At 41.1% G+C, this 273,520-nt stretch overlaps 2 protein-coding genes and 1 pseudogene across 2 annotated transcripts; 1 reads left to right on the top strand and 2 right to left on the bottom strand.

The window, feature by feature from the left end:
• Positions 1-25,973: 25,973 nt before the first annotated feature.
• On the bottom strand, positions 25,974-48,653 carry LOC128735779 (uncharacterized PE-PGRS family protein PE_PGRS24-like). The gene is made up of 5 exons (XM_053830267.1): positions 48,599-48,653; positions 37,407-37,620; positions 37,133-37,243; positions 26,510-26,697; positions 25,974-26,443 (listed from the first exon to the last, which is right to left on the bottom strand). Exons 1-5 carry the CDS (start codon positions 48,633-48,635, stop codon positions 25,974-25,976), a joined length of 1,020 nt encoding a protein of 339 aa, XP_053686242.1. The 5' UTR covers positions 48,636-48,653.
• A 25,094-nt stretch (positions 48,654-73,747) lies between these two features.
• On the bottom strand, positions 73,748-75,006 carry LOC128735781 (allantoicase-like; annotated as a pseudogene).
• Positions 75,007-102,784: 27,778 nt separating this feature from the next.
• LOC128735782 (uncharacterized) lies at positions 102,785-243,565 on the top strand. Its single transcript, XM_053830268.1, is given in 7 exon segments — positions 102,785-102,962; positions 199,162-199,288; positions 210,583-210,681; positions 211,120-211,257; positions 231,834-232,576; positions 232,938-233,216; positions 243,369-243,565. Coding segments are annotated over 7 exon segments (1,761 nt in total).
• Positions 243,566-273,520: the final 29,955 nt, after the last annotated feature.

The following is a 273,520-nucleotide window of genomic DNA, read 5'->3' on the forward strand; positions in this document are numbered from 1 at the left end:
CGATATTTGATAAGGTCGAGGATCTCTTTAGGCTAAGCATTTTGAACGGTATTGGGGCACGCTGTCTCCGGCATACAAATATTTTAATATATCATAACTGCAATTAAATTTTACATCAACTTCCTCATCTTTCCTCAATTTATTTACTTATAACATACGCTAATAGTGTTTTTTTTAACAATGGTGATTTTCTAATTGGATTCCTGTCAGCAGTGCTGATGGATTACTAGTGATACTAAATATATGGTAAAAAGACAGTAGATATCGAGAATATACTACTTTTTACTTTTGTTGTTGCACCATGAAATCAATAAAAAATAAATTGTTCGGAGGATTTATGTGCTCATGCGAATTTAGCAACGGTAACATTATTTTTATGATTTTTATGCTGTTGTGGTACACTATCTATCTCTATCAGAGCTTTGAACCTTCCAAATGTAATCGAAATGCGCATGATAGAGTTATCTGGCTGGTAAATGGCTGAATAATGCGTACCGTCGGTGCCTTGTGCACGTGTAGGCATAAAATAGACCCTACAGTGGTTCATAGCCTCTTATTAAGCAACTCCTATTCCTACCTCCTCGTGGTACCAGCTGGGATACGAGCAACTTTGGTGGAGATCGGGTAACCAACCCCGGTGGAAGCCAAGGTCGTATGCTGACAGGAAAGGAGGGCTCTTTTGAGCTTCGTTGGCCCTCCGGCGAAACAGGGGGTTGGTGTAGCAGGCTTTGCAAGCCGTCACCGTGAAAAATACTAAAGCACGGAACGAAGAACAAGGAAATTCTTACTGGAATAATCAGAATAGACCCACGCGACGAAAAAGGACTATGGATTGGAAACTCGGGACGTAGAACTGCTGATCTCTCAACTTCCAAGGGAACACTCGAGTGCTCTCCGACGTATTGAAGAGCCGCAAGTTCGACGTCGTAGCGCTGCAGGAGGTGTGCTGGAAGACCTCAACTGTACGTACGTTTAGAGACGGACATACCATCTACCAGAGCTGCGGCAACACACACGAGCTGGGTACAGCTTTCATAGTGATGGGCGAGATGCGGAAACGGGTGATTGGGTGATGGCCAATCAATCCTCGAATGTGCAGGTTGAGAATCAAGGGCCGATTCTTCAATATAAGCATCATCAACGTGCACAGCCCTCACCTCAGAAGTACCGATGACGACAAGGATGAGTTCTACGCGCAGTTGGAGAGTGAATACGACCAGGTCGGCCAGGAGGAGGAATACAAACCGGTGATTGGAAGGTTCAGTGCACACCAGCGGACCAATGGACCAATGAAATGGACCTAAGACTTATCGACTTTGCCGCCTCCAAGAATATGGCCGTACGTAGTATCTTTTTCCAGCACAGAATCCATCATAAGTACACCTGGAGGTCACCAAATCAGACAGAATCACAGATCAACCACGATCGCAAATTACGCGCATTCACTCGAAGCTGCACTGCCGGAAAAGGATGAGCTGGATGAAACCCCTCTCGAGGACTGTTGGAACATTATCAAAACAGCCATCAGCAGTGTAGCGGAGAGCTCCATCGGGCATGTGGCCTGGAATCAGCGGAACGATTGGTTTGACGATGAATGTAGGAAGGTGATGGATGAGGAGAACGCTGCGCGGGCGGCCAAGATGCGCAGTGCCACACGACAGAACGTGGAAAGCGAAAGACACAAACAGAAGAAGATGCAGCGAAACCAAATCTTTCGGGAGAAAAAAGTGCTACTTGGAAGAGCAGGAATATGCAGAGTTGGAGCAGCTGCATCGTTCTCAGGAAACGCGAAAGTTCTACCAGAAACTGAACGGATCCCGCAAAGGCTTTGTGCCGCGAGCCGAAATGTGTCGAGATAAGACTGGCAGTATTCTGACGGACGATCGTGATGTGACCGATAGGTGGAAGCAGCACTTCGACGAACACCTGAATGGCGCCCAGGCGGAGAGCCATGGCGGCGGGGAAAGCGATTTTGACGGTGCAACAAACGTCTTTAAGTCTTTGTCAACAATTGTTACAATGTGTTTTGTTAGTTAAACGTAAATTGTTATCTTAGATCTTAGACATATAATATTTAAATTCTTAACATCAAAGATAAACGACGCAGAGCGGACAATGTTGTATGTACAATCTAAGATAACAATTTACATTTAATTAACCAAACACCTTGTAGTAATCCTTGAAAAAGACTGAAATACAAAGTCAAAACGTCAAAAAAAAAATTAAAAAATTGTTATGATTTCCATAACAGACTGAAAAGCAAGCAGGTAAAAAAGTAAAAAAAAAATCAAGATCAAAGAGACACCAGTCGATAGAATATATGGTTATTTCAAAGTGTTTTCACAAAAATGGTTATTCTAAAGGCATTCTTAGCGACGAAATTGAAAATAGTTGAATACTGTAAAGGTAAAACAAAAGTCATTTTACCATTTGAGAGCTTCATATGTGTATAAACTTTAATTCGAGTCTCGCTTATACTAGCAATTCGTTTCGCAAGCAATTCCATTACATATAACTACCGAGATCCCACCCATTGACCAAAATTTTACTATACCGGAAACAGTGTACAACTCGCGTCCAACACCCATGCGATTGTAGTTTGCAACCTTCAAAAATTACATGTTACATTAATTAGACAAAGTTAAAATTAAATCCCTTCTCATTATGGGCGTTGTCAGGCGTACCGCCGCCGCACCAGGCAAATATCGAAAACTTTCATCCCACAGAAGATTTAATGCATCACAAAGTCGAAGCAGAGTGAGTCCCACTATGGGCTCCGGGTTTGTATTTTTCCCAGTGCTAAATGGATTCACTCGAGCCTGCAGCGAGCGGACGCCGGCTGTATTTCTATCGCCGGAATAGAAGCCAATTGCCTGTTGCAATCCTGTCAGAACTCGACACGCCGAACATGTATAGTGCGAGTCGTCCGGTTTTTAGATTAGAAATTTCACATTGTCCTCATGCAGGCAACGGACTGGTACGGTTTAATCTGTGTTTTGTTCCGACCAATTAATTGCTTTGAAATTTTCGGTATATTTAAATGGATTGTACTGAATTGGGTTTGTGGAAAGTGCGTTTGTATTGTGCTGGTTTTGCTCTGTAGTTGGCATGTACGTACGTCGAAAACATTGGGACGGTTCGTTATGTGTAGTAGGTACTTGCGCTTAATTGATTTTATTTAATTTCGGACGTGCTTATTTAAGTTGATGGAAATCGAAGCGTAATATTGATCCTACATTTGGTCGCTCATTGCTACTTATATGTATAACAAAAATTAATTTTGCAGAGTGTTGATTTGATTGTGTGACAAAAATATAACAGCTCCAAAAATGCGGGTGGGACATTTTTTTCGATTGCAAGGAATTAAAGTTTATAAAATATTTGAAAATTTTGGAAGTTTTGAACAAGCATGTCTGCGAAGTGCGGGGACATGGCAATCATGAATTATAACAATTTTGAAATGAAATACAATATATTCATAAATTTTGTCACAAATTGATTAAAATTTCTCGATTAGATATTTCCAGTGATAATACGTCCGTAATTGTAATGGTAATTTCATTCAAAACTAGTTAAGGAATCTCACGCGATTCAAAAACTTATTGTGACTTAAAACAGGGTAGCCGTTTAGATTTTCGCATTAAGCGACTATTGTATCATGAATTTGCAATTTACTTGAATCTGAAAAATTTTGAAATTCCTTAACAACCACGAAATTCCATGTTTCCATGTGCGATGGAGGCGCTTTGTATTTAATCTAATAGAGTGACAGTCAATTAAACGTTCAAATTTTATTTGAAAAAGAAAATTGGCTCACAAGACAGCATATAAAAATGCTTTCGATTTAACTTTATGGGAAGATTTCGCAGCTGGCTGATGTTGTGCAATTTGGAAATGTGGATTCGAGTCCTTTTTACCCTAAGTCAATATTGTTCATGGTTTGTATATATAAAAGAAATATTTCCTTTCGTACAATTTTTCATTTTTTATGTACAGAATTTACTCTTCTAAGAATAGATTATTATAGAATTATGCCGTAAGTATTTCCAAAAGTTGAAACTTTCCAGCTGGTATCTTTCACAAACACTGGATTCGTCTGCAAAGCACTACCCTTGTCCAGAACAGCTGCAGGATAATATTTTTTCCATTTTATTCACTACCTTGCTTCGTTTTACCACTAATGAAGGCGTCATTTTCAGCATCTTATCTATTCTCCGGACGAAGCTTTTGTGTACACCTGCAGAGGCTACTCGAAGCTGATTAAACACCAGTTTAATTAGCCGGTTGACACGTGTAATCAAACAATAGAAAAATAAACAAACTTGTTGAAAGGTTCAGCTACTAGGTGGAAAAGCATCCATTCCATCTAAGTGCATTCATTAGCGATGAGTGCTAATTGGTGCCTCATTCTTGGTGGGATGCCGAAACTAACGATACCACTGCTTACTTGTTTATTATTTGTCTCATTTCGAGTAATTAACCATAACTGGTAGAGGTTTCTCACGGCAGCACCGAGTGAGGATACGAATTCTAAAAATATGGCAGAAAATTACCCTTATCACGTACTGCACCAGGCTGTTTATCATGTATAGGTAGAACTTTTTCCTTAGAAGGTACCTGTAAGTTGCGTTTAAATGACTTATTTTCACGATTGCATATGCCTTCTGTGCGTTTATAAACTACTTCGCAATGGTTACCAAGCATGCTTGTCATAGTTTGTAGTATTATGGTGCTATTTATATCAATTTTTACAGTTGGCTTGTCGTGCCATGGTACGTTTGAGATTTGTTCGAGCATGTTGATTCATATGAGTATTTTTGCATAACAATTCGTCTGCTAGCAGAGAAAATTATAAACAAATAAATCTAAAATGGAAACTCAACGAATTGTCTCTCCTTTTCTAATCAGTATTTATTGAGAATGTTTTGCACCAGTCGTAAAGCTGGAAGTTAAAAATTTGTTACTATTTATGTTAGAGGGAATGGTTAGAGAACACTAAAAATATTAATGTTGGAAGATGCAAAACTTCACGTTTTACCTCCGTTTAACACTCGCCCAGCAATTGAGACCACCTATGAAGTTAATATTTTTCTCGGTTCATAATTTCATAATTTTCCGGTTCAATTTTTTAATCTTCATTTCATTTACACTAGGTATATCAATTATAATTTGTTGTTTGAGTGCAAAGTTATACAATTTGTATAATGCATGACTGGGTGCTTGCATAAATTAGCAAATTATTTCGAGGGAAATGTCCGCGACTGTTTCAAATTCATTTCATTTGGTTGGCAGAACTGCCAACTTTGAACCCTATCGATTATTCTTTGTTATAGAAAGTTTATCTGAAATGTTGATTATGTCATCCTGCCACTGTGCAATGATAATGCATATCAGGTCAGGCTTGCGATTTGAAAAACCGCCAAAATGTTTGCATAAACCGTAAACATGAAAACCAGGTTTTACCATCACGGTTGTGAACAAGGCCGGCCGGTCGTACGGCTTGATAGTATCACGAGCAGCGAGTTACGACAGTTTAATTTGATTATGTCGCACTGTCGCAGGCCTGGTTACAGCAAATATAGTGGCACCCACATACGGTCTCTTTTGTGAAAGAGATAGTGTAGCTTTGTGTCATCGATAAATGGGCGTTTTTGGTCTGTGATTCCTGACTATTCGCTTTGAAAAAGTTTCTTGGAATCTGCATGTCATATTTCCATTCCGACTGGTACTATGAGGAATTGCTACTAAGGACACTAGTAATCCATGATATGTAATCTGTTCGAGTTCAGTTTTGAGGAATATGTGCTGTTTCATCATATCTCTGGTAAATGTGGATGACAGCAGAGCAGTACCGTGACGCTTTTCCGATTGATAATAAACTCTGGCAGAAGATACGAGTAGCTGCGTTTGTTATTATGACGATTTCCATGTGTGATTTCCCGTTCTTTATTATTTCCATTTCAACAACTGATGAATTTAATTATATGCAATGCAACGATATTTTTCTGTATTCTGCACTAAAAAAACTCATCATCTTAGATGAAATAATCGCCTCTATTCTACATACCGATCGAGGAGCAGAATCGAGGCGAATGTCTACATAATTTGTTCATTCTGGAAAACATACGTCTCTATTCTACGGGCTCGAAACGGGCCCGATCGAAATACATAATCGAGGCGATAGTTTCAAACATAACATTGATTAAACAAATCATCTAAAATTAAGAAGTAAATTTATTAGTATTTTGCGTTTCTTTATAATACTTTTTTGACGTAGGACTACGTCTTTGTTTACTATACTGGGACTGGGTAGCACTTTGTGAAAACGAAAATGGAAGTGTAACGTTTGAATGAAAGATTTCAAATGCTAATAACTACTAAACTACTGTATGAAACTGAACAATTTATATGTCGGTGGATAGATAAAATGAACAGCAATTTTATTGGGGGAAAGGGGTTAGAGACCAATTTTAAGGAGGGCGTAAGAGGTGGGGCTTTTATACAAATGAAAGACAAATTTCATAAAAACTCGAGAACTAATCAAGCAAATTGAACCAAATTTGGCATGTGGAGGCTTCAGAAGGTAGGATTTTTTTCTATGGTGTACTGAGACCCTTTCCTTCTCTAAGAAGGGGGCTCCCACACAAATAAAATACAAATTTCCTCACTACTTTAGAACTAATCAAACAAATGGAACCAAATTTGGCATGTGATGGTTTCAGAAGACAAGATTTTTTATATGGTGAATTGGACCCCTTCCCTCATTAAAAGGGAGGCTCCCATACAAATGATATACAAATTTCCTCATAACTCGAGGACTAATCAAGCCAAAGGAACCAAATTTGGCATGTGAGGGTTTTTAGAGGTAAGACTTTTTTCCATGGCGTTCTGAGACCCCTTCCCCTTCTAAAAGGGGGGACTCTCATACAAATGAAACACAAATTTCCTCAACTCGAGAACCAATCAAGCAAATGGAACCAAATTTGGCATGGGGGAGTTATTGTAGGCATGAATTTATTTTATGATAGTTTAAGGATAAGGACTCTCATACAAATAAAACATAAATTTTTGCGTATGAGCCATATTTTCTGCTATGTAACAAGCGGTAAGCTGTGAAAATAAACTAGTAAAATCTTCTCGGAGCAAATAACAGTGAATCGACTCAGCTAACTTACGTGCCTGTTGCCATTCATGTCAAAAGAGAAGGACACGGCACGTCATATTTGCGATGAACGTGTTTTGGCTTTAATGTTATATGTAACCTTCTTCTTCTTCAGCAGCATAGAACCGGGGTGGCTCGTGCTGTTTCAAGCACTCGTCTCCATTCAACTCGGTTTTGGGCCACTCGTCGCCAATTTCCTAGTCGTCTCAGAAGTCGCAAATCGCTTTCGACCTGGTTGAGCCATCCGCGCACGTTGGGCCCCCCTGTTCCTGATGCCGATGGGGTTGTTGAAGAGGACTATTTTCGTCGCACTATCGTCCGGTATCCGTACGACGTGTACGGCCCACCGTAGCCTGATAACTTTCGCTAGATGTACAATGGGAGTCTCCACAAGCAGTGCCTGTAGCTCGTGATTCATACGCCTCCGCCACTCTCCGCTTTCAGTGTGTACTCCGCCAAATATCGTCCGCAGCACTTTCCGCTCGAACACGGCAAGGGCGCGTATGTCCTCCGTGAGCAGCGTCACGGCTTCAAGTCCATAAAGAACTACCGGTCTAATAAGAGTTTTGTACATTGTTAGCTTCCTGCGGCGGAGTACGCTTCCTGATCGTAGCGTTTTACGAAGGGAAAAGTAGGCCCGTTTTCCCGCTTGGATGCGCCGCTGGATCTCCTTACTAGTGTTGTTGCCCGCGGTCACCAGCGATCCCAAATACCGCCGTCAATGGTTACCATCCGTGGGAGGCGCGCGTTTGTTTCCTTTGAGCCTCTTCCTTTCATGTATTTGGTCTTCGACGCTTTTATTTTTAGCCCAATTCTCCTAGACTCCGCTTTCAGTCTGGCGTAGATTGCCTCCGCTGTCGCAAAGTTCCTGGTTATGATATCGAAGTCATCTGCAAAGCGTAGAAATTGGCTACCCTTGGTAAAAATCGTGCCTCTCGTTTCGATGCTCGCTCGTCGGATCACCCCCCCCCCCAAGAGCGATGTTGAACAGCATGCAAGATAAACCGTCACCTTGTCTCAACCCTCGCCGCGTTTCGAAGGGACTCGAGAGTGTCTCAGAGATGCGTACGAAACACATCACTCGATCCAATGTAGCTCTGATCAGTCGCGTCAGTTTGTCCGGAAAACCGTGTTCGTGCATTATCTGCTATAGCTTGTCTCGATCGACTGTATCGTATGCTGCTTTGTAATCAATAAAGATGTGGTGCGTGAGCACGTTGTACTCCCGACATTTCTGCAAGATCTGTCGGACAGTAAAAATTTGGTCCGCAGTTGCGCGAGCCCCCATGAAACCCACCTGATAATTCCCTACGAAACCTTGTGCTATCGGTGACAACCGGCGTAACAGAATCTGGGAGTTGCTGCAATCTAGCCGATCACCCTTTTTGTAGATGGGACAAACCACTCCTTCCATCCATTCCTCCGGTAGCTTTTCTTCCTCCCAAATCCTCGAAATAACCCAGTGTAGAGCCTTTGCTAGCGATTCTCCGCCCTGTTTATAAAGCTCTGCCAGTAGGCGGTCCTTCCCAGCGGCTTTATTGGTCTTCAGCAACCCGATTTCTCGTTTGACTTCTTGGAGATCAGGGGCTAGGACATTACTATCTTCCATGGGCGCTCCGAGGTTAATTTCCGTTCCGCCTCCTTCTGCGAATTCGCCATTGAGGTGTTCATCGAAGAACTGCTGCCACCTGTCGACCACGTCCCTCGTCCCTACAAATGTCAGGTTTCGGTGTGTAGCCCTTCCGAGTTTGGTTGACCTTCTCATAAAACTTGCGCGTGTCATTAGCTCAGAATAGTTGCTCTAATTCTTCACGATCTCTGTCCTCCTTTTGGCGCTTTTTCCTCCTCAGGATCGTGGTCAACTGGTTCCTAGCTCGTCGGTATTTGGCCAGGTTCTCTCTAGCGGCAATACTTAGATAATTTTTCCAAGCAGTTTTTTCCTCTCCACCGCTTGTTGGCATTCCCCATCAAACCAATCATTTTGTGTACTCCGAAGCTTAATACCTAGTGCCGCGGTAGCGGCCTCTCCGATGGCCGAGCGTATTCTGCCCAACCGTCTTCGAGGTTTGAAGCACCTAACTCCTCGGAAGAAGGCAGTGCCTCATTCAGTACTCGTGCGCAGTTCTCGGCAGCTTGTGGGTTATCTAGCTGCCTGATGTACAGCCGAGGAGGGTGGCTTTGACGTGTCCGGAATACGGTGGATAGCTTAGAGCGCACATGTACTGCTACTAGGTAATGGTCAGAATCAATATCCGCACCCCGACGGGAGCGAACGTTCGTGATGTTAGAGAAAAAGCGGTCCTCTATGAGAACGTGGTCAATTTGGTTCATTGTACGTTGGTCAGGTGATCTCCAGGTGGCTTTGTGGATAACCTTGCGCGGCAAAAAAGTGTTTCGGGTCACCAGGCCTCGGGAAGCTGCGAAGTTTATACATCGTTGGCCATATGTAACCATATGTTATATGTAGCCAATGGCCCTTTTAAAGGCCACAAGCGAGTTAAAGTAAGATTATTGAAACATGTCAAACTACCCATAATCATATTCAATACAATAATCTGTGGGCTGGTGATTCATTACCATTTCAACCTTTATGATGCACACAAGTGATTTTTAAAATAAATTTCTATGTCTCATTGGTTGACGGCCTTGTACTTATGAACCCCTGTCCACGTATTTTCAAAGCGACCGTTGCATTCAATAAAGAATTTAATTTGAATATTTCGCTCTTCACTTTTAAAAAATCAATTGAAAAAGTCACTAACAGATTCTTATAAACATACATATGCCAAAAATGCAGTTTACATTAGTCTTCGATCTATTGATCTGATATAGTCTTACGTCACCCTTTCGTGCAACCCTTAGGGCTGTATACCTTGTAGTTTAATATTTTCAGAAGAGACTTTTAGCATTTGAGAAAAGTGATACCAAATAAGAATTTTCCGTTTTTGGACTGGATTTATTTGCAGTATGCATTATTCCGCTGAAGTTTTATTAAGAACGCTATACTTGATGGAGAATATGTCAAGAGCGCGTATGTCCTCCGTGAGCGCCGTCACCGCTTCATGTCCATAAAGAACTACCGTGCTTTGTATATTGTCAGTTTCCTCCAGCGGCGTTTGCTTCTTGATCGTAGCGTTTTGTGAAGGGCAAAGTAGGCCCGATTTCGCTGGACCTCCTTACTAGTGTTGAAGTCCGCAGTCACTAGCGATCCCAAAGAAACGAACTCGTCTATTACTTTCAGTCTCGTCACCATCATGGATTGTAGTCCGTGGTAAGTGCGTTCGACTCCTTTTAGTCTCTTCCTAAAATTTATTTGTACTTCGACGCATTTATTTTTGGACCATTCTTCCTAAACTCCGCTTTCAGTCTGGCGTAGATTACCTCTACCCTCGCAATATTCCTGGCTATGGTAACAAGATCATTTGCAAAGCCCAGAAGTTACCTACCTTTGGAAAAAATCGTGCCTCTCGCCGCGGAGCCCCCTCATCGACCAACTCCTCGAGATGCGCACGACACGAACACATCACTCGATTCAATGTAACTCTGATCAATAGGTGGTCTCAGTCGACTGTATCGTAAGCAATTTTAGGTCAATAAAGATGTGATACGTGGGCACGTTGTTTTTTTATATTATGTACCATCTCCGACTACGTCGTACAGATTACTAACTTATTGCTAATTTAAATCTCTTATTGTAACCCTGAACACATTTCCTGTTTCCTGTTATGAGATTAAAGATAAATAGCCGCTGCTGTATGACTCGCCTGTGAGAGTGTCGTCCGGTTAATCAACAGACAACGGTCTGGATAACTAGGACGATTAACTGGATCATTCCAAGCCAACTAACTTCTAAGGTGCATCGCTGAAATTTCTTTCGCAATCGCAATTTCGGATTGCGTTATTTGGGAAGGCGTCCAAATAGGGGATACTTGGAGCATGTGGAGAATGCTTCGGATAAGCGAGAAATACGTCGGTGAATCCAGAAGCATTGGCAGTAATTAGGCTTATGTGCTCATTGAACCTCAGCTTCGAGTTGACTGTAGCTCCTGGATCGCGGATAGAGTTGAAACATTCCAGACACTGATGGAGAGAAACAGTATTGCAGCGACTGTAGCTGTATTACCTTGCATTTTTTGCTATTAATACACAAACCGTTGTCACCACATCAAATAAACAGTTGGTTGATATCTGCTTGTAATGCGATGTAGTCGATAGGAGTGGCTATAACATGGAAAAATATTAGATCATCGGCAAAAGAAAATTATGATGATGAAAGTTAAATGTGATGATAAAGATGAGAGGACCAAGCGAACTGACTTGGGGTACCCCAGACAATATGCAAAATTATAGAAGAATAGCAATTATATAAATTGAGGGACTTGGCGTCTTAATACTGCGAGTGGTACGAGTTCACTATAATCCGCCAGCACAATGGACTAGCATTCCATTGCGTTATTAATTGCAACCAATATTCCACCGTCTCGTGAGTGATTGCTGGTCAATTCGTTACGATCACAACGGAATAGAGCGTAGTCAGAAGATATTTCGTTGTTGTCGATATGACAAGTACATCATACTCACAACTGGATGGCAATGATCGTAGTCGTGCAATTTTAGTCCGCAAACCCCTCACATTCTGATAGTCACAGATAGAGTACAATGGAACGTACAGGCTTCTACGCCAGGCGCACTGGAGTACGACGTAAGGCTGCTAACTGGAGTATCCACAGGAACGATTGCCGCGCTAGACGCAACATGATGCGACATAAGATTGGTAATTGTAGTATCAGCAGGGATGGGTGACTCATTATTAGCGTTCCTCTTACCGGAAGTAGAAGCCGATGTGCTAGGATATGAAGCAGCATCAGATATCGAGAATTCGCATTGACGAATATTCTTGTCTGACGTTGCTGGCTGGAAGACCCCATCATCACTTCCACACACAGGACTGGGGCGACTGATGAACGACTCGACTGTGGTGGGAGACTTCGGGGTTGCCATCATGCTAACTGCAGTGCAACCCAGTGAGCGATGAATTGACCTCAGGATAAAGTTTGGTGACGAAACAGACGATAAGCTGGAACAGCAGCTTCTGAATTTGGGTTGACTATACTTTTATGGTGCCAATGGTGTTATCCGTTTGTTGTACGATATTTCTCGCCGCCTTAATGGTGCCAAGATGAATGCAAAGATGCCGCTAAAGGACAGAGCTGGTCAGCAATTGACTGACCGTACAGAATAGCTTAAGCGATGGACTGAACATTTTGAACTCTCGATGATAATAAAAACGACCGTTGGTTTTGTTATAAATGTGGTACTGGCTTTTGGTCACGGGTTTCGTGCGAAAATATTTATATTTCGTTTATTGTCGACGTTTCGAAGGGTATCCCTTCGAACCCACCCTATAAATGTGCTTCTTTTTCAGTGTAGAGAAACCGACAACTTTATATACACAAATGACACAAATTACTTGACAAGTTGTGAGTAGTTAAATGTTAAATGTTAGACTTGTATAACTATGTTAAAAATTTTGTAAATCAATAGCTGTCCTGGGGATGAAGGGATACCCTTCGAAACATCGACAATAAACGAAATATAAATATTTGCGCACGAAACCCGTAACCAAAAGCCAGTACCACATCTATTTTGAACTCTGGAACTCTTCCGAGTTTCAAATGTCAGAGATCAACAAAACCAGCAGCGTATGACGCCTACAGTTCGTTGAATTAATCGCGTCAACTCGGAGGCGCCATCGCTGGATGAAATTGTAGCAGCCATCAAGAGTATGAAATCCTATAGAGCGCCAGGGATAGATCGTATTTCAGCCAAAATGCTTAAAGCTGACCCATCTTTGTCAGGCCACATGATGCGTCAGCTTTTCAGCAATACATGGGAAAACGCAACTTTTCCGGTGGACTGGATGCAGGGCATATTGGTCAAAGTCCCTAAGAAAGGAGACCTAACTGAATCCGGTAACTGGCGTGGCATCATGTTGCTCTGTATTACTCTCAAAGTACTCTGTAAGGTAATCCTCAATCGGATCCAGGAGAAGATTGACGCTACTCTCCGGCGGCAGCAAGCTGGATTCCGTGCTGGTCGATCATGTGTAGACCATATCAACCATGTAGATCAACGAATTCCAGGACTCTCTTCTGCTGGTGTTCGTTGACTTCGAAAAGGCGTTCGACCGACTCAACCACGAAAACAACTGGGGCGCACTTAGGCGTAGAGGAGTTCCAGATAAGCTAGTTTATCTTATCGAGGCTCAGTACGAGGCGTTCTCGTGCAAGGTTTTGCACGACGTCGTCTTGTCCGACCCCATAAGGGTTACTGCTGGCGTGTGACAAGGCTGCATTTTATCACCGCTTCTGTTTGTCGTCGTTATGGATGAGATATTAGTTGGAGCAATTGACAGTAGACCAAATCGAGGATTGCCTTGGAATCCTCTAACGATGGAGCAGCTAAATGACCTCGACTTAGCCGACGACATTGTCTTGCTCGCACAATGCCGGAACGATATGCAGAGCAAGTTAGATGACCTCTTCCAGAGCTCCCAGGCAGCAGGTCTTACAGTCAATGTAGCGAAAACTAAGTCTATGGTAGTGAACACTGACAGTACCAACTCCACCAACTTCACAGTAGCGGGACAACAAGTTGAGCAGGTAGACGCCTTTCAATATCTTGGTAGCCAAACAGCACCCGATGGTGGTACCAAGGCTGATATAGCCACACGGATCAGGAAGGCCAGGGGTGCCTTTGCAGGTCTGCGATACATTTGGTGCTCAAAGCAGATCACTCTACGTACGAAAACCCGAATCTTTAATTCAAGCGTTAACTCCGTACTGCTGTATGCCTGCGGAACGTGGTGCGTCTCAGCGGAGACAACGCAAAAACTGCAGGTATTCATTAACCGGTGCCTGCGATACATCATTCGTGCCTGGTGGCCTGATAACTGGATATCCAATGAGGAATCCATCGTCGGTGTCATCAACGGCCGATAGCCACAGAAATTCGTGAACGTAGGTGGAAGTGGATCGGACACATCTTTAGGAAAGGAGCGAACGAGGTTTGCAGAGAAGCACTCGACTGGAATCCACAAGGACAACGTAGAAGAGGCAGACCCAATGAGCTCATGGCGACGGAGCTTATCCAACGACATCCGGGCTGTAGACGAGAACCTGTCCTGGCGACAGGTAAAAGCCATGGCGGGTAACCGTCAGCAGTGGAGATCTCTGACTTCATCCCTTTGTTCTGCCGGACCGGCGGATATGGACAGATAAGTAAATAAATACATTCAGACACAGCAACGTGGAAATACACGAATTCGCATTGCATCGCTTTAACGATGGGCTGCTGACTAGAAGTGTGGCACAAAACTAGAGAGCTTTTAAGGTGACGATGTTGTGTGTACTTGCCTGCGATGACCGGTTGGAAGACCTCTTCTCCATGCTCAAGTACAAGGCTGGGCGACTGCAGGACGCTGGTGCGATCAACTCGACTGTACTGAGGGGATCAGGAGCTGAAGTGAATGACATCACAGTGACAGATGACGAAACGGTGATCGATACAGTGGCGCAGATAGGTTGATCAGGACCAATTTATCTCATATCACAATCGGCGAGTGAGCGGCTTGAAGCGAGGAAGCGATTTACGATATTCGAAACGTTCACGTTTTAGCGGACATGGGAGCGAAGCTGGTTAGCCTTGTAGCTGAAAACACGGACCGGATAAACACCTGACAAGAGATAAGGGGAGAACCTCATCACCTCTGCCGCACACATGACCGGGATGACTGTTGAACGCTGGCTGTAGTAGCTCGACTGTGGCGGAGGGATCAGATATCTCCTTATTGCTAAGTATGGTGTATCCCGCGGTTTATTTTATACATGCAGCTATAAAATAGATACCACGGAGGTCCACAGCCTCTTGTTCAGCAACTCCTCTCCCTACCTCCTCGTGGTACCATCCGGGATACGTTCCTTAGTGGAAATCCGGTGGAAACTAGGGTCGTATGCGGACAGGAAAGCAGGCACTCATGCGAATGCTGAGTGTAAATTTTCCACCTGCAAATGACGGATCACGGTAGGAACAGGTTCGAATGAATCTATAGGTACAGGTATACCTCGATATAAGACAGCCTCGTTATAAAACAACCTCGATATAAGACAATTCGATATAAGACAATTTTGTCTTATATCGAAACAAATCCCTTTGACATAGCTGATAACGATACCAGAGCTGATTTTCCATTCTGAAATCGGTGCCATGAAGATGTTCATTATTTCAAAATAACCCCAAAAATAGTAAAAAACTGATAGTTTAAACAATAATAAATAGTTCAAAAACCGTAAACACATAACACAGAGCAATACTGGCGACCGCTAATGCAATTTTTTTTTTGAAAAAACCATGTTTCGATATTAGACAATTTCAATATAAGACAACGTTTAGAAATTATAAATTGTCTTATATCGAGGTATCCCTGTATTTGGAACCAGAGCAGAAGGTCCAAAGCCCCAAAAGGAGGGTGGTTTTCATAGTTGTTATCCATGGTTATAATGTGAAACGTGAATGGATAAAACCCCTAATCCAAGGTGTCATGTGACCCTGTCATGGCGGGAGGGGTTTTACAGATACTCAACCGCAAACTGAGCCTGTGGAGTACCAGGGCGCCCTCCACAGTAATCCGCCCTTACCGCATCATGAGGAGCTCTGATGTGGCGGACTTTTCTTTCCCCTCAACTCGTGGGGTTCTTATGGAAAACAAAATTAAAAATACAACAAGTGCAGATACGGTGGAAAACCCGTTCGCGAGAGGAGGCATCCAGCGTTCTCCATCAACGGTGAAGAAGGATGCAACTAGAAGGGCTAGTCCCAGATTCTCCATGATATTAGAGTTGAATAGCAATATCACAGCCACAAGTACACCTGAATCGTTATACGTGCTTCAACCTTACAACACAAAATTTGTTCAATAATAATATTATTTTTTATTGATAAATTGTGTTATAAGGAAAGCAACAATTTTAATATGTTGTTTTGCACATTAACACCAAAAAAGTTACACTAGCTTTTCCTTTACTTGCGGGTATAACGATAGTTGAACTGTCTGCATCAGCGTCTGGATTGCAGCTATAGATATAAATTTTAACATTGTAAAACCTTTTTTCCATTAAAGAGCTATAATCTCAGTCATACAGCATCGATTTAAATATCTCTCGTACATCAAGTAGAAAAACGCTCCACTGAGGCGTAATACAAATTGAATGTTTCTTCTGCTCATTAAACGTACCTTTCGGTATGGAAGCATCCTTTCCTTTGTAGGTATTGAGCTGAAACCTTTCCTTTTTCCTACCGGGCATTGCCAATCGACGATGGCACCACTTGTAGAGCCGAACCTGGTTGACTTGGACAACGTCTGGCTTCGATGATACCAAGTCACTTCCACCGGACAACCAATATTTCCATAGTGAAGAAAATCCATGGGATACATACGTGGGATCCAGCCAAAAGCAATTCTCCTCTTCCGATATCGGATTTCAGAAGCCATTAGGCGAAAGAGGACTTGAGAAGCTGTGTGATGAAGTATATTTGAATTTCAAATACACACTTGTTTTGGCAGAGACCTATTGCTGCTGGAAAAATCAATCGTTTAGTGAACATGCACGGTTACACACAGAATTCATGTTTGACGGTGCAATCATAAGTAGATAAACAGAAGGAGAAAAGTTGCTTTGTGTGTACAACCCTTTATTTCTCGGAAGGTAAATATTTAAATGGAAGGGAGATTTTGTGGCAGAAACGATGCAAATTTTAGTTTCAACAATTGTTATTTGTCTTATAGGTGAACCAATAATGGGACGGTGAATGGAAAATCGAATTACTCTTCAGAAACCTCAATCGTTGTTGCTTCATCTATGTAGACGAAAGACGTTAATACCTCAAAAATGAGTATAGAGAAGTCAAATTACTCGATCTGAAAATCTAAAATTCGGTCGGCTTCCTATGGTTGTCCCTCTGTTTTGTCACTGCTCCAGTTGCACTGCCCTCTTCGGCCACAATGGAACCAACATCTACTGCAGGTCTGTTTGTCAATATGATGTTTACTCAAGGCGGTTTTTCCTAGTCTAATTGTTGGTACTGGGTGCGCTGTTCCAATGCCGCAAAATATCTGCTGACAGTAAAACTGCGTGTGAGGTGACTTCCGTCTAGGAGAATATTCGACACTTTTTCGATGAGCAGCGAGTAAAAAGGACGCGCCATTGAGTGAAAATAAAAAAGTTAAAATTTGATTATATTACCAAAAGTTAAAATTGATTACATTTACCTAAATTTGATCCTAATTAAAATTGTTCTACTTAAAGCTAATTGGAAGACCGAAATTTGTAAGTGACTACTTGATCTAAAAGTTAAAATTATTCTAAAATATAATGCTTTCGCAGCTTCAAGCTTGTCACACAGCATAACCTGTGCCTGCTGTAAAAAGCGGTCATTCGAAACACATGGTCCGGTAGAACACTAATTAAGATTAGTTAAAGTTCATTGCTATGTTATCATTAAAACAATCAGTCGCGAGATCAAATAAAAAATAAAAATAAAAATCTGGGCTGTTAGTGTATAGGTCTAAAACGAGAGATTAATTTCGCACCAAACGGGCCTCTTAACTGGTCCGTTGTTTCGAACTTCCTCTTTGTTTGGTCCTGCATGCACCTCGCCAATTCCTCGAGCGCCGTGATACTCGAAAGCCAACTTCGTTCTGATCTAGCAGTCTATTTCTGGTGTCGGTGGGGTACCCGATCCATCGCAGCCTCTCGACTTTCGCTAGGTATACTCAGTTCATGGTTCGTTTCTACTCCATCTGAAATAGTTCACAATATCTTTCGTTCTACTACGGCAAGTACATACGGGTCTTCAAACATGGTTACAGTCTCATGTCCGTAGAGAACTACCGGTCTGATTACCGTTTTGTATCAGGTTTGTGCGGCGTCATATGCTCCAAACCGTTTTGCGGAGGACAAATTTGGCCCGATTTTTAGCATCAATGAGTCATTAAATTTCCCTATTCGTGTCGTTCTCGGTGATGTATCTAATTCATCGCCGTCAGTAGTCAAAGTTCGTAAGAGGCGAAAGCTGTCCTTTCTTGAGAGTTTTGCTTCTCATATCTTCAGGTTTTGATGCGTAGTCTGGCGTAAATTATTTCCGTCGTCGCAAAATTTCTAACGATATACCGTCAACATATCCGCGAAATCTGTCAGTTAACTACTTTAGCTGAAAACCTCGCTCGCTGAACCATACCTTTGATGGCGATGTTAAACAACATACGGGATAGTCCATCACTTTTCCATAACCCTCGGCGCGATACAAAGGGATTTGAGAATGCACCCAAAAGGGACACGTAGCAGATCGCTCGTTCCAGGGTAGTTGTGGAGAGTCGTGGTAGTTTATCCTGGAATCCACAATCGAGTATTATATGCCAAAGTTTTTTGCGTTTGACTGTATCGAATGCTGCTCTGAAAGCTGCAAAAATGTGCATGAACATATCCATGCATTCCCGACATTTCTGAAGGATTTCTTGAAGTGTGAAAATTTGACTAGGTAGTAGATCAAGCCCGCATTCAGCTCGCTTGGTATTACCCTACGAAACTTTTTGCTAATGGAATAGATTACGAAACGACAACTGAAAAAACGTCTTGAAGACGGCGTAATTGCGCGATAATTACATAAATCTAGCCAATCAACCTTCTTGTAGGTGAAAAATATTACACCTTGCATTCATTTCTGCGGTAGTTTCTGTACCCCAACTGCCTCAATTCCTTCTGCCTCCAACTGTCGACCACGTCGTGCTCGTTTGTGATAAGATTTTTCTCATCTTTACACCTTGTCTACCTTGGCTCATTGGTAACGGTGGACAATGATACAAGCCGTGAGATTCGGTTACCTATTATCAGCGGAAGTCGTGCTCACTATGGGCTTCACAAGCAATTGCGGTCGAGCAGACTAAGCCCCCGTACAAAATGTACGGGCATGAAACATGGACAATGCTCGAAGAGGACCTACGAATGCGCTGAGCTGGACGGATACAATGGGCAGGGCATGTTGCCGGACGACTACCCTGCAATGCAATGAAGGTAAAGCAAAGCAGAGCCTAGGTACTACATTCCGTTATCAAAATTTGACCTTCTGTTTCTATACGACAGACTTCGCAGCCAGCTGTTAGAGTGCAGGACAATTGCAGGGCCAGTTACTACGATCCTATTGATTCTAACAGCCTCTCCCAGTCGAGATTCGAACATATGACGACGGGCTTATTAGGCCTGGGAGGTAATGCAATAATGGTATTTGCCTAAAATCCAATAGGAACAAGACGACTAGAAGCGCAGCGAGCTAGATGGTTAGAACAGGTGAAGTGAGATCTTTCAGAGAGTACTCGGCGTTCGAGGAATTGGAGAGCGGTAGCCCACAACCGAATGAGCTGGAGAAACCTTATTCTACTGGCTTTGCCTTAGGGCGGTAAGTCACTTAAACTAAAACTCATCTTTACACATGTCAGGTTTCGGTGTGTAGCCCTTAGGAAATTGATTCATCTGCTCGAAGGACTTGCACGAGTCATTGATCAGAAATAGTTGTTGCAAAACTTCACGGTCATTGTCCTCCTTCCGATAGTTTTTTCCTCTGGATTGTGATAAACTGATTCCGCGTTCGTCGATGTTTGGCCAAATTGTTCCTCATGACAATACTACGAATATACTATACATTTGTGGTATCTCTCATGACAGTGTTTCTTACCCGATCCGTCTATGAAGGTCGAAGCTCCTAACTCCACAAGGGAACAGTTCGAGAAGAACCGGCCATCAATGAAACCGTGGTTCGTTGGTCTGGTGATATCCAGGTGGTCTTGTGGATATCTTTGAGGGAGAAGAAAATGCTTCTGACTACCAGGCCTCGGGTTTGGTAAACGGCTGGGTAATGCATACCATCGGTGTCTTGCGTACTAGGCAGACCTTACAGTGTTTCGTTCGTAGCCTCTTATCCAGCAACTCCTGTCCGTTCCTTCCCGTAGTACCAGCCGAGATACAAGCAAGCTTGGTGGAGATTGGGTAACCAACCCCCAGGCTTGCCATTTCCTCACTCATTGTGCAAAAAGTGCATCTTTTTTCATTCAACACAATGAGCAGAACTGCTGCCACAAATGAGAAATACACCCACGAAACAGAACCAAAAATAAAGAGAAATATAAACAAACTTTAGATTCTCATTGTGCGAAAAATGAGATACTTACGAAATCGCTCGTACTGCAGCAAGCACCGGCACGGGAAATACATTGTTGCCATATCTATCATCCACCATCGTCATATGCAACATTTTTTGTACTGTTGCCGCTGCGAGAAGTCTAAACAGTTTTTTTGTGCCATATCATGGGCAGCCAGAAGTGTACACTTTGTTGCTCAGTTTATTCCTCAATTTCCCGAAATACATGTGAAGATGCAGAGGATTACCTGGTCTTTAGTAGCAACAAGTATTGGACTAACATTCCTTTCCATCCCACCAGGACTCGCATTCGGACGTGGCCGACGTCGGTCCTGGTCAAGACTGAGAGATCCTGGTCCTGGTCAATAACGGATTCGCAGCACACGGGCGGTATCCTATGCTTATGCTTATACTTATGCTTAAAAGTCCAATCAAAATTCATTAAGACGTAAAGTCGGATGAATTACTCAAATAAATAATAATAATAATAATAATAATAATAAAATGGTTTTCGCATCGAATCCATTATGAACAAGACGAAGGGGGGCACAGCAAGCGAGATGGGAAGACTAGACGGAGTGAGATCTGACGAGCACCAGGTGTCCGCAGAACTGGAGACGAGCTGCCATGGTCCGAATTAGATGGAGGAATTACATTACGCAGGCCTTGCCATAAGACGTAAGCCCAACTATGTACGTTAGCAATTCAGCAAATGCCTATCTGTCTACTATCGTCCGCTTCATCACGCGATCCTCAATTCTGCCCAATACGACAAAGTACGTTCCCAGCTCGTTGACAGCTTCACTGTTCTGGTAAAGCTGCGCTTGGCCGCCGTGGATTTTTCAAACTTTCTCGCTTTTGAGACAGATATCTTGCAGTGTCACGATGTCGAACTTTCGGAGTTCTAGCGTCTACCTGCGAGATTTAGCGATCTGCAATTGCAGGTACCAAGCATCCATTCCCCGGCCTTATTTTGTCGCCTTTGTTCACGCCGAAAGTTTCAAGACGAATTTTCTTGTTTCGCTGTAACTTTTTTTAGATAGGTTATCTTACCAGGGACATGCAATCGAGTCTCGTGAAGGGGCTGCTAGCTTTGCCATTACATTCGAGACAACATGTTACTTAATACAGCCGCCTGTACCGGATCAACGGTTGTCATGTCACTCCATACATCCTAACAATGATGTCCGACCCTGCAGTAGAATCATCGCCGATAGAGTCACTCTTGACATGAAAACACAAAGCTCAAGGCTGGCAAAGCTATTTCTCGTGCGAACACTCAACATTCGCATGAGTACCTCCTTCCTTGTCAGCATAAGATCTTGGTTTCCACCGGAGACGGTTATCCGATGCATAGGTATTTATTATATGTGACTGCAAACCAGATTTTTTTTGGAGTCACAACGATGATGATTGGAAAGAAATTTTGCAGTTAAATTTAATCCTAAAGGAAATCCAACATGTTTATGTCTTTTACTCTTTCTATCACATCATCAGTCGTAGGGAAGTACGTAAATAGCATGTTAGGTATGAATTTTTATTCGAAATTGCAACGGTGTAGGTTATAAGCATAGCCAATTTCTTATTTAAACTCTATTAATCTCTTTTACCCAAAAGTCATAACATCTGAACTTTAATGCGCAAAACTCTAAAACTAAATTGCAATTTTGAAATGCCAATATTATTTTGTGCAGGATCGAAATGTTTCGACAGGATATCGCCTACCCTAACCAAACGCCTAACCAAACATGGCTTTAAAATAGCACATAACGAAACCGATATGGTTATTTTTCTTTAGAAAGGCCAATTTCAACAGTCGTACCATGTGAGAGTACTGCAGTCGAAATATATCCTGTATCGTACGAGCAGTCGTCGAACAAATTGCAGCAATTGATACACACCATTTTCTCGGAAGCTCAAAAAATAGCCTGAAGTTAAAGGTTTGTATCGATTTGGTGTATCATCAAAATCTCTGTCACCTGATTCCTTGCTCTGCGCCAGTTTTGTTGGCCTTAATTTGGTGAATGCAAAATTTGTATCTTAATTTTACAACCCGCCGACATGTGGGTACCTTCTAGTAGTTACATTGATCGATATGACGGTTCTTGATGTTTGTTCGAAGACCGCAATTACATCTGTATGCTTCCAGTGCCATCCTGAATCCGCAGGCTATGGAAAACATTTGTCTAACTCATAACATTGTTTACAGGAAACGAATTACATAAATCCTAAATCCGCTCTGTTCGTCTTCTCTTTCCCTTTCGTCCTCAGGCAGACAACTTAACCAGCTGGGACAGGAGACGGAAAACTATTGCATTGCTCAGGAGAAACTTGGTCCGACAATGTCAACCCGTCGCGCCGGGCCGCCCCAGGGCATGCCGATTCCGGCACAACTTCCGTTGCCATACGAAGGCGAGAAAAAGCAACGCAGCAAGTGCATGTCCTTCGTTTGTTGCATGTGGAAGGTGTTTACGTGCATTTTCTCCCACGTCACTCTAGTGGCCATGGTTGTTGCTTACTGCTTCCTGGGCGCGGTCACTTTCGAGCATCTGGAAGCGGAGAACGAGCGGAACGTGAGTGTTTAGGTTTACGTTGGAAGTTATTCCGAGTGACCCCGATGTTAGCCAGGCTGTCACATCCGAAAGTGTCGTCGAACGCCGTTGTTTTATGCTTCGGATTTCAATTCTTTCTGTTCCGTAGGGCAAAATTGGTTTTGTACGGTGACAGCTGACGGGTAACATTGCTGTGCTGCCATCGGGTTGATTCGTGAGAAACTTTAAATCAAATGTGATTAAAAGTTACAAAAGGAGTCAGATTTTATCAATACATAGAGCAGATTTTTCTATTTCGCATTCTATGAGCATCCTAACGCATATACTATTATAGTATTTTAGTGCTGCATTCCGAAAGAAAAATTCAACTATTCTATCTTTAAAATATAGGCACCCTGAATGAAAATATAACAAAGGTCTCTTAAGTACTGGTATGTACATACAGTGGTCGGCATCCTCAATGCTTCGGTAAATTTCACGTTTCTCATACCACGATGGTATAAATTGTGCCCTGCTCAAAATGGTCAACATTATTAATAGCTTGCGAAGGAAATAAATACGCTTCCGAAAATAGCAATTGTTACTTTCTTTAATTGACTCGACTTCAACAACGGTGCTAGGTCCATTCACAACCGAAGATCCTTATTTCCTACGCTTTGTCTTTGTCCCGGAAAAGGCGAAGCGCTGGCCAAATCATAAACCTTATATTTTGCTATTCGATATCTAGCGATGCTGCCAGCATCTTGAAAGTTTCGAAGAAAATTTAATTTAGAGAAGAATCTGCTTAAGGACGAGATGAAATATAAGAGCTTTTGTTTTGTGTAATGTAGCTTTTCAGGATGAATTGGACTGACTTTATAATTCTTTTTAGACGTTTAACTGTCCGTTCAGGTTGGGTTAGCTTTTAGGAAGTGGTTTTTAACGAATGCGCTGCTGGTTTGCTCCTTCCATACGCTGACTATTGGTATAGGTGTCAGGATGGAAGAATTATGCATTATCTTTAAAAATGTTTTAGAATTTCTGTTAGTAATATTAATTTTCTGTAATGAAAAATTAAAATTATTGCTCAAATTTACACCTCGTGATTATCAACAACCAAAAAAATGATATCGAGTTTCGTTTATCTTTTCAGAATTGTTCATTTGCAAAAAGTAAATACGTCTTAGTTTTTAATTATATAATATCGTGAAGTCACAAAATTTCGCGCAGTAGATAAATCCATATACTAATAGGGGAACTGTGGGTAAGACGAACAGGTTAAGAACAACATCTAATAAAATTCAGAGAACTTATGATTTATAAAACGTAAATACAGTTTACTTCAGTTCATTATATTGTTTTCAAAAGCGGCTAGTGAAATATTTAACAAAAACTGTTTTTCAATGTGTATTTTGAGTATTAAAAATGGTCCGAAAAAGTGAACTTTTTTAGTGCTGCGGGTGAAACGGACAATGTGTGGGGGTAAGATGGACAGATATTCTAAATTGCCCTAACTGAGAGCATATTATTATTTTTGACCATTAACGAATTGAATACGTAAAATATGGTGGTGTAACGTGCAAAAAGTGAAGGGGGCAGTCCACCCCCTCCCACCAGTGGCAGTCAATCGAAAATTGTTTGACAGCGGGAATATGAACAAGCATTTTAAAATCTATTTCATGCCTGGCTGCTGCTAATTTGTTTGAAGTCCACATTTGCCGGTAAAATTTTCATTTATATGCATGAGATATTACTAAGAAGCAAAATCAACAATTTTATTATAATATGTTCACTGACCGTCTTACCCACATTAGCAGTTGTCCATTTCACCCCATCATTATACATTTTTTTAAAGCGTTCGCAATTTTTCATACGCAAATAAAACTACCTATTTTTTCAATGCATACGTTACTTGATAAGGTAATAAATCGAAATACTTCATATTATGGGTAACATTTTAGAATTAAACCACTCAAAAAGCTTAATTTCGACGGCAAAAAAGTTACATCCAAACGCAGAATCACTTCCAATTTTCAGTTTTTTAGTACTTTATCAACATTTGAAAGTTCTAAATGATGATGAGAACGTTCAGATATCATGAGATAGCAAGATGGTTGAATGCTCATCAAAACATTTACGAATTTTAAGGCTTAACTGGTAGAATCGAACACCTGTCCGTCTTACCCACCCTGTTCGTCTTACCCACAGTTCCCCTACTTACTACAGAACGGGACTACCGCAGTGCTGTCGAATGACTAACTCTCACGGTTTTGACATTATAGTCTGGATCATGTCGAGGGCTTAAAATGAAATTTTAACAACATATTTCGGTACTTGTTACCAGATCAGATAGCAGCATTTTTTCAACGACAATTTTGGTGTCCGAGACGCGGCACAGATTGTACCACGTTGTCTCCCAAAAATCGTAACAGTCTACAACTCAATTTGTGGCATAGGCGCCAAAGTTGTCGGCTCAATAATTTCGTTGATTAATTAACCGTTTTGATAACCACTGTTCTTACCAACCGACTCCCGTTTGCAGGTGAAGAAAGGCATTAGTTCCATTCGTGTTAACCTAACAGACGCAATTTGGAAGATGACTAATGACAAACCGGTGTTACATCAGCACAATTGGACTGAGGCTGCCGTCATCCATCTTCAGGTACGTGTGCGTGTGCTGCTAGAAGCTAGGACTGTCTCTATCCTCTGTTGACTTCTAGCTAAATTAGCAGTCACTTGGATTCGCCGATATTGGCTTTGTATTATAGCGATGTTAATTATTGTTTCCTAAGTTGGAATGAGGGGTTTAATTGATTGGTAATTTTTTGATTTCTTGCAGTCGTTCGAGAAAGAGATTCTTACCGCAATGAAAAAGGACGGCTGGGATGGTATTGAGGACGTTGACCAAATTCAATGGACATTTTTCGGAGCGTTGTTCTATTCGATAATTATTATAACCACAATCGGTAAGTAAATTTTATAAAACATTTTAATGAATTATGTATCACAAAAAGGTACAGTATATGTATCGGTTAAACGGACTTCTTTTCGATTTTTTTCGTGGATTGTTTCGCTTGGTCAAATTGGGGCCCAAAAGGCCCCCCTCCGAAGGGTACACCAACTGGTCCCAATCCCCCAACAGGTCTCGCTCCTAAACCTGATCCAAATTGACCAGTTCCAAATTGACCCGGCCCGAACTGACCTGGTCCATAGGGACTTTGGGATCCGTAAAATCCTCCACCAGGATAACCACCGATTCCGGTTTGAGTATGGAATCCACCCGGTCGGTTAAATCCTCCCTGACCGCCGTATGAAGGGTTACCATATCCTCCGTAACCCCCTGCGAAATTATTACCGTATTGTCCAAATCCAATGTTCGGATACCCGCCATTGAACCCATGGTGAGGCCGGCCAATTACTCCGGTAGGGCCCTCAGGACCAACCAATATACCATTTAGCCCATAGCCTCCGAGTCCTCCGTAGCCACCTCCTCCATAGCCGCCTGCTCCGTAACCACCTCCTCCATAGCTTCCGCCATAGCCGCCTCCATATCCAGGTCGCTGGTAACCACCCAGTCCACCTGGTCCTCCTAGTCCACCTGGTCCTCCTAGTCCACCTGGTCCTCCTAGTCCACCTGGTCCTCCTAGTCCACCTGGTCCACCAATAAATGGATTACCTGCGCCAAATGCAGGATTTCCTCCGTATTGGTTACCGGGAATCGGACCTCCGTATGGGCCACCGAAGCGCTGGTTTGTTCTGAAATTTATGAATACTGTAAATGTTATAAAATATTCATATAGTTGACCTATTTGTAATTTGGTAAATTTCGATCCAATATCAAATTTTGGTTTTGTATGGAGATATTAGCGAAACGTAAAATTTAAGTTGCGTACCCTAGCCGGTTAGGTTATCGTTTAAATCTTCGATGACGAACTTGTTAAATGTTACTTTGAGTTGTACAGCTGCACAGATTCTTCACCATTACCGGGTCTACTATCCTGCGGTTTTCAATGCAAAGTTAACATATTCTGATGCTACTGTTACTGATCACTTTTCAGTTTAAAACAAGGTTTTGCGTTCCGTCAAATACCATGAGCCTATTTTATTGCGTTAGATCTCTGCTTTTCTGCTCTCTGCTTATCGATGGCCCTCAACTTGGTCGTACAGTCAACGATAAAGAAATCTAAGTAGATGGTTGTCGAATATTTCGATCTGAAATTATTCCATTTCTTTGGGGATTTAAGATCTTGTTCTATGAAATGCATGCACAATCATAGCCAATTTCTACATGGATTGCCAATAAGACATATGAAAGTGTATTTGCATTCGCTTCAAAATTATTAAGTATCGCGAAAAAGGATCGTTTACGATTTAGTATCAGTAGTATCGTAACGTCACTAGTCGTAAAGAACATTCGACCTGTTGGGACGGGGTGTTTGTTCCTTTTTTGTAAAAGGAAGCCACACTAAACAGACGGAGGGTTTGACTGTCGACCCAAAAGGTTGAATATATTTTACGTACAACGGTTAAAAGTAGATCGGTTGTCTGCATTTGGGAAAGACGTCAAAAAAGTATGAAGGTTTGTGTTCTACAAATTCAAGTTGACTAGGTTATACCACATGCTAACAATGTAGCAAAACTCAACTTTATTGGTTAATGGACAGTTGAGATATCGCGATGGGCGTACAGCCCCACCCACCGCGTTATACAAAATACAAATCTTTACACCGCATTATACAAATCTTTACTGTACTCTGTTATCGGTCCTACCGGGCGGGGCCCAAACCCTATTTTCATTTTTTCTAGGGACATGGTAAATTGGGTACCGTTCTGATTCAAACTTAAAACAGTCTCAAACTTCGAATTTGTATAGGAGCCCCCCCCTCCTAAAGTGGAGAGAGGTTTCAATTTACCATAGAAAAAATTCTTGTTTCCAAAAACACCCACATGTCAAATTTTGTTCCATTTGCTTGATTGGTTCTCGAGTTATGCGGAAATTTGTATTTCATGTCTATGGAAGCCCCCCCTATTAAAAGGGAGAGGGGTCATAATTCCCCTCTTAAAGAGGGGAGGGGTCTTAATTCACCATAGAAAAAATCATGCCTCCAAAAACACCCACATGTCAAATTTGGTTCCATTTGCTTGATTAGTTTTCGAGTTATGAGGAAATTTGTATTTCATTTATATGGAAGCCCCCCCCTCTCTTAAAAGGGAGAGGGGTCATTATTCCCCTCCTAAAGAGGGGAGGGGTCTCTATTCACCATAGAAAAAAAAATTGCCTACAAAAACACCCACATGCTAAATTTGGTTCCATTTGCTTGATTAGTGCTGGAGTTATGAGGAAATTTATATTTGATTTGTATGGGAGCCCCCCTCCTAAAGTGGGGAGGGGTCTTAATTCACCATAGAAAAAATTCTTGTCTCCAAAAACACCAACATGTAAAATTTTGTTCCATTTGCTTGATTAGTTCTCGCGTTATGCAGAAATTTGTGTTTCATTTATATGGGAGCCCCCCCTCTTAGTGGGGGGAGGGATATCTAACCATCATAAGAACCTTCCCTGGCCCCAAAAACCCCTATATGCAAATTTTCACTCCGATCGGTTTAGTAGTTTTCGATTCTATAAGGAACGGACAGACAGACATAAGTACAGACAGAAATCTTTTTTTGTAGGTATAGATTGACGGATTGAAACTAATTATTGTGTGAAAAATTTAAATCATGCTGTTAGGTGGTTTAAAAAGACTGTTTAGAAAAAGGATGAAATTTCACTTATTTAAGTTGAATGACACTAAAAACCTTAATACTTTTCAAAGTAATACAAGTGTTCGATGTCTGAGACTGAAATATTCGAGCTTTGAATGTCGACCATGAAAGTGTTCGAAGTTTGAATTAAAATCGAGCAGTAGTTTTTTAGTGTTTTTCAATGTAAATTAACATTCTACACTCATTTTTAAAATTCTAACATGAAAGTAATTAAATTGACATGCTATTAAACCATTTATGGGAGTAGAATAAAGATGTTTTCGAACATTTTTCTTTGAAGAAAGTTTCAGCATCGCTTAAGTGTTCGAAGTTTGAATCAGAACGGTATAAAATCTGGTAGGCACAAGCAGGGACGTTAAATGTACTGGTTGGTGACAAAAATTTGAAGACTTTTACCATTTTATCTTGCTACCAGTCTTGCGACATGTTACTAGTACACAAGCACCGAAAAGAAATGCAAGAATAACGAAAACATGTTTTGTTCTACATGTCAGACACTCTTCGGTATGGGGGAAAAAGTGTCACCAGTCTTGGAGACACTTTTTTTGTATTCTCTTTTGCTGCTTTGCGTCCGTAAGCCAAACATACAGCTTTCCCCCAAACAACACGGTTTTAAATAAGAAGGTTCCCAATACATCTTATTCTCTATCACTTCTCCATACTATTTCAACTATAACTGTAAGCAAAAAGCGGCTAATGCATGTCATTTCTACACGACATTTTGTGTGAATGGTCGTCTAACGTATGAAAATGTTTGCTTATTATCATGTACATATTCTGGCTAGTCTCGACACTTATAAGATAGGCACTGCCGGTACAGATACAGTACAGAACGATGGTATTGGTTAAGAGTCTGACATGGCATTGCATGCTGGTAAATGTAATAGAAAAAGTGTAACCGTTTCGGTCCCTGGGCACAAGGCGTAGTTGGTTAAGCTGAATAATTTCTTTCGAAAGTTTCCATAGCAATTTTATTGCTTAAACTTGGTTTGATTTAGCCGTAAATTAACAAGCATATTGAAACCTTTTTCCAAAATGAATACGACACTACATATTTTAATAGCACTTGGAGCAAAAATTGTATGATTATATACAGCGCTTTTTTAGCAGGCGAGCATCAAAAGTTCTTGAAATTCGATCCGTGTTTTTTGTTTTTTTTTGTGACAGAAAAAGTGGAAGTGAAAAAGCCAATTTTATAAAAATTCCTTACAAAGTTCCGTGTCTGACAGACTGACAAATTTCGAAGCATTTTTTGACGGTGGCACGGTCAATATCTAGATGAAGTTCACCCTCTTAAGGGGTAAGACCGTCTGTAGACGGCCTTCGCTTTTGGAGCTCCAGTCATCTACGAAATATTTCTTGAATTGACAATATGAAAATATGTTCAGAACAGATTTCCTGACAATATCACAACATTCCGACCATTCGTTCAAAAGTTACCATTTTTCCAAAACAAGAATTCCGGAAAAAACGCACGGATTTTTTTGCACGGTTTCTCGAAATACCACGGTTTTCCTAAAATTTTACCAACAACAGTTGTACACCCAATTCTTTTTTTACACGGATTCTAGTACGCGGAATTTTTTTTGTACGACTTTTTTTGCACGGTTTCTCGAAATAACACGGATTTTTTTTACACGGTTTCTCGAAATAACACGGTTTATTTTTGCACGGTATTTTTTTACACGGGACGCATCCCCCGTGTAAAAAAAGAATTGGGTGTATTCCCTTTTTTGCTTTTGAAGAAAAAGGACATCTAGAACAAAATGTTCGGCATCAAATTTTTTCTATGAGTAATTTACATGCTTTTTTTCAATTTTGTGATATTTTTGAACTGAAAAAAGTATTTGAGTTAAGCATGAAAAATGAAAAAGAGAAATTGGACTATTTCATACCTGGTGGTCCTCCGGATAAATATTTTTCCATAAAAATCAACACTTGAGCTTCTTTTGAGCGTACTTTCATGACAAAGTAGTCATTTGCTTCATCGTATCGTTTTCACGATGTTGCCCGTTAGAGGGTTAAGTTTGGTTTTTAGACTTTACGACAGTTTATTACGAAATTTCGCAAAAATTATAAGATTAAGGAGTCTAAGAACACAGGTGAAAATTTCGAAAGAAGCTTTTAGCACAAATTCTTTTTCTGTTTTGTAATCAACAGAACCATCTGATAATGCATGAGCAGACATTCGAATGTCAATAAACGAGGTGTTTTGCTGTCAACTCTTTCTGTATCTTTCAGCACTCTTTTTGCCTACCAAATCGCTAAGTCGAGATCCCGCTCAAATCCCGCTGAATTATTTAAGAAAACCGCTAGATTCCCGCTAGCCGCTGTTTGAGGCATTAATATGAAAAAATAAACACTGGTTTCTACTCCTTTGTTTCGGTTTTGAAGGTTTGATGTCATTATTTTTTTCTTGCACCCCCCCCCCCCCCATTGCGTAAAAGTATCCATGCGGGGCTTATTGTTTATGAAGGCGACTTCGGAATGTGCGTGTATATTCAGGCATTCTAGAAATGGGTCGTTGGATGAACAATAGAGTTATCACCTTCTATCTCCAGGACTAAAATTATTTGCATTTAGGAAGACAAACTTTCTGACTAAAAGATGCAAGTAATGTTTTTACATAAAAGCGCTGCCGGTCAGCGGGCGATGGATTGTATCACACACACACACACACACACACACACACACACACACACACACACACACACACACACACACACACACACACACACACACACACACACACACACACACACACACACACACACACACACACACACACACACACACACACACACACACACACACACACACACACACACACACACACACACACACACACACACACACACACACACACACACACACACACACACACACACACACACACACACACACACACACACACACACACACACACACACACACACACACACACACACACACACACACACACACACACACACACACACACACACACACACACACACACACACACACACACACACACACACACACAGTTTCGGAAATTCCACTGTTTGAACTTCTATTTATATTTCGTACTAGAAGCGTTAACTCAACTCGTACACTCATTTTTCGAGTTTTTCAGGCTGTAGAGCCCACTGACAATTTTATAAAAAAAAATTAACTCATCCTACAAATTATTTTTTTGCCTCCCGATTTTTCAGGCCAATTTCCAAGGGGGCGGGGGGTGACAAAAACATTGAAAATGATTTGCAATGGCCTAACTACTTTAGGAAAAGGAACCAAATTTGGCATGTGAGGGTTTTTAAAGGTCAGATATTTTTCTATGATGTACTGAGACCCCTTCCTCTTCTAAGAGAGAGAGGGGGGGCTCCCATACAAATAAAATACACATTTCCTCATAACTTCAGAACTAATCAAGCAAATGAAACCAAATTTGGCATGTAGAGGTTTTAGGAGGCAAGAATTTTTTCTATGATGAATTATGACCCCTCCCCTGTTTAGGAGTTGGGATTCATTCAAATGAAATACAAATTTCCTCATAACTCGGGAACTAATTAAGCAAATGGAACCAAATTTGGCATGTGGGGTTTTTTGGAGGCATGAATTTATTTTATGATGGTTTGAGATCCCTCACCCCTGTGGTAGGAGGATAAGGACTGTCATATAAATAAAACAGAAATTTATGCGTGAGGGCCATATTTTCTGCTATGTAACAAGCGGTAAGGTGTGAAAGTAAACTCGAAGCAAAAGAAAGTGAATCGGCGCCGCTAACTTACGTGCCTGTTGCCATTCATTTCAAAAGAGAAGGACATTCGAATGGCACATCATATTTGCGATGAACGTGCTTGGCTTTAATGTTATTTGTAACCAATGGCGCTTTAAAAGGCCACAAGCGGGTTAACATTGTTATTGAAACATGTCAAGCTACGCATAATTATATTTAATACAATAATCTGTGGATCTGTTCATTACTATTTCAACCTTTATGATGCACACAAGTGATTTTTAAAAGAAATCTCTATATCTCAATGGTTGAGGCGTTGTACTTATGAACCCCCGTCCACGTATTTTCAAAGCCACCATTGTATTCGATGAAGAATTGAATCTGAATATTTCACTTTTTCTCTTAATGGCAGATGGCATTCACAGATTCTTATAAACATACATATTGACCAAACTCGTGACTTTAGTCATGACCTTGAAATGCGGTCAGGCATATATTAATATTTTTTTTTGAAACGATGATTCTACAATTGATGAAGGGACGGTAAGGGACAGTAATGAAGGATTTTTTTCCGGGAATGAAGGGGAAGGGTGGAAAGGAAGGGGGGGGGGGGGGTAATAGGTAGCTATGCTTAACAAGTTGTCGTTGTGACTCCTATCTTTTGTCCAATGCTGGAAGGTGCATGGGTCGAACCAAGCTGTAATCAGAGAGTGGGTTCAAATCCGGTTATAATCTCTGATTACAGCTTGGTTCGACCCATGCACCTTCCAGCATTGGACAAAAGATAGGAGTCACAACGACAACTTGTTAAGCATAGCTACCTATTACCCCCCCCCTTCTTTCCATCCTTCCCCTTCATTCCCGGAAAAAATCCTTCTTCATTACTGTCCCTTACCGTCCCTTCATCAATTGTAGAAACATCGTTTCAAAAAAACTATAAACATACATATGCCAGAAATGCAGTTTACATTAGTCTTTGATCTAATGATCTGATATAGTCCTGCGTCACCCTTTCGTGCAACCCTTAGGGTTGTATACCTTGTAGTTTTTGACGTAGGACTACGTCTTACGGCAAGTTTTGAGATAGGGTGTCATTCCAAAAAATCGAAAAATGCGAGCGTCACGAAAAATAAAAGGTTTTGAGCGCTAATAGCTCAGCGGTTTTCCGATAGATTTTCAATATTCTTACACCAATCGATTGGAAAATCTTCTAAGAATTGGCCCAAATGAAGAAAAGTATGGATTCTTGATGTTGAACTATTGAAAAATTGAAAATGATGAACCTCTATGTTTTACCAGAATTCTCGCTACGTGATTGGCTGGAAGATTCTTTAGGATGATCTAAACCTATACCAATTTGATATCTGTGCTTGGGAAGTAAGCCAAAACAAGTGACAAAGTTTCTTCATTTCAACAAGATTTCTTAACACCGCGATTAAACCTAGACCATTTTGAAATCCTTGCTTGGGAAGTACGCCAGAAAGAGTGACAAAGCCCCCTCGTGCCAACAGATTTCTTACGAACGCGATTAAACCTAGTCCAATTTGATGTCTGTGTTAGGGAAGTATGCCAGAAAAAACGACACAAGTTCGTTGTCACAACAGATCGCAAATTCTTTACTGCGAGACGATTAAACCTAGGCGAATTTGATATCTGTGTTGGAAAAACGTGCTACAGCTGTAGTGTTCGGTTATAATATGACTCTGTATGAATACGCATGCTTGCCGTTTCATTAGAAGTGTAGTGAAAAGATGTGCTGTTGATAAAATAGGATTGAATTGGTAAAATCCCTTCAACGTGGGTAACCTTGGGTAATAAAAGCAATCTTCAATTTCTGTAAGGTAGCAGGAAGCAATAGTTGGTCTTAATTTTGTTAAATTGTTTCAATATGCGCATTGAAATAACTCTAAAATCTTTTGAGGATTGCACGTATGCAATATTACTACTTTGATAAATGTTACATACAACCATGGGCGTAGCCAGAAAAGTTCCTTGGGGGGGGTTTTACCAAAACAAATCTGACATAGCCTAACCGTAAGCAGCTTATTCAGGAAATGGAGTATTATTTTCAGTTAAAAACTATTTTGGTTGAAATTGAGTGTTCTGCATCAGACAAATGCCGCCTAGTTGGTTTCGAGGTACGATGCTGGGTCAACAAATCAGTCGTCGCATGTTCGAATCTCGGCTAGGCGGTGCTGCTAGATAGAGTCAGTAGGATTTTTGTACTAGCCCGGTAACTGTCCTGTACTGTAGTAGCCGACTGCGAAGTCTGTCGATGAAGAGGGATCAAGTCTTAGAAAGGACGTTTAATCCCACGGCTTTGCTTTGCTCATCAGACAAAAAATCAAATTGAAATAACAGAGTTAAAGTTATGGCTTCCCAGCCGGCATTGAGGTACGTTGTATGTTCGAATCTCGGCTGGAAGAGGCTGTTAAAATCCATAGAACTGAGTCTCTTCAAGACGCAGCGAGAGTGCTGAAGAACAACTTATGCTGTATGATTCTCGACATCGCTCGTAAGGTGATCCGACGATCAGATTTCGAAAAGAGAGGTTTGATTCTTAGTAAATGTAGCAAACTTCTTGGCTAAGCAGATGACTTTGCCAGGTGGCTAAGCAGGTTACAGAAACTTTGCCACGACGAAGGCCATCTGGTCGGTGTTAAATCAGACCGGACCAAGTCGCAAAATTTAAAATAATAAGGTAATGACAGCAAACGATTAAGAATTTCGTAAGCTACATTTTACTCTAATAAGATCAAACAAATGTTGCAAACAGCCAGAGATATGAAATGGTTTCGAACGATCGATAGCTTTCAACTACACAGCAGCAGCAAACTTTGACTTCGTTTTTCACGAAATCAAATTTTTGTCACTTGGTTCGGTCTGACTTAACACCGACCATCTGTGCTAGACTGAAGGCGGAGCCTTGCAGGATTGGGCTTTAAATCAACGTGTCGAAGACCAAATACATGAATGATAATAGCTCAAATGGTCGCTGTTAAGTCAGACCGAGCCAAGTGACAAAAATCTTACTTCGAGAAAAACGCGTTCAAAATTTGCTGCTCTGTATGGTTTGTAACTATCAATTGTTCGAAATCATCTCATAACACTGACTGTTTGCAACATTTATGTAGTCTTATTAGAGTAAAATGTAGCTTAGAAAATTCTTGAACGTTTGCTGTCATTAACTCATTCTTTTAAATTTTGCGATTTAGTCTGGTCTGATTTAACGCGGATCAAATGAGACGAACGTGCTTTTTTCGCGGACGGTAATCGTTGACGGCGACGATCCAGAAGTCGTAGATGAGCTCGTGTATGTGAGATCGCTGGTAGCCGCGGATAACAACACAAATAAGGAGATCCAGCGGCATATTCAAGCAGGACAACGAGCCTACTTTGAGCTTCGCCAAACGCTGCGATTAAGAGGCATAAGTCACCTTAGGAACCTGACAATGTACAAACCCCCTATTAGACCGATAGACCATGCTCACGGAGGACTTACGCGCCTTTGCGGACGGCATTTGACGAAGTGCAAGCTGAAAGCGAAGAGTAGCGGAGGTGCATGAATCAAAGGCAACATACACTGCTCGGGAAGATTACCAACGTACATTTGGAGTAAAGTACAGTGAACTAGTCACGTCGTAAGGAAAACGGTTCTATAAAACAACCCCACCGACACCGGCACATAGCGACTCAACGTGCGAGATGGCTCGTCCAGGTCAAAAGCGACATTTTTTATTTTTTAAGTAAAAACTGCGACTTCAGAGATACCTGGAAAATGGACGACGAGTAACTCAAGATCGCATTAAATGGGGCTTAAAACAGCACAAACCACCCCGGCTCTAAGTTCACGACGCCGACGGGGATCGTACAATCAGCCCCGTACATTTTCCTATACTTTAAACAACAGCTGGCTGTGAAATTTCAAGCTTGAAAGTGTATAACAAATTTTCTCCTGGGGGGGGGGGGGGGGGGTTTGAACCCCCAAAACCCCCCCCGTCGCTACGCCCATGCATACAACGCATGTAGCATGTATATATGTTGCATACAGCATGTATACATGAAGAAACGAATGATTACAAGCATGGATACTTGCTACTATTGCTACCAAGAGGCTTACGTAGTCCTGCGTCACCTATATATGCGGTCGTGTCTTGTGCACAACCCCTCTGATTTTTTACAATGCAAATGAAATAAAATTGTACCTAGCTATCTTTGTGTGTGTAGTCCCTGAGGGATAATATTTCAATTTAGTCTAACAAAGCTAAAGCTTTGGTTTAATTTTGTTGCTAAGGCAAGTAAGTTCAGAGGATAGAGACAAAGAAATCTGCTTGCTACAAGTTTTAAAATTGAAATATAATAGCCCAGGTAGATCTGCGATGGTGTAGCTATGGCAGACAATTTATTAGCTTAATATTAATGGCACTATAAATAAAATTGCGAAGATTCAATGCTCAGATTGCTGTTTTTAGGCAATGATAAATGAATTCACACGCGGAACCATCAATCGTATTTCGTCATTGTTCACATTGCTTCTCAATATTATTTAATGATAGAACTTTGATAACAAAATCACTCTTCAATAAATTGAAACCGAATTGATTCGATAAACCAATTTCGGTTCATTTTTTACGAAACCCTCTTCTTGACTACTCTTGAACTCCTCTAATATTACTCTAAGCCTTTCATGCTGAACAAAATACTAACCCGAAATCGTTAGGTCGATTGCCATTTACTTCACCAGAGAACTCATCACTTAATGGTCGGTTGCTGTTTGGTCTCAGTGTTGTGGATTCCTTCACTTCATATCGACCTTGCCTGGAATGAAATATAACAACATAATCACGTACATGCGTCTCCATTAGAATGGTTTGCTGAGCGATAGTAAGTAACGCAGCAGCACAGCCAGCATCAGCAGGAGGATGAAAATAATGGAGACGCTTGTTCATTTTCAAAGCTAATTTTGGCTGCCAGTCAATACCTGACGTCCTGATGCCGATTGTGGTGGGTTGAGGCATCGTTAAATCGCTTCGGTTCCTGGAACTCAATAACATCGCTTCGCACGTTCGGCTTGCCGGGGCTTCCGTGGTCCAAGTTGTTATTGCTGCTGCCGGCCACGTTAGTTGCACCGCTCTTGGACCAGGACCATTTCTCCTCTGCATTGATTGATGCCAGCAGCAGAGCAACAAAATAGCCTGCCGTGAGAAGTGTTGTGTTTTTGAAACGATGTTGATGTATACGTGTACGTAGGTGCAGAGATATCGTGCGATGGGCGGTCCGGAGAGGAAAGCAAGATAAATCTTACATTATTCAATGCTGAATCTACGAATATCAGATATATGGGAATAAGATATAAGGACGCACAGTTCGAGGGACATTTGAAGAATGACTTCATTATTGCCAGGAAGAGTGTACCGATAAGCAGACTAGATACAGATTGTGAAAGTGATCAAGCAACGAAGGAAAGCAATTTTCTTGCTTGGTGGCACAAAGTTATTGGAATATTGGATTACAAAGTAACTATTACAAACAGGTATATGCATGGTATCATACAAAAACCAACGTCGTATAGTAAGTACACGTTTGTGTCAACATTAAGTTATGATTGTTTCCTATCTATATGGTTTTAAAATTATTTATTCAAATATTTCCGCCAGTAAACAACTTTAATATAACGGGGTTAAATGGTTTGATTGTAGAACTGGTTGATAAATGAACACTAATTTTCAATAGATGACACATTATTTTCGAAGAAATGTTCTTCAGAATTAAAGCAACGATTTTTAATTGTCATCAATTATAGTTGATGGCCAAGCAGACACTCGTGATCCTCAGCTCACCCGTAAACTTAGATGGCAAATGAAAATATATAACCAAACAAAACCACAAAGTGGAGAGTATCTAGCATGACGGCTAAAATGAAGTGGTTTTAAAACAACCCTCATACTAGCAGATACGTATTTTGTACGGACAACAAAAGGACAGTGACTTGTTATTATGACAGCTCAAAACTAATAAACGGAAAAGATTAATTCTTTCTGGTGTTTAGAGGAAAAGAAAGTGGAGGAGGAGGAGGGGAATACTCCACGAATAAAAAAAACTTTTAACGGTTTATCCAAATCCCTGTTGACACGGACAAAGCCAACCACCGGTTTTCAGTATGCGACGCCAGTGGGTGGCGCTTTTGGCCAAACAAACGTCACACTATGGAACAATATGTCTATTCATTGCATTTGGAATTTTGCGCTTATTGTCGGGAAAAATTTCATCCGTAAGCGACCAGACTAGGGTGCAGATCTCGGTTAAAAGTTTTTATCCAGGATTGTTGCCGGTTGGAATGCGGAGAGGGGAAGCTCCGAGAAGAACTTTCGTGACCTGCAGTTGTTAGTTATGTGATAAAATCGTTTTAATGCTTTGTACCATTTTTCACAAATGATGCTGAATGCTTTGGTTATTCAGACAAAGCTACGATTCAGCTTGAAACAAGCCCCAGTGACGGATAATTAAAAAATGAAAGTGAGTTAGCCGGGTCTCGCATTGAATTAGTGTTTTTTGACAGATCATAAAAAGTTCGTTAGTGTATGACAAAGGTTGGACAAATATGCACTGAATATCGTTATTTATTGTCTATACTTTATACTATTAGCATAAACATAAGCATAGGATACCGTCCGTGTGCTGCTACTCCGTTATTGACCAGGACTGATGAAAATTGCAAAATGATGGCTGGAAAAGTATAGTTGGGATAGCATGCTATTGCTCATTGTGCAACATTATCAGGTCCCTGCATGCTGATCAATACCGACGCCGGCTATGTCCGATTGCGGGTCCTGGTGAGATGGGAAGGAATGTTAGTCCAATGCTTGTTGCTACTAAAGACCAGGAAATCCTCTGCATCTTTACAAGTATTTCGGGAAGGAATTTTTTTGACGTAGGACTACGTCTTACGGCAAGTTTTGAGATAGGGTGTCATTCCAAAAAATCGAAAAATGCGAGCGTCACGAAAAATGAAAGGTTTTGAACGCTAATAGCTCAGCGGTTTTCCGATCGATTTTCAATATTCTTACACCAACCCAGGGTGTCGACTCAAATCCAAAAATAAAATTCCCTGACTTTCCCTGATTTTCCCTGATGCATTAAATATTTTTCCCTGACCCTCAAAACTCGAGTATAAAGCTTATTTGGGCGATTTCTGGCTTTAGTTTTTTACCCTTTACCATGGCTTATGCGACCTGCTAACTAAAGCTAGATTTCTTCGTGTTTTAAGAACACATATCAAAGATTCTTAACCTATTTCTTACCAGCGTTTCGAAAACGCAACGCACTTTTCTATCGATTCTATAGGGACAATTATGTTTGAGGTATCAACTTGAATCCAAAGAAACAAAGATTGGGAAATAATCTAATCGATCTGTTTTCCACAAAGCTTAGATGTTACATACAACAAAATTACAGCCGTGTAAACATAACAAATCTTGCTAACTTTCAGAACGCTCAAACTAGTAACTTTGCCGAAAGGTGGACACATGTCTGCGGTTTTCTAATTGAACTAAAACAAAAGTATCCTGGAAGTTACAGCTTATTATCTCTGCTGCAAACAGTATGGGGTTAAGGAGATGATTCACTTAAGATTTTTGGTACAAAACTGTGCGTTTTGCTGGCCTCGAGGTACGGCAAAAGTTTAGCTAGATATATTGTTAGAAAATGTCCACATGGCAAATATTTCAACCCTCAATGGTGGACAGTATGCGAAGTTAAGACTAAAGCTGGGTGTCATGATTTCGGATTGCAACTATCAAGGCTTGAGACCTACATTGACTCGAAGGAAGTTCGGTGGCCGACCGTTCGGTCCGATGACCGTATATGGCAAATTCTTCAACTACAGCTTACGTATACTCACCAACAAATCATAAATCTGATGATACTAGGGACGAATTGAACCACGCTGTTAGCTTCGAGGTACGATGCTGATCCAACAAGCCAGTCGTGTACGAATCTCGGCTAGGCGGTTTTTGCTAGATAGAGTCAGTAGGATCGTTGCACTGACCCCGTAATTTTCCTGAACTCTAACAACCGGCTGCGAAGTCTGTCGATAAAGAAGGGTAATGTCTATTGACGGTTTAAGCCCAAGACTTGCTATATTGACATTGCTTTACTAGCGACGAATTCGATGACAGGCTCGAAAGGATTTATGGGGTGCGTACGATTTGAAAATTCAAAACTCTAGCTCCCAGACCGATCCTTAACGTTCGATACTTTTTGGAAGTCATCAATGTACGGTATTTTCTTATCGACTTTGACCACTATCTCGTCGTAAGATCCGCGCAAGGTTATCGAAATCGGTGAAGGCTCGCACTGAGAGGATGTTGCATTTCAACATTAAGCGGTTTACAGCATATGACGTTGCAGTGGAGTACACCAGAAAGCTTGAGTTACGAATCGCAGAACAGCAGGAAGAAAGGGAATAAGATGTAAGAGGGCTGTGGAGGATCCTCCATGGCGCCAACAACTACGAAGAAAGTGAAAGGCACAACGTGTGGAAGACAGTGTAACAGCTTGTTTAATGTCGAATGCCAGTACATGACAGATGAGAAGTACTGGGCCAACAGTCGCGGGCTCACTGCGGATCACGTCAGAACAGAGAAACATGTAAGCTTTCTGCGTATTACGTAACCAGCTGAACCAGTCCTGAAGGTTGCCAACTCGCATAAACACAAATTCTACAGAACGGTAATGCTCCCGGTAACCCTTAACGGACATGAATCATGGATGCTGAAGGAAGATAATCAATGCTTGGGGCATCTGAGTGTAAAATTCTACAATTGGTGAAAACGCTGTAGATCGCGTGTAAATAACAGTCTGTATCCCACTTTGGGCTCTTGATGTCTGCACCGTGAAGTGCGTGAGGCCTGCCATTGCCGATTTCGAGCACTACAGCGAGTGAAGTCTGACAATTGTACGGCGCAAAACAAATAAAAATCTACGACAAACTGAAAGATAATCGAATCGCCACTAGACATGTGACAAGTTTTAATTCAACCGATCAATCTGCGTATATTTTACACGAAATTTGATTCGATTCCAAAGTTGATCAACAATATTTCCGGGTAAATAAAATAAAATTTCCCTGATAGCATTTGAAATTCCCTGATTTCCCTGATCCAAAAATGAATTCCCTGATATTCCCTGATTTTCCAAGTTTCTCCAGGAAATCGGCACCCTGCCAATCGATCGGTAAATCTTCTACGAATTGACCCAAATGAAGAAAAGTATGGATCCTTGATGTTGAACTATTGAAAAATTGAAAATAATGAACCTATGTTTTACCAGAATTCTCGCTTCGTGATTGGTTGTAAGATCCTTTACGATGATCTAAACCTATACCAATTTGGTATCTGTGCTTGGGAAGTAAGCCAAAACAAGTGCTAAAGTTCCCTTATTTCAACAAAATTTCTTAACACCGCGGTTAAACCTAGACCATTTTGAAGTCCTTGCTTGGGAAGTACGCCAAAAAGAATGACAAAGCCCCCTCGTGCCAACAGATTTCTTACGAACGCGATTAAACCTAGTCCAATTTGATGTCTGTGCTAGGGAAGTGTGTCAGAAAAATGACACAAGTTCGTTGTCCCAACAGATCGCAATTTCTTTACTGCGAGACTATTAAACCTCGGCGAATTTGATATCTGTGTTGGAAAAATGTGCTACAGCTGTAGTGTTCGGTTATAATACGACTCTGTATGAATACGCATGCTTGCCGTTTCATTAGAAGTGTAGTGAAAAGATGTGCTGTTGATCAAATAGGATTGAATTGGTAAAATCCCTTCAGCGTGGGGAACTATGGGTAATAAAAACAATCTTTAATTTCAGTAAGGTAGGAGGAAAGCAATAGTTTGTGTTCATGATTTTGTTAAATTGTTTTCAAATGCACAATCTTTTGAAAACTGAACATACAACGCATGTAGCATGTATATATGTTTCATATAGCATGTATACATGAAGAATCGAATGATAACAAGCATGAATACATGCTGCTATCACCACAAAGAGAATTACGTAGTCCTGCGTCACCTATATATGCGGTCGTGTCTTGTACACAACCCGTCTGACTTTTTTAGTAGATGGGGGGAGCTAGATGGATAATGTAAATATGTAAGCACCAGTTATATGAAACTAACCTGGATATTCGAAAATTTTCTTGTAAAGCCATTAATTACGAAAATTAAGATATAAAAAATACCTTTTTAACAAATTTAATATAATGCCAATGGTGCTCATATACAGTCACTCCACAATTGTGGATAACCCACAGTTATGGATCAACATTGATTTAAAAGCTCTGTTAAAGCAAAATTAATCATTCAACTTGATTGCAACTATTTTTTAAATGAAGTTTAATTGTGTATACACACACTTAAATAGTGGTTTACTTGTTGACTTCACAATGTGTTGCTTGAAAGGTCGATTTGTGTGATGAAATCTTTTGCGGTTCGATTTTATCGTGTAAGCCGCGTAATTACGCCAAGAAAGAGCTCCATTTTCATAATGGGCGTAGTTGTTTTTATCTTTTAATAATTTTTTCACCAAATTTGGTAATTTTTCCGAAGATTTTTTCTATTTTCCTAATATTTCCAAATCATGGCCATATGTCATATGGTTTCGGAGGTATTCCGATGTTCCTTGGGGGACCGCTACATGGCTTTTTTGATATAAATTGAATATGAAATTTGTAGGAAACATGGTCATATCAGTTACTTTGCTGCAGTTACAATCCATGGTGCGCGCCATTCGGATCCGGGGGGACACTGAGAATTCGGAACCGGTTTCCATAGAAGGTTATTTCAGTATCAGTAAAATATGTTATGTCGCATATCAAAAATCATCAGTGTTTCATAATATAGCGATTGTTGACCATTTCATGTCTTTCAGAGGTCATATGGCCCATTTTATGCCCTGGACAAATTCCTTCGAAATCCGTACCGTGCGTGCATCAGAGAACAAAATTTCACTGCGGCCCGGAAACGGCCATATGGCCTCTGAGAGACATGCGATGGTCCCCAATCGCTATTTTGTGAAGTGCTGATGTTTTTTGATATGCGACATGACATATTTTACTGATGCTGAAATGCCCCTCTATGGGAACCGGTTCCCCATTCCTGGTGTCCCCCCGGATCCGGATGGCGCGCATCATGTTTTGTAATTGCACTATGTCAGAAAACCCGGGGGCTCACCCCTCAAATGATAGCTTAGGGTGTCACAACAAAACTTAATTGACGTCAACATTGGTTGCCGCGATTTAGGGGTTGTACATTTGAGTTTTATGAAAAAATGGCATTTTTCAGGAGTAAATTCAAAAAAATATTTTTAGAAATGTTATAATAGATGAAACAAGGTACTTAACTATTTTTTCACAATCATTGGGATTTGATACATTCATAAAAAAGTTATGGTGGCATGTCTGGAGTCATATTTGGCTACAAAAATTTATTGAATTCGGGAAAAATTTAAAATTTTCGAAATTTCATTTAAATAAACGTCAAAACAGAATATCGAGCAGCGTCTCAGAGTAACGTAGCAATACTGTATAGATGGAAAATTTTATGACGAACAACTTTGTTGAACGAAGTAAGGACGTATCTTTTAATCTCGCTAAGATATTAACCGTTTTCTGAAGGCGGAACAAAACAGATTTCTGTAATTTTCAAATTTTAGCAGTTTCATGTGAAAGAGGTAAATGAAAAAACTTGAACTATTTACTCTAAACGTCACAAAACAAACAACAACAAACAAAAGGAACTAAGTTTTATTTCATGAAGATCTAACTATATATTTCTTTCCATTAGAACTTCTAAATACATAAAAATATGTAACCTATATCCTGGAATGCATTTTTCGCTTTTATATTTATCATTTTCAATGATTCTTAGGACTACTCAGAAAAGTTAATATTTCGGAAAAGTTAATCGACCCATTCCTTTAGCATCCCATTCATTAAGCATAGTACATCAATACAGTGACTCTCGGAAAAGTTAACTCTCTGAAAAGTTAATTGTTCGGAAAAGTTAGGCGAATATTGGCTTTCATGCAACACTCTTAAAAGTTAATTTTTGTCTTAACTTCATTTGCATTCTGTGTATTGATATTGGTGTCAGCTTTAGCCGTATACATAGGTTAACCGACGCGCAAGGTGTTGACTTGATGTCATTTGTTATTTGTTTACCGCACGCGGTGAAGGAATACCGCAACGTCTTAGTAAAGTTGTTTGCGAGAGGTGACCGACCCGGCGACATATTTTGGCGGTTGAAATCCCACGGGGTGAAGCGGAATTTCATCTATTACACCATCCGTCGGTACCGGGAGACGGGCTCGGTCAAGGACCGTGCTAGTTCCGGGTGGTTGCGTTCGGCGAGGACTCCAGCAGCCATCAAGGTGGTGAGGGAGCGGGTTCGTCGAAAAATGAACCGCTCGATCCGGAAGACCGCTGTTGACCTGGATGTATCGATCGGGACTGCCCTCGCCATCATGGCGAAGGACCTGGGATGCACGCCGTACAAGAAACGTAAGGTTCACGGGGCGACGGAGGCTACAACGAAGAAGAGGCCGGACAGAGTTAAACTGCTACTTTCGCGGCACGCAGGCCAGGAGTTCGTGTTTTCTGATGAGAAACTCTTCTTCTTGCAACAGTCGCACAATGTCCAAAATTATCGGCTGTGGGCGCCGACGTTGGCCAGCATCCCCCCGTCCTACATAAACATCCCGCAGTTCCAGAGCGCCGCGTCGGTAATGGTTTGGGGGGTCGTATCCAAGCGTGGGAAGCGCTCGACCCGACTGCTCGATCCAACTGCTTGACTCGGCTGCTTGATTCGACTGCTCGACTCGCCTGCTCAACTTTGTTACTTGTCGCGATATCATATGGTCGGTGTTAAATCCAAGCAGAGCGAACATAAAGTGAGCACTATGGATCAATTTAAGAAGCTCATTTCCAAGATCTGGGATGAGATGCCCATTGACCAGGGGCGCGCCGCTTGTGATTCCTTTGAGAAACGTCTCAAGCTCGTCATAAAGCACAAAAGTGGGGTGCTGTTGTACCGGACAGTTGCAACTATAGTTCAATACAAGCACATAATTACTTCAGGATTTTTGATAACATACTGCAAAAGTGCAAACTCAGATTCAATTTTAAAAGCAAAAGAAGGAACAGCATGGAACAAAAAATAAGCGCGGACATTTTCAAAACGTAGTCGTAGACTACGAAAAAATACAAGTGAACTAGTATAACAGACTAAATTAAACTTACTGAAAGAAACTAGTATTATTTCATTAGGATCTTCCTATATATTTTTCTTTCCATTACAAATTCTAGATGCATTAAAATGTGTATCCTATATCCGAGAATGTATTTTTCGATTTTTTATTTATCGAAAATGATATGCCTTTTAAGACTACTCAAAAAAGTTAGTAATTCGGAAGTTAATCGACTCATTCCCCAATCGATCAATTTTTCCGAGAGTCCATTGTACTTCAAAACCTAAAATTGTGATTCGATAGTACGTACATTCGATAACACGTACGCTAAACGAAGCAAAGGTATACGTACTATCGGGATATACCTGTAGCTGGTTGTTGGTGGGAGTAAAGCCTCCTAGTTGGCTTTGAGGTAAGACGTTGGCCTAATAAACCAGTCGTTGTATGTTCGAATCTCGGCTGGGAGAGGCAGTTAGAGTCAATAGGATCGTAGAAACTGGCTCTGCAATTGTCCTGTACTCTAACAGCTGGCTGCGCAGTTTGTCGTATAAAAAGAGAAGTTTCGAAAACGAAATGTAGCACCTCAGCTTTGTTGTTAATTGCGTAACTAAGAAATTAAGTACGCGCAGCCCCACCAATTGAGTTATTCGGGGGATTGCTTTATAACTGTTATGGTTTGTACCATACAGGCGTGTTCGGCCAGCTGGAAATTAAAACCACACGGACACCACAACAAAAAATGGGCCTAAAATAGTCGCAGCACCCTCATTATTTCTCGCGGCTTTAACTCAAATTTAATAGCGTTTTATAAAGGTTAAAATGCATATCTTCAGTAAATGTCATCCAACTAATTGGTATGAAAATCTTATCTCGAATAAATATACCTAATTTAAACGTAATTCAGGCTGAAAATACTTATACGAATCCTATCTTTCATCAGTATGTTACGACGACTTTAAAAGTTACGTAGGTAGGTGTTATTGCATTGTGTTGGCAGTAAGCACATTGCGGTAGTCTGAAACGAATGCCTATCAAAACTTGAGTAATCACGGTATGAACACTCAAACTATATGCGGTTGGATTGTTATCGTCGAACAATCCTTGATTAATTAGCTTACAACCTAACCTGTCAGAGAACATTCAAGCAGTGGTTGTCAAAGTTGAATACTAATTACAATACACAAAGCTCGTACCGAAAGCAGCTCATTTTCGAAAGCACTTGCAATCACAGCATCAATCTGTGCTTGTTGCGTTATTAATGCAGCTGAATCTATTCACCGAACTCAAGTGGCATAGGGATAGGACGACCGCCATGCACTTCAGATGTAACACAGGATTAGCTGGTTAGAAATCATCAAGCTCGTACGTGGTACAATGTAAGCTCTTATAATCTTTACCATAAATAAATATAACGAATGAATGCTGCAGCCACTGAGTGGCAGGCATGTAATCGCTTCTATCGATGTGAAAATATGTGTGAACTAAGCACGTACCAGGAGCTGCTTGTCGAGGATAAGAAGACGAAACTTGCCATCACTTGCATAGCTCTGGGTTATCACAAGTTGCATGTAGGTACATACGATATGTACCTACATGGTTCAAGCAGAGCTACATACATTTCCTCGCTTTCTTCGCCAAATCTGCACACATCAAGACGACCGACCTTATTCTCTCAGCGCTGAGCCAAATTCCGCCAGTCAGTGCTGGTGTGGCGGATATTCCAACGATGCCGTGTTTTATTATCGGCAAATGTAAGATGTTTCCCTTTACCCAAACTGTGATATTCGTTACTATTTGCGCAATCGGGCAAAATGGCGCAAAATGTGTATAATTTAAAAATGATTCCAACGATACAACTTTGTCAAACTGTAAATAAAACAAAATTGTAAGGAGTGTCCTTTCTACTGTTTCTAATCTAAGAGATAACTTTGGCTGACAGTTTTAGGCTTGAGTCCTGCTAATTTTACGAGGTCATAAACTCAGGACTCGTAGATGATGTGGTTTCGATTGCCATGAAAATTGTGGTAGAATTGTATGATATGGAAAGTTACCATGGATAAATGTACAGTTGATAGCTTGAGGATCATGTGTTATGCAGTTTTAAGCTTTTTCAATGTGCATTACCCGGTAGCTGTATTTAAATGGCACGTTCTGCATACGTTAATTACATGATTTGTGCATCGCCGTTCCTGCTTTTCGTTTATTAATTTAATGGAAGGTAAACCAGCAAATTCAATTTTCCATTGGTTCGAGTTTTCTTTAATCTTTAAGACAAAGTATTTTCAAAACGAAACCGAGAATTGCTATTGTCGTTTAAACTAAAACTTTGACTGATCAAAATTGAATTCAAATTAAAGAATCATCGAGAGCGATGTGCAACGGTGATAACATGAATGAGACTCTCAAACAGCTACAGTTATCAAAGTACAATAGAGACTGACTACAACAATCATACCTGCGTCTGCGAACGCCTGGAAAATTAGGAAAAGTTTAGTAGTACACCCATTAGAAGCAATTGTTCACTTAGATTGTCTGCCCGAGTATGTGGTGTAACTTTTATCAGTATTAAACTGAACTGAATTGAAAAACTTCGGAAACAGTCTAATCTCCTGAACTCACTCTGTCTTGTAACCACAAAAGTGTGATTTCAAGTTCGAAGTGCAAAACTTGGCCAGACACGTTCTTCGCCGGAAAATTGTGACTTCGGCAAGGGTGTGGCTGCGGGCTTGTGAATATCTTAGCACCAATGAAAATAGCAGGAAACAACAACAGGCTGAATGAGCATTTACAATTAGGCGAAAGTTCGGACGAGCACGAAACAAGATGCAAGCATAAAACGAGATTAGTATTTGCGAGCTAACGTAAGTTGCCAGCAAACATTGTTAAAACTTTCTTGCCCCATTGCTCAATATAATAATTTGTTGCACTTACACTTCAGCATCGGAGTTTGGATCATTTTGGTGTTCATCAGTCAAGCGAGCGGATGGATAGTTGTTTCGGCAAGCAACCTGCAGTCAATTTAAGCCTGCTTCCGATTGTGCTTAAACAGAATTGACTACAGTGCCTGGTGGGTATTTAGTGTAGCGGCAATGTTTCCAATCCCGGTTTTAGTTGAAATAACGAGTCACTTCCTATCTGCTACAAATTGCACTTGTTTCTCTGTTCACTCTGTTACTAGGTCCGGCTGATTGAGGATGATGAAGGATTCCGCGGGGACGGATGTTGCAGTGTGTGGTTTTAGGATACGCGGCTTGTGTGAATGATGGCGGATCTGCCGTTGCCGTGGGACTCGTTTTTGTTGTTGTTGTTGTAGTTGTTCTTGCTGAGGATGGAATGGGCAATAATGGAGGAACGCGGAACTTTTCAGTAGACTGCCACCGTCGATGTTTTCAACGGGCGTCGCTGGTATCGAGGGATGCGGTTTGTCGCAGCGAAACGGCGCGCTCTGTAATAGCAATAATAAGCAAACGGGGATGTTAATATTTCGCTAGTGATGCCCAACGTGGTTGAAAACTGTTTGATAATGGTATACAGCGTATATGAAGTTTTACCCTGGTGGCTTGTGAAGTTTTAATAATTCAATTAATTCTACGGAGTACCAGCGTAGATTGCTTACGTGAATTCAGAAGTTTCAATAACTAAGTTTTGCAGTGCAAGATTGTGCTTGTAGCGATTAAACTTTATATTTTACCATGTGCTTTTCTAAATTATATCTTCTTTGAACTTTATTTCATATTTTACATTCTGATGATATGGAAGTCGTTTTCCAATTTTGGGGTTTTGTTAAAAATACTTTGCTTGCGGTCAAAGCCGGCAGGTTAAGCAGCGAGACTTTTTTGAATGCCGCAAGGGCATTGGATTACAAGGCCAATGTGACAGTTTTAATGATCATCTTTTGGGGCAGGTTCCGATTGCTCTACACACTTTACGGACAGCTCATACTCATAGATGAATTTGAGCTCGATATATATATATATATAATCTTGTGCCCTAATTCAGTACTGCATAGTTAATAAAATCAATAACCTAGGAAGGCTCTAGGAAGGAAGCTTCTGAAGAAATTATGTCTAGATAAAGCAAGAGTAATTGCAGAGCAGACACACTGAATTTTCAAGTCTAGAGGTACGAAAAGTAGCAGGTTTTGGTATCATCAGATATTTTCTAAATCATTAAAAGCGAGACAGTGTTCAATTAGGAGTCCCATGATTGTGAGTAGTTGACTACGAGTTAAGGCAAGGCGGCCTACTGAACAACCAACAAACAACCCAGAAAAATAAAATTAGGAAAACAGGATTGGACAATCGGCATAAGACACGGCAATGTTTAATGGACTCTAATTGGAAGCTTGATACTTGGAACGCCGAAACTTTGTTAGAATCTGCACGAGCTGGCCTTCTTGCTCGAAAACTGCAAAAAGTCAACGTTGAGGTGGCAGCTCTCCGAGAAGTAAGATGGCGAGACTCAAGAGATCGGGCATTCCGGGCAGCTTGGTCCAGCTGCTGAAGCCTCGTTCAAGTACCAGATCTGCTACAGTCGAATGCACAGGTCGGAAGGGAAGAGTTTTTCCGCCTAATCATTGGAATAGAAAGCCTTCACAAGACGACAATGATAACGGCATGATGAGTTGAAATGCACAGCCACTGAGGTACTGAGTACCGGAACAAGCCGACCAAGAAATGGTTGGTATGATGAAGAGTGGTAAAGAGCGACAGATGAGAAGAACGTGGCTAGGAGTCGCATGCTTACTGCGGCTACACGTTAAAACATCGAACGACATAAAGAGCTATGAGCAGCAGAGAAAAGAACCCATCGGCATCGTAAGCGTGAGTACCAGGAGCAGATGCTCAGTGAGGTAGAAGGTTGTTTTGCCAGGAACGACGCGAGGAGTTTTTATAAAATACATGGACAAGGATGGAGACCTGTTGACTGATAAGCCTATGGTAGCTGCCAGGTGAAAAGAGCACTTTGAAGAGCTTCTAAATGGTACTGGTAATGGAGAAAGCGTCAGACACAGAATACGAATTGAGGAAGATGGTCAATCTGTTGAGCCATCCACGCTAGTTGAAGTTAAAAAGGTGATAAACGAGCTTAAAAACGGAAAAGCTGCTGTAAATGATGGAATTCCGGCCGAACTTCTGAAAGTGGAGAGTGAGCAGCTGCAAAAAGTGCACCATGACACGATCGAAAAAATCTGGATAGAAGACGAAATGCCTTCATACCGGCTCGTTTCCCCGATATACTAGAAGGGACACTGACTCGATTGTAGCATTCACCGTTTTATCGGTAAGCACTATTGTTGCGGCAGAAAGTCGCCTTGTTTCTCGCTACTTCGATGTGTGGCTAAAAATGTATTGCGTAGTTCAATTACTGAGTTGGATTCTTACCCACACTCTTTCGGTTTGCGCCCAAATGTTTTGACAATTAAACTTTCAGTACACGGTACTCTATATTAGATAATCTCACTTCTAGTTTCGATCATTCCAGTCTAACCATTCATACGCTCCACTATTTTGGCTATGACATGAGTCGTTGTAAAGGACCCTATCTGCAGCGCCAGCAAATATTTGGCACTTCTTGTTGCGAATTTACAAAATGAAGCGCAAAGACAACCCGTGTGTCGAATGTCACGTCGCGTATCGAGAAATTACCTTAGAGTCCTCCGGCTAGCTAATCACTGATTACAAAACGCGCAGGTATACGAGACATTTGCTTTAATGGTAGAACACCGTCACAACCTAAGTCTAATTTTTATAAGAACTACACCTTGGGGGCCCCATGATGACTGCTACAACCTTTCAGGTGAACGAGCTCTGCTCCGTCACCGCCAATCTATCACTGACGTCGTCGTTACTGCTCTGCTTGTCAGGGCTTGATCCCTGCCAGGGATATGACTATCTCTTCAAGTCACCGTATAGCCTGTCTTGGCCTAGTCGACTAAGCACACTGAAGAAATGACGTTGAATGGCCGATTAGTACCACAATATAAAAATACCCTGCAACAACTGCAGCGGTATTGACGGGCACATTAGACTTAGTGGTTACTCACCCACTTTGTGGTTCACCGGAAACTGAGGCTTTGATGGTGAGTGTTTCGGGTGTTTACACCGAGAGAACTTTCTAGCGCAATTGTTGCAATGCAACGCAAATTCCAATTGAGAGCTGGTCTAATTTTTGACACACATACATTAGTGCAGATATTGGGCTGCGTAATGATAATTTGTGCACAATGGGCAATTATGCGGCATTTTGTTGGTTCAATCTCGAAGTGTAATATTTTTCGGTCGATGGAGCCGTTTCACTGTCTTTCACTCGTCGTGCCTACAACTTCTCTTACAGTGTTCTCAATGGCGTCATGGTATTTTTCCGTAGCCCATTGATAATTCCTTCTGGCTCTTACACATGTTTTGAGATTCATTAAATGAGCCTTCAGGTACAACTCACTGTCACGCTGGGCGTTAAAATGCACCTTCGCCACTTTCGATAACCTTTGTGCAGGGTTTTTACTACCGACAAGGTAGTGGACTTGGTAAATATTTAATCCCCGAAAAGACCTCACTGACTCCCGAAATCCGCCGACCGTTAATCAAGACAAGGTTGTCTGCAGGAGCAGGGTTCTGTATTCTGACGTTTTCAAACGTGGTACTACAGACGGTCTCGTTTGGCTGAGGCAAGGTTTATGATCAACGAATGAAGGCTCTTTGCTCAGGATGGAACGACGTATCTTTCAAACTCTACCATCTGGTGGGTTGGGTTATTAAAAATACAAATTGTGCCTCTTCCTCGATCTATTGTAATCGAACCACCGAATTGAGAAGTCTTAATCTAGCTTGTTTTTACTCACGGGACGACGAAACTGTACAGGCGCTTGCGAAATACAAGGCACTGCACGTGACGTTGTTCATCCGTTAGTGTGTTAACCGCGATTCTCAATGCGGATCTTCGGTGTAAAAGAACTACCGCTTCAAAAAATATTAATTTATATGCTTGACCCCATTTCAAGGCCAAGACAAAAACACGAGGTTGGTCTATTCAACCGTGTTCTTCGCGATGGCCGGGTTTTTTTCGAACAGCACTCCCTAAGGGGTGCGAACTCCGACCATCACCTAATAGCAGTACATGTGTGCTCAAAACTGTGTGCCCGATGGTTTACCATTCGTGACAAAGGCGTGCTCCTTGACTAAATATTCGACAGCCGGTGGTAGACAACCTAAAAACTATATCACTCACTCACACGTCATCTAGATACGATTCCCGATAGGAAAGGGTCTGAGACGACTTGTTTAGGAATGTTACCCCAGCATACCGGTCCATGGTTATTTGTCTCCAATTCCTTGAAAGTTCTACACTTCCTAGACCTTCCTTCACTTGGTTTAACCACCTAGCTCTCGGTGCACTCCTGGGTTTGCTACTAACCGGGTTTCCGGCGAACACCATTGCGGGGTCGACGTGCGGAATTATTATAATCTATGTCGTCCATTGTATCCTTCCAGCGTTTCGACTTTCTGGATACTGGAATCGTCAAAAAGACGTGCCAGTTCGTGGTTCCTCCTCCATACACCATTCTCACATACGACCATAGCCAGAGTACGTCTACGGATTTCTATGCTGCAGGTGTTATCCAATATCACCAAACACTAAGAATATACAAATTCGTCTACCGCTTCAAACTCGTACATATCGCTGAAAACGCTACGTACTATGCGAGCTCTTTCGCGCTCGGTTCTTCCAGCTTACAGATATTAGGTTTTTGACGTATTCCCTTCGAGTCCACCTTCCTTGGCTAAACGTATCAACTTGGTATATTGCTCAGCAACCGCCTGAACTGAGTTTCCGACAATGTGCACGCTGTCAGCCTGCCTGTTAAAGGCTGCATCCCATCAAACCACATATCGATATCGTAATATTAAAATCGATGAAAAGGTGGAGCGCAGTGACTTAGTAATCGTGACTTTTTGGGGGACCTACCCGTCACTCGTCTACGAAACCAGTTTAATACCTTTCCACAAGTCTACCGAACTTTGCACCGTAGCCTCCCGTCTTTTGCCAGGTGCGCAATGGCAGTCTCTTTAATTAGCACCTGCAACTTGTGGTTCATACGCCTACGCAATTTTTCACTTGTACTCCACCAAAAATAGTCCACAACACCTTTCGTTTAAATATGGCAAGTGTACGCATATGTTCCGTACAATTGAATTTATTGAATAACTGAACGGATTTGGGAGGTAGAAATCCACCGGAGAAATTGGTGAAAGGAGGGGTTTGATCTATAACGCTTATGAACGTAGCGTACAAGGTGCTCTCCAAAGAGAATTCGTAGGGCAGCACCAGGTGGGCTTTACTTATTTAAGTGGTTTGTCGTTAAGGTAAAGCCTGTTGAACAAGGTTTCTCCAGTTAATTCGATTGTGGGCTACATTCGCCAATTCCTCGGACACCGAGTTCTCTCCGCCAGATCTCCCGCACCTGATCTTGCTCGCTGTGCTCCTGGTGGTCTTGTTCCTATTTGAGGCAAATACCATCGTATCTGTCCAGCTTTAGCCACCTTTTGGATATTGGGTTCGCCTTAACGCTGTACGAGTTCATGGTTCATCATCCTTCTTAATACTCCGTTCTGCTGTACGCCGCCGAAGATCGGTCTTAACACTCGTCTTTCGAAAATTCCGAGTTCATGTTTCATGCCTGTAGAGAACAGCCGTACTAATAAGCGTCTTGTACAGGGTACACTTTGTATGGGGGCTACTCGACCGCAATTGCTAGTGAAGTTCGTAGTAAGCACGACTTCCGCTGATAATACACCTCCGAAACTCACGGCTGGTATCATTGTCTGCCGTTACCAGTGAGCCAAGGTAGATAAATTTGTCGACTTCCTCAAACTCATCACCGTCAATCATTATGCTACTGCCCAAACAGCGTCGGGTGGCCTCGGTTCCGCTCGGCAGCATGTACTTTGTTTCAGACGTATTTACCTTTAACCCAATCTTTTCTGCTTCGCGCTTCAGTCTTTTGTAAGTCACCGCCGCAGATGTTCTGACAATAATATCCATGTCATCGGCAAAGCAGACGAATTTACTAGATTTGTTGAAGATCCCCCGCGTGTTCAAAACACCTTGTAGCGCCATGTTGATCAGCAGGCATGAGAGATCTTGAGGTCACCTTGACGAAGCCCTCTGTGTGATTCGAATGAACTTGACAATTCACCCGAAATCCGAACACAACACTGAGTACCATCCATCGTAAACTGAATCAGTTTGGTAAGCTTTCTGGGGAAGCTGTTTTCGTCCACGATTTTCCATAGTTCTTTGCGGTCGATGCTATCATATCGGCTTTAAAGCTCACGAACAAATGGTGCGTGGGAACTCTATAAACATATCCATTTTGGAGGATCTGCCTCAGTGTAAATATTTGATCCGTTGTAGACCGACCTTCGACCTTGAAAAGTTCCCAAACATTTGTTCGCAATTGGTGATAGTTGGCGGACAATGATTTGGGGTAACACTTTGTAGGTAGTTGTTCCGTATCACGTATATTCCAACAAAGAACCGGTGCATACAAACGGCCAACTTTTCTGGTCCCATTTAAATAGGCTCCGATGCCATCTTTCCCAGCTGATTTATTATTCTTTGGATGCATGATGACATCCTTTGGGGCTGGCACCTCTTCGCCGATTGTTGCACCGTCGAAATCGTTTTCCTCGTCGCCATGGTTTTCCGTTTGGGCGCAATTCACCTGTTCATCGAAGTGCTGCTTCCACCTATCGGTCACCGCTCAACCGTCCGTCAGCATACTACCACAGACAAACAGACGAGATACTCGCGATAATTCCATCGTCCAATCAAAAACCACTCATTTTTTCAAAAAAGCTTGTTTCGCAACATGGCCACACCGCGGCGCGCGGGTGTTGCTTTGAGTTTTCAATATAAAACCATTCAAATGTACAAAACCCTACAGCATAAAACCCTGCAAATGCAAGCTACTCCGCAACATGCATAACAGAGGGTGCTAGTGTGCAAGCAAAATGTACAGGACGATGGTTTTCAAAGGATTTTCTTCTATGTGTCATGTCACTTCGTCAGTGATACTACCATTCTTATCCCGACACATTTCGGCTAGCGGCACAAAGCGTTTGCGGGATCCATTCAGTTTCTGGTAGAACTTTCGCGTTTCCTGAGAAGGATGCAGCTGCTCCAACTCTGCATATTCCTGCTCTTCCAGATAGCGCTTATTCTCTCGGAAAATTTAGTTTCGTTGCATCTTATGTTTGTATCTTTCCACGTTCTGACGCGTGGCACTGCGCATTCTGGCCGCCCGCGCCGTGTTCTCCTCATCCATCACCCTCCTGCATTTATAGTCAAACCAATCGTTCCGCTGATTCCGTACCCCATGACCGATGGGGTTTTCCGCAACACTGGTAATGGCTTTTTTGACGGTGTTCCAACAGTCCTCGAGAGGGCCTTCGTCCAGCACGTTCTCTTCCGGCAGCGCAGCTGCGTGTGAGTGGCGAGTTTGCGGCGACATCTGGCTGCTTCAGCCGCGCGAGATCTAACCGAGGCTGGCGTCGGTACCGAAATGTTGTTCACAACGGAGAGTTTTGGGCGCATCTAAACCATCACTAAGTAGTGGTCCGAGTCAACGTTAGCGATTCGATAGGATCTGATGTTGATAATGTTTGAGAAGGACCGACGGTCTATCTAAACGTGGTCGATCGTGTATGTTGCCGCAGCTCTGGAAGATGGTATGTCCATCTCTGAACGTACGTACCGTTGAGCTCTTCCAGCACACCTCCTGCAGTGCTACGACTTCGAACTTGCGGCTCAATACGTCGGAGAGCACTCGAGTGCTCACCTGGAAGTTGAGAGATCGGCAGCTTTACGCCCCGAGTTTCCCAACCACAGTCCGTTTTCATCGCGCGGATCTATACCGATTGCTTCAGTTCGACTTTTCTTGTTCCTCGTTTATTGCGTATTGGTTTATGATGGTTAACACTTACAATGCGATACCAACTGTCAGCATACTATCATGATTGTCACTCCAATCTCCACCAAGGTTGCTCGTATCCCGGCTGGTACCACGAGGAGGTAAGAATAGGAGTTGCTGAATGAGAGGCTGTAAACTACTGTAGGGTCTATTTTATGCCTACAGGTGCGCTGGGTACCGACGGTGAGCTTTATTCAGTCGTTTACTAGTCACCATATTTGTGCATTATTTTTTTTGAGCTGTTAAGATCGACTGAAGTACATATATTGTATTGTTGATTTGCGGCTTTCCAGTCAGTTTTTTATCGAAAACGGCTTTTTTATATTGCCTGTCGTTTCGGCTTTTGGTTTTGGCTTTTTTCAAAGGTAATATGGTTAAGTTTTCTTGTCTGGTCATTGATTACCAACGAACGGAAGTTTAAATTTTAAATTTTAATTTACGCATTAGTTTGGTGCTAAAATAATGTACACATCTAAACCTTTTGACCATAGTGCACCACTGTTAAACTGACTGGAAAGACGAAAATCCCCAATACATTTTTTTTAAGTTTTTGAACTTATCTGTATTAAATCCCTTTTCAAATATATATCTTTGTTGTTGTCACCCTTAACACTACTTCCAATATTCTTCAGTAACTTGAATGATTAATTGTTAAATATTATTGAATTATGACGATATCTATGATAAATTATGTGCATTTTTTGATATTTCGTCTCAATACTAAATTATGGAAAAAGTGTGTAAGATTTCAGATACACTTAGGGAGTAAAAGTTCCAAATATAATGGCAAATGGACCACATTTTCTAAGTCTTCATTCAGGAAGGGCAGTTTCGACGGCAATCACTAAACTTTTTCCACTATACTGAACCATTATCGATTATATACTTTAAAAACAAAATGAACGATTGGCCGAAATGCGTTAGAATGTTTAACCCTGCTATCAAATTTCCCGCTCACGGTTGATGGTCAAATGAAAAATATGTTTTCAGTTCCATCCAATTACGCTGCGACATTACAGCCGACAGCAAAAATGCACTTCACTGTGTCCTGTGCCGATGGCGATGGCGCGGTATGATGTGAACCGCAAACCCGACGGGAACGGTCTCATTTATTCTCCCCGGTGTGCTTTAATTTTCATTGGCACACCTGACGGATTTGATACTGCTTTCTGGCGTGCGATGACGGTGCCTGCCAGACGCTTTGGGGATGATCAATGATGTTCATACATCACAATAGCTTTTCTATGTTTTTGTATAAAAATTTAACCAATTAAAAAACAAGTTATGGCATTACCCAGAATACTGCGCTAGAACCAAAAATTGAACCACCCTAAAGTTTTTGCATACCAATCAGTCGACGGTGCATTCCACTAGAACTGCTGGGCAAACTATTGAACATCCAATCCTCATTTGTACCATTCATCATTGCATATACCAATCGAAAAATCGCTTGGTCAGTTTTCATGAATCATAGCTTCCCGTAACCTGACAGGGGTGCTAAGCGAAGGTTGGGTGCAGGAAAGTATCAGAACATCGGTGTAAATCTTTCAGTGAACACGTATTTCATTATCGGGAAGGTTTTATCCTGATAAATGACAGCTAGCTATTGCACATTCCAATCGCACTGTCCAGGACGATAACCGCCTGCGTATTTATTTAATTAATAGGGATAATATACTCTTAATTATACTACCAATACGCATAACAGACACCCATCCGAGCCTGACTGCTTGTCCTGTTAGTCCTAATTAACATCAATAATTTGCCCATTCTAGTATGCATCAACAAGTTCCAAACACGATTAGCATTAGTATACACACTCATTAATAAAAATTAAACTCCAGTTTGCGATTTTGTAGTAATGAATGTAGTAAAAGCAGTGCCTTGACGCTTGACGCCCGAGGGATTATACAGCTCAAAGTTTGCCATCATGAGACTAATCAACTGCGTTAAAATAAATCGTGAACAATATTCCGAACAAGCCGGATTATTACCGTCAAAGCAACACTTTGTTAATCAATATAATGTTGTTTTTTGTTCTTGGATATTCTAGCGATATTTTATAGTCGATTGTTTTAAGTTCAAGTTCGAAAAACAAGTTCTCTTGTGAAATGAGGTAAGGTTCACTTAAGATGTCTGGCCATGTTTTGAAAATGAAATGAATGCCAAACATTGTTATGCTTTCGATGAAATAAAATATCTGTGCAAGTTTTTCTCATACTAATGAGAAAATTATTGAAAAGACTACCCTAGTGTCATGGTGGTGGTGGTATTCGCAACCATTGCACTGTTTCATACCACTAATAATGACTCTTTAGGTTTCTCCTGGGACGATCCTGAGATGTTACTTCAGAAGAAGGATGTGCCCTTGCACTACTTCATTACTTGTCGAGCAGCGGACTGCGCTCAGGCATGGCGACCAACTTGACTTCTTTTTCTTTCTGGAAGTGTTTCATCTTCGTGGTATTTCTAACGTTCTCCATCCATATGTTCCTGTGTGAAGTGACCAAGCATGGGCTCAACTCAGCTTTAAAGCCAATTTATTGTGCCGCAGACTGGTTGGTAGAACTGACATTATCATTGTCACAACTTTCTAACCAACGATTTTAAAACTTCTTGACATTTATTTCTCGTTTTTGTCCAGCTTTGAAACTCAATTATTGCACCATACGATCATTATTATTTTCAATTAAATTGCGCGGTTTTCAGAACCTCCACATCAAGAACATGGTGCATAATCTGCTTTAAATGATCACGATAACGCAATCAAATCCATTGTCAGTTATATCATCTTCTGCATGACATATGTGTTCTGTTTTTGTGCACTCATCCATATGTAGCGCAACGTTTATTAAATTTAAATGATGTTTTCAATGTGCCAATAAAATACAGCAACATTTGGCTCACGTAGCAAAAGATATTAAAAATCAATCGAAAGCAAAGCATGTGAAATTTTAAATTTTTTTCCACTAAATCGTTACCTTGGCTGACTGAAACCAAAACAACTCGCAATAAAAATGGAACGACTGCCTGGTAGGAAAGAAACAATCCCAAACAACGATTTTCTGCTTGTTTTGGTCTTTCTGTGCAGTTTGCTCATTTTATACGTTCGGTGGTGCGCCAGGGAAATCCAATTCTTATTTGGCCCACGGAATGGAACGTACCGTGCACTTGGCTGCCCGCCCTGGTTGGAATGAGATAGCAAAAATCGTTCCAGTTTTCGGGAAACATGTCCAAAGCGTGCGCCGGAAACCATAGTAGCAGCACATTTTCTGTGGCGAAGGTCTTGGTCGCATTGTGTGTCGTAATTTAGTTTCAATCGCACAAAGTTATTACACAATTTGTCGGTCTGCCTCACGGAGCCTGTGCTGCATCGAGCGGAAAGATATTCTGATCCTGATGATGATGGCCACGATAACTACCGAAGCAGACAGACACCCATTTACCGGCAGAAATTTTCGGTGTTTTGTCTCAGTTATGTCGTTTGGAGCGACTTTCGTACACTATGTTTGAGAAATTTTGACCAACTATTGTAAGCGGACGTGAATTTATTGTGTCAAATCAAATTAAAGTCGTATATTTCCATAAAAATGACATTGCAAAAAATCTATAAGGTAATTAGTCGATAAATTTGATATTTTTTTGGTAAATCTAATATCGTAAGGCAGATAGGTACTAGCGCAAAAAAGTATGCGTTGGCGAATGGTGTCTGATGGTAACCGTTACCATATTAAAAGTTCTTTTCACGTCCCCTAAAGCCTGAGGTGTAGGCGTTGCACTGCGAAGGAAATTGGTCAAAGAAAACGTGAAATCCTAAAGGTCAGTCCGGAATGAGGCAAAAAAGCCATTTGCTCGAAATCCACGTAGGTAGTCGATTTAAAAGATAGAAACGGTATCAACACCAAAGTTCATTATTGGCAGCGAATATGGCATCCATCTTTTTGCTCCACTTTCTTTCTCCTTCTTGTCTGCTTTGTCCTATTTATTACTTCAGAAAATGTTATAAATGGCATTCGATACAACTTACATCTATCAAAGATGTATGGAAGATTTGGAAAAAGCAGTGACATTATATCCTTTTTATTTCACAATTATCATTCGAGGATAAGAAACCGATTAATCTGGGGTCGCCTATTTTAATCAATAGAAAATAAATGAGCTCAAAATGCAGTGTTTTGTTCAAATTTTCAGAATCTTTTGATAAAAACATCCTCTTGGATGACGTAATCATAGACATAACTCATACAAACAAAATACAAGAATTATATGAACTAAAAATTGTTGTCAAAACATTTAGTCGCCACCTCGCTAGTTTGAGCATTGATTACAACATTTTCAAAGGATAAGTACTCAATTTTCATTCATCCATATTGTAGTAAACATGTGCGCGCTTGCGTCATTTGATGTCATGGTCGCAAGCTCATAACAGTGATAATTTGGGACCAGCTTGTAATACAACAGCACAATTCAGGGCTGCTTAAGAAAATTCCTTGGTGATTAAAATGCATTCCGGCTGACTAAAATTAGTTCCAGCGTATCAATTTTAGTGTAAAAAATCAGAAGTTTTGCTTAATAACAGTGATTTTCAGTGGTGTTGCCAATAAAGAACTAAAATTAACTAGAATATTGATATGCTGATATCCCTTCTTAGGTAACCCATCGTAAGTAACAATTTGGGTTTTATTGCGCTCTTATTACGGTTTTTATGCCCAATTTTAGTCATCAGAATCATCATAAATACGTAATAAAACTAGCATTGTTACTTGGGATGGCTTATAATAAAGTTAGACAATCAGGGATTCGCTTCGATTGCTTAAAGTAGGTTCGCTACGAGGTAGGAACAACACCAGGTTTAAAAAAAATTTTCTACTCTACCATGCGTTGTGTTTTTTAAAATTGAGGTGAAGTGCAAGAACTTTACAGTGCACTTTGAAAAATCGATTCTAAACTTACGACAGCCTTAGCTTCACTCATATGTGATAAACTTCATTATCAAACTGCTAACTAAATTGTAAATGTGGTGGGCAGTGGCGCTAGATCAGCGATTTTTTTCACTCTATTTAGTAGAATTTTAAATTAGGAGCGATAAATACGATCAACCATTAGGGCTACAAATGCATAGGTCGATCGCAAAGGGTTCTTGCTCCCCATTACTGGTAGTAAAAGGAAACCCTCCATCCTGCCACAAACGACAACGGCCTGAGGTTAAGGGGAAACCGAAAGTGGCTCAAAGATGGCTGGATAAATGGCTACCATTCGACGCATGTATTATTTTGCGCCTTAAAATGCATCTGTATTGGCAGAGCACGCTTTCGCCACGTAATCAGTGCTTCTAGTGTTATTATAATTTCCTAAAACTTGTCATTTCATTTATCGATCTGTTATATATCAACAAACGCTCAGCAAAACATAATTGCTGATGGAAAAAAAAATTTAGCTGATCATATCGATCATTACGTGTTCTTAAAAGCTACTAATGTATAATTTGGAATTAGTTAGGTAATAGATATTTGGTTGCGCACATATTTCGTTGTACTAGCGATTTCCGAAAAAGCATCAACACAGTATCAAACTTTCGTTACATCAATGAGCTTTTAAAGAGCTTACTACTTTCGCCGCATCGAGAAGCTTAGAGTGAAGTAAACCTACAAAACGCAAACGCAGGATTCAAAAACTGGCCTCCGATGCAAGCGGATTAATTAAGCATCCTAGTGATCCTACGCATTATTCAGTTGCTGCTGTTAATCTTGATTGAATCAGAATGCCTTGATAAAGAAAACAAACCATATTTCGGTATGTTCTTAGTCGGTGCGGTTGGCTGCGGATCAGCTGTGTTTATGTTTGCAAGCTCTGCTATTTGATGATAAACGTTTAGGTTTTTAACGGACACATGAGATGTACAGTACAGTATTTGTCGCACTAACACAATAATGTTAGCCACTATCGGTTTCGCCTTAATCAACTTATCTGCAGACAGAGGAATGGCTATCTGTATTACCTATCTTGCATAACGGAACGTTCGGAAGCATGCAAGAAAACACCCCAGCGGAGAGTCCAGCTTTCAGATCGACTACGTCGATGTGCGACAAGTCGAAGTGCGACCTTTCCACGGGCCAAACGTCGACTAGGACCACTATCTCGTAGTAAGCACGTAGTAAGCAAGATTTACCCCCGGCTGTCCAACGTATTGAAGTTGAGCCCCACGAGGATGATACGAGTGCATATTCGGCGGTTATCAGTGGAAGCAGTTGCTGCAGAGTATTTTCGGAAAACTGATGAGCGGATCGGTGAACAACTTGGAAAGAACTTGAATGAGCAGTGTTACACTATTACAGCGCAAGAAGTGTTGGGTACTGCTGCTGCAGCCGCTTCCAGTGAGTGGCTCTACGTGGAGTGTCAACGAGTGACTGACGAGAAGAATCGAGCCAGAACGCACATGTTGGCTGCAACTGTGACACACCAGAGCAGAGAGAGATACCGAGATGCTAGCGCTTCCGAAAAGATACTTCACTGTCATAAGAAACGCCAGAACTGGGGTCGCGTTCTTGTAGAGGCGGAGAATCGCTTTGAGTGGCACGGTACGAAAAGCTTCTATAAAACCAGACCATGCCAACTACTGTTACGGGTAACGACAAGGAGGGAAATCTGATTACCGCAAGATCGGAGGGGGCCAGGCGTTGGAAACAACATTTCGGTGTACTGTTGAATGGTGAACAAGATGGAGCGGTCAACAGAAACAGGATAACGGCCCGACAGAGGCCATCGACTTCAAGGCAGACCCCGTACCGGTTGGATGAGCGCTGTTGGCGAGGATGCTATGTAGAACAGAGGGGTGACTAGAGAGCGGCAGTACAAAACCGAGAAGCGTGGAGACGACTCGGCTCAGATTCGACAAGCGATTACAAATATTTTATAAAGTCTAGAATACGAAGAAACACCGGAGCACGCGGTTTTCGAATGCCCTAGATTTGCCGCGGTGCGAAGCGAGATGCAACCTCTAATCGTGGAGAATACAGTAAGCGAAATATGTCGGGAGGGGAGCATATAGAATGTTGTCTGAGCTGGGCTTTAGCGCAGACGCATTAGAAGCGGAAGGGAAGCGGTGTGCACGACGGAGCCGTACTTAGCTTGATAAGAAGCCCTGCGAGGGTGCCTGCGAGAGGAAGAAAGCCATGTTGATCGCCGTCTCTGGTTAGGTAGATGTCTCGACAGGTTTAGGAAGTTAGGATTAAAACCTTGCAAGGATGGCTGTGAAGAAATCTCCAAATCGGTACACGTCTCGATAAGGGTACGGAGCCAAGGTCTTGGTTATGTTCGGAACTTAAAACAGTAACACTGCGTTGGTTGTTCTGCGTGACAGTGGAATTGGTCGCGGGTCTTGTAACCTAAAGCTCAAACAGCGAACATCGTAACAAGTAATTCGATTCAGAACAATCAACGTAGCCTCTGGTTGCGAAAATGGGCTTTTATCTGAAACCTTGGGATATGAAATTGTTGGTCTCTCCATTTCCTTGGAAGTTTATAACCGTTCGCAGGCTAACCTTAAAGCCCAGATAAACAGATATAACTCTGGGAAGAAAAATGAACGGAAATTATCATCACAAACATATTCGCTGAACACTTGCACGTTGCACCATCAATAATCGACTTTGCCAAATATCTAATTACAACACGAGAGTTCCTCGAACAACCAAGTGTTTTATATGGAGCATTCCTCCTCTTTTGTTAAAAAGCGTCACTTTTTCCATCAAACGTCATGAATGCGGCTGAGGTCTCATCCGCTATTTTGACGCATGATTTTGACTCTTCCTACGTCGCTCGCAAATCAGCGTAATTAGTTTCGTTAGTTCTGAAATTAAACAAGAAGAAAACTATTCCAATTAAATTCTACTATCTATAATATTTATTCGCGACAGATACGTATTTCGCCTACGACTTGCAGGCTTCATCAGTGTCTGTATTCGAACTAAATTAGCCAAAGACAATGATGAAGCCTGCAAGTCGTAGAAGAAATACGTATCTGTCGCGAATAAATATAGATAGTAGTATTTAATTGGAATAGGGTTCTTTTTATTTAATTTCAGGATTCGTATTCTACTAAAACGCTTCAAAAACTTTAGGCGGTCTTAGTCTACAGAAAAGTATACGGGAAAGCACCATATGGGCATAATTGAGCAATGTAATGCCTCGACAATTTTTACACTCGAGTCGATGTATTTTTTTGGAAAATAGGGTAAAGGAGGCCATCCGACCGCTTTTTTTAGATGTTCAACAGAGATATCGTCTTTCCCAGCAGTCTTGCCGTTTCTCAGCTCACAAAATGCCTTCTTAACTTATTCCTTTGTTGGTGGCTCCACAGCTTGTCCATCGTTCATAATTCTTATTCTCTTTCTGCTGATTTCCGTGTTTACCTCTCCATTCAACAACATCTGGAAGTGCTCATTCAACCTGACTGCTACCACCGTATTGTAAGCAGGTTGCCAGCACTATCACTGCATATCACAGGCATGGCACAATTACTGCTCCTCACCGTTTCGTAGAAAACTCCGTGTGTCGTTGCTGGCAAATCTGGCAGCGCTCGCCTCACTATACCTTTCTCTGTTCTAACGTGTAGCCGCAGTAAGTACGCGACTCCTGACCTGATTCTTCTCATCTGTCACTCTCTGGCGTTCGGAATCAAACCAGCTGTTACGCTGTTATCCACGCGTCGTGCCTACCACTTCTCTCGCAGTTGTTTCCATGACACCATGGAGGTTTCTCCCAAGCCCACTTAAATCGTCCTTTTATTCTTGCTATTCTGCGATTCTTTAATCAAGCTTTCGGGCATATTCCGCTGCCATGCCGTCTGCCGTCAACAGCTACTGGATGTTGAAAGGTAGCGTCCTCTCGGTGCGAGCATACGTCGCGTTCAACAACGTTGCGCGAATCTTACACACGACGAGATGGTGATCGAAGCCGATATTTGGTCCCCTAAGAGACCGTGCATCGATGACATCCGAAAAGTATCGATCGTCAATCAAGACATGATCGATCTGAGAGCAAGAATCCCAGTTTGGAAGCCTGTATTTTTCCGAATATTCAGACGTGGAGAGCAGGTGCTACAGATGACCATTCCTCTGGCCGCGGCGAAATTTATGAGCCTCAGACTGTTATCTTTGGTCGATAGATAAGGGCTATGTCCTCCAACAACAGAACCGGAGAATTCCTCCCTTCCGAACAAGCAGCATTTTAATTTGCTAAATGCTACATGCAAGTAAAACTCAGTTATTACTCATTATAAAATAAAAGTAAAAATGTTTAGTCTTAACCACCTACCTTTAAATTATTTTCCATAAATTTTTGTTCGAATATTACTCAGAATTCGAATTTACGAGTAGTAATTCTAGGTTGATTCAACTTACATGCAAATATATTTCGGATAACATTTTTTCCTGTATGGACTCATCACTGCGACCAGTATCGTTGATATATTGTGATATCGCCCGAGTGTTTGCTGTATAACCCGCACTGCATTTGTTTTTGCTATAATCGCTATTGATTGAGCGATATGCTTATTGAATTTTATGCGTGCTTGTGGGTAATTGGGTGCCCTTCTTTCAAAGCTTTTTTCTACTTTACCCCCCTCGTTCCACATGACAGCGCGCAGTCCCCAATTATAGCCGTCCCTGGCGTGGATAAAACCAGTGCATTTTACTATAAGAGTCATTTTTGCACTGTCAATAGGCCGGATCGGGATAATATAGAATTCAGCTTGAAGGAAGGGTGATGATGGGCCTGAGAATAAAATCATGCTAAAGTCACTTTGACATCGAATGGCCTGATTCTATTAAGATTTGAACCCATGACCCTTCGCTTGTCAAAGCAGACTCGGTAACCTTGCGGCTACAGAGCCCCCTCATTGCAGACAACATTGAAGTTGTTTACTTCTACTCAAGCGTTAGTAGGAAATTTTCTAATTAGTAAGCTATTGTATACTACTTTTGATATCTTTATTTTCATGCCGTAAATAATAATGCCAAAATCAGACTCAGGTGCGTGAAGAAGACGTAGGTAATGTGGATTAATATTCGGTGCCCCATTTGGATTCATCAAATAAAGATTTATCAAAATTTTTTTGAAAGCCTTGCGACGTAGATTTATTTAATTTAATTTAATTTTTTAACCATAGATAATCGTGTTTCAAACCCAGAAAGCAAGCTTTTCTTTTTAACATTTTACTTGACTTTTATTACGGTTTTGTTGACCACCGTTGCTTACTAAAGCTCCGGTAAAAGTGTAATAAAATCTTTTTACTTTGTCACTTCAGAACATCAGTTCATTAACGGATTTTCTACTGTTTGCGAATATTTAAATTATCGAAAGTAAGTTTCCTGAGCTAGATCACATTGTTACTCTTTCTTTCGTTTGATTATTCAAATCTGTGAAGATGAAACTATGTTCGGATCCCCCAAACTAGTCGTTCCAGTAGCACTGCGTGATGATTGATGGCATCCGTTGAAATGTTTGTATTCCTTATATCCCTTCGTTATCCGAATGTGAGGACAACAGCGCAGCATAAGTTTGATACAACGAACCTCTTTTCTGTTCCGTTGCCCAACAGGCATGTGTTTCTATGACGAGTTTCGTTGCCAGAGAGATTTATGCGTATTCTTTGTACATAACATAAATTCATAAGTGACAAAATGTGTCACCAGGATATGATCTAGTATTTTCACAAATTTAAATAGGTCTAAGCCAATAAATAAAGCATATGTAGTTCGTAAGAGTGGTATGCAAGTCGCTATCGGTACTCTTTCACAGCGTACATAGTAATTCTGATATTTCCTTGGCGAGGTTTCAAAATTACCATAAAGTTTTCCTTTGGGTAGGAAACATTCAACGATTCGTTCCTAACCAGAAAAGTCTCCTCTCTTCGCATACGATAGCACATGTGCGAGTGATATTATGCTCGACCTCTGCATGGATGGGCAAACTGCGTGGAAAGTGAGTAATTTAATGGCCTTGGTTTGCGAATGGGTAGAATGAATCATGCACTTGGAACTTTCGCCATTTTCCCCAGTTTCGATTCCGATGTGCGTTAGTTGGCTGGTTGGTGCGACGACGACGACGCCGGTACATAGATTGGTCGACTCTCCACGGCATGTAGTAAAATATTCTGTTGCTTATCAGCGCACCAGTTTCAATCTCGGGGGGAGGAAATACGATCTCGCAAATTAAATTTACGAGCTGCCGCCGTCGGTCGCCATTGCTATTATGGTTAGACCTGCAAGCGGGCGCGGATATACTTGTGATGCTTGGACCCCTACAAAATCAGCAAGATATTGTAGTTTACTCCGAGCTACTGCGTGTACGTGGAGACGTGGCTTGGCCACTACATCCCATTGCAAAACATACTATCACGCACAAATTTGCGTCACATCTTACCAAACTTTTCTGTTTGCTCTGAATTAGAAATATGATGGTGTATAAGAATGAAAAGTAGTCTATAGGAGAGGCGTAATGTTACAGTATATTACAGTTATGCGAAGGTAAAGTTACAGTTTGATGTTTTGGAACGCCATAATGTTGTCACATTGTGATATTACATTGTTCAAGGTGATCGAGGTGATGTGGGTCATTTTATTATCCGGCTGATTAATATACAAAGTTGTTGATATATTTTTGATAATTTCGTAAAAGTGAAATCCAAGAAATAAACTTTGGAGAAAAATAACAAAGAAAAGCTGAAGGTACTTCATGTAATGTTAACGTGACCGGTTTTGTCGTATTCAACAAGTTGTTTGATAAACTTAAGTCCAAGGTAAACGTACGTCTACGGTCGTAGGAGTAGAGCGTAAAGTTGTCCGGAAAATTGAGGAAAAAGTTTTGACTATCTGCTTTCGGTCTTTCTGGCTCACGAACAGTGCTAATATCTCCCACTACAAAGAATCATTTAATGCTTCTTGAGCATATAGAGATATCTCGACGAAGTTTAGTCCAAGTCGAACATCTTTGCGCTCCTGGAAATTAACAGCAATTGAGTAAAGTTTCTCATTCCCAGGTCTTGCAGAAAACTTTGATATTATTACCAGAAGCCTTGCAACGGTAGAAGCATTCTACATTAATTTAAAAACGGAGGTTAGGAAGTTTAGGTTAAAAATAAATGCGACGAAGTTCGAAATACGGTAGGTAGATGATGCTCATAGAAGACAAACGCGCGTTTTCTACGGACGGCCAGTTATCGCTGTAAGCGACAAAGTAAAAATAGTGGATAAGTTAGTGTTTTTGGAATTCCTGATGAGAGCGGATACAATACCAGCAAGGAGATCCGCATCCGCGGCGCATTCAACCATCGCCACGATCAAGAAGCTTACCCCTACATACGAAGCTGATAATATACAAAAACCCTCATTAGACCGAAGGTTCTGGATGGATTTTAAGCTGTGACTCTGTGAGTTCATATGCGCCAATGCCGTGTTCGAGTGCTACAGACGACATTTGACTTAGTGCACACAGAAAACGGAATGCGGAAAGTCACTGCTTGGAAAGATCCTCATCGTACTACTGGCAAAGCGATAGTTGGCGGTAGTCTTAGAGTTCCCCTGAAAAGTTCTACTTTACCTATTTAGAGAGCTCACCGTTTTTATCCGTCAGAATTCGTAGTCAGCTGCTAGCGCTCAGCAGACGGAGCAACAGATGACACGCCGTATATAGGCAATTGGTATGCGTGTGGTTTATGTTCTCGCTTCATGCCGTGTCGCCTCTCTATTTAGGCATACGGAGCTGCAAGACGACGTAAAAGCCACGAATTGCCTATAAACAGCCGTGCCGCCTGTTACTCGTAGCGTCTAAAGCGTATGCAGACCACTTTAGAGTACAGGACAAGGGGGTTAGTGCTACTATCCACTTGACTATTACAGCCGCTCATAGTCGAGATTTGAACCTATGACGACTGTTTTTATAACGCAAGCTCGAGAAAATCCAAAAATTCAAATTAGCGCCTACCTTCCAAAAACACTCCCGGAACCATCGTTAGGTATTATTTCGGGAGGGAGGACGTGTCTAAGTACTCCGACGTCGTTTGTCGTAACAGGTATAGGTTGAAGCAACACCACCTGCACCCGCCACCTAAGCTCTGTACTGCCTAGCCGCCTATTTCGCCCATCTCGGTCATCACGTCTCTCACCTCCCTGTCGATCTCGATAGCGCTCCACGCGCGCTATTCTGCACGATCTTGTCGGCGTTGACGTCTACTCCTACGACCCCACGCATCTCACGCCAAGTGGCATCGAAACGTCGACAGTGAAACATCACGTGCTCCGGCGTTTCGCCGGCTACACAAGGGGTAGAAGGGTCAACCTATGTTCCCACACCTGTGTAGGTACTTCTTGAAGCACTGAAACCCAAATCGGTACACCTTACCTTAACACCAACATGGCTACGCTGGCCATCAGACGTCTCTTACTGCTGGTAAGTCCATAGCCATTCACCATAATCTTGGAAAGCGCAGTAATCGTCGTTTACGTCTTATCACGAGCATATTCCTCGTGGTTGGTCAAGTTCGGTCTATTGTTTGCCATGACACCCGTATGCTTCACATTACGTTTAGAGACAATCGTTTCTCCCCCTGCTGTAATTTTGGCCTCAAGGGCTGCTTTGCGATTGTTGATCATTATAGCTTCCGTCTTATGGAGTGCCAATCGTAGTTTGCGCCTACCGTCCATTCCTAGATTATGCTTATGGCCTCTGATGCCAGCATTTATAATCCTTTCAGGAACTCTTTTATCACTATAACCCCACTGGGCAGCTCAAGTCTCAACACCCCATCAGGTGACATTCCAGTGCGTCGGACTGAGAATCGAGACCTGTAGAACTCCTGTGGTCTATTTGTACTTCTTCACACCATCGGCCCTGTCATATTACTAGCGTCCTGTTCTCAAAATAACTTCTAAATAATCTGCATAGACTGTCCGGTACCCTCATCTTGTGCAGCGTTAGGTTCCTGCATATGGTAATTTTGATTATAGATTTTGTTGTTATATTCGTCTATTGCTAACCTGTAGTTTGTCATTTGTTGTAGCCTAACCAAACATATCCACATACATAAACAATAATTATAAAACTAGGTGACCCTTAAACCGATAGTGTGAAAACAGAACAAAAACCCAAAAAATAATAGTAACAAAAGATACTAAAAATCCACAACAAAAGATAAACTACTGGTTAGCAATAGATGAATATAACAACAAAATCAATAATCAAAATTACCATATGCAGGAACCTTAGATGGAAATATAAGACAGCAGCGGAAATTTTAGACATTTTCAGATAAAATCATTCAGACAACGGACAGAATAGTTAGTGAGTAACAAATAAATACTAAAAGTTGTCAAATAGTTAAAATACCAATGTTTATAGCGATTCCTTGAAAAAACTTCAAAAATAAAAGCAAAATATCGGAGAGTAACCAAAAATCTGTTACGACTTTGGTTACATACGTCATTTCCCAAAAAAAAAGCTGCTTCCAGTAAATTTTGCCCTTTTGCCTACTACCACACTCGACTGCCCAGGCACTGAAATCGCTTCCAATGACAACCGGCTCACATCACACGGCGTGAACTCATCCGTAAGCTTGTCTAGCATCTGGTCGAACTGCTGCGGCGATCACCTAGGCGGAACATAGCGGATGAAGATGTAAACGCCATCGATTATAGCAGTCACATACCCTTCGTGGTTGGTTGATGATACCTCTTGGTTGGATGAGGTATCTGCCAATGACAGCCGTCACCCAGTTACCGTTGCTCCGAGGAACGCGACAATATCTCACTTCATTTCGATTGTCGATTGTCAGTGCAACTTCTAAACCATGTCGCAGTGGTTGAGGTTAATCTGTGTAACCTACCCCCACCTCTTTTAGGCCCGCTTAAAACCTGAACACATTGGTCTTCCTGTGGCATGTTCATTGCTCGCTTCTGCTGTAGAGAGTAGGCATCTGGTTGCTTTGGTCAAACTATCGCGAAGTGACCTTCCTTACCACATCGTCTACACAGTTTGGATCGATCAGGGGCTCTGAATTTTCCCGCCGAAGCCCATGCGTTTGAAACAGCGCTCCACGCGCTGCTTAACCATGCGTACACGTACGGACCACCAACGACAATTATTTTGACAGACGCCTTATTGCTGGCGATAGCCTCTGACACATTATTGTTTGCGATTTGCTCATCACCGTTAGTCTTTTGCAACCTAATGTCTGAGGACGCCACCTTGACTTTGAGTTGGTCCTTCAGAGCATTATGCAGGTCAATTACAGTCGTAACCTCGTCGAGGTTTTCACATGCGATGAGAGTACGTTGCGACCATATGGTGTATAAAACACATGTTTGAGCTCGTTGGACCATACCCTCCGTTATGTATACAATGTAATGTTATGTAATACACAGCAGATTAGTAGTGGTAGAGCGCTGGGAAGTGAAGCTATGTTGATCAGCACTTAGATATCGCTTACAGTGAGTAAGTAGAGGTTCCATGACCATAAATTCAAATAGCTTCGCGACTGCATTCGAAGCATCACACTTGTTTACATCTCGTTTGCTTTCTTTTGTGTGGACAGGGAACATATTGTCGTATCCGCCATTTTATTCACGGATCAAAATTTTACGCGACCGTATGCCACAACAATCGTTAACGGAATGACGTTCGGCTTTTACGCTACCAGTTTAGCCGACCGCTGAACAAACAGGACGCAATCACAAAGCTCGGGTGTTCTATCTCTCTTTCGTCCAATATCACATCGCACAACACGATCGCATTTGGTGGGCTCACAAATACTTACGAAGATGTCGACTGTTTCTCACTCACGTTTTCTATGTGAATCATCTCTATCTCACTTTGACATCTTTAAGATAATGCTGTTAAAACAATGCGATAATTGTTTAGGTGCAGAGTATATATATCGTTTTGCTTACACTGAAGATATTTTATTTAATTTCACCACTAGCCACTACATTATTCCCCTCCTGTACTCTTTTACTGTTTCGTAATCGGGTATTAAATATATATTAAGAATTGATCTTCTATATGATAATTTTTATTATAAAATAAATATTTTCATTCACAAATGCAGTAGATGTTGCCACTGTTGTATCGTGTTAGTTTTATGACACTTGACTCACTACAAACATTTCAGTTTTATTTTATGTATATAAATTATGGACAAAAAGCAGAGCAAATCCTAGGTGCTACAATCCGCCATCGAAACTTGACCTTCTGTTTTTATACGACAGGCTTCGCAGCCAGTTATTAGAGTACAGGACAATTGCAGACCCGGTTACTACGGTCCTATTGACTCTAACAGCCTCTCCCAGCCGAGATTCGCACATACGACTGGCTTATTAGCCCTGCATTATACCTCGAGGCCAACAGGGAGGCATGCAAATTACGGACATCGTCAGTAAATTCTACATCCTCAGTTTGCTCTCTCCCTTCCAAAATTATCAATGCATTCCTCCTTTTTTTCATCGTCCAAACAGTAACCTTCATGCACATATCTTCCGTCTGAATAAACGACTTGCGGGCTCGTTTGAAATTACCTTTGCGTTTCCACGTGAAATTGGTTTACGTGAGAAAACTCGATAGGCAGTCCTTCCTTCTTGGCCAATGCTAACGGAAGCCGTGCTATCTTAGATGGTTGGTTTAATTCGACAATTTGGGTTTTATGAGCTTTATCCACTAAATCTGTCAGCGCCCCTTTACTACTACCTATCCTTGTAGCCATAATTCGTATCTCCTTACTTCTACCGCGATCAGTTACTCACGATGGCCTCAAAAAATTTTTGTTGTTCTCATGATCACACATCCTGGCTGTGACACTAACCCTGATTACACAGGACGAATCGAGCTCGTCTGGTTTTTGGACCACTAATATAAGTTTGCGTCGACCTAAGACAATATCCGGCATAAACTGGAATAGGTCCGCCGATGTATTGCATTTATGGAAAGATATGTTACAGGATCAGGTGTATCAGCAGCTGCCGTCGTATATTTATAAATTTCCATTAACTTGGATGCTGCTATAACATATCAATATGAACTAGATTTGTTTATTAGTTATGCCAGTGTCACTAAATGTGTTAACAGCCCGTTACATAATTCGAACCTTTGAAATTCGTTCCACGGAACTGGAGTTTCTTCTCCTGGTAGATATGCTCCCGGTAGGCTGCTAGTTTGCTGCTTACCAGTAGCACCTTCCATTGGACTGATTGGAGTGTCCGAATCGTATCCAACAGGGCTTCGATTTTAACATTGTTTGGAAGTAACCCTTAAAGTTATTGGTGTCAACCATGATCTACTCTTTCGTTCCTTTAGAGTAACTTAAAATAGCCCACTTACAGCCAGGCGCTTGGAAGATTCCGTGTTTGTCGATTTTAACAACCAGCGGACGACCGAACCTTCGGGTGATTTCCCAGCCATCGCCCATGTTGCCTCCCCGGTTCGGTTTGATCAGATGCCGTGGATGGCCATGGTATTGGAAAAAATCTTAGACATTGACCTCCGTTCAGCATTCCCAGTCGATCTATCAAATTTCACCCGTAGCAAAGCTTTCACATCGGACTGCACCTCACCGAACATGCGCAACCTCGCTATCCCACTGGCAGGAAATATATTAACCCTCAAGTGAGAAAATGCCTCATCTATAGTGAAATATTGCTTTCTAGTACCTTCGTAGCCCGGTTTCAGCTGCTTCATCTCAACCACTTCAACCCAGTCTTCGCTGCCCAAGGCAGCCATCAGCTCCAATTGGGTATTTTAGTGGTATATAAATTTTCGCATATTCTGATAAGATACGATGCCACTGTATCGTCACACGAAGACTTGTTCAAATTTGACTAGTCGAAAGTAATAAAAACAACATTTTTTGTATTTTTTAAAAAAATTTGGGATAAGACGATAGCTTATAAACAAACCACTTTTCTTCTTAGCTCGCCTTAGACAACACAGTAAATAGAAACACTATGGTCATCGGACGATGCAGGTTTCATATGAGCTGTCAAAAGCTCGATCAAAATGAAGAGCTCTATCAGAAAGATAAAAGAGAGGGAGAGAACTTCTGACATCATGCCAATCAATCGGTTTGGTTGATATCTGTCAAACAGCAAATCATTCTATTTTTGATTTTTATTAACTTTTTCATCAATTATTGACATAATTGAGGTAAAAAAAGAACTGCTAGACTCAGGAAACGACGGGCTATCAATTAAGGTAAAAACATCCACTATTTTGGGAAAATTAAAATACCCAATTACTTCTGACTACATGGTGTGTCGATCATCTCTGGTCCATGTTTCGGAATTAAATCTTCCTTCGACAGACGACTTGCACTCAGGTACATTAACGGCGGAAAATTTGGCTAATCGATATGATGCGTAAAATCTCTATGGCAGTGTACCCATTGCCGCTAGCCTTGTCACGTGTAGTCGAAGGACCGATTTTATTTCGAACGCTGGATACTTTGGCAGCTCCCTCCAAAGAACCGTTTCCTAAGCACTCCCAACTGCTCACTCATTTTTAAACTTTAGCATTCGATGCAACGACTCAACCAAATGCCAAATTTTTCTTCTTAGTTTTCCTGTTAGGTAGAAAACAAACTTTGCTGTTTTTTTCTGTGCCATCCCTTTTTTTGCCTGTATTATATTTTACTTTTCCGGAGACCTCTCGCTCCCTTTTGTTTTGAAAGATTACAAAATCGCTTTTTTTGTGCCATGAGTCCTATCGCTCCTTTTTTTTTGGCCTGTATTATATTTTACTTTCCCGGAGACCTCTCGCTCCCTTTTGTTTTGAAAGATTACAAAATCGCTTTTTTTTTCTTGTGCCATGAGTCCTATCGCTCTTTCTTTTTTTGGCCTGTATTATAATTTGCTTTTCCGGAGACCTCTCGCTCCCTTTTGTTTTGAATGATTACAAAATCCGTTTTTTTTTTGCCTTGAGACCTATCGTTCCTTCTTTTTTAGGCATTATATTTATTTTCATATTATTTCTGTACCTTCCGAGAGACCCAGCGCTCCCGTCTGTTTAAAATTTCCACGCAAAACTTTTTTTTTTAATTTTGTTTCGTCGCTATAAGACCTCGCACTTTTTTTTTACATTTTTCCATAATTCAGTACCTATGTTTTTTTTAGCAGTCTCGTTTCATTGTCACTTGATTTTTATTTTTCCTGTACCGTAATGTATCATACTTACCAATCGGGAGCGTTTTTAACCGCGCCAATGTCGTATCCGCCATTTTATTCACGGATCAAAATTTTACGCGACCGTATGCCACAACAATCGTTAACGGAATGACGTTCGGCTTTTACGCTACCAGTTTAGCCGACCGCTGAACAAACAGGACGCAATCACAAAGCTCGGGTGTTCTATCTCTCTTTCGTCCAATATCACATCGCACAACACGATCGCATTTGGTGGGCTCACAAATACTTACGAAGATGTCGACTGTTTCTCACTCACGTTTTCTATGTGAATCATCTCTATCTCACTTTGACATCTTTAAGATAATGCTGTTAAAACAATGCGATAATTGTTTAGGTGCAGAGTATATATATCGTTTTGCTTACACTGAAGATATTTTATTTAATTTCACCACTAGCCACTACACATATGTGCAACTTTTCAGCACTATTGAAAAATCTCACTGGAAATGAGCATTCGAAATAAACGGAGCAACGATATCAACAAGTAGGCTAGGTGTCTTTTCAGGAATACGGAAGATACTCCATCGGGTACAGGATTGAAGGAGGATTAGAGCCTTCGAAGCCATTTTGACATTAACGTCAATGGCACCCAGTAGTTGACCATATTTTGAGACATTGTTAGCTGCTAGAGCAACGCGGTCAACGCGGTCAACACTCAATAACACATTTGACAAAATACTAGCAAACCTCTTGGAAAAGAAACAACATGTATCCTGAAGATTAGCAGCAAGATCCCCATTGTATTCTATTGATGAAGGGAGCTCGGATTATTTGCATTGCTCGTTTACATAGTTCCAGAAAGACTTCGGGTGAAGATTCATCTTCGTTGAATGTTGCGTTGATACCCGAGCAGGAGCCAAGAGCAAAATAATATCAAAATGTGTTATTAGAAATCGAATAACTCATCAAAATTTGGTCTTGTCTTGGCTGACATAGTTGGTAAAATAACAGAAAATAATATCAAAATTTTACCCCTTTAAGGCCAAACGAATAACTACATGTGTTATTTGAATAACAAAGCAATAACATGACTGTATTCAGAGTTTAGAATAACATATTTTAATATTATTAAGGTATTGAATAACAAATGCAGTAGTATATGAGATATTAAAAAATTATTTTATAAAATAGTTATAATCTTAAATCTCTTTAATCAATAAAAAAAATTGTATGAAATATATCGAATGTCATTTTAAGGCCAAAATAAGATATGATAACAAAATCAGTTATTAAACTCATCTTACTACTGTTTTTTAAATATCTACTCAATAACAAAATGTGTTATCAATGTATCTCCATATCTATTCAATAACAAAATATACCATTATAACACAGTTTGATATTGTTTTTATATTATTTTGCTCTTCGCTCCTGCTCGGGTACCGCGAAAAGCCTAATAGGGTTTTAGTGAAAGCATGCGATACTTCGTGAATCTTCTCAATTGTATGACTTCAGTTTGCGTAGCTCATTCGACTGCTTCAAACAGCACGAACTTTCCCGACTCCTTACTGACAACGACGATGACGACATTACAAGAAAAGCAGTTATTAGGAGCGCGAAGTGTAGTTTGTTTACTAGGTAGAACAGTATCGCCAGATATTTCCATTGTGCACAATTTTTCTAAAATCGACAGGCGTCTAGTGGTGTAAAAGTGCGCAACTATTCATTAGTTGTTTTATGCATTATGTTACCGATACTAAAAACGGAAAGGTGAATATGTATGTACTCCAGTTAAAAGGCTGTATTTAAACGGCTAACAAATGAGACGAAAAAGTTTTCGCAAAATGCTGCGGCCTGATGGAGCACCAGAAATTAAATAGGAAACTTAGAAATAAAGATTTTTTTTCTAAAACTTGCAGTCTAGAAGTATGTAGTATGCTGATAGTTGATAATATCTGCTGTTTAAAAACTTTGGTCGGCTACTTTGAAAGCCAGTATATAATATGGTAGAGTTAACAAACTAATTTGAATCTATGTGATTTTACTGTAAGTGTCCAAATTATGTACAGTAGAACTTGGTGCTTAAATTGGGTTGGTTACCTTATGCAATCCACAGGTCATATGTATGTCATATGTCAGCCGCCCAGTTAGCCTCGAGGTACGATGCTGGTCTAACAAGCTAGTCGTCGTATGTTCGAATCTCGGCTAGGCGGTGCTTGTTAGTTAGAGTCAATAGGATCGTTGCACTGGCCCCGTAATTTTCCTGTACTCTAACAGCCGGCTGCGAAGTCTGTCGATAAAGAAGGGTAATGTCTAAAGACGGTATAAACCCATGGCTTTGCTAGGTCATATGTATGAAGCGAAATTAAGCATCTTCATGTTTTACAAGAAATCCGGTGTACAATGTCGGAAGTTTTCACATGCTACTTTACAACAGTAGTTAGCTAGTTGAGCATTCTTATGAGGGTACTAATGTGATCCTATTGTCAAGCAGTGCAGTCAACTTTTAACTTATCTGCCGGAACAGATATATTTCAAGACCGTCCTTTCGCTAAATATGATTGTCGTTTGCTGCAGCTGCATTCAGCTAGCATGCCGAAATGCCAAAAGGTGAAACAATTGCATCTTATGCACAAATTTTCAACGTTCTAGGAGTTTTTTACGACACTCTACACTATTCACATTCAAACTTTGTTATATTAACGATAATAGTTTCATACTCTCCATTGTGAGCTCCTGTGCGAATAAGTGATACAAGCTGGCTTCAAACTGAGGCAAACTGAGTTTAGCATAAAAGTGCAGTCAAGCAGTACGGTAGCATCAAATGTGCTTCAAATTCCGTACCTTCGAGAATAGCTCAGACAACGCATCCCACAATAGAAACTTTTGCATCTGATCCCTAGCGATGGCTTTACAGCACACCGAAGGAGGGGATGGAACGGGACGGCACACCAGAGAAGTTAAGTTGAATGAAGCTTTCATGGCTTATTCTCTTCATTTTCTCACCTTTCTGATCTGTTGGTAAAGTAGCGGAAGTAAGACGAAACGAACCGACCGCTATCGTCCTTGTATAAAGCTCATCATGGCTCAATGAGGTAACAGCTTTTTTGTGTGCATTTTTTACAATTTGTCCAGCCGGCCCGCATTTTGTTTCCCGCACAGTCTACAAGCATGTGTGCAGTAAAACTACCCCTTTAGTGCAGAGATTTTCTAAAAGAGGGATAATAACAGTTTGCAATTCAGCTGTCTGGGGGACATGGGGGCAGAATCGTACCCAGGCGTGGTACCAAGTGGCCAGTGTTCTGTTTTGTAACATTCGAGTGTAACTTGCTACGTTCCAGTGTTAAGATTTCACAGCTGCATTTGGTTAGTTGAAGGATAATGCGCTAGAAGTGGACGAAAATTGTGGCACAAGCATAAGCTACTTATATTGGCGACTGCCGCTTTTGAAATCGTAATGGCTGCAGCACATCCCGGAAAACAGGTAAAAGTGGATAATATTTTTCTTTCATGCATTGAAACCTGTACTGATGGTGCAAACCATTGCTACCAAATGTAATCAGCTTCACGCGATTTTGAGCACATTGTAGACTCTATACCTGGAAAGGATAAATGTACTTCGGTTCCAAAAAAAGCTATTTTATAGACTGCTATGAAAAAGTAGCTTAGCTTTTAACAATCTCGCTTTAATATCTGAAAAAATGTGTGTGAGTACGTCTGTCTATAGGTCTATCTAAAACGCCAATATACACATAAGAAAATTGGTACCTTTACCGTTACTTTTTTACGTTAATGTGGTTACCTTATAACCTTATAATTTTACGGTAAATCTTCCACCAACCAAAGCTCTTGATACTATGGATTGATGGCCATTGTAAGGCCAAGGGCTATGAACTTGCTGGCAGTACAAAAGGTAAAGTCCTGAACCGTTCCTAGCTTTTTCCACATCTGAGAACATCGAACATCTAAAAATGGCAACCTAATGACACTAAGAACAGTCTAAGAAATAGTTTATCTTGATCTTGCAGTGTAGGTAAAACCTACAGAGCTTATTCTTTGTAAGCTACGGATAATCACAGAATTCTTGACTGAATATTTTTTGCACTTTATCATCTAAAATTCTAAAGAATAATATGTAACACTGATCCAGAATTAGTTTTGATACTGCGGGAATTTTTGCATCACCTAGGTTTCTGACATTCTGTGTAAGATTCTTTCTAATTATTCTTTCTAACCGGTTTTTCTAAGTATTCTAAGTAACACCGAAGCATAACTTAATTGGCTTTCCGCCCTATGTCAAAGTCCGATGAACGAAATTCCTTCAATTAAGTCGGTTGTGGGATGCCGCTCTTCATTGTCTTGGACACAGTGGCCTAATCGCCAGATCTCGCTCTTCTCGGTCTAATCAGTTTGCTCGTTGTGTTCATAGCCTACGGGATTTGATGTAAACACCATTTTCACAGGGTAATTGTTCGACATACCTGCTGCTTGCCCCAGCCGCCGTATCTGTTCAGCTTTAGCCACCTTTTGAATACTGGGCTCGTTGTAAACCTGTGCGAGTTCATGCTTCTTCCTCCAGCGTTAGCAACCTAGAGCCGGGGTGGCTCGTACTGTTTCAAACAGTCGTTTCCATTCCATTGGGCCACTCGTCGCTAACTTTCCAGTCGTCTCAGCAGTTGCAAATCACTTTCGTACCTGGTCAAGCCATCTTGCACGTTGAGTCCCCTCTGCCACTCTCCGCTTTCAGTTTGTACTCCGCCAAATATCGTCCGCAGCACTTTCCGTTCAAACACGGCAAGGGCGCGTATGTCCTCCGTAAGCAGCGTCACGGCTTCAAGTTCATAAAGAACTACCGGTCTAATAATGGTTTTGTACATTGTTAGCTTCGTGCGGCGGCGTATGCTTCCTGATCGTTGCGTTTTACGAAGGGCAAAGTAGGCCCGATTCCCCGCTTGGATGCGCCGCTGGATTTCCTTACTAGTGTTGTTGTCCGCGGTCACCAGCGATCCCAAATACACGAGCTCCTCTACCACTTCTAGTTCGTCGCCGTCAACGGTTACCGTCCGTGGTAGGCGCGCGTTTGTTTCCTTTGAGCCTCTTCCTTTCATGTATTTGGTCTTCGACGCATTTATTTTTAGCCCAATTCTCCTAGACTCCGCTTTCAATCTGGCGTAGATTGCCTCCGCCGTCGCAAAGTTTCTGGCCATGATATCGAAGTCATCTGTAAAGCCTACACTTTCGGTATTTTTTGTGTGTTTTAATGACCCTATTCTGCGAGTTGGTGTAGTTGCTCTAGTAGTAGCCACGTTACCAGTCACATGCAAAGAGAAGGTGGAATGCTGATCGCTGTAAATCTGCGTTGTAAAACTCTCTCTTTCGACCAAATCGGTCTATGTATGTAAAATTAATCTGAGGCATAACTGCGACCTAGATAGGTACATCGCACATTCTAAAGGCCCCCATACACGTACGCATATGTTGGGTTGGAAATGAACAAAATGTTGGAGGGTCATTCCGGTCGAGCGGCGAGCCGAACATTTTCTTCTGTCAGTTTGGTTCGTGGCACTCACACACGGGCGAGCGTGTTGGACGAACATAAATTCACCAACATTTTCGACCAACATGTACGCACGTGTATGGGAGCCTTAACGGTGTGCAGCAAATCATGCACAAAGCATGAGCAAAGCATCCCCCGAAGATTCAGTGTTAGTAGTCGGTGACTATAATTTATCTCGCCTGACTTGGTCTTATGATCTTGACGTGGATTGCAGTCTAGCGATGAATGCCTTCTCCGAACACGAACTTGTTTTCACCGTAGGATTCTAGAGCTGGCCTTCGTAAGCAACAGCAGCGAGGTGGTTGCAGAGTTGATCGAAGCGCCATCCTCGATTCTGACCGTCACCACAAACCTTTCGTTCATAGTGCATCGCAAAGTCCTCGCTCAATATCTGCAGCTCGTGACCTTGACTTAAACCGCTGTAATTATGAAGCCGTTATTGCCGAACTACACTTACTGAATTGGGAAAAACTTTTCCATGATGCAGACACCAACACAGCGGTTACCATTTTCTATAACGAAGTATTCCGGATTGTTACCAGACACACGCCTTTTCACAGAACGGACATTCTACGCTCGAACAATCACTTGTGGTGGAACACTGTACTTCGTAATCGACGCAGCGTTCGTCGTAAGGCACGCCGCCGTTTCCTGCGTCACCGTACCACAGAAAATAGGGATGTTCTCCGGGGTAGAGGCAGAGTACGATGAACGCGTGTTTTTTTCCGCAGTATGAGTTTCAAAGTGAAGACGAGGTTAAGTCGGTTCCTTCCTTTTTCTGGCGATTTTTCAACAGCAGAAAAGGTGTTCAGTCGATTCTGCAAAACATGTCTTTCGACGGCCAAATGACGCTGGAAGTTCAGCCGAACTCTTCGCGACTTTTTTCAAATCAATTTACAACGTTCACTCTCCGATTGTATTCCCGGAGGTACTAAACTCTTTTCCATCGTACAATATATACATGCCACGCCCGACTTTAACCGCAGCACAGGTCATCAGCACGTTGAAATCTGTTGATCCGTCCAAAGATCCTGGACCGGATACACTACCTCCCGGTTTCATTCGTCGCTGCGCGGATGTGATTGGACGCTCTGTCGTATACATAACCAGTCGCTCTCGGAGAATGTTTTTTCAGAAGCATGGGAGTTATCTGCTGGCACACCTATTCTCAACTCCTTGAAACTATTCTCAACTCCTAGCAACTATTCTCAACTCCAACCTAGCACGCTCAACTCTAGTTTGGAGAAGTAATGTCAAGTGGATAGTGTTTACGTGGATTTTGCCAAGACGTTCGACAAAGTGCCTCACGAATTAACACTGAAGAAGCTTGAGAAATATGTATTCCTCACTCATCGCATGGTTGAAATCATACCTTTTGTATATACCATCCGTCATTAAATTAGGAGCGGTCGAGTCAGGTAGTTTTTCAACACCATCTGGCGAGCCACAAGGCAGTCATCTTGGTCCATAGATTTTTATTCTGTTCGTGAAGCCACCGTATTAACTCTCATTATTTTATGTACGCTGACGACTTGAAGATATATCGTACCATATATCGCTCGTTGGTCGACTGTACTGTTATACAGCAAAACGTTGACAGCATAGCCAGTTGGTGTGGCAGGACGATGAACGAAACAAAGTGCAAAATAATTAGTTTTACTAAAGCGTGGACGCAGCTGACTTATGACTGTAGTGTAAACGGTTTCAGTTTGGATCGTGTTACATCAATAAAAGACACCTTTGTTACCCACGCTTTCATAATTACGTAACTGCCAAAATGAATCATCTAAGGTTGAGCTCCTCAGAAACTCGAGATTGTGATTTATATATAACAGAGTTTAATTTGTGGCAATACGAAGCTTGTCGGGTCAGCTAGTAAATAAATAAAAAGTTGTAATAGTGCCAATAATGGAAGAATTTCGAATGGTGGAAATGATATACAGGGTGTTCAATAAGTTCGAATACAACTTTTCATCGTTGTGTAAGTGCGGATCATGTGCATTCGACGCGCAAGGTGTTGATTTGATGTCATTTGTTATTTGTTTTCCGCGCGCGATGAAGGAGTACCGCAACGTCGTAGTAAAGTTGTTTGCGATAGGTGAGCGACCTGACTAAATACTAAATATTTCGGAGGTTGAAATCCCTCGGGGCGAAGTGGAATTTCATCTATAACACCATCCATCGGTACCGGGCGTCGGCGGCCACGTTCGGCGAGGACGCCAGCAGGCATCAAGGTAGTGAGGGAGCGGGTTTGTCGAAAAATGAACCGCTCGATCCGGAAGACCGCTGTTGACCTGGATGTGTTGATCGGGACTGCCCACACCACCATGGCGAAGGGCCCGGGATGCACGCCGTACAAGAAACGCAAGGTTCACGGCGTAACGAAGGCTTTAACGAAGAAGAGACTGGACAGAGCAAAACTGTTACTTTCGCGGCACGCTGATCAGGAGTTCGTGTTTTCTGATGAGAAACTCTTTATCTTGCAAAAGCCGCACAATGTCCAAAATGATCGGCTGTGGGCGCCGACGTTGGCTAGCATCCCCCCGTCCCACCTAAATATCCCGCGGTTCCAAAGTGCCGCGTCGGTGATTGTTTGGGGGGCCGTATACCAGCGTGGGAAGCTTCCACTGGTGTTTATCGAGAAAAACGTGAAAATCAACGATCGAGGTTCTGGAGAAGGTTGTGGTCCCCGGCAATTCATGACCTTTACAGCAAAGATCATTACGTCTTTCAACAGGACGGCGCACCGATCCACACGGCAAATATCGTCCAAGCGTGGTGTCGGGAGAATTCGACTGATTTTTTTGATAAGACTGTGGCCTCCCAGCTCCCCGGATCTTAATTCCCTGGACTTTTATGTATGGTCGTACATGCTGGCCAAGCAGAGCGTACATAAAGTGAGCACTATGGACCAATTTGAGCAGCTCATTTCGAAGGTCTGGGACGAGATGCCCATGGACCAGGTGCGTGCCGCGTGTTATTCTTTTGAGAAACGTCTCAAGCTCGTCATGAAGCACAAACACATTTTTAAAGTGTATTCGAACTTACTGAACACCCTGTAATTTTCATAACACTATGCCTCCCACTTGGCTCCGAGGTATGATGCTGGCCTCATAAGCCAGTTGTCGTATGTTCGAATCGGGACTGGGAGAGGCTGTTAGAGTCAATAGGATCGTATTCTTCGCGTAAAAAGCGACTTGAGTGTACTAATTAGTATGATTCTTTTGATTGCGAAAAGATGATTATTTTAGAGTTATATTATTTCACAAGAAGTAAAGAAAAAATGAAAGAACTGCATTTTTTATTGGCTGAGATTTTCGAAATGTTTTTTTCTCGTACTCCCATTTATCTATCAATAGTAATCCTTGTCATTTATAACCAATCTGAAAGCCATTCTAATGGCTGGTAAACAGCTTGGTAATGCGTACCATCGGTGCCTTGTGCACTGGACATAAAATAGACCCCACAGTGGTTCACAGCCTCTTACCTTGCAACTCCTACCCCTACCTCCTCGTGGTACCAGCCGGGATACGAGCAACCTCGGTGGAGATCGGGTAACCAACTCCGGTGGAAACCAAGGTCGTATGCTAACAGGAGAGGAGGGCTCCTTCGGGCTACGTTGGCCCTCCGGCGATACTGTGGGGTTGGTTGCGGGCTTTGCAAGCTTGAACCACAAAAAAAAAACCAAAGCAATGGACTCCGTAAGTAATAATAATAACTCTAATCGGAACAATCGGCAAAGACCCATGCGACGAAAACGGACTAACGATTGGAAATTAGGAACATGGAACTGTCGGTCTCTAAATTTCCTCGGAAGTACTCACGTGCTTTCTACAGAAGTGAAGAGTCACAAGTTCGACATCGTAGCGCTGCAGGAGGTATGCTGGAAAAGAACGACGGTACGTACGTATAGAGATGGTCATACCATCTAGCAGAGCTGCGGCAATACACACGAGCTGGGCACAGCTTTTATACTGATGGGCGAGAGGCAGAAGCGGGTGATCGGGTGGTGGCCGATCAACCGCCGAATGTGCAGATTAAGAATCAAGGCCGATTCTTCAATATAAGCATAATTAACGTGCACAGTCCTCACCTCGGAAGTACCGATGATGACAAAGACGAATTCTACGCGGAGCGTAAATACGACCGCTGCCCAAGACATGATGTCAAAATTATCATCGGGGACTGCAATGCTCAGGTTGGTCAGGAGGAGGCATTCAAACCGGTGATTGGACGGTTCAGCGCCCACCCGCAAACGAACGAAAACGGCCCAAGAGTTGTCGATTTCGCTGCCTCCAAGAACATGGCCATACGTAGTACCTTCTTCCAGCATAACCTCTACCATCGGTACACCTGGAGATCACCCACCCAGACAGAATTACAAATCGACCACGTTCTGATAGATGGTCGGTACTTTTCAGACATTATCGACGTTAGAACCTATCCGGGCGCTAACATTGATTCGGATCACTACCTAGTGGTGGTAAGGATACGTCAAAAACTATCTGTTGTGTACAAAATAAGGAGTGCGAAGAACTCGAACAGCTGTACCGCTTTCACGACACACGGAAGTTCTATCAGAGACTCAACGGATCTCGCAAAGGCTTCGTGCCGCGGGCCGAAATGTGCAGAGATAAAGAAGGAGGTATCTTGACTGCCGACCGTGCGGTGATCGAAAGTTGGAAGCAGCACTACGATGAACACCTGAATAGCGTGCAGGCGGAAGACCATGATAGCGGAGGAAGTGACCACATTGGTGCAGCAAGCGACGAAGATGTGCCACCCCCATGGATAAGGGAAGTTAAAGAAGCCATCCAGCGACTGAAGAACAATAAAGCAGCGGGAAAGGATGGGGAACTTATTAAAATGGGCCCGGACAAGTTGGCCGGCCGTCTGCCGGAGGAGTGGAAAGACGCGGTTATCTGCCCTATCTACAAGAAAAGTGATAAGCTGGATTGTGAGAACTACCGAGCCATCACTATCCTGAATGCCGCCTACAAAATGCTGTCCCAAGTTATCTTTTATCGACTATCGCCAATAGCCAATAGATTTGTGGGAAGTTACCAGGCCGACTTCAAGGAGGATCGGTCTACAACGGACCAAATCACCCTGCGGCAGATCCTCCAGAAGTGCCACGAATTCCGAGTCCCCACGCACCACCTGTTCATCGATTTCAAAGCCGCATATGATAGCGTAAACCGACAAGAGCTATGGAAAATTTTGGACGAAAACGGCTTTCCGGGTAAGCTTACTAGACTTATCATGGCTACGATGGATGGGATCCAATGCTGTGTGAGAATCTCGGGTGGATTGTCGGACCCATTCGAATCTCGCAGGGGACTTCGACAAGAAGATGGTCTTTCCTGCCTGCTATTCAACATTGCGCTTGAAGGTGTTATAAGGCGAGCAGCGATCGAAATGCGGGACACGATTTTCAATAAATCCAGTCAATTTATCTGCTTTGCTGACGACGTGGATGCTGTCGGCAGAACATTTGAGGCGGTGGAAGATCAGAACACCAGACTGAAACGCGAAGCAGAGAAGATTGGATTGAAGATAAATACGTCTAAAACGAAGTATATGCTTGCGGGCGGAACCGAGCGCGATAGGGCTCGCTTGGGCAGTACCGTGGTAATCGACGGGGATGAGTTCGAGGTAGTCGACGAGTTCGTATACCTTGGCTCACTGGCAACAGAGGACAACAATACCAGCTGTGAGATTAAAAGACGTATTATCAGCGGAAGTCGGGCCTACTACGGACTCCACAAACACTTGCGGTCGAACAATTTGAGCCCCCGTACAAAGTGCACACTGTACAAAACGCTAATTTGACCGGTTGTCCTCTACGGGCACGAAACGTGGACACTGCTAGAAGAGGACCTACGAGCACTCGGAGTTTTCGAACGGCGGGTGCTAAGAACCATCTTTGGCGGAGTGCAAGAGAACGGTGTATGGAGGCGAAGAATGAACCACGAGCTCGCGCGTCTCTACGGCGAACCAAGTATTCAGAAAGTGGTTAAAGCTGGACGGATACGTTGGGCAGGACATGTGGCTAGAATGCCGGACAACTATCCTGCAAAAACGGTTTTCGCATCAAATCCGGTAGGAACAAGACGAAGAGGGGCACAGCGAGCGAGGTGGCAAGACCAGGTGGAGCGAGATCTGGCGAGCACTGGGTGCCCGCGGAACTGGAGATCAGTTGCCATGGACCGAAACAGATGGAGAAATTATACTGCGCAGGCCTTGTCATAAGACGTTAGGCCAATTAAGTAAGTAAGTAAGAAAGCCATTCTAAGGCCGGGCGGTTACTGTCCAATGGAAGATCTTATACAGCAACTAATCAGCCTTTTCTTTGTTCAAGTGCCCAAAAAAGATTGACTGTACTATTTTAAGCCATCTAAACCAATTAAAACATTTATGAACCAATTCAACAAAAAGCTGACTTTACGCACCACATTATCGAATGTTTCAGTTGAAAATCTGGAAATTAAATATTCAAGTTGCTCTTTTAAGCTATGCCGTACCATAAACCCACCATTACTGGGCCACTTACCCTAATGCACGGCAGATGGCACTCCAGATACGTCTCACAAGTGGTATTTTTTTCAGTTATGCAATCAGAATGCATAACAATGGTGTGGCGGATTTTATTTCACTCCGTTTATAGCTTTGAGTGCATTGGCCCAGGATAGGATAGAGCGTGCTACTAATAAATTATATTTGGCTCACTCCGCTCTGGTACTCATAGAGTGGCTCTTCATATTTTACAGTTTCCTGCATTACGCATTTAGTGCACATGGGTAAGGCGAGCAATGTATAATTTCAAATCCCTAATGAAACGGTAAAGTGAACCGTGAGTTACAGTTTGCAGCGCTGCGCTGCTCTTATCATCTGCCCGTTGATGGCTGTCGTTCAGCTAATGCTCGCGCAGAGTATCGTCACTAAATGAAGCAATAAAAAACATCGCTTCGCGGAGTTACGATCATGCATTAAAATCGCGAATAAAAGTGAGCAATTTCTGTACATCTTACATGCGTTTCTTTTGAGGGTTGCCGACGAAGCATACACTAGCCAGCAAGAGTTTTGCATGATTAAAATTATAATGTGTGGATGGTGCGAGGCTGTTAGAGTCAATAGGATTGTAGCAATTGGCCCTGCAATTGTCCTGTACTCTAACAGCTGGCTGCGAAGTCTGTCGTATAAAAACAGAAAGCGAGCGATAAGTGTGCAAGCCATCACGTTGTCGAATTTGAATAATTATTAGTCACTTATCAAGAGACCTATTATTTATTAATTTATTGTATCAAGATTTTTGATTTTTTTTTTCAAAGCGTGCTTTTCATATAAGAGTCTATGACAAGCACACACAAGCAAGCAAGCACAAAAAAAAATAAAACATTTTAATGCTGTAAAATATTTTTTCGGATTTTGTAGATCATTGTAATCATTAACTCGGTCACACAGTAAAATTAATAGTAACATCATCTCTTTTCCATTATTTGGAATGGAAATGATCTCCATTTTCATTGAACTTTTAGCTCAAATTAATCCCTGATCTGAATGCCAGCTGCCGTAATCTGCATCAGCAGTAGTTAATTTATTTCATGAAAGTAAGCATTCGCGTTCCGCTGGTAAATCAAAGGTAAATCCAAACCATGTGTTGGAATCAAACCAAATGCAGTTTTTCGCTCTCTGCTGAAGCTATCAAATTCAAATAACAATGAACCCTGAAGTACTTTTACCGTTGGGTGGATCTCAGATTTAAACTGTAACTTAATAACAAGTAGACGTGGACTTTCGATTGGTAACTTTGTTACGAATTAGAATTTTTCTTGCTGGAAATCGATCATTTATCTATAGAACTGAACACAAAACATGATATTCATGCACCACCCTGTTCTAGGGATGAATTCTCGCCAACCGAGCGCGCTACTTCCCTACAGCGCGACAGCCACTATTGTTCTATACAGCATAATTCCTTAATCTCCACGCAAAACATCATTCGCCCATCTAAAATTTCTTTCGTTGGTTACAGGTTGGTTGTGGATCTGTCAAGTAGGTACTGCTGGAATGGAAAGCTGACGGTTTTGCGGAATTGTGACTGCAGAATGGTACCACTCATATGCGAATCATCATGCAGTCTACATGGTTGCCAGTGTAGCAAATTGAAAAAGTTTAAATTCATATCGTGATTTAAGGAGTCATAAACGACGAATTCGTTTTAAAAGTCGATATTTTTTAATTTTTGACTTTGATTTTATATCTGATCCGACTACGGCAAGTGGGCAAAAAATAATCATGCACTAGGCGTTTCGGTATCCAGTTGAACAAACTCGGCGGAATACATGCCGTTTCTAAAAAAGTACTTTTTTCTCAGAAACTATACAAAGTATTTGACGTTCGGAATAGTGTTTTATAACTTTTGGGCTTTGGACGCAAAAAGCTTAAAATGTATTTAAACTGGAGTTAACTGTTCTTAACTAGAACTGGAACATACAGAAAGCAACTCAGCAACACTTTTCCTATCAAACAGAAACCCTTTTTATCCACTGTTTTTACTTTTCTGTGACATTCTGGTAATGCAGCCGATGGGGCAACTAAGTTAATAATTTTGCTTTTCAATTCAAAACGATGGAGAGAGAATAAAAATAGAAATTTTATATGTTGTATTTTACTTTTTACCTTTATCTTTATAAAAAGTTCAAGTTCTCTTATTCAGGATTATGAGCGTTTATTAAATGCCCTTTACTTAATTATTTATTCTTTTTTTAATTGGTGCTTAGAGGATTAACAATTTTATTCGTATTAATTTTCTGAGATGGTAATAGTATGGGAATATTTTAAAATAATTTAATATTTTTTGAAACGAAGGTTCTACAAGTGATGGAGGGACGGTAGGGGAACGTAATGAAAAATTTTTGGTAACGGAGGGGAAAGAGTGGAAAGGAAGGGGGGAAGGGTAATAGGTAGCTACGCTTCACAAGTTGTCATTGTGACTCCTACCTTTTGTCCAATGCTGCAAGGTGCATGAATCGAACCAAGCTATAATCAGAGATTATAACCAGATTGGAACCCACAACAACCGCCAGGGCGTGCGGCTCGCTGATACCCGTGTACCTTTGAACCATAGAGGCGCTGGACAATAGGAGACTGCGCAACCCCCCTTATTAATGTAGCGACGTATCTGGTTTTGGTTATTTTTAGACACAAATTATGCCTCTTCCTCCTACTACTGTAGAAACCACCGACCGTGAAGTTTGAATCTAACTTGTTTTTACTTTCAGGACGACGACACTTTGCAGGCTCTAACGACTTGCAAGGTACTGCCCGTGGCGCTGTTCGTCCCTCAGCGTGTTAGCCGCGATTCTCAGCGCGGGTTTTCGAAGAAAGACTTCGTTCCTATGAAATTGACCAAACTCATGTTTTTAGTCTTTGATCTTGAAATGCGGTCAGGTATTAATTTTAATATTTTTTGAATCAGCGAGCAACACACCCTGGCGTGTGTTGTGGGTTCAAATCCGATTATAACCTCTGATTATAGCTTGGTTCGATCCATGCACCTCCCAGCATTGGACAAAAGGTAGGAGTCATAACGACAACTTGTTAAGCGTAGTTACCTATTCTCCCCCCCCCCCCTTTCCTTTCCACTCTTTCCCCTCCGTTCCCAAAAAATTTCATTTCTTTCTCCTACCGTCCCTTCCTCAATTGTAGAACTATCTATTCAAAAAATGTTAATAATAATGACTGACCGCATTTCGAGGTCAAAGATTAAAAACACGAGTTTGGTCAATTAAAATAATTTATTTTTGGTAGTAGATAGTGCTACCACCGCACAGTGGGCAAAAACGGGCTCGTAATTCCAAGAATTAGAAGCCGCTGGTTTGGAATCTTACAAGATACCTATTCTTATGTAAAAAATGCAGGAAATCGATTAGTGATGGTTTCATCCTGCGCAAACTTCGGGAAGTGGTCCATTTGGCCCAATTTTCCCCAAAAACCATGTTGAAAGCTAATTCAACAGTAAAAAAAACTTATTTGCCGCCCGTGAAATGAACTCAAATAGCTTCTAAATGTTGTCAAAACATCAGAAGAATCAAATTCCATCCACTCCATACTGTGTGAAATGCAAATATAGTCCATTTTTCCCAATTCACCCCTAAATACATAGTAAAACCTAATTAGAGCGATTAAAACAAATTCAAAGACAGGGGAATAAATTCGAATAGTTCCAATTTACTCGAAAGACATCAGGAGAGTTGATTATCATCGATTTAGTACCGTGTTGAATTCACAATCGGTTCGTTTTGCCTGATTCTCTCCTAGATTTACAAAAACACGTTCATTTGCTATTGCGTAAAAAAATCGTAATTTTTCAACGATGGTGTTTCTGGAGAAGTTTATCAATAAAATACAGCGCATCTTTTTAAACTATCGAGATGACCTTATATTCATATATCAGGGTGATACAAACTTTAGTTTTTTTGAAAATGCCCAAAAAAAATTTTTACTTCAGAAAAATTACAGAACAAATTAAAATGAGCAACTTTGTTGAATATAGTAATTATGTATCTTTTGTAAGTTGCGAGATATAATGATTTATGAAAAAAGTACACTTAAAAATAAATTCTTCACAATAACTCCGCATCCAATTGATTTTTTGTTTTCAACTGTTCTTCAGAGTTATTCACTATGATAAAATAAACATTTTTTGAAGACTGTTTTTACCTTTGAATTAGTTTTAATCGCTTTAACCCTTCTAAGGTCCACATCATTTTTGGCACCGCAAAATTCACTAAAATGATCGTAACTTTTTTATCTTTCAATATTTTTTGACCAAAAATTGGGGGATTTCCCGAAAATATTTTCTGTTTTCATAATATCTATTGACAATGACCATATGTCTTACGGCCCCGGAGTTATTCCGGAGTTCCCTAGAGGACCGCGACATGGCTTTTTTAGATAAAGTTGCCAAATAGTTGAAATTTGTTTGAAATCTGTTGATTTTTGTAACCATATCATCGACTATGGACATCTCAGTTACTTTGCCGCAGTTGCGAGCCATGGTGTGCACCATCCGCATCCGGGAGGACACTTTGAATCCGGAACCGGTTCCTATCAAGGGACATTTCAGCATCAGTAAAGTATGTCGTGTCGCATATCAAAAACCATCAGCATTCGACAAAATAGCGATTGGCAATCATCTCATGTCTTTCAGAGGTCAAATGGTCGAATCCAGGTCCCGGGGGATGAGATGATTGCCAACCGCTATCTTGTCGAATGCTGAAGGTTTTTGATATGCGACACGACATACTTTACTGATGCTGAAATGTTCCTTGATAGGAACCGGTTCCGGAGTCAAAGTGTCCCCCCGGATCCGGATGGTGCGTACCATGGCTCGTAACTGCGGCAAAGTAACTGATACAGCCACAGTCGATGATACGGTTCAAAAAATCAACAGATTTCAAGCAAATTTTAACTATTTGGCAACTTTATCTAAAAAAGCCATGTCACGGTCCCCCAAGAAACTCCGGAATAACTCCGGGGCCGTAAGACATATGGCCATTATCTATAGATATTATGAAAATAGAAAAGATTTTCGGGAATTCCTCCAAATTTGGTAAAAAAATATTGAGAGATAAAAAAGTTACGACCATTTTGCGCTGCCAAAAATGATGTACACCTTAAAGGGGTTAATTAGGTTATCTATGTATATGGAGATGAATTGGGCAAAATGGATTATTCATGCATTTCGCACAGTATGGAATGGATGGAATTTTACTCTTCTGATGTTTGGACAAAATGTATGTATTGTATGTATGTAATCATGTGTTTCTTGGCAAACATTGCAAGTTTCTGCATCCTTTCTTCCTCCAGAACATCGAACTTGTGTTGGGTGGTGAAGTACAGTAGCCTCGGAAGCTGCCGAAAGTCCGCCTTGACGTAAGTCTCTTCATTCACGATGAGAGATTTCAGAATTTTCCAGGTGTTTGCGCAAAATAAATTCGCGACATTGCTTTTCGAGTGACGTTATTTTGTCCAGTTTGCGAAAAACTGACCGCGATAAAAATACACTGTAAACAATACACTCTAAACTACTCTACACTCATAACTACCAAATTTTCAAGAGAAAATACCCAATGGGTAATTTTCTACAGCGTTTCTTCCGTGATGCAATTTGATGTGGGCCACCCTTTATAACCGGATTCGAACTCACTTATCCTCCAGAGCCCTGTGGATTGCAGATATTTTTAACCACAGCGGACTGGATCAAAAGGAGACTCCACAACCCTTTTATGCAGCTTGCTTAACCTTCCTAGTGCATTGGGGTCGTTTTCGACCCATCGGCATACTTACAAAGCTTGATACTCAGTAACGGTACGAGCTAGAGACTTGAAATTTTCTGACTTTTCCTAACTTTGAAAAATTAGCATTGTGGGGAAATTTCAGCTTTCAGCGACATCTAGAAGAGCCACAGCAAAAAAAGTTACATATTATGCATTAAGGGTCGAAAACGACCCAAGTTTTGAAATTGCTCTCATTCATCCATTTTCAATCCGAATTTCGTTTTCTTTACCTCGTTTGAAAGATATGGTCAAAACCTGGCACCCAAGGTATGTTGGGGAATATTTGTTGACTGATGGCCACTTCTGCGTCGGTTCCGGAACACCCACTACCAGGTCCCGAGGAACATTTTTATATTTTGAGATAATTCATTTTGCGGCACATCAAATCACATTGGCTTGATAAAATAAGACTAGTGGAAGTACAATGGGGACATTTTGGACCCGAATGGCCACTTCCCCATCGGTTACGGAACATCCGGTACCTGGTTTTTGAGGCCATTTTCGAATTTTAGGATGATTTCTATTGCGGCACGTCAAATTTCATCTCATTGATAACGTAAGACTATTGAAAGTATAATAAACACATGTTGAAGGCAAATGGCCACATCAGCATCGGTCCTGGAACATCCGGTACCCGGTTTTTGGGGACATTTTTGTGTTTTAGGATAACTCATAATGCGACATATCAAATCACATCGGCTTGATAAATTAAGACTGATGGAAGTAAAACAATGTCATTTAGAAGCCAAATGGCCACTTTACCATCGGTACTGGGTCATCCGGTACCAGTTTCGGACATTTTTGGCTTTGAGATAATTCACCATGCGGCACCTCAAATCACATCGCGTTGATAAAATAACAACAATGGAAGTATAATGGGGCGTCAGTCGCATATAATCCGGTACCCGGTATTTATAATGAACCGTAAAACGGGGTAACTCGGGGCAGATGAATTACCCTGTAATCCAAAAATGTCCCCAAAACCCGGATACCGGATAGTCCGGAACCGATGGTGAAATGGTAATTTTGGCTCCAAATTTTTTCCATTGTACTTCCATTAGTGTTATTTCATCAAGCCAATGTGATTTGATGTGGCGCATGATGAATTATCCTATCCAAAAATGTTCTCATAAACCGTGCACCCGATGTTCCGGACCCGATGATGAAATGGCCGCTTGGGTCCAAAATGTTCCCATTGCACTTCCATTAATCTTATTTTATCAAGCCAATGTGATTTGATGTGCCGCAAAATGAATTATCTCAAAATATAAAAATGTTCCCCGGGACCTGGTAGTGGGTGTTCCGGAACCGACGCAGAAGTGGCCATCAGTCAACAAATATTCCCCAACATACCTTGGGTGCTAGTTTTTGGCCATAGCTTTCAAACGAGGTAAAGAAAACGAAATTCGGATTGAAAATGGATGAATGAGAGCAATTTCAAAACTTGGGTCGTTTTCGACCCTTAATGCATAATATGTAACTTTTTCTAATGCATTAGGAAGGTTAACGGGAAACTAGCAGTCATTGAGTTTTCATCGGAGAGCCCAATTACGGAAAGGAGTTTTTAAGCCCAAAAGTGAGGTTCTGTCCATAGAAATGTATTTACTGCATTTTTCTTGCCAATCTGAGCACAGCAAATATATTATCATGAACAAAATTTTTATTACAAACAAAAAAACTGCTTATGAAACTTCAATAACAACAACAACAACAACAGCTACTACTACTACTACTACTACTACTACTACTACTACTACTACTACTACTACTACTACTACTACTACTACTACTACTACTACTACTACTACTACTACTACTACTACTACTACTACTACTACTACTACTACTACTACTACTACTACTACTACTACTACTACTACTACTACTACTACTACTACTACTACTACTACTACTACTACTACTACTACTACTACTACTACTACTACTACTACTACTACTACTACTACTACTACTACTACTACTACTACTACTACTACTACTACTACTACTACTACTACTACTACTACTACTACTACTACTACTACTACTACTACTACTACTACTACTACTACTACTACTACTACTACTACTACTACTACTACTACTACTACTACTACTACTACTACTACTACTACTACTACTACTACTACTACTACTACTACTACTACTACTACTACTACTACTACTACTACTACTACTACTACTACTACTACTACTACTACTACTACTACTACTACTACTACTACTACTACTACTACTACTACTACTACTACTACTACTACTACTACTACTACTACTACTACTACTACTACTACTACTACTACTACTACTACTACTACTACTACTACTACTACTACTACTACTACTACTACTACTACTTCACACCTTGTTGACCCCTTTTGTTTGAATACTACCAACACCTTTGTTTTATGTATTGTAAGATGTAATAGATACACTTCCTCGTAGGTATATTAAGCTGGACGCATTGCAATGGCTTTTCTGTGAAGCAAAGAGTTTATTTTTTGACAATGGTGTTTCTATAAAAACATTTTAATGGAATGCAGGGTCGATACTTGTGTGATCGAATTGAAAGGGGAAGTGATTTGCATACGTACAGCACTAGAAAAGCGCAAGTTTCGTGAACACCACCAAAAAACACAAAGAATATATACGTTATTATTTTCTATGCAAAAGTCATTGTAATTTCTTTTTTCTTGTTTACTGAGGTACATGCTTCAATTAATACTTCCGGAGTGATTCGCGATTTGGGCTCAACTGGCAAATTGTAAACAAATCGTTTTATTACACCAGCCTTAAAAAGACTGATAATATCCTTGGCTAGAATCCTTTCTTCTGTTTTAATCGTTAAAATGATTTAAACCAAGTTTTTAGTGATGGGCGATAGAAGTGTTTAATCAAAACAAAATACAATTTGGCTAAAGTGCAATTGTTATGAAGTAACAGGCTTTTTTGCAAATCGTTTTGTAAACAGGCGACAGTAAAGAGCGAAACGCCGTTGTTTTCAAAACACAGGCGCATTGTAAACAGGCGAAACTAAATAAAAAATCAAAACAAGGCGAAACAGGGATGGGCGAATCTCATTGTTAAAATGCTTTGAGGCTCATTCCAAGAGGTTCAACTATAAAACTTAGATTTTGAGCTTAAATGCACAAATTTTATGCAGTATTGTTGTGAAATTATAAGATTGATTTATTCTACACCAATTAATGTCTTTGAACTTGATTTTTGTAACTTTTATTTAAATTAAGACTTGAAAATGTACTGGAAAATTATCACAGTGATATTTCTCATTGTTTACACTTTGCTAAAATCGGCATTTTAGCAAATGCTTTAATTTTAAATGGTATAGCCTAACAATCAATACCCCTAAGAATTTGTTTTACATAATGAACGTAATTGTTTTATTTATAATGCTACGCTGACGAAAATACGCATTAATAATGAATAGTAGCGCAACTATTGGTATTACCACAACTATTGGATCAACTACCCTACTCTATAGAATATATTTTATATATAAGAGGTTCTAGTGTGCAAAAACTGCCATATTTTCTGATTTTAAAAATTGGCTCTAAAAGTACCTTAATTAAATTTTATATTAAGAAACTTCTAATCAAAGAAAGAAAGAAATTTTGTTTTGCACTATTCTGTCAATCTAAAGTAATAAATAATGTAGAAACTTTAATAAAGTCTTGAATACAGGATGAGATTAAACTTTTGTCTTTCGTTTATCTTGACAATTGGACGCACAATGTTTTATACCACTTCATAGATTATTTTCCACTGTCAATCAAAAAGTTAAAACATACATAGGCAATTAGTTTGCTTTCCTTATTTATTTTGGGGACTACAATTTAAAAGTCCGCATTTTGACGAACTTTGTTGGACAAAAAGGGTCTACTCTGCCGTACTGAAGTGAAAGACTAAAGTTCGGGAAAAGTGGTTTTTATATATTTTAATTATTTCAGGAGCATAATCATCATCAGTCACCATATATAACGAGAAAACCGTTCAAGTTTATCTGCTATGCCGAACTGAACTGCAACTGTTTTAAAAGTTATGCGAAATACCACGTGCACTCTAGAATGAAACGAATTTGCTTAACATGCATTCGATCACTGGCCTCCAGAAGAGAGGATTCGAGTTTAAGCTCATAGCAAAAACTATTTCAAACTTTTAATAGCCAACTATGCTATTTCTTCCGAATATTGAAACTCTAGTCACAACCTATTGGCAGAGCACAAACAAGATTGATAATTAAAAAAATCACTAGAAAGCACATAGCAGAAACAACGTCTGAACGTCTGAGTTGTTTGAATACTTTTCTCCAATTTTTGCACGGGTTGAACTCAACTAGACTACAAACTAGCGAAGCAATAAATAATTATTTTCCGCAAATCGATATAATGCGAGAGTTTGATTTAACTTCTTACCTATTTGGGATAAAAATATATTTTGACTTACATAAAAATATATTCTGCATCTAAAGATTAGCGCGTTCAGACTGCACAACTAAATATTCTTTGATCACTAGTAATAAATATCACTTTAAAATACTGACATAGTTCTACTCATAGTCGCACCTCACCCAATACTGTTCGTGTTGACCGTATTTTACCTTCATCTTTACCCACGAGCAGCAGCGGCGGACTCTGACAGTCGCTGTAGGCCGGTTGGCCTCGAGCTTTTGCAGAAAAACAGTCACCGTGTGGTGACTGCAACTGGCAGATTTGTCTGTTTTTACCTTCAATTTAGTGTACATTGTGCGTTTATTCTCAGACGGGCATCCGAGGCATCCAAACCAGCAGCAGCAGCAGCAGCCGGCCGACAGGCGGTGACGTTTCCAACAATGGTCCCATCCGCCGCAGCAAGATAGACAGCCTCGACCGCAACTGAGCGCGTTTAATGCGTCAAACTGCAGCCGAACGGACAGGAACTTTGCTAATAAAGATGAACAAAAGGTGTGATCAACGCAGTGTCTGGTGGTGGCGAAGTAATTCCACTAAAAGTTGCTACTGTAAGCTAAAAGTCCGATGATACTTGGGTATAGGTATAGGATTACAACACTTTTCGTTCGCCGCTCCGCTCACGAATATGCATGCTGTAAATATCCAAAGTTTTTCTTTATGTTTTCGGTGTCTGAGTTCGGAGTTGTGTATTTCGAGGATTACATAACAGTATGCTGCACGATGAATAAGGGATGCTTTGCGAAGCGAAAGCAAAAGAACTGCAGAAGAGTTACTCGGTTTGCTTCTAAAGCCCGGACTAGCACCACTTGATCCGTGACTGTTGGGGCTGGCCATTGTCTCGGACTATGTACAGTTTTGTATTAACGCTGCTTACAAACGTGACACTTTTGGAAAATAGAAACACCCAATTTGTCTGCCGTTTGCGAAGGCAGGTTTTTTCATTCTAAGCCGATGCTTGAAAATGACATTTTTAATTGTTACAGAAGACTTTTATTTATTTTATAAATTTCAACATTTAGTTACTATAATATTATCGCTATACAGCCCAGCATACTGTACTGTACTGAACTCAACAGGTCAAAGTCACAAACAATTTAACGCATGCTGTGAAACAAAATACCGAACAACGTAAAGGAAACAAAAATCGAAAGATTTATGTATCTGTGCCAAATGTTCACTCAATTGTAAAAGCTCGCCACCCCGCCTCGCCAGTTACGTTCCTTGTAAAATAAAGTAAGGCGCACGATATCGCGCGATCTGAATATCGTCAATCCACCCTCGAACAGTTTGTCTGACAGCTCGGTTTCAGCCATGAACAAATTTTAATGCAGCAAAAAATGCCATTAATTTCTCTTTATTATTTGGCGCAGCCTTAAATCCGCTGCAAATGTCAGTTCCATTTCCGTTTGTCGTGAATGGCCGCCGCACGAAGCTCGAAGCCATGCTTCATTCATCATATCCTTACATTTGATTGTTGATGGTCGTGAATGAAATGAAACTTTTCACAAATCTAGCTAGAATACGCGATTGAATCAGGTGCTGAGTGTCTGTGGCAAAATCAGATAAACTCTGAGAACAATAACTGCTGATTAACATCTGTATCTAGTGGTTTTCAATTAAACTATTTAATTATAAGGAATGCTTTCGCGTCCGGCTGTGTTTTAATGTGATGGTGATTATAGCGGCGAATGGTTGTTTTTGAATCGTAATGTGAGCAGGCGAGACTTTAACGTAGGATGTTGTCCAATTGTAATAACTGGCTTTTTACAACTGACTAAATAGGTTAACGCGTTGTGCCCTCAGAATGATCTAAATAAACTGGCTCAGTTGTGATTGTAGAAAATTTTGATTACAATAGGGTACGGAAGGGTATTTTCAGCCCATTAGGCGGCAGCTTGAACAATATTCAGGAATTACGTTGAAACTATATTCATTCGAGACAAGATTTTTATACCAGTTGTTAGAATAATATTTACTGAATATCGGCGTGTATTTTGGTGTTAATGAAACGCTACTGAATTTGAGTTATAGTCGCGAGAAATGATGAAGTCGCTGCGGCTAAATTGGGCCCATTTTCTATACCGGTGTCTGTGTTGTTTAAATCCGGCAGGCCGAAAAAGCCTGCACAGAGATTACTGCTTTTCAAAAACAGATCAAAAGAGAGACCGATGGATAATTTGTCGGTATTGCCTACATGTCGGCTCATTCAAGTTAACTAATTTTGCAGTGACAACAGCTTGCTGCTGGTGTATCATTGAATCGTTCATATACACTAGCACCAGAAGCAAGTTGTTGTCACTCAAATACTAGCTATGTCAACACGATAGAAGAGTTTCAGGCGCAACTGCCTCACATATTGGTAGTAGTGTAAATAGAGCACCATATGTTGAAATTAAAAGCAAAGTGCTGCAAATTGCTAGTGAATGAAAATTGATTTATATTTTCATATCAGAGGGGAATTTTTGTGTTCTTCCGTGATAAAAAGAAGTAAAATTGTTCTGTGACACCATATTCTCAGCTGTTTAGTTGCCAGAATAAGTAAACGTGATCATAATTGTGTGTTTTCCAAACCATCATCAACCGAGTGAAGTTAGTAAACCGAGAAAACGTCTCAATTAGTCGTTGTTTTGGAATCGAATCGACGCATCGCGAACACTTCGGATATTGTAAGGCTGTGCGAGATCTGGCGAAATTTCGTCTTTATCGAAATCGAACGAAACTGGACGAGATTAGACCATAGATTCAACTGTAGTTGAATGGTGATCTACTATAAAATCTAAGATGAATTTCGTACGATTTCGTTGATTTTCGATAAACACGAAATTTCGCGAAATCTCGCACAGCCTTAGGATATTGTAGTCTTTCTGCCGACCCAGTTCCTTAATCAATTTCTCGCCTGACTTGATTGTTTTGTATTTTGCTTTATCCAAATCGAATTTTATATTATTCCTTGTTTTGTATGAATATTTAGCATCCGCTTACATTTCCTCATACCTCAATAATTATATTGAGTGATTCCACGGAGTTTCGCAAATCGATTTTAATTTGTCATTTTTGATTTAGCTGAAACTTTGCATAGCTGTTATGTTTGAGAAAATACGTCATTTTATCATATCAGGTATTTAAAGATCTAGACTGCTGTTTTAAAAGGGCCTAACCAAAAATGGCGCTAATCCATTAAATAATTTATATTGGAAAAACGGTTCATTTGATCGAAATAGTGTCTTCAGCAGAGTTGTAGATGATAAATCGATGATACATATCGGGAGCGATATGTATTTTTTAGGCTGTTCAAAAATGCAACAAACCAACGTGGTGTATAGTGTACACACTTAAAGCGTTCGGTAAAATTTTACCGAACTCTGAACAGCCGAATGTTCGGTAAAAATTTCGATGGTGCCAATCGACGATTACGGATCGTTAGTAATGTTTGGCATCATAAAAAAAAATTTACCGAACGTTCGGCTGTTCTAAGTTCGGTAAATTTTACCGAACTCGGTACTTTTTTTTAAGTGTGTACCCTGTGGTGGTTGTAATGATAAAGTGTACATCGGTCAAACATCGCAGACACTGGAAAAACGTCTGCAACAGCACCAGAACTCAATCCGAACGAAATCATCGATGACCGGACTCACACAACATGCGGTAGAACCAAGGGAATGCTCCATTAACGAGAGCAGCGAGTACAACATCGAACAATGAAACTCGATGTTTTGCTTTTTTCTTTTTTTTCTCGCTATGTTACTGCCATTGAAATTTGACACTTTTGGAAGCGTTGACAGTTTTGGAAGCGCGATGATATCCTCTGTCAAATACATAGCGAGGGATAGCACAGCGCATCCCCTCGGGTAGAACACGGCCATGCTTTCAAATTCTCGGAGACTGTCATCTTAGAGAGAGAGCAACGAAGCTAAACGACTGAACACGGAAACACTACACATAAAACTACACGAGGGGAAAACAGTAAACTTGCAGCGGGACGCACTAAGCTTCTCCAATGTATACGACGGCGCCCTGAACAAACTAAGAAGATTCGAACAAAACAAAAGAGAACCGCACACGACGCGAACAGCGTCGTCATAGAAGAAACAGCGGACAACAAAAGTTTAGTGTTTCTTAATTGACTATAAATATTGTTTGTACGTAAGATTTGTATTTTGTTTAAACGTGTGTAATGAAAATTGTTTTATTTAAGAATCTGATGATGGCTGAGTAAAAACAGTAAGCCGAAACGTAGTTTAAAAAAATTATAAATTTGAATTTTCACCGAGAAACATCAACCCGAAAGCCACAACAAAGTTAAATACTATTTCGATCAAATAAACCATTTTTCCAATATAAAATAATTAATGGATTAGTACCATTTTTGGTTAGGCCCTTTTGAAAAAGCAGTCCCAGTATTCTCTCAGCCTTCGAAGTGGACGGATGCTTTTCATCGATAGTATCAGAAGTAATTGTTTAGTTATCGAAGAGTGTTGAGCGTGCATTTGCGTTTCGCAGGAGTTAAGCTCTTTTTGTTCCATACAACTCGGCATATCTCCAGTCCTAGAGCATAGTCTTAGCAAGTTTGACTTTCTTCGACAGACGTATGTCTGGAGAATCTGAGGATGACCCCTTGGAAGGATTACCCGATTTACCGGACAATGAAATCTGTGATGTGAACATAGAGGATAGGCAGTCTGGGAAAACTCAGAAGGATATGGAGACCACGGTGTCGGCCGCAGACGTCGAGTCTGCCGGCGACAAGGAAGGCAATCGTTCATCTCGTATCAGGATATACCCCGAGTCAGCCAGAGGACCATTCGTAGTGTATTTTCGCCCCATCAAGAAACCATTAAATGTGGTGCAAATTTCGAGAGATCTCACCCGCAGGTTTCCATCTGTAATGGAAATTAAAAAAGTGGAGTCCAACAAATTAAGGGTCACTGTTCGGGAAAGAAAGGATGCTAATGCCATTGTTAGCTTCCAATTGTTTCGTCTTGAATACAACGTATTTATACCGGCCCGTAAGGCCGAAATCGATGGGGTAATATCTGAATACGGCCTTGATTGTAAAGTATTATTATCACAGGGGGTAGGTAGATTCAAACACATGGTTTCAAAAGATGTTCCTATTCTCGAGTGCAAACGATTGTTCTCAGTATCGAAAATCGGTTGTGAGACGAAACTTACAAAAACACCTCAGATTAGAATTACATTCGCGGGAGAGGTTCTCCCAAACTTTGTTGAAGTTGAGAAAGTGTTGATTCCGGTACGATTGTTTTACCTTCGACCGATGTATTGTTCTAAATGCAAACATTTCGGACATACAAACAAATATTGCAATGGAAAAGTACGTTGTAGCAAATGTGGTGAGAATCACGAGGATGATAATTGTGTGAGTAATGAGACTTCGATGTGTATTCACTGCAATAACTCTCATTCTTCTCTTCGAGAATGCTCAGTTTATCAGGAAAAATTTAGGCAAGTTAAGAAATCAGTAACTAGTCAAGCGCGAAAGTCATATGCTGAGATGGTTCGTTCAACTTCAGAAAATGTGCTCTCACAAAACATGTTTGAAGGTTTAAACGATGCAGATGAAGATGAAAGCATAGAGATCATATTATTTGAATTTTCGAGTCACCGGTCACTTATGTGTGCAATTTCAAATTGATATTTTTCGGTGAATACGATAAAAAACCTTCCCTTTTCTTTACGTTTCGGCTTACTGATTTCCTATTCAGCCATCTTCAGAATATCAGCCTAATTATTTCATTTTAACGATTATCGGCTTTCCGTGCGCCAACCGCAAACGAGCTGCGTCGTCAATGGTGTTTGTCTCTTTTCAAACAGACAAACACCATTGACGACGCAGCTCGTTTGCGGTTGGCGCACGGAAAGCCGATAATCGTTAAAATGAAATAATTAGGCTGATATTCTGAAGATGGCTGAATAGGAAATTAGTAAGCCGAAACGTAAAGAAAAGGGAAGGTTTTTTTATCGTATTCACCGAAAAATATCAATTTTAAATTGCACACACAAGCATAGAGATCTCATCAACTCTGTTTCCCAAGTTAGGTGCTAAACGAAAGCGAGGTGCATTTTCTCCCCAGCTACCTAGAAAAAGAACAAACATCGACCTTAGTGATGATCCTGGTGAGGGACCATCTGAAGTTCAGTCCACGGACAGGGTTAGGTTCACGAACAAAGCTACTCCGCCTGGTTTTCAGCCAGCTAAACCTTTCACTGAAAAGGTTAAGAAAACGGCTGGCTCTCAAGAGACGAAAACTTGTCGCTCCGTAGCGGCTATTGTGTCGTTATCTGGTTTATGTAAACTAGTGTTGGATTTACTGCTAGTATCTGAAACAGTGAAAGAGCTGGTAACCAATCTGTTACCTCTTATCAAGACCCTCGCTTACCAATTGTTGGGAAAATGGCCCCTTCTTAGTGCTTTAGTCGATCTCGATGGCTAATGAAGTAAATACCAGTGATATCTCAATAGTGCAGAACTGTCGCAGTTTATTATCTAAAATGGAATCTCTACACAAAGCTTGAGTTCATTGACAATACTGTAGACCCCTGGTAAGAAAAATGGCTCTTCTTTAATCATTTATCAAATAAAAGATAAGATGAAGAGTCTTGACACTCGAAACTACAAGATCACATTGGTATGGATCCCGCCTCATTCCTGGCAATGAAGCTGCGGATCAACTCGCCAAAGCGGGATGCAGTAGCGAAAACATGATTAACATGAGTATTACAGCTTGGCACAAAATTTAGTATTACTCAGTCATAAACAAGGCCTCTAAGTATGCTTGATTCAGAAAATCTGATTTTAGCAGAAGCTTCATCATCATGGTTAACTGGCTGTTAACAAACCATTATGCACTAAACGCACATTTGTATAGAATTAAGGCAGTGAGCAGTAACGTTTGTCACTATAACCAAGGCTACCAAGATGCAGATTAAGTGATTTGGTTTTGCCATGAGTTTGTCGATTGTCGAAAAGAATTGCTAGAAAATATAGTCAATTTATATAGAGTCCCTAGAGTTTCTACCAGAGATATTTTAGCAGAAAAAACATGTGTGAAATCTACAAGTTTTCAAAAGAATTGATTTGCGAATTGCACAGGAAAGAAGCTGGATTGGTAACCGAAAGACTTAACAGGATTTATATGTGAACTAGTTCTCTTAGTATTTTTAGATTATCTTTAAGTAGCATTTAAGTATTCTCAGCTCTGAAATGTAAATTTACAATGGAGCCCAATAAAGATTGTTATTAAATAATAATAAAAAAAAAGCAGTCGACATCTTAAAAAATACCTGATATGATAAAATGACACCATTTTTTAAGGAGAACAGCTATGCAAAGTTTCCGCTAAATCAAAAATGATAAATGTGTTATTTTTTCGTCACTTGGCGTGGAATCCCTCTATTTTGAGTTATAATAGGGGAAGGCTGTTAATTTCTATATTTTGTCAATTATTTCGTTGTTGTTCGTCCTGTTTCAAGCTACTGTCTCCATTCAATTCGATATTGGGTCAATCGTCGTCAAATTCCCAGGAATCTCAGAAGCAGTGATGCCAGGATTTGGTGAAGAAGAATCCGTAGTTTTACCATCTGGTTTTATCACAGATGAAAGGGTTATAATTTTGCTTTAAACTAAGAAAGACGCAAAATTTAATCAAATTTATGGTTTAAATGAAAGATTAACCGAAATTTGAGCATCGTTTGAAGATTCGTTTGGTTGAAGTGTTTGTTATATTTTGCATAACAGCTTAAAAAATATCAAAATGTTTTGTTTTCTGATATACTAGATAAACCCAGCTTCATTCCGCCTAGATATATGATCATCTTTTATCGCCTGGGTACCGTTCTTGTTTGTACCTATTTGAAGAAAATTAATACTTTTTTTAATCAAATCAGTTTATGATGCATTTCAAATTTTCCCTACATTATTCAGGGACGCATACTCTCGAATTTCGTCACTCGTCTTTTGTCATTCACCTTTTGTTTTTGTTTTCCATATTTCAGCTTTCATTTTTCATCGTTTGGGTTTTTCGTCTTCTGTCTTTAATTTTTGGTCATCTTTTTGTTATTGGATACTCCGTCGCCTCTTGCTGTCGACTTCATTTAATTTTTTTGCTTATATTTTTAATTTGATTATAGCGACTTTAACAACTTGGGTCATTGGGGTCAGTCCCGCCGTAGTGGTTAGCATTCACTCATCTCACGCCGAGGACCCGGGTTCAAATCCCAACCCCGTAAAAGTCACGAATGACCCAAAACTGGTTAAAGTGACAACAATCTAAACAAAAAAAAACTTGGGTCATCCGCGACTTCTGCGGGGTTCGGATTTGAATCCGAGTCCTCGGCGTGAGAGGCGTGAATGCTAACCACCACACCGGGATTGGCCCCTCGATTTTTAGTTTTGTTGTCTTTTAACGTTTGCTAGTCGTTTTTCGTTTTTAAACATCTGGTTTTCTAGCATCTTTGCATCGTATTCTTCTCTCTTACAGCAATTCCTTGCTACTTTTTATCGTCTTTAGTGGCGTTTTTGGTTTGGTCCGGGCGTTGTCAGCTGTAATATTTTTTGACATTTCTAGTCACGGTTTTGCTGTCCTTTAATTGTCTCTTCATTGCGTTTACTGCATCCATTTACAGTCCATTCGTCGTTTTGTATTGTTTTTTTCTTGGCATTTATTATCGCTTTTTTGACGTTTTCGATGTCTTTCTGAGGTATATTCGCCATCTTTTGTGGTCTTTCGTCTTTTCTTCATTGTCTTTTCGCCTACTTGCCTTCACTTCTGCGGCATTATTCCGTCGTCTTTTCGCTATCTATTCACTGCTATTCACTGATTCCGTCGTCTTTTCTTTGTTTATTTACCGTCTTTTTGTTGTTTTTTCGTCAATCCGTCAACCGTTACTTTTTCGCCAGTTTTGCGGTCTGTTTGCTGCCTTTTCTCGTCGTCGCCTCTTTGTCGTCTCTATGGCGTACTGTTGTTGTCTTTTGATGATCTCTTTGCTACCTTTCTTTTGTAATTTCGTCGTTTTTTGACATCTGTTTTTATCATTTTTGGTCGCTTGTTCCCGGTGGCTCTTTGTCGTTTTTGTTGCTATTTTGGTGTCTTTTCGTTGATATTTTGCCGCCTACAGGCATGTTTTCGTCCGCCATGGCGAATGTTCCAGTAAACTGCCTAAATTTAAACTGGTAAATTTAAAATTCAATTAGCTGTCTTAGTTTTTTTTATCACCATCCGAAAAAAGTTCATTTTTTAATGCATACGTTATATAATGAAACATACTTCTGTCTCCTTTGAGGGCCCTCCTTTCATGTATTTGGTCTTCGATCCATTTATTTCCACTCAAATTCTTCTAGACTGCGCTTTCAGTCTGGTGTAGCTTGCCTTTGCCATCGCAATGCCCGCTCGTCGGATCACACGCTCAAGAGTGAACAGCATACAGGATAGGCCGCCTCCAAGTCTGCTTTATCGCGTCTCGAAGGGACTCGAGAGTGTTCTCGAGATCAGCACGAAAGACATCATTCGATCCAATGTAGCTCTGATCAGTCGCGTCAGTTTGAAACCCGTATTCGTCGATAATTTGCAATAGCTGGTCTCTGTGTCAACTGTACCGTATGCTGCTTTGGAGTCAATAAATATGTGGTGGTGTAAGATCTGTCGGATGGTGAAAGTTTGGTGCGCTGTGGCGCGAATTCCCATGAAACCCGCTTGGTAATTCCCTACGAGACCTTGTGCTATCGGTGACCTTATGCTAGCTGACGTAGTAGGATCAGGGAGAGTACTTTGTAGGCGGCGTTTGCCAGCGTTATGCCGCGAGTGTTGCACTAGTCAAGCCGAGCACCATTTTCGTAGTTAGGACAAACAACTCCTTCCATCCTCCTTCTTGCGGTAGGTTCTCCTCCTCTCACATCTTGGAAATAACCCACTGTAGAGCCGTTGCCAGCGTTTTTCGGTCATGTCTGTAGAGTTCTGCTGGTAAGCTGTTCTTACCAGCGACTTTGTTGCTCTTCAGGTGCTGGGACATTACTATCTTCCATTGGCACTCCTAGAATAACTTCCGTTCCGCCTCCTTCTGCAAGTCACTTCGCCATTAAGGTGTGTAAGAACTGCTTCCACTAGTCAGCCATCTAGCGCTCGTTTGTGATTAGATTTCATACCTCGTCCATACACATGTCAGGTTTCGGAGTATAACCTTTACGAGTTTGGTTCGGCTTCTCGTAAAACATGCGTTGCGTGTGTCATTAACTCAGAATAGTTGTTCTAATTCTTCACGATCACTGTCCTCCTTTTGGCGCTTTGTAGTCCTCAGGATCATGGTCAACTGGTTCCTTGGTCGTCGGTGTTTGGCCAAGTTCTCCCTAGTGGCATTACTCAGATAATTTTTCCAAGCAATATTTTTTCTCTCCACAGCTTGTTGGCATTCCCCATCAAACCAATCATTTTGTATACTCCGGAGCTCCTCACCTTGTACCGTGGTACTAGCTCTCCGATGGCCTCGAGTATATTTGTGATGTTAGAACGTATATTTGTGATGTTAGAGAAGAACCAGCCATCTTTGTGGACGTGATCAATCTGGTTCATTTTGCGTTGGTCAGGTGATCACCAGGTTGCTTTGCGGATTTTTTGTGTGGGAAAAAAGTGCTTCGGATCCCTCGGCCTCGGTTGGCCGTTATCATTCTTGACGGTGTGTAGGTTATCCTGTCGCCAGTCTATATTCCGTGGCGAGTACCTGTCATACGTTTCCTCGCGTAGCACCGTCTTTTCATCGGGTGTACCTTTGTGCTGGCAGTGCAGGTTGATGATACTGTAATTGAAAAAATTGCGCTTTAACCTGAACAGACTCATTCTCTCGTTGATCGCTTTCCAATATATCACGCGATACTTAATTCTGCCTAACTCTATAATTCGTCGTCCTTGTTTCGTCGCCTTAATCGATGTCGAATATTTCGATCCGTATTTACTTGAATGCTCGTAGTAGTTTGATTTAGGTCTAGGTCTAGGGCCACACTACCGAGTCTCGTTCCCTATCGACTGCTCTTTTCAACATGATTTTTTCTACTAAAAGTTTATTCGCAAATCATCAAAGTATAGACAATTTACTATAAACTCGCTTTTAAGCATGTGGCTGTGATATTGTATTTTCGACAATTTTGGCTACACTTTATATGGTGTGTGTAAACTAACGAAAAAGGTACATAAAAATACCTTTATCGTTAGTTTATTCGACCTGATCCAAAGGGGTGGTTACCGTCGGGTGAGGATTAGACGGTCGTCCGGTGGATCAGCGATGCAAGTGAACCACCTTTCAGTTCGTATTCGGTGTGGCCAGGTTTTATAACGGTCTGGTGACGTCTAGTGAGTGACAAAGGGGGCCACTCGACGCTTCGCTGAGGTTCGGAGAGGTTATGCTTAAAACTGGAGAATGTTTAACGCTCACCGTGATCACGTTTCCACAAGATAGGCCCACGGTGTTCAATAGCTGCTTGTACGGGGAGTATCCATTACGAATTACCGTCGATGAATCCAAAAATGGCTGTTTCTATCGACCGGATGATCGACGACGCAGGTCTATCATTGAATCGCAGGTGCGTGATTAACGGTCTTGTTGACGTCGGCCGTGGTTTTGTTTTACTGACCGGCTCGCCAGTAAAACTTCAAGAACAAAGGTTCACTAACATGGCGGAACCAATCACTTTTTAACGTCTTGCCCAAGCGAAAATGATCCGTTCGCTTCAATGTCTCGATCAGCACTCTCTACCTCCTTCTCGGTTCGCTAACTCGAGATCGGCTCTTGAGGAAAACTCTCCACGTAGTCGACTTCCTGGCTCAATTAAACAGTTCAGTGGAATAGCACACAACTGCGTCCTCTGCATGTCGAAATGCCGAACGTCGACCGTCTTCACCACCCTTTTAAGCTTGTACATTTGTACATAATTAGGCCCTACATTTCCACATAATAGTTAAAGATACTGACGAACAGTAACAATGTGCAAAATCAAATATCGCTACAGAGCTTATCGAGATCATTAAATTATCTGTAGAACATTGTGGTTTTCGTTACAATTTAGCTAGAAAACGCATCTTTGAGGAAAAGCACTACGTGACGTGACAACGAACGCAAGAATGGTCATTTTTAGAAATTTTCTATTATGCAAATATTTCACAGTTGGAAAGAATATAAGTTTACTACTACTACTACTATATTATTATTTATTTATGGTTAGGCGCGATTAGTATGAACTATGGATGCTAATTCCGTTATCGAAATTTAGCCTTCTATTTTTATACAACAGACTTCGCAACCAACTGTTAGAATACAGGACAGTGAGGGATCAGTACTATAATCCTATTGACTCTAATAGCCTCTCCCAGCCGTGTTTTGAACATACGACGACTAGCTTATTAGACCAGCGTTTTACATCCTACATGATACACACTCAATGTCTATATACCACAATACTCCCATTTATCATGTTCTGAAGTTTTATTGTGTAACACCTTTTCACACTAACCCAAAGCGATGGTCTTCAATTCTCTAAAACGATTAAAAACTTACTACGTTGACTAGCTACAAAAACTACAACAACATTCAGTGATGCTTTACCACTTCAACACGTAAGTTTAATCTTGAAGCAAAAACTTTTTCAGCTTGATTTGAAAAGTTAAATTACATCAAGATTTGTTAGTGACTACCCTGTCAGCGTGAAAATGAATGATTACAGCATTGCACTAATGGCGCACGACGTCGATTCGAACATGACGAATGGCTGCTGCTACGAATCGAGTGCTGGATGGATGGGACCATAATTAGTTTAGGTATCTGATTTTCTTAGATCTAATACATTGTTCCATTTTGGTTGTGACGTTACGATGGCAAGTTGCATAATTAACATGGTCTGTCGCACAGGCCAACAAACAAGATTTAACAATATTACAGCTGGAACGTAGCGTGTCAACGTTACTCGGAACGAACGCAGGGAAATGGCGATTTGATATTCGAAGGTGCATTGCACTATATAGAGAAATTTCATCGCCAACGAAAACAACTTTAGCTTGGGTCGTTGTCGTAGGACAACGCAGAGGCCGATGTGGATGTCTAGCGAGTTTCCTCGAGAAGACTATAAATTTTCCCATGAATTGAAATTCTTCATCTCAGCCTGGAGGGCAGTGAGCCATACTTCATTACACTCCAGATTGTGGAATGTGTGAGTGGTAATCTTTTCCGAGGCACGAAAGCGTCTTGCAATGCTTCGCTTCGTTTCGCTTGTAAATTAGTGTTGGGCCGTTCTGGTTCATTTGAATCTTATGACTTTGCGAGTTTATATACCATAAATGACACTGACGCATCAACGAATTCTGTAATTAGTTACGATAAAATCAGTCCTGTGACCTTTTCGGATTTTCGTTTGGTGTTTCGCATTGGAGCCGTCGTAATTTACGCGTCGTTATTCGAGGAAAAACAATTATAAGCTAAAAACATCAATTTGGCTTGGCAAAACATAGTGAAGTGTTTTTTTATTTACACTTCTTATGTCAGTTGAATTAACTGATGTTGTTGGAAGCTTTTGTGTAATGTTCATAATAAACATAACCGATGTCACACGCTATATCTGAAGGCACTTATTATAGAACTTTCATTCACCTCAGATTTTTTCTTCACAGTATGTTAGTATTAATTAGTCAAAACGATGAATTTAAAGAAGGACTTAAAATATTCTTATACATGCTGCAACTGTGTCTTTGTTTCCAAAATGTGTAATTGTTTACTCGAGTTGTTTAGCAAGTAATTTAAACCATCTAGGCCGTTTAGGTGGCAATCCAAAGCGACAATGTCTTCAGTATAGTGAATAGTGAAAGTGCTCACTTGCAACTATTGATTTGTTTGTGTAGTGTGACAGGCTCGATTCAGATTAACTATCACCGGAACGCCAATGGAAAAAGGTTGAGACGGTCATCTACGGTCACACACAATAGGACACCGGCTCTAGTTTCTGATAATAAATAACAGAAGTTGGCGCTAGTGTTTCATTATGCGCCATGCGTGAGAGTTTGCTAAAACTATCGATGCTTCCCTGTTGAATACTACAGATGTCATTACTTTGTACCGCCTATTGTACATTTCGCAAACAGCCCAATTTTGCGAGACAATAAATTTACTCAACGCAGCAACATTACTCTCTCATGCATCTCAGTGACTTTTGTGTTTATCGCTAATCGCAATATAACGTTTGATACCTGAACCAATAAATAGTTGGTAAACATAGTTTTTATTTATTGCATTCATGTTGCGACATTTATTTTTTTCGAATTGAAATGGCGCAAACATATTCAGCTCCTGGCTCTTGTTCAATATCAAATCACTTTTTCAGGCTCCCGGATGAATGGCAGTAAGATGCTACGGAAAGGTATAGGAAAAGTTTGTTTTTTTTATCAAAATTAAGCAGAAGTCATGAAAATATAACGGTGTAACTGTACCAGAAATAAAATGTGATTAGTGATTGTTATTCAGGTAGGTAAACATAGATAAGTGAGAAATTTTGATTTTGCTACCACTAGAAAAGCGTCATCTCTTGAAAAGCAACTGTTCGTATGGTGTTCTATTGTGGGTCATTTTAGGTTTTTGTTGAGAATCAAGTATTTTTGGATGTTAGTATTGGCAAATTCTACATAAAATATTGATAGCCTTCACTAAAATAGTCATTCATACACGTCACTAAAATAGCCATTCATTCAACTAATTTTATTGAACTAATGAACTAATTTATATGACCAATAGACAATAAGACTAATAATAGTGTCGTGACGGTCGGGCCACTGTTATGGTCGGGCCACCACAATTTTTTCAGTCTTAGTAACTCGAAATATCTATGTACAAGCATTGTAAAACTTCTTACTGTGACCGCTAACTTTTCACAATATTGTGAGTTTCAATCGTGTGCGTGTATTCAAAACACGCGTACTGAATTTAGTGACTGAATCGTACAAAAAAAGTTTTTCAGGCGTAGTGAACTTTTCTTCAAGAAATTATTTATGAAATGCAATTTTCGAGATAAATATTGAAAACATATTAAGTGTGTTGTGCTTTATACGAAGACTATATAAAAGTCCCGTTTCAGTAAGATGTTTGGGTAGGGTAAGGCAAAATACGACAAAAGCGCTTTTTGTAAAGGTAGGGCCACTTGTTTAGTCATGGTTGGGTCACCATAATTTTTAGCGCGAAAGCACAATATTCGCTAGAAAACATCAGTCACGTGTTATGAGATGTAACAAAGCAAAATTACTATGTGAAAAACCTATATTGTTGTCGTTTTTTCATTGTAATAGTTCACTTCGGAAAAGACGATAAATAATAATATTGATTTTACAAGATCGCTAAAATTTTGCAAAAATGTAATTAAAAATAGAGTATTTGTACTTATATGGGCCGTTGTTCACGAAATTCATTGTTTTCTTGTCTCTACATAGAATTTCAATACGTATATCTTGGTTTTTCAGCGGTGGCCCAACCTGTACAACATGGCCCAACTATGACAACATTTTTTGTCGGAAATGCCTATAACTTTATTATATTTCAAGCAATCAGTTTTCCAGAAATGTACCTTATTCTTAGACTTTTCCATCGATGTATAGATTACCGAACTTCTTTTTGAAACGGAAGGTATGGGCGAGTGTCAAAACGTGGCCCAACCACGACGACATTCCCCTACATAATCTAAAATTGAAAAACGTTAAACGCGTTTCACTCAAAGCTACCGGAATTGAGTTATCTAGAAGTTGGGCCAACAGGACGACCTGATAATAATGTTTCCACCTTTCATAGAGCAGGGAAAACTAAAGTAAACATGCTTCCTTCTTCGGAAATTTTGCCGTTTACCTCTGGCTCGAAAAGCAGGATGTTGCCGCAAATAGTTTGCATAATTTGCTAAATTAAGCGCGAAGTATGTGGCCTTGCATAGTCGGGAAAATTTGTTACCGTTCGATCTAAATAACTGTCGTTCCCAGCACCCACCTTTAACTAGCTCGTGTGCTTCTTGGGCGCTTTATGACCTACGATGAGCGCCAATCTGCTTCATCACTTCATTCACGATATTCAGTGAATGAACCACTAGTAAAGATTGTCCCAATTTGCTAAATTAGTGTAAAGGAGGGGGCGGACTTATTCGTGAGAATTTACGTGGCGTTTTGTTTCCGTTCAGCATTACCGAGGTCCGAGGTGATGTTGTTTTTTCTGCATTAACTATCGTTCGTGCACGGTGCAGCACTTCGCATTCACCGGCGAAGTTAATCCGAATCCGACTACACGGTTATTAATAGCGGTTGTTTAGCTGGTTTTGCATCCGACCGTCAGTAAACGCAAACTAACCGATCTGCGAGTGCGAGGCGCGTCGAATGCCACTCCAAAAGCAACGTCGTCAAATTAGAAAACCCCATACATACTAAGATCTATTCTGCCTTGACCTAGATTCCGAATGCCACTCCAAAAGCAACGTCGTCAAATTAGAAAACCCCATACATACTAAGATCTATTCTGCCTTGACCTAGATTCTTATTTCGGCTTGCGCTCTGCCTTACTGACTGATTTCTGCTCCGCTTTGCGGTTGCGTTTTACGATTCATTCACAAATCGCTGATGTTCGATGCCCGAAACGTCATAAAGCCGGCATCATTCGTTGCTGCTCACCGTTTCTCAGTGTAGTTTTTTTTTCAAACCTCATCAAAGAAAAACAGTTAAACTGTTACCTCATCTTACAGACGGTAGTGACGGGACGGGCACGGCCCCAAACCACGGCTTTATAAATAAGTCTCCGAATATTTGACACTCTGCCATCGATGATCTATGATGTTCAAAGCTGTCAATATGAATGAAAGTGAAATTTCATTAACGAAAGGCAAGACTGATTTAGGACAGGACGGATAATTTCTCTCGCAGTGACAGAATGAATTAGACTAAAACCCAATTATTCATGAGGAAAGAATGATGACGGCTCACCCGTACGGGTGGAATAATCATTTTTAATTGAAATTGGTACGTAAAGAAAGGTTTAGCTTCAATTTAATTTGCTAAGCACTTGCTTCCAACTATGTCTAAACGTACTGAATAGTAGAAGAATAATCTTTCTAGCGCATGGAATTTTACACAACTTTAGTTCTAATCTACATGACAATTTGTAAATAAAATAAAATAAACAAACGGCGGTAATTGTCGTCATACGAAAAGTTTCGAACGTTAGATAACAAAAGGGTAAATAGAGTTATAAAATGCACTTCAATCGGAAAAGTTGTCCGGGAAAAGCAAAACTTGAATTATTTTACCGGGAACCATACTCATAACGCAAGCAGTGTTTTTTTTTATTATTTTCCTACCGGCGGAATCAATAGCAGTATAGCACTATCTTTGGTATAAAATCATAATAATGGAAGGAATATCGATCGAACTCCGTCGTATTGAATCTCAATCACCATTCGTCTTGGTTTGTTAGACGCCTGCCGTGTCTGGAAGATGGTTGAATTGATTCCGATAGGTACTACTCTCGTTGAGTATTTTAGACTAAAACGAGGTCGCAGAACGCGTAAATGATGTTGATTGGTTTAAGACTCGTTTTGTAATTTTTTTAATTATAATTTTTTTTTAATTTAATATTTTATCTGTTATTTTTCTATCTAATTTTATTTAATTTTAACAGGCTCATGTTTTGAGTTTTCGTAAATAATGAACAGTTAATTTTAACAGTTTTTTATTTAATAATCATTGCGGTAAGGCCATTGCAAATCATTTTCAAAGTTTTTGTCACCCCCCCCCCCCTCCCTTGGAAATTGGCTTGAAAAATCGAGGGGCAGAAAAATAATTTGTAGGATATGAGTTAAATTTTTTTCTATAAAATCAATTGTCTGTGGGCTCTACAGCCTGAAAAACTTGAAAAATAAGTGTACGAGTTGAGTTAACGCTTCTAGCATGAAATAGAAATGGAAATTCAAACAGCGGAATTTCCGAAAATTGACCAAAAAATTTTTCTTTCGTTTTTGTCGTTTTTCGTAGATTTTTGCATGGAAAATAACATCGTATATATTAAAAGCAAGAATAGATTTGGTTTACACGTTTAAACTTTAAATAAAAATGCCTAAAATCCATATTTTTTTTGCTCGATTAAAAAATTCTCTTTGTTTTTTTCGCCCCCCCCCCCTTTCAGTGGCCCAACACCGGAGGGACAAAAACTTTTTAAAATATTTGCAATGGCTTAACTGAAAATAAATAATTTAATTTTATTTATAAAACAATAATTTCAGGCAGTTCAAAGAAGTAAAATTTGTGGAAATGTGATGAAAATTATGCAAAATTTAACAAAACGTAATTTTCAGGCAATTTTTAAAAGTGATTGATTTTAATTTTTTTTGCGTTTGACACTTAAAATGGATTAAATATGCAGATGTTATCTGAAACTTAAACGTTTTTTTGTGTTTTGTGTATTGTACTTAGTAGCATCTAACTGGCGTGATAATTCGAATCTTAAAATATGTCAAAGGTGTGTCAATGTTTTTTTAAAATTATTAAAAAATATCCTTAATTACAATCTTTATTCATGAATAAAAGATTTTAAAATAGTCCAGGACTTAAAATAGGGAAAATATTTTTATTTTTACACATAAAATTTTATTAATTCTATTGAATTTTTAAGCCTGTACAACGTGAAAAAATATAATTTTACTACAATCTCGATTTCATCGACCAATACCAACGAACCACTGTTTCTTTCGAATTGTAAAGAACTTGAAAGAACTTGTTTAAAAAATGTAACACACTTGTTTCAAAAAATATAACAAAACTGTAATTAATTTGATTCAAATATTGTAACCACTGCAAAAAATTTTAAAATTTTATCAACCCCGCCCCCTCCTGTTCGCAATTTTCTTGGAAAATCGGGGGGCAAAAAAATTTGTGGGACATACATTTTTTTTGTATAAAATCAATTCTACATCCTAAAGAATTCGAAAAATGAGTCTACGCAGTGTAAACGCTTCTAGCAAGAAACAAAAAAGCGGTAATAAAATTTCTTTTGATTTTGTTTTTCTTTTCGTAGCCTTTTACATGGAAAATAGTGACGTACATATATGAAAGGCAAGAATAGATTTGATTTTCTGGTTTGAAGTTTAAGTATAAGTCCTTAAAACGCATTCTCTTTTTTCGTTTCAAAAAATTTTGCCCCCTCCCCTTCAGTTGGCCAATACTTACTGGAAGGAGAAAAACTTTATAAAATATTTGATCGGTGCTAAGTCAGACCGAACCAAGTGACAAAACTCTGATTTCATAAAAAAAACGCGTTCAAAGTTTGCTGCTTTGCATGGTTTAAAGCAGTCAGTGCTAAGTCAGACCGAACCAAGTGACAAAACTCTGATTTCATAAAAAAAACGCGTTCAAAGTTTGCTGCTTTGCATGGTTTAAAGCAGTCAATCGTTCGAAATCATTTCATAACTCTGACTGTTTGCAACATTTAAGTATTCTGATTAGAGTAAAATATAGCTTAGAAAATTCTTGATCGTTTGCTGTCATTAACTCATATTTTTAAATTTTGCGACTTGGTCCGGTCTGATTTAACACCGACCATTTGTAATGGCCTAATTAGCTGCAAATATTGAAATAAATTTATTGCAAGTGTTGTAACAAATTTATAACAGCAACAAATCTGCCACAAATATTGTAATAAATTTGTTTCAAAGACTGTCATGAATCTATACTAATAAAAATGGATTTCTCTCTATCCGTGTGTTACTTATAGACTCGAAAACTACTGAACCGATCGGCGCGAAAATTTGTAAGCAGGGGTTTTTGGCGCCAGGGAAGTTTCTTATATTAGTTAGAGGCTCATCCCCCCTAAGAGGGCGGTGGGTGGGGGGGGGGTCTCCCATACAAATGATACACAAATTTCCTCATAACTCGAAGACTCGAAGACAGACAGACAGACAGACAGACAGACAGACAGACAGACAGACAGACAGACAGACAGACAGACAGACAGACAGACAGACAGACAGACAGACAGACAGACAGACAGACAGACAGACAGACAGACAGACAGACAGACAGACAGACAGACAGACAGACAGACAGACAGACAGACAGACAGACAGACAGACAGACAGACAGACAGACAGACAGACAGACAGACAGACAGACAGACAGACAGACAGACAGACAGACAGACAGACAGACAGACAGACAGACAGACAGACAGACAGACAGACAGACAGACAGACAGACAGACAGACAGACAGACAGACAGACAGACAGACAGACAGACAGACAGACAGACAGACAGACAGACAGACAGACAGACAGACAGACAGACAGACAGACAGACAGACAGACAGACAGACAGACAGACAGACAGACAGACAGACAGACAGACAGACAGACAGACAGACAGACAGACAGACAGACAGACAGACAGACAGACAGACAGACAGACAGACAGACAGACAGACAGACAGACAGACAGACAGACAGACAGACAGACAGACAGACAGACAGACAGACAGACAGACAGACAGACAGACAGACAGACAGACAGACAGACAGACAGACAGACAGACAGACAGACAGACAGACAGACAGACAGACAGACAGACAGACAGACAGACAGACAGACAGACAGACAGACAGACAGACAGACAGACAGACAGACAGACAGACAGACAGACAGACAGACAGACAGACAGACAGACAGACAGACAGACAGACAGACAGACAGACAGACAGACAGACAGACAGACAGACAGACAGACAGACAGACAGACAGACAGACAGACAGACAGACAGACAGACAGACAGACAGACAGACAGACAGACAGACAGACAGACAGACAGACAGACAGACAGACAGACAGACAGACAGACAGACAGACAGACAGACAGACAGACAGACAGACAGACAGACAGACAGACAGACAGACAGACAGACAGACAGACAGACAGACAGACAGACAGACAGACAGACAGACAGACAGACAGACAGACAGACAGACAGACAGACAGACAGACAGACAGACAGACAGACAGACAGACAGACAGACAGACAGACAGACAGACAGACAGACAGACAGACAGACAGACAGACAGACAGACAGACAGACAGACAGACAGACAGACAGACAGACAGACAGACAGACAGACAGACAGACAGACAGACAGACAGACAGACAGACAGACAGACAGACAGACAGACAGACAGACAGACAGACAGACAGACAGACAGACAGACAGACAGACAGACAGACAGACAGACAGACAGACAGACAGACAGACAGACAGACAGACAGACAGACAGACAGACAGACAGACAGACAGACAGACAGACAGACAGACAGACAGACAGACAGACAGACAGACAGACAGACAGACAGACAGACAGACAGACAGACAGACAGACAGACAGACAGACAGACAGACAGACAGACAGACAGACAGACAGACAGACAGACAGACAGACAGACAGACAGACAGACAGACAGACAGACAGACAGACAGACAGACAGACAGACAGACAGACAGACAGACAGACAGACAGACAGACAGACAGACAGACAGACAGACAGACAGACAGACAGACAGACAGACAGACAGACAGACAGACAGACAGACAGACAGACAGACAGACAGACAGACAGACAGACAGACAGACAGACAGACAGACAGACAGACAGACAGACAGACAGACAGACAGACAGACAGACAGACAGACAGACAGACAGACAGACAGACAGACAGACAGACAGACAGACAGACAGACAGACAGACAGACAGACAGACAGACAGACAGACAGACAGACAGACAGACAGACAGACAGACAGACAGACAGACAGACAGACAGACAGACAGACAGACAGACAGACAGACAGACAGACAGACAGACAGACAGACAGACAGACAGACAGACAGACAGACAGACAGACAGACAGACAGACAGACAGACAGACAGACAGACAGACAGACAGACAGACAGACAGACAGACAGACAGACAGACAGACAGACAGACAGACAGACAGACAGACAGACAGACAGACAGACAGACAGACAGACAGACAGACAGACAGACAGACAGACAGACAGACAGACAGACAGACAGACAGACAGACAGACAGACAGACAGACAGACAGACAGACAGACAGACAGACAGACAGACAGACAGACAGACAGACAGACAGACAGACAGACAGACAGACAGACAGACAGACAGACAGACAGACAGACAGACAGACAGACAGACAGACAGACAGACAGACAGACAGACAGACAGACAGACAGACAGACAGACAGACAGACAGACAGACAGACAGACAGACAGACAGACAGACAGACAGACAGACAGACAGACAGACAGACAGACAGACAGACAGACAGACAGACAGACAGACAGACAGACAGACAGACAGACAGACAGACAGACAGACGATTTTCGAACTGAGGAAGCCTGCAAGTCGTGGGCGAAATACGTATCTGTCAAGAATAAAATATACACAGTAGAATTAAATTGGATAAGTTTTCTTTTTAATTAATTTCCAGATTTCGTATTCTACTAAGACGCTCCAAAAGCTTCAGCCTCCCTGGAACTGACAAACTTTAAAATAAAATATCTTTTAACAGAGGAACTACCAATACCTAGATTAAGTTCAGTTTGATTTTCAGACCATAGCGTGGTATTTGACAGGTAATATTGTGCCAAGGACGAGGCTAAGACGATAGCAATGCTTTGGGGGTATTTGGTTTTTGCAATTTTAGCATCTAACAACATGAAATTAAACTCCAATTTTCATGCTACTGGTAACGATCATAAGTTGCTTGTTATTTTGAACAAACAAACTGCTGCCAGCACGTGCTAAACAACTAAATATTTGTGCATCTGTTTATGCTAAACATGTTAAGCTATACCATCTAGCGTAATTTTTCAAAAAAGTTATCATTCATTCTTTCCCTTAGATTTTACAAACTTAACTTCTAATGTTTCCTATACATTAGAATGTTGATGTTATCATCATTTTCTTCGTGACCTACATTTGATGACTCTCTAGAGCAAAAGCATCCTATTTTCTCCCATTCAGCCATTCATTGGTAGATGATTCACTTCGTCACTGATTCGTAGCTTTCCGAGCAATTTGTGTTCTGCTTGAAATATATTCTTTTATCAATCAACCAATGGATGGAAGTATTCAGGTTTGGCTGTCAGACACTGTTAAAGCATGACGGTAAGATAGCACAATGTACATGCACAGTCGAATACAAACTTCCCTCGGAAGGAAGCGATTCAAGTGTAACCAGTAGTTGTTCAATTTCCGCAAACCGTTTTAGCACAGATCAATCGACTTTCTACATCAATCAGTACCGTCTGGGGGGAGTGACTCACGCTGTTCTCTTGCTGCCCGTTTTCATCTGATAGATACACTTACACAATTTAGCACTTAGATGTTTTATTTACACAGGACCGAGTGAGCCTATTACCAAGAAAGCGAAAGCAAATTCCCACTGAAAAGGATCCTTGGGATAAAATTTTCCAAACTCTGGTGTGGACGAAATACAATTTGTGTTTTCTGGTGTGAAGTCTGGTTGTGTTTTCGTTGCCTACGTGGCCTACGAGCCGTGGTTGATAAGTGGTCAAACGATGCAAACTGTTGACTGTAGTGACTTTTAAAGTTGCATCCAGCGAGTTTTTGGAGTTTTTGGTTTCGATGTGGAAAATCCGGTACACACGTCAACCGCTGGAACAGATAATATTCAACAGGGTTATTTCGAAATTTAACATTTGGAAAAAAGTCTCAATATTACAAGTCTACTGTAGACCTCCCAGCAATCTAATCCCCAATGGTGTTGTCCGTGCTGTGGGCCATTCTACATTGTAGTTGAAAAGTGGTTTTGATGTGGGACTTTCCACCCAACTGGTTCTCACGGTGCCCAACCGAGTGCCTTCTTTGGGGTAACATGCGGGTAGACGTAGAATTGCACATTTCGATAAGAAACAACACATTTCGATAAGAAACTGGCTCACCCCTACTTAATCGGAAACGTTATAAAACGTTTGTCGGTATAAAAGACACAAACTTCAACAATACATGTCATATAACGAGCGAAGATAAAAAAAAGTTAGATTTATACATCGAAATCGAACACAGCACTTGGGCGGTATGCTTTAAACTATCCGCCATTCGCAATACGCTACAGTTGTGACAGGAAATCTATCCGATTTATCCGCCGTGAATTTTATATTTCTTATTTCTTTGCGAGGAAGATATCGATAGATAGAAAGACGAGTGTGTGAAAAAATAAATTTTCCTACTTGTGCCAGCAGCGGAGTCAATTGCAAAGTCCTTTTTTTATCGATGCTCATTCTGAGTAGCATAATCCTTCAAACATACTCCGTCTGTAAGTAGACGGGAGGTTTTTGAAAAAGACAAAAAAAGACTATTCGATAAGGGAGACAAAAGAAACGACGACAATACGGTGCTCAACCAGCATTTTCCACTCGTTGGGGTTTTCCATTCGTTAGTCGCTTCTGGTTTTATTGTGGTGGCCCGGTGCCGGTGCGGGCGGTGGGTGGGTTGGCTGATCTTGGCGCAGTATTTTGAATGAAGAAGTTTCTCTGTGTTTGATTTTGCGGGAACATTTCACCATCGGCAAAGTCATGAAATACCGAAATCAATCTTATCTAAAGTATGCTCGGCAGAGTATGAAGAAGCACATTATAACGGCTCGTTCGAGGTTTTCAGTGTGGTAAAAAGTATCAGTGCTTATTTGCTTCACCGGTGTGTACATCGCTGGCCGCTTTGATCTAAGCTGCTTGCTTTATCAAGTCGAGTGAGGCGGTCAACTGGTTTTTGCATACCGAAGGGGATGAATATTTAGTTTACTGAAAATTTATGAACAGTGATGCATAGTGACGCAGGAAATTTGTCGTTAAGGCGGAACCGAAAGTGGCTAACGTTATTGTGTTAGTGCGACAAACACTGTACTGTACATCTCATGTGTTCGTTAAAAACCTAAACGTTTATTTGAATATTACATTAGTATTGGTAATATATGTCAAATAGCGGAGCTTGCAAACATAAACAGCTGATCCGCAGTCAACCGCGCTGACTACAAACATCCCGAAAAAGGGTTTGTTTTCTTTATCAAGACCTTCCGATTCAATTAAAATTAACAGCAGCAACTGAATAATGCGTAGGATCACTAGGATGTTTAATTAATCCGCTTGCATCGGATTGCGTTTTTGATTCCTGCTTTTGCGTTTTGTTTGTTTACTTCACTCTAAGCTCATTGAGTTGAAAGCTCTTTAAAAGCTCATTGATGTGACGAAAGTTTGATAGTGTGTTGCTGCTTTTTCGGAAATCGCTAGTTCACCGAAATATGTGCGCAACCAAACGCGACGACACTATGCCGGCCCTTACGACTTGCAAGGTACTGCACGTGACGTTGTTCGTCTGTCAGCGTGTGTTAGCCGCGATTCTCGCGGGTTTTCGAGGGAAGGCCCCGTTCCTATGAAATAGACTAATCTCATAGTATCTCATAGGCATAGTGTCGTCGTCTTGCCAGTAAAAACCAGTTAGATTAAAAACTTCTCGCTCGGTGGTAATCTGCAAATGATGCAGGAAGAGGCACAATATGTGTCGATAACCCAATCAAACGCGTCGCTTTCTTGACAAGTGGATTTTGCAGTCTCCTTTTGTCCAGCGCCTCTATGGTTCAAAGGTACAAGTACCAGCGAACCATATGCCCTGGCGGGTGTTGTGGGTTCGAATCCGGTTATAATCTCAGATTGTAGCTTGGTTCGACTCATGCACCTTCCAGCATTGGACAAAAGGTAGGAGTCAAAATGACTGCTTGTCAAGCGTAGCTACCAATATCCCCCCCCCCCTTTCCTTTCCGCTCTTCCCCTCCTTTGCCAAAAAAATTTTCATTTCTTTTCCCTACCGACCCTTCATCAATTGTAGAACCATCGTTTCAAAAAATATTAATATATATGTATGACCGCATTTCAAGGTCAAGACTAAAAACTTGAGATTAGTCTAAGTCTCACTTACCCAAGTAACAATTTGGGTTTTATTACACTCTTATGATGGCATTTAAGACCAAATTTGGTCATGAAAATCGCCATAAGAGTACAATAAAACTCATTGTTGCTTGGGTAGTGTCCTATTTCAAATCCTATTTGAAATCCCGTTTGAATCGTATTTAAATTTTAAGACTTATCTCAATTTCAATTTTTGGTAAAGTTTCAAATCCCTTTTCAAGTAAAATTACGAATATTAATTTACAAATTGAAGTCTAATATCAAGTTCAATTCCAAAATTTTAGGTCCAATTTTAAATTCTATTACATACATCAGAACTTCTTTATTAAGCATAAGCATGAGCATAGGATACCGCCCGTGTGCAGCTAATCCGTTATTGACCTAGATGGAAATTGCCAAATGATGGCTGGAAAAAGCATACTTGAGATAGCACGCTATTCCTCATTGTACAACCTAATCAGGTCCCTGCATGCTGATCAAAACCGACACCGGCCACGTCCGAATGCGAGTCCTGGTGAGATGGAAAGGAATGTTAGTCGAATACTTGTTGCTACTAAAGACCAGGGAATCCTCTGCATCTTCACAAGTATTTCGGGAAAGGAATTGTTGTTTTTTTTTTGTATGCCAGAAGGGCATTGGGTTAAAAGGCCACTGCGACAGTCTTAATGATCGTCTTTTGTGGCAGGCCCCGATTGCTGTACACAGTTTACGGATCGCTCATACCCATTGATGGAGTTGAGCGGAATAGTTGTAATCCTGTGCCCCAATTCGGTACTACATGGTTTATAAAGCCAATGACCGTTTTGGGATTTAGGCTCCATACCTGATATGGAGTAAGAAGGAAACTTCCTAAGAAGTTGTGCCTTGATAATGCAAGAGCTCCGCAATAGCAGAGCAGATGCGCTGAACTTTCAGGTTCAGAGTTACAAAAGCGGCAGGTGTCAGATGATACCTTGCCGATATTCTTTAAATGATAAAGAGCGGGGCTGTGTCCTGTTAGGAGTCCCGTGATCGTGCGTAGTTCACTACGAGTTAAATGGAGTAGTTTTTTAGCTACTGCAGGGTTTGGGTAGATAAACTGTTTAGCTTGTCTACAACCCTGTGTTTGATTCCAACGGGATGCTATTTCTAGCTTTTCCCATGTCATCAGTTCGCCTTTCACGGCGGATGTGGAGGTGCCCAGAAACGGTTCAGGACCAATAAATTGCTGAGCTGATCCTTGTCTTGCTAGGTTGTCAGCAAATTCATTGCCCTCGATTCCGCAGTGACCGGGCACCCAAAGTAATAAAACTTTGTTTTGGCGGGAGAGTTCCCTCAATGCTGTGCTGCACTCCCAAACTAATTTGGACACGCATTTGGCGGACTTGAGAGCCAGTAGTGCTGCTTGGCTGTCCGTGAAGATACCGATTTTCGCATGCCTGTACTTTCGTTTCAAGCATATTGTCGCACAGATGTATATGGCATATACTTCTGCTTGAAAAACGGTGGGCCACTTTCCTAATGAGATAGTTTCCCTGATGCCGGGTCCGTAGACTCCGGAGCCTGTGCAGGCCCCCATTTTTGAACCATCTGTAAAAAAACAGATAGTTCCAGATGGAAGATCTGGCCCTCCATTATTCCACATTGAGCGATCTGTTTCAATCACCTCATATGGAACGTCCATATTGGGCCTGGCTTCCATGCAGTCAGAGACTGAAGTTACTAAGGGTGTCAGATTGAATTCCCGAAGTATGCGAAGATGACCGATTTGGTCACCTTCGAGTATGGTTTTACTCCTTTGCAACCGTAGTGCGCCGAGCTCTGCTTCCTTCTTCACATGAAGATGCAAAGGCAGTAAGCATAGCATTGCCTCCATGGCTGCAGTAGGTGTTGTACGCATGGCACTGGTAACTGTAAGACAGGCCAGGCGCTGAACTTTGTTTAGTTTGGCTTGGGCTGTCACCTCATTCACCTTTGGCCACCATACGACTGCAGCATAGGTTATCCTAGGCCGTGCAATAGTAGTATATGACCAGAAGGCTAGTTGAGGTTTCAATCCCCAGGTTTTGCCAAACAGTGACCTGCATGCCCAGATAGCCGAAGTTGCTTTCTTAACAGCATAATCTAGGTGGGCAGCCCAGTTCAGTTTTTTATCGAGAATTATTCCGAGGTGTTTGACTTCATTACTGAAGCCCAGTCTGACACCATTCAGTATAGGCGGAGTAATGGTATGTTTCCTTCGCCTAGTGAATGGTATAACGACTGTTTTGGTGGGATTTACATTAAGTCCCTCTTGTGAGCACCATAACATGGTGGTGTTTAGAGCTCCTTGCAAGCGACTTGACAGTACTGCGTCAAACTTTCCTCTGACGATAAGTACAACGTCGTCGGCGTAAGCAATGGTCTCATAACCAAGCTGTGACAGCTTGTGAAGGAGTGCGTCGGCCACCAGTGACCAGAGCAGGGGGGAGAGAACTCCTCCCTGTGGACATCCTTTGATCACCGAAATCGTGACCGACGTATCTCCCAATGATGCTGTAATTTGTCTGCTCGAGAGCATTGCTTGAATCCAGCTCATTGTAGTGTGGTCGATTCTCTTTTGAGAGAGAGCCGTATTAATTGACGCAAAGGACGTGTTATCGAAAGCGCCTTCAATATCAAGAAAAGCACAAAGTGCCGTCTCTTGATATTTGAGCGATTTTTCAATTAACGTCACTAAGCAGTGCAGTGCGGTTTCCGTAGATTTACCGTGTTGGTATGCATGTTGATTTACATGTAACGGAGAGTTTTTTAAAAACTCATTGCGGATATAGTTATCCGTGATTTTCTCCATCAGCTTAAGAAGCGTTGAAGTCAGACTTATCGGTCTGAAAGCCTTAGGCATGGTTTTGTCTTTTTTGCCAGCCTTAGGTATGAACACCACCCTTACTTTCCGCCAATTCTCTGGGATATACCCCAAAGTGAAACTGGCTCGAAAGAGGTTGATGAGCTCGGACATTATAACACCGTCCGTTTTTTGTAAGAAAATGGGTAGAATACCATCCGGACCTGGAGATTTCATTGGTTCAAAAGAGCTGAGTGCCCAATTGATCGAGGCCTCCGTAAACAATCGGCGTGCAAGTAGAACCGAATCATTTGGCACATTGTGTAATGACCCATTCCACTGATGCCCGCCTATGTTTTGCCCAGTGGTCACTGTCGAACCAGGGAAGTGCGTGTTCATCAGAACTTCCAGAGTTTCCCTGGTGGTAACAGTGAGACTCCCATCCTCTTTTTTCAATTGCCCTAGACCATTGCAATGGTCCTTGGACATCGCTTTCTGCAGACGCGTAGCCTCTGGCAGAGTTTGAATGCTTTCGCAAAATTTGACTCGTGATTTCCTTTTGGCTTTGCGTAGCTCAGCGTTGTATTTGGTGAGGGAAGCTCTGTAGTCTTCCCAGTTAGACGTGATTTTGGCCCTGTTGAACAGACGCCTTGCCTTCCGACGGAGATTGCTAAGCGTCTCATTCCACCAGGGCACATCACGGCAAACTGTTCGCGTGTTTACGGGACAGTTTGTGTTATACGCGTCTGTGATCCTACATTGCAGGTCACTAGCGGCGATATCCAGCTCAACTGGAGTTCGTATATTATTGTGACAGGAATTACGTGAGGCAATCAGATCCCTAAAGGAACTCCAATTGGTTTTCCTCGGATTCCTGAATTGTTCTCTCTTTAGAGGATTAGCCTCGATGTCGAAAATGATATGTCTGTGGTCTGATAAACTTGGTTCATCAGAGACATGCCAATTTTTGACTTTCTCAGCTATAGAGGCGCTACATAGAGTAAGGTCTAGGACCTCTTGTCTGATAGCGTTTATAAAGGTGGGGTCATTCCCTACATTGATTACATTGACATCGTTAGAAGTAAGATATTCAAGTAGGTACTCACCCCTGTTGTTTGTGTCCGAGCTGCCCCATATCGTGTGGTGCGCATTTGCGTCGCAGCCTATCACGTACGGCTTGTTGACTGCTCTGCAGTACCGCACAAGTTCAGCAACCTCGGGCGGTGGTATTTCGTCCTTGTCCCCTGGAAAGTAGGCGGACGCAACGACTATCTCCTGCTTCCCTCTAGTCGTCGGGACTACCACCGTAATGGCAACGACGTCGCGTTGGATGAATTCTGTAATTGGAGAAAATGTTATTCTCTTATTTAACAGAATGGCAGTCCTAGGCTTGGACTGTGTATTACAATAGATCAACTTGCCATTAGCGCCGGATAGACCGAGGATCGTGGTATCATTGATCCATGGCTCCTGGATCAGAGCAGCACTCAGCTGCTCTTTGGTGAACCTCCGGCATAGGACACTAGACGCGCCCTTGGCATGGTGGAGGTTCACCTGGATGCAGCGAAAGCTGCTCATTTGGAGGCAGGATTGCCGTTTTCAGCTTGATCCAGTACTGGATCGAGCCTTGGCGAACAGGTACCTGCAGCGTTTTCGCTGAGTTGAGCGGCTGGGTCGCTCACACCGGCAGGCTTCGGTTGCCGCAGGCGACAGGCCACAGATGTCCGACCCGCACTTAACGGCGGATTGAGCCTCTGAGGTCTGCTATCGACTGGTGATTGCTGCGTACGCCTCTTGCGAGGTTTTCGCGGCGCTCGCCTAGTCTTCGCAGGATTGCATTGTTTAGGTGGCGGCGGGGCACTTCCAGTGGGAAGTTCCGCACTTTCCACCCTCAACGTTGCAGGATTGCATTGTCTTGGTGGTGGCGGGGCGCTCCCAGAAGGGAGTTCCGCTCGTACCTTCCTCGACTTTGCAGCAGAGACTGTTGCGCCTGTGTTGATCAGACCTCTGCCAACCTGTCGCATGCGTGCTTTGCCAAACATAAAATTTAGCGTAAAGCGCTGCTCAGTGATCTGACTTGCCGACTTTTGGTCAACCTCCATTATCATAGTTGGCGAAAGTACTAAAAATGCCAAAATCAACAATGTGTAATGTTCTAAAAGGTTATAAGGAAATCCTGAAATGGAAAGGTGGCAAAGAACTTTCCAGAAAACTGAAACTAGGGACCGAATGCTGGTGGGGAAAATGTTTAGATGCGTTAAGTCCAATCCTGGTATCTTCATCCGGGATATGGCTAGAAGGAACGATGTCAACTATTAAACCACGCGGAATTGTTGTTAGTAGATGGAGGGATCTAGATAGATAATGTAAGTATGTAAGCACCAGTTATATGAGACTAACCTGGATATTCGAAAAAAATTTGTTAAGCAAGTAATTACGAAAATTAAGATATAAAATATGCCTTTTTAATAAATTGCCATTGGTGATCGTATACAACCCTAATTTAATTTATATCTAAAAATACTATGCACACGCAAGATTTACGGCTCGAAAACTATGTGACAACTTGAACTTATTAGGTATACCTGAAAAGGTACATCAGAACTTCTTTATTACCAGAAAAGCGCAAAAAAATGAAGTCTAATGAAACAACAACAATTGAGAGAAGCATGTATCAGGTTATTTCACACCATTTTAAAACGTTATTATAGCATAGGCTAGAACTTGTTCTTCCAGTAGTTTAAATTTAGTGATGGAGATATAATAAAAACTTCAAAACTGTTGTCATGTTGACAAAAACAAATATTATTCATTTGAAATGAGCTGTCAAATAAATTCATGTTATCACAAAACATCTCAAAACCTTAATAATAACGACACATTTTTCAAAGTACGTTTATAGTACTCTTACACGACTACTTTCCATGAAGATTATTTTCTAACTTGTTTTGTGTGTTATTTGGGTTACGTCAGGTTAACTGTAGACAAAAAAAAATGAGACGTTGTGGAAGGTAATTTTTTTTTTAATTTTCAAGGTATAGGGGTTAATATTTGATGATATATTCCGATTATAATTTGGATGCTTTTTTTCTCTTTTTTTAGTTTTTTGGAGCATATTATTTTTGTTGCTGCGCTAGGATTTATTTTGTCCAAATATACATACATTAAGCTGGTCGAGTGATAGAAAAACTTCGATACGACCGGCTATGAGTGAAATAAATCGGTACGTTCATTGTGTAATTAAATATATGGTTCGGTACGACCATTAATAAGTAAAAAGATTCGGTATGGTCATTGTCGAATGAAGTTTATAGTTCGGTACGACCATGGACGAAATTAATGATTCGGTACGATCATTGTTGAATGATGTATAGCGCGGGTTAAAGCAAATTTGGACGCATAGAGCAATCTATTTTTCCAGCTTTAAATTTTACAGTGTTATATAATTGCATTTCTCTTAAACTTTTTCCTTAATAGAACTCATGCAGGGTGCGCAGTTGAAGATGCGACTGAATCAGCATGTTTTTTCTACTTTGAACGCATTTCTTTAGCACTGTTGACTATCCTGTTCCTCCGCTTCGCCGAAGCCATTGGTAGATAATTGGCTCAAATTTTTCAATGGGTTCAAACTCCGGACAATTTGGAGGGTTCATCTCTCTTGGCACAAAATCGACATCATTAGCTGCATATCACTCTAGCATCACTTTACAGTAGTGACAGCTAGCTAAATCAGGCCAGAATATAACATTACCTTTATTTTCACGAATGAATGGAAAAATCCGTTTCTACAAGTATTCTTGCATGTATAAACATTGATGTCATTGTTGAAGAAGTGATTAAGGGCTTAGTCTTCAGTCCGCAACTACACATTCCTCGCCAGAATTTATTAGTAAAAGCGAATTTATATTTGCCCGGCACATCGCCACGCACAGCTGCAATGTACAACTTTTGACTGGGAAGTTGCTTCAAACTCATTTTTACAGAGGTTTCATAGTTTATTCCGTCAAAACTTGCTCGTACAAACGCCTAGCATGATTCTTGGTTACCAAATTCGGTTTCAAGTGTCGAATCGAACCCTTACTGGCACAGTAAGACCTATAGCGATAGCCTTCTCGAGCGAGGATATTCCTCGTGGTTTAATAGATGGCATCATACCTTCTAGCCATATCCCGGATGAAAATACCAGGATTGGACTTAACGCACCTAAATAAATACCCCATCCGCATTCGGCCCCTAATTTCGGGTTTCTGGAATGTTCTTTGCCGCCTTTCCATTTCAGATTTTCCTTATAACTTTTTAGAACATTACACATTGTTGATTTTGGCATTTTTAGTACTTTCGTCAATTTTAATTCAGACCACTCTGGTTTTTCCAGGTGTTTGTGCATGAATTTTTTTACGTCGTTCGAGCTTAATTCTGTACTGCTCCGCAACGTGATGGAATATTTTGACGAAACTTGCACCAGAGTTTTTTCATAAACATGTAAACAAAGTTATGCAAAATGCTTCCAGTTTCTACCACAAGGGGCGTGCCAGTGACGCACGAGGGGCGTCCAAATTTACTTTTAGCTAGGCTTTAAATGGTTTGGTACGACCATGGATTTGGATGGACCATGGATGGCAGTTCAGTACGATCATTTATAAGTAAAATGATTCTGTGCCGTCAATATCAGATAAAGAATATGGTTCGATACAACAATTTATAAGTAAAACGATGTAGAACAATCATTGTTAAATGAACTATATGGTTCGGTACGACCATAGATGAATTGAATAATATGGTACATTCATTGTTGAATGAAGTATATTACAAAAAAATCAGCCAAAGCCTAACCATAAGGGGTGATCCAACAAGCAGATATCGAAACGAGAGGTTTGATTTCCAGTAAAAGTAGCAAACTTTTTCTCTACGCAGGTGACTACGCAGGTTGATATTAAAGCCAGAAACTTTGCCACGGCGGAGGCCATTTCTGCTAAACTGAAAAAGGAGGCTAGGAGGATTGGGCTTGAAATAAACGTGTCGAAGACCAAATACATGAATGGTAGAGGCTCAAACGAGACAAACAAGATAGCCAATTCCATATTGGATAAATTGGATTTGAAATTGAATGTTTTATTGGATATGAGATTCTATATTGAACTTGAAATAAGACATGACAACGGACTTTGAATTAAACTTCAATTAAACAGAGCTTAAAATTAAACTCAGAATTGGATTTGACATCGTGAATTGCACTTAAAATGAGACTTTAATTGGGCTTGAAATATAAGTTGGAATTGTACTTGAATTTGGAAATTTGGAGTTGAAATTAAATTTAATATAAGAGAATTGAAATTACACTGGAAATTGAAGGTTGAAATAGGACATCAAATTACATTTAAAATTGAAGTAAAATTCACATCTTTTGTCACCAATAAATGTCAAAATAATACGAAACTTGATTAACTTTTGGTTGGTATATCTGGGTCACTAGCAATAAATTGATTACCGGATATGTTTTGACTGAAATCGAAACAAACCAAGCCTCGCTTCAAGAGGCAACCTTGAATTGTTTCCCAGTTCCGATCTGCGATCAAAAACCAAAACAAAAAAAAACTTTACTACCATTCAGTGACGACCCTCTTCTCTCGAATTGCACAGGCGAGGCACAGGCGTCAGATACTTTTGGTCAATAAATTTGTCGCAGATAAAGATTGTGCTTTACAAACTGGCGCGGCGGTTGGCCCATTTTGGGATTATGTCATCTTGGCAACTTAAGCCGAATCGATTTAACGCCGAAACCGTGTCACGTAGCCATTTTGCGGAAGAGAGTCGTTCAAGTGCCCACGCTTTTACGATTCGATTTTTTTTGTTCGTGTACCATCGCAAAGGAAAGCCGAAACCCAAATCGTTTCACTTTCGGATTACTTGTTACAGAAACATGAAAATTGTTTTCCATAAAGGAATCGACTGCAAGAACCCTCGGTCTAAGAGCATCGAAAACAAATGCCGTAAGAAATGTATGTGAATGATTATATTTGGTACGCTTATCGAATTCGTGAGAAGTCGGCGGAAGAGCAAGAAACAGTGCCAGGTAGGTCAGGGCAGTAATGTTGGCACATAAATGCCAAGAGGCATTAACATGGAAATGGTGAAAAGCTGCTTAGCATTCTATCTGTCTGTGGATGTATTCCCGGGGAGAGGCACAGGACCGGCGATTGAAATTGTAGATCATTACCGGGATTAATGTAACGAGGCTGAAATTTCAGCTATTGGGCACCTTTTGCATACAAATTGTTAAGTAAGCTAGGGTAGACGTAGAAAGGCAACAAGTAGAATAAAATATAAATTCGGTTGGAGATAGCACGGTTGTTGCTTTTATGTCTTGTACATTGCATACGTCGGAGGATATAAAATACACGCGTGGATACACTTTGATTGAATTTATCAAAATTACTTTCGAAAGCCGGTCAGATTTATTCTGTATCGGCAAAACATATATTACATATATATATATTACTCGCGTGGTGTATGACCAACTGGTTAAAACCACACTAAAATAAAAAAAATACATATATTGAAGTTAAAAGCACAGCTATAAAACAATGCAAAAGATAAACTGAAACATCAGGTTCGCTACCAACAGTGTTTGCCAGCGGCGCCCAAAAGTGAATGGTCGTAACTTTTCTATCTTTCAATATTTTTCACCTAATTTGGGAATTCTGCTGAAAATCTTTACTATTTTCATAATTTCTACAGGTCGTGGCACATGGTCTTGGAGTTATTCCGGTGTTCCATGGAAGACCGTGACGTGGTTTTTAGACAATTTTATTAATGAAATTTGTTTGAAACATGCTGATTTTTTGACGTAGGACTACGTCTTTGTTTACGATACTGGGACTGGGTAGCACTTTGTGAAAACGAAAAAAAAGTGTAACGTTTGAATGAAAGATTTCATATGCTAATAACTACTAAACTACTGAACACAACTGAACAATTTATATGTCGTTGGATAGATAAAATGACCAGCAATTTTTTAGGGGGGTGAGAGAGCAATTTTAAGGGGGGCGTAAGAGGGGGGGCTCCTATACAAATGGAACACAAATTTCCTCAAAACTCTGGAACTAATCAAGCAAATGGAACCAAATTTGGAATGTAGCGGTTTCAGAAGGCAAGAACTTTTTCTATGGTAAATTGAGATCCCTCCCCTCTTTAGGAGGGGGAGCCCCCATACAACTAATATTCAAATTTCCTCATAACTCGAGAACTATTCGAGCAAAAGGAACCAAAATTGTGTGTGTGGGGGTTTTTGGAGGTAAGATGTTTTTCTATGGTGTACTGAGACCCCTTCTTCTTCTAAGAAGGGGGCTCCCATACAAATGAAATACAAATTTCCTCATAACTCTAGAACTAATCAAGCAAATGGCACCAAATTTGGCGTGTGGGGTTTTTGGAGGCATGAATTTATTTTGAATTGATTTATTTTATGATGCTTTGAGACCCCTTACCCCTGTGGTAGGAGGATAATTCATTAGCATTTCAACCCTTATGATGCACACAAGTAATTTCTAACCTTCCGTTACTCGCACCAACTTTTGTAACACGGATACTCGCGCGTTGTATTTTGTACAACACTTTTTATCTCGGAATATCTCGGAATCCTGGTTATATAGAAAGTTACTGTCTTCAGCAAAGTTAATCAGTAGGTTAAGACCTATCATTTGGGGGATAATATTTTATAAGTTTGTCACCAGGTGGCGCCAAAACCCGCTGTAAATTGTACATCTTAAAATTGCGGCCAGATACAAGTTGCTGCATTCGGAAAGATCCTTCAATCGTTCCTAAATGATGTAGCATTCTATTGATTATTTTTTTTCTAGTAGTTATCATGTTTTCTTAGATATTTTTCACATAAATCATCTCATCACATGATACCATTTCTGCAGTTAGCAGAAAGTAAGGCATCTGTGGATAGAAAGTAGGGCTGATGTGGTGTTTTGGTTTACTTGGGCAGGATGTTTAGAAAGTTTTTTGCATAGTGATGATACATAGTGTGAAAATTGGATACTTCCGTTCATCAGCCTAGCATTCTTGGTCCACTAAAACCTTTTCTGAAAACAGGATCATACAAATAAACAGATTCCGTAGATAGAACACATTCAGAAAACTAGCCCATACACTAGCGCCGTGAAGTCACGAAATTATGAACTTTTGCACACCTGCGTAATGACGATCAACTGCTGAATAACTTTGCTGTATACAGAAACCATTTTCCCTTTTGAAGAAATAAGAGAAAATTCCAGTACGAATCAAGTGCGGTACCCCTCACACGCCGCTTGCATCGTTTCTGCGATTTCGGTTCATGCTCATGTATTTTGCTGAACAGTTTAAAGCATTAATGTATAAAATAATTATGTCATTTTGTTCATAATAAGTTTATTGAAGAATACATTTTGGTTTGACATCGATCTGTTACTTTAAAACCAAATGGCATCCAATTTCGCTCTTCTCTTTTAAACATTCACTTGAATAATGGCAGTCACAGATTCTAATAAACATACTTATGCCAGAAATGCAGTTTACATTAGTCTTTGATCTGATGATCTGATATAGTCCTACGTCACCCTTTCGTACAACCCTTAGGGCTGTATAGCTTGTAGTTTTTAATGTAACTCCGGGTTTTAAAAGTAGAGATCACTCATTTTTTGATTAATTGATACTGTAGTACCTACAGCAGTATTTCGCATGCCATATGATGTTACAAAATGCGTACTTTCCTATAAAAGAGGAGTGCCCATTTCGCCCCGTGTGCTCATTATGCCCCTAATCCCCCTACTAAGTATAACCATGTCATTTGTTAGTTGTTTAATTTTTTTTTGTCTTTTTTAAACACCGTGCAATTTTCTTATCAAATTTAAATTGACTCTTTTTGGTGAATTATTAAATTAACTTAGTATTGTTAACGTTTCCGCTTACTTTATTCAGCAACCCCAGAAATTTATGACAACTTATAATTGTTTAAATTCAAACTTGAACTTTTGTCGCCGCTATCGTTTTACTGTTTCCTTGTCCGTAGTGTAGGTAGCTGTTTAATTGTAAATTTAAGAGATATCGCATGATGTAGATCTCAGGGTTTGCTAAAAATTCAACTTTTTATGAAACTGCGGGATCTCTTGGTGAACGAGGGACCCACTGTTTCGAGGTATTAAAAGCACAGAGAACAGACTAACAGGCCCGAAGAAAGTAATTGATTTTTTGGGTGTAAATTCTACTGGTGGCGCCCTCCAGAAATAGTTTACCAAACGCATCAAAAAATATGTAAGCCACTTTACCAATATTACTTTGTGCTGAAGTTATAAATAAGCGATGGCAGCGACATTATATTTTAGTTTGCCACTTATTGCTCGAGCACCTTTTTACATACTTTTTAAACAAATCATCGGCTCTGCTCATATTCTTTATTTTGATGCAGTTACGAGTCATGCTACACGCCACCAGTATCCGGGGGACACTATGATTCCGGATCTGATTCCTATAAAGTGACATTTCAGCATCAGTTAAAAATGTCATGTCGCATATTAAAAAACATCAGCACTCGACAAATTGGCGATTATCTCATGCCCCTCAATGATTTGTCCATTCCAGAGACATCTCGTCATATTGACTCAAAATGGATAAAAAGTAACTTCTGGAGTGATTCAATGAATTTTGATATTGTTTGGTTTTATTAACAACTAGCTGATTGCCCGATCTTACTCGGGGCCCCTTTGTCTCTCAGTCACTTGTACATCTGTAATTGTAACGGAAATTCTCACAATGCAAGAAACAAACCCGGTTTTCTTCATTTGATTGTGACTGCTCCCTTTGTTAGGTCCCCTCCTGTTGTCCTCCAGTCACTTATAAATCTGTCTTCTTCCCGGTAATCCCTATCCATCGACACAAAGCCTTTTTTACATTTTTGAACTTCCCCCTTATTAATGGCCACCCTATTCCTCTTTTCAAAATTCCAGCCACACATTTCCTTGTGTCAAGGAACATGTGTGTCAATTTTGATGAAGATGGCGGAATATACAAACTCACGCTCACTTTTATATATACTGCCGCTACTCGCATAACAGTCCCATTTTCTATGGAGTTCCTATATAAATGGGATTGTTATGCGGGTACCGGCAGTATATAGATTGCACAAATTTGTCTTGGATCTGGAACATGGCCTCGGAAATTCAGATAATAATGATCGCACCAAATCAATTCACTTACAAATGGTCGTACCGAACTGTTTTAATAATCTTTGGTCGCACCGAACCATATAGTTCATTAACAATGATCGTATCGAGCCACTTTACTTATACAGTGTGACACATATGTATTCGAACAAAAACACAGTCATATACTTTTGTAAATACAGGCTTTATTTCGAATTTTAGTTTTGTAAGTTGTTTACCCATAGATACAGGACGCAACAAACAATCATTGCTTTAGTGAATCGCCTTTTTCTCGATAACACGCTTCAAACACTTTTTGAAGTCGTTACATGCGGCACGCACTACTTCCATAAGAATATCATCCCATATCTTGTTGATAACTAACTTAAATTCATCCAAATTACGATATTTATAATTCTTGACCTTCTGCTTCATGTACCCCATTTACAAAAAATCCAGTGGGTTCAAATCAGAAGAACCTGGAGGCCATTTGTTTTTCGATATGAAATATTCAGTAATTCAGTAATATTCTTCACCATACATTCCCCGAACGTAAGACATCAAATTTTGTTCCAAGACCATTTATAGATAGTATTCTGCATTAACTTTCACACCCTTTTCAATAAATACAAAAAGAAGTTTCCCTTTCTTTGAAATGCCTCCCCATACCATGGCCGTTGATGAATTTTGGTATCGTGGTATATTGCGTTTGTGCTTTGGAACGCCCTTGATCGAAACCGAGCACAACCGATCATTTGCGGGCATGATACGGGGTTTTGTCGAACAAACAACTTGGCAACGCAACGCTTATTGAAGTTTGTATCAAGAGCTCCTCTCTATTGTACTCGGTCCGGGGCTATTCGCCGCCAATTCGTTGCGCATCTCGACATACATAAGTCGGCTTCAACCTGATCGAGCCATCTAGCACGTTGACCGCTCTATTTCTGGTGTCGGTGGGGTTCTTGAGGGGAACGGATTTCACTGCACAGTCGTCCGGTATCCTTGCGACGCGTCCTGCTCACCGTAGTCTCCCAACGTTGACCAGGTGTACGATGGGAATCTCTCCAAGCAGTGTCTGCAGCTCGTGTTTCATACGCCTCCGCCGCTCTTCGCTTTATGTTTGTACTCCACCAAAAATGGTCCGCAATACTTTTCGTTTAAATACGGCAAGTGCACGTATGTCTTCCGTAAGCAAAGTTACTGTCTTAAGTCCGCAGAGGACTACTGGTCGGATTAGCGTTTTGTACTTCGTCAGCTTTGTGCGGCGGCGTATGCTCCTTGATCGAAGCGTCTTGCGGAGGGAAAAGTAGGCTCGATTTCCAGCTTGAATGAGTTGTTGGGTCTCCTTACTCGTATTATTGTTGGCGTTGACCAGAGACCCCAAATATACCAACTCATCAACCACTTCCAATTGGTCGCCGTCAATAGTCACTGTCCGTGGGAGGCAAACCTTGCTTCCTCTGGAGCCTCTTCCTACTATATGTTTGGTTTTTGATGTATTGATTTCCCAAGTAATAATACCATGTTTTATAACGTTCGTATAGTGGTTTATAAAGTGCTAATAAAACTATGAGCTTCACCAGAACATTCTGATGACGGCTATAAAACTGCTTTCTGACCAAGTGGACCACTCCTCAGAATGTTTTCTATAAGAATCAGGTTATAAGCTCAAGTAGTTGCATAACGCTCTGCTGGAAGCAGCAATAAGACCAATTAAGCTTCCGCTGCTTGACAACCACCGCTATAATTTAATAAAGCTTTTCGGTTTTCGCTTTGGTAAAAAGCTCAAATCAGTTCGCCAGCTTCGTCAACTTGAAAATACATCCGTGAGCAGAAAAGTTAAAGTTTTACTGACAGATCATTCTGAACGATTTGGTTTTTAACGACCATAATAAAATATCCCATGGAATAAACCATAAACTTTGAGCAGTCTTAGTTCATTTGCAGCATATGCGCATTAAATTTTATCGTGCAAATTGATGTAAAAGGTGGATAAAATCAACGCGCCACTGAAATTTTGCAATTTTCTAAAACTGCTTGTTTCAACAAAATAAATATACTCAGTTAGTCAACCTCAATTTCTAGCAAAGTGACTTTAGATGCTTCCTGGGACAAGAAAACCGATTCATTGATAATAACTTTCTTTCTGCTAAACACTTTACTTTGATGAATTTTTGTTTGCGAGGTAAAACAAAATAATTGAATATGGCAATATGGCCTCGCATAAAAAATGATTTTGGTGTTGAACTTTAGTATTCTTTATAATAGTAGCAAAAAACTGTTTGGCCATGATGTTACCGTCTTAATCTATACCTATGAAAAAGGATTTCTGTCTGTCTGTATGTCTGTCTGTCGAAAACTACTGAACCGATCGGGATGAAAATTTGCATGTAAGGGTTTTGGGGGCTACGGAAGGTTCTCTCGATGGCAAAAGACCCCTCGCCCATTAAGAGGGGGGGGGGGGCTCCCATACAAATCTATGCCTATAAAAATGGATTCCTGTCGGCTCTATGTTCCTTATAGAATCGGAAACTATTGAACCGATCGGAGTGAAAATTTGCATGTAGGGGTTTTTGATGCCAGGGAAGGTTCTTATGATGGTTAGAGATCCCTCCCCCCACTAAGAGGGGGGGCTCTCATACAAATCTATTTCTATAAAAATGGATTTCTGTCTGTCTGCCCGAATGTTCCTTATATAATCGAAAACTACTGAACCGATCGGCGTGAAAATTTACATATAGGGGTTTTTGGGGCCTGGGAAGGTTCTCATGATGGTTAGAGACCCCTCCTTCCACTAAGAGGGGGGGCTCCCATACAAATGAAACACAAATTTCTGCATGGCTCGAGAATTAATCAAGCAAATGGAACAAAATTTTACAAGTGGGTGTTTTTGGAGACAAGAATTTTTTCTATGGCGAATTGAAACCTCTTTAGGAGGGGGTGCTCCTATACAAATGAAATTCAAATTTCCTCACAACTCGAGAACTAATTAATCAAATGGAACCATATTTGGCATGTGGGTGTTTTTGGAGGCATGAAATTTTTCTATGCTGAATTAGGACCTCTTACCTTTTTCGGAGGGGGAGCTCCCATACAAATGAAATACAAATTTCCTCTTAACTCGAGAACTAATCAAGCAAATGGAACAAAATATGACATGTGGGTGTTTTTGGAGACAATCTTCTTTGGTGAATTGAAACCATTCTCCGCTTAAAGAAGGGGGGCTCCTATACAAATGAAATACAAATTTCCTCATAACTCGAAAAGTAATCAAGCAAATGGGACCAAATTTGGCATGTGGGGGGTTTTGGGGGCATGATTTTTTTTATTGATGGTTTGAGACCCCTCACCCCTGTGGTAGCGGGATAAGGACTATCATGCAAATAAAACAGAAATTTTGCGTAACTCAAAAACTAATCGAACTCGAGAAATTTTAGACTCTTTCATAAAACATTAATCAATAACAAGACCACCATGACTGCTCAGCTAACTCTCGCCCGAGAAGGTTGTGTTTGGATCGATCTCCCAGTTTTATATTGAGAGTGATTACTATTGTGATCAAGTGTTGATTGTTTCATATAAAGTTCCAACAAAGCCCTTTGTGCAAAGGCAATTTTGGCACCGCGGAGACATCGAACAAAAGGCGTCGAAAATTTGGACCTGCTATTTTGTCAGCTTACAACGGATATATCCCGAAGATCATCGAAAAATACGCAAAAAGGATCAACAACTTCTCAGATAAGTTTAACCAGCTAAATTTCAAGTGAAACAATGACCGACACTAAAAATCCAGCTAACTCCCCGAATCCCCCTCGTGTCCGTTTATATAACAATAGACCAGGTATACAATGGGTGGTCTTCTTCCGGACTAAAGACAAGCCGCTTAGAGTCTCTCAAATAAGTAAGGATTTAGTTTCCCGTTACCCCAGTGTACTAGATATCACAAAAATTAACCGCGATAAGTTGCGCGTGGTCTTTGCTAAGAGCAATGAAGCTAACGCAGTGGTGACAAATTCATTATTCACCTTGGAGTATAGAGTTTATATACCGGCTCACATTGTCGAAATCGATGGTGTAGTGACTGAAGAGTCATTGACCCCTGAAGAACTTTTACAAGGTGCAGGATGTTTTAAAAACCCTAACCTACCAAAATTGAAAATTCTAGAAGTTAAACAGTTGAGCTCAGTAGTTACTGTAGGGGAAACGAAGAAGTATAATCCGTCTGCGTCATACCGTATTACATTTGAAGGGTCCGCTCTTCCAGATTATTTACTCTTAAATAAACTTAGATTGCCAGTACGTATGTACAACCCCAAATTGATGAACTGCACAAACTGTAAACAGCTTGGTCACACAAGTACATATTGTCGCAACAAAGTAAAATGTGCTAAATGTGGCGAATTTCATAGAGAAGATGCCTGTACAAAAAATGCTGAAAAATGTATCCTTTGTAGTGGTATTTTTCACGCCATACAAGATTGCCCGATATACAAACTACGCTCCGAGAAATTAATACGTTCAAAAAGAGAACGATCCAAACGGTCTTTTGCGGATATTGTAAAAATGTCGGCTGTTAATCCCACCATTAATGAAAATCCTTTCCATGCTCTAGTTGATACCGATGAATCCGATTGGAACGATGATTCCGACGAAACAATGGAATTTAAAGAGTCCGAAAATGTTTCACAAAATAGATTACAGCGAAAAAGGAACTCAAAAATGTCTCCCAAACTGCCTAGAAAAAAGGGAGCTTTACAGCGAACCCAGCAATCACACAATACATTCAATCACTCTATTTCAGCTGCCTCTGAAGACATAGATTTTGACCGAAACTTCCCAGAGCTCCCAAAGTGCTCCACTTCTTACAATAACAAAAATAAATCTACTTCCCAGAATAGACTTTTTTCCTTCTCAACATTTGTTAATTGGATTCTGAAAACTTTAGACGTTTCAGCAAACATTAAAAACATTATTTCTACTTGGCTCCCCACTATAAGTGGCATTGTTGAACAGTTTGTCTCTAAATGGCCCCTCTTGTCTGCTTTAATCAGTTTCGATGGCTAATATAGAGAACAATCAACGGAATATATCTATTCTTCAATGGAATAGCAGAAGTATATTACCTAAATTAGACTCCCTAAATCAACTTTTGTTCAACCTAAACTGTGATATTTTTGCTATTTGTGAAACGTGGTTACGACCAGACGTATTATTGAATATAAACGACTTCAACATCATAAGACAAGACCGTGAAGAAGGAAGGGGAGGTGGAGTGCTCTTAGGAATCAGGAAAGGAAGCCCCTTTTTCAGGATAAACACCACTGTATGCTCGGGTATAGAGGTAGTCGCTTGCCAAATACAAGTAAAAGGAAAAGAAATTTGTGTGGCCTCAATTTACGTTACCCCCAATGCAGTAGTTTCAGACCGAGTCCTAAAAACTATAACTGAAGTTTTACCAGAGCCTCGCCTTGTTCTAGGAGATTTTAACTCACATGGTATTGCATGGGGAAACAGCTACAACGATAAGCGTTCTGAAAAAATTTTAAATCTATGTGACGACTTTAATATGGCGATTATGAACAGCGGACAAGCTACCAGAATCCCCGCACCACCAGCAAGAGAAAGCAGTTTAGACCTCTCTCTTTGCTCAAGATCCATCCAACTTGACACTACATGGGAGGTCATACAAGACCCTCATGGAAGTGATCATCTTCCCATCAAAATTCTTTTCTACAACTCCACTCAGCCCACGAGAATAGTCGATATCTCGTGCGACTTGACGCGGAACATTGATTGGGAAAAATACACGGAATTAGTGTCTAAAGAAGTTGAAAATTTCCAAGACCAGCATCCGATAGAAGAATACAAAATACTCTCTAAGATGATCTACGACTGTGCAGTTGAAGCTCAAACAAAGCGCTTTACCGGCAACACTTTCCGTAGACAAAAACCAAACTCTTGGTGGGATGAACAATGCACTAGAGCATACAAAGAGAAATCAGATGCTTTCAAGTGTTGGCGCAAAAATGGCTCGCGAATTCTTTATGACCAATATGTCTCACTAGAGCGCAAGCTCAAGATGTTGATTCAAGCAAAAAAGAGAGGCTACTGGCGCCATTTTGTGCAAGGTCTTACTAGAGAAACTTCCATGAGTACATTGTGGAAAACTGCTAGAAATATGCGCAATCGTGTTACAACCAATGAGGATTCAGAATACTCTGACAGATGGATTCTTAATTTCGCTAAAAAGGTTTGCCCAGATTCTGTTCCCGCGCGACCAACATATCGAGACACAGCGGATGATAATAGAACAGAGCCTATCACGATGACAGAATTTTCAATGGCTTTATTGTCTTGTAACAATTCGGCAGCAGGTCCTGACAATATAAAATTCAATTTACTGAAAAAGCTTCCTGATTCCGCGAAAAAGCGATTGCTAAACTTATTTAATCTTTTTCTTGAACACAATATAGTCCCTGACGATTGGAGACTCACAACAGTCATTGCTATTCAAAAACCGGGAAAACCCGCCAGTGATCATAATTCTTACAGACCAATAGCAATGCTATCATGCATTAGAAAGCTATTGGAGAAAATCATCCTTCGTCGGTTACAAAACTGGGCAGAATCGGGTAAAATCCTTTCGCCAACCCAATTTGGTTTTCGCAGAGGCAGAAGCTGCAATGACTGTCTCGCTCTGCTCTCGACAGAAATTGATATTGCCTTCACAAATAAACAAGAAATGACATCAGTCTTTCTTGATATTCAAGGAGCGTTCGATTCTGTATCGATCGAAATTCTTTCAGAGAAACTTAGAAAAAATGGATTATCTCCTACATTAAATAACTATTTGGTAAATCTTCTCCGTGAAAAACGCATGACCTTTTCTCATGGCTCTTTAACAACTACGAGGATTAGTAACAGGGGACTACCACAAGGATCCTGTCTAAGCCCTCTTTTATACAATATATATGTCAGCAATATCGATGAATGTATGGTGGGAAATAGTATTTTGATACAGTTTGCAGACGATTGTGCTATCTCAGCAATCAACACGAAAGAACATTGTATGAAAATCTGTCTGCAAGAATCCTTAAATAAAATGTCTATCTGGGCGCACAGACTAGGTATAGATTTTTCTCCAGAAAAAACAGAAATGGTGGTGTTCTCTAGGAAACACGAGCCGTCCAACTTCCAGCTTCAGCTGAATGACAAGCTGATCACTCACTCGCTGTCTTATAAATATTTGGGAGTTTTCTACGATTCTAAAGGCACATGGAGCAAGCACATACGATTCCTAAAACAAAAATGTGAGCAAAGAGTAAATTTTTTACGATCAATCACCAGTACTTGGTGGGGGGCGCACCCCCTCGATCTCATTAAACTATACAAATCAACAATACTGTTGGTCATTGAATACGGTTGTTTCTGCTTCCGAACTGCTGCCAAGACACACTTACTCCAACTAGAAAGAACCCAATACCGCTGCTTACGCATCGCACTTGGCTGCATGCATTCCACTCACACGATGAGTTTAGAGGTCCTGGCTGGGGTTATTCCACTGTCTGAACGATTTTATGAACTATCTTTTAGATTCTTGATACGTTGTGAAGTATTAAACCCGCAAATAATTTCAAACTTCGAAAAATTACTTACCTTAAATTCCTCAATTAAGAAAATGCCATTATACTATGAATTTCTGACGCTTCCTTCTCCAACATACATATCGGGTCACCTTAACCTTCCGCTTATTCAGCCTCCAAATACTAAGTTTGATTTATCAATGAAGCATCAGATTCATGATATCCCTGAACATCTTCGGCCTTCAATAATTCCGTTGATTTTCTCGGCATCTTATAATCATGTCGACAAAGAAAAACAATTCTACACGGATGGATCGGGCATCAATGGTTCCTTTGGCTTTGGTGTTTACAATTCTTGTTACAGCTCATTTCATAAACTCGAAAACCCTTGCTCTGTGTACACAGCTGAATTGGCGGCAATTTACTGCACCCTTCAATATATAGAATCGTTACCTTCTGACCATTATTTTATTTTTTCGGACAGCTTAAGCTCATTAGATGCTCTTAAGTCAAGCAAAATTGCCAGGCACACATGCTACTTTATAGATAGAATATATCAATCGCTGCATACTCTACACAAACAATGCAGCCACATCCACATCGTATGGGTTCCTGCTCACTGCGGAATTATCGGTAATGAAAAAGCAGACGAACTTGCCAAAAAAGGTGCTAGGGAAGGATCGAAATTTAAAAGATCAATAGCCTACGATGAGTTTCTTGTCATAGCAAAGCAAAGAACTCTGGAGACATGGCAAACAAAATGGAATAATGACGAGCTGGGCCGTTGGATGTATTCAATAAATCCAAAAGTTTCTATTACTCCTTGGTTTAAACACAATGAATTGACAAGAGATTTTATTCGTGTTATATGTAGATTAATGTCGAACCACTATAGCTCCAATGCTCACCACGCACGTACTGGAATGGCCGAAAGTACCCTTTGTAATTGCAAAAAAGGTTACCAAGATATAGACCATATCGTTTGGTACTGCACTGAAGTTGACGACTCCTATCAGGAAGCTAGATCCAAACTAAGAGACAGCTTGAAATCCCGCGGAAGACCACCCGAGTTACCAATACGAGATGCATTAGCCAGCCATGACCTTGAAATCCTCATACCCTTATACCGTTTCCTGAAAAATGTGTCGATCATTGTCTAATTTAATCACTTGAAACATCTGAAATACAAGATATAGTCTACTTCGTGCTGGTTGAATTTTTCTGGTAAAAATGATGTACAGAAATTATATCCTAAGCCGCTTTACTGATAAACTGATGTAAATGTTAAAAATGAAAATGAAAACAATACAAACACCCGCAAACTCCAATTTAAATAAAATACTAACCTAGACCTAAGCAGTTTTATATGAAATACGGCTCATTAACACTTATTGTATCCGAGCCAAAATAAAATAAACGAGGAGAAAAAAAAAACAAGACCACCAAAAACTATCAATAGTAACATTAGATAATTCAGCACGAGACGGCCACAGGCCGCGAGTGTTGCCAGCGACCTGCCGTCTGAAGCGCCGGCCACTGTGGGGGGCAGCCTCCCGTAAAAATCACCTCTATCTAGGTTTATTTCTTTTCCTAGATCTACTGACCTCTATTACTTTCCTTCAGTTGGGTCACCCCTGCGAAATAGTACTTTCTACGAAAAGATTTTCCGTGAAATGGTACATCCCGCGTAAGGTTTTTCGCGAAATGGTATTCTGCGAAATTCTATGTTCCGCGTTATGGTCAACCGAGAATTGGTGTTCCGTAAAATGGTAGTCGGCGAAATAGTTTGTAATGATGGCGAATATTAAAATGCTATCCGCTTTATTTTATCAGGCTAAGTAATGGGGGGAGTTGTTTTGTACTTTACTGTGAGGAAAATTTGTATGTTAAAACACCCATGAACTCCCCAGAAACTTGCAAAACTCAAGATTGCGACAAAGGTCATCCGAGACTCACGATTTATGCACAACACAGTTTAATTTGTGGCAATATGAGTTTGTCGGGTCAGCTAGTAGCTCTATAAAACTAACAGATTTATTGCGGTTTGACAAGCAACCACGATAAGAACAATTTTGATTGGTGCGCCATTTTGTATTGTTACGCCACACTTATGGTAAGTTTATAGGAGACGTGGTGCAGCCAACTAGTTTTAACGTGGTAATATAAGCAACTACAATAAATTTGCTTTATTAACAGTTTTATTCTAGCTAGATATAAGTGTGTTTGGACTCGTATCCATTTGGTATTGCGCAATACCATGATAAAACCAGAGGTAATGATTAATACCGCAATAAAACCTTTATAAAATTCAAGTAAAACCAAGTGGCTTTAGAATTGTTACTTGGGCCTGAAACGCGCACGTAGCGCATCATTCCCTCCACAGTTGTTTTGATCAACCGCGTCAGTCTGTCCGGAAAACCGTACTGGTGCATTATCTGCCATAACTGTTCGTGTTCAACTATATCGTATGCTCTCTGAAATCTGACAATATGGCGCGTGGGCACATTGTACTCTTGACATTTTTAGAGGATTAGTCGGAGAATAAAAATTTGATGCACAGAAGCAAGGGCCCCCTTAAAGCCCACCTGATACTGTCCTTATAGGCGGCGTTGACCAACGTGATGCCGCGGTAATTACAGTAATCTAGCCACCCCTTTGCTTTGTGTAGATGAGACTGAGTTCACATTCCATCCACTTTTTCGGTAGTCTCTCCTCCTCCCAAATCCTAGAAGTTATCTATAATCCATAAGGTTTGTATAACGTGGCTCATTACCCAAGTTGGGGTCACCATAAACATTTACCATCTTGATTCATGAAAGAATGCACCATTTGTTGCTAACGTCATCTTACACGGTAGATGAAATCATTCATTCTCTGGCCCATAACGGCTGAACGAGCACAATAAAAAAAGACAGTTCAATTTGGATAAATTATTGAAAAATTATTTAGTTGACTTTTATCTTTACAATATAGTATTAGCAACGATGAAAGATTTATTTATCACATCGTGAGAAAGATTATAGATTTCATCATTTGGTTATGGCAAAATTTTGTAAAAACTAACACCGAAGCTTGGATATACCCTCAACGCACCGACAAGAAACGCATTGATATAAACGAAAAACGGCAGTGTTCTTGTAAGCTACTGTACCTGGAATGCACATATTTGACTGAATGCTATTTTTCGCTTCCAAACATAAATTTGTCTAATTAGTTTTACGATACATTACGCTCGGAGCTTTGTACTGCAGAGGAGTGGGTAAACGCTAATAAATGCAGTAGCATTCTGGCCTGAAAGCACACAATTAGTCCTTGTGAATAGTTAATTCAATATATTCTTATTTCCTAGGGGCACTCTGCTATCTACCCATCTGGAGCCGAGCCGCCGCCGCCAGTCTTGCCGTCTCGTCTTAATTTGTGACATAAATTCATTCGCGCGCTGAACTTTGCGAAAACCGTGTAACAGTATTAAAGCTTTGCTCTCAAGCTGACGCTGATGATGATGTGTAATAAATCTTCATAAATTATGGCACTTCTTCGTCGCTGGAAACCACCGACAGCGTCGCACCGTGCTGTGCCGATTCATTGTCCCTTAGTTTTCCGGTGCTAGCTTTCGCTCTTGGCAGTAACCGTCGAGCAGTTTTCTGAGTAGGCAACAGTTTCCATCTCGGCTTTACTGTTCGTCGCTGCGTATGGCTCAGATGAATTGCGTTAAAACGTGTGTCGGTGCCGACGACGTTGCGTTGCGTTCGTTGGTTTGGTTTGGTTTGGCCGTTCTTTCGGGCTATCAGACGTCTTATTCAGCATTGCGTACACACCATGCGTGATGTTCGTTTCGACCCGCAATGTGGTAAGAATGCAAATTTCCACTTATGCACGAATGGGACTGGTGCAGACTGTGGACTTTTCGGAGCTTACCTGTGTCACCGCAGCTTCATGATTGTCATTATGAATTCATATGTGAATTAACTGGACGTTTTATGCTACCAATATGTTACAGAAAAGGTGCGCTTCTGTCAGCTAGACCTTGCATTGCGAAAAAAATTGAGATATTTCGCTCATTTCTCTAGATTAAAATCTATATCTAAATTATTCATTCGTTATGAAAACAGAATGTAAATGCAAATTAGTAAAATAACACACATAACAAAAGTGATCTAAAGTATCGCTAAATTAAATTTTTATGTTCAATGTTTTGTGGATGATGTCTGTTGGATGTCAACTTTTTAAACTATTGACCATCATTCTAAATTTTGTTTTTACAGTATTAGGTTAAAAAATATTCGAAATATTTGTGGTTCGTGTCCGTCTTCAAAAGATTTGATCAGTGACCTTGACATACAGCGACGCTTTGTAGTAATTTCTCGGTGGAAATCAGCAATCAGCCCAGCAGTTAAATTCAGAAGCTAAGGAAAGGATTTTTCTGCATTTAGATAACTGCACAAATAAGCAAAAATTTTACCGAAACAATTAGTAAGTACCAACAATGATACGAATTTTAGAAACTTCTAGGACTCACCAATAAGACGATTAATAATACCTCATAACTTCTAGCTAAACTAAAAATAACCTTTAAGCAAAGCTCAAATTCACGAATTCAGTTTGGTATTTTTATTTCCTTTTTACGTCAATAAGCTATTTTCAAATTTGTAAAGGTTAGACTTAAAGGTTGTCCTATCTGATACTGGTGCGGGTTCAGGCGTCCACTTGAAAAGTACTTGGACTCCAGAGAGCAGAGTTGTATAGCACTTGAATTCTGCAATAATCAACGTTTCAGTTGCCAAGGCGTTAAGGCTAATTTCATTACTAGCATTAGCATTAGCCGCGCTCGTCGTCATCATTATTATCGTCATTTTCGCCGCCGTCGTCGTCGTCGTCGTCGTCCTCGTCGACACTGTCCCTGTTGTCGATATTATCAGAGACGACAGCAGTCAGTGGTTGAACTGTACGGTAAATGGGCGTTCGGGAAGGAGTAAGTCAGTATTTGAGTATCTCTCCAGCAGCCTAACGACACGCGCGTCAACATTGTCTCGATGCCTGCCAGTTATCTACGCAAAGTGGGTGGAAGGTAAACGCTTTTTCCCGTTGGCCGTTCCGCCCACTGCCTTACGGAAACATAAACATACCCGTCAACAACACCGTCGCCATTATCGCCAGCAGAAGCTTGATCACTACAATATTCACCAGTGACATGCTAGGATGGACTAATAGATTGAAATTGTTTTGCTGTAAATGCTACATTCTGTTGATTTGCTGTACAAACATGTTCCGATTTTCGTAAGCTCTCACAATAGCATGAGTGAAAACAAAACCCTGCTATTGTGTTTCTTCTTGACTGCCAGGTCAGAAATCCTTTGCGCCGGGTAACGATTTTATCACAATTGCATAGTCGCCGTGTGTAAGGTAATACTTATGAAAATAGTTTAATTTAACATCGTAAATATGGGTCATCAAGATAAAGGGTAAACGTTTAAGGTTGATTGTATCTAATCTGAATTAGTTCATTAGAATTAGCTTTTTTTTTTCAAAAAATCACCTTAAGAAAGAATGTAGGATAAACCAATAAAATGTCATGTGTAGTCAAATCTGTAGATATATGCCTTTTAGTTCGTTTTTTTACTTATTCTTTTTCTTATTTGTTCTCTCAGAACAAATAAAATATGCACCGTTCTTGAAAGCACTTTATTTAGTGTTGCTTCAAACTAGAATATCGATATTGCTCAATTAATTATTTATTATATGGTAACAAACTTTTCCTTACTTACAAATTAGTGCGCTTCAGTCAAATTGAGATGTAAGTATCAAATTTAAACGACCTCCTAGTTCGATCAGCCTAAGGTATAACTAAGAACTAATAATTTTAACAATTTATCAATGCACCTTTACCAACCTTAGATAAAAAATATAAATTTTAATAATCAAAAAATTCCAATTTCGTTATCTCAAATAACTTTACATGTGCTCTACACAATTGCTTCGCTTACATTATCAATTATAATTTCTTTGTTGAGCATGACAGTTATGCTTCGCCCTTTCGGTGCGTATCAGGGAATGCTCCACTTCGCCTGGCCGGGTTGCCTGGCCTGGTTGCCAATATCTGCTGTTCTGTAGCAACACTTATTAATACCAGCATTATCTGCCATAGCTGTTCGCGTTCAACTGTATCATATGCTGCTCTGAAATCGACGACAATATGGTGCGTGGGCACATTGTACTCTGGCCTTTGGAGGATTAGTCGGAGAGCAAAAATTTGAAGCTGATTTGTTTATTCTAATTCTTATTAATACCATCACAGCCACAATAAAGGATTCTTGGAAATAATTTTAATTATTGAGCTTTGCCAGAGCCTCAAGCAGAATCCGATCCCTATGGTTCGTGCGACGACTTCCCCACTCTACCGCTCAAGCGTTAAAGTCGCCCGTCACAACCACCGACCTTAGACCAGTCAGCACAACTGATACTCGGTCTACCATCCGCGTAAACTGCTCGATCGACCAACTCGGCGGAGCATAACAGCTGCAGTTGAACACTCCACCCACTTTGGCAACCGCAAATCCCTCGTCTGCAGTTGACACAACCTCTTGAACCGGGAACCTGCTTGTCGTCCATATAGCCGCCATCCCGGACCTATCCGAGACTCAGTTACCTTTCCGGCAGGGATGCGGTAGGGGTCCGAGATGATGGCAATGTCCGTCAACGACTCAATAACTGCTTGGTATAACAGCTGCTGCGCCGCGTGGCAGTGGTTCAAGTTTAGTTGCGTTACCTGCACTACGCCTGTGTTTTAGTCGCCGGCGCGCCTGCCGGGCACTTTGGGCCTCCTGTTGTGTGCTTAGCGTCCCGTTGGCCTGTACATATCAGGCACTTGAGCGGCGCAGAACAGTCCCTCGCTATATGGCCCGCACCACCACATCTTCTGCACAGGTGGCTTCTGTCAGGACCCTTACAGCTCCAGGACTTGTGCCCTCGCTTAAAGCACCGGAAGCAAACCTCCGTCTGCTGGAACACGTTCAGTGGGCATTCGGACCATCCCACCTTCAGCTTGGTCGCCTTCAGGGCTGTATTTCCGTCTACTAGTGGAAGCCTTATTGTAGTTACCTGGGTTACGGTCGGTCTCTTGCGCAGACGAACTGCTTCGGTAGTCACCACCACGTTACATTGCTCCTTGAGAGCTCGTGTCAGTTCGACCGCTTCAGTGATCTCGTCCAGGTTTTTAAGCTGGAGAGTCATCTCAGGCGTTAGAGCGCGGATCTGTATGCCATCACCAAGGACCTTTTCTGCCAGCACTTTGTGGCCAGAACCCTTCTCAGTGGCATCCTTTTTGAGCACAAGGATCATGTGCGGGAGCGGCGGATACTCCGCACATCCGCGCCAAGACCCTTCAGCTGCTCGTCCCCTCTCATGGCCTTCAAAACTTCTGCATAACTCAGCCCCTCAGTTTTAAGGATAAGAGCAGGAGCTCTTTGCTCCTCTTTTTTCTGACCACTTTCGATGAAGTTCGATCCTCCTCTTTCTTCCTGGCCTTCTTCTTTTTCACTGTTTCCCACTGATTGTCGGGCGCTAACTGCGTCTTATTACCCTCAATGGTTTCCTCAGTTTGCTTACGGCCCTCAGCGAGCAAGCGCTTCTTCGGGCCCGTGGGGGTTTCTTCCCCTGGGGACTGCCTTGCATGTTTAGTGGATACCTTGTTGTCACTGGACTGCTCCGTAGTCGCAAGCGCCACGGCGTGGTCAGTCGTTGACAGGCAGGCATTTGTACAGACCTCGATACAAACGCCTTCTCTGCTACTTTCACTCGCGCTTCGAGTTCACTGTGTTCCTTCGTCGCAGCACGCATGGTGCCCCGAAGCATGAGCAGACTTTGTTTCAGGTCCTTCGCTAGGGTGCTGCGGCCTGCCAAGAACTCGATAATGGCATCGAGCTGGTGAGACGCCGCTACCACTCTTGGTAGCATGTCTCTCTTTCCTTCCACTGCTTTTATTAGCGACGGGCCATTTATCGCTGCGTCCAGCGTAGATGCAGTTGGAGCGACTGGTGTGCCGCTTCCCTTTCCGCTTACGCCGGCGCTTTTACTTGTATCGGTAGAGATAGCTGGATACCATCTCTCGCCGCTCGTACCGCTCACTGAAGTTAAGTTTTTTTGATTTTGATTGTTCATATAGAATCCCACGAGTTGAGGGGAAAGAAGAGTCCGCCGCATCAGAGCCCCTCATGATGCGGTAAGGGCTGATTACTGTGGAGGGCGCTCTTGTACTCCACAGGCTCCGTTTGAGGCTGAGTATTTATAGAACCCCCCCCCCCCCCCACCATTCATCCCTCGGCACGGGTCGCATGACACCTTGGATTAGGGGTTTATCCATTCAGGTTTTTACTTTTAGCCATGGATAACAGCTATTCAACCATCCTCCTTTAGGGGCTTTGGACCCTCTGCTCAGGTTCTCGATATTTTCAGATTCATCGAACATGCTTCTACATGCTTCGAGATCCGTCATTTGCAGGCGGAGAGTTTACACTCAGCCTTCTCATGACTGCCCCCTTCTCTGTCCGCATATGACCCTAGCTTTCACCGGTTATCCGATTTCCACTAAGGAACGTATCCCGGATGGTACCACGAGGAGGTAGAGATAGGAGTTGCTAAATTTTTATTTATTTATTTTATTGCTTTACTTCATCTGGCACAAAGTCTAAATAAAAATTAAGTGCTATGAATGGGAAAATCCGATTTGAGTTGAAATTTATTATCTCATTCTCAAATCGGCATAAAAACCCATTATCTTTTCTTTTGTAATATCACATCAAAATATAAACTTAAACAAACATAAGATTCATAAACAAAAACATAAAATTGTCGTTAAGTTAAGTTCTAATCCTAGCTTTGAATGTGTTTGTCGATACAGAGAAGTCAAAGTGGTTATATACGTCGTTAAATATAGAACACATCGCCTGGATTGGTTCGTGTTGTCCATATTGTGTGCGGTGGAAATCAAGTCGAAGAAATCCGCGGGATCTTAGCGGTCGAGGTATAACGTTAATGTTTACTATTGCCAGAAGATCAGGAGCATTAATTTCGAATTTCAAAAGTTGAGCAACAAAGACGGCTCTGGATACATCTCTTCTTTTGGCTAAGGTTTCGATGTTCAGCACCTTACAGCGGTCCTCATGGCGAGGAAGGTTACGAGAATCATTCCAGGGCAAAAATCTCAGCGCATGTCTAATGAACCTTCGTTGCACTGCTTCAATTCTGGCTGACCAATTATTTGTATACGGGCTCCACACCACAGAAGCTGTGTCCAAAATGGAACGTAAAAGCGAGAAGTAAAGAGCGCGCAGACAATATGGGTCACGGAAATCATTGGCCACACGCATGATAAAACCCAAGTTGCGATTTGCTTTAGCAATGATGTTCGAGTAATGGTTGTGGAAGGTCAGTTTAGCATCTAGTTCAACTCCTAGGTCTTTAACAACACTAACGCGTTCCAGACTAGCCCCTTCGATTTGGTAGGTATACTCAATCGGGGTTTTGCTGCGAGTGAAGCTGATAATTGCACATTTAGAAACACTGATGATGAGGTTGTTTAAACGGCACTAATCTGTAAACTTGTCGATAAGATCTTGCAGTTGTTTGCAGTTTGCAGTTGTTCCACTGACCGCACAGCGATGAATATTTTAAGATCGTCAGCGTATAATAACTTGCGGCCAGGCTGTATAACAAAACAGACGTCGTTAAAAAATATAAGGAATAGTAACGGTCCTAAGTTACTTCCCTGTGGAACTCCAGATTGATTGCAGAAACTGTACGATTCAACGGAGCCTAACTTCACTGAAAGCTGACGATTTGTAAGGTACGTTTGAAGCCAGCACACGAAGCCTTCAGATGCGCCTAAACGTCTTAGTTTGCGAAGCAGTATTTGGTGGTCAATGCGGTTAAAAGCAGCTTTAAGGTCTGTATATACTGTGTCTACCTGAGCTGCATCTTCCATCTGACGTAGGCAAAATGAACAGAACGGCAGTAGATTCGTGTTAATTGAGCGTTTGGGAAAAAAACCATGTTGCTCTATGGAAATGTAAGACTTCATTTTACAGAACAGCAGTTTCCCCACGAGGATCTCCAAAAGCTTCGAACCGGCACAAAGCGAAGTAATACCACGGTAGTTTGTTACGTCACGTTTATCTCCCTTTTAAGTGGCTGTGGAACTTCGTGGTAGTTCTGGAGCGCATTATTCAACCATTTACCATCCCGGTAGGTTAATGTAGGCCGGACACATCGTAGAGATGCCAACGCCAATATTGCTTTTTTCGCGCAAATAACGTTTCGGACGTAGTGGAGGGAGGGTAGTCGCGTTTGCGTTACTTGTTGTTCCATAAGCGCGAGGAGGAGTAATGAGAACAGTTACATAACAAAGTTACGAGTACCGAAAGGCAGTTTAGAATGAGGAATGGGCGTATTGGTGGTGGAAAATATTGAAACGGTGGCTGAAGAAGATTCAAACCATTTGAGTCCAACATGGGCCGATGCCTGATTATCATTTTTATAAATAAAACCATCTTGTAATAAACACTATACATATAAACATATATAAATCTATATTCTGACAACTGGCTTTATTACTCGCGCTGCGTTCTTCTCATCCAATATCTGTTGACAATCTTCGCCAACCAATTCGTTGCATCAATTCCATTCCATATAGCCTAAGACGTTCTCAGCTACACTGTTAATATCTGCTTTAATGACTACAACAGGCGTTATCAAGGACTTCATCCAGCTCAATTGTCCAGAAATATCTCAAAAGAGGTTTAATAAGGCACACTATAAAAATAATGTCTTGATTTAGCAGGTTTATATTGCTCAATTTTGGTTTCTATTCGTAAAAAGAAGGGTAAAATTTACGAAAACTTTCTGCAATATTCAGAGGGTTTGTTTTGTCGGTATGTTAGTGCTTTGTCGTATGAGCTTTTTCATTAAAATCAAGTAGTGATTGCACAATTTTTAACGAACAATCTGAACTAAATTTGTTCACTTGAAAGAACGATTCTATTGAAACCATAACAAAGAAATAACATCCAAATTGAAAGGTTCATGTAGGTTCATCTACTAGTAGGTATACCGTTTGACGGAATCGTAAATTTCCATATCCCAAGCCTAAGCCACTAGATTAAATGACATTTTTACTTTCCCCAAAATTGTAATCTCATTGGATAATAAAATGCCAAAGCCATTTACTGTTCACCCATTTCATGTACCGCAAATGACAGGAATATTTCTCTCCATCGTCTTAGCAAAAAGCGAAAGCCTTGTGGGATAGAAGAGCTTACTGCGTAAGCAAAGGAATGGGAGATAATTTTTCGTGTACGCAATTATTTTAACGGCTCGCTTACATTAAATTTTATGGGAAAAATTACACGTAACCGAAATGACTGATTGCTACACTGCCGTTTTCGAGGTTTGACCTGTTACCGTTGCACGGAACATGATAGGCAATATAATATGTGCTTTGTCGCCAGAAACAGCATTAATGTCACTATCGGGAATACAACGATACTCGCTGCCAGGGTTAAACCTTGGCAGATAATCATCTAAACTACGTGGCCTCCCAAGCCCATTACTGTAATCACTCTGGCAGACAACCCCTTCATTTGCGGTACAGCCTCTTCCCACACTACTCGGTTTGGAACAACAACTCGAGCTACTATTTTCACACTCTCGATACCGTAATGCGGCATTGTCAAGAAACCATTATCGGTCGTGAATAATTCTACATACAAAATCAGGCAGGTCGGATGCCACCCAAAGTGAACATCATTTTCCGCGGTTCAGAACAGTGTGCCAGCCAGAGCGTTGCACTAATCGGTTTCAACGTCTACGTTTTGTGTACATTCTATGCAACGTCACCAGACGCTGCTAGTTCAACATCATCACGTTCGTCGTCGCTTGTTTGGCAATCTCTAAAAAAAGTGCTTTCGTCGATTCGAAAAAACGAAAAATAAACCCAACGTTTTTCAAGCTTTTGGTTGGTTTTACTGGTTGAAAAAGGAGGTATTGTAATGCTTGTAATGCAAAAACACAGGATGTATGTATTGTCTCTGTTCTCTGAAATGCACTGAAATCGGGGTTTTTTGGGCTGATAGTTTTAATTTTTCCCTAAAAACATGTGAATAATGTTTGCTGTTTAATGCTTAATGATCATTCATTTTTCGTGAGTTTACTCAAGCTAAGCGAAGACCAATCCTGCCTTCCCATGTGTTACTTGTTATCCGGCGTTGGCGCTTCTTAGTCCAGATCGGTCGGAACGGAATGCGACTTCATCTTTGGGATTTGGCCCGACCACCATAACCTTGTAACGTAGCTTTCGCCCAGAATACGATGCAAAACTTTGTGCGACGCCGTATGCTCCTGGTTCGAAACGCCGTGCGGAGGAAAAAGTTGGCCAGATTTCTAGCGTAAATTCAATTACGTGTTTGTACTCAAATAGTAGTCAAAGATCCCAAATATTCGAACTCATTAACCACTTTAATTAAGTTCATCGCCAGCAATAGTCACTATCCGTAGGAGGTCCACGATATTTTTATTGTTGTTGTTTATAGTAATGATGTCAAGGTCCTCTGCGTACCCTAAGAGCTCACTATTTTTGTTGAAGATCGTTCCTCTCGTTTCGACGCTGACCAGATCTCGATTTCAATCACGATGTTATATTTTATATAGGACAGACCATTCTCTTTTTACAAGCCTTCACGCGATTCAACGGTACTCGAAAGTGCCCCCGAAACATTCAAGTAGCAAGGTAGTTTTGAGCAGTTTAAAACCTTTTTCGTGCATTATCTGCACAAATCCACGGAAATATGATCCAAAAAGATTTGATAGTAGCTCGGGCATAGACGACGTGACAAAAGCTGGGAAATTACCTTGTAAGCGGTATTGATCAGCGTAATGAAGATGTAATTAAAACAATCGAGTCGATCGCCCTTTTTGTATATGGGACAAACCATTCCTTCCATCAACTCCTCTCATATCCTGGAAACTAATTAATGTAGTGCCATTGCACGTGGTTTCTAACTAGTTTTGCAGAGTTTTGTCGAGAGCCGCTCCTTTCCGGTGGCTCTGTTAGTCCTCAGGTGTCGGATTTCTCGTCGATTTCTTTGAGAGTGGAAGCCGAGACGCTGTTTGTATACTCTCCTAGGACCTACGACATCTTTCGCTCCGTCTCTCTTTGTTATATCGCCAAAGAGATACTAATCGAAGAACTACTTCCACCTGGTGAGCACCTCGCTTTCGGTTTTCGGTGAAGTGTACACCGTCGATAGTTTTGAGCGCACATGTACTTCTCGTTGGTATAATGATTTGAGTCGACATGCGCTCCCTACGGGGTGTTCAAGAAAAACCGACCGTTGATGAGAATATGTTCGATTGGATTCAATGTTTTCTGGTCAGGTAATCTCCAGGTGGCCTTGAGGATATCTCTCCGGGAAAAAGAAAGTGCTTCTGATCACTAGGCCTCGGGAAACTGCATAGTTGATGCAGCGTTGGAGCTAACATTTTCGTATGCATATCAAAGTGAAAAATGAGAAATATGTACCGATATATATCTTGAAAAATCGCACTAGATGCACGAAACCAGCATATGCGTACTGTTCTGGAGGTGATATACGTGCTGCAGATTATTCGTAAACAATTTACATTCATAAGTATTTGTAAACGATGAGATCCGAGTCAACATGATTAGTTCCATAATGCTATACAATTCTGTGAAGAAAATCGTATATAAATCAGTCGTTATCATTGTGTACGAATGAATATAAATTGGGGTGCGATTTAATAAGCTTTGTGTACGATTTCGATTTTATTTAGAGACATTTAAGATGATTTTCATACATTGATATACGATTTGTGGTTTGACCATCGCGACCATCGCGACATATCCCTGGTGAGGTTCGTCATATCCCGTCGTGGATAACAGCTGTCGTACGTTGCCACCAGCCACGCGTAAAACTCTTCCTTTCCAATATCAGGTCTAACCTCGTGCAGGCATTGCACGTTAATGTTGCTGTAAATGAATAAGCGACCTTTTATCCTAAATAGCAATAGCACGTATTCCTGTTATTCGCTACAATGCTCTGGTAAAATTGGGCATAATAACCACTAATCATCCAAATCTTGTAGTTGTAGCTGTTCGAGCAGCACCCTGTCGCCTCGTAGGAAATTTAGCGATCTGTAGTTCCAAGTTTCGAGCATCTATTCCATGCCTTATTTCGTCACCTTTGTCCATGTCGAATGTTTTTGGTCAAATTTTCTTGATTTTTCGTAGTAAGGTAGGTTTAGGTAGGTTGCCTTACTAAGGCCACGCTACCGACTCTCGTGGTGGGGCTGCTAATTCAGCCGCCTGCTTCGGATCAGACGCTGTCCTGAGTCGCCCCTAACCTGGAGTGCAGATGCTCACTGGGTTGAGAAAACGTCAAGCTGTCAGGAGTCGTTCCTGACATGGGACATCGTATTCCGACTAGTACCACAAGGGTAAAGGAATTGGAGTTAGTGGTAAAAGAGTAAGGACGACTTGTGGTCTATTTTATTCCCATAGGTACGCAAGGCAACATGATTCAACCTAATTGAGTCAATACCAGAGAATTTGACAGGGTAGCTGTTAAACACGATGTTACATTAAAAGTCAACTACGTAAAAAATCGAAAAAGTTTTAGATGGTTGTTGTCTGCACAAGTAGAAATAATCAAATCAAAACTAAGCTAGAGTCCATGGGGGGCTCCATGCCGCCTGTTGACCAGATCTGCGTTTGAGAGTTCGAATCTCAATAGAATGAGGCGATTCGATGTCAAGTGACTGTATCATGACTTTATTCTCAGACCCTCATTATCCTTCCTTCAAGCTGAATTCTCTATATTAGCTCGATGAAGGCTCTTAACAGTGTAAAAGTCATTCGCATAGTTAAGTGGTCAGTGGAATGCAATAAATCCTCGTCAGGAACGACGATAATTGGAGATAGTACTGGCAGTGAGGTTCGAGTGGGTGAAGCAGAGTAATCTTTGGAGGAAGGATAAACTCCATTACACCCAAGCACGCATAAAATAAATGGTCTGGAATCCTTCCACTAAGTGCGCGGTTGTACTCCAAGTTAAGAGCGACTTAAGACAGCGTCTGATCCATAGCGGGTGGCTGAATTGAGGAATGTGTTGTTTCGGTACTACGCCTGAGATGGCAGCCCCAATACGAAACTAAGTAGCGTGTCCCTAGTAAGGCAATCTACCTAAACCCACATTTTTCCAAAAAAATAACAAGCAATTTCGATTCGGAACATACGGCATGGACAAATGCGACGAAATAAGGATATTGAATGGAAGTTGAATTCCTGGAAGTGCAGATCGCTGAATTTCATAGGTGGCCACAGGATGCTGCTCGATCAGTTAGAACCCTAAAAGTTCGGCATCTTGGTACTGCAGGAGATCAATCACCAAGGCGAGAAACTGTAAAGGATCTGAGGCGGCAAGACCTAATTTTACTAGAGCGGTGGAGCAACTAAACGAGCTGTGAACGGGTTTTGTAATGATGGGCAGGATATACGATCGCGTGATGGACTGGAAGGCGATCAACGAAAGGATGTGTATGCTGAAGATAAAAGGCCGTTTTTTCATCTACACCATCATAAACGTACACTGTCCACACAACCCAAGTAGCACACTTTAGGTTGATTTAGTTGTAGCAACCAAATTACGACTGAAATTAGTCATATTTCGTTTATTACAACAACTTTGTAGGTCTATCTGCAATTGCCAGAGAATTTGAAGGGCAGTATCAGACGGGCTTTATGTGGGCCCGTTGCACTCTCCGTCAAATCTGTCAGAAATTTCGGGAGTACAACGTGCCAACGTAACATATTTTGTGGCTTTAAGGGCACCTTACGATATAGTCTAGTGCGAACTGCTATGGCAGATAATGAATGAGAACGGTTTCCCGGACAAAGTGACTCGGTTGATCAGAGCTGGCCCGAGTCATGTGCTACATGTGCGTTTTGGGGACACTCTAAGCCCCTTAGAATTGCACGGAGGGTTACGACACACGGGCCGGCCTGACCTGTGTGTTATCAACATCGAATTGTAGGTGTGATCATTACTAGAATCTTTGTAACGGTTGAGGCAATCTGTGGCAGACTAAAAATGGTGGCTAGGGGATTGGAATACAAATCAATGCATCAAAAACCAAATATATGGTAGGAAGAGGCTACAGAGGAAACAACGTTCGCCTCCCACGGACAGTGACTATAGATGGCGATGAACTGAAAGTAGTTGATGAGTTCATACATTATTTGGAACCTCTGTCGGCACAATAAGACGAATGTAGATTCAACGACGCACTCAAGCTAGAAGTCGAGCCTACTTTTCCCTCCGCATGGCGCTTTGATTAAGGAGAAAAACGCCATAAATCGGCAATCTTGATCTCTTACGGAAGATATACATGAACTTGCTGTGTTTGAACAAAATATGTTATGGACTATTTTCGACGGAGTACAAACGGAAAGCAGAGAATGGTGGAGGCGTATGAACCACAAGCTGCAGGCACTACCCGGAGAGATTCTCATTCTACACCTGGATTATGAGAACTAGCGTGCGAACATCATCTTGAATGTCGCTTATAAAGTACTTTCCCTGGAAGTCATTGCCCATCGGCTGTCATCAATCTGCAGAGGCCGATGAACCTTTGATGAACTTGAACTCTTGCAGCAGGATGTGCAACGGCAGATGATGGTTCGATGAAGCTTCTTCCATGTGGACCTCGACTTTAGTGTTTCCCCGAGCACGGAGTTGATTGGTGTGTGATCTAATTAGCCTGCTGGCAAATGACCCGGTGGTAAGCGATCTCAAACAATCCGCGATGAGTATTGATCGTGAGGTACTGTCTGGAATCTTTCTCGACCGGTATTTGCAAATACGCATCCGATATATCGATCTGCGAGAAGACTATGCTGCCGGAGAGTTTGGCAAAAATCTCCTCGAGGAGCGGGAGAGGATGCTGATTGGGCTGAATGGTGCTGTTTTGGCCAGTAGAATAGTCAACGCACACTCTTACTCTCAGTGGCTGTCCGTTCACTACTTTCTTACGAACGGCAACGATAGGTGCCGCCCAGTCAGAGAACTCCACCGGCGAAATGATTTCTAACTCTTTCAATCGTTTAAGCTCAGTCTCGATCGGTTCAAGTGCGGCAAACAGAACAGGCCTTTTACCACGGAAAACGGGATGAACATCCGGCTTCACATAAAGTTTCGCTTCTGTTTTACTGCAGCAACCCAGTGAATCCTAAAACAGTTGCGGAAACGACATTTTCAACCATTGAACGTTGTCGGTTGCTGTCGTGACGTTGTTGCAGACCGTGCCACAGATTGATGAGTTCGATGTAGTAAAGTAAAGTTCGATGAGTTCGATTGAGATTGTGAACGTTGATAATAAACAGTTTACCTGAGCGATGAACTCCTCTCAGCATAACGTCACAATCAATTTCTGCGATGAGAGACAGCGGTTGACCTGAAGCCGTCCGGGCTTGTTGTGAAGGTGATCCGATTCCAATAGTCCTTGGTGATGATGCTGATGTCTGACGCGCAATCTAACTGGAGCTCAGTTTTGACTTCATTTACAACCACGCTGACGTATTTTCTCCGATCCCGAGCAGCAACTTGTCGAACGGAATAAATGCCTTTTGTTTGTGGGGCTTGTTTCGATATCCTTTTCTTGCCTGGATTCGATGACACACAGTGGCAATACCTTTCTTTGTATCCAATAACGTTACAATCACAGCAGCGATGGTCTTGGAAGAGGCACTCACGAACATAGTGGAGCTGTTCGCATTTCCAACACTTGTTCTCGGTTTATTGTTGCTATCACTATTGTTACGATGAGCCGGATTGTTGGGCGTCGGTGGGTATCTTGTGTGTTCTTCGGGAGAATGTGGTTCATGTACTCCACATGAGTACTATCACTGAGTTTGCGGAGCAGCAGGCGTGTCTTAGCGGGTCAAATGTGAGGTTAGACTCGAGATAGTAATGGAATTCTGTCATAGAATTGCCAAAAGATTCCATGCGGGCATCAGTCGATGATGTTCCTGCGGCAGCTGTGGACATTGTTCGGTTCATAGCAAACTTGGAAAAATTCTTCTACTGTGTACTCATCATTTCGATGAAAATTTTCTTAAAATCCTCATCCATTGTAAGCGTTACGGTGTGTTGTAGAGCGGACGAACGATATTTACCGCATGATCACCGTTTTCGCGGGTTTCACTCACGGTTGTATAACATTTCGCCGAAGACCATATCGCGGAGTACCGTCTCGCGGAATACCATTTCGCGGAAAACATTTTCGCGGAAAGTAATATTTCGCGGAAACTACCAAAATGCTGAAAACCCTTTCGCGGAAAGGACTATTCCGTGGAAAACCGTTTGGCGGGAAGAACCATTTTGCGGAAAACCATTTGGCGGAAAATATTGTTTCGCGGACCATGTTAGTAGCAAACGTTTCCTAGATGATTCAGGGCGAGCCAGCCGCAAGCAACGGCGACTGTTCGCAGGTGACCCGCTGCAGAGATCACATCACATCGGTGTCTAGGTCTATTCATTTTCCTAGGTCTACTGACCTCTAGTTAGTTTACCATAGTCCCCGCATCGATTTAACGGTTGTTGAACACAAAGCGGCGAAACTTCAAATTGAAGAAGCGGTGTTTCTCTGCCAAATAGTACTTTCGGCGAAATTTTTTCCCCAAAATAGTAATTTCCCCAAAAATGTTTTCCGCGAAATGGTACTTTCCGCGAAACAGTATATTCCGCGTCATGGTCATCCGCGAATTGGTTTTCCTCGAAATGGTATTCGGCGAAATGTTACAATTTTCACTCACAATCCTCGTCGCCAGAATGTTGCGTATTTAGATGAGGAAAAGAAATGGTTTACTGAGGACTACACTAAGTTTATTACAATTAGTACGTAATATTTAATCGACTACATTTTGTGACATTTTGAGAATTAAGAATGGCGTAACAATAATTTCCGCTTCAGATGACAGTTGTCAAGAGTGCCAACTGTCGAGTGCAGGGTTGAGCACAGTAATTGACCCGAGGGACCTCAACTTCACTAAACATCGACTGGCCTGATTCAACTAAAATTCGAACTTATGACCATTCACTTGCCAAGGCAGATTCGGTAACCTTGTGGCTACAGGGCCGCCCATTTCGGGTAGATTATCGGACCCATTCGAACCTCGTCGGAGACTTCGAAAAGGGATGGTCTTTCCTGCCTCCTATTCAACATTGCGCTTGAAGGTGACGATGAGACGAACGGCGATCGACATGCGGGGCACGATTTTCCATAAATCCAGTCGATTTATGTGCTTTGTCGATGACGCAGATGCTGTCGCAGAACATTTGAGGTGGTGGAAGATCAGTACATCAGACTAAAACGCGCAGCAGAGAAAATTGGTTTGAAGATAAATAACGCCAGAAATGAAGTATATACCGGCGGGTGGGACCTAACGCGACAGAGTCTGCTTAGGCAGTAACTGACGGATATGAGTTTGAGGTAGTCGACGAGTTCAGCTTGGCTGACTGGAAACAGAGGACAACAATACCAGCCGTGTGATTAAAATTATTATTATCAGCGGAAATAGTGCCTACTATGGACTCCACAAATACTTGCAGTCGAATAATCTGAGCCACCGCACATAATGCATATTGTACAAAGCGCTGAAAATAAAGGTTGTCCTCTACGGGTACAAAACGTAGACATTGTTAGAAGCGGACCTACGAGCATACGGAGTTCCGAACGCCGGATGCTAAAAACCATCTTTAGTGGCGTGCAAGAGAAAAATATATGAAACACGCATTCGCGCGTCTCTACGGTAAACCCAGCATTCAGAAAGTTGCTAAAGCTAGACGGATACTTGACCAAACTCGTGTTTTTAGTTTTTGACCTTGAAATGTGGTCAATATTAATATTTTCATTGGTCCAGCGCCTCTTTGGTTCAAAGGTACACGGGTACCAGCGAGCCACACGCCCTGGCGGGTGTTGTGGGCTCAAATCCGGTTAAAAACTCTGATTATAGTTTGGTTCGACCCATGCACCTTCCAGCATTGGACAAAAGGTAGGAGTCACAACGACAACTTGTTAGCGTAGCTACCAATTACCTCCCCCCTTCCTTTCCACTATTTCCCCTTCATTCCCAAAATTTTCATTACCTTCCCTTCATCAATTGTAGAACCATCGTTTCAAAAAAAAAACTAGACGGATACCTTGAGCTGGACGAGTTGTTAGAATGCCGGACAACTGTCCAGGCCAAATGGACTCCGATAGGGACCAAGCGAGGAGGTGCGCAGCAAGCGAGATGGTAAGATCAGGAATTGGAGACCAGCTGCCATGGACCAAGTAAGATAGAGGAATTACGTTACGCAGGGTTTGGCGTAAGACGTGGGGCTGACTAACTAACTAACTAACTAGCTCATCAGCTAAACAAATCAGTAGGTAAATTATTAGAGAAGCCGACGCAGCACTATTTACAAGAAGAAAATGGGATTAAATTCTTGAGATTTTCTCACAAAAATGCAAGGAGCAATCAAAGCAAACAGCGCCAGATCCCTGTTTTTTATGGTACGCCACGTGTATTTTAGTCGTGATGGTACGTATTAAATCCAGAATTCCTGTTTTGCGAGTAGAATGTTGTCATTTAATCGTTGGAATGTTATCACACCTGATTTAGATTTATCAACTCCCTGGTTCACACAGATAATAATACTAATGAAATTAGGTGCCTGGATCACAATCACGCTAATCCACTTACCGGAAAACAACTCGTATCTCATGGGAAATGTTTTTTGTCTTTAATAAATAATACAAGTATCATCTATCAACCTGGCACAGCGGAAAACGTGATATGCATAATAAAACTGGACGTTGAAGATAGTGAACATAAGGTTTGATGATAGGCGGAATGTGGTAGCGTATATATAGAACAAAACTACAAACCATTTATCAATCAGCCTGTACCACATAATCCATCTATTATGATCGAAAAATATCTATACATTGTGAGATTATGCCACATGCAAAATATAGGTGTGAGGTTATGAATGTCCATTGATATCAGTTGCTGGAGACATAATTTTGTATGAATGGTGTCATCGGTATCGGAACTTGCAAACCTTTTATTTGACTCGATATGCTTTATCTAAAAATACTGTTCGATATTGTCTGTACATGATCAATAAATCAGAAAACATTTCATTCCTGCTCATGACATGTATACATAAGGTTAAATAATTGTTATGTTTGACAATTCTTATTCTAGATGTATTTTACAAGCTCAAAACTGTATGTATTGTTTATAAATTCATAATAAAATATCGTTCAATGCCGTGCGGAGACATCGCTTTGCTCGCGTCTGTCTTCGAGCGTAGCAAGCTGCGCATCGTTTTGCAGTACAACCGGATATAAAGTATCAGGCCCGAAACATAATCCAGCGACCCAATCAACATTCAAAGGAAATTATCTGTTTGCCAAGGTCGATTCCGCACCTCCAATTACTGGCCAAACGAGCTCCAGTCGGCATCAAAATTCAATCTGATTTCGTTATCGTCGAGCCTGCCTACCCGTAGCACGACGAAAACATCCCAAATGTAAAATGGTGCGGGATACTTAACTGAAGTTCCTGGCTTTATCGCATTCCTGTTCGTTGTCTTCGTGAATCGTAGCAACGAAATCGATGCTGAAGCAGGGCTTCTGGTTAATATTAGAATTTTTCCCATCTCCTTCTCTACTTGGATATTTCCGTTGTACTCTGCTACAGTCTCGAGAGCTGGCACAGGATAAGCGAAACATTCAATTTTTCCAAGCAGCAAAATCAAGCAGGACCTTTTGAGGGGTTTTGCCTTTTTCCATAATCATTCAGAAGCACGCAAAATGTTCTTCTTGCTGAGCTTGAGCTTTTTCCGCTAGATATTTCTTGCCCGTATAGTTTTCCATCCAGGAGAGGTTGTTTTGTAAAAGTCGAATCCTGCTGCGGTTTAAATTTCACCAGATCCTATCGCATGCACAATTAAATCACAAAATTCGTTTAGCTGACCTATTGATGAAGATATCGAATACAGTTTCGATACGGGAGTCACTCTATTCACGGACGGAAAAGTACGTTGTGGTATCGGTTAAATCTTTACGGTAGGCGAATTAACATTTGGCTCGAATAGATTGAGGGAACATAATGACTATAATACCTAGAAATTTTTGTGGCGGTTCTGAAGGGAATATGATTTTAGTAAATAACTGATTATGACTGTGAACATCGAAATCGAAACGTAGCAGTTGATTGAATATAACATTAATGGATACTACTAAAATTTTTAGAATTTTTTTAATGTGCCATCAAAATCCTTTTATAATTATGTGGCTGCACCTACCTAGCAAGCTTGTCCTTTCACTAGGCCAATTGAGATTACCTTAGAAAGTTATGACGTAATGGCATTTTGTAATATTTCCTTGAGAGAATTACGTGACCTGTTTATATGGAAGAATGGTCTTTTTTGCGGATGAAAAAGCAGAAATATTCGTCTAAGGATCCAAACTGATCCAAACGTCTTCATTGGTTGCTGCTTGCAGGAAACAGCAATTGGCAGGATTGTCTTCCTTAAGGTACTAGTACACTGTTTGCTGAATCATCCAATATTTGATCTATTTCATCAAATAAATTTGAAAACCCGTGTACTGACCCAACCAAATATTCGAACAAATTTTATTTTTCAAAATGTCGCCGAGCTTTTCCAATAAAATTTGGCGGTTTGTAAAACAGTGTAATATGCCAATCAAATTAAATTTGTTTTCGCAACATTTTGCGCTGTTCGCCGGTTTGTTTGCTTGAAACTTATCAAAAAAGCTCACAATGTTTATTATTTGAACTGCTGTCAAAATAGAATTTGGTACAGGAAAAATCGTGCAGAAAGGAAGTTTTGCAAAGGAAATGACACTGGAATAAATCAGGACATTATTAAATCAATAGTGAAAAGTTAAAAAGATTATGAATAATGAGGAGATCATTTAATATACCTGTTTTTCGAACATGATTTGTTTAACGGGAAAATAGCAGTCATTAACTTTTCGTCGGAGAGCCCAATTTCGAAAGCAGTTTTTGGACCCAATAGCTGGGGTCTGGTTGTAAAAATATAAATACTGCCTTCTTCTTGCCAATCTGAACACAGCGAATATATTTTCATTAACAGAATTTTTGTTTCAAACAAAAAAACTGCTTTTGAAATTGGCAGAATCGATGACGACTAATTTCACATTCTGTTTCTGTTAACATGGATAGTTTACTAGAAAATATGAACAATAATTGTATGCATATCCACCTTTTCGCGCGCTTAATGGCGGCTAGAGGGTACGTTTTTCGACAATGTTTATTTGCTTTTGGGAAATTCGCTCACGTGTGCTTGAAAGTTCTACAACGACAATTAAGGCTGGAAATATTAACTTAACGTGAATAAAGCTGCCAAAAGCATGCTAACGTTTTCCGAAAGTTGTATCCAATAGCCGTCATTACGCACGCGAATAGGTGGATAGCTGTGTGACATTCAATTTTATTCTGGTTTTGTGTGTCGCAAGTAGTGCGCTGTAATCGCACAGTGATGCGCTATCCAGCTTTTTACACCATCTGACATAATAACGGACGGTATCAGGATTGCTAATGTGCGACTAATACAGTGGTTTGTGTGCATTGTGAAAAATTTTTCGTAGCGAAAAAAAATTTGGAGATGCAAACAAACCGCGTATACGTATACGCGGCGAACTGTGCGTGCGGTAAATGTCAGCAATCTCTATAATACGTAATAGTACTTCATAAACTATGTACATTATAGCAAAAATAAGACTGCAAAAATGAAATACTGCGGAAAAATATTGTCCCAAATTTATGTGCATGCATAAATTTGGGACATTATTTTTCCGCAGTATTCATTTTTCTTGAATAGTAGGGGTATAGATTACCGGGTAATAAGCGCTTGATTAACTGTTATTCAACAGAAATGTTTGTTGGATATATCTGGCATCTGCTTACGACCTTTTGAAAAGTTGGTGCCGAACTTATTATATACCAAGCAATGCCTTTATGTAAAGAGCATTTTACGTGACAAAGCGACATGCTGACTTGTTGATATCGATGTTGCGCTTTCCCTGTGCTGTGCTGGTACTTTGACAATCCGCAGATGCCCCACGGGAAAGCAAAACAGAGCTGCCACAAATACAGATATTTGTGCATACATAAATTTGGGACCCATCAATTATTTCAGTTGCTGTGATTTCTGGCGCTACTAATGTTCCTGAATTTTAAAGTAGTCCCTAAACTATTTATGTTATTTAAAAGAATTGGTGAATGACCAATTGGTTAAAACCACATTAAATAGCAATAAGCAATTATTTAAAAGATTAGATTGAGAAAATTAAATACTCCGGAGAAAACGGTAAGGTCCCAAATTTATGCATGCACAAATATCTATATTTCTGGCAGCTGTCGGTAGTATTCGATTACAAATTATTCGATTATTCCATGCTGTAATCGATTAATCGAGAAATTATCGGACATCACTAAATGTAGAAATTGAATTACGCTTTTTACGCGAAGGATACGTCCCGCGTAAATCAAAACCGCGTAAATTCCGAAAACCGCGTAAATTCTGAAAACCGCGTAAATTCCGAAAACCGCGTGAAAATAGTCGCGTAAAAAATCTCGTAAAAAGCGACTTCAGTGTATATAAATTGAATTTTTTCATACCGCAGTAATTTGTATTAATTATTTTGAATTAATAATAATGCCTGTATTAAAACGTGTTTAAAAAAATTAAAATGGCTTTCAGCTTCCTGTTAAATGAACTGCCTCACTTTGCGAGCGTACTTTTTTTTGCGTATTTGCTCTGTTTGATCTGCACAGAAATCTGCTGGCGCAAACATTTTCGGGCCGAATGTATTTGATAATCTCACGAATTTCATGCTGTTTTGCAAACAGTGTACTGGCCCCACAAAATATGTCAAAATTTATTTGATTTTGTAACACGGGTAACGTCTCAGATCGAATTTTTGACATCAAATTTGACAAACAGTGTACTGGGCAAGACAAATATGTCTGTCAAATACCAAAATTTGCCCAAATTCTGACAAGAAGAAAATTTGACGATAAAGCAAACAGTGTACTGGTACCTTTATACTGCTGCTGTTGTCTGCTTTGGTCTGCCGATCATCACTAAAGACGGCATGCTTATCCGTTTAGCGGGTCCTGGGAAAACGAGCTGGATAATGGACTGCACATAATTCCATTTTGTGCACACTGGCAGCAGTCGCGGTTCAAAGATAGGCGGAAACTCTCTGGTCGGTATTGGCTTGTTAGTGATTTCTCTGTCGTCGCGCTTATAACTTCTGACGGTTGATTAACACGCTTCGGTTGACTTAGTGTTAAACTTCATACCACAGCACAGCAATATTCCACAGCAGTGTGATAGAGATAGAAAATTAGCACATCTGCTAACGACAAACAGTGAAATACATTTTGTGCGGAACAGTCCACGAGTGATCAACTGCAAACTCAGTTGAACTACATTTAAAGAATAGAAAATTAATGATATCTAATTTTTTTGACGTTCCACTGAATTTATAGTTTACCAGCGTAATTAAAGAGTTGGGAAGGTGGTTATCTCACAACGAACTCGTTATTACTTTATTTTCGTTGTTGTTGAAGTGCTGCTGGCTGGATATACGATATTTTTTGTTATATTTCCTTTGGCATGCAAAAGCATAGACTCACAGACATAAAACTCAACAGTCGTACCATCGTTAACTGGCCCTGCTATTAGATAATTTGTGAATAAATTGGGTTTTCAATTGACTGGATGTAGTTTCTAATTAATGAAAGTCGGAAAGTCCCGTGGAAATTACCAAGACGAGATTTTATACAGACGGAATATATAAAGTACAGACGGGTCGACGCTCGTAGTAAACAAGCAGCGGACCGACTGCGCCTCTACCAGCAGACAGATGGAAGAGGCCCCGGGTGGTGAAATTGGGACCGAAGACGAATGGCGGGTGATCAGCGGAAACCGCCTACTCAGAAACCGACCTTTCTAGCATAGTTGTTACAAACCAGCTGTGGCAACCGATTTTCGCCTAATTTTAGTTATAAATAAGTTTCTGCAACCATAAGTGCGAAAAATGCGCTGCTTGGGGAGGAAGGCTGTGGCTGCAAAACCAAAGCCGAAGCGGTCTCCTCCGTAAGGTGATGGCAGACTCCACTTTGTAAGAGTTTGGGGCCAATATGGTAAAGACCCGCCGCACCCAGCCGGGCTTCGAGCTCAAAAAAAACCCGACGATCCAGAGCTGGAAGTTGAGTTGAGATGGCACCCTCAGACATCAGCCTGCGAAAGGCTTACGGTGATATGCAACAAAATGTTGACGTCTGGAAAAATTAAGGTAGATTGGTCCATGTGTGCACTTACGATCAAGCTGCGCCTGGAGCGCTGTTTCATTTGCATGGGTTTCGACCATCGGGAGGGGAAGTGCAAAGCCCCCATCGGTCTATGCTGTATAGCAAATGCGACTACATTTGCAGCTGCTACCCTTCGTCTCTAGATGGTCACCGGAGCAGTTTGACCGGATACTAGATATGTTTACCGACAAATTCACGGGCTGCAAACCGTTTGTCTTTGGAAGAGACTTCAATGCCTGGGCAGTCGAGTGGGGTAGCAAGTGCACTACCAATAGGGAGCAAAGTTTACTGGAAGTGTTCGCCGCAACAACCCCTTGTCATGAACAACCCTAGCGCGACGGATCTTACTTACTTACTTAATTGGCCTAACGTCTTACGACAAGGCCTGCGCAGTATAATTTCTCCATCTGTTTCGGTCCATGGCAACTGATCTCCAGTTCCGTGGGCACCCAGTGCTCGCCAGATCTCGCTCCACCTGGTCTTGCCACCTCGCTCGCTGTGCCCCTCTTCGTCTTGTTCCTACCGGATTTAATGCGAAAACCATTTTTGCAGGATAGTTGACCGGCATTCTAGCAACATGTCCTGCCCAACGTATCCGCCCAGCTTTAACCACTTTCTAAATACTTGGTTCGCCGTAGAGACGCGCGAGCTCGTGGTTCATTCTTCGCCTCCATACACCGTTCTCATGCACTTCGCAAAAGATGGTTCTTGGCTCCCGCCGTTCGAAAACTCCGAGTGCTCGTAGGTCCTCTTCTAGCAGTGTCCACGTTTCGTGCCCGTAGAGGACAACCGGTCTAATTAGCGTTTTGTACAGTGTGCACTTTGGACGGGGGCTCAAATTGTTCGACCGCAAGTGTTTGTGGAGTCCGTAGTAGGCCCGACTTCCGCTGATAATACGTATTTTAATCTCACGGCTGGTATTGTCCTCTGTTGCCAGTGAGCCAAGGTATACGAACTCGTCGACTACCTCGAACTCATCCCCGTCGATTACCACGATACTGCCCAAGCGGGCCCTGTCGCGGTCGGTCCCGCCCGCCGGCATATATTTCGTTTTAGACGTATTTATCTTCAGTCCAATCTTCTCTGCTTCGCGTTTTAGTCTGGTGTACTGATCTTCCACCGCCTCAAATGTTCTGCCGACAGCATCCACGTCGTCAGCAAAGCAGATAAATTGACTGGATTTATTGAAAATCGTGCCCCGCATTTCGATCGCTGCTCGTCTTATAACATCTGATGGATTCCATCCATCGTAGCCATGATAAGTCTAGTAAGCTTACCCGCAAAGCCGTTTTCATCCAAAATTTTCCATAGCTCTTGTCGGTTTACGCTATCATATGCGGCTTTGAAATCGATGAACAGGTGGTGCGTGAGGACTCGGAATTCGCGGCACTTCTGGAGGATCTACCGCATGGAGAAGATTTGGTCCGTTGTAAACCGACCTTCCATGAAGCCGGCCTGGTAACTTCCCACAAATCTATTGGCTATTGACAATAATCGATGAAAGATGACTTGGGACAGCACTTTGTAGCCGGCATTCAGGATAGTGATTGCGCGGTAGTTCTCACAATCCAGCTTATCACCTTTCTTGTAGATAGGGCAGATAACCCCGTCTTTCCACTCCTCCGGTAGTCGTTCTGTATCCCAAATCTTGACAATCAGTTGATGCTGACAGCCGTCCAACTTGTCCGGGCCCATTTTAATAAGTTCCGCTCCAATGCCATCCTTTCCCGCTTTCCATGCTTTGTTGTTCTTCAGTCGCTGGATGGCTTCTTCAACTTCCCTTATCGATGGGGATGGCACATCTTCGTTGCTTGCTACACCAATGTAGTCACTTCCTCTGCTATCATGGTCTTCCGCATGCCCGCCATTCAGGTGTTCATCGTAGTGCTGCTTCCACCTTTCGATCACCGCACGGTCGTCAGTCAAGATACATCCATCTTTATCTCTGCACATTTCGGCCCGCGGCACGAAGCCTTTGCGAGATCCGTTGAGTCTCTGAAAGAACTTCCGTGTGTCGTGAAAGCGGTACAGCTGTTTGAGTTCTTCGCGCTCCTTCTCCTCTTGGTGACGCTTCTTCTCCTTGAAGAGTCGGGTTTGCTGCCTCCGCTTCTGTGTCGCTCCACATTCTGACGGGTGGCTCTACGCAGCATTTGTATCCGCGCTGCGTTCTTCTCAGCCAATATCTGCTGCTATTCCTCGTCAAACCATTCGTTACGTCGTTTCGGTGCCACACGGCCTAGGACGTTCTTCGCTACGCTGTTAATGGCTGTTTTAACGGCATGCCAACAGTCCTCAAGGGGGGCTTCATCCAGCTCACCCTCTTCCGGCAGCGCGGTTTCGAGAGATAACGCGTGATTTTTGGCGACCTCCGGTTGCTTCAATCGCGCTAGATTATACCGTGGCGGGCGCTGGTATCGTATGTTGTTTACAACAGATAATTTTTGACGTATCCTTACCATCACTAGATAGTGATCCAAATCAATGTTAACGCCCGGATAGGTTCTGACGTCGATAATGTCTGAAAAGTGCCGACCATCTATCAGAACGTGTTCGATTTGTGATTCTATCTGGTTGGGTGATCTCCAGGTGTACCGATGGTAGAGGTTATGCTGGAAGAAGGTACTACGTATGGCCATGTTCTTGGAGGCGGCGAAGTCGACAAGTCTTAGGCCGTTTTCGTTCTTTTGCCGGTGAGCACTGAACCGTCCAATCACCGGTTTGAATTCCTCCTCCTGACCTACTTGAGCATTACAGTCCCCGATGATAATTTTGACATTATGTCTTGGGCAGCGGTCCTATTCACGCTCCAACTGCGCGTAGAATTCGTCTTTGTCATCATCGGTACTTCCGAGATGAGGGCTGTGCACGTTAATTATGCTTATATTGAAGAATCGGCACTTGATTCTTAATCTGCACATTCGGGGGTTGATCGTCCACCACCCGATCACCCGCTTCTGCATCTCGCCCTTCACTGTAAAAGCTGTGCCCAGCTCGTGTGCATTGCCGCAGCTCTGGTAGATGGTATGACCATTTCTATACGTACGTACCATCGTTTCTTTGCAGCATACCTCCTGCAGCCCTATCATGTCGAGCTTGCGGCTCTTCACTTCTTTAGAAAGCACGTTAGTACTCCCGAGGAAATTTAGAGACCGACAGTTCCATGTTCCTAATTTCCAATCGTTATTCCGTTTTCGTCGCCTGGGTCTATGCCGATTTTTCCGATTAGAGTTATTATTATTACTTACGGAGTCCATTGCTTTGGTTTTTTTAGTGGTTCAGGCTTGCAAAGCCCGCAACCAACCGCACAGTATCGCTGGAGGGCCAATGTAGCTCGAAGGAGCCCTCCTCCCCTATCAACATACGACCTTGGTTTCCACCGGGGTTGGTTACCCGATCTCCACCGAGGTTGCTCGTATCCCGGCTGGTACCACGAGGAGGTAGGGGTAGGAGTTGCTAGATAAGAGGCTGTGGACCACTGTGGGGTCTATTTTATGCCCAGTGCACAAGGCACCGATGGTACGCATTACCAAGCCGTTTACCAGCCTATCATCGCATTACACCAAAAAAACACAATCGTTCCTGAATACCCATTCGATCCCATTTTTACCCAAAAACCATGACCCGAGAAATCTATCTCAGTGCGCCCAATCGAAGATTTCTTCGAGATTTTGAGTTCCTTGGTGTACAAAAATAACTGGAGAGCCACGAATTGCAAACAGTTGATTGATAGAATCAAGAGATGCATTCGCAAAGTTGACATGACGGCCGTACAACGCTCCTGTTTCGACGTCAAACGAAAGCTTCGCCGAACAGCCGATTATGGACCGTTTTCAAAAGGGGTCAATCCCGGGGTAGTGGTTAACATTCACGCCTCTCATGCTGAGGACCCGAGTTCAAATCCCAACCCCGCAGAAGTCACGAATGACTTAAGCTGTTAAAGTGACTATAATTAAAAAACAAACAAACAAACAAACCGTTTTCAAATGTACACTATTTTTTTCAACAATGGATAATGTATCTTTAATTTCAGTAAATCAGATCTTCTTCATGCATCTTTGCCTTTTTTGACAGCTTGAGAAAAAAATTCCAAAATTTTAGTTGCCACCCGTTATAAGCATTGTCGAAGATCGGATGCGATGCAGGAAACTGGACCTAGCGCATCATAAAACGGAGGTTATCGTGGTGAACAACCGCAAGGCGGTGCAGCAAGCAAATATCAGCATCGGGGACTGCACTATTTCGTCAACGCGGTCCTTAAAACTCCTTGGAGTCATGGTCGACGACAAGCTCAAGTTGGGGAGCCACGTCGACTATGCCTGCAAGAAGGCTTCCACAGCTATTTCGGCATTGTCTCGTATGATGTCTATGCGGTATATGGCAGCAAGCGAAGGCTATTAGCCAACGTGGTCCAGTCCATACTCAGGTATGGCGGGCCGGTGTGGTCATCGGCGTTAGGTACCAAAAGCTATCTAGCCAAGCTGGAAAGCACCTGTCGTCTCATGTGCTTAAGAGTGCCTAGTGCATATTGCACAATTTCACATGACGCAATCTGCGTCTTAGCGGGTATGATGCCTGTTGGTATCATCATCAGCGAGAAGGTAGAGTGCGTCAACCAACGTGGAACTAGAGGTATATGGAGTACCACAAGATCGGTCTCGATGATCACATGGCAGCGGGCATCGTCTAATTTCACAAAAGGCCGGTGGACACATAGACTTATCCCGGAACTATCCGGGTGGGTCAACGGCGTCACGGCGAAGTCAGCTTCCGCCTAACACAAATTCTATCAGGCATGGTTGTTTTAGACAGTATCTGCACAAGTTTGGGCATGCAGAGTCTCCCGCGTGTCCCGAATGCGTGGACGTTGAGGAAACTGCAGAACATGCTTTCTTCATTTGCCCTCGTTTCGCGGGCGGGAGAAGCACCATGATGGCAGTGAGCGGACAGACACTACTCCGGATAACTCAGTCCAAAGGATGTATTCTAGCTCGGACGTCTGCGGAGCGGTCAATGCGGCTGCTACCCAGATCGTCCTTGAGCTACAAAACCGCTGGAAAGCCGATCAACGGCGAATAAACAGCCTAACTACCATAGTCCAGTAGTTATCTAAGAGTGTGCGTTAAGCACAATAGCCCCTCCCTGAAGTAATACCGATAAGGTGGTGCAAGGGGGGATTGAGGCTGGAGACTCGAGCAGGGTTTTAGTGGGTCTGGATCCTCACGCCATAGTAGGGGGGTCGGGATACCAAACCCTACTCCCTGACTTGTCTTCTCAGGTGTCTGATAGCAGATTTCCCTACTCGTTAAAAAAAAGGGAAAGCGCACTGTCGATGCCACTAACATCGTCATAGAGTGGGTCAAGAAGCCTATGAGACAGAAGAGGCGGGGTGACAGGTGAATAATGTTTTTCATTCACGCTCCCAAAATTAGTAAACGTTACGTAAACGTAAACGTATAACGTTAGTAAACGTTATACATTCCAGTTTTTGATTTTGAAATTAGTAAAAGACGAAAGATTTATTCGACATTTGAAGAGAAGCCAGAGTTGATTTTGAAATGGCACCCCTGTATACTGCCGAAAGACATTATCCTACGTCAAAATTGCAATCATTTCTCGATGGTATCCGGAATCGTCCATACGGGAACTCTGGGGAACATATGTGACAAAGCCACGAAGTGTTTTTTTTCTAAACGTATGTAATTCGGTGTGAAATTGCTCGAAGTTTAAAATAACATTATGGACTTACTTATCGTTCTGCAACGTTTCGTTTGCCACAACGAAAACGGCACCGGACCGGATGCCTTACAAGAAATACCAAGCAGAGTTTAGTTGGTACGTTGTGTTGAAATTAAAGTTTAATTCTAAAGCCATTAATTTTGAGAGACTAAAAACTTACCCTTCCCAGGAATGCCCAAACAACTCCCTTTTTCCTAATAATGAATCAGGACTAGCTACCACAAAAAGCTGCAAAAGGGTTTGGTGCGTGCTGAAACTGGTGCGCTGGGGCAGAATGACGAGTGGTTGAATGGCAAGAATAAGATGCCGCATGACAGTGCGAATCGTTAAATTGAAAAGTTGTGGATGGCTGATGACTGAAGGGAAAGAAAGCTGAGACGAGAAAGAAAGTTGTAGAAGTCAGTTTCTTAGTTGTATACTACACTGTAAAGCTGAAAAGCTCCTTGAACAGAATGAGACGAGTGCCTCAGGCAGCGTTTATTGTATACATTGCACTTCAAATTGTCCGACGAGAAGAGAAATCTAGAATGTACAATTAAGTGGCCAGGAAGTTTTCTCATGATTAACAGTACCAGATAAAACGAACTAACAGGCGCAACCCCTTCCTGGTTCGTTTAGGCTCGTGACGGTGATGAATGGGAGGATACGCAAGGTATGGGACGTGATTACTCAAGGCAGCTAGAAAGAAGTGCGATGAAAGCGTCAATCTGTAATTACTTTTTAAGCATGGCAATGTATCAAGTAGGGTAAAAATAGATATTCCCGTTCCTTAAGGTATAGGTATAAAATTATATTACTGTTGCGTGTGAAATGTATATTGTTAATATCTCATTAAAGATAATGTAATTATCAAACAATTTGAAGCCAAATCTACGTGTGTTACATCTCAAATTCAGGTAAAAATATAATTACAAATTTCTATTCTACTTCAAAACCTAAAGCACTGCCTCAGCACCTTCTGATTGGTTCATTCGTTAAAAAACAATTTGCTGTTATGAACTAGATGTGCGATGTCAGAAACAGCGTTACTAGTTGTTGCATTCGCATGCCGGTAGCACCGGAATGCGGAATGTCTAACATTTGCTGTCAAGAAGCATGATCTGACAGTGACGACTGAAAAGGTAATTTTGCCATTTGCCACCCTCGGGAATGGAATGGAGAGAACCTTTCAATGACACACCACAATTTCCCGTCGCCTGGGACCAGATAGAGCCCATAAAATTGGCGAACGTTCTGCTGACACGGCAGAGGCACTCACTCGAATGGAATACGCGGAAGCCTAATAAGACATGGTGCGAATAAAAGTTCGAGGGAAATGAGACCCGGATGCTATAATGGAGTATGTTAAAAACTCATTTGTGGCAAATTAGAAAATTACTTGTACGACTTTTAATTGGAATTTCAATCAGTTATTTCAGCCGCCAATTTTTCTAAAAAAAATCGATAGATAGAAAAGCAAGAGGAGATGACAGAGAAAATTAGACATAATCCATCCATCTAGGAGGTGCAAATTATTTATGGTCTTCTGATGCAAATTGGTTGTAGTAAATATATAGTATTACACTTTTAAGAGAAAAGAAAGCTTCCAAATTCAGTGAAACAAGGTTAAAAAATAGCTAGATATTTTGCTGAAAAAGTGAAATAGAGCTGAAGGGCTGTGACCTTGAGAAGGTATTTTTGTCGTTGGGGGATTTGACTGCTTGAAGGTATACCAATATACGTAATTCCGTTAGAAAACACGCTTTCAGCCATATAAGAAATGAATGTAGAACTGTAGAAATGTAGAACATCTCCATAATTTTTATTTACTTTCAATTGATTTTCACAATTTGCACATCATTTTTTCCAGTTCTTTCAATGTTTGCTCTTCACAAAAACACATTTACTCCCTCAATTAGAGAACAAATTAACTTGACCTGTATAATTCAGGGTTTTAGTGATCATGGAATATTCCATCACCGTGCAAAGCCGTCACCTCAGAAGTATACCGATAACGACGAGTGAATACGACCAGCAGCCCAAAACATGATTTCATGATCGTCATCGGGGATTTCAAAGCTCAGGTCGACCAGTAGGAGGATAAAAAGCCGATGATTGGAGGGTTCAGCGTATGCCTGCAGACCAATGAAATGAAGACTTATCGACTTTGCGCCTCCAAGAACATGGCCGTACGTAATACCTTCTTCCAGCGCAGATTCCTACACAAGTACACCTGGCGATCAACAAAACAGCCAGAATCACAGATCGGCCACGTTTTGATCGACTGTTGGCCCTTCTCAGACATTATCGACGTCAGATCCTATCGAAGCGTTAACGTTGACTCGAGACGTTACCTATGGTTAAGATGCGCCCAAAACTTTCCGTTGTGAACAACATTCGGTACCGACGCTAGCCTCGGTTCGACCTCGCGCGGCTGAAGCAGCCAGACGTCACCGCAAACTAGCCCCTCTTGAGGACTGTTGGAACACCATCAAAACAGCTATCAGCAGTAGTGTTCGACATCGGAACCAAAAACGAAGTCCGGATTCCGATCCGATCCGGTCCGGTCCGGTCCAGTAAAAAAATTTTTAGTCCAATTTCATTCCAGCCCGAATTGGCTTTGTTCCGGTTTCGGAACCGTACCGAAAGGGTACAGAGCTAAATCATCGGACTAAAAAAGTTAGTGCCGATTTTTAACCGGACCGGACCGGAACCCGGACTTCAATTTTCGCTCCGATGTCGAACACTAATCAGCAGTTTAACGAAGAGTTCCATCGGAAAGCCTCAAAGCAATGTTGCCAATCTAGCGAGATTATCTAACGCGAGTGAGTATGAGAAGCATAGCATTTAACGCTTTACGCCGCACACGCAAGTGTGTCACTATTGCTGTGTGCAGACATTTATTTATATTAAACTAGCTGACCCGACAAACTTCGTATTGCCACAAATTAACCTGTGTTGTACATAAATCATGAATCTCGGATGATCTTTGTCACAATCTTGAGTTTTGCAAGCCCCCCAGTGGGCGGCGCTTCCGACGGCGGGTCACCGGCAACACTCGCGACCATCTCGTCCTGAATGATCTAGTGTTACTATAGATAGTTTTTGTGGTCTTGCATTGACTAATGTTTTATGGAAGAGTCTCGAATTTCTCGAGTTCGATTAGTTTTTGAGTTTAGCAAAAATTTCTGTTTTATTTGTATGAGAGTCCATATCCCCCTACCACAGGGGTGAGAGGTCTCTAACTATCGTAAAATAAATTCAAGACTCCAAAATCTCCCACATGCCAAATTTGGTTCCATTTGCTTGATTAGTTCTCGAGTTATGAGGAAATTTGTATTTCGTTTGTATAGGAGCCCCCCCTCTTAAAGTTGGGAGGGGTCCTAATTCACCATAGAAAATATTCTTGCCCTCGAAAACTTTCACATGCCAAATTTGGTTTTATTTGCTTGATTAGCTCTCGAGTTATGAGGAAATTTGTATTTCATTTGTATAGGAGCCCCCCTCCTAAAGTGAGGAGGGGTCCCAGTTCATCATAGAAAAAATTTTTGTCTCCAAAAACACCCACGTGTCAAATCTGGTTCCATTTGCTTGATTAGTTCTCGAGTTATGAGGAAAATTGTGTTTCTTTGGTACAGGAGCCCCCTCTCTTAAAGTGGGGAGGGGTCCTAATTTACTATAGAAAATATTCTTGCCCTCGAAAACCTTCACATGCCAAATTTGGTTCCATTTGCTTGATTAGTTCTCGAGTTATGAGGAAATTTGTATGGAAGCCCCCCCTTTTAAAGAGGAAGGGGTTGTAATTCCCCTTGTAAAGAGGGTAGGGCTCTCAATTTACCATAAAATAAATTCTTGTCACCGGAAACACCCACACGCCAAATTTTGTTCTATTTGCTTGATTAGTTGTCGAGTTATGCAGAAATTTGTGTTTCAATTGTATGAGAGCCCCCCTTCTTAGTGGGGGGAGGGGTTTCAAACCATCACTAAAACCTTTCCTGGCCCCAAAAAACCTCTACATGCATATTTTCATGCCGATTGGTTCTGTAGTTTTCGATTCTATAAGGAACATACGGACAGACAGACAGACAGACAGACAGACAGACAGACAGACAGACAGACAGACAGACAGACAGACAGACAGACAGACAGACAGACAGACAGACAGACAGACAGACAGACAGACAGACAGACAGACAGACAGACAGACAGACAGACAGACAGACAGACAGACAGACAGACAGACAGACAGACAGACAGACAGACAGACAGACAGACAGACAGACAGACAGACAGACAGACAGACAGACAGACAGACAGACAGACAGACAGACAGACAGACAGACAGACAGACAGACAGACAGACAGACAGACAGACAGACAGACAGACAGACAGACAGACAGACAGACAGACAGACAGACAGACAGACAGACAGACAGACAGACAGACAGACAGACAGACAGACAGACAGACAGACAGACAGACAGACAGACAGACAGACAGACAGACAGACAGACAGACAGACAGACAGACAGACAGACAGACAGACAGACAGACAGACAGACAGACAGACAGACAGACAGACAGACAGACAGACAGACAGACAGACAGACAGACAGACAGACAGACAGACAGACAGACAGACAGACAGACAGACAGACAGACAGACAGACAGACAGACAGACAGACAGACAGACAGACAGACAGACAGACAGACAGACAGACAGACAGACAGACAGACAGACAGACAGACAGACAGACAGACAGACAGACAGACAGACAGACAGACAGACAGACAGACAGACAGACAGACAGACAGACAGACAGACAGACAGACAGACAGACAGACAGACAGACAGACAGACAGACAGACAGACAGACAGACAGACAGACAGACAGACAGACAGACAGACAGACAGACAGACAGACAGACAGACAGACAGACAGACAGACAGACAGACAGACAGACAGACAGACAGACAGACAGACAGACAGACAGACAGACAGACAGACAGACAGACAGACAGACAGACAGACAGACAGACAGACAGACAGACAGACAGACAGACAGACAGACAGACAGACAGACAGACAGACAGACAGACAGACAGACAGACAGACAGACAGACAGACAGACAGACAGACAGACAGACAGACAGACAGACAGACAGACAGACAGACAGACAGACAGACAGACAGACAGACAGACAGACAGACAGACAGACAGACAGACAGACAGACAGACAGACAGACAGACAGACAGACAGACAGACAGACAGACAGACAGACAGACAGACAGACAGACAGACAGACAGACAGACAGACAGACAGACAGACAGACAGACAGACAGACAGACAGACAGACAGACAGACAGACAGACAGACAGACAGACAGACAGACAGACAGACAGACAGACAGACAGACAGACAGACAGACAGACAGACAGACAGACAGACAGACAGACAGACAGACAGACAGACAGACAGACAGACAGACAGACAGACAGACAGACAGACAGACAGACAGACAGACAGACAGACAGACAGACAGACAGACAGACAGACAGACAGACAGACAGACAGACAGACAGACAGACAGACAGACAGACAGACAGACAGACAGACAGACAGACAGACAGACAGACAGACAGACAGACAGACAGACAGACAGACAGACAGACAGACAGACAGACAGACAGACAGACAGACAGACAGACAGACAGACAGACAGACAGACAGACAGACAGACAGACAGACAGACAGACAGACAGACAGACAGACAGACAGACAGACAGACAGACAGACAGACAGACAGACAGACAGACAGACAGACAGACAGACAGACAGACAGACAGACAGACAGACAGACAGACAGACAGACAGACAGACAGACAGACAGACAGACAGACAGACAGACAGACAGACAGACAGACAGACAGACAGACAGACAGACAGACAGACAGACAGACAGACAGAAATCCTTCTTTATAGGTATAGATAAACTGGGCGCACTGGGATACAGGTTTCGCATCACTTTTTCTTTTCTTCTTCATCGTTGCCTCCGATTCTACTCACGGACGGGAGTGCGAGCGCCCGTGAGTAATCGGCATCAGCAGCTCGGGCAGTAACGAAGAACGAGCGCGACGACCGTAGCTATTAGCTAAACATACACTCGCAAAAACTCGTCGCAATGCATGAATAAGTACGAGTGACAGTCCGAAAGAGACGCTTACGCTGACGCGTTCGTTAGGATAAGTACGCGTGTGTCAGAAAATTAGACCACACGAGTGGAACAAACGGGGAGGAGGTGCCAGCCCTAACGTTAGGCGAAGTTAGGGAGGCCATTAAGCACCTGAAAAGCTGGTCATTTGTACGCCCCGGCTAATTGTTAGAATTTAGGATACGGAACAGCTACCAAAGGAGTAGAAGGCAGGGGTTATCTGCCCGATCTACAAAAAGGGCAAGAAGTTGGACAGTCACTGTTGGAACTATTGGAACTATCGAGCGATCACTGTTCTCAATGCCGTCTGCAAAGTGCTGTCGATCGGAAAGAGCTATGAAAAGTGATGGATGAGAACAGTTTCCCCAGGAAGCTCATCAAACTGATTCAATCTACAATGGATGGTATACACTGCTGTGTTCGGATCTCGGCTGGATTGTCAAATTCATTCAAATCGCCTAGAGAGCTTCACCAAGGTGATGGTTTCTCATGCTTGCTGTTCAACATAGTGCTACAAAGTATTATGAACCAAGCGGATATCAACACGCGAAGTACGATCTTCAACAAATCTAGTCAATGCGTCTGCTTTACTTTACTGGTGGCATGGATATTATCGGCAGAACAGCTGTGGCGGTGGCTGAACAGTACACCAGACTAAAGCGAAGCAGAAAAGATTGGGTTAAAGGTAAATACGTACAAAAAAGTACATGCTGGCTAGCGGAACCGAGACCGACCGACACCACTTGGGCAATAGTGTAATGATCGGCGTGGTTGAGTTTGTAGTAGTCGACGAATTTGTCTACCTTGGCTCATTGGTAACGGCGGATAATGATACCAGCCGTGAGATTCGAAGGCGTATTATCAGTGGAAGTCGTGCTACTTTGTGCTTCACCAGCAGTTGCGGTCGAGCAGATTAATCCCCCGTACAAAGTGTACCCTGTTAGTTGCGCCACGCAGATGACCGACCCCACTCTACCCTCAAAGTACCGCGATCCTGTCGAGCAGTATGTAACCTTGCAATAAACTAACGCGATTGGTCAAGACGACGATGGGTCGAGTAACGTGTTTTTTCGAGTATCAGGGGCAAACAAAGACGCATCATGGCAGGAAATCGTGCCTACTTTGCACTCCGTAGAACGCTGCGATCGAACAAAATTCGCCACCGCACGAAGTTAACAATCTACAAGACGCTGATTAGACCGGTAGTCCTTTATGGCCATGAGACATGGGCTATGCTCGTGGAGGACCAACGCGCCCTTAGTTTTTTAGAACGGAAAGTGTTGCGTACCATCTGCGGCGGAGTGCAGATGGAAGACGGAACGTGGAGAAGGCGAACGAACCATGAATTGCATCAGCTGCGTAGGGAGCCACCCATCGCTCAAACCGCAAAAATGAGGATGTCGGACGACAGCCCGGTTAAAAAAGTTCTAATAACACCTTGCAATAGCTACCAGGGCGCCACACCCGCTACCCAGGAGAAGGATCGTTATTTGACATGAGTGATATAAAACTGCGATTTATAGTGAAAATGACAGATGAATGGATATAATCGACTTCAGAAGTCGTAGCCGATCTTTAATAATCATCTTGAATTTATTATTATTATGCTAAGAGTGAACTTCGACGGCGTACAGGAAAACGGAGTATGAAGGCGGAGGATGAACAATTATCACGGCCACAGTTTCGAAAGAATTCTCGAACTTTTCCTGTAATATGGCTCATTAGGCAGCGCACACTTTTTTCGTCCATCGTTTTGGCTATCTTATTCCACCAGGTCTTCACCTGATTGATGTCTTTGACAACTTTTCCCTTTGCCTTGAGTCTCTTCTTCATATTTGCCCAGTATTTCTCAACAGGGCGGACCTGGGGGCAATTAGGTGGACCCCTTTCTCTGCATACCATTGTTGAACGACTTCGTTGTAATAACAACTTGCCAAATCTGTCCAAAACATCACGGGATGGTGGTGGGATCGAATGAATGGCAAAATTCGTTTTTGGAGACACTCCTTTTGGTACAGTTCCGACGTTATTGTCTTATTTGTAACGAAAACTTTCGGTTTTCTGCCACAGCTGCAAATGCCCAGCCAAATCATAAATTTTCGTGCAAATTTATCGGCAAAAACAAATTTAAATTTGCTTGGAACATCCCCCCGAGCCGTTGCCAAATGAAATTTTTGACTTGGCATTTGCCCGAAGTCAGCCTTGACATAGGTTTCATCGTCCATCAGAAGACACCCGTCAAACTTGGTTAGCACCCGGTCGTATAGCTTTCGAGTACCGATTTTGACCACACTATTCTGTTTTATGGTTCGGTTTGGTTGTTTGCTAGCTCGATACGACTTGATTCCTTCCCGGAGTCGAATTCTCTTCACGGTACTATGGGCAGCACCGAATTTTCTGACCAAATTACGGTCCGACAGATTGGGATTCCTCTTGATGGTCTTCAAAACCTTACCACGCAGTTTCCGGTCGACAGTTCCACTCCGATGATTAGCTTGAGGCTTCCGAATCGTCGTCAATGTTTCCTTATACCGGTCGATAACGCGCCATACGATATTTCTGGGTAATTTCAGCTATTTAGCTAACTTAGATGCAGACCACTATAGATTTTCCAAACAACTATGCACATTTTTGTGCTTTCTTTCGGCTTCCATATTGTTTGTTTACAAAATACTGTCGTTTTGCGGAATGTCAAAAATACATAGTTGAAGCGACATGTGGGCGCCAAGAACTTCCAAATCCGTCCACCAAGAGCACCACAATATGAGCAAAAGTTTGTTCCAATTCCAAATGAAGCAAGCTTCAAATTATAAATAGAGGTTGTATTCAATGATAAAAGCTGATTGCAGTACATTTCAAATTGCTTAGAGTGATGTAGTTGCGGCAGTTCCAATCAGAGCATGATAATAATTAAGTCAATCACCAAAAATAGTAAGGGTCCCAAGCTACTGCCTTGAGGAACTCCAGAGCGATGTAGAAATGTTATTTTTTTATGCCGAGCAATAGATGATTGTAGGTTGTATTATGAAACTGATACCAGGTGCAGCTTAGTTTCGCTTAACTTAGACTGCCCAAAGTTGCACTCCGTAATGGGTTTACCAGTAAGATTGCAAAAAGAACCAATTGAATGGTACTTGGGAATAGCATGATATTCTAATTTTGAACTTCTAGTAATTCAATACTTTGGATATTTACCAATAACGATACCGGCCACGTCCAAGAGTCTGATTATGAAAACGGTATCAGGAATGTATAAAAAAAATTATGCTCCCACTATTTAATTCATTACAAAGCAAATAAACTCTCAGAAAACTTTTGAAAATACGCAAAATCTGTGATCATCTGACATGCTAATATGGCATTGAAAATAACATGCTAATAAGGCATTGAAAATAATATTGCAGTTGATTGAATATTTAAGTAGTATTTAACGTAATAATTAAGATCTTACAATTGGTTTTCACATTAATAGTAGATTGCAAAATTTCTGCGAAACGTTTAAACTTAAGACAAGTGACTTGTAAGGCTTATTTTAACATATGCTTTTTGTATTTATAACATCTGATCGAAGCCAATAATCATTTTAAGTGATGTTATAGCCTTTCTTTGCCCGAAAAGTAAAATAATTATTTAGCGAACTATGCAAGAAACGGGTTCGAAACGTGCCAGAGAAGATGATACCGTGTAGAAAGCCGCTCCCAGCCGACCGGCAAGAAAGCACTTCCGAGAATCGAAAGACGGAAAATTTTAATTAAAAACTCGTCGGTTCCGGGTCGGTGTGAAAATGGTTTACGATTATATATTCAAACCAATGCGAAAAATTGCAACACGTTTTGCAGTGCTTTCATGTTTTAATTGTTAAATTTGAATAATTCTTGAAATGCTTCCCACATTTTTATCCCGTTTTTCACGAGGAGCGTAAGACTGCACGTGCCGTACAAAATGCCGATATCCTATTAATGCCACGTTACGTTTGCAGTTATGCAGAAAGTAGAGTAGTTATTTTTAGATGAACAAACGATTTTTCATTATAAGCTCATTAATGCATTTACTACTCGCATTATATGCACATACTACCCGCATTATATGCACATACTACCCATACTGTTTGTTGTATTGAACAGCCGTAGTAAAATTCTTTTTCCTGAACTCATTAATAATAGAATCACGGTTGCTGCTCGAGCGGCGGTGTAATGGAATTTCCATTTCGTCCCATTTGTCCTCATTACGCGAACGGGTGCATATGTTTCTATAATTATAGAATACTGTTTAAATTTAATGGCGTACTCCCCTACTGCGTTGTTATATTTAAAATAATATACGTGTAAAAACTGCAGTGGACAGCGATTTCGGCAACATACAAGAAATGTTTTTGGAAATAATCCTTTATCTAAAAATCTCTTATTTGGTTTTTTAAATGTGTACATATGATTACAGTCATAACACAACTCGGGCTTAAGACACTTCTGCTAGCCTTCTCACGTTCTCATTCGTTTATAATTGCTTGGAACGTTTTCAAGAAACTTTCTTTCAGATTCTTTTAGTTATTATTGATAACAGTTTAATTATTATATTTTCACATTTACATTTCTATGCTAATATGCTAGCGTATTTGCTTTGTTATAGGCACACGTCTTTCAGTAAGTATTAGTCATAATGATCACCTGTCACGGTTGTCTCTTTTTGAGGCGACCCCCTCGGACTGACCCGACGACCTAGGCTACCAATATATCCGATGTGTACGATGAATCATGAAGGCCGCCGGAAGTGACGCTGACTGATGCAAAATTGATATTCACCGTTGAGTGAACAAAGAAATAAAACAAGTTCAAGGCGAAAGCTTCGCACTCCCCACGCCTCGCACTTTTATTACTTATCAACCGCAGAGACGCTCTTTGAAGAAAAGGAAAAAGCGAACAAAGGAAATAAAACAAATCTTGACAACAAAGTTACGTCGCATTTCAGCGCGCCTTCACTCGAAGTAGGTTTCGTTACCATATTTAAGATTACCTATTCAAATTCAATGTCAATATAACGAACTTGTATTGCCGCTTTTGATGGCTTTACGCAAAAAAAACGTGCTCCACTGGAAGGGGCGAAGCGAACGAAGCGTAAAAGCATCTATTTTTGCAAACACACAAAACAGCGCCGATGTGTAGGAAATAGCCGCAAACACGAAATCTCTCCCAAAAGCTCCCTTATGTTTTTGACCGTAAAATCATCTGTATTGTTGCTGGAAACGATTGCAGCAAAATTAATTTAATTATTCAATAGTGAATTTATGTATTTACTTGCTTCATTCAGTTTCGACCGGAGTGTTGTTAAATAAAAACTAAGGAGCCCAAGGAGAGAGTCCTTGAAAATGTGCCTAAAAAAGATTTAAGAATATATTTTTTTAGAACGTTTAAAAAACTTCTACTGAAAGTTGTTTTTAAAGACTTAAATAAGGCAAAATGCTCAATATACGCAGTGACACCCTAACGGCACTGATGCCGGAGGGAATGCGTTAAAATATACGCACGGGACGGGGGAGGGGGCAAAAGTGAATTTGTCGTTTGGCGCGGTCACATTTCCGGCCACCTTGGCCCACATCACAGGTGCGCTAATTTGCGGCTTCCGTACTGTTTCAGCGGGTAGGCGGCACCACCAACGGGTAATGAGACCGTTAAACCTATAAATGATCTGATTAACTGGTTTATTTCGGATAATGAGTAAATTATTCGCTGAATTATTGCAAAAAAAATTTTTTTTCTTTTATACCATTTTGGCATGCAATACGGATTCATGTGCTTAAAGTATGTATGTAGAGGTATTCCGTGCGTGATTGCTGATCAATCTGAATTGAAAATTTACACGTTTATGTGCTGTGATAAATTTTGTTGTCCCAGACTGTGAGTGTGGTGTTTTGAATAGCAAGCCGCGGGTTAAAAACGTGAAGCTGAATATAAATAAACAAAATAAGATTGAAAATCAATAAACATCGTAGACTAAAGTTTGGTTAAAAAAAATGAACTACTTTTTTCATAGCGTTTTTGTCTTTAAGGTTTGTAAAGCAAAAAAAGGTATTGCCAGCCATTTAATAAAATAAAGATAGACCGAAATTAAAAACTGCTGAGATTTTGATCAAACCTAGTGTAGGGTAGTTTGCCAATTGTTGCTCACTTTTCGGTTTTTGAATAATATCTTAGAATATCTATATTATCGCAGCACTCCAAACAATCTAAACACAAATAAATTTTATTACCTTCAAATATGTGTAAACATGATTGTTAGGAAACAAATATTTGGAATAGAAAAATTACGTCATAAAATCCAACTCTTAATAGAGCCAAAATACGTTGAAAGCTTACAGTTTGGATCAGGAAAACACTCATCAAATTCTGAAATCAAGATCTCAGCAAAAAGCAAATTTTCCCCATATTACTTTCTATGCCTTTCAAAATACCCGCATTCAACCAACCTCAAATCTCCGTAGGGGTAAGAGGTGGGCCCATCATCATAATGTTTGATTAAATAAATAACTATATGATCCTATTTTTGTGTTCTTATCTATGGTGGTTAATAAGTGGAAAAAACTTGCCGCCAAGCTAGGCCCTACTTTACCATTCTTACTTGATCCAACTCTTATTGAAATTTGACCACTAATAACAATACAACAAAGCAATACTATACCAATAATTATCGACTTTTCTGGATACTAAAACCGCAAAAGTCTGATGATATTACCGGCGTGTAACAATTTTCGTTGAACAGGAAATAATATTCGTATCCGTAATCCACAGTCGATTAGCGGAACAATGTGTGCGGAAGTTTTTAATGAGAAATCTATACCTATAAAGAAGGATTTCTGTCTGTCTGGCTGTCTGTCTGTCTGTCTGTCTGTCTGTCTGTCCGTATGTTCCTTATAGAATCGAAAATTACTGAACCAATCGGCATGAAAATATGCATGTAGAGGTTTTTTGGGGCCAGGAAAGGTTCTAGTGATGGTTAGAAACCCCTCCCCCCACTAAGAGGGGGGGGGGGCTCCCATACAAATGAAACAAATTTCTGCATAACTCGACAACTAATCAAGCAAATAAAACAAAATTCGGCATGTGGGTGTTTTCGGTGACAAGAATTTATTCTATGGTAAATTGAGACCCCTCCCCTCTTTATAAGGGGAATTATAACTCCTCTCCTCTTTAAAAGGGGGGGGTTTCCATACAAATTTCCTCATAACTCGAGAACTAATCAAGCAAATGGAACCAAATTTGGCATGTGAAGGTTTTCGAGGGCAAGAATATTTTCTATAGTAAATTAGGACCCCTCCCCACTTTAAGAGGGGGGGCTCCTGTACCAAAGAAACACAATTTTCCTCATAACTCTAGAAGTAATTAAGCAAATGGAACCAAGTTTGGCATGTGGGTGTTTTTGGAGACAAAATTTTTTTCTATGATGAATTGGAACCCCTCCCCGTTTTAGGAGGGGGGGCTCCTATACAAATAAAATGCAAATTTCCTCATAACTCGAGAATTAATCAAGCAAATGGAACCAAATTTGGCATGTGAAAGTTTTCTAGGGCATGAATATTTTCTATGGTGAATTAGAACCCCTCCCCACTTTAAGAGGGGGGGCTCCTATACAAACGAAATACAAATTTCCTCATAACTCGAAAACTAATCATTCAAATGGAACCAAATTTGGCACGTGGGTGTTTTTGGAGACAAAAATTTTTTCTATGATGAATTGGAATCCCTACCCACTTTAGGAGGGGGGGCTCCTATACAAATGAAATTCAAATTTCCTCATAACTCGAGAACTAATCAAGCAAATAGAACCAAATTTGGCATGTGGAGGTTTCTGGAGGCAAAAATATTTTCTATGATGAACTGGGACCCCTCCTCACTTTAGGAGGGGGGGGCTCCTATACAAATAAAATACAAATTTCCTCATAACTCGAGAGCTAATCAAGCAAATGGAACCAAATTTGGCATGTGAAAGTTTTCGAGGGCAAGAATATTTTCTATGGTGAATTAGGACCCCTCCCAACTTTAAGAGGGGGGGGGGGCTCCTATACAAACGAAATACAAATTTCCTCATAACTCGAGAACTAATCAAGCAAATGGAACCAAATTTGGCACGTGGGTGTTTTTGGAGACAAAAATTTTTTCTATGATGAATTGGAATCCCTACCCACTTTAGGAGGGGGGGCTCCTATACAAATGAAATTCAAATTTCCTCATAACTCGAGAACTAATCAAGCAAATACAACCAAATTTGGCATGTGGAGGTTTCTGGAGGCAAAAATATTCTCTATGGTGAATTAGGACCCCTCCCAACTTTAAGAGGGGGAGCTTCTACACAAATGAAATGCAAATTTCCTCATAATTCGAGAACTAATCAAGCAAATGGAACCATATTTGGCATGTGGGTGTTTTTGGAGGCAACCATTTTTTCTATGATGAATTAAGACCCCTTACCTTTTTAAGAGGGGGGACTCTCATACAAACGAAATACAAATTTCCTCATAACTAGAGAACTAATCAAGCAAATGGAACCAAATTTATCATGTGGGTGTTTTTGTAGGCAAGAATATTTTCTATGGTATATTTTCTGTGGATTTCCCCACTTTAAGGGGGGGGGGGGCTCCTATACAAATGAAAAACAAATTTCCTCATAACTCGAGAACTAATCTAGCAAATGGAACCAAATTTGACATGTAAGTGGTTTTGGACGCAAGATTTTTTTCTATGGTGAATTGAGACCCCTCTCTTCTTTAGAAAGCGAGTTATGGCCCATCTCCCCTTTAAGAGGGTGGACTTCCATACAAATGAAATGCAAATTTCCTCTTATCTCGAGAACTAATCAATCAAATGGAACCAAATTTGGCATGTGGGAGTTTTAGATGGCAGAAATTTTTTCTATGGTGAATTACGACCCCTTCCCCTTTTAAGAGGGGAGCTCCCATACAAATGAAATTCAAATTTCCTTATAACTTAAGAACTAATCAAGTAAATGGAACCAAATTTGGCATGTGGGAGATTTTGGAGTCTTGAATTTATTTTACGATAGTTAGAGACCTCTCACCCCTGTGGTAGGGGGATATGGACTCTCATACAAATAAAACAGAAATTTTTGCGAAACTCAAAAACTAATCGAACTCGAGAAATTCGAGACTCTTCCATAAAACATTAGTCAATACAAGACCACAAAAACTATCTATAGTAACACTAGATCATTCAGGACAAGACGGTCGCGAGTGTTGCCGGTGACCCGCCGTTGGAAGCGCCGCCCACTGGGGAGCTTGCAAAACTCGAGATTGTGACAAAGATCATCCGAGATTCATGATTTATGTACAACACAGGTTAATTTGTGGCAATACGAAGTTTGTCGGGTCAGCTAGTTCTTAATAAACGAAAATCATAACGCAAAACAATGCTTTAACCTCTATTAAAGGTAGAGGAGAAAGTTATCTGGCGGCTAAAAAAAACTTAAAGGTCGAAGTTTCCTTTATACGATCAAAGTAAAAGAAAACGAAAAACTTTGGTTTTGAAAAAACAAAATCTCAACCAAAAACCTATGCTGCGTTTAAAATTGAAAAAGGGAAGATAACTGATAAGTGATAAGTAAAAAGCGATGAGTGAAAAGTAATGAGTAAAAAGCGATGAGCAAAAAGCGATAAGAAAAAAATGATGAGTAAAAGTAATGAGTAAAAAGTGATGAGTAAAAAACGATGAGTAAAAGTAATGAGTAAAAAGTGATGAGTAAAAAACGATGAGTAAAAAACGATGAGTAAAAAGTGATGAGTAAAAAACTATGAGTGAAAAGTGATGAGTAAAAAGTAATGAGTATAAAGTGATGAGTAGAAAACGATGAGTACAATGTAATGAGCAAAAAGTAATGTGTAAAAGACGACGTGTTGTGTAAAAAGTGATAAGTAAAAGTGATGATTAAAAGTTGATAAGTAAAATGTGGCAATACTTGTCACAGCGATGAATCAAAGGTGACGAGTAAAAAGTGATGAGTACAAACTGATAAGTAAAAGGTAATGAGTAAAAAGTAATGAGTAAAAAGCAATGAGTAAAAATTAATGAGTAAGAAGTGATAAGGAAAAAGTAATGAGTAAAAAGTAATGAGTAAGAAGTGATGAGGAAAAATGATGAGTTAAAAACGATGAGTAAAAGGTGGTGAATAAAAAGTGATGAGTAAAAGTGATGAGCAAAAGGTGATAAGTAAAATACGACGAGTATAAAGCACTGCGAGTGAAAAGTGATGAGTAAAAAGTAATGAGCACAAAGTGATGAGTAAAAAACGATGAGTACAAAGTAATGAGCAAAAAGTCATGTGTAAAAGACGATGTGTTGTGTAAAAAGTGATAAGTAAAAGTGATGATTAAAAATTGATAAGTAAAATGTGACAAGTATAAAGCGATGAATAAAAGGTGATGAGTAAAAAGCGATGAGTAAAAACTGATGAGTAAAAAGTAATGAGTGAAAAGTAATGAGTAAAAAATAATGAGTAAAAAGTAATGAGTAAAAAGTAATGAGTAAAAAATAATGAGTAAAAAGTAATGAGTAAAAAGTAATGAGTAAAAAGTAATGAGTAAAATGTAATGAGTAAGAAGTGATAAGGAAAAATGATGAGTTAAAAACGATAAGTAAAAGGTGGTGAATAAAAAGTGATGAGTAAAAGTGATGAGTAAAAAGTGATAAGTAAAATGTGACGAGTATAAAGCGATGAGTAAAAAGTGGCGAGTGAAAAGTGATGAGTGAAAAGTGATAAGTAAAAAGCGATGAGTGAAAAGTAATGAGTAAAAAGTGATGTGCAAAAAACGATGAGTAAAGAGTGACGAGTAAAAAGTTGTGAGTAAAAGTGATGAGTATAAACTGATGAGTAAAAAGCAATGAGTAAAAAGTGATGAGAAAAAATTAATGAGTAAAAAGTGATGAGTAAAAAACGATGAGTAACAAGTGATGAGTAAAAGTGATAAGTAAAATGAGACGAGCATTAAGCGATGAGTAAACAGTGGTGAGTGAAAAGCGATGAGTAAAAATTATGAGTGAAAAGCTATGCGTAAAAAGTGATGAGTAAAAAACGATAATAAAAAAGTGATGAGTAAAAAGTGATGAGTAAAAAGTGATGAGTAAAAAGTGATGAGTAAAAAGTGATGAGTAAAAAACGATGAGTAAAAGAGATGAGTAAAATGTGATGAGCAAAAAGCGATGAGTGAAAAGTGATAAGTAAAAAGCGATAAGTGAAAAGTAATGAGTAAAAAGTGATGAGTAAAAAGCAATGGGTACACAGTGATTAGTAAAAAGCAATAAGTGATAAATGTGAAGAGTAAAAGTGAGAGGTATAATTGATAAGGAAAAAGCGATGAATGAAAACTGATGAGCAAAAAGCGATGAATAAAGCGTGATGAGTAAAAGTGTGAAAGTGATGAGTATAAACTGATGAGTAAAAAGCGATGAGTAAAAAGTGATGAGTAAAGGGTAATGAGTAAAAAGTGATGAGTAAAAAACGACTAGTAACAAGTGATGAGTAAAAGTGATAAGTAAAATGGGACAAGTATAAAACGATGAATAAAAGGTGAAGAGTAAAAAGTGATGAGTAAAAACTGATGAGTTAAAAGTAGTGAGTAAAAAATAATGAGTAAAAAGTAATGAGTAAAAAGTAATGAGTAAAAAGTAATGAGTAAAAAGTAATGAGTAAAACGTAATGGGTAAAAAGTAATGAGTAAAAGGTAATGAGTAAAAAGTAATGAGTAAAAAGCAATGAGTAAAAAGCAATAAGTAAAAAGTAATGAGTGAAAAGTGATGAGGAAAAATGATAAGTGAAAAACGATGAGTAAAAGGTGGTTAATAAAAAGTGATGAATAAAAGTGATGAGTAAAAAGTGATAAGCAAAATGTGACGAGTATAAAGCGATGAGTAAAAAGTGGTGAGTGAAAAGTGATGAGTAAAAAGCGATGAGTAACAAACGATGAGTAAAAAGTGATGAATAAAGAACTATGAGTAAAAAGTGATGAGTAAAAATGATGAGTGACAAGTGATGAGTAAAAAGTGATGAGTGAAAAACGATGAGTAAAAGAGATGAGTAAAATGTAAAAAGCGATGAGTAACAAACGAGGATTAAAAAGTGATGAGTAAAAATGATGAGTGAAAAATGATGAGTAAAAAGTGATGAGTAAAAAACGATGAGTAAAAGAGATAAGTAAAATGTGATAAGCAAAAAGCGATGAGTGAAAAGTGATAAGTAAAAAGCGATGAGTGAAAAGTAATGAGTAAAAAGTGATGAGTAAAAAGCAATGGGTAAACAGTGAATAGTAAAAAGCAATAAGTGATAAATGTGAAGAGTAAAAGTGAGGGGTATAACTGATAAGGAAAAAGCGATGAATGAAAACTGATGAGCAAAAAGCGATGAATAAAGCGTGAAATGTAAACTGATGATTAAAAGCTATGAGTAAAAAGTGATGAGTAAAAGTGATGAGTAAAAACTGATGAGTAAAAAGTGATGAGTAAATAGTAACGAGTACAAAGTGATGAGTAAAAAACGATGAGTAAAAAGTGATAAGTAAAACGCGATGAGTAAAACGTAATAAGTAAAAAGCGATGAGTAAAAAGTGATGAGTACAAGTGATGAGTATAAACTGATGATTAACAAACGATGAGTGAAGAGTGATGAGTTAAAAGCTAGGCCATTACAAATATTTTGCAAAGTTTTTGTACTTTTGGAGTGGGGCCACTGAAAGGGGGGGGGGATGAAAAAAAACAAAGAGATTTTTCGAATCGAGCAAAAATATGAATTTAAGCTTTTTTACTTAAAGTTTAAATTTTGAAAACCAAATCTGTGCTTGCTTTTAATATATACGTTACTATTTACATGTAAAAATCTACGGAAAAATAAATTGTTTTTGATGATTTTCGGAAATTCCATTGTTTGAATTCCATTTCTGTTTCCTGCTAGAAGCGTTAACACAACTCGTACTCTCATTTTTCGAGTTTTTCAGGCTGTCGAGCCCACAGACAATTGATTTTATAAAAAAAATTCAACTCATCCTACCAATTATTTTTTTGCCCCCCGATTTTTCAAGTCAATTTTCAAGGGGGTGAGACAAAACTTTAAAAATTATTTGCAATGGCCTTATGAGCAAAAGTGATGAGTATAAACTGATGAGTAAAATGCGATGAGTAAAAAGTGATGAGTAAAATGTAATGAGTAAAAAGTGAGGAGTTAAAAGCGATGAGTCAAAAGTGATGAGTAAAATGCGATCCGACCCCAACAACCCCTACGTAGAAATTTTCACGCCGATCGGTTCAGTAGTTTTTGATTCTATAAGGAACATACGGGCAGACAGACGGACAGACAGAAATACATTTTTATAGATATAGATTGTTCGGTCACCAAGCCATTTCTTCAAAAGTATCCGGGACATGTTTAGATCTAGCCAATGTTAGCTATATTGTAGATAAACTTCTATTGAACTATTTATTGCATCTTGTTGTGACTTGAGGTCGCATAACCCATCATGCGTTTTCAAGTCAAAAGACTGGTCACTTTCTCGGTGGACACGGAATTTACTCGGTCATTGAGACTTAAGTACATGATTTGACTTTTGTCGTGCCTGTAAACTGACTGACAAAATTTGGTGCCGGTCTTACCCTGATACTGATTTCCAGTGTTGCAAGCCCGCACTCGTGGGGTCTAATGTTCTTACACGCGCGTTTTTGTTTTAACGAACAGGCCGGCATGACCATCTCCTTGGGACTCTCGCTCTTATTTTTTCATGCACTGCAACAAGTTTTTGCGAATGTCTATTCAACTATCGGCTACGGTCGCCGCCTTCGCTCGTAATTGCAATCCGAGCAGCTGACATCGGTCACTCGCGAGGGCTCGCAGTCTTATCCGAGTGTGTAAGTGAGGGCGTAACGTGAACAAAAAAGAAAAAAATGCGAAATATGCATCCATATATCCTAGTATGCCGCTAGCCCGCACAGGGTGTTGGCTTCTCCCGAGTTGTTGGCTTTGTGAGTGTGCTGTGCAGAAAGACACTTTAAGGCTATGCGCTCGCTAGTAAGTAGGTAGTCGGATTTATGCACGCAGCATGGGCGGTTGTTTATCGTACGCTTGGGTCAGTTGCGTAAGCGTTGGATGTTGCTTATACTCGCTCGCAAGAGACTGGGCATACTTTACTTCTCGCTCGATTTGCAACATTGCCAATTTCAGCCGCAAAGTTTTAAGCGCCGTCTATTATACGCAATGTAGGTAATATCCCTTAATTAAAAAAACACATAGGCAGAAAACTGCAATTGAAATTCGATCTATAAGAATCGGACGTTCATATGTATGGCATAAAATCGAAAGATGGGGTGCGTATCCCAACCTTCCATGCCTTTTACGTACCCGTGCCTACTATATTGCGTCATCACAAACATACAAATAAAAAATAATTCATAGATTAAAGTGTCATTAAAAATCATTCACAAAATAAGAATTTCTGACATTTGTTTTACTTGTCAACTTTAGTTCGATTTTTAAAAAGATTTTGTTTAAACTAATACGAAATGAGGCATAAAAACGGTGTAAAATTCTCGCACACCGATGCTCGCCGCCGCTGCCGCCGATAGTATCGAACGGCGTCACGTCGGCGACACCGCCGCCGAATAAAAATTATTCCAGCGCCGCCGCCGCCGATAATCTGACCGGCGCACACCTCTAGGTGATTTATGTATTTTGGACAGGCGTTATGCGTACGCTATTTTGGACATTTTCATTTGATTTCATTTGACATTTTGATTTGATTTTGATTTTGTCTAAAAGAGTTTTAGCAAATCAAGTTTTACCAAAATAAGCAAGTTTTTGTAAAATAAATCAGCAAAACTCATTACCACAATGAAAGCACATAAATAATGTTTCGAAAAAAAATTAAAAGTGCAGCACTACTGGCAGACAAAGAGACTGTCTAATATAACGGGGCAGCAGTAGTTTAGTGAGTAAAACATTCGTGTACCAACCGAAAGAGTGTGAGTGCGAGCCCCACCTGCCATTGCACAGTCCGATATATTTATTCTCTATATCGAAATTTTTGCATCATGCACTTGTTCTGTTTCCAGAATAGTTAACGTCATGACCACGAATAGTCATATACTGGTAAATAAAAAAAGAAAAAGAAAAAACAGAAACATATTGTTACCTACCAGTGGAAAAAACCTAAACAACTGGTCGAAACGTTCTGTTTTTTTTAAATAATAATTGCAAAATATGCTGTGATATGACATGATTTTTAGTTTTTAAGTGTAGGAATGCATGGTATATATGTGAGATTTAATTTGATCATCCCTAAACAGTAAAGGTCGGCCCTCGCACATCCTCACAAAAGACATTAAATTCAGTACTCAGTTAGATGCGAGAGGGACCGGTCCTTCATCCAGTTATTATCATTCGATTGTTCAATAAAGTTTAGTTAAATTGAACTTGGCGGTTACGTTAATATTCGCGATCCGAAATCGTAAGTGGTCATCTGTGGTTTGCTGAGAAATTATCCCAGGCACCGACATATATATACTGGTAAATAGTTTCAAATGCGTATATTTATTAAAGAAAAATCCAACAACATTTTGAATAAAATAATTCTGCTATGTCTCATATTATTTACCCTCAACAACCTGTCCTGAAGCGAACATAAACATCGATGACAGCACACACTGCGAACCGCTCACGCACACATGTACAGTCACATGCTGGTTTTTAAATTAAAATTGTTGCCCATCCACAGAATAGAGCTCATTTTTTACACTTCAAAGAAATATGTACGTGCTATGATGCAAAATCATCTCGGCAATTTCGATTTTAAATTTTGCGAGATGGGTGTTATCTATAATGAAATCATCGTTCTCGTTTCTTTGCACCATCTCATATTGGATGTTCATTTATTTTACAGGCTACGGACATATTGCCCCAAAGACACACATGGGCAAGATATCAACCATATTCTATGCCATTCTCGGAATACCGCTGATGCTGCTTTGCTTGTCCAACATTGGTGATATTATGGCTAGCTCGTTTAGGTAGGTGAAAGTTTAATTTCAATATAAATATTTCTCTATCATCAACGCATCTAAAAACATTTCCTATAAATTTTATGTTTTGATTGTACACAATCAGCACGACTGTTTTGACATAATAAAATAATTACTCAAAGTATCAATTTTCGATTGGACATTCGTAATCCAGTGAAAGCCCATTGCTAATTCCTCTTTAAGCCGCAAATTATTTAAATATACAACAGAGGACGGGGAGGTCTTCGGCCCCAAACAGGAACTCCTTCTGCGTTGCCTTTGCGGGAACCATTATCGTTCCGGAGGAATGAATAATCCGGGCTGAGACAATCTCAGGCAAATCAGCAAATCGGAGTAGGTATCCCGCCTGAGGTAGAAAACGGAAAACGGCATAAGCTCTCCGCCAGCGTTTTTCAGATATAGAGCTTATGATAATTTCTGAATCGTATCCATTCGGGAATCTCTTTGGCCAAATCGTGTTATTTATTCTTCTTGGTTTTTAGATCTTTGACTTATTCATTGAAATTTGCGGTTTACGTTTCAGTTGGAGTCGGAGTGGGAAAGGAGATTTTTCTGAGATAAAAGTATGGATTTTCTTTTGTTCAAGCCACTGCGATAATTTTGTAGCTATATAAAGTTAATAATTAATAAAAATACATTTTCTATTATTCACCGGTGTGTTAGGCTAAGCCAAGATAAGTAAATATACGAAGGCAGTATAAAAATTTGTTATAGTTTAATTTTCAATCCTATTTCTTGTGTTCTGAAACAAAATATCGAGCATTTATTGCTATAAAAACAGTTACATTTTCACTCCATAAAGTGAGGTTTTTGTATGAAGTGTACAGAACACACTTTCGTCAGTCAGACAGATATTGGGGCCTAGTTCGAATAAATATATGTACATATTGGAGTGCGGGTTAGTAGAACATAAAACCCGGCCGAATGCTCCATACGAGTGACTTTGCATCATAAACAACCTTGTTTGGGTACGGTTTGAGACTAACTATGTATGTATGCTTCCATTTCGTCTATGGCAAGGGATTGAATATCTGTGTGTTTTTCTCTTGCAAAAAAGTGTTTTTTTTTCAACCTAACACTGTAAATTACTTTTTGTTTCGTTTAAGGCCAACGGAAACCGAAACGATGAACAATATTTTAAAACAGAGTTTGGCAGACTATAATAACACAGAACCCCATATCGATAGCACAAGTTAACCTATTTATTCAAATTTTTGTTACACAAACTGTGGTGAGAAAAACAAAAGTGTTTAAAAAGGGTTTTATGATCCATTTACACTTGTTGGTGAAGCCTAGACCATCATAATGGCAGACTAAGGCTGTACATAGCCGTGGCACGTCGTTGGCTCTAGTTTACATTTTCAGTTCGTTCTGAGCAATAAGAGTTGGAAACAGCTCTCTAGTTTACATGTAATACCATAGAATTATTCGAAAAATCGTCATCCTCGGATATTTCTTTGCGAATGATTTTGAGAAGATCATATCATTTTTATAGATATTATAAATGGTAAAGCATTGATAATTTAGAAAGGGGTCCCTTCCAATGCATATATGTATTATTTATCCATTCTTTAATTGATACATACCCTACGGGTGAGAGACAGGTATTTCATGGCACATACCATTCATCGATATTTCAAAGAAATTATTTCACTTTACTGTTGTTACCACTCATCAGTCGGTGCACATCTTCTTCAGTCACGGTCTGGGCCAGTCGGTTTCTCAAATTCTTTGTCAGATCAATGTCGCTGGTGACTGCTCCCTTTCGCCTTCCGCTTCCGTTTCATTATCATTCAATACTTGCCTATTGGACGGATCTAGGGACAGTTTGGTGGACTCGGCTCTTTTGCGATGAACTGGATTTCATTGTCGTTGTACCATTGTAGAACGCCCCTGCTGTAATGACAGCTGGCTTAATTCGCCCAAAACGTAACTGGACCACCATGGGACTAAATGAAGGTAAAACACTTTTCTTGACAGAGGAACAGAGCCCTTGCCATAGCATGACTTTTTTTCGCGAACTTATTTACGAAAACATACTTGAATAGAATTTGACCCCCGTGATTTGATTGAAATTAGTTTTCTCATCATTTTCATCATCGAGTAAGATACATTTGTCGCATTTCGGCAACACTCGGTTACACAACTTGCGAAATCAGATTCTGAACAGTTGTTTGAGGCTTCAGTTTGGTTTTGTACTTGCTTGGTAATATTTGCACTCTTTTCAATAACGGTTATCTTTGCCACAGACGCCCCCTTCATGTCTTGTCTCGCCCTGGAGATTGTAACCCGGAACAGTTGGAACCGAAACGTCATGCAAAAGTTAGCGGATGGCTTAAGCGCCACTCCCGAAAGAGACCATCCGCCTTGTCGTGTTTGCCCAGCTAATTGAGACCACTCCTACGGGTAAACCTTACTTGCCAATTATCATCCCACGGCCTGTTCCCTATCCACTTACTCATCGAACGCTTCAGAAAACGACAATGCAGGCTGGAATATCCAAGTCAGCCCAACCCAAAAATATCACAATCGAAGAATGAACTCGGAAAACGGTAGCCGAAGGGCAAAATCATCTAGCTTAGTAAAAACTCAAAAACAACTTCCTAATAATCTTTAATACTTCGGTTTTATTCATACAGGGTTTATTCATTGCGCAAAAATCGAAAAAAGACTCGTACATATCATTTCGACGGGTCTCGAACCCAGGCCTATCTACTACAAACCATAGCGAAATTATGCAATTCACTTTAGACAGGTGCTTTAGCTCTCGCGGCTATCCGCTCAGCTAAACGAAGCATTCGTTTAGGACCTATCTAGAGTTACAGCTCGTTCTAACAGGGCATTGAGTGCGTGAGGCAACGGTTACTCAGCGATAGCATCGCTGGTCTACGATTTGGCATAAAAAAGGTACGTTTGTCGCTAAGGGGGTGGTGGTCTTGAACTCACGTCTCTCAAATGTATGAGTTAGCAGGAATTTTCCGAGACGATCAGTGCACTGAACCGGCCGCTTTTAGCGACGCCGGGCGAATATATGCGGAGGGGGAAATTTTGTAACGGGTGGCAACTAAAATTTTGAGATTTTTTCGCGGCCCTTATACTAAACAAATAACGAGCTCAGAGAGAAATGAGAGTATGTATGTGTTAGCTCTCTCGCTCTCTCTCTCCTCTTTTTGTTAATATTTTTTGTTTTGTTCATGCTTGCCCAGTTTTGATAAAAATGGCGTCGAAACAAGAAGCATTCCAGGAGCGCGTTGTACACTTCAACGAACTGCAACAGAAATCTCGGCAAAAAGTATACGGTACAACATTTAAAAAGTAAATATGGTGCGGCTTCGACTATTTACCATATCCTAAGATGCCCAACAACTATTCGCCAGCAAGGTAGTGAAAGACCAGCCAAAATTATGGACGCAGAAGGACATCGTTCTCTTTCTCGTTTCTTCAACAGCAAGCCCTCTGGTTTGGCTATCAATTAAGATGCACCAGACGAATGTTTGGAGAAAATTTTGATCCCGTTTCTAAACACATCATGTAGATGGACAATACGTGTTTTGGCCGGATAGAGCGTCATCGCATTACGTCAAAAAACACAATCGTTCCTGAATACCCATTCGATCCCATTTTTACCCAAGAATCACGACCCGGAAAATCTGTCTCAGTGCGCCCAATCGAAAATTTCTTCGGGATTTTGAGTTCCTTGGTGTACGAAAATAATTGGAGAGCCACGAATTGCAAACAGCTGATTGGTAGAATCAAGAGATGCATTCGAAAAGTTGACATGAAGGCCGTACAACGCTCCTTTTTCGACGTCAAACGAAAGCTTCGCCGAACAGCCGATTACGGATTGTTTTCAATTGTACACTAATTTTTTGACGTAGGACTACGTCTTACGGCAAGTTTTGAGATAGGGTGTCATTCCAAAAAATCGAAAAATGCGAGCGTCACGAAAAATGAAAGGTTTTGAACGCTAATAGCTCAGCGGTTTTCCGATCGATTTTCAATATTCTTACACCAATCGATCGGAAAATCTTCTAAGAATTGACCCAAATGAAATAAAGTATGGATTCTTGATGTTAAACTATTGAAAATTTAAAAATAATGAACCTATGTTTTACCAGAATTCTCGCTTCGTGATTGGTTGGAAGATTCTTTACGATGATCTAAACCTATACCAATTTGATATCTGTGCTTGGGAAGTAAGCCAAAACAAGTGACGAAGGTTCCTCATTTCAACAAGATTTCTTAACACCGCGGTTAAACCTAGACCATTTTGATGTCCTTGCTTGGGAAGTACGCCAGAAAGAATGACAAAGCCCCCTCGTACCAACAGATTTCTTACGAACACGATTAAATCTAGTCCAATTTGATGTCTGTGTTAGAGAAGTATGCCAGAAAAAATGACACAAGTTCGTTGTCCCAACAGATTGCAAATTCTTTACTGCGAGACGATTAAACCTAGGCGAATTTGATATCTGTGTTGGAAAAATGTGCTACAGCTGTAGTGTTCGGTTACAATACGACTCTGTATGAATACGCATGCTTGCCGTTTCATTAGAAGTGTAGTGAAAAGATGTGCTGTTGATAAAATAGGATTAAGTTGGTAAAATCCCTTCAACGTGGGGAACCATGGATAATAAAAACAATCTTTAATTTCAGTAAGGTAGCAGGAAAGCAATAGTGTGTGTTCTTGATTTTGTTAAGTGGTTTTTAAATGCACAAGCTTTTGAGAATTGAAAGTATGCAATGTTACTACTTTGATAAATGTTACATACAACGCATGTAGCATGTTTATATGTTGCATATAGCATGTATACATGAAGAATCGAATGATTACAAGCATGAATACATGCTACTATCACTACAAAGAGACTTACGTAGTCCTGCGTCACCTATATATGCGGTCGTGTCTTGTACACAACCCCTCTGATTTTTCAACAATGGATAATATATCTTTAATTTCGGAAAATCAGATCTTCTTCATGTATCTTTGTCTTTTTTTGACAGCTTGAGAAAAAAATTCCAAAATTTTAGTTGCCACCCGTTACATGCGCATTACAAAAGAAATTAAATTGTACTCACTACCTTGGCTTTACGTGGTACCTCCTGTTGAATGCTGCGATCCGCTTGATCTGCTCGGCGTCCAGCGAAGGCGGGAACGTGCTGACCCGAGCGCGGCTTCCACGTAACGCGCGTGGTTTTTGTCGTAGCACATTGACGAATGACCAGGAAACTCTGTCACTAGACGGCGTGGTATAGCGGCGTGATTTATAGTATACGGTTGATGTAGCTCGGATCGATGTCGTCTGCAGCTCTTTCTACCTGCACAAAATGATATTATTCGACATCGTAAAGACGGAATTAGCCTCACGCACTTACACTCTTCGCATTTAATTTATACCTCTTTCAGGTATTCGGTTTGCCCGAAAATCAAACTGGACTAAATCACTGATTATTGCACCAAATCGAACGAGCTAATCTACCTATAAGAAAAACTACCTTAAGAATTACTGATTAAACCATCTTGCCCTTACACGTGATACCTTTAGATCACTATGCGGCGCGAACTACGAAAACTCTTGAAATTACTGTCGAACTCTTCCATAGCCTAGAACAAAGTGGCAGAGTAACAGTTTGCTATCCCTCAGATCAGCGAGGCATCGTAAAAATACATCTTAACCGGAATTACGAAATCATTTACGAAAGTCCGTTTTTCCGAAGTTATTTGTTAACGACGGAGACACTGCGAAGCATTCTAAAGTATAGGTTTCTTGCATCCGAAGTTTCGGATCCAACCAAACCGTTTCTCTTGAAGCCAGAAAAAACCCGAGTTCTCCTTCTTTCTTTGGGCCGAACAAGGGTTAACTCATCTTGGGGAGGTACGTAGTCGTCGCAACCACCCGCTCCCACATAACTTTCCAACCTATCCCGAGTTCTAGTGGGCGAACAACTCAGTGGCACTCAAGTACTCACATCTATCAAACGTACCACAAGTGGTACTCTTTCTCTCTTCGACTCAACCATCATAATTCTGAGCAGACCATTGAAACAAGGGGCTGCTCGATCTAAATTTTACTTAACTCGGCACTGTAATGCTACAAGATACTATCAACACCTTTGTTTCATTACTTTCTTCTACCGTTCACCTTCATCTATTGGAAAGACTATCTAAGAGTGCTGCAAAATATGAAGGTCGAAGTTGCAGCCATCCAGGAAGTGTTATGGCCGAAGACGGAAGAACGCGAATTCCGCGTAGTACATCCTATTGCGGGCACGACATATAAGTATCACATCTACTCAGCGCCGTAGCGTGTGGTTGGCCAGACTGGCCCCCGCCACGGGCGCTAGCTCTTGGGGGCGCCAAAAGAAGCTTAAATTTCAGTAAGTCATTAGCAATAACGTATGCATTTTTTGATGCTATAACCTATACATCGGCAATCGTAGCAACCTTGTTGAGTACAAATAAATTTTGAGTGTGTTATCAGTTGATTTGCATGCAGCAGCCTTAGCGAAAACAGTCAAACAACTACGTTCGATGTTTTGTTCGTACCACCAGCTCCAGCCCGTAGCGAAGAAGTTAGAAATGATGAAACACTTTGTGTCCGCTGAATAAAATCGATCGTCTCCCTTCTGGAGAAAGGTGAAAGCGTCGAACGGAAGTCTGGTTCCGATTGCCCGACGATGCTGCGCGACAGTTAAGTGCAACAGAATCTGAATATGATTATCGAGAGCAAGGTGGCCTTATCGTTCCGCGCCTTGGAGTGGGAGGTCGACGTCGAAGCAACCGGCCCAACGGTGAAGCTGGCCAAAATGGATATTTTTATGCAGAAGCGTCAGTTGAGGCTGACCGGGTCTGAACAGCAAGCAATCATCCAGAAGGAAGTGTTGGTGAAAAAGATCTTTCCGAGTGCTTTACATCCCTCACCAAGCATCAAGTATATCTTCCGCGTCGATATTTTCGCGCGGTATTTTTTCCTTCGGGTTTGCGGTGAACGGTGGACCCAACACGAAGTGCCTACCGGAAGTTGCCACCTTCATCAAGAAGTATCAGGCGAAGGAGGGTGTGTTCGTTTGGCTGGACCTGGTCTCGGCCCAATTTGTCCAGAGATTACGGGTAAGATAAGGCTAAACCAGTTGAAGATAAAGGTACCGGAGACCGCCAATTCTCCCAACTGGGACCAATAGCAAATTTTTGGGCGAAGCTCAAATGGAGGATCTACTTCAATAATTCATAAAATGGTCTAAATGGAGAAGCGGCGGATCGCCAAGGCCATGAAAGAGTTGAATGAGATGACGACGTCCACCTCTTCATCAGTTTTGGCGAAGGTTCCGGTCAATTGCTGTAAGACCACCCGACACGGCGTCGAAGCATTTTTGTGGACTTAATAAGGCTTAATAAACGTAAGGTTTGAGCAAAATTTGTTACATTGAATTACCTTTTGTATTTTTTCGTCGCCAATAAGTATTTCATCGCCGAAATTAGTACATTTTTTCAATGCGTACGTTAAGTACAGGAAAGTATTGGATAAGAGACGAATATGAAAAAATGATAAACATGGACGGAACAGTGATTTAGGAAACGAAGGGGTGCCAAATTGGATCTCCGCCAAGGGCGCCACAATGTCACACTACGGCTCTGCATCTACTACAGTGGCAGCAATAGAGCAGAGCATGGAGTCAGAATCTTATTACTTGGAAAACAAATGAAGCGTGTCAATAGGTGGTGGCCCAATAATGACCATCTATGCGCGTTAAGGATTAAGAGCAAATTCTTTAATTACAGCCTGCTAAATGTGTGTACCCTAATGGAAAGGCCTGCTCTCTGATCAACCACGTTCTGGTTGATGGCCGGTACTTTTCTGATGTCGCAGACGTGCGAACCTTCCGGGGACCAAACCACTATCCCGTAACAAGCAAGATACGCGCCCGGTTGTCCAAGGTATTCAAATCGAAACCAACGACGAGGATACGACTGAACATTCGACGGTTACTAGCGGAAAGAGCTCCTGCATAGTATTTTCGGAAGACTGATGGACGGATCGGTGAACAACTTGGAGAGAACCTGAACGAGCAGTAGACGCACATCCACGACGCGATCAGTACTACAGTTATATTCCCGGCATTCGTGCAATATCTGTGTCCATAATGATGTGAATTCCCTTGAAGTTGCCTTGTATTTCTCTGCACTACAATGCACTATCGGTGAAGCCAGCGTAACAGGATCTGGAAGAGTCACCTGTACTGTACTACGACAAATGCAGTTTCATATTTTTGATGAAGAGAACTATTGTTGACTTTGAGGGGTTAACGCTGAGACCTTCTTTGATGCACCAAGCTTGAGTAAGGCCGTCTGCATCCCGTTCGCATCCCACGTCATCGAATTTCCAACGAATCTTGATGGCTAAGTATTCGGCAAAGGCCACAACTTTAAAGCCATTTGTCTCTAAGCTACTCATGATATCATCAACTTCTAATGACCAAAGCAGGAATAATATAACCCTGACTTGAGGACACTACCTGGTTGCAGTTACTGTTATTGATACCCCTTCCAACTCTGAAATGATTAGTCTGTTTGACAGCATACCATGCATCCCATCATTGTTCAAAAGATATTTTAGTGCTGGACAATCTTTGACAATTTTGTAATAGTACACAATTAAAAATCAATGGTTTTGCTTATTGAAGCAAACATTGAAACATTGAAAATTATAAATGTCATAAAAATCAAATTTACGTTTAAAAATTAAACACCAAGTTATTGTTTGGGACGTAAATCGTGTTTTCTTGAAACATACCGACTTGCCATTAGATTTTGATTTGATTCTTTATATCAGAGGCTTTCAGCCTGCGGCTGGTTCGCCTCTTTCTTGCCATTAGATTTTATTTCAAATAGAAGTCTGGTATGAAAATGATCGAGAAATAGGGTAAAGAACCGGTTTTAAGCAGTCTAAGCGGGTCACTGATTGTTTTACCTTATTACAAGCGATGGGTTGACTAAGTGGGGGATATCAGCGTACCAATCTTCTTGCTACCTTTAGTTCTTTAAGCTGTTACCCCTGGAAGACACTATTATTGAGCTAAACTTTTAATTTTTCGCTTTAAAAGTTGGAGCAATGGAACTAATTTTGATCAGACCGAACATATTTTCACCCTTAAGGTGCTTTTTTAAGCAGTCCTGAAATCTGAATTTTTATACGCCCTCATAAAAAATCTCTCGAACTTTTCACCCTATTCAGTAAGTTCACGTTCCTATCCGCGACCTACTAATCGGCATCTGCATTAATAGATTTGATATTTTTGGTCGGTAGATGCGTAAAATGCCATCTGTCTAATTTGTTTATCGGGGCATTCACTCACCGCACCATTAGGAAAACGGCATGCGTCGTCTTTTTTATTCTCCAGTGTTCTTATGGGAAACTGCGAGTTTGACGTGTCACTCGCTGTTCATAAGGATGGCGGGAGAACAAAAGAGGCAAACATAGCGGCGCACACGGTTCGACTACAAAACAGTGTTGTCAAAGCAACTAACATTCAAAGACATCGTTGCTTCATTAAATCACTGAGAAAACCTTCGAAAATTATTGAAAAAGCTGTCTTTTCTGTTGTTTTAGGTAAAGAAAAATTAGTTATGAACATACATTTTTCTTGAAAGTATTGAACCACGTTTTCACCATTGGAGGTTTCAGTTAATTTCAAACCTATAATTCTTATTTCAAGAATCGAATTAATCTTTTGGCAACACGATAGTTTACAAATTTCACTGCCGTTGCTGCTACTGCTGAACAGATCCCATCGATTCAGAATTTATTTTCAGTTTTGTTATAAAATAATAAGATTTTCGGCTAGTAACAAAACTTTAGATTATAGAAAGAACTGTACTGGATAATTTGGTGAATGTTTTGCTTGACTTTTAGAATCACTGAAATCAGTATTGAAAAATGTGACGAATTGCTTAGTAGCGAGGCGGCGATTGTTTCCAGCAGCTGAAAAATGTACGTTTTTGGACAACAATTTTTAATTCATCATATTTCCTGTCGGAAACACAGTAAATTATGTTTGTGAAAATTAAAACTATGGTTAAGTGATTCATGATGATGTGGATGTCCTTATCAAAGATTTTGAAAATATGAATAAAAAAGTGCATTTTTGGCTCATTTACTGAACTGATTAAAACATATGACACTGCTTAACTAGTTCCTTACCCTCTATCATTCTTTATATCCTACTTGATTGTTTGTAAAGTGAAAGATATCACTAACAACGGCATGCAATCGTTTCAACCCAGAATAGGTAGCAGAGATTCAAAGTGCTTCATAACATTGGCTAGCCACAAGGATTGCTTACACATCCATCAGCTGAACTGTATGAATACCATCTAAGCTAAAGTGCATGTTACCGTTGGATATAGTAGTCTGGCCATCAGTCAGCGTTTTGTATTGTCAGTGAAATCTGTATGTTTTCAGTTTAATAGCAACGGAAACCGATAGCCTGCAAAGTGATGCAAGAAAAAATCAACAATTGGTTGGAATAATGGAGTTGTTCAAATCTAATTTACATTCTCATTGTTGTCTAAAACCAAACAACAAAGCTATTCATAACACATACGGTTGGAATGCACATGGATTGAAAAATAGCAACACAATTAACCGGTATTGCTTTAGTAATTTCTCAGTATGATGCTATGTGCTATCAAAGTATTGTTTTGAACATAATCCAATACACAATCCACATATTCGTAGAAAGACACCTACAGCTTGATTTTTTTCATTAAATATTTCAAGCAAACTCAGTTTTGTTGTGCATCTTCATCTTACCTAAATGTTATCCTTGATATACCTGTAAAAGAATCATATCTTTTGAAAAATATTTATTCACTTTCCACTCCACGCACTCCAAATAAAAAAATGGTGAACGACTTTCCCAATGAACAAAATTTTATATATAAACTTAAGCAATATTTCGGATTTCCAATAATAATTTTAAACAAGCGCCGTCTTAACTGTGATTAATTCAGATGAATTTTTTATAAGATGAGAGATTCCAAAAAGTATAGAATGAGACTGAATTTAATGGCTCATAAAATATTTTGGTTTTATAAATTGATACACACTACTGTACTTTTTCAAATTATCAAAATATTATGCCATTCAATTTTGCCCAATGCCCACTTTCCTTCCCTTCACTTCACTAGGCCATATACCTACAGACATAAAGGAATATTAGAAAAATATTAGAGTGTACCGTTGGTTGAATTCATGTTCATGTTCTCTACCATCCTCCCGCAGGTTCCTATACTGGCGAGTTTGCTGCTACGTGTGCACCCGAGAGCCAAAAAGGACGAACTCCAAACGCAGCCGTACAGGTCGTGGCACAATTCGGCAAGGGTAAGATACCGAGCATTTGAAAATAAAAAGATTTACGCAGTGTCGCTCCATTCCGGCTTCTACTTAGTATACTGTTTTTGAAATTGAAATAATGCTTAGCCGCGGATTATCCTTCCGCTGCATTTACCGCGGTGCTGCCTTTCATATCGTCCTGGCGAATGATAACTTTTTGCTTCACTTTTAGACCGGATTCACTGCTTGCGAGAGACAAATATGAAGATTTGTTCATGAATACGCTTAACGCATCTACATAATAGAGGACTTGAAAGCTTTTTTTTAACTTACCGAAATAACATTTTAGTTTGCATTCTAAAAAGAGTTGTTCTATTAGATCCTTGTTAACTTGAGCAAAAAAAGAATTAAACAATGATGTATTGTACGATTGTGCTACTCGTAAGAAACAATTGTTTTTACCGGAATTTCTTTGTTTTTTTACAGTCGAAGTTCAATGCGATCCGCACCACCAGGTACCAGCATCCGCCGGTCGGTCAGGAATTCGCAACGGTCGGCGGACTCCGGTTTCGACCCCTGCTATGACCCCGGTATGACTCATGCCTACTCCGACACTGATTGCAGGTAATTGCATTATGTGAAGTACGGTACGGAAAGCTGAAAGCTTTTACGTCAGACGTAGGCCTAATTTGAAAAATGTTATAAAATGGTCGTACAGTAAAGATTCGATTTTGTCAGCCCCATGTTGAATTTTGGACTGGCAAAATCAGGATTTTTTTTCTGGAAAATGGTTTAAAATTTAAGATTGTAATCTTCTGTAACTTTGTCATATCGAGGGCTTCCGTTAAAAACCAAACTTTCAGTCATAAGCTCATAAAACCTTTAAAAAATATTCGACTCAAAGTAAAGGGTGAGTAGTAATCACTGTCAGTGTCTTTTGGACGTGTTTAATTAAAAATGGGTTAAACGCAAATGTGTCTGCATATTTTTCGTTTAGAGTATATTCAAATGTCAAGACAGCTTGCAAGTTTGTTTTGAAATTTCATGCGTTTGCTTTGGCTTGGTAAGCATGGATGCAAAAAAGGGGATTTGTGATACGTCTGTTTTTGAAAAAAATCGGCTGTGTGACATTGTAAAAAAGCTGAAACCACTCGGAATAAACGGAAGATTCATCTTTCGTGCCATCAAACGATACAAGGAAACCGCTCTTGGAAAATACCCTCCGCACCTGGCCGTAAACTTACAGTTTGTTCGACATCGAAAGCCATCAAACGAGTGAGAGAGCGAATTCAACGGAAACTGGATCAGTCTGGATGTAAGATGGCCAAAGAACTGGGAATTTCGCAGTCAATCATGAAGAATATTTTGAAGGATGATCTCCGATAGATTCCATGCCAAAAACAACGGGTGCACGGTTTGATTGAAAAGCAGAAGGTGGCAAGAGTCGAAAAATCATGGCAGCAGTCCAAGCGGCACGGTGATTGTGAAATTCTGTTTTCGGATGCAGGTATATGCAGCACATCTTTTTGATATTCCTCGGGACAAACTGGCTGTTCAAAGGTTTCATAATGTTCCCAGGGTGATGCCATGGGCGTGTTTCTTCAAAAATTTGAAGCATCCATTGCAGTTCATTGAACTTGGTGTTTACTCTACTTTTTCGGCGACAATCCGCTTATCAAATCCATGCCGAATTCCGGAGCCGTCTCCACATTTCTCGGTCTTAGACTGCCGCTTTCCAGTCGCCTCTAACACCCACTGTTCTAGCATATTCGTCAACAACGCTCATCCAACGGGTACTGGATCTGGCTCGAAGTCGTCACCTCTGCCGGGTGTAAGAGTCGGTGACCTGGGCCACGGAGGTCTAAAGGATTAATTTGTTTAATTTTTGTCATCGTTTGATTCATTTTTCAATATATCAGGAGTAGTTTGAATCGATCGTCCCACACACCAGCAAACAATCCACAAGAATAGTCAACAGTAGGCTTCGATACCCTAAAGCACGCAGCCCACCTACCTCCCATCGAATTTCCACACCCAACCACCAGGAGGAAGAAGGCGAATTCGCGGGCGGCTAACGGGTGATTAGAGGCGAAATAACTGATGATTGGCGAGGAGATAGAAATATTTATATACAAGCCAGGGCAATGACCGGGAATTAAAGGGAATGACCTGAACGAAATTTAGAAAAGGAATCAGATGCGAATGATCATTATCCAATAGAAAGCCAAAGTGAGAAGACGTATTACTCTAATTTTAAGTATAGTGTCAAGTCAGTTTAAGCTGCAAAGATCAAGTGCCATTGCAAGTGAAACATATATGGACAACAGGTAAACTTTCCCCTCCCGGCATTCCCACTATACGCATTCGCTATCTCGCCAATCATCTAAAGCAGACATTTTATCTATTAACCTGCAGAACCCTGTGATTTTCGGACAGACCAACCGTAATTTCGGATTATACAAACCGTCATCGCCATTGGCCGAGACAAGCCACCGCACCGCCATCGTGGTCTTACAGTCGAAGGACTTTTGGTTGCCGCGTTATTCGCCGTTGTTTCGGGTTTCCCGCCGTTTGCGAACGGTATTCGCACTTCCGGCATTTGTACGTCGTCACCGTCGCCGTTTAGAACCACTCATCGCTATAGTCGTGGTCCGGCAATGGAGATTACCAGTGTCGCCTAGTTTCCCGCGGCCCGAGTCGCCTTGTTTGCCAGAGGAATCCGTGATACCCGCCAAGTTAGAGGAAGATGGAAATTGCCAGGATTCGAGGCCCCAGGGCCCCGGAAGTGAAGTAAACAGAATGTTAGCTAGATTTAAGAAAGTGGGAGAAGATAATAGAAAGTAAAGTTTGTGAAAAGCTAAAACCCAGTGACTTTCAATCAAGCAATTCCTGATATCCGCGAAATTCTATTAAGTGTGCCGACCCTGAGGTGTTTGTCATCGGGGAGTCCTCTAGACGCTCGCTGCTAGCTTGCCGACAGGTACACGGGTACTTTGCCAAATATTGTTTTCGCTGATCTCATATCCAACATCCTTGTTACGTGGCCAGTCCATTGTAGTTTACCGTGTTTTAGTTGCTTGACAATATCCGCATCCTTGTATATTTGGTATATTCCATGATTCATGCACCTGCGCTACACTCCTTCGTCTAATATGCCGCCAAGAATTGATCGAATGATCTTACGTTTAAAAATGCCAAGAGCTCGTCGGTCACTCCCTTTCAAATTCCACGCATCGCTTCGTGGCTGCAGAGTATCGCCGGCAGAATTAGCGTCTTATAGAGTGCGGGGTTTTTATGGAATTACTGGCTGCCGAACCTCAGCTGACTACGTAATCTGTAGAAGGCTCTGTTGGCAGTCGCTATCCGCCTTTTTTTCACGGCTCATATCGTTATCACATATTACTAACGTACCAAGGTAAACAAATTTGTCGACCACTTCAAAAGTATCTCCATCTATCACCATCGATCTATCACACCCGAATAACTACCACGCTCTCTGTCAGCCACCATATACTTTTTTGGTTTTGGTAGAATATATGATAAGCCCCATCCTCGCAGCTTGCTCCTCAAAATGCGTGTACGCTTCTTCCACAGCTCTACGATTGCCACTGATGATATCGATGTCAGCCGCGAACCCTAGGAGCATATGAGGTTTCGTGATGATGGTACCGTTTCTCTGTACGCCTGCCCTTCGAATAGCACCTTCCAATGCAATTTTGAACAGCAAATTCGATAGTCTGTCACCTTGCTTCAAACCATCTAACGTCACAAACGAGTCCGATGTCTCACCCGGTATTTTGACACGTGATTGTGAACCATCAAAAGTAGCACGTAACAGCCTAATCAGTTTTGTTGGAGAACCATGTTCAAGCATAATCTGCCACAGCTCATTTTGCTTAACTGAATCGTACGTAGCCTTGAAGTCTATAAACAAATGGTGAGCCTACAAGTTGAATTTCCAGAATTTATCGAGAAACTGTCGCAACCAATCCCTTCTCTTGTCTGGTCTGGGGGTTCAGGTGAAGGAAATCTGCTGATCACTCTATGTGAAAAAGATCATTGAAGCAACGCTTATTAAAGTATGTGTTCCGTTCGCTTGGCTCCCATGTCGTTTCGCTAGTCCCGTAATTTTCCAATACTCTAATAACCATCTGCGAAGTCTGTCGATAAAGAAGGGTCAACCCAGGGCTTTGCTTTGGCTCCCACCATAGTTTGACTCCTTCAGTGGATCCGAGCGGGTAGAACAAAGGAATAATATCAGAAATCTCCGCTGCCGACGGTCAACCGATTAACAGCTCGGATATCGTTGGCTAAGCTGCGTCGCCATGAGCCTCTTTTTTTACGAATAAAGAAATCTGCTGAGCACCTTCGAAGATACGGTACTATCAGACACCTGAGAAGACAACTCAGGGAGTGGGGTTTGGTATCCCGACCCCCCTAATGAAGCGTGAGGATCCGGACCCACAAAAACCGTACTCGAGTCTCCAGCCTCACCTTATCGATATTACTTCAGGAAGGGGCTATTGAGCTTAACGCACTCGCTTAGATAAAGATAACTACTGGACTATGGTAGATAGGCTATTTATTTGTCGTTGATCGGCTCTCCAGCGGTTTTGTAGCTCAAGTGCAATCTGGTTAGCTGCCGCATTGACCGCTCCCCAGACGTCCGAGCTGGGTCCTGTCCGCTCACTGCCATCATGTTGCTTCTCGCGCCCACGAAACGGGGGCATATGAAGAAAGCATGTTCTGCAGTTTCTGTAGATACTGTCTAAAACAACCATGCCTGACAGAATCTGTGTCAGGTGGAAGTTAACTTCGCCGCGGCGCCTGTTGACCCACCCGGATAGTTCCGGGATAAGTCGATGTGTCCACCGACCTTTTGTGGAATTAGACCATGCCCGCTGCCATGTGGTCATCGAGGCCGATCTTGTGGTACTCCGTATGCCTCTAGTTCCACGTTGGTTGAAGCACTTCACGTCCTCGCTGATGATGATGCGAATAGGCATCATACCCGCTAAGACGCAGATTGCGTCATGCGAAATTGTGCGATACGCACTCGCCACTCTCAAGCACATCAAACAATAGGTGCTTTCCAGCTTGGCTAGATAGCTTTTGGTACCTAACGCCGATGACCACACCAGCTCGCCATACCGGAGTATGGACTGTACCACGTCGGTTAATAGCCTTCGCTCGCTGCCATATACCGCAGAGCTATTACACATCATACGAGATAATGCCTAAATAGCTGTGGAAGCCTTCTTGCATGCATAGTCGACGTGGCTCCCGATCTTGAGCTTGCCGTCGACCATGACTCCCAGGAGCTTTAAGGACCGCGTTGACGAAATAGTGCAATCCCCGACGCTGATATTAGCTTGCTGCACCGACTTGCGGTTGTTCACCACGATAACCTCCGTTTTATGATCCGCTAGCTCCAGTTTCCTGGAGCGCATCCAGTCTTCGACAATGCTTATACAATAGGCAGCCGTTAACTCAACCTCTCTAATAGATTCACCGTTGACTTCCAAGGTGATATCGTCCGCAAAGCCGACAATCACCACCCCTACCGGGAACTTTAGCTTCAACACTTCGTCATACATGACGTTCCACAACACCGGGCTCAGTATGGAACCTTGCGGAACCCCAGCGGTGATTGGAACGCACTTCTGACTCTCCTCCGTGTTGTAGCATACCACACGATTCTGGAAATAATTTTCCAGAATTCTATATAACGACACCGGCACTTGGACGTTCCGAAGCGAGTTGGCTATGGAGTCCCAGCTAGCGCTATTAAACGCATTTCTCACGTTGAGCGTGACAACTGCGTAATAACGGATACCTATCCTCTTGGGCTGGATTACCTCCTCGGCTATTTAGTGACAGCCAGGATGGCATCCACCGTAGATTTGCCTTTTCGGAAGCCGAATTGGTTCCTTGACAGACCGTTTGTACCCTCCGTGTACTGTACGAGTCTGTTAAGGATAACCCTCTCGAGCAGCTAGCCGGCAGTATCGAGCAGACAGATCGGCCTATATGACGAGGGGACACCCGGAGGTTTTTCCGGCTTCGGTAATTAGGGATTTAGCGACCTCAATGAATTCCTCGTTCGTAATCGTCGCTTCCTCCCCGACCTCCAAACCGCCGTCGCCCACGTTACTTTGGATGTTCGGCTGGGAGGCCGACCATCCTACGCTATGGTCTGAGATACTGGAACGTCGGCCGTAGGACGACTCAGCGGCCTAGGGCCAGGGCCTTAGCTCGTGGCGCGGAAAGAGGCCCTCTATGATCCGCTCCAGCATCTCTGGCGATTGCTCTACGGGCGCCATCACGCCCTTGGTCTTTGCCATTACGACCCTGTAGGCAGCACCCCACGGGTTCGCATTGGCACTAGCACATAATCTTTCAAAGCAGGCTCGTTTGCTAGCTTTTATTCCACTCTTAAGCGCTGTGCGTGCAGCAACAAGTGCTACTCGACATTCAGCCCTGCCTTCGTCCGAACGAGCTCTTTGCATAATTCTCCTCGCACGAAAACACACTCCGCGGAGCTCCGCAATTTCATCTGTCCACCAGCAAGCCGATGATCTCCCATACCTAGGTCGACCTTTCCTAGGCATGGTAGCGTCACACGATCGCGACGGTACTTCAATCTCGTTATCTGATCGACGCCATAGCGAACCACCTGATGGTCACTGTGAGTGTAGCCATTGTCTACTCTCCAGTCTCCTATCAGACCAGGACTGCCGAATGTCACGTCGATGATAGACTCCGCATCGTTCCTACTGAAGGTACTTGTGGTGCCGAAATTGGTCAAATCTACGTTGAGCTTTGCCAGAGCCTCAAGCAGAATCCGACCCGTATGGTTCGTGCGACGCCTTCCTCATTCTACCGCCCAAGCGTTAAAGTCTCCCGCCACAACCACCGGCCTAAGACCAGTCAGCACAACTGATACTTGGTCTACGTAAACTGCTCGATAGACCATCTCGGCGGAGCATAACAGCTGCAGTAGAACACTACACCCACTTTGGCAACCGCAAATCCCTCGTCTGCGGTTGACACAACCTCTTGAACCTGGAACCTGCTTGTCGTTCATATAGCCACCATCCCAGACCTATCCGAGACCCAGTTGCTGTTTCCGGCAGGAACGCGATATGGGTCTGAGATGGTGCTTCTCTGCATATCTCGTTCGCCCTTTTCTTAAGGTTCTCTCGATCCATCTCCATCTACGTTCACAAATTTCTGTTGCTATTGGCCATTGATGACATCGACAATGGGGTTCCTCGTTGGATATTTAGTTGTCAGGCCACCAGGCCCGAATGACACATTGAATGTTGCTACGCCAGTTACGGTACGGCATTCAGTTAGGTCTCCTTTTTTAGGGCCTTTGGCCTGTCCATCGGTCACTTTACTATTGATTATGAAAAATCGCTGGTTTCTTTCTTCAAATTGCTATAACTCTGGGTCGGTAAAGAACATCTCGTGGTTTTGAGAGATCCTTATGTAAAAAAATCTGAGGAATACGATGGAGTTGGAATTTTTTAAATCAAATTGTACTCATTGAGAGAAAAGTGCAAATTTAGTTTTTAAATTGAATTTAAAAATATTTGGCAGCACTGCCCCTAAAAACTATTTTTTTTTGAATTCCTTGGCCAATTTCCTTTGGAAAAATAAAAAAAATGTCTTTCTAAACCTAGTATTTCCAAAGTTACAAGCAAAAAAAAATAAGAGGGTTTGACGAAAACGTGACTTTACATTTTTGAAGGCGGTATGTACTCCCGATAATCGAGGGGACGTGCAATCAGCAGAAAACTTTTTTTGCTTGCTGACCTGAAACGAGCAATCTGGCAAAATTTGGTTCAAATCCGAGAAGGTTGATTACAAGTTTATAGATTTTCTCGGTTACTTTACGTGGAATGAACCTTAATGAACCTTAATGACAAAAATCTTTGCGAGCCGTGGCTTTGATGAAACGATCAGATAATCTGATCTGAAAATTCTGAAAAGATGAGAACGTATCCATGGCTAAATTAGCTACTAATGGGGCAATAAAAAAAACAATGCGTAGTGTTTGGTATTATAGTGATTTTCAATTAAGCAAAAAAAAAATAACAATAGGAATGAAATAACTAAAAAACTTTATGCAAAATGCAAAAATTATTTAATCGATATTTCAATTTTACTTTTTTTGGCGCCTGTGATATATTTCAATGTATAGCAAAAAACTAGTTTTATGTTTATATTTGGGTCAAAAGGCAACCAACTTTGCGTATCAATCCCTGTCAATTTATTTTCTCCTCATTACACGATATTCCTTCAGTACAGGGCGAGCCAAATTATGCCAGCGAAAAAAAAACAAAAAATCCGAAAACTTTCCTTTGCCATCGCTCAAGTAAACAATAAAAAAAGTTGCATAACTGTCGCCTGGAAAAGTTCTTGCCCTTAGTTCTTCGGCTTCGTCGGCAGTATTTCACACCGCAAAAAAGAGAACGACTTATAGGACATCATCGGTTCGGCAGAGCAAAAGTGTAAACCAAGAAAATAACACCCACTTCTCTGCACACTGCATCTAGAGGTGTCATGATAGGTACACGGGCAATTCGATAAATAATAAATTTGTTGATAAGTGTGGCATACAGTTTGGTGAGATAAAATTACACCCTATAATAAGGGAAACTAAAGTTAAAAGCAAGATTGCGTGCCATTGAAATCACTGTCCGGTACATTTCATGTTACGAAACTACAGACATAGTATTCAGCTGTGAGTGCAAAGTAACAAAAAATCAATCCAATTCACAAAACTGTAAAAACGATTCGGAAAGTTACTCAGTACTGATCAAACAGCTAAGCGATGGTCTTTTTTTATTTCTCTGGTCAAATACGGGACAGTAGCAACATCGAATCGCAAATGGAAAACGAAGCAAAAAAGAAAGCTAGAAAACGCCGGTACAAATGGACGAAGAGCCCAACTTCCAAGAACAACAGTTCCCACAGCAACCGCCGCAGAAGTGAGATGCTGATTGGGGCCACACGGGAGTAAATTGAGTTTTTTGCTGTTCTTCAGAAAAGCCTGCTAAACTGGTTTACTTGTAGATCGGCAGTCGAATAGGATGTAAATCGAAAGTCGAAGGTTGATTTGTCGATGTTCGCTTCTGGTGTGTAGTTGGTTTTGTTGGGTTTTTCTAGTCGAAAGCTAGGAAATATTGAAGAGATGGAAACGAGAATGGAAGCAAAATTACGCAAATCAGAGATTACAATGCTTACGAAGTGAAAAGCGTTGTTACAAACGAATTAGTCAACTGGAGCGAATAATGAGACTTTGCGAATCGTTTCAAGACACACATTCTCGGTGAATCCTTTCATTAGTAGCAACCACTTGTAATAATATGTCGCTGAGGAGATATAAATTAATTTAACTGCAACGTGTCGCTATCACACTATCTGTAAACAAGCTTTGTACAGACTTAACATCACCGATGAAGGAGCGGACCGAAGATTCTGCACTTGCCATCCTTATTGCTTGTTCGATAATAAACATGTTACAAGACGCTCAGGCCAAGACTGGCCGCAAACATAATGGGAAAATTACCATTCTCGCTTGGATGCACTATTACTTCCTTGTTCCAGCTTCAATCCCCGTTAGTTGCAAACGATCGCTTCCCTGAATTAATGATATTGTTTGTTGTTGGCGAACAATATGCTAAATACTTCATTTGCTTATTTGTACGAAAACAAAGTGAATCGACGCCGGACAACATGCCAGCTCGGGTTTCTTGTTTATTCGAATCTATAAAGGGTGAATTTTCCATATGATATGCATTGGAAAAGATTGGATGTTTCAAAACGTAAGAAGGAGCCAATTCAAGCATTAAAGGGATTTCATTTGAATTTTTGTGTACAAATTTACAAGTTTTGCATTAACTTAAACAGTGTCTTGACAGTACCATTAGTTTATTGTTAATCTTAATCTCGAACTGCTAAACCTTCGTCCTACTGTAGCCGAAGCTTCCTTCATAGCTGACCTCTTAAGTGCCAAAATTGACTGCCTAGACTTACTACAGTCCCTCAACAAATATTTTCGGTGTAGGAATTTGAGAATTTATTTATTTTTTCGTCTTCCTGCGATGCCAGTCTGCACCATCAAATAGTTGGTTCCGCGTTCTTTTTAATCAGTGGTTCAATGTGTATGATTTTAACTTGTCTCGCCTTGTTTAAAGAAAATCTTTTGCTAGTGCTGTAATTTACTGTTAATATTGGCTATTTTTCAGTATCTTTTAAGAATGCTATGTATCATTTAGTTTTATCTTATACACTTGCAATTTCATTTACTTCGATTCCAGAAGATTCCGTTATATCCTCCTGACTGAAGTTTCTCGAGCGTCTTAGTAAAATACGAAACCTAAAATTAAATAAAAAAGGAAACTTTCAAATTAAATTCTACCATGTATATTTATTCGCGACATAAATATATATAGTAGTTTTTGGAAAGTTTTCTTTTTTATTTAATTTCAGGAATAAATAACGAGAGTTTCCTCTAATTGTTTCGTATTCTTGACACTCGGTAAGGAGATATTCCATCGAAACTTGTGTTTCACAGTGCCGGCACGCATGCTCCTCCCTTTTTTCAATTAGCGGACCATAAGTCATCCGGGTATGCTCGATCCACAAGCGGGAAAACAGCCTCTGCTCACTCCGATCCTTCCTATTCTTTCATGCCGCCGTAGATGGTTTAATCTTTATAATTTTCATATCCCGAACTTCATACCACATCGAATCCAGAACCTTCCTGCACCACCGAATCCCGTCCGCTGCTAGAATCTTGGGATTAATTATTCCGCTTTCTCTTCTTTTGTTGGTCATCGTATAAGTATATCACATCGATTCCGGTATGACCTGGTATCCAACACAATACAGCATCCTTTCGTTGCATTTCTATTTGAGCCGCTCTTATCCAAGGATGGTTGGTGATATTCTCTCGAATTGTTGAGACGCAGATTTTTTTTCTCCTCTGTTGGGTACACTTAACACTGCGTCTATTATTTTGAACTATTGTGGTATGTCCCGTTTTATTATTTTACTATACGCTTCAGGCTTACCTACCACTTATTGAGGAAGTGACAGGCTGGTAGCTAAAGCGAGACATGTTCCAATCAGGGAATGCCCTGACTAGGTTTATGAACCTAGTACCCTGATCGGCGACGCCAACCAGATTTCCCCTTTTTGAGATACTGCAGTCTGCGTACTATTTGTGCTCATCGATTGCAGAGCAAGGGTTCCGAGGTTAAATATCATCTTGTACGAAACTGAGATTCCGAAGATGATATTTACTCGGACAACATCCTGTCGCAAGACCGGTAAGCTTGCTGAGATCTCTCTTATTGAGACTCAGCAACTTTTGAGTAGCCCAGGGGTGGATACTCGACGTTATATATCTTTAGATTGTTTGAGCCATCCTACTGGCCATAACTGGTCGGCTCTCCTTTTGTTTCAGCCCACCGTCCAGCACACAGTCAGAGATCAGCCAGAGTGAATCTCGACCCGTGAGTAGAGAGTTGGAGCCACATCTTCGTTTGTCGACTCACGAGTCGGCGTGTTGAGGATAGACGAGGATCAGGACTAAACCTCTGCTCTGCATCGTTCAAGTCCTGCTCATCGCCTACCCTCCTCTCCACCTCATTCGTTTCTTTGTTTTTCGGCAGAGAGAGCTTGCACAGTAAGAAATCGTCCACTGCATCAGTGACCGGCTTGATGCAGCAAAGGCAAATTGCTGTGGAGGGCGCCCTGATACTTCACAGGCTCCGTTGCCACCCCCCACCCTTCCAGAGGGGGAAGGGGTCACAAACTACCGTAGAAAAAAACTTGCGTCCAAAAACCCCCATATGCCACATTCGGTTCCATTTGCTTGATTAACAGTCGAGTGATGCAGAAATTTGTGTTTCATTTGTATGGTATCCCCCCCTTCCAGAGAGGAGAGAGGTCTTAATTCGCCTTAGAAAAAAATCCTGTCTCTAGAAACCCCCACATGTTAAATTTGGTTCCATTTGCTTGATTAACAGTCGAGTTATGCAGAAATTTTTGTTTCATTTGTATGGAAGCCCCCCCTTCTAGAGGAGGGAGGGGTCTCAAACCATGCTAACAACATTCCCCACATCAGACGTAATGCGTATGCCAAGTTTCATCAAAATCCGTCGACCGGTTTGCGAGTCTATACCGTTGCCTTCGTTTCTCTCCACTCGCTGCTCAACACTTTCTCAGCTCTTCTCTTAATCCCTCTACGTTCTGTTTCCCTTGTTTGTCTACCAAGATTAGTCCTTTTTGGTGGCATAGTATTAAAATGTTATGTTAAGTTTTGTAAAATACAGACAATGCTGCAAAAGCTTTGATTTTAGGTTTGTAAAATTCAACAAATTAATTGGTGTTGACATGAGATTGCTTTGATGTTTTTGCTTTTTCGACAGTAGTGAATGTATGCGATTGAAATGAAGTTTGTTCCATATGCAGTATTTTCGAAATTTTGAAAACTTTCACATACAGAAATTGAACAAAACTATGCTAACAACATTCCTCACATCATACGCAATATATATGCCAAGTTTCATCAAAATCCGTCGAGCGGTTTGCGAGTCTATACCGGACACACGAACAGCATTTCATTTTTATATATATAGAAGATAGATGGTTGAAAAAAGTAAGAATATGAAGTAAGCCATAAGTGCGTAATGAGAAGTGAGCAATGGGGTGTGGGTAACGAAACGTGACTAACATGGAGTGAGCAACGAGATGAGATGAGAAGTGAGCATTGGGGATTGAAAATTGAGAGTTAAGAATTGAGAATTGAGAACTATGAATTGAGAAGTGAGGGTTGAGAATTGAGAATTCAGAAGTGTGAAGTGAACAGTGAAAGGAAGTGAAATTTAAGATTAAATAGGTAAGAAATGAGAAGTGAATAGTGAGAAATGAGATGTGTGATGTGAAAAGTGAGAAGTGAGAAGTGAGAAGTGAGAAGTGAGAAGTGAGAAGTGAGAAGTGAGAAGTGAGAAGTGAGAAGTGAGAAGTGAGAAGTGAGAAGTGAGAAGTGAGAAGTGAGAAGTGAGAAGTGAGAAGTGAGAAGTGAGAAGTGAGAAGTGAGAAGTGAGAAGTGAGAAGTGAGAAGTGAGAAGTGAGAAGTGAGAATTGAGAAGTGAGTAGGAGAAGTGAGAAATGAGAAGTGAGAAGTGAGAAGTGAGAAGTGAGAAGTGAGAAGTGAGAAGTGAGAAGTGAGAATTGAGAAGTGAGAAGGAGAAGTGAGAAATGAGAAGTGAGAAGTGAGAAGTGAGAAGTGAGAAGTGAGAAGTGAGAAGTGAGAAGTGAGAAGTGAGAAGTGAGAAGTGAGAAGTGAGAAGTGAGAAGTGAGTAGTGAGTAGTGAGAAGTCAGAAGTAGAACGTGAGACGTGAGACGTGAGACGTGAGAAGTGAGACGTGAGGCGTGAGACGTGAGAAGTAAGAAGTGAGACGTGAGACGTGAGAAGTGAGAAGTGAGAAGTGAGACGTGAGAAGTGAGAAATGAGAAGTGAGAAGTGAGAAGTGAGAAGTGAGAAGTGAGACGTGAGAAGTGAGAAATGAGAAGTAAGAAGTGAGACGTAAGAAGTGAGAAATGGGAAATGAGAAGTGAGAAATGGGAAATGAGAAGTGAGAAGTGAGAGGTGAGTGGGAAGTGATAAGTGAGAAGGAGAAGTGAGAAGTGAAAAGTGAGATGTGAGAAGTAAGAAATAAGAAGAAGTGAGAAATTAAACATTAGAAAATTCTACTTATTTAATAAGTAGTGAGAGTGAGTAGCATTTCTAAGTAACTGCGAGAATTTGGCCTCGTGTTTATTATGCCTGTCGTCTGCATGCCTAGTGTCCATATACCTCGCGTTTGCGTGCCTTGGTTTGTCTAACCAGTTAACTTCCTCAAAAAATTAAAACAATTATTTTACAAACTTTTCGTCTTTTCGATGTTGAACAACTGACGGGGAAGGCCTAAAAAAATACAATGAGATTTTTTTAATCATAAAAAAATAAGCTTTTGTTTGAATTGACGGAACGTTTACCTCTGTTTTATGCTAGGAGCGTAAACTCTGCCTACATTCATTTTTCGTGTTCGTTAAGGTTAAGCTGTAAAGCCCTCAGACAATTGATTGACTCACATTTAACAATTTAAATTTTTGCGCCCTCGATTTTTAACCTTTACGTCCCCGACATCAAAAATGAAGGTACTTTCAGTTACACTTTTGGCTCTATCTCCACTGATTTTCAATCGATTTTTATGCAGCTAGTCTTAAAAGAACTACATTAGATTGACCTTTAATGAAAAAATATAGAGGACCACATTTGACAACACAAACTATACTAGCTAGTTCAATTTAGTTATCTCAAGTCGGTTTTTACGCAAATGATGCAAAGGAAAAAAACAAATCGCGTAAAAAATGTACTTTTATTCGAAAGCTGAGAAGATTTCGTACCAAAATTTCTTACTTCATGAAATTTAGTAACTTTTCAGCAGCAAAGTGCTTGGAAATAAGTGTTTCCAAGGAATTTTATCAGATTTCTCTAAAAAAAACGAGGTAAAGTTGGTCCCTTTTATCATACAATTTTAAGTGATGAAACCGTTTTACAATTCGTTCTTTGACGTGAAATGGTAATCTTTGTTAGTTTCCTTGCAATTTAGGGGAAATGTGTATAATGTGCCCCCCCTAAGAATAAATATATCTTCGTTATACTTCCCCAAATTAACGTTACAACTACGAGTATATGTTGGTATTTGAGCTGAAAACCAATTGCAATTGTTTATTTCATTTAGTATTGTGGAATAAATGTGCTAGGAATTATTTAAAAAAGCACCCAAATGTTGTGTTTCTCGTTTGCGCGGGGTAAAATGCCCATTGCGGTAATTTGAGTATTTCTACCAGTGACAGACCAACTCTATTTTGTAGAAAGTAAAATTATTTCCGTTGTTTTCAAAATATCGTATTTTTATATAAAATAAACCTAGTTTCGGCCTTCTGGTGCACTTTTTCTTTTCTGCATGGGGCACTTTATACTGCAACTGTGGCATTTTGCACTGCGTAGTTGAATTACCTGAAATTTGGACGATTACTCTACAATACTAATTGAATTAAATAATGGCAATTGATTTTAACTTAGATCTGTTTACCAATGTTTATAACCACATTTGGCAAGGGAGGCAAATTGAACCACCGCAAGTGGGGCATATTGGCCTACTTTTACTTATTTGAAAAAATATGAATGTCAAAGTAAATCAAGCGTTTCATACCGTTATTTTTGGCAGGGATGTCTTTTTGAAGTTCACTTCACGCAATCGAATTGCAATAACCGGTTATTTACAGATTTTGACAAGAAAATAGCTTATGGAAACGACGCCAAAAGTTACATCGGAAGCTGCTCAAAAACAAAATTATTTTTGTTTTGTTTTTACATCATGTGACAACTGTCATATTTGCATAGTAGGCTACTTCCATCAAATACTATGGTTTCTGGGTGGTTTTACATTTTAATTTCATTATTTACAATTCCCCTACTTTTAAACGTATCGTTTGAATGTTGAATTAGTATCTGTAAACTGCACGAATTCATAAATCACGCATAGCACATTAGATCACCGCGTGCAACGGACACGCATAATCCGTTGTAGATTTTCCGACCGTCAATTCCCTAATGCAAGTGTGTAGATACAAATCCAGAAGTTGTTGCAGTTGTTGTTGTTATTAGTTTATTAGGACTTTTTAAACGCAAAGCGTTCATTCGAGTCCGAACAAAATTTTACATCAAACGAAAACTCGAGTTAAACATTCAAACTGAGTTCAACCAACATTACAGAACTACTTTATAATATTTGGTTCAATAACGACACAATTTACTCATGTTTGATGTTAGTGGTAATCGATAATTGCCAGCGTGAAATCGAATCACTTTATTAGATCTAACGGTTACCTGATGACAACCGCTAAAAACTAATTCGACGGTGTATTGTCGTAAATGTTACTGAATTAAAATCATTGTGCAACAACACGAACACTTCTGTATTAAGTAAGCAACAGTAGAGGCTAACTCTCATTTTATGAAAAACATTGTTGTTGCTGCTGGTGTTTTTCATACCTGTCACATCATGTCCGTCGCACGCGGTGATCTAGTGTCCTATGCGTGATGTACGAATTCGTGCAGTTTTCAGATACTAATTCAACGTATAAAATTAAATTGCAACGGAACTATAACGTTTCACACTAAAGAACGAATTGTGGTATGATACCAGAGATTCAAGTTGATTCATCTCATTCATATACAAATTTGGGACATGCATAATCCTCTCAAATCCATGTTTGTGATTCATTACATTCATTACATTCATACGCGTTCCGATGTCCTCCATTTATTCTTCAGAACGATAGTGATAGAGTTGATTTGTTTCAACCAGAGCAGCATAAATAAATAAACTCTAAAAACCACTTATGCATGTGCTACACCTTTACCAGTGAAGCACTTGAACAGCCAAATAAAAATACAACCAAATAAGCTTTTGCGTTTATGTAAACTATCAATCCATTAGTTTTTAGTGGCGGTCACCAGGCAACCGTTAGCATATCATAGCAGAGCATAGTTCGACCGCCTGTGAGTTTCCCGCCCTGAGATTGCACAAAGAACCATCAGAATGATGCTTGAGAGTAGCAGATCATTCTCAGTGTACATTTTTTGGTGATCTAATTCTTTGTGATGATCAATAGCAAAGCAAAGCTGGCCACGCCCATGCAGGTCAAATTGGGAGGGAACGGAATGTTAGTCCGATACTTACTGCTTCTAGAAAAAACCGAGAAATCCTCTGCATCATCCACAAGTGTCACAGGAAGGAACTGTTGTTAGTAGTAAGGAATTAATCTGGATCCACCGAGGCATGTGGTGCGATCACTGTTTCGATTCGTTCGAAATCGTGCGCGGTCAGTTATTGAATACCGATAGACATTTGTTGCTATGCACGAAAGCTGTCCTGAGACAAACGTGTCTATTTGGCAATGCATCAAAAACATTGACTGTACGAGATACCTTTTGGCATCCTTAGATCATAGAACATGCCTTAAAACTCTGACTACTAGGAAGCTGTATAAAAGCTATCAAGCTTTAGAAATAACGCGCGATGTTCCTAGGTACCTATTTACGATGTTCCTAGTACCTATTTCACGATTAAAGTGCACGTTTATAAGATTTCAATAAAAGTTCCGGTTTGTAAACGCATCATTGCTAAGTGAGCTCAAATGAATTCAAAATGTCCTTCTAAAACAACCGCTGTCGGAAAAATGCAACGAGCGAGACACAAAAGCAAACGATGCTAAATTACCATACGAAACGATTCTCAGTATGTAAGCACCGGTTGTATGAGACTAACCTGGTTATTCGGAAATTTTTTTGTAAATTCAGTAATAAAGAAAATTAAGATCAAAAATACACCTTTTTCCCTTTGTTATACTATAACAAAGGTTTATTTTGTCGAAAAACACGAAATTGATCTGAGGCCCGGAGGGCCGAGTGTCATATACCAATCGATAGGGTTCGACGAACTGAGCAATGTCTGCATGTGTGTGTGTGTCTTTTTTTTTTTGAAGGAAGGAAACGCACGGAGACGGAAGGGCACACTAATGATATATTGCTACATCACGTGGCACAGTGTGGGACTCTAACCCACTAAAAACTTCACGGGCGTCTGACCTTAACCCCCCCGGAACTACCGTTAAGTATTACTTCGGGGGGAGGCTGTGTCTGTACACCCCGATCCGGAGATGACCGTCATAACGTCCACTCCTTCACAGGCACCCTCGCAGCGTTCTGCCATCCTTGATGCTACTACATGCTCTTTCACCGTCCACTTTCCTTGCACCTGTCGAGACGTGTACCGATCCAGAGATGGCGACCGTCATGACTTCCATCTCCTCACGACCACACTCGCAGGGTTTCTTGTTGGGCTCAGCACTGCTCCGTCGAGTTCGCCACCACACTACCACTTCATCTATCAAGACGCGAACCGATCCAGGGATAGTGACCAACATAACATCTATCCTCTCACGGCCGCCCTCGTAGTGTTTATGTCCAAGCTGGGGGTGTGTGTGTATGACGTTGTTCGTCCGTAAGCCTTTACGGAGTTTCTTTTATAAAAAAACTGTCTATCTCTTAGTAGTTGCGAAATATATTGATTTGTTTACTTGAGGACTCTTCTCTGTAAAGTCGTCAAATATTGCAATTTCGTATTTTTTTTTAGATTTTGGAATTAAAGTTAAGTGTTGCGGTTTTTTTTCCATGTGTGGACTCATTACTGCGACCAGTATAGTTGATCTATTGTAATATCGCCCGGGTGTTTGCTGTATGACCTGCACTACATTTCTTTTTGCTTTAATCGCTATTGAGTGAGCGATATGCTTATTTTAAATTGTATGCGTGCTTGCGTGTATTGGGGTTTACCCTTCCTTCAAAGCTTGATCTACTTTACCCACTCATTACTCGCTGCCAGCACTATCCCATATTATAGCCGTCCCTGGCGAGGACTCATTCGGACCTCTGACCAGTACACTTAACTATAGGAGGGACATTTGCACTGTCAAGAGGCTTCAGAGGGTAAATATAGAATTCAGCATGAAGGAAGGGTAAATGGAGGGGCCTGAGAATAAACCCATGCTAAAGTCACTTGACATCGAATGGCTTGATTCTACTAAGATTCGAACCCACAACCACTCGCTTGTCAAAGCAGACTCGGTAACCTTGCGGCTACGGAGCCCCCCGCGGTGTTGCGGTTGCGGTTTGTATTTGAATATGTATTTTGGAGTTATTGGATGCAAAAATAATGAAAAAAAGATAACTGCTCAATAGCTTTGCATACAATTTTTTATTGCTTTTGTTAGAAACACACATTTTCCACTAAGGTATTCTGTATATTAAATGCATATGCATAGTATATTAAATACGCATTGATAATATATGACACAACTTGAACAAAAGTTGAACCATGTCCCGAAGATTTGTCGATTTCTAACTCAAATGACAAATAAGATGGTATAACAAAGGTTCCTTTCACCAATAGGTGGATTTAATCGTGTTTTTATAAAAGGTGTAGCCTGAAAAATGCATAGTTAGGGTTTATTCGACTGTATAATTTATACATATGTTTATTTCGAAATTCTTTCAGCACAAAAACTCTTCAGTGGTATCTCTTCTAAGGTTTAATTACGCAAAATGCCTATCAATTAACACGAAATGAATCTGGAGAAGAATTTTCAAAATCATGGCGAAAGGTCCCACTTACCCCATTCGCCGGGGCAAGTGGGACCTATATTCAAATTTAATTGAAAAGCATAAAATTACAAAAAATTGTGTAAATTAATATACGGCAACGTTAAAGCATAGCAAGAAGCAATCAAAAACAATATTTTTTACGAACGGTTCATCCAAAAATTCCGTAACAAAATCAGGTCACAAATGGGCGACTTTATAATAATTAATATAAAACACAGATCGTGAGCAATTACGATGTACGGTATCATTGTAATAAAATATAATTGAATAACTATGTATCTAAGTCCTGCAAGACGAAATTTATGACTAACCTTTGTTTAAGAGCTCGAAAATACGATAATGATCTGTTTGTTCTACCATGCCCAATACGGTAGAGCTACTAGTGAAACAATCATAAAAGATAGTTACGCTATAACAACCACAACACTTTATTGTTTGAATCCCAGTTGCAGATTAGCTTAATTATATCAACTTTGCCTTTACAGATTCAATTAACATCGTTTAGGTGTAACCAAAATGTGACCAAACTGTTTGTTCCCCCATAAGCCTTGTTAATGAGCTTCTTTTTTGGTTTAGTCCTCTTCGGTTTTATTTTAAAGCTCTACTTATATGATTACTATGTAATTGAACTAAAAATGTTCGGCAGTACTGCTAAAAATGTATTTAGACACTAGGTTTTGTGCTGAAACTCTTTATTTTTAATAGGTCCCACTTGCCCCGGGTGCTCTGAAGTGCCGATCTTATTTCGACCCATTTATTTAATGCCGTTTGTCAAATTAAACAACTAGCTCTCGGGTGTAACTTGTTAATACACTCATTATGTTTACCTACTGTAAGAAAAACATGTAATTTTTTGAAAGTCTGATGTCAAAATATCACTTATAGAAAGGTGCGTCAAACTTACAACGCAAATTGAAAATAACACTCAAATTTAAAGTCCAATTTTGGTGTGTGGATAAATAATTTATAATTCTAATACATAGGTTTGAGTTGTATCTTTCATTTCTAGAATGGTTCGGTTGGAGAAAATGAGGTTGAAGAGAGTTATGAGCTCCGTTCCCACTTACCCCGTATTCCCACTTGCCCCGGTGTACCTTAATAGTAATGGTACTACATAACGAACCATAGTTTGAAAATATATATATCGAGAGATATTATGCGCACGCGAGATTTACGGTGGCTCGAAAACCTCGTGACAAACTTAAATCTATTAAACCTTAAATTAAAAATCAGGTACAAAGAAGCGTGCCAATATAGTCCCTAAGTTGATAAGCATTTCCTCCTATCAACACTAATATGCAGAGATATAGCGCCCTGCACGCGTAGGCTGTCACCAGGCAACCGTTATATCTAATAAAGTGATTCGATTTCACGGTGGCAATTAATGACTACCACTAACATCAAACATGAGTAAATAGAACACGCCGGTATTAAACCAAATATCATAAAATAATTCTGTAATGTTGGTTGCCATTAGTTTAAATGTCTAACTCGAGTTTTCGTTTGATGTGAAAATTTTTTCGACTCGGTTGTTAATGATTGGTGACAGTTTTACGGTAATTATGTTAATGAAAATAAAATTAAATCACCAGTTCATGTTTACAGACATGTTTTCCTTTCAAAGGACTGATGTTTTCTGAGACCAGACCAAAACTATAAACTATCTCATTTTAATTTGACACATTTCATATATTTTAATCGCATATTTAAACAGATTTATAAACCATTATGCTTAGGGCTAAGGATGAGTTAGTTAGGTAAGGCACGGTATGGTCCTTGAAGATCGACTTTTCGCTTAATCAACTATCAGTCTATCTCAAGTGATTTCCGCTCCAGAATGCCGTAATAGAAAAACGAACAGACACAATAATAAAGAATCTTTCATTTATTATTCCACAGGTACAACGATGGTGATTACTATCCCGACGGGGACAGGTCGATGCAGCGTAACATGAATGGTCCCCCGCCTTCACGTTATAGCGGACACAGCACGGCCGGAAGGGAACAGTACCGCGATAGAGCCGCCATCGAGCAGGAGCGTGGCTATCCGGAACAAGGCAGTGGTTATGTTGACGATAGATACAACACCACACCGCAACAGATGAAACGGCAAATGCGAGGCGAATCGGTAGGAAGGGAACTCATTCAACCGAGAGGCTTACAGAACTCTAGAAACTCGGACGGTAACTATCCGGTTGACTATAGAAATAATATCCAGAAGTCTCCAGGTAATAACATCCCTTAAAGCCTTTTTGATTCTATACGGAACTGAAAGAATTTTTTACTAGCAATGCGAGCACAATCACTTGATCGTCGGGCGTTTCGTCGGGATCCGCAGATGATGGAGTTCGACGAAGAGGGCGGGCCAGGAAAACCACCTATTTTATGCAACAAATACGCTTTGGACGACATGCAGGAGCGCAGCAGCATGGAACGAAGTCAAGCAGGACCGCGAGTCCGGGGCGGCGGAGACAACCGAGCACCAATAAACCCACGGAGCCAATCAATGCCTCGGCATTCACGCTACGGTGATAGATTGATGCCGGACCGATTACCTTATTACAATGAGGACAACGAAATGGAAATGCATAATATACGAAAGTCTTCAACCGCGACCGGAAGACGCCGTGAATTTCGTCCTGGTAAGAGGCTATAAAGTTAGCTTCTATTTATCAAGTACATAAATATAAATGTCCCCATCTAACACCAGTGCTAGTCAGCTATGTGCCTACCTACGACACCAAGTTGCACCATTACAACAATATATTTCTAAGTAATTTAGCATACCAAATTGATTCCCAGCCAAGAAAATTAAGTTTTCGAGCGATAACTTAGCACTGATTATGCGTTTTTAATTAAAACCTGTTCTCGCAAATTTCTTCGCTTCCCTCTTGAGGATAATTTAAACGCTTGAAAATAATTTCCTTTCCTTTTCTCTCTCTCTCTCTATCTCACCATTTACTTGGCCTAACTCGCTTCCATCTGGCCAAATGTGACCAAAAGTACCATCGCCGTCACCACGCATAATGTCACCGATGGGATTCGCGATTCACAGACAGGCGCGTCATCTGCAGACCGTAATGGACGACGGTTCGTTGTACGACGATGACTGGGACAGCGGGGAACTGCCACCGTCCTCCATCGTCCGGCCAGTGCCAATCTGGTTGTGCGTTTTTCTGGTTGTCAGCTACATAATTGCGGGCGCCTTCATGTTTTCCAAGTGGGAAGAATGGTCCTTCCTCGACTCGGCCTATTTCTGTTTCATCACGCTAACCACCATCGGTAAGTACGGGCAGATGGAGTTTACTGATGGGTAACTAACTGGTTGATGTGCATCAGATCCAACGGCCATGTCCGATGCTGAGCGGAAAATGACGCCATGTAATTACAATTAATGCAGTCTCAGAGCTAGAATGCACATAATTCGCTTTCAAAGTTATTAAAAAGGGTGGCTCAGATTGATAGAAGCGGTTTATAAATTGGCTGAGATATTGAAATGAGTATAAGCAAGTAAATTTTGTGCGCTGTTTTTCCATTCTCAATTTCACAAGTCGAATTACTCGAAACTATTAAAATGCAAATCAAGAGGAAGCAGCTTGAAAGCAGAGCACCGCACTACTTTTAATTATAACAATCACTCCAATTTTAGATCCACATTTCACCGGGAAAAGAGGGTTTCATTTGTGTTCGTCGAAAACACGACTCGACTGTTTGCGCTGGTTTACACGGCATGAGTTAATTTAATATCCGCAGTTATGAAACGATTGCAGATTTTCTGCCCAAGCGCTGTCCCAGGTAAATGTTACTTTGCCACTACGGGGGAAAACAAACTCCAAAGGAAAACATCGTTTTTCCACATCACCACATTCTAATTTATTGGATACATATTGGTTAAAATATTGTTCCGCCCACAAAGTTCACCATACATAACTCGCCCACCGTTTTGTTTAGGTTGTGTATTTGTGACACTTGAATCATTCAAAACGAAAAAAAAATCTATTCAATTATTGGAGACACGACTTATTCCTTGCTTTTTTTCGTTACTGTAAATAAAATATCCCATATGGTCCCATTCGAAGAATTAAAGGGTACAAATTGATTTTGAGTTAGACAAGCGCACCTAGTCTTAAAAGAACTTGTCCGTTGAAAAACTTTGAGAAAAATGGATTTTTACATTTCAGATTTCTATTCTACAAACTTTTGCGTTCATATCGATTCTAATTTTGAGTGTTGATAAACCATACATAGCATCAAAAAACTCTTTGTGATCTTATGCGTATGGAATTTAAACCATGATTATAAACGCCAAGCTTGCACATGAATTTCTCTCGCTATTATACATGATGTTGCTGTTGCTATGCAATATGTGAACCAAACTCAGCTGACAGCTGAGGGATCATTCAATAATGACGTCCATTGCTTATGAGGGGAAGGGGATGTCAATTTTGTGACAGGTTGTGACAAAGGGGGAGGAGGGGGTCTAGGAAAATGTGACATACGTCGAAAAAATTGCATTTTCATCAAAAGGCAGCAAAAATATGTTTCTCAGTCATTCATCACTCATTGATTTATTTCGATTTTCGAACTTATTGTTCCGGCTGACGGCGCTTGAAAGTCAGGCACAATTTGTCAATGTTAACTAGATAGACCACGCGTTACATTGAAGGATCATTTTACACATCAATTTCAGTTCATTTGCAATCAAAGTTTCTAGCTTTTTACTAAATATTGGATAGAAATGTATGTCATGATGGAGTGAAACCTGCTTCGCCGACGCAGATTGAAGCGGAGCCGTGCTACTTCAATTGAAAGCAAAGCTTCATTTCATGAATTCGTAACAATTTGAAATTGAATGTTGTTAGAGCCCTTGATCGCAGTTATTATTTTTTATTAATTGTTATTTTCTATATTTTTTTTAATCATACATTAACTCTTAAAAGGTTAAGCTATTTTTATAAACCACTTTCAACACGCTTTTCATTATTGTTTTGAGTTTGTAGGACGTCCAAAGGGGGGAAGGGAGGTTGAGTTTTTTGACACAATCGGACAGAGGGGGGAAGGGGGGGGGATCTAAAAAAGCAGAATTTTGGTGGACGTTATATTTGAATCGTGCCTGTGAGTATTTTGCGTTATTCTCAACAGCATTTCTGCAATGAATCAGAGAGCGCAAAAAGTTTATCGACCATGAGTAAAACCTAAAGCAGCAAAAGATGTCGCATGCTTTCATTAATTAAGATGACAAACATGTTGGTAACATTTACGTTTATTTTTATTTCACGGGAATCGACATTTTCTTAACTAGAAAGAGAAAAGCACAATAAGAATTAGATAAACTGCTGTTTTAGCGAAGACCCCTGTGACAAGAAGACTGGCAGCTCTGCCAGTAAATGGGAGACACTAATGGTAGTTCGCTCTGCCGGCCAAGCTGGCCTCTAGATGCATCTGTGTGAGTGAGTGCTAATATTCATACCGCCATGCCAACATAGTCGATCAAACATCAAAATAGAATTTTTGAGGGCTTACTAACACTCATGCAAAATGGGTGAGCTGTTGAAAGTACAGAGACTGTAGATTACAAAGGTGCCGAGACACTCAAAATCCGCTAAATTTTGAAACAAAACTCAGAGCACCATCATAAATAAAGGTAACTCTCCGCTTTCGTTCAAAATTTAGTGGTTTTTGAGTGTCTTGGCGCCTCTGTAATCTACAGTCTCTGTGGTTGAAAGAGTCGGGTCGAGCGGTCGCGCTTTTGTTGTAGGAGTGTAGTATTGTGAATTTTTGCGGAATTTTGAAGTCTGAAATCGTTGAAATTGGTTTTATCGGTTGTGCAAGTGTCGGAGATTATGTGCTGGTGTCCTCTTTAGTGAATATTATTTGTGAAGTGTTTAATTCGAAGGGAAAAAATTGGAATTAGCTCCTGGCTTGCATTTCTCTAAGCGTCTTGTTTCATGCCAGTGTGTGTGTCTAGCAAGAATAAAATCATTTTGTCGCAGCGGTTCGGTTTCTCAAAGCGGTTTGCGCTGCCGTCCAGTTGCCAACACAATGACGAGCAGGTATAGTTGCAACTCACATTTACACTACATCTCGTTCAGAACTCGTTTACATTCAAATTGATAACAAGAGCACCTACTCAGGACAGTCTTGGCCAGCAAATATCCGTAACTGCAATATCTTAGAGTTCGAGCTGTTATTTTCGGTATTATCGATTTTATTAAAGCACCTTTTTAATTTAATTAGCACCTTTTTCCCGTGCAAGGATATCCACAAAGCCACCTGGAGATCTCCTGACCAACGTGAACCAAATTGACCACGTTCTCATAGAGGGCCGGTTTTTCTCTAACATCACGAACATACGCTCCCGTCGGGGTGCGGATATTGATTCTGACCATTACCTAGTAGCAGTACATGTGCGCTCAAAGCTGTCCACCGTATACCGGACACGTCAAAGCCGCCCTCCTCGGCTAAACATCAGGCAGCCCACAACCCACAAGTTGCCGAGAACTACGCGCGAGTACTGAATGAAGCATTGCCTTCTTCCGAGGCGTTACGTGCTTCAAACCTCGAAGACGGGTGGGGCAGAATACGCTCGGCCATCGGAGAGGCCGCTACCGCGGCACTAGGTATTGAGCCTCGAAGTACACCAAATGATTGGTTTGATGCGGAATGCCAACAAGCGGTGGAGGGGAAAACAACTGCTTGGAAAAATTATCTAACTATTGCCACTAGAGAGAACCTGGCCAAATACCGACAAGCTAGGAACCAGTTGACCACGATCCTGAGGAAGAAAAAGCGCCAGAAGGAGGACAGAAATCGTGAAGAATTAGAGCAACTATTCCGAGCTAACGAAACGCGCAAGTTTTATGAGAAGGTGAACCAAACTCGAAAGGGCTCCACACCGAAACCTGACATGTGTAGGGACGAGGGGGGGAATCTAATTACAAACGAGCGCGAGGTGGTCAACAGATGGAAGCAGTTCTTCGATGAACACCTCAATGGCGGAGTCGCTGAAGGATGCGGAACGGAAGTTAACCTAGGAGCGCCCATAGAAGATAGTAATGTCCTAGCACCTGATCTCCAAGAAGTCAAACGAGAAATCGGGCTGCTGAAGACCAATAAAGCCGCTGGGAAGGACCGCCTATCGGCAGAGCTTTATAAACATGGCGGAGAAACTTTAGCAAAGGCTCTACACTTGGTTATTTTGAGGATTTGAGACGAGGAAAAGCTTCCGGAGGAATGGATGGAAGGAGTGGTTTATCCCATCTACAAAAAGGGTGATCGGCTAGACTGCTGCAATTATCGTGGTATAACGCTGGTAAACGCCGCCTACAAGGTACTCTCCCAGATCCTATTACGCCGGTTGTCACCGATAGCACAAGGTTTCGTAGGGAATTATCAGGCAGGTTTCATGGGGGCTGGTTGGCAAAGGGTGAACATGTGCATTCCATAACCTCTGTTCATTAACTCCTATTCCTACCTCCACGAGGTGCCGGCTGGGGTACGCAACTTCGGTTGTCGTATGCTAACAGGAAAGGGGGCACAGTGGCTCCCGCCCACATCAAGAGGGCAGCCCCATCAGCGGGATAAGGACCTTAGGTTAAAGCCTACTGTACCAGAACATAAAAAAAGTTACCGAAAATGAAAGAAGAAATCTCTCTGGATTATTGGTAACGACATTTAGCATGAAAACACGGACACGAATCGGAACATGGAATATACTGACCCTTGCCCAGCAGGGCAAGCTGGCTCAACTTGCAAGGGAAGCTAGTCGCCTGAAGCTTGAAATCCTGGGGCTGAGCGAGGTCCGCTGGTCGGGTACTGGCGAACACAGGACATCATCCGGGCAAGTCTTGCTCTACTCTGGCATACGAGGTGAAAATGCTACTCAAAAAAGAGGAGTTGGATTCCTACTGAGCCCAGGGGCACATGCGGCCCTGATGAAGTGGGAACCTATAACTGAGCGAATAATTGTTGCCAGATTCAGAACACGGGTTAGGAACCTTACGGCAATCCAGTTCTATGCGCCAACAGATGCTGCCGACCTGCAGGAGAAAGAGAGTTTTTACAGCCAGCTGAACAGCGTGGTTGAGAAAATCCCGAAGGGGGACATCCAAATTCACATGGGCGACTTCAACGCGAAGATTGGCTCAAACAACGCGGACCTTGAATGCGTCATGGGACCCCACATGGCCTAGGAGAGATGAGCGAAAACGGGGAGCTGTTTACAGAATTCTGTGGTAATAACGACATGGTCATTGGTGGATCGCTCTTCACCCATAGACCAGTACATAAATTCACGTGGGTTTCCCGCGACGGCCGAACAGAAAACCAAATCGACCACATCTGCATCAGCCGGAAATTGAGAAGAACCTTCTTGATGTACGCAACAAACGCAGCGCTGATATTGCATCCGACCATCATCTTGTTACCGCTGAGATCGTCTACGCGTCGCACGTGTCCAACAACGGGAGGAAAAAGTTGGAAGCCGCTACGACGTCCGCCGATTGGAGAATTCTGAGGGGAAAAGGGCCTTTGTCGAACAAGTTGAATCTCGAGCCTCGGAGTTGCCACCTGATGGAACCGTCGAAGAGCAATGGACCGACATCAAGAACGCCTTTATCATGACCAGTGATGAAACCTTCGGCAAAGTGCGCAGCAGGCGGAGGGAGTGGATTTCGGATCAAACTTGGAGGAAGATCGCCGAGGGGAGAGAGGCGAAAGCCGGCATTGAGCGAGCGCGGACTAGATCGGCTAAGACAGCTGCCCGTCAACGATGCGCCGATCTGGAGAGGGCTGTTAAACGTGCTTGTAGGCGGAACAAGAGAGCCTGGACTAACTCCCTAACCGAACAAGGAGAAACCGCCGCCGCCAATGGTGATATCCGTTTGTTGTACGATATTTCACGACGCCTTAGTGGTGCCAGGATGATTACAAAGATGCCGCTAAAAGACAGAGCTGGTCAGCTATTGACTGATCGTACAGAACAGCTTAAGCGATGGACTGAACATTTTGAACAACTCTTGCGAGTTTCAAATGTCAGAGACCAACAAAACCAGCAGCGTATGACGCCTACAGTTCGTCGAATCAATCGCGTGAACTCGGAGGCGCCATCGTTGGATGAAATTGTAACAGCCATCAAGAGTATGAAATCCAATAGAGCGCAAGCAAGCAGATGATGCATCAGCTTTTCAGCAATATTTGGGAAACCGCAACTTTTCCGGTGGTCTGGATGCAGGACATATTGGTCAAAGTCCCTAAGAAAGGAGACCTAACGGAATGCGGTAACTGGCGTGGCATCACGTTACTCTGTATTACTCTCAAAGTACTCTGTAAGGTAATCCTCAACCGGATCCAGGAGAAGATCGACGCTACTCTCCGGCGGCAGCAAGCTGGATTCCGTGCTGGCCGATCATGTGTCGACCATATCACAACGCTCCGCATTATATTGGAGCAGATCAACGAATTCCAGGACTCTCTGCTGCTGCTGGTGTTCATAGACTTCGAAAAGGCGTTCGACCGACTCAATCACGAAAACATCTGGGGCACACTTAGGCGTAGAGGAGTTCCAGATAAGCCCCATCTCATCGAGGCTCAGTACGAGGCGTTCTCGTGCAAGGTTTTGCACGACGGCGTCTTGTCCGACCCCATAAGGGTTACAGCTGGCGTGAGACAGGGCTGCATTTTATCACCGCTTCTGTTTCTCATCGTTATGGATGAGATATTAGTTGGAGCAGTTGACATAGACCAAATCGAGGATTGCCTTGGAATCCTCTAACGATGGAGCAGCTAAATGATCTCGACCTAGCCGATGACATTGTCTTGCTCGCACAACGCCGAAACGATATGCAGAGCAAGTTAGACGACCTCTCCGAGAGCTCCCAGGCAGCAGGTCTCACAGTCAATGTAGCGAAAACTAAGTCAATGGTAGTAAACACTGACAATTCCACCAACTTCACAGTAGCGGGACAACAAGTTGAGCAGGTAGACGCCTTTCAATACCTTGGTAGCCAAACAACGCCCGATGGTGGTACCAAGATCAGGGATGGAAAAAACGCTTCTAGCGATCAAGATCATAAAAGCGATCAGATTCAGATTCATTGACATCACTACTTGTAAGCGATAAACACTTTGTCGCGATCCGTACAGATTATGACAAACCTCATGTCAGATCATGGTCATTGCATGATTGCGTTGAGAAATATAACAGATACAGACGATTGGTTGTGTGCATCGTATGAATCGCAATACAAACAACATGTGTGACTTTTTTTCTCGCAGCTAGGTAAAATGTAACACTATGTCGACTGCTGAGACTGTTTAGAGAGCAAAATCTTGTGATCAACGCTAAAGATTCACTGTTTGTCATGATCTGTACGGATCGTGATCTGTGCGTGTGGCGATAACTCACAGATTTTATCAAAATCACTGATCTTCCATCCCTGACCAAGACTGATATAGCCGCACGGATCAGGAAGGCCAGGTCTGCGAAACATTTGGCGCTCAAACCAGATCACTCCATGTACGAAAATCCGAATCTTTAATTCAAACGTTAAATCCGTACTGCTGTATGCCTGCGAATCGTGGTGCGTCTCAGCGGAGACAACGCAAAAACTGCAGGTATTCATTAACCGGTGCCTGCGATACATCATTCGTGCCTGGTGGCCTGATGGATATCCAATGAAGAACTCCATCGTCGGTGTCATCAACGGCCGATAGCCACAGAAATTCGTGAACGTAAGTGGAAGTGGATCGGACACACCTTGAAGAAAGTAGCGTACGAGGTTTGCAGAGAAGCACTCGACTAGAATCCACAAGGACAGCGTAGAAGAGGCAGACCCAGAGGCTTATGGCGACGGAGCTTAGCCAACGACATCCGGGCTGTAGACGAGAACCTGTCCTGGCGACTGGTAAAAGCCATGACGGATAACTGTCAGCAGTGGAGATCTCTGATTTCATCCCTTTGTTCCGCCGGACCGGCGGACAAGGACACATAAGTAAGTACGTTTCATGGGGGCTCGCGCAACTACGGACCAAATTTTTACTATCCGACAGATCTTGCAGAAATGTCGGGAGTACAACGTGCCCACGCATCACATCTTTATTGATTTCAAAGCAGCATACGATACAGTAGATCGAGACAAGCTGTGGCAGATAATGCACGAATACGGTTTTCCGGACAAACTGACGCGACTGATCAGAGCTACATTGGAGCGAGTGATGTGTTTCGAACGCATCTCTGGGACACTCTCGAGTCCCTTCGAGACGCGGCGAGGGTTGAGACAAGGTGACGGTTTATCCTGCATGCTGTTCAACATCGCTCTTGAGGGGGTGATCCGACGAGCGGGCATCGAAACGAGAGGCATTTTTACCAAGAGTAGCCAACTTCTAGGCTTCCCAGATGACTTCGATATCATAGCCAGAAACTTTGCGACGCCGTAGGCAATCTACGCCAGACTGAAAGCGGAGTCTAGGAGAATTGGGCTAAAAATAAATGCGTCGAAGACCAAATACATGAAAGGAAGAGGCTCAAAGGAAACAAACGCGCACCTCTTACGGAAGGTAACCGTTGACAACGACGAACTAGAAGTGGTAGAGGAGTTCGTGTATTTGGGATCGCTGGTGACCGCGGACAACAACACTAGTAAGGAGATCCAGCGGCGCATCCAAGCGGAAAATCAGGCCTACTTTGCCCTTCGTAAAACGCTACGATCAGGAAGCATACGCCGCCTCACGAAGCTAACAATGTACAAAACTCTTATTATACCGGTAGTTCTTTATGGACTTGAAGTCGTGACGCTGCTCACGAAGGACATACGCGCCATTGCCGTGTTTGAGCGGGAAGTGCTGCGGATGATATTTGGCGGAGTACAAACTGAAAGCGGAGAGTGGCGGAGGCGTATGTATCATGAGCTACAGGCACGGCACAGGCAGCGACAGTTAGCAGGCTACGGTGGGCCGGACGACAGTGCGACGAAAATAGTCCTCTTCAACAACCCCACCGGCACCAGGAACAGGGGGGCCCAACGTGCACGATATCTCGACCAGGTCGAAAGCGATTTGCGACTTCTGAGACGACTAGGAAATTGGCCACGAGTGGGAGACCCCCCCCCCCCCTCCCTTTCCACCCTTCCCCTTCATTCCCGGAAAAAATCCTTCTTCATTACTTTCCCTTACCGTCCCTTCATCAATTGTAGAATCATCGTTTCAAAAAAATATCGTACAGATGCAAACTTACTTTGTACATACTGTCTATTACCATAATGATCTATTTTACAAGTGCTACAAGACGCGCCATATTGGAAGTAACAACACGAATTCAACTTTTCTTCTCCAAGTTCAAAATATAAACAAAGCTCAAAGCTGCTATTTGTTAGCTTATATGATGCATTAATTGTGATCAGGAACCAAACGATAAAAAATAATTACATGTCAATGAACTGACGCAACTTTGCACATTCATTTTTCCTATTCTGTAAGTAAAATTATTTTCCATTCGTATAGAAACAAGCAAAACAATGATATAATGAATTAAAACTACCTAAAAAATAGCTAAACGTCTCTTCTTTAAAATGGCATTGGATACAAATGGTTATGTTAACAAAAAAATGCGTTAGAGCTGTCAAAAGCGCGATGCGCAGAAATGTTGCAAGTAACCCCGGTGTTGCAAGTATCCCCGGATAACGGTATAAAGCAATAAATAGATGCTTTAGGATTTGCTGCAAATTCTGGCACCGTAAATAACTCATAATGTTATTAGAGTTAATCTCTTAAGTAGTTTCAAGTCAATGTTGATGTTTAATGATATTGATCTTTGAGCACACAGCATCGGTTTATCGAACTAATGTGCATTATATTCATGGAAACGCAAGTAGTATCGAACGGGTAACAATTCAACATGAAATACTGAATAATGGAGATGTTAATTTAATCGTTTTGTTAGCAACAGTGTTTCAAAATCAGCGCACGACATCTTAATAATTCTGTGATGTCCTCTGTTGATCCCTTGTTTCAGCTCATGAATCATCGAGTTATAATCTTTGTATATCCGATTATTCCACAACCTTTCCAACCAACCAATGCTCGGAATGATTCGTCTTTCGGTTTAAATCTATATTTGGCACATGAGTAAGGCCTGAAACAGAAATTAATGAAGCTGTAATTCAGTCGGAAAGTTTCTTTTATGAGCGCGTTCATGTAAAAACCCTAAAGGCGCAATTCGAACACTTTTTTCGCTGTGTTGTCATTGAAACAGGCTCGTATACATAACGAATCCCAGTTGCCTGCTGGGTAATATCTTGCCGAGCTCATCCTTTTCCGACGCTGCGCTGTCATCGTCGTTGCAGTCGTTGACGAAATCTTTCATTTCTATTTGGCAGAATGTTTTTTTTTTTCTATTTCAATCTTTTTTTCTTGATACCTTCTCTGTTTTCCCCGTAGGATTCGGCGATTTTGTTCCAGCACAGGGAGTGAAAAACGACTCTGAAATTTCCATCGCATTGTGCTCGCTGTATTTGCTGTTTGGTATTGCGCTGCTAGCGATGAGCTTCAATCTGGTGCAGGAGGAAGTTATCTCCAACGTGAAAAGCGTCGCCCGAAGGCTTGGCATACTGAAGGAGGAAGAGATGGACGATTGAGAAAGTTTTTTTTCTCGCCCGGGTTTGACCTAACTGGCGCACGATGGGTTGGTTAGCGGGATATGTAGGTGTAGGTGCAGTGTTGTATAGCAAATATGGAAAGCTTACAGAGAACAGTAAACTTTTCGTTCGGAAGTTTGATTTTCCCTTACGTTATCGTTACTCTTCCGGTTATAAGTATCCATCTCTATGCAGGTGGTCTGTTCACGGTTCACGGAATGAAATGTAAATTGAGAAATCGGTACAGCAATACAATGAAGAGTAAACTTTTTAAACTAGTAGAGAGTTAATATTTCTTCTGCATAATTGAAGAAAGAAATCCTTCGTTACAGTTGGTTAGATGATTTAAAAGTCTTTATAAAATAAAAACAGAATATACTTCAAAATCAGTGTCAAGTAAGTTGATGGGAAGTAAGGTAGGTGCAATATATTCATTATGTCTCATTACTTTTATAATCAAAGAGGTAGATGATATTTCACAGATAACAGTAACAAGTTGTTAAAAGAATAAAACAAGTACTAATACTTCGATAATTTTGGGTCTTCAACAAATGAAAAAAGTCAAAAGATAGAAGCAAATAAATTTAATTAATATTAAACTAGAGTTCAAGTTTTAGTTTTTATTGTGAAACCTTCACATATGCGGATGTAGTCCAATTAAAATAGCTGTATTTATAACCTCATTGCAGTTCATTTCGTTTATCCAATGGAATGACTTTACAGAATAAACATTGTTCTAGAAGCGACTAGAAATATATCGAAAGCACTCATCCTGGTAATTTGAATAATGCTCAACCCATCGGAACGTTGCTTATCTGCTGCACTCTCTCATTTGCCATTAACACCTCAACAATTGTGTTTGCTATAATATTAGCCGTCATTGATTCCTGCCATATCGTAACGCACCATGCATGGATCGAACTTACTTCTTCGGACTTGCAGGGAACCAGTAGATGCAGCTAACTATCGGAGATCTCCATTTCAGTGCAATATAGCCACCACCAGTAATTGTGTCCATCGTTTCGGACCAGCATTGGCACCATACGAGAAGTGAAGTCTGGCGAGACATGCAACTGATGGAAAGTTTATTTGCAGTCCGTACGGCGGCGGCGGTCTCTGAATCATGTACAATGTAGCGTACAGAGACCATATGTTCTTGACTCTCGTCGTACTTAGATGTTAGTTGGGTGTTTTCTACATAGAAAATAGGAAAACTGCATGGCCAGATCGTTGTTTGTGTTCTGTTTTGCTGTTTTGGCATTTGACGGGTATCAAGCTAAGATTTACGATTGGCTGGCGGTAATTAGAAGTGGGTGGGTGATGCTTCTAATTTTAAATCACATATTTAGTTGCTTCCATACCGTACAATCATAAAGAAGGCAACAGGTTTTGTGGCATACAAATAAAATCATTTATTCCGACCTACCGCACGTTCATGAGCACTAACGAATAGTGATAGACGGTTGTAAACGATCATCAAAAATTGATTGATAGTTTGCATCGAACCCATTTTGTTGGAAGCACGAGCTGCAATATTATTAGTCACGGTTTTTTTCTATTATTTATTGAATTTGTTGGAAAGTAATTTCGTGTTTTGTTAAGGATTTTCTTAGTGAATAAATTATTTGCTTCGGTTGAACAGCACAGGCACCAAAAATGTAATTGCTAAGAAAAGCAGGAAAAAACTTTTTCCTTACAAATTTCTCAACCCAGGGGATCAAGGGGATAAGAATCCCCTAAAACTGATAAATATCTACTTTGACCAGTAGTTTTTTTATTAGTTGCGGTCCATGATAGAAGTTATTAAACTACTTTGCGTTAAACAAACCACTTTGAATAGATCGTAAAATTGTTTATATAGGTGATATTTTAGAAAAACCACTTTCTTAATTTTACTCATTCCCAAACTCGAGAAAATCATATGAATGTGGCTGAACTATGTGTTTGCGTACAGTCAACAGAAAATCGAAGGCTTTTTTTTAACATAGACATAGAATATTAACTTGAAATAAAACAAAGATATGTGGTCTCAATTGTCATACTTTTGACTTTATTCGAAAGATATTTGTTTATGAATGATATTTAACAATGACATCCTGCATGTGGCTACCTTGGCTGGCTCCGATTTTCGATTACTTATTGCTGCAATGTAGACCGAATCAGGACTATGAAATGGGAAAAGTTTACTATCTGTATGGAGCGTTAAATACTATATCTGGCTCGGGCTTTCTCAACCCTGTACCTAGCACCTCCTCGAAGATCGAAGTCAAACGCTGACGATCGCTGATCATACTGAGAAATGCTTCATGTACATACTATGAGGTGCGAACATGAGCACTCAAGCACCTGTTCCTTAGATGAGGGGCGGCGCAAACAGCGTCTATCTCGAAGCGAGCGGCTGATAATAAAATGCTGTATCCCGCAAGTTATACCTAAAATGACAAACCCATTAGCGGGAGGTAGGTATCGCGATCCCGGTAAGGTAGTAGTTAAAGTTAAAGACAAGGAAACGATTAATAGATAACAATTGGAAACTTGGTATCTGGTATGTCCAAACTCTCCATGAACCGGCACAATCTGCCTTGTCCGAGAGCTGCATTGCTCGGAGTGGAGATCGCTACTATTCATAACATTCGGTGGTCAAATTCTGGAAAAATCGAGTTTCGCGCAGCTGACCCTATTGCAGGCACTTCTTTCAAGTACTGCGCCTACTACAGTGGCGGTAGAAAGGCAGAACATGGACTCGGTTTCGTGTGGTGAGTACCCAAAACGTGATATAAAAATCATTATGGGAAATGCAAATGCGTAGATCGGGAGAGAGTAATTCGTCCGTCTTGTCATTGGAAGACATAACCTATATTTGTCTACCAATGATAACGGTCTGAGGCTCAAAAATTTCGACGCGACCAGACGAATGGCCATCTGTAGCACATGCTTTCCACATCTGAATATTCGAAAACACCTGTAGGCATCCAAATGGAAACTCTAGTTTGATTGACCATGTCCTGATTGACGGTTGACACTTTTCGAATGTCATCGATATTCGGTGTTTTCGAGGACTAAATAACGACACTGACCGCCATCTCGTCGTGGGTAAGATTCGTTAAAAGTTGTCGAGCGCGTCGAAGCTCACATTGAGAAAAAGCTATGTTTCAACATCCAGCGGTTGACGGCAGATGACATGGCAGCGGATTACGCCAGAAAACTTAATCAAAGGATCGTAGGACAGTAGGAGGAAAGGGCCCAAGCAGCACTTGCAACATCTTCCATGTGGCTATTAAGTCTTGTTTAAATTGTAAAAAACTTCACCGGTTACAGTATTGAAACACGCAACAAATAAGCAATTTCATGTTATTAATATGTTGGATTCAGGTTATCCAATACTTATACTGGCTGTCACAAATATATTAGTCTATATCTAGTAACATGAAACTTCATCGCAACATCGTGTTATTATAATGCCATTGCTAAACAATAATGTCACATGATGTTGCGTCATGTTGATTACGGCATATTGTTAAATAAAATGTAACCAAACAAATACAACCAATGTAACATCATATTCTGCCATATTTTTATGAAAAAATATTTTTCAACGAAGGAATGTTTTTATTTCAACAATAATTACACGAACATTCATCAGGAATCCATGGCATTTACTAAAATATTATTTGATTGCAGTATCTAGTTCGATTTACACCGCATTTTTCCATCGTAAACGAATTCTTAATCTGGCTAGGTTAATTCTTTAAACTTGAAAATAAATAAATTAATAACTTTCACGAGGCGCATCAAATAATACAAAGCAAAATTATATTTTGCACGATAAATTTTGAATGGCATGGAGATTAGCTCATAATAGGCCCAAAAAACTAACGTCGCATTAAGAATATTAATATAAATAATTTTCATCTTGGAGCCCTGAGAGGAAATCCCGGTTCCCACTAAACATAATTCGTGATGAAGTTGCTCATAATTGTTTGGTTTTTGTGCGAGGAAAAAAGAGAAGAAAGTATTTTTGTTTTTGTTTTCAAGCAAGTTTTGACAACGCGGCATAGGATTTCGTGGGAGTGCGAACAGGCTTAAAATCTCTTTTAGTATCGTAGTCGCGAATGGATAGATAACGCGCATTGATGTTCCATAAAACATCTGTGTAAAAATTGGTTGCATATAGGCTCCACCTCTTGCGCTTTTTCAATCACATAACAGTTCGATAAAGGTAACTGATGCGAACTTTTACCATATTTGAATGTTTCAATTAGAGTTGCGTAACCCTTCATGCAACAAATGGTGCTGCTTGGGGGAACAAGATAGAAGTGGGCTGTGGAGGAACCTCCATGACATGTGGGAGACAGCGTAACAGCTCGTTTGATGCCGAATGTTAGAGAGTCACAGATGAGAAGAACCAGGCCAGGAGTCGCATGCTCACTGTGGTTACACGTCAGTACAGAGAAAGGTAGAGAGAGTGGAGATGCCAATACCAGGGGGTATTTCGAAAACCGGTTTTTCGGTATTGTTAAATGCAACACCGGTTTTACGGTAAAAAACCGATAAAAGTTAACACTTAAAAACAACATTTACAAATTATATGATTTGAAGAAGATCTCTTCATATTCATTCATGTTCATTAAAAAAAGTATAAGGGTCCATGCCTAGTGGCACGGGCGCAGGCTTGAAGTAGGACTACGAATGTAGCGCAATTCGTCTCCCAATGCTAAAGCCGGTGATTTTTGTATGAATTTCATATATAGATGCTCAAGTTGCGCATTAAAGAATTGTGTTCTTATATGTGAGAAATTCATAATTTCAACTCTTCAGCTAATTTATATGGTGGACCTGAAAAGGTCCGTTCATTAATCTCTAATTCTCAAATTTCTGACTCGTAGTGTCCATTGTCAACTTTCGTCCTTCAGATGGGCTTAGTGATGTCCGTTAATCGTTCGATTAATTCAACTAATCGAATAACACAAGGAATATTCGAATAATTTTTAATCGAATAATGCCAGCACGAGTAGTTGAATTAATCGAATAGTTCAATCAGTACGTATAATCCCCGAATAATGCTCGGTAATCGTTCATAATCGTTCGATTAATCGAATTATGCAAAGAAATATGCGAATATTTCTAATCGAAGACCACTAGACCTTTCCAGTTATGTGTGTATTGGTGCTTGAAAATGAGGCAAACAACAACAGTAAACAAAAGAGATGCATTCCTTTGTCACCAAGGTGGCATTAACGGATCCATTGATCAAGAACGAAATTCATCACTGTGCGATGTTATTGACCATCGAAGCGGCCGCATCGAACGAGTGTGACATTGGGGTGTTCAAAAAGTATTTGAATTTAAATGCAATGGACAGTGTAGGCGTGCGTACTGACTTAGGTAATATTGAATGGAACAATATCTTTGTTACAGAGGAAATGTTCCAAAGCGATGTAGCGGGATATGTTATGCAAGCATCTGTGCTGCTGGATTTTATTCGCGCCGTTGGTGTTCTCAATGTCGATATCGGGGATGCTGCGAATGTTAATAATTCCGTGGATTATAATATTTTGTCGTTTTATCATGTGATTTTCGATATTTTTTCCCGTCATGCTCCAATGGTCATCAAACAGCAAAAATCACAGCACAATTACCCCGAATGGTTTTCTCGGTCGCTTATCAATCTAATGAAAGCCAAACGATCGGCTTTAAAACGAATGCATCGAAATAGGTCAGATGAAAACGTGACGCACTATAAGCAGGTTCTACGTATGTTCAAAGCTGCCCACCGAGAAGAATATGAAGTTTACCTAAGTGAAATACAAAGATCTATAAAAGGTAACCCGAAATGTTTCTGGAAGTTCGTAAATAGCAGAAGGAAGAACTGCAGTATTCCAGATCACGTTAAGTATAAGAACGTTACTGCTACCGGTGCTCAGTCATCAACGCACCTATTTGCGGAACATTTTAAAACCGTATTTGACGAACATACCTCCGCCAACAATATACCATTTCAATACAGCGATGCAGAAGCATACCAAGTATCTCAAAACAGCATCGGAAATGCTATTCGCAGACTCGACAAAAATCTGTCACCTGGTCCCGATACACTATCGAATAAGCTTTTGAAAGAGTTTCAGAATGAACTAATAGAACCTCTCGCGAGTCTATTTAATGCGTCTCTAGCCTCCGGTTACTTCCCCTCGATTTGGAAGGTATCTCGTATTAGTCCAATTCATAAAAAAGGATCTCGCTCAGATGTGGAGAACTATCGAGCAATAACTATCCAGTCGGCTATACCGAAGCTCTTTGAACAAACAGTTTACGATCATCTATACGAAACGGTTGCTGATCGTATCTCTTCTGCTCAACACGGGTTTTTGAAGAAAAAATCTGTAACCACGAACCTTTGTGAATTTACGTCTCTGGTAAACGATTATATCTCAAGGGGGTTTCAAGTAGACTGTGTATACACTGATATGAGTAAAGCCTTTGATTCTGTTAAGACGGATAGTATTATGCAATCGGTTACAGACTTCGGCATCGATGGACCAATTTACAACTGGCTAAGAACTTACCTTTCGCGCAGAGTTCAGTATGTGAAAATTAAGGAAAACGTCTCTGCTTCATTTGTTGTTAATTCGGGAGTACCGCAGGGTAGTCATCTAGGACCATTGCTTTTTGTACTAGTGATGAACAGGCTTCCGGATATGTTGTCCAATGCTACAATCTTAATATACGCAGATGATGTAAAAATCTTTTTACCTATCAAGACTGGCAGTGATTGTCTTAAGCTACAACTTGACGTGGATAACATTGGAATATTCTGTTCGAATAGCGGCTTGAACATCAACCCAGATAAATGCTCTGTTATGACTTTTTCCCGAAAACTACGTCCAATCGAATTTCAATACTCCTACAACGGAATCGTTTTGCCACGCAAGGAAACCATTCGTGACCTAGGAATCATATTTGATCGTTCACTTTCGTTTACAAGTCACATAGACAACGTTATTAAAGACTGCTTAAAGCTATTTGCTCTTGTGAGACGATACGGTCGTGACCTTAAGGATCCATATGCAATACTAGCAATATATGTAGGCCTTGTGCGAAGTAAATTAGACTTCGCAAGTGTAGTTTGGCGTCCGCAATATGTAACCTATATACAACGGATAGAGACAGTCCAAAAAAAGTTTGTTCGTTTTGCATTGCGGTACTTGAGGTGCAATGGAGATGAACTACCGCCGTATCACGACCTATGCTCTTTAGTCAACATTGACACAATCCACTGCAGACATAAGATTGCCGACATAGTGTTCTTCACGAACATCCTATCTGGACGAGCCGACAGTCAAATGCTTGCTTCAAGGTTGCATTTCAATCACAGCCAAGTTGCACTTCGGAACACCCGGGTGTTTAATCCACCTCATCGAAACAGGAATTACTCCCAGCATGAGCCAACGTGCCGTTTCATGAAAGCTTTCAACGATCTACAGCATATAGTTAATGTTACCATGGCACCAGCGAATATTAAAAATAGGCTTAGCTTGTATTTTAGGGGACAGTTGCATCCCATTTGAGTGTTTTTAATAGTTAATGTTCATAGTTACTAAGTACTTTTTTATTGGAAAACGGGCTTGAAGCCTAAACCTTAATTGAGCAAATAAATAAATAAACAGAATGAGTTTCGTCTTCCGCTGGCTTAAATACCAGCAAATTTTCAAAATATGTGCTTGAATTTGGAACAGGATGAAAAATTTGACCGAAATATGTGCTCTGCAGTGTGGCAAACGGAGAAACACAACTAGTAATCGCTATTTTTCGGTTTGTTCCTCCAGCATCAGCTGTTCCCCAAAATGAGGTAAACATCATGTATATACACGCGTATTTCGTGTTCGCTAGTGTGGGTGTGTGGGTGTCAGAAAGCTCTCTAGCACGAATAGTTGAATTAATCGATTAGTGCAGACAAGGCTCACCGATTAATCGGTAATCGAATAATTGAAAATTTCGGACCAGGGCTTCGACCAATCCTTTTTACCTTTGTTATACTATAACAAAGGTTTAAAAATTGGTCGAAAAACACGAAATTGATCCGAGGCCCGGAGGGCCAAGTCACATATACCAATCGATAGGGTTCGACGATTTGAGCAATGTCTGTGTGTGTGTGTGTGTGTGTGTGTATGTATGTAATGATTTTTTCTATCGCCTGTTTCTCAGAGATGGCTGAACCGAATGGTTCGCTATTACTTTTGTTTGAAAGGTTTTATTGTCTAGTAGATCACTATTGAGTTGTTTCGTGATACGACGTTTCGTTTAAAAGTTATAAGCAAAAATGTGAAAAATACGTGACACGGGTTTCTTCGGAACTACATGACCGATTTCAACGATCTTAGTTTCAAATGAAAGCCCTTATTAATGCTAAATTGTTCAGAAATTTTTAATTGAAAACAAACAAGTAGTTTAAAAGTTATGCTTAAAAAACCTGTTTTGACAAGGTAATAATTATCGCCTGTTTCTTAGAGATGGCCAAACCGATTTATGCGCTATTAGTCTGATTTGAAAGATAATATATCCTAATAGATCACTATTGAATGGTTTTTTAATTGGACGTTTAATTTGAAAGTTATGAGCAACCGTATACACCACATCAAAATTAACAATAATTTATAATGATTTTAACCAAGATAATTTACCTAATTTCAATTATTTTAATATCAAACGAGAGGTTTTGACACTACGAATATATATGCAAAATTGCATAAAAATTGGTTTCACCGGCTAAAGGAAATTAACCCTCGAACACACGCGCCAACTTTTATAACACAATTACTCGCGCGCACAATAGCCCCAAACCAAAGAAAACGTGTGCACTAGAGTTTTGACTGGGAAAACTTGGTTTTAGGTTTATCGAACCTTTGGAAGAGTTTCTTGAAATTGAAAGGTCTATCGTCTGGTGGAATTTATATTTTGATTAATCCCCCAAAAGTGAAATAAAAAAAATATTTTTCTTCAGTGTCAATATAACACATTGATGTGTTCTGCAAAGTTATAGAGCATATTATTACAAGAAATTTTGCTAAAGACAGTAACCTTCTATCTCTGCAGAAAAGATAGATATATCTGATTTATTGTATATGAATTTGTAAAATCAATTTTTCTATTTTTGCTCTTTTTGTAATTGTTGTATGACTTTTTCATGTACTACAAAATTATACAAATAGTAAAAATACACAATTTTGCTGAAAATAGTATACCTCTATGTTTGCTTGTTTAGGATCTGTGGAACTTTGATTATAAAAATACCCTAATTTTGACTCCGCATTACTCGACTACCAGCAGACGGATACATTTTAAACATTTTACATTTGATGATAGTTTTGCTGCATTAATTTTCCCAACAATTTAAATTATTAATGCATTGAATAATTATGATATTTTGCTCACAGTAAGTTTGTTGAAGAATATACGTTAGTTAAACTACGATTTGTAACTTTATAACAATATGGCGTTGAAAAACCTACACGTGTTGTATAAAATACAACAGCGTGAGTTTATAAAAATTGATGAAAATTATTTAAGAAAACTCTATTGATGTGATTCAAATAGAATGGCATTACAGGAAACTATGCATAGTTCAAAAACCTATAAACTAGATCTTTACTAGACAATGTATATGCTAAAGGATAAGATTTTCACTTACAACTTACTTTTATTTGCATTTACTCAGATTAATAACAACTTACTTATCCTTACTCGGCAATTTCATGAAAAAAGGATCTATCAAAATTTAAAAATGTTCCTATTTTGTTCAAATTTTGTAAACTTATTCAATTTTCAAAAATTTTATGTAAACCAACGCACTACGCAACGATAACCAATAGATGAATTATGTTTCGAAGACGTGTCGATTTCTATCTCATATAGCAAGTAAGACCGTAGAACAAAGGTTCCTTTCACCACTAGGTGGATTAAATCGGGTTTTTCTACCGCAGTCACACCAACGCGCATTCAAGTTCACACCGTCCGTTTAGAGGTGGAATACGAACGCTATGCATAACACAACTGGCAGTTTGCTCAGTCAAACGCCGATTGCACGCAGCACTATGATCGCGTTCTAAAACTTTTTGACATTTTCGTTTCGATCAAGTTGCCTTTACCGTTTGGAGCAGCGAATGACTGCAAAACAGTCAAATGACTGGCAATCACCACGCTAACGAAAAGCAACCGCACAATCGTATGATTCAATACTACAAAAAAACAACCACTACATGTGCATGGAAGAAGTCGGTCGGACTCCGTCCAATACAAACGAATATTTTGCTTGCGTCCGACCGACGTCCGGGTGACAAACTATTACTGTGAGCAGCCGATTTGGAGACAAAAAGAGAAACGAAAAAATACGTCACCGTATGCTTCCAGTCAGTTTGCAGTTTATATTCTCAAAGCGCAAAGCAAAACGGGAGATCGACTGTTTGCTTTTGCAGAGATACCGCATGAATTGTAAGACGGCAGCAGCGCAAGCGGCAGCTTGACTGAATTCAAAAAAACAGTCAAATGATCGTTCAAAAAGCGGAGTTTGAATGCGGAAAGTTCGCATTCACGGCAGTCACATTCAACTTGCGATCCCTTTTCAAGCCCTGTTTCGGACATCACTATTCCCACCAATTTAAACCCTTTGCTTCCGCGAACCAAACTTTGGGTTTTCTAGCATATTTAATATTCTATTATAGCAGCTTATTGTCAATTGCAAGTAAAATTGTACCATCCAAAGTGCGATATCGCTCATAAAGTGCTATTTTGCATTAAATCGTTTCGATCTTCGGCGCACTTTTTCGTTATCTTCCAAGCAATAAGTGCGCCGAAGAGACCGAAACGATTTAAGCTAAAATAGTACATTTATGAGCGATTGCGCATTTATTGATTGGACAATTTTCCTTGCAATTGACAATAACCGATCGATGTTTCGAATCCAACACGGTCGGCGTAATTTCCACTCCACACCAAACAATCGGCTGCTGCCGAGTTTTACCACCTTTGCCGCGTCCGGATCCGGACAGGGAGATAAAGTCGTAACTCTCAGTATTATTTGTAACCCAAACAACGCGAAAATGATGCCGTTCGCAAAATCAATTCAACTGCTTCATATACTTATTCAGTAGTTCTTAAAAGAACTGATTGTTTTCTACCAGCTGTTAATAATACAAATCGAAGAAATTTACTGCTTGGCAGCAGCTTTTTTCGGACCGCATTCTCCGTTAGAACTTCTTTTGGCTTTGGAGTTTTCGAAGCCTTTGCTATGGTCTTTATTGACTTAGTAATCTTGCTTCTCGCTAGCAAGTTTGGTAGGCGAACGAACCGGAAGCGCCAGTTCTTTGTTTGGACCAGCTTTCTCTTGTTGAAAACTAACTTCAAAGCCTTTTTCACGAATGTGTCCAACTTTGAAACGTCACAATTGTAGCTGGCGGCGATATACTTCTAGACGGCTTGCAACGAAGATCCGTTGACTCTTCGGTTTATTGGCGTCTCGCTTAGTGAATTTGGATGTCTTCGTTGCCTTATTCCGGGGAAGTAGGAACAGCTGAAGCTCAACGATTTTCGAGCGGATTCTATAGAGCGTAAATTAAATACAATCAAACTTTGATTCAAAGGGAATTTAATCCACAGCTCTTCTCCTATATATTTCTGTCATCCGTGTTAGGGAAGCATTGGCGTGGGAAGGCAAAAATAAGATTAAAGCAACGTCATGAGTTAGAAGACCGCATGATGAGTCACCACATATTTATCGTTTTATAGATCAAATCAGAAGAAATTCTTCATGATTTAAAGAATCAGCGACATTTGGAAATTTAAGTAAAGAAATTTAGTATGCAGAAAATTTTCATCTCTTCATAAACAAATTCGTTCGTCCTAAAAAGGACGTGTTGTGGTAAATTATGTGGTTGAAAATCCGGCCAGCAGAATAGCTTGAATGTTTGAAACAACACCTTCCAGGGCAATGGTGACAATGGTTACCGGACAGAGCATTTTCCATTGATTCAAGCTCTTCCGCTCCCGCAACCAAATATTTTAATATAGCTGATAATAGATCGATACTCCGGTACCAACACGTTCAGCGCACTCTACACCAAACAATGATCCGCTACTGCTGCTGCCGCTGCGCTGCGTTTTACCAGTTTGCCGAGTCCAGTGAGGGAAATCGCAACTCTCTGCTGTCTGTTCTGCTTCTGCACCGTACCAATGCTAATGCAAAAATGATGCCGTTCGCCGACTTACTTCTGATTATATACCAGAGCAAATGGCAGCAAGTTGTAACAAAGGCGGATCAACGTAGGGCAGAGAATCATAGACACGAAAGAAAGGCGGTACAACGAAACCGTACTCCGTACATTGTTTGAACACAGGGATGGCACGGCAACGAGCATGGCAGACGTGCACTCACAGTTGTGTTTGTCTTAATACAGTTTAAACATGTAATTTCTGACGGGCTCATACTTCGAACGCTCATACTAAACTGCTAACATCACTTTAAAATGTGAGAAAAATCAATTTAACTGCTTCGTATACTTTTTATTCAGTAGTTCTTAAAAGAACTAATTGTTTTCTACCAGATATTAGTAATGCAAATCAAGGAAATTTACATCTAGGCAACAGTTTTTTTCGGGCACCTTCTCCGCTGAAACGACTTCCTTTGACTGGGGCTTTTGGTGCCTTTGCTACGGTTTTCATTGGCTTAGTAGGTTTTTGTTCGGGGGCACCCGCATATTTACTCCAGTAGTACAGCTTTAATCGGAGCCGCCTTTGCAGCAGTTAGCAAAGATATTGTTTTCGTCCGTTTTATCAACCTTGAACAAATCGGAAGCGCCTGTTCTTTTTGTTTGGACCAGCTTTTCGACAGCTAATTTCAAAACCTTTTTCACGAATGTGTTCAACCTTGGAACGTCACAATTGTGGCTAGCGGCGATTTACTTCTAACGGCTTGCAGCGAGGATCCATTGATTTTACTGGGTATTGATAGCAGCAAAAACCATATCGTTCGCTGGCGGTCGAGTCGGTGGCTTCATCGGATTGTTGGCGTCTTGCTTGGTGAATTTGAATGTCTTCGATGCCTTATTCCGAGCAACACCCACTGAAGCTCAACAATTTTCGAGCGGATTCTATAGAGCGTAAATTAAATACAATCAAAGGTCAACTTAACCCATAGCTCATCTCGTATATATTTCTGTCATCTGTGCTAGGGAAGCATTGGCGTGGGAAGGCAAAAACATGAAAATAATGAAATAATGAATATAGTCTAATATTTTCTCAATTATTAAACGTCTGTTTGGGAAACGTGGAATCTATTGTATTGTTATGGATTTTTTGAAAAATTTCCAATCGATTGATACCAATACCTCTAGAATCTGTTGACGGATGACTGAGTTATAGGCGTGCAAACCATAACCACTTTTCGTTACATGTTCCCTTTTCGTTTTTCTAAAGTGCACCCCAATATAGAAATCAAAGAAGTAGTCCTACTTCAAAATAACGCGAAGAGAATTTATCGTCTCATCTTGAATGAATGAAAAAACTTCCAGAGGCAGAGAATTTTCATTCGGTGTCCACAGAAAAAGGAAGTACAATTTCCAGCGGTAAATATGATATGATACTGACCGACATAGATACTGACACTTATGATAAATTAATATTGAAAGTCCAGTCATCGCTTAAGTAAACCGTATGCTTGTTTCTTAGATCAGACAGAGACGTTCGAAGCGATGATTAGAGCCCGTATAATTGGCTCAGCCCTGCCAACAGGCTATTCTAACTAAGCAAATTTTTATACCAGTTTGTGCTAGCAACCGAACAAATTCCTCTTCCGTGGTGTGTTCTGACATTTCTCTAGAGTAAACCGTTATTTTCACTGAAGATTTTCTGACCAGCTTCATTGTATATCGCACATTTCTTGCATTGCGCAATATTCTTAATATTCTTGGCGGTTGGCGCATTCAAGCATGAAACCGGACCTACTTTGTCCTTCGCAAAATACTAAGATCAAGAAGCATACGCCGCCGTACGAAGCTGACAATGTACAAAACCCTTATTTAACCGATAGTTGTTTACGGACTTGAAACTGTGATGTCGTTCACGGTGGAAATATGCGCTCTTGTCATGGTTGACCAGAAAATGCTGCGGATGATATTTGGCGGAGTACAAACTGAAAGCGGGGAATGGCGGAAATGTTTTATGAATCACGAGCTACATACACTTCTTGGAGAAATCGCTATCGTACAGCTGACTTAAGTAGGTAGGCTGCGGTGGGTCGGACATATCGTAAGGATGCCGAATGACAGTGCTACAAAAGCGGTTCTCAACAACCCCACCGACACCCGGTGGGATCGACGTGCAAGATGACTTGAAAATATCAAAAGCGACTTGTGACGTCTGGAGGACACCCAAAGGACACCCAATCACACTAACCTTTAAAACCGACTTATATGTAAGGTAAAGCATATTTGTCTCATATCAAAGAGTTTATTTAAAGGATCTACAATTTCTTGAGGAAAAGTAAAAGTAAAACTTAATTATTTGGCTTACGATACTGTTTGCTCTTTAAAAGATAATGCAATAGATAAATTGTCAAAATATTGTGTTCCCTAGATAAACAATGCAATGGGTTGGTAAATGGTTGGATAACGCGTAAAATAGACCCCATTGTGGTCCCTAGCCTCTTATCTAGCAACTCCTACCCCTACCTCCACGTGGTACCAGCTGGAATACGAGCAACCTTAGCGGAGATCGGGTAACCAACCCCGGTGGAAACTAAGGTCGTATACCAACAGGGGAGGAGGCACAGTGTGTCTCGACACTGCAAGATGGCAGCCCCATCACGAGACTCGGTAGCGTAAGCCCTAGTACGGCTACCTATCTAAACCAAAAAAACAACTTACAACAAGAGTCAAGAAATATCTTCTCGGAATAAGGACATAAAATGGAGACTTGGTACCTGGAACTGCAGATCGCTAAATTTCATTGTCGGCGACAGGGTGCTGCTCGATCAGCCAGAACCCCGAAAGTTTGGCATCGTGGCACTGCAGGAGATCTGTCGCAAGGGCGAGAAGGTGTGGAGGATCCGTGGCGGCAGAGCCCGATTTTTCCAGAGTGGTAGAGCGACCAACGAGCTGGGAACGGGCTTTGTAATGTTGGGCAAAATGCAGCATCGCGTAATGGATTGGAAAGCGATCAACGAGAGGATGTGCGTGTTGAGGATAAAAGGCCGTTTCTTCAACTAACCCATCATAAACGTGCATTGCCCACACGAAGGTAGACCCGACGATGAAAAGGAAGGTCTCTATGCGCAGCTGGAGGCAACGTACGACAGCTGCTCAGCACGGGAGCTGCATCGGCAGGGAAGCAATGTACAGACCGGTGATCGGGCCCCATAGCACACCGACACGAACGATAACGGCCAGCGATGCATCAATTTTGCGGCTTCCCGTGGCTTGGTAATCAAAAGCACCTTCTTTCCTCACAAAGATATCCACAAGGCCACCTGGAGATCACTCGAACCAAATCGATCACACCAAATCCTGACATGTGTAGGGACGAGGGAGCGCGAGGTGGTCGACAGGTGGAAGCAGTTCTTCGATGAACACCTCAACGGCGATATAGCAGTAGCAGACGCAATGGAAGTTAACCTCGGAGTACCTACAAACGACAACAGTGTACCGGTTCCCGATCTCGAAGAGATCGGGCGAGAAATCGGTCTGCTGAAGAATAATAGAGCTGCCGGAAAGGACCGACTCAAGGCTGAACTCTATAAAAATGACCAAGAACCGCTAGTAACGGCACTTCACTGGCTGATTTCAAGGATTTGGGAAGAAGAGAAACTACCGGAGGAGTGGATGGAAGGCGTACTCTGTCCCATCTACAAAAAGGGAGACCGGCTAGACTGCTGTAACTACCGCGGCATTACGCTGGTCAACGCCGCCTACAAGGTGCTCTCCCAGATTTGGTTGCGTCGTCTATCCCCAATAGCAAGATATTTCGTAGGGCAGTATCAAGCGGGCTTTATGGGGGCCCGTGCTACTACGGATCAAATTTTTACTCTCCGACAAATCCTTCAGAAATGTCGAGAGTACAACGTGCCCACGCATCATATTTTCGTGGATTTCAGAGCAGCACACGATACCGTTGAACGCGTACAGCTATGGTAGATAATGCACGAGTACGGTTTTCCGGACAAACTGACGCGGCTGATCAAAGCTACTCTGGAACGAGTGATGTGCTAGGTGCGCGTTTCGGGGACACTCTCAAGCCCTTTCGAATCACGCAGAGGGTTATGGCAAGAGGATGGACTATCCTGTATGTTATTCAATATCGCTATTGAAGGTGTGATCCGGCAGGCGGGCATCGAAACGAGAGGAACGATCTTCAGTAAGAGTATCCAACTCCTAGCATTTGCAGACGGCCTCGACATCATTACTAGAAACCGTGGGACGGCGGAGGAAATCTACGCCAGACTAAAAACGGAGGCTAGGAGGATAGGGTTACAAATTAATGCGTTGAAAAGCAAATATATGGTAGGAAGAGACTCCCGAGAAAGTAACGTTTACCTCCCACGGACAGTGACTATTGACGGCGATGAACTGGAAGTGGTTGATGAGTTCGTATATTTGGGATCTCTGGTCACCGCCGACAATAATACGAGTAAGGAGATCCAACGACGCATTCAAGCTGGAAATCGAGCCTACTTTTCCCTTCGAAAGACGTTTCGATCAAGGAGCATACGCCGCCGCACAAAGCTGACGACGTTCAAAACGCTAATCAGACCGGTAGTGCTCTACGGACTTGAGACAGTAACCTTACTTACGGAAGACATACGTGCACTTGCCGTTTTTGAACGAAAGGTGTTGCGGACTATTTTTGGCGGAGTACAGACGAAAAGCGGAGAGTGGCGGAGGCGTATGAATCACGAGCTACAGACACTCCCATTGTACACCTGGCGAAAGTTGGGAGACTACGATGGGCCGGCCACGTCGCAAGGTTGCCGGACGACTGTGTAGTGAAATCCGTTCTCTTCAAGAACCCCACCGGCACCAGGAATAGAGGGGCTCAACGTGCTAGATGGCTCGACCAGGATGAAGCCGACTTGCGTGTGTCGAGATGCGCAACGAATTGGCGACGAGTAGCCCAGGACCGAGTACAATGGGGAGGAATTCTTGATACGGCAAGAGCCACCCCGGCTCTCGGCTGAATAATGCAATGCAAGTGTATTGATGCACACTGACGCATTTTTGTTGTGTACGTGAATCTCACATTCTACCTCGTGGAGCTCGGAAAGTGCAAAATTTAGAAAAAAAATATATTATCGTAATCAAAAGCCGTCCAACGTATAATACCCTTTCAATATAGGGTAGAGGATCCATATTTCGCCAGGAACCATATTTTGCCAGTTTGATGAATCCAAAGCTTTTTTGCATATTTTTGGTCGACCTAAAAGAAATTATTTGTCGAATTGGTAAAATTAAGGGCATGTACTACCAAAAATAATTAATACCTTTAGTTTGTTATTAATTTATCATGTATTACTTCCAATTTGAAAATACCATCTCATAGGACAGAGGATCCATATTTCGCCAGGAGCCACATTTCGCCAGTTTGATGAATCCAAAGCCTTTTTGCATATTTTTGAAATACTTAAAAGAAATGATTTGACGAATTGGTAAAATTGATGTCCTCAATTTTACCAATTCATCAAATAATTTCTCTTAAGTCTACCAAAAATATGCAAAAAGGCTTTGGATTCATCAAACTGGCAAAATATGGATTCTCTACCCTACTAGAGAATGATAATTTTTTCACCACATGCATTTACTCACAAAGTTTAACTGATTTGCTAAGTAACAGATATTGTTAGACAATAAAACTTCACACTATCCCAAAGTATTATTAAAAGGCTACTTGTCCTTATAAGCCTTTTCTCCGACACTGTCTAGTTTCTATATTTTCAGCAGCATGTTTGACTGATTTCAATTAGGCCCGAAACCCGGTGTTTGTTTCTTCAATTATAAAACCCAATTGCGAAAAATCTCTAATCTAAAAATTGCAACGGCGACGCTGTCAGTCATTATAAAAGCTCAGCCGCGCCTAGATTTCCGAATTTATTGAGGATTCTTTTCGGCTTACGCGACCTGTGCAATTAGTTTTCCTCGGTGTCAGCGAAAGCTAATTCTGTCATAAATTTTTCCACTGACAAAGCACCCATGGCCGACCAGCGGTAATCCTGGCGATTCAACGGTGCCGACAAAGGGCATATTTTGATTCGAAGCCGACAACGCTGCATGAATTATGTTCATTTTCATGAGCTATTAATTTTAATAACGCACTTTATGTGTTGGGAACAGAACCAAACCGGTCACATAAACGGCCGAAAGCATAAAATTTTGTTTTAGTGCAGTTGTTGAGCTGTAGGGCAACGGTTACGTAGCCTGTAGTTTTATCTTTAGTACTCACAATCTGTTTACTTAAAACTTCCAAAGATTCTGGTTCCTTGAACTTCGATTATGCTCACTCAAATGAACCTTCTGTTTTGCAGGTATGAAAACTGCTACTTTTCTGTTATCTAGATGAACGCTAAAAAGAAAATTAAAAAAAATGTTTTTATTTTATTTATCAAATTTGTTGATTATTTTCAGTGAAATGACTGCCGACTTTTTAGCGTCTGATGATAGTCGAAGTATAGTAGACTGAAACGTCACGTTTTTAAAAAGAAATACAAAGTTGTCGTCATTTCACCGAAAATAATCAACAAATTTGATAAATAATTAACTTACGGTAACATAAAACCCCAAAAAGGATCTTGATTTGTGTATCTGCACATTTTTTCATGCTGCCATGTGGATACCAATGCAATGGCATACCTACACATTTTGTACTACGGATAGAGATTCACAGTTTAAAGTTTTCTAACCAGTTCTGAGTACCCAACTCTAACAAATTATTTGCAGTGCATAATTTGTGTTTTTTTGTAGTTAGCAGGATCGCCCTATAAATTAAAAAAACCCCAACGATGCAAAATTGCCTTCCGCTCTTATATTAATCAAAATGAATTCTGGATTAATTAACGAGCACTTTGAGGTGTCAAAGTGTTATGTATGATGCTATATGCCCTGCTGATATGTGCTACAATACACACTTGACGCCATCGCCGCCTGTACACGCCTAAAGCTTATTAATATGTGGAAAAATTGTTTCGACATGCCGGGGGAATGCCTAACGAATGTGGCAAATCTGCCGGTTCGATATTACTTCTAGTGTACTAGCAGATGTTCCACTTAGTTACCGGTTATACATGCGGGAAGAAGCATTTGGAACCACATATTGTAAACGAGTTGATAGCATGCAACTCAGCAGGTTCAGATTTTTTACTTGCAGTTTTCGTTTTCGTTGTCGAACATCATGGAATAAAAATTTGTGTTTATGACACTTGTGTCTAGCAGTAAGTGGTAACGTAGCAATATTGCCATCATCGGAATCGTTGCTCGATTTTCCTTTCTGCTTCCGTGTGTACAATTTTGCCCTACAATTGATTGAGTTTTCACCAGTCAACTGAGAGCTGAAAATACATTTGCATGGCATCATTTTCCAATGCAAATAAACATATTGTGGAAATGGCAAACAATATTGTCCACTGCGACGAACTGAGCGTTCACTTCGCTTCGCTCGAAGTATGAATGCATGCTTCGGAAAGCATTTGATCGCCTGAAATATATCGGTGTCCGGAATTTCAGAATGGTTTAGAATTTTTTCCGATTTTCCAGCTGCATAAAGTGAAGCATTTCTGTAAATGATTTGGAATCTGTTTTATAAGACAATTCAAACGATTTCCATACAGTCAAATGGGAAGAATGGAAATCTTTTAGATAATCCTCCGAATTATTTTGGTATAGCATCAGTATTTCAAAAAAAATACATAGGTATGATTTTTATCAATTCTTTCTAGTGAACTATTTTCATTTGGAATGGTAATAGTGGCAATAACACCATCTATCTTCTATATGTATAGTGCTGACTATCGGCGGCTTAATGCTAGTTTATATAAGAGCTATGCTAAGCGGGTGGATTTGGAATTTCGTGAATTCGAAGTCAAGAGATTATATTCCCTAGAATGTTAGCCTCGATGGTACTGAAGCAACGTCGATATTGGATTCAATCGAATTGTTTGCTAAATTTTTAGCTTTAGTTTTTGCCGCTTCCGATTTCGTTGATTTGAACACCTTTGAAATCACTACGGATATGTTAGTACTCGCCGCAGAAAAACTACAGGTTTCCTTTTTCGCTGGCCCGAACGAGATTCCGGCAATTGGTTATTCCCGCTGTGCAGCTATTTTTCCAGAAATGTTATGTAGAATATTTAATAAACCGTTTGAGCAAAGAAAGTTCCCGACGCTAAGGAACCAGTCTTATATGTTTCCAGTTTTCAAGTTCATACGTTTACTTTTACGTAAACTTTCCAGACTTGGTGCATCGCAACACATATTTTTATTTAAGTGATCGAATACTACGCGTTTTAGCTGTACTGCTGTTCATGTTTTTCCTCCCCATCTACAAATAGATCAGGGGTATCACAAGGCAGCAATATGGGCCCTTTGCTTTTCTCGTTATACTTTATTGACTTTGCGTTGATATACGCGGAAGATTGGAAATTATATCTCGCTGTTCAATCCATTGAAAACTCCCGAATTTGGCAAAAGTTGCTTGACATTCTCGTCAATTGGTATCGCAAGAACTGGCATTATGATATTCAATCAAAGTGTCGAATTTTTCGAGTATAGCATTGATGGCCAAGTACTCAAGAGAGTTGAACATGTCAACGACCTGGGCGTTGGTCTCGAAATCAAGTTATTAATCAGAATCGCTCGAATGTAATTTCAACTGCAACACGGCAGCTCGGTTTTATAACAAAAATTGGACGGGATTTCAAGGTTTCATTCTGTTTAAAGGCCCTGTGTTGTTCCTTGATGAGACCACTATCAGAAAACGCATGTGGGATCTAGACTCCTTGTCAAGTAGCCTAGACATTGAGAATTGAACGAGTGCGGAAGAGATTTTTTCGCATAGCACTACGTAATCTCCCGTGGCGTGATCCTGTGAATATTCCTTCGTATCCTGAGCGTTGTCACCTAATCGGTCTAGATACTTTAGAACGACGCAAAAAAACCCAGCAAGCTGTATTTGTCGCTAAGGTATTGAACGGAGAAATCGACTCACCGTACATTCTTTCATTGCTTGGCTTTCGTACTCTTTAGCGTTCTCTTCATTCCGTTGGATTACTGCAACATAGATCGCATCGTGCAGCATTTGGATTCAATGAAGCTATCACTGCTTGCATCTGTGCGTTTTATACAGTGAAATATTTCTGTTGGGGAAGAATAAATGCTTAATGCTAAAAATGTAGATTCAGGCAAACTAAAATTTCTTGATATTAGGCCAAAAATATAGACTTAGCGAAGGTGAGAGTCGAACTCACAGCTCCCAATCTCTAGTTGAGCGAGTTGTTTAACCAATTGCACCACTAAGCCGTGATGAATTTTCAGTTTGCCTGAATCTACATTGTTCGCATTAAGCATTTATTCTTCCCCTACAGAAAAGTTAAGTCGACTGCTATACGTCATATATTTATACGAATTTGGTGAATCCTCAAACAAATTTTATCAATAAAATTTTAATTGTGGTATTTTTATAATGTGACTGTAATTTTTGTATTTAGTTTAATTCGAATTAAGTGATTAACCTTGAAATCTACTCTAGATCTAATTTTCGGTGTCATAGATTATAAAAGATGGTAGAGTTTTTATGCCTCCAAGATGGTTTTTCACCATCTAATCCATTTACACCGAGCTCTTCGGATGGATATAAGCAAATAATAAATTACCTAAATAAATAAATAAATTTCCTAATTGTATAAGACCCTTGTCTGTAACTAAATGTAACGTCAGCACCGCAATTGTCAATTGTACTAAGTGAAATTCCAGCACGGGTTCATGCCTGGCCGATCGATCATAACTAATTTATTCGATTTCACTTCCTCATGCACCGCGCAGCTCAAGGGGCCTTGGGAGCTGCATTTGACAGGATTGACCACCGTATCTTTTTACGAAAGTTCCAGTGTCTGGGAACCTCGCAACGATTGTTGTGTCGGCTGGGCTTATAATTATCTTATCGAGTCTTGCCAGTTAAGCTGGAATCTACTGTTTCATCTGTGTTTACAAATAAAACCAGCTCTCCAATCGCTACTTACACCCGCTGCTCTAGCGTCCTCGTTAATAGCGCTTGTCAAACGGGTACGGGGTTCACCTCGAAGTCGTCTGCCTGTGTCGGATTTTCTGCTGAATATTGTTTTAGCAGGCTTCTCAATCGGCATCTTCGCTTCATGCGCCTGTGCTACTTCTCTTCTCCTCTGTTGGGTACTCTTACCACTGCGTCCATCATTTTGAACTATTGTGGTATGCTCCGTTTTATTGTTTTACTATACGCTTCAAGCTTACCTATCACTTATTGAGGAAGTGACTGGTAGCTGGAATAAGACATGTGCCAATCAGGGATGACTAGGTCTATGAACCTAGTACCCTGATCGGCGACGCCAACCAGATCTCCCCTTTTTGAGATACTGCAGTCTGCGTACTATTTGTGCTCCACGATTGCAGAGCAAGGGTTCCGAGGTTACCACCTTGTACGAAACTGAGATTCCGAAGATGATATTTACTCGGACAATATCCTGTCACAAGACCGGTAAGCTTGCTGAGATCTCTCTTATTGAGACTCAGCAACTTTTGAGTAACCTAGGCGTGGATACTCGAAGTTATATATTTATTTAGATTGTTTGAGCGATTGTACAGCCATCCTACTGGCCAAAACTGTTCGGCTCTCCTTTTGTTTCAGCCCACCGTCCAGCACACAGTCCGAGATCAGGCAGAGTGAATTTCAACCCGTGAGTAGAGAGTTGGAGCCACATCTTCGTTTGTCGACTCACAACGAGTCGGCGTGTTGAGGATATACGAGGATCAGGACTGAACCCCTGCTAGCGCATCGTTTAAGTCCTGCTCCTCCCCTACTCTCCTCTCCACCTCATTCGTTTCTTTATTTTTCGACAGAGAGAGCTTACACGGTAAGAAATCGTCCACTGTATCAGTGACCGGATTGATGCAGCAAGGGCAAATGGCTGTGGTGGGCGCCTTGGTACTCCACAGGCTCCGTTGCGGCGAGAGAATTTCTAGAACCCCCTCCACCATTCATCCTTCGGCACGGGTTGCGTCACACCTTGGATTAGGGGTTTATCCATTCAAGTTTTTACATAATAGCCATGGATAACAGCTATAACAACCATCTCCTTTAGGGGCTTCGGACCCTCTGCTTTGGTTCCTGGGAGTCAAGAGAACCGTCCTGCAGGCGGAGAGTTTACACTTCTGCCTTCGCATGAGTGCCCCCTTCTCTGTCCGCATACGACCCTAGTTTCCACCAGTTGTCCGATTTCCACTAAGAAACGTATTCCGGATGGTACCACGAGGAGGTCGAGATAGGAGTTGCTGAATAAGAGGCTGTGGAACCTCATGGTGGTTCTGGAGCGCATTATTCTACCATTTACCATCCAGCCTGTGCTGAACTCCTTCTTCTAATATGCCGCCAAGAATTGATCGCCGAATCTTACGCTCAAAAACACCAAGAGCCAAGGGAGCTCGTCGGTCGCTCCCTTTCAACGTCCACGCTGCGTGACTGTAGAGTACTACCGGGAGAATTTGAGTCTTATAGAGCGCGAGATTTGTGCGGAGCTGCAGGCCACGTGACCTCAGCTGGCTACGCAATCCGTAGAAGGCACTGTTGACAGCTGCTATCCACCTCAAGGCTCACTTCGTTGTCACATGTTACTAACGTGCCAAAGTAAACGAATTCGTCGACTACTTCAAAAGTATCTCTATCTATCACCAACGCAGTTCCAACACCCAGAGGGCTACCACGCTCTCTACCAGCCACCATATACTTTGTTTTGGAAAAATTTATTTATTTATTTGACATGCAAGTTTCTTGTCGTCAGCATGATTAGTCAGGTCATTCTATAACAGGCAATTTAGCACAGTATTTAATCACCAGATGGCGCTAGTGTGCTTTTTGTTTTGCTTTATTTATTGTGTATCAACATATTGTTTCGACAAGAGATCGTCGTCTTCGACATTAATTCGCAAAAGTAACAAGTAACAGTAGTAACAATTATTCGTATTACTATATAGCCAAGTAACGTATCGATTCAACCAGGATGTATGTTAAAACACTCCGCAAAACTTGAACATAGTACCGGAAGAAAATGAATACATCACTAGCGTCACCTGGCGAATTTTGCACCAAATTTTTCAGAATAGAGTGGTCTGGACTATTTGAACAATTATGCCGTAGATAAAAAATTTTACATCTAGTCAGTATTCTAAGCTGCAATAAAAAATAAAAACAAATGGAGCACCAATGCCACGTGGCGATCAAATTCTGCACCACACTATTAGACATAGGTTTTATCTGTCACAAGACCATGTTTACTGCAAATCTTGTCTATCTGTCCAATTTTTCCGCGTGCAAGAACGATTTACACGAGTAGAATTCAAAAAAATTAAGACTATAAAACTTGATTATTCTCGCATTAACGCCACCTAACGAGCAAATCCTGTAAAATTCCACATGTAACTTTGAATATCTCGTGTTTGCTTATATTTTTGTAGAAGGAACTATCGCTCTAGGGGTGGTAAGGATTTCGTGATATAAACGTCACAAAGTTGAAAAAATGCGATTTTTCCGACTTTTCTTTACTGAAACATCTCCTTGTAAAAGGTCTTCTCCGCCAAGTCGCCATTCATAATTTTATCATTTAGTACACTAAATTACCTTTCTGAAATATCTAAAAATTCGAAAATCCGTCAAGTTTTCGCTAAAATATAGTAGTTTGAATTTTTGGGTCAATTTGACCCCAATGTACAGACAACGCAAATTTTTCAATAAAATTGTCGCAAAACGTAAGTTTTCGAAATTTTTTAATCGAATAACTCCTATGATAAAAGATCTCCGATAGATACACCTAGTCGCGAAAGAAGTAGATTATTTCATTAAAAAATAAAAAAGTTATAGCTTCTCAAAATGGCCTGGGTCAAATTGACCCCAGTGTACAGACAAGGATTAATGCATCGTGTGCAGTGTTACGCCGAAGAATAAAAAACGATCTTAGCATCTCGAGCCTTTTTAGAGTTGAAAAATATATTTTGACCGTTAGGATTATTTTTGTCTTAATGTTTTTATTGCTTTCTACTCACATCATTGTTTTCTATCTGCCTTTATGTGAATTTCTTTTCCTGTCGTTCGTCGTTCAACTTGAACCACCCTAATGAATATTTTTCCGGCTTTAGTTTCATTTGTTACAATAATTCATTATCGATTACTCACAATTACGCTATTTGTAGTGTTGTAGTGTTTTTACTTTTCCGTTTTAATTGTTTCCGTGTGTACACTCGTACCTATAGTTATGAATCAATGGTTGTAAAAACATCAAAGTCCATCCAATTCTCTTCATTAGACTTACTCAAACTATGTTGCTTTTCCTAAACACTTTCCGCTTACAAAACAACTATCCTTCTCGCGCTTCCTTTAAAACTCGCTTTAAGAAATCTGTCCAACTTTTAGCTTTCCAACTTTCAAAAACTTCTATAAACTACAACTTAATGATGACTTTCAATTTTCCACAACTATTCTTCTCTCCACTGTTTATTTTCTTCTGACTTGTTTATTTTTCTGACAACCATCCGACTGTCAACTACCATGGCGGTCAACTTAAGTTCGTTGCGCGAGGGCCTCTCTAGTGTGGCCAGAACAGTGAGTCGTTGCACATTACATGGCTAGACACGGTCCAGTTCCTGATTCTGTTGATCGTATTAAAGAAATTCGTATTTTCGTATCGTGCATCTCGAAGCAATTTTCCGCAATTCCGAAAGAACGCGCTCCCAGTGCTAGCGTTTCTTACGACGGTGAAGTCTCTTTTCAGCAGCTCTACATCTCTTTATCTCTCTCTGCTCTGGCGTGTCACAGTTTTGGCTGCAACTATGTGTCTTCTGGCTTGATTCTGCTCATTAGTCATTTGTTGTCACACTGCATCGAACCACTCACTGGAACCGGCTGTGGCAGTAGTACACAAGACTTCTCGCGCTGTAGTACTGATCGCGTCGTGGATGTGCTTCCATTGCTCGTTCAGGTTCTCTACAGGTTGTTCACCGATCCGCTCATCAGTCTTCCGAGAATACTCTGCAGTAGCTCCTTCCACTCATACCCGCTGGATGTTAAGTCGTTTTTTCCTCGTTGGTTTCAATTTGAATACGTTGCACAACCGGGCGCGGATCATGTTTACGACAAGATACTGGTATGAGTCGACGTTTGGTCCCCGGAAGGAACACCTGTCGGCGACTTCAGAAAAGTGCCGGCCATCAACCAGCACGTGGTCGATCATAGAGCAGTCCTCTCCATTAGGGTGTTTCCGGGTGCGCTTCCGTATGTTCCGTCCTGCACAATAGGTACTATATTCAGCCATTCCTCGGACTGCAGCGAAGTCGGCGTCAGGCCATTGTCGTTTCTAGTAGAATGGAGGTTTGCTCTACTAGTAGGGACAAAAGAACTCTTCGCGACCTGTGCCTTTACATCCCCGATGACTATCTTTATGTCATGTCCTGGACACTCTCAATATGTCAATACGAATCAAACGCCGTGCTCTGCTTTATTGCCGTTACTGTAGTACTGCGCGGAATTCACGTTCTCATATCTTCGGTTGTCACACTTCCTGTATGGCTGACACATCGGCTGTAGCTCTCTTGCCGAGATGCCCGCGCGTGCCAGTTCAAGGAGAGCCCTAACATTCTAAGTACAGAGTTTCCAATAATCGCTGTCCTTTATCGTTCGCCTAGGTCCATACCGTTTATTTCGTTGTGATTCTTATAAGACTTGTAAGCATCATCAGCCTGACTGTGATGTTCACCACTAATTCCACCGACAGGTTTGCCGTCTTTTTTATATATATTTTTATGGAGGTTTGAAAAAATCTTCTAAATACAACACCTCCACACTCCCCTTTTCGTATACCCTGCTTAGAGCTACAGTTAGGTTTTACTTCAGAAAGGATGACGTGCCTAAGCATTTCACCGTTGTTGGTGTAGGCTCAAAGAACACCCCCTGTCATGCCATACTGCCGCACCCGTTACGTAAGACCTGGGCTGCCCACTCAGCCCTTTTATCTGACCCTAACTAAACTTTGTAAGGCCTTGTCGGACAGTAAAACACCACGTGTTCCACGGCTACCGTAGAAACGAGGCACAAGTGCGACCCTACGCGCCCACTCGTGTGTAGATACTTCTTATAGCATCAAGGACCTGACAAAAATTGCGTTAGGTAAAAGTTTACCATATCGAGATGTTCTAAATGGGCTTATGGGTCCATCTACCGTGTTCAGTTGGTGTCATCCGGCCGCGACCCCCCAATAGAGTCCAGCCTAACTCTGTGCCGAATGTCCCTGACGTTCGGCTGCCTATGACACCCGATATCCTCACCTAGACGTATGCATAGGGGAATCATACTGTAATGACGCCAATCGTATCCAGCGATATGGTGCAGTACCGCACGTTACGCACAGCACCATCAGTCTGAACACTTTATTCAGTCATGCCTGATTGCGCTAACTACCCAAAGCCAAGTCCCAAGCCGGTGTACCGTACATCCGCACCGACGTGGCAACGCTGGCCATCAGACATCTCTTTCTGGTGCTAGGTCCATAGCCATTCGGCATAATCTTACACAGTGCAGTAAACGCTGTTGACGCCTTACCACAAGCAATATCCACATGACTGGAGAAATTCAGCCTGTCGTCTGCCATTACACCCAAATACTTTACATCGTCCCCAACGATAATTTTAGCTTCTACGGTCGCCATTTGGTTGCTGATCATAACCGCTTCCGTCATATGTTGTGCCAATCTACGATTGCCAATACCAGACATCCATCCCTCTGTTATGCTTATGGCGTCTGACACCAGCATCTCCACCACTTCGAGAAACTCGCCTACCACTGTTAGGACGATATCGTCTGTGAAGCCTGTGATCTTGACTCCATTGAGCAGCTGAAGCCTCAACATCTCATCGTACATGGCATTCTAGAGCGTAGGAACGATAATCGAGCCCTGTGGAACACCCGCTATCACTTTATACTTCTTCACCCCACCAGCCGTGTCGTCCACTAGCGTCCGGTTCTCGAAGTAGCTTTTAAGCAACCTGCTTAGATGGTCTGACACTCTCGTCCTATGCAGCGCTAGCGCGGTCACACCCCAACTTACGCTGTTTTTGACATCAACGGAACCCACGTTTGCCAGACTCCCGTCCAGCTTGGACAAAGCTTTCAGTAAACATTTACCCCCTAGGGGTAGTAAACCCTCTCGACTGGCCAGGCACTGAAGTCGTCTCGTAGCATAACCGGCTTACGCCCCGTTCGTTCCTCGGTAAGCTTATCTAGCATCCGGTCAAACTGCTCCGCTGACTACCTTGACGGAGCATAGCAATTGCAGATGTAGACACCGTAGACTACAGGAATTACGTACGCTACTTGGTCGGTCGACACCACCTCTTGGATGGGGTATCTGCCCATGACAGCAATCGCTACTATCCGACCCTTGTCCGTCACCCAGTTACCGTTGCCCAGAGGGACACGGTAGGGTTAGGCGATAATGGCAATACCGTCTTGGGTATACACAACTAACCTGGTATCCCGAGCAGCACGCTTTTCGCACTTATGGTTGCAGAAACTTATTTATGACTGAAATTAGTCATGAACCGGCTGCCACAACTGGTTTGTAACAACTGTGCTAGTAGGGTGTACAGCCAAGCACCTGATAAAGAAACGACAATAGATCCTGCAGTGGGACCACCGCATGAGTCGCTCCTAACCTGGAGATAACTGTTCACGGCTCGATTGCTGGTAATACGGGTAGGTAGAAATATGAGTTGCTGGATAAGAGCCACAGGACCACTACATGGTCTATTTTATGCCTACAGGAACGCGAGACATTGTCGATACGCATCATCCAGCCGTTTACCAGCCTTCTCACTATTCTTTTAGGACATTTTTACATCACATGAAATTTACAAAATAAATACAATGCAGCGTATCACTACACACAGCAAAACATGAAACATTTGTCAGAGAACGGAACCTCTATGGTACGCAATTTCTTCTAATAGCGACTGTTAGTCGAGATTCAAACATACAATGACTGACTTCTTAGACCAGCATCATATCTTGAAGCTAACCGAAAGACACCAATACCTACTAAAATAAAAGAATCTTGTGCACAAATCATACCGTTAGCTGTTATTATGTTTTTATAGTTTACCGATATTGGGCTCTTATGATTTCACATTTGCTTTCACGTTCATAGACAGTGTGAAGAGCGCTGTTGCTGTTAAACCAGTTTCAGTTCCTTATCTCTTACATATTTTGTACGCATTTCCGCTCTACAGCAATCCAGAATAAAGGCGCACATTCGCCAAAAAGGATCAGCCGGTCGTTGCTTTCCATCTGGTGGATTATATTTGGGTAGATATGGCGCAAATATTGGCAAAGCGACGTCTGTTTTTCTTTTTTCTCTCAGCAAACGACATTGGAACCAAAGAAAAGTTAGTATGTACATCCGATTGAAGCAAAATGTTTCCTAATACGATTATGAACTTTAAATGACAATTCCCAAATTTATGAAATTTATAATTTGTGATAGTTTGACCACAAATGGGAAACTTTTCTTTTATACCCAAGCAAAAGGTAGAAATTCAATTACTTAGAATTTAGTTCAGGCATGTGATGTGAGCGACTGAAAATGAAAAGTAAACCCTCGTCCGATGCTCAATTATTCGAATACGGTGAAGCTTCGCA

This window comes from Sabethes cyaneus, chromosome 2 (assembly GCF_943734655.1).
Source record: "Sabethes cyaneus chromosome 2, idSabCyanKW18_F2, whole genome shotgun sequence".
NCBI classification, from domain to species: Eukaryota; Metazoa; Arthropoda; class Insecta; order Diptera; family Culicidae; genus Sabethes; species Sabethes cyaneus.

Coding starts and splice junctions, on each gene's coding strand:
- LOC128735779 (XM_053830267.1), bottom strand. CDS start 48,635: ATGAACACCAAAATGATCCAAACTCCGATGCTGAAGT. Junction 37,244..37,406: donor AATCGGCATCAGGACGTCAG/GTATTGACTGGC, acceptor ATTTCATTCCAG/GCAAGGTCGATATGAAGTGA. Junction 26,444..26,509: donor AGGACCAGGTGGACTGGGTG/GTTACCAGCGAC, acceptor GTTACGGAGCAG/GCGGCTATGGAGGAGGTGGC.